This window comes from Mauremys mutica, chromosome 3 (assembly GCF_020497125.1).
Source record: "Mauremys mutica isolate MM-2020 ecotype Southern chromosome 3, ASM2049712v1, whole genome shotgun sequence".
Classification (NCBI taxonomy): Eukaryota; Metazoa; Chordata; order Testudines; family Geoemydidae; genus Mauremys; species Mauremys mutica.
The window spans coordinates 161099164-161319001 of NC_059074.1; the positions used below are offsets into that span (position 1 = coordinate 161099164).

General features: G+C 41.5%; 3 protein-coding genes across 6 annotated transcripts; 2 read left to right on the plus strand and 1 right to left on the minus strand.

The window, feature by feature from the left end:
• The first annotated feature begins 57573 nt into the window (after positions 1–57573).
• Positions 57574–137684, plus strand: RAB3GAP2 (RAB3 GTPase activating non-catalytic protein subunit 2). 3 transcript variants are annotated; one of them, XM_045010840.1, is made up of 35 exons: positions 57574–57705; positions 81363–81430; positions 86904–87030; positions 89338–89419; positions 92948–92995; positions 93134–93209; positions 93362–93463; positions 94901–95000; positions 97329–97427; positions 98327–98475; positions 99734–99813; positions 99917–100006; positions 100947–101086; positions 103119–103335; positions 103731–103874; positions 104276–104358; positions 105443–105507; positions 105877–105967; positions 109319–109446; positions 112050–112263; positions 113667–113764; positions 116106–116211; positions 117963–118123; positions 119900–120116; positions 120487–120660; positions 120774–120880; positions 124290–124356; positions 125628–125698; positions 129339–129374; positions 130094–130168; positions 130480–130698; positions 132739–132828; positions 132933–133151; positions 134290–134448; positions 135744–137684. In XM_045010840.1, the coding sequence occupies exons 1-35, from the start codon at positions 57597–57599 to the stop codon at positions 135888–135890; spliced, it is 4158 nt and encodes a 1385-aa protein (XP_044866775.1). In that variant the 5' UTR covers positions 57574–57596; the 3' UTR covers positions 135891–137684. The 3 variants fall into 3 exon arrangements, with proteins under 3 accessions (XP_044866775.1, XP_044866776.1, XP_044866777.1); XM_045010841.1 differs by having other exon boundaries at positions 81366–81430; XM_045010842.1 differs by lacking the exon at positions 57574–57705 and having other exon boundaries at positions 81375–81434.
• Positions 137685–139145: 1461 nt separating this feature from the next.
• Positions 139146–190505, minus strand: IARS2 (isoleucyl-tRNA synthetase 2, mitochondrial). The gene is made up of 23 exons (XM_045009742.1): positions 190185–190505; positions 188916–189038; positions 187948–188104; positions 182776–182924; positions 182636–182685; positions 182428–182537; positions 182249–182339; positions 181720–181835; positions 179776–179945; positions 177753–177843; positions 177383–177534; positions 176572–176732; positions 163186–163288; positions 162374–162467; positions 151374–151482; positions 148122–148224; positions 146115–146240; positions 145303–145434; positions 143625–143731; positions 142475–142620; positions 142020–142210; positions 140200–140344; positions 139146–139567 (listed from the first exon to the last, which is right to left on the minus strand). The coding sequence occupies exons 1-23, from the start codon at positions 190407–190409 to the stop codon at positions 139425–139427; spliced, it is 2994 nt and encodes a 997-aa protein (XP_044865677.1). The 5' UTR covers positions 190410–190505; the 3' UTR covers positions 139146–139424.
• A 24-nt stretch (positions 190506–190529) lies between these two features.
• Positions 190530–209488, plus strand: BPNT1 (3'(2'), 5'-bisphosphate nucleotidase 1). Of its 2 annotated transcripts, none has more exons than XM_045009743.1 (9): positions 190530–190778; positions 196672–196799; positions 201151–201255; positions 201642–201749; positions 202775–202823; positions 205354–205445; positions 206803–207000; positions 207709–207814; positions 208814–209488. In XM_045009743.1, the coding sequence occupies exons 2-9, from the start codon at positions 196680–196682 to the stop codon at positions 208960–208962; spliced, it is 927 nt and encodes a 308-aa protein (XP_044865678.1). In that variant the 5' UTR covers positions 190530–190778; positions 196672–196679; the 3' UTR covers positions 208963–209488. The 2 variants fall into 2 exon arrangements, with proteins under 2 accessions (XP_044865678.1, XP_044865679.1); XM_045009744.1 differs by lacking the exon at positions 190530–190778 and adding an exon at positions 190906–190927.
• Positions 209489–219838: the final 10350 nt, after the last annotated feature.

The following is a 219838-nucleotide window of genomic DNA, read 5'->3' on the forward strand; positions in this document are numbered from 1 at the left end:
ACTGCTTCTACTCTTTGTATCCCAAATTATCTGATACATCCACCAAATTCATCCTGGGGATGGAGCAAAGCAGAAAGAGGGTACACTAAAGTGGTTAAAATAAGCATCATGCAGAGTGAAAACAATCCCATCACAAAAATCATCACCACAGTCAGCATTAACTGGCATCTTTGTTGGCAGTCTCACCAGAAAGCACTGGCTAAATGGGCTTAGTGACTGGGCTACTTTCTCACACTACAGATATGTCTACATTAGAGCTTAATTTGGGTTAAGTGATGATGCCCTGGAAAAAACATTTGTGGAGTGTCTAGACAGCATTTACAAACATGTAAGCTAACTCAAGTTAATTGGCAGTAAATTAACTAAGACCTTGTCTACACATACAAGTTGTACTGCTTTAATTGTACTAGCATAGTTAGTTACACTGGTATAGTTAAAACAGTACAACCTGCCATAGTGTGGATGGAGTTATGCTGGTATAAAAGTGCTTATACTAGTATAGTTTATTCACTGGTAAAATCACTTTTATACCACTATCACTATGTATGTAAAAAAAGCACACACCTACTCAAAATAGTCAGACTGGTACAACATCTGTATGTAGACCAGGCCTTATTTTAAAAAAGTGTCTGTACAAACCCTCGAGGAGTTCCCTCTAGATCTCAGTGGAAGGCAGTTAGCATCATCTTCACTTCTGAGCCAGAAAGTTTTGGAGTCAAGTCCTACATAGAATCATAGAATTGTAGGACTGGAAAGGATATCAAGAGGTCTTCTAGTCCAGTCCCCTGCACTCAAGTCAGTACTAAGTATTATCTAAACCAGGGGTCTCAAACTCAAATGACCCCGAGGGCCGCATGAGGACTAGTGCATTGGCCCGAGGGCCGCATCACTGACACGCCCCCTTGCTGCCCCTGGCCCCACCCCCAATCCATCCCTTCCATGAGGCCCCGCCCCTGCCCTGTCTCTTCTCCACCTCCTCCCCTAAGCGCGCGCAGTTTTAATAAATATATACACTCAGTAATGCACCTCACTCAAAGGACAAAACACGCACTTAGATTTACTGCCTAAGGCTCTGGGAGGGAGTTTGGGTGGGGGAGGGGGTCTGGATGCAGGCTCTGTGCTCGATGCAGGCTCCAGGCTGCGGCAGGGGGTGGGGGTGCAGGCTTTGGGACGGAGTTTGGGGATAGGAGGGAGTGCAGGGGTGAGGGCTGTGGGGCTGAGGGTGAGGGTACATGATGCAGGAGGGGGCTCAGGGCTAGGGAAGAGGGTTGGGCTGTGGGGTGAGGGCTGTGGATGAGGGGTTCATGATGCGAGGGGCCTCAGGGCTAGGGAAGAGGGTTGGGCTGTGGGGTGAGGGCTGTGGATGAGGGGTTCATGATGTGAGGGGCAACAGGGCTAGGGAAGAGGGTTGGGCTGTGGGTGAGGGCTGTGGATGAGGGGTTCATGATGTGGGGGCGCTCAGGGCTGGGGCAGAGGATTAGGGTGCGGGGGGATGAGGGGTTCATGATGTGGGGGCGCTCAGGGCTGGGGCAGAGGATTAGGGTGTGGGGGGATGAGGGCTCTGGCTGGGGCTGAGGATTAGGGTGCGGGGGGATGAGGGCTCTGGCTGGGGCTGAGGATTAGGGTGCGGGGGGATGAGGGGTTCATGATGTGGGGGCGCTCAGGGCTGGGGCAGAGGATTAGGGTGCGGGGGGATGAGGGCTCTGGCTGGGGCTGAGGATTAGGGTGCAGGGGGATGAGGGGTTCATGATGTGGGGGAGCTCAGGGCTGGGGCAGAGCATAAGGGTGCGGGGGGAATGAGGGCTCTGGCTGGGGCTGAGGGTTTGGGGTTGGAGAGGCTCAGGGTAAGGGAAGCCTGCCTTGCCAGTACTGGCGGAGGGCAGGCACTCGGACCCTAATCCTCAGCCCCAGCCAGAGCCCGCATCCCCCCACACCCTAATCCTCGGCCCCAGCCCTGAGCGCTTCCCTTCCCCCCCCCCCCAGCCCGGCCCCGGCGGGTCCCGCTTCCCTTCCCCCGGGGCGGGTCCCGCTTTCCCCCCCTCCTTACCCGAGCGCGTCTCCGGCGGTCCCGCTCAGAGGCGTGGTGAGGGGGCGGGGCTGGGAGCTCCACGCCGAGCGCAGCGCTCAGCCCAGAGCTCCCAGCCCCGTCCCCTCCCCACGCGGCTCGGAGCGGGCGGGGCTCAGGCGCTCGGACGGAGACTCGGCGCTCTATGCGCCGAGGCTCCAGGAGAGGGGCGGAGGCGGGAGCCTCCGCTTTTCTCTTGGGGGGCCCTGCGGAGCTCCCCTGGGGAGCTCCGCGGGCCGCAGGGAAGAGCTCCGCGGGCCGCATGTTTGAGACCCCTGATCTAAACCATTTCTGACAGGTGTTTGTCTAACATGCTCTTAAAGTCTCCCATGACAGAGAGTCCACAACTTCCCTAGGCAATTATTCCAGTGCTTAACGACCCTGACAGGAAGTTTTTTTTAATGTCCAACCTAAACCGCCCTTGCTGCAATCTAAGACCTTTGCTTCTTGTCCTATCCTCAGAGATTAAGGAGAACAATTTTTCTTCCTCCTCCTTATTACAACCTCTTACATACTTGAAAACTGTTTTCATGTCCCCCCTCAGTCTTCTCTTCTCCAGACAAAACAAACCCAATTTTTTCAATCTTCCCCCATAGGTCATGTTTTCCAAACCTTTAATTGTTTTTGTTTCTCTTCTCTGGACTCTCTCCCATTAGTCCACATCTTTCCCGAAATGTGGCATCCAGAACTGGACGGACACAATACTCCAATTAAAGCCTAATCAGCACAGAGTAGAACAGAATAATTACTTCTTGTTTCTCACTTATAATACTTTTGCTAATACAACCCAGAATGATGTTTGCTTTTTTTGCAACAGTCTAACACTGTTGATTCATATTTAGCTTGTGATCCACTATGACCCCCTTTCTGCAGTACTCCTTCCTAGGCATTTTAAATTTTAATCCTGTCCCTCAAAACACTTGCAACCTCTCCCAGCTTGGTATTGTCTACAAACTTTATAAGTGTACTCTCTATTCCATTATCTAAATCATTGATGAAGATATTGAACAGAACTGGATCCAGAACTGATCCCTGCGGGACCCCATTTGATATGCTCTTCATGCTTGACTGAGAACCACTAATAACTACTCTCTGGGAATGATTTTCCAACCAATTATGCACTCATCATATAATAGCTTCATCTAGGTTGTATTTCCCTAGTTTGTTTATGAGAAGGTCATGTGAGACAGAGTCAAAAGCCTTACTAAAGTCAAGATAAACCACATCTACCACTTCCCCCCCATCCACAAGCCTTGTTACTCTGTCAAAGAAAACTATTAGGTTGGTCTGACATGCTTTGTTCTTGACAAATCCGTGTGGACAGGGCCAGCTTTATGACCCACGGGGCCTAATTGGAATATTCGGTGGCGGTCCAGGGCTTCAGCGGCATTTTGGCATTCTGTGGCACTGAAGGACCCCCCGCCACTTAAATGCTGCCGAAGACCCCGGAGCAGGGCCCCCTTAGGCACGGGCGCAGGGCCCTCTCCAGCGTGGGGCCCAATTCCAGGGAATCGGTGGAACTGGCGTGAAACCGGCCCTTCGTGCGGATTGTTACTTATCATCTTATTATCTTCTAGGTGTTTGCAAATTGATTGCTTAATTATTTCAATCATTGCTACTGCTGCATGGTATTACTAGAAAAGTACTGTATTGTTAGAGGTTCTATTCTTCAAATGAGATCCCTAATCTCTATGTGAATAAATAGAGTTTGTGTTCTTGAGAAAACAGCTCATGAGGGTAGCCTAGTCATTAGAGACAAGTCATGTCAAGACATGCACCTCTACAGATAGGACCTGGGAATCGGGTGTGAAGGGGAGAGAAATCAGATGGCCCATCTGAAAAGAGTATCATTAGACTAATAATTATGCATGAAAAAGGGCACACTTTTTAAAAGTTATTGTATAATAGTTTTAGACATGTTATACCTGGATATTTTGGGGCTAGGAGAAAGCCAAAGCCATACCAGCTGGACCAGTGATTTAGTTTTGTATGATGCAATGTAAAAATGCTAATAAACTTCCAAAGAGCAGCCAACTCCCATGAACTATATCTACAGGCGTAGAGTGACACAGAAAAACATGCACGCTGTTATATTAATTTAGATGGATTATATAGGCCCAAAGAGTCAAAGGTGTTCATTTAACCCTGAAAGTGTCCAATATTAAACAGTTTTAAACAAAGTTTGGGGTTTGGAATTCAGAGACTCAGCATTTTTAGTATCATGGCAAACATGCCATTAAAAAATCCTTGTTAACCTTTTATAAAAGATACAGAAAAAGAAGGAAACATACAGTTACAGCAGTTGAAATATAAAGTATTAAGTAAGGCTTTCATTCTAACAACATTTCTTAATCCCTTTCCCTTGAGCTGTACAGAGTCTTTAGAAGGAAAAAAGACCCAAACGCCTTTGTTTGAGAGTCTTTCAGATGGTATTAAAGATGGTGATAACTGTCTTTTTGGAGAAAAGAGAAGAAGTTAGTTGAGATAGGCTAGAGCTTTTGTGATTAAAGTCTGATCCCGTTTCCCAGAAGACAAAGCAAAACAAACACACACTAAAGTGGAAAGAAAAGAACAACAAAGACAGAAAATGCAGCTTCTGTCTCTGGTGTTGACTTTCACTTGCAACCTCACAGCTGGAAAAACACAGGCCCAACACATGGTCTGATCCGCTATGCCAAGACCTGGCCAACTTGTACCACCGTCAGCCTGTTATGGGCATTATTTTTAAGTGCCTCTTTAGTCACAGGTTTATGGTAGTGCTGCAGAATATGGTGTCTTGGCCAGCTAAGCCAGACTCTTACGAGACAGAAGGAAAAAGGAGACATGGCGGTGTGGGGGAAGAGACAAAGTCTCACATCCCAGGTGGTATTTGGGCTTTAACCAGAGCCAGTGGAAGTGGTGGTGTCATTTGGGTCCCTCTTTCTAACGTCAAGACATCTCTCAGGATTAGGATGAAGAAGCCACAATGGTGTCATGATGGATTCTGGGATCCCAGGAGATGGTGGGAGTGGAAACCATGATGGTGAAGCTTGGTCCTTGGTCTTCTTTCAGTCAGCCAGTATCACATTAGCCAGATTCCCCCTTACGCCACCCTCAAAGCCCCCTTTTAAGGACTCCCATCTCTTCATTATTTGGTCCACCAATTAGGCCTAATTTTGGACACACCAATTTTGGTTCACTGGTTTCCGCTCTCTCCCTTCTCTTACCAGCCATTATCTTGACACAGTCTTTGACTTATCTCGTAGGCCTTTTCATTTGTACTAATTCAGCCTATCTCCCCTTTGCACCTCTTTCCATCAGCATTTATTGTTATAGATTGTGAAACTTTATGGACTTTCACTCAAATTTCACAGTCAAACTCACAATTAAGGCAAATCTGTAGGCCCAATTTTCACAACACTACCTTTCTGGGACAGAAAGACTGGCAGGCAGGTAGCAGCTGTCTGAGAAAAGAATGTTCTTATGGAAAAGGTTTTCATCTTGCATAACTAGCACATTATTTTCTTTAACTAAACTTAGAGTTTAGCTAGCTGGGCCTTTTGCTATTAGGCTAACTGGGCCAAATTTTGCTGTCAGCTGTTATAGAAGTAGTTGGGAGTGACCCCTGTTAAATTGCCTAATACCTTACGTTAGAAAAGATTCTTGCAACCACTTCTGACAAGCTCTAACATCCTCATTGTTTGCATCAAGTCTTTGAAATTTGGTAGGGAAAAGCCATCAGGCTAGAGAAACGCCTTTCCTTGTTCCATGAAATTCTGTTCAGGTTTTGCTGAGAAAAAAATGGTTGAAAGTCACTATTATCCTTCTGTAGGTTGAGCTGTTCAGGAAAATGTTGGCAGCATGCCAACATAACAACTGAACAGAATTATTCTAAGGAGTGGGGCTCATACTACCATCAAAGCAGCAGCAGTAGCTAACAATGAACAGGGAATTCCTGGGAGCTTCCAGAGCAGCAGGCTTGTGGAGAGTGTGCTAGTCCAGGCTTCTCCAACCATCCTGTGGCTCCAGTAACTCCTGGGCAGCACAAGGGCAGGGCCGCCCAGAGGATTCAGGGGGCCTGGGGCAAAGCGGGGGAGCTGTGGCGCTTGTATTCACCCGGCGCTGGTCCAGGTCTTCGGCGGCGAGGGGCCCTTCAGTCACTCTGCATCTTCGGCAGCAGTGAAGGGCCCCCGCCGCCAAAATGCCGCCAAAGACACGGAGCGACTGAAGGGCCCCCCACTGCCGAAATGCTGCTGAAGACGCGGAGCTACTGAAGGGCCCCCCCGCCACTGAAATGCCGCCAAAGACCTGGACCGCCGCCAGGCCAGGGCTCGCGGGGCATTTCAGTGGCAGGGGGCCCTTCAGTCGCTCCATGTCTTCAGCAGCACTGAAGGGCCCGCTGCTGCCGAAATGCCGACTGAAGACCCGGACCACCGCCGGGCCAGGGCTCACGGGGCCCCTGTGGGGCCTGGGGCAAATTGCACCACTTGCCCCCCACCATGGGCGGTCCTGCACCTGGGGCAGGAGTTTCCCCAACTCCCACAGAGAAGAGAGAGAAAGAGCAAAGCTAGGTTCCCCTCTATCACCTCCAGTGCATGGCCCCAGCAGCCCATCTTGCCCAGGAGAACAGCCTTTTCTTCCTACTAATCAAGGCAGAGAGGCTTGTAGCTCAAGTAGTATAAATCTCTGGTGCAATGCTGACAATCCAGGGTTCAGCTACTGCATAATGGGGGGCGGTTGGGGGGGGGGAAGGGGTTGTTACAATGACTTTAAGAATGTGTTTTTACCTACTTCATTTAAAAAACCAGGAGATCAGTTTTCTTAAAAAAGATGTGAAAAGAATATTATTTAGATTGCAAAGTCAAGTACTGAAAAGATAGGACATGCCAGAATTAACATTGCTTTTGCAACCTTAATTTGGCCCCCTTGTGCATTGTTACTGACATGACCACATGGTATTTTTTTCCATGGGACCCTTACTTCATCCAGTGCGCAGGATGGCTGCAAAAGAAGCAGAATTAAGGGTGCAAAGACAACCTTAAATCTGGCCTTTCCTAACTTGCAAGTGTTTGACTTTGCAACCTAAATAATGTTCTTTTAATGTAGGCTTTTACGTGCAATAAAATAAAAAACTCGAGGCCAAATCCTGAGGCTCTTAGTTCAGTTTTACACTGTTGTCAGCAGAAATTGATCTGAGTCAGGGGCTCCGGACCCGGCTCTTGCACTTGTATAGGGTTGGATTATAGGATTACAATTTAGCCCAAGGAAGAGGCAGTGCCTAGCTGCGTTGCAGGAACCAGATTGTAACGCTGAGTCACCATCTGGTTCCAGCTTCCCTTTTGCTCAGTAGAGGGCAGGGAGGTGGAAGAAGGCCATTTGCTGGTGCAGATTACCTCCCACTTTCATCCAGCTCTGAAGTGCAAGTCAGCACTGGGGAAGGGTGTAGTCAAGATCCCTGGCCTCTGCAGGAGGAGGAGCAACAATAATTCATTATGCTAGCCACCATTCCAGATGGAAGCAGTTTTGATACATAGCTCGCGTGGTATATTTCTGTTCTCTGATGGGATGAGGAAACGCTTAGAATTAGTTTAGTAAATACTCTCATGATTGTAAACTACAAAAAAAAAATTCACCTTTCAGGAATATTCTGCAATGTTTGCTTGCAATTTACTGTTTCCATATATAATTGTCAGTAAATTCATTTTCTAGGGTGTTTGGGGAAGGCAAATACATAAGCATACCATAGTCAAAGCAAATTCATTTTAAAATTCAAACAAATACTCATGGAAAAATTTTTGGAATATTCATCTAGCTCTGGGCTGGGGGAGGGGAAATTAGGATCAATTCCCTATGTCCGTTGCAAGTAATCGCTTGAGTAGCTAGTTAATACTGCAGATTCCATTAGAAAAGCAGAACAGGGTAGCAAAGAAAAAAACAAAAGGAATGAAAACAGACTCCAGATCTTTTCCACCATTATTTGTTAAACTTCCTGGTAACCATGACTGATTTTCTAAATGTTCTTTATGAGCTCATTTTTCAATGGAATAAAACCATCAGTATACAAATAGTGTCATTCGTATCGTATCCAGTACCTTTTAAAAGAAAAGTTCAGATATTTTTCTGAGCCCAGTGAGGCAGATTGCCTTTCCTATTTCTGTTATTATATTTTTGAAGAATTCAACAATTCATAAGCAATATTCGATGTTTAACTACAGAAGCGAAGGACCAGGCAATAGGACCCGCTGTGGGCTAAATGCCGAGGTGCTGACACTGTGCCCACAGCACCCACTGATGTCAGGTGCTCAACAGCTCTTCAGCTTTTGTCTCTTTATGTGTAGCAGCGTCCATAAGATTTAAAACATGTACTGTTCCAGGCCTATTGGAAACATATGTTCAAGGCTATGTGATCATGAGGTCATGCCTCCCTTTGTCATTCTTTCCATCAGTGATGGGTCTGAGCCACAGAGTTTACATCTGAATCTAGATCCAAACATCCTCAAAGTGTAATGATGTTTGGAGCCTAGGTTTTCATATGCCTATCATTAGGCATACTTTATGGCAATACGCATACCAAGTGTCACTATCTACAAGCACTGGGAGGGAAGTGTATTTTATGTTTAAGCTACTATTTAATTATATATTCCTTCTTTCTGAAGTATTTCCTCCCCTTCAGGGGCAGAAAAAGATGCAGGGGCAATTCACCAATGAAGTCATTATGCCCATACTATACATGAACAAGAGAAACAGAATCCCCGTGACCATATAGAATTCTCAGTCAGTCACACGTCTGTCAGCTCAACATCTTTTCACACTTACATATTTTCAACCTCAGAATGAGAGAGAGTATTGTCTAGATGACATCTGTGGAGCTACTGACTGTACATGGGAAGAGGCACAGCAAGAAGGATTATACACAGACAGAAATAATTAGATCTGAACAGAGTCCTCGTGTATTAATGTATCATGCTCTTCAGATTAAGTCATTCCTTCAGGAAAGCAGAATGTGTGAATTTGTGTGTGAAGCTCAAGAGTCAAACCCCTGTGGCTATACAGGGGAACCAAGATTATCCAAACACTGGATCAATGGGAAACATTCTGGGCTTGTACTGAACTGAGAGCTGCACTTGCATAGTCCTGAAAGTGGAACAAGCTAATGTATATTGTATTTCCTCATACTGTATGAATGCTGGCAACACTCCTGGGAGCCTGCAGCTTCCACTGAAGATTTAGTATTTGTTATACAGTGTAATCTCAGTTGGTATTCTGGTCAATGTTATGTCTGATCAAGTATTGGCTAGAAACTCTCCCTGCACTGAAGATGCCCATTGAGGATAGGAGATAAAAATACATAACTAGAAATCTGCATGTGGGTATTTGGTAAATATAGACCGAATATTGGCCCATCTGTTAAATGGGCATAATAATCCTTACCTGCCTCACAGAGATGTAGGAGGTTTAATTAAACTTTGTAAAGTGCTTCAAGATCTTCAAATGAAAGGAGATAGAGAGAGATATAGATTAGGGCTGTCCAGTGATTCAAACAAATTAATCACAATTAATCGCACGATTAATCACACTGTTAAGCAATACCATTTATTTAAATATTTTTGGAAGTTTTCTACATTTTCAAATATATTGATTTCAATTACAACACAGAATACAAAGTGTACAGTGCTCACTTTATAATTATTTTTATTACAAGTATTTGCATTGTAAAAAAACAAATGAAATCTATTTTTCAATTCACCTAATATAAGTACTGCAGTGCAATCTCTTTATCATGAATGTTGAACAGTAAGTTCTCTAAATGTAGAATTATGTACAAAAAGTGCATCAAAAATAAAACAATGTAAAATTTTAGAGCCTGCAAGTTCACTCAGTCCTACTTCTTGTTCAGCCAATTGTTCAAACAAGCTTGTTTACATTTGCAGGAGATAATGCCCGCTTCTTGTTTACAATGTCACCTGAAAGTGAGAACAAGCATTCTCATGGCACTGCTGTAGCCGGCATTGCAAGATATTTACATGCCAGATGCGCTAAAGATTCATATGTCCCTTCATGCTTCAACCAGCATTCCAGGGGACATGCATCCATGCTGATGATAGGTTCTGCTCGATAACAACCCAAAGCAGTGTGGACCGACGCATGTTCATTTTCATTATCTGAGTCAGATGCCACCAATGGAAGGTTGATTTTCTTTTATGGTGGTTCGTGTTCTGTAGTTTCCACATTGGAGTATTGCTCTTTTAAGACTTCTGAAAGCATGTTCCACATCTCGTCCCTCTCAGATTTTGGAAGGCCCTTCATATTCTTAAACCTTGGGTCAAGTGCTGTAGCTATCTCTAGAAATGTTAGCTTGTTATCTTCTTTCCGTTTTGTCAAATCTGCAGTGAAAGTGTTCTTAAAATGAACATGTGCTGGGTCATCATCTGAGACTGCTATAACATGAAATATATGTCAGAATTCAGGTAAAACAGAGCAGGGGACATACAATTCTCCCCCAAGGAGTTCAGTCACAAATTTAATTAACGCATTATTTTTTAACAAGCTTCGTCAGCATGGAAGCCTGTCCTCTGGAATGGTGGCCAAAGCATGAATGGCCATACAAACGTTTAGCATATCTGGCACATAAAGACCTTGCAATGCCAGCTACAAAAGTGTCATGCAAATGCCTGTTCTCACTTTCTGGAGACATTGTAAATAGGAAGAGGGCAGTATTATCTCCTATAAATGTAAAAAAATTTGTTTGGCTTAGAGATTGGCTGTGCAAGAAGTAGGACTGAGTGGACTTGTAGGCTCTGAAGTTTTACATTGTTTTGTTTGTGAGTGCAAGTTATGTAACAAAAATCATCTACATTTGTAAGTTGTACTTTCAGGACAAAGAGATTGCACTACAGTACTTGTATGAGGTGAAATTGAAAAATACTATTTCTTTTGTTTATCATTTTTGCAGTGCAAATATTTATAATAAAAATTATACACACTTTGATGTCAATGCAATACAATCTATATGAAAATGTAGAAAAACATCCAAAATATTTAATAAATTTCAATTGGTATTCTATTGTTTAACAGTGCGATTAAAACTGCCATTAATCGTGATTCATTTTTTTAATCACAATTCGTTTTTTGAGTTAATCGCGTGAATTAACTGAGATTAATCAACAGCCCTAATATAAATGCTTTGATTGGTCCAACTTCTGTTCGTGAAAGAGAGAAGTTTTTGAGCTCCACAGACTTATTTGACACAGATATAGACATCCCACCTACAACCTTATCGCACACACTGATATATCAAGGCAAAACAGTATGTTCTCTAAATGCTGTGGAACCTTTACCCAACACAGGCCTTGGAGTGCAAAGAAGCTAACCTAGAGCCTTCCAGTAGCACAAAGAGCTATACCCACCGCCCAAAACCTACCAGCAACACAGACAGAGATACATCTACAGCATGCAGACCTTCTGGAAATACAGAGAGAGATATTCCAACAGCGCAGATTCCTCATACACAGTGATACATCAACAGCTAGGCAGAGAGAGGAAGATACTTATATGCCTTCCATTATAATGCTGTACACCTATTTTCTTCTTCTTCTTCTTCTTCTTCTTCAGATTACTTGTTCCCAAATAGAGGCCAAAAACAAAGTTCTAAAGTATGTGTACATGTCAACATTCCCAACAACTGTCTGTGTATGAATACTCCATTGTTAACAAAAATATACTATAAAGTCTGCTGAGCTGTACAAACCACGAGAGCTCTTTGCTCTTGTGGTTTTTATGTTTCCACTAGGAACCTGTAATAATAAAAGTACAGACCTAGCAATCAGTACTGGGATTCTTGGCTAAGATACATTTTCTTCTCTGTGGGAGAGCATGGAAGGAAGCAAACACATGAGAAATGGAGCTGAGGGGTGGCAGGTGAAGGATAGCTATACTGTGTATTGCTCCTTAGGGAATCACAGCTCCTCCCTGTGAACAATACAGGTTGGAGTGCAGCAGATTAGCAGGAGTAGAGCTGGAAAGCAGAGATTCTACATGGCATATTCTCCTGGGAAAGGGGCTAAAACTACATAGGAAATTGCCATAGGGTACAATACTGGTCTGCTCTGTGGTTGGGGGCAGTATGTGCAGTTGCTGGGGTGGTGAGTCAGTGGTAGCACCACATATCAGCTAGCTGCTAATGGGGAGGAATGGTCACGCTAGCCAGGCAAAGGGATCTGAACTCTGTGGGTCTCATTGGGACACATGGGGTTTTGGCCTGAGTTTCCACAAGACCTACCTTTATCACGATTCATACAGGAAATGGCCAACAGCTAGGCAGAGGACTAGCGGGGGATGTACCTTCCTCCTACCATCGTCCTAATTATTTATTAACTCATTTGTTGTGGTTTCTCTTCCATTTGATTATAAGACCTTTGGAGCAGCCAGGGACCTTACCTTTATATTTATGTAGCCGGCACAACACTCAATACACTGTGGATCTGTCTTGACCGGGTTTCTGGCTGCTACCATAATATAATACAACATCCGAAGTAGTGGGCTGTAGCCCACGAAAGCTTATGCTCAAATAAATTTGTTAGTCTCTAAGGTGCCACAAGAGCTCCCATTCTTTTTGCACAATATAAATGTTAACTTCCAAAATAATAATGAGAATCCCTAGCCGAAGCAACTCTGCTGCTCCCTCTTCCACCAGAACACGAGATGACGGGGTGGATGCCCAGAGGTTATGGCCTAAAAAAACCCTGACCTTTTTCAGAGTAACTTTTTCCCCTATACAGGTTTTTCTGCAGAACGGGAGGAACTATGTAATTTATAGTTACTTAAAATAATTTATTCTATACGCAACTCCTTGATTTTAGGTAGGGCTGGCGGTGCCACCTATTATACAGATTGCCTGATGCTTTCCATTATAAACCTCTGTTTTCAGTTGCTGATAACTTTGCCAAATTGGAACCTTTTGGGCTAAAATTTTCCATGCCAGGTGTCTGCCTCGGGTTGAATTTTTGTTTTTTTTAAAACATTTCAGCCAGTACAGTTCATCCATTTCCAAGAACATGTTTGCCCATGTTAAAAAATGCATGTAATTGCAGACAGTATCATAATGCATATACGCAAGGGGACCAAATTAAGGTTGCACTGACAACCTGAAGTCTGGTATCTCCTAACTTTTGAATATTTGACTTTACAACCTCAAAATTGGTATCTGTTTTCCATGTTTAATATTATGCAGCATATCCAGATTTGTTGTTATTTAGGATTACAGCTAGAATAAAATGCTGCAGGATTTGTTTTAATCTCCACAAATGACTGTACCCATTTGTAAATGTCAGCATTGATGCTATAGCTGATCTACCACAAAGCCAAGATTTATTTATATGCTGGATCTTCTTCTGTGGAGGATACAATATGTACGTGCACAGAACAGTGTAGAACCGGGAAGATCCTTATGGTGCTCTGCTGGGTGCACCTGAGCAGGCAGAATGGGCCATAAGTAGCTTTTTGCCACCTTCCTGCTTCTCCCCTCAGTCCTGAGGGCAGTCACAGTCCAGGTCAGCTGCCAATACAATTTAGAGTCTCACTTCACCTAGCCCAGGATTGCCAGAGCACATTGCCCGCCCGCCATGCTCCATCCCACCTCTGGTGTTCCCCCAGAATTTCAAGAGGCGGGCAGCGGTGCGTGATGTAGAACTGGCCATGCCAGCTTAATGCCACCCAGGGATTCCCCAAACAAGGGGAATATGCAGGTGATGGTTTAATCCAGCCATTCACCAGACTGGGAGAAAAGGGAGAAATGGGGACAAGGATCTGGCCCTGGGAGTGTAAAATTAATAGAATTCATAATGACTGACATTTACAAAGTAAGTTAAAGTAATTTGTGTCTTGTTTATTTCAAAGATGGGTCCACATCAACCACTTGGATGGGAACACCCTGGAACTGTGGGGAAATTCAGACCCAGATTTGAGGTTTGTCACTCTGGCCTTGGCTACACTTGCAAATTTGCAGTGCTGCAGCAGGGTGTGAAAACACACCCTCTCCAGTGCTGCAAATTGCGGCGCTGCAAAGCGCCAGTGTGGTCAAAGCCCCAGCGCTGGGAGCGCGGCTCCCAGCGCTGTCCGTTATTCCCCACAGGGAGGTGGAGTACGGACAGCGCTGGGAGAGCTCTCTCTCCCAGCGCTGGCGCTTTGACTACACTTAGCGCTCATCTCTTATACAGTCAGTTCAATACACAGGAATGGTTTCATTCGGCCTGGATTTTTTTTTTTGAAACAGTCAACTGTGGCTCATGAATATATCCCAGTGGCCAGTTAGACACAGTTAGCAGGCAAAACACTCCTGGGCCTAGATTTCACCTCAGGCACAGACATCAGGTTGTGCTAAATACAGATTACTTTGCTCCCTGCATTGGCCCATCTCCGCTGACTAGCGTGTGGGGTGCAGAAATGATGTTCCACCCATGCACTTTCAGAGGATTTTAGTGGGAGGAGTTATAAGTCCAAAGAGCCCATGTGGGTGTGCCCCTGGGGTGTGTTGATGGATGAAGAAGGCAGTGGTTTATCCCCCCATAGCTCCCTACACAGCCCACATAAGGCTGATCCATGGTTTGGCCCTTTCTTAGTAATGTTCATTATATGCTGAGAATTGATGCCTGAGTCATGTGGCTGATGCAGGAAGGGCAATTTACTATGGGCCCTGCATGAAGAGGCAGGCATCGGGAGTGGAGGAAGACTCCTTCCATCCTTGCCTTTTGTGCCTTCAGACAAGGGCCAGGCACATTCTGGCCTTCCCTATGTGATTTTGTAATGGTTGGCAACAGAGACAGCATTCATCAGGTGCTAGTTAAGCTGGCCAACTGCTTTGCTCTGTTGTGTGGTACATGCTTGTCAAATGTGTTTATAAAAAGAAAACACAATTCATATCTTTATGGTAAGAGTGTAAGGTAGGTCTCCCTTACAGCTTGCATTTGATATCAGGAAGGAAAATTGTATATAAAAAGAGTAGAGCTTAAGACCGGTGAGTGTTTGAGACAGGAAATTGAAAATGAAATATTTCCATTTGACGTCAGTTTGTTGGGGAAGTAGGCCTCACTCCATTCCCACCGTAAGCTTTACTTTGATCTTCGTTTGCTTACATTAGCCTTTGCTACAGTACTCACAAAGAGCCTTCAGTGAATTCTCAAAGTCATGTACTACACTGTGCTAAGCCAACTTTCAAACCAGTATTGGGATGGACTACGTTATCTGGAATAACTCTAATATCACCAGAATTAGGTGGTACTACATTTATTCCATTAATGCACACTCCTGAGAGTTAATACAACCCAAGGGTTATTCAAGATATCAGGGATGGCTTTTAACTTAAACCCTAGAGCTGATATATACTGAAAAGGGGTGTAAATTCCATTCTGATCCAAACTATGCAGCTTAGTAAAGTGTGTACAATAAAAGCGTGTGCACATATGATGGTGGAAAATACGTGGACTACAGTCAATATTATAGTTATTCAGGGCTGAATACACAGTTATGTTGTTCTGGGAAAGCAAAGAAGTTAGGTGCCCAGTCAATGATCCTACCAAACTGTGTATCCACACGAGCTAGCCAGGGCCGGCTCCAGGGGTTTTGCCGCCCTAAGCAGCCAAAAAAAGAAAGCCGCGATCTGCGGCAATTTAGCAGGAGGTCCTTCGCTCCGAGCGGGAGTGAGGGACCCTCCGCCGAATTGCCGCCAAATACCTAAAAGTGCCGCCCCACTTCCAAGTTGCCGCCCCAAGCACCTGCTTGATAAGCTGGTGCCTGGAGCCGGCCCTGGAGCTAGCAAAGAAAACTAAATAGACGTAATCCTGGTCACCTGTGCAAAATGAGTGTAAAATGCTGCTGTTCTGATACGGTGGAGATTTAGACCCAATTTGTGCAGGAGGAAATGACTCTCTGAGGTGCAAAGCAGTGGCAAGTCAGGCCCTAAAAGCAGATTATCTACTGCATCTCTTTCTCGGCCCCCGTCCCTAGCGAGTTCTGCTATCGAAAGTCACTAAGGGATAGTCTACATTGGCAAAGTTAAAACGCTGCCGTGGCAGCACTTTAACGTGGCTTGTGTAGTCGGGGCAGAGTGCTGGGAGCACTCTAAAAAACCCACCTCCACAAGGGGCGCAGCTCCCAGCACTGGTGCAGTGTCTACACTGGTGCTTTACAGCGCTGAAACTTGCTGCGCTCAAGGGGGTGTTTTTTCACAGCCCTGCGCGAGAAAGTTGCAGCGCTGTAAAGTGCCAGGGTAGACAAGCCCTAATTCTGCTCCACTAATCTACAAACTTGATCATTTTCACCAAAACCAATACAAACAACATTCTAAACAAGAATCTAACTGTATAATGTTGTAGCAAGGTCTCACAGTTCTAAGGCTTCATTACCTACAAAATATATTAGAGTACCTCTAGAAAGCATCATAAATAACAACCACACTTGTCAAAAGAAATTAGGTCTAATTTGTAATGACAAATCCTTGATTCCTCCCTCCCCCATAATGTTTCATAGAAATATAAGGCTAGAAGGGACCTTGAAGGATCATCCAGTGCAGTGGCTCTCAACATTTCCAGACTACCGAACCCCTTTCAAGAATCTGATTTGTCGTACCCCAAGTTTCACTTCACTTAAAAACTACTTGCTTACAAAACCAGACATAACAATACAAAAGTATCACAGCACACTGTTACTGAAACATTGCTAACTTTCTCATTTTTACCATATTAAAATAAATCACTTGGAATATAAATACTGTACTTACATTTCAGTGTATATAGAGCAGTATAAACAAGTCGTGTGTATGAAATTTCAGTTTGTACTGCCTTCACTAGTGCTTTTTATGTAGCTGTTGTAAAACTAGGCAAATAGCTAGATATACCCTCTGGAAGACCTCTGCATACCCCCAGGGTATGGTTGAGAACCACTGACCTAGTCCATACCTCCATGGTGATGCAGGACCAAGTACACCTAGCACAACACTGACATGTGTTTGTCTAACCTGTTCTTAACAACCTCCAGTGACAGTTTCCACAACCTCTCTTGGTAAACGATTCCAGTCCTTAACTATCCTTATAGCTAGACAGTCTTTCCTAATATCTAACCTAAAACTCGCTTGCTGTAGATTAAGCCCAATACTTCATGTCCTATCTTCAGTGGCTATGGAGAACAATCATCTTCTTTATAACAGCCCTTAACATATTTGAAATCAAGTCCCCCCCTCAGTCTTCTTTTCTCAGGGTACGTTTATACTTACCGCGCGGGTCGACGCGGCGAGTTCGACTTCTCGGAGTTCGAACTATCGCGTCTGATCTAGACGCGATAGTTCGAACTCCGGAAGCGCCGCGGTCGACTCCGGTACTCCACCGCGGCAGGAGGAGTTGCCGGAGTCGACCTTGGAGCCGCGGAGTTCGCTTCCGCGGCGTCTGGACGGTAAGTCATTCGAACTAGGGTAGTTCGAATTCAGCTACGTTATTCATGTAGCTGAATTCGCGTACCCTAGTTCGACCCCGGGGCTGTGTGTAGACCAGGGCTCAGAGCTAAACACATCCATTTTTTAAACCTTTTCTCATAGATCAGGTTTTCTAAAACTTTTCTCATTTTTGTTGCTCTCCTCTAGACTCTCTCCAGTCTGTCCACATCCTTCTTTAAAGTGCAGTGCTCAAAACTGGACACAGTACTCCAGCTGAAGCCTCACCAGTGCTGAGTACAGTGGAACAATTATTTCCAGTGTTTCACATACCACACTCCTGTTAGTACACCCCAGAATGAATTAAGCCTTTTTTACAACTACATCACACTGTTGGCTCATCTTCAATTTGTGATCCATGTGATCCTTTTCAGCAGGGCTACTGCATAGCCAGTTATTCCCCATTTTGGTATACTGCCTCCCAATTTGACAGCACACCATTGATAAGTACACTGAGTACAGTTTTTCAACCAGTTGTGCACATACTTTATAGTAATTTCATCTAGACCACATTTCCCTAGTTTGCTTATGAAAATATCATGTGGAACTGTGCCAGAGCCTTATTAAAATCAAGATATAACATATCTACTGTTTCCCCACCATCTGCTAGACAGGGGCGGCTCCAGGCACCAACACGCCAAGCGCGTGCTTGGGGCGGCAAACCACAGGGGGTGCTCTGCCGGCCGTCGTGAGGGCAGCAGGCAAGCTGCCTTCGGCGGCATGACTGCAGAGGGTCCGCTGGTCCTAGGGTGACCAGACGTCCCGATTTTATCGGGACTGTCCCGATATTTGCTTGTTTGTCCCGCGTCCCGACCAATGTTAGGTCGGGACACTGGACAAACAAGCAAAGGCTCCGGAGCCCGAAGGGCTCGCGCCCTCCCCTGCCCTGACTCCGCCCCCTCCTTCCCCCATTGGATCCTTCCCCAAATCCTTGCCCCCATCCCCGCCCCCTCACTGCCCCATTGTCTCCCTCCCCAAATCCCCGCCTCTTTCCAAGCATGCCATGCCCAGGAGACTCAGGAGAGTGCGGAGCCGGGGTGAGTGTGAGTCTGGCCTGGCCCCGAGCAGGCAGGACTCGGGCGCGGTACCTGGAGGGAGAGTAGGGGGGCGGCCCGTGGGGCTAGGTGGCGGCTGTTCTCCCCACCTGGGCAGGGGACTCGGGAGCAGCCGCTGCTGCAGCTCCCACTGCTGCGGGGGGAGGAAGTGGCCAAGCACGTGGCGCTCGGCGGCTGCGGCTTTGGTGCCCGGGCCCGAACCCCCCGAGCCCGGGCCTGCTGCGGGGCAGCGCGCACACTGCGCTCAGCCCCTGGCCAGTCGCGTCTGGGCTGGCTGCCCAGCTGGTGCAATCCCGTGGCGGAGGCATCGGCAGCCCAGTCCCGTTCGTTCCCCTGCAGGACCCGAGCAGGATGGGGGGGCTGGGGCCTGCTGCCCCCACTCCGAGGCCGCCCGCAGGATTGCACCAGCTGGGCAGCCAGCCCAGACGCAAGTGGCCAGGGGCTGGGTATGCGCAGCGTGCGCGCTGGGTCCCCGCAGCAGGCCCGGGCTCGGGGGGTTCGTGGGCGCCAGAGCCGCAGCTGCCGAGCTTGGCCAGCGGCCGCTTCCTCCCCCCGCGGCAGTGGGAGCTGCAGCAGCGGCTGCTCCCGAGTCCTGCTGCCCAGGTGGGGAGAACAGCCGCTGCCTGGCCCCGCAGGCCACCCCGTACTCTCCCTCCAGATACCGCGCCTGAGTCCTGCCTGCTCGGGGCTAGGCTGGACTCACACTCACCCCGGCCCCGTGCTCCCCTGAGTCTCCCGGGCCTCCCTCCAGCGCTTGCGGAGGGAGGAGGAATCGGGGGTGGGGGATTTTTTTTTTTTTTGCTCTGCCGCCATTTTTTCCCCCTCTGCCCCCGCCCCGCCCCCCCCGCGTCCCGATATTTGACCTGGGTGATCTGGTCACCCTAGCTGGTCCCGCGGCTTCGGTAGACCTCCCACAGGCGTGCCGCCGAATCCACGGGACTGGGGACCTCCCGCAGGCAAGCCGCCGAAGGCAGCCTGCCTGCCATGCTTGGGGCAGCAAAATACCTTGAGCCGCCCCTGCTGCTAGACCAGTAAGTTTGTTTGCTCAGGGCCCGTTCCTGCTCACATTTTTGTTTACTTCAAAGGGAGTTTTAACTGTGACTTCAATGGGAACTGATTCTCATTTGCACTAAGGCCCTCTTACACTGCTCTGCCAGTATAAAGGAGCCTTAGGATATGTCTACACTTCAAGCTGGAGGAGTAATTTCCACTTCAAGTAGACATACCCATGCTCGCTGATCAAACTAGCGCACTAAAAATAGCAGTATAGCTGCAGAGACATGAACGACGGGAGGTGCTAGCCACCCCAGAATGATCCTGTCCAAGACACTAGATATGTATTCAGGCAGCTAGCCTCTTCTACCACCTGCACTGCCACAGCTATTTTTAGTGCGTTGGAAATTGGAAATTTGGAAATTGCACCTTCAGCTTGAAAAGTAAGCATACCCTTCAAATTGGTGAAGTGTAACAGGTTCCAGAGTGGGGTGAAGGGGCCAAAGGCCACTGAGAATTCAGGCCTTACTCTCTAATCTACATGAATCAGTAGCCTGCAGTGTGTCTCCCAGTCATAAGTGCAAATTAGCAATATTCTATTACATTTTCCAAAACCAAAACAATTACTATAGAAAACATATGCAAACACCAGAAATTGTTTACCACCTGTGAGAAACTATTCTAGTGCAAGCAATACTACAAACTGTACATGCACAGGAAAACATAAAAGGAGAAGAGCATTTTACAAAAAAAATGCATTTTTCTTGATGCAGCCGATAATGACAAGAACTTCCATCTAGCCTTTAGGATAGCAAAAGGACTCTGATGATGCATGCCCATCTGCAGTGACAACGGGAAGAAAGCCATCTTTGTAGACTGCAGATAGTGTATGAAAGAATGCCCATGAAAATACAATTCTTAATGTGACTGTGCCAGTTCTTAAGAGCTATTGTACTTTTACTAGTATCAGTGTTTACTGTTAACCTAACTTTGCATATAGCAGTTTTTCACAAATTTTATCCTAACAGCCATTGCTTTTAATAACAGATTTGTTCAAACAGAAATGCCACAACTGTTAGTATGAAGAGACACAGTAGAAATTGAACCTATGATCAACATCCAGGAATAAGACATTAATGCTATATAAACTTTCATTATTCCATCTTTCTCTGATAGATTAAAAATGTGCTGATTACAACTTGATTCAGAAATACTACTTTTTTTGGAAGGGGTTGTTGTTTTTTAAAAGTTAATGTGGTATTTAACAAATCCCTGTAAATCTATCAGAGTGTAATGTGTTCTAGTGGTTAGTTAAAGGAAAGGACTTGGAGTCAGGAGACATGGGTTTTATTCCTGCCACTAAACTTGCTGTGATTTTGGGCAATTCATTTAACCTTTTCATCTCCCAATTTCCCATCTGTGAAATGATATAATAGCGTATTCTTGCTTTAGTAAATCTTTCTAAGATCATCACATAAATGTTTCTGCAGAAACGTAAACTGCTATTTTGTAAATAGAAATATTTTTCAGTCTTTTTTTAATTCAGTGAAAACAAGTAGGTTTTTATAATGTAAATATTTCTCTTCAACAACACTGTGCAAATGCATAAGAACCTTAAAGTCAATCTAACCAGACAAAAAAAGTCAGACTCACAAGTCTGTTTTCATCGTATGGCTAAAAGCCCAGCAAAACATAACCATGAAAAGAATTTTTCCATTTAAAAAAAAAATCAATGATATTAATAATAGAAGTACAGAATTGAGGTAAGGAAAAAAACAAGATTTACATTGACTCTTTAATGTAAACCAGTCTGAAGGTAGAAAGGGAGCTGGAGATAATACTCTGGTTGCCACAAAAACCACTCACCTCGATTAGCAAAAAAAAAAAAAAAACAAGTTGAGAGATGCAGCTGATGTTGCATGTTAGAAGATTATACTTATACTGTATTGTTCTAAGCATAGTCACCAATTCTGGTTATCAGATCAGAAGAGCAGCTGGGAAAAAAAGAGTGTAGAAGGTGCAATATATAGGAAAGGAGACTACATATCAGAGGGAGTCATGAGACACCACAAAATAAAGATGGGTCCTAATCCTAAAATTTTAAATATGGATGTGAATACTCCAAAAGTTCAGGGTATGCAGCTTCAGGGGTTGGTCTGTTCATTATATAATACAAGCTAGCCACATTCAGATCAAAATCTGAACGTCATCAACATTTAGAATGGCTTGAATCCAGAACCTTGTTTACCTGGAGGTCCTTGGCAGGGGTAAATCAGTGTAGCTGTACTGGCCTCCCTGAGGAACTGACTTAAAATTTTCATGCAGCATGGTAATACTTTTTCCTTTTTTTATAACTATTTATTTAGGATATTTTAACAGGCTTACAAAATGATTGCCATGTAACCATCAGGAATAAAAACGTAATCCTTTCAATACTGAGCTGATCATTTTGTTTAGAGAAACATTATGCAGTAATAAGAACAAGGAGTACTTTTGGCACCTTAGAGACTAACAAATTTATTTGAGCATAAGCTTTCGTGGGCTAAAACCCACTTCATTGGATATGCAGTGGAAAATACAGTAGGAAGATATATATACACAGAGAACATGAAAAAATGGGTGTTGCCATACTAACTATAACAAGAGTGATCAATTAAGGTGGGTTATTATCAGCAGGATTAAAAAAACTTTTGTAGTGATAATCAGGATTGCCCATTTCCAACAGTTGACAAGAAGGTGTGAGTAACAGCAGAGGGGGAAAATTAGCATGGGGAAATAGTTTTTACTTTGTGTAATGACCCATCCACTCTCAGTCTTTGTTCAAGCCTAATTTAATGGTGTCCAGTTTGCAAATTAATTCCAATTCTGCAGTTTCTCGTTGGAGTCTGTTTCTGAAGTTTTTTTGTTGGAGTATCGCGACTTTGAGGTCTGTAATTGAGTGACCAGGGAGGTTGAAGTGTTCTCCAACTGGTTTTTGAATGTTATAATTGTAATAATCAAATCTCTCAATTTAGCAGAGTGTTACCATATTACAGAGTGAGCCAGTTTACACCTCCCCAGAACATGTTTCTAGTGATTTTATGAAACCGAGGGCAGGTCTACACTACCAATTTACACTACAAATTTAGAACTCCTGGTGAAGACGCTCTAAGCTGACGGGAGAGAGCTCTCCCACCGACATAGCTCTGTCTACACCACTGCCTAGGTCAGCATATTGACATTGCTCAGGGGTGCGGATTATTCATATTCCTGAGCAATGAAGTTATACCAAAGTAATTTTGTAGTGTAGACCAGGGCTCAGTGCAATTACATAGTACTTATTTCTAAGAACTTAACTGTGTCCTCTTCCAAAAATGAAGGCAGTAAGCAGAATGACTTGTGAATTGTACCATCGTGTTATAATCAGAGAAGAAAGGTGGTAGGCTCTCCTTCAGGCTAGAAAATAATGTTCATTATCTGAACATCTTCACAATAAGGCCAAATATGTACCGTCTTACATCCCACTGAATTTACTGGAGTTGCAAAAGATACAAATCAGTGCAGGGAATGTTTAAAGAGCATTATAAAACAGAAATTGAGCCACCTAAAGAGGGTGAAATTCAACCCCGTGCAGCCAGCCAGCTCGAGTTTGATGTACCACTCCAGCAGTCACACTTAAGCTGTAGTTTCAGGGCCACATGTTACCCCCTTGCACCTGCATGGATTTTCCTCCGTTGTAAATAGGAAGTTACAATTTACAAGCAACAGATTGAAAAATTGCAGGGACCTGTGTCAGCAAAATGTCCAGCACCATCTGGTGGCATTATCATTAATGAAACCAGTTCTCTTTCTTTCATTATATCGTCTTACTTCACAAAAATGGGTATTCTGAATTTGTATTTCTCTCTCTTGGAGAGAGCTGATCAGGGATTTCTTGTAATAAACAAGTTTGTCATTCTAATTCAGATGACACTTGACAAAAAAGATTTGTTCATCAAAGCGTAGTTCTTGCCATAGTTACATGAAAAAGTCATATACTACTTTTGGGTAAAGTAATTTGTTTTTACAAAAAATGCTACCAGGCAGATTTACAGATAGAGGGTTATGTTCTCACCAATGTAGAAACATTCACATACTTGGGCAGTGCCATTAGCCAGGACAGTGGAACAAGCCAGGACATCTGGAACAAAATCATTAAAGCCTGGAACACCTTCAGGAGCTTAAATATAGTCAGGAAATCATCAAAATACAACACCAAAACCAGACTCAAGATTTATCAGAGCAGCGTACTTTCAACACTACTTTATAGTGCAGAATGCTGGGGAATGAGAAAGTATGACATGTCCAAAGTGTCTTCACTCCATACAACCTACCTCAGAAAAATCCTCTGTATCTTTTGGCGCAGAACAATCTCAGATCAAGTTCTATTGACACAGTGCAGCCAAGAGGATCTGAGCACCATCATTGCCAGGAGGTGTTGGAGATGGATCAGTCATGTGCTTTGGATGGAAACAGATTCCATCACCAGAGTAACAATAAGATGGACACCTGAAGGCAAGCGAAAATGAGGCTGCCTGAAAACAAGATGGCGAAGAGCTGTTAAAGCCGGACTGAAAAACCTGGGATATAGCTGGAGAACCATTGAAAGACTTGCCAGAAACAGACAGGCGTGGAGGAGCTTCATCACTGCCCTAAATGCCAGAGGTGTAATAGGAACATGAGGATGATAATGATGATAAACTATAATCAATTAAGGGAATTAGGGAAGTGGACTGGAGTAAAGAACTCAAGAACGTGAATGTGGAGGAGGCCTGGAATTACTTTGAGTCAAAGTTGCAGAAGCTATCTGAAGCCTGTGCCCCAAGCAAGGGATAAAAAATTGTAGAGAAGGGTTGAAGACCAAGCTGGATGAGAAAGCATCTCAAACAAGTAATTAAGAGAAAGCAAAAAGCCTACAAGGAATGGAAGATGGGTGGATCAGCAAGGAAAGCTACTCTTGGAGGTCAGAAAGTATAGAGCTAAAATGAGAACTTGCAAAAGCCAAGCAGTGTTGGACCATGCAAAGGGAATTAAAACCAATACTAAAAGGTTCTATAGCCATATAAATTTAAAAAAAACAAAAAACAAAGAAAGAAGAAGTTAGACCACTAAGCACTGAGGATGGGGTGGAGATTAAAGATTATCTAGGCATAGCCCAACTGCTAAACAAATACTTTGCCTCCAATTTCAATGAGGCTAATGAAGTGCTTACGGGTAGTGGCAGGGTGGCTAAAGGCAATAAAAATATGGAAGTAGAAATTACCACATCCATTCAAACAGCTTAATGGAACTAAATTGGGAGCCTGGATAATCTCTATCAAAGAATATTAAAGGAATTGGAACATGAAATTGCAAACCCCATAACAAGGATTTTTAATAAATCAGTAAACTCAGAGGTCATACCTTATTACTAGAGGATTGCTAATATAGTTCCGATTTTTAAAAGAGAGAAAAAAGAGTTATCCAGGAAACTAGAAGCCTGTTAGTTTGACCTCAATTGTATGCAAGGTCTTGGAACAAATTTTGAAAGAGAAAATAGGACATAGAGATGAAAGGCAATTGGGATAAAATACAACATGGTTTTACAAAAGGTAGATCGTGTCAGACCAATCTGATCTCCTTCTTTGAGAACGTAACTGATATTTTAAACAAAGAAAATGCAGTAGCTCTAATCTACCTGGATTTCATTAAGGCATTTGATACAGTTCTACTTGGGAAATTATTAGTTAAATTGGAGAAGATGAGGATTAATATGAGAATTGAAAGGTGGATAAGGAACTGGTTAAAGCGGAGACTACAACAGGTTATACTGAAAGGTGAACTGTCAGAATGGAGGGAGGTTACTAGTGGAGTTTCTCAGGGATTGGCCTTGGGACCAATTTTATTTTACATTTTTATTACTGACCTTGGCACAAAAAGTGGGAGTGTGCTAATAAAATTTACCGATGACACAAAATTGAGAGGTATTGCCAATATGGAGGAGGACCAGAATATCATACAAGATCTGGATGACCTTGTAAACTGGAGTAATAGAAATGGAATGAAATTTAATAGTGTAAAGTGCTAGGTCATGCATTTAGGGATTAGCAAGAATTTTTGCAATAAACTAGGGATTTATCACTTGGAAGTAACAGAGGAGGAGAAGGACCTCGGAGTATTGGTTGATCACAGGATCACTATGAGCCATCAATGTGATGTGGCCTTGAAAAAAGCTAATGCAGTCCTAGGATGCATCAGGAGAGGTATTTCCAATAGAGACAGAGAAGTGTTCATACCATTATACAAGGCACTGGTGAGACCTCATCTGGAATAGTGTGTGCAGTTCTCGTCTCCCATGTTTAAGAAAGATTAATTCAAACTGGAACAGGCGCAGAGAGGAGTTACTAGGATGAGCCGAGGAGTAGAAAACCGACCTCATGAGAGGAGACTCAAAAAACTTGGCTTGTTTAGCCTAACCCAAAGAAGACTGAGAGGAGATATGATTACTCTCTATAAATACATCAGAGGGATACATACAAGGGAGGGAGAGATGTTATTTAAGTTAAATGCCAATGTGGACATAAGAACAAATGGATATAAACTGGCCATCAACAAGTTTAGACTCGAAATTAGGCAAAGGTTTCAAACCATCAGAGGAGTGAAGTTCTGGAACAGTGAGGGCAAAAAACCTAACTGGCTTGAAGACTGCCAGTAGCAAAAATCCCCAACGGCTGGAGATGGGACAGTAGATGGGGAGGGCTCTGAGTTACTACAGAGAATTCTTTCCCAGGTGTCTGCCTGGTGGGTCTTGCCCATATGCTCACGGTCTAATTGATTGCCATATTTGGGGTCAGGAAGGAAGATTCCACCAGGTCAGACTGGTAAAGACCCTGGGGTTTTTTCGCCTTCCTCTGCAGCGTGGGGCACGAGTCACTTGCAGGTTTAAACTAGTGTAAATGGTGAATTCTCTGTAACTTGAAGTCTTTAAACCATGGTTTGAGGACTTCAGTAACTCAGCTGGATGTTATGGGTCTATTATAGGTGTGGGTGGATGAAGAGCTGGGGCCTGCAATATGTAGGAGAGCATACCAGATGATCATGATGGCACCTTCTAATCTTAAAGTCTATGAGTCTATGAATAATCAGAATGAGGTTCTTGAAGAATTCACATTCAGACAGGACATACACTATTTAGACTGCTCTAATCTGGTTCAATGCTGATGATTGCTGGCCTAGGATTTGGGATTTGCTAAATTGGCTTAGTGCCATCTTTGTCCCCATCTCAACCAGACTTGCACTGACTGCAGCTGCTCTGGAATATCTGGGCCTAGATACTTAGTTAAAAAACAGCACATAGCAGTAAAGTTCTAACTAAACTCTTCATTGTTTCGGCTTAAGTGATTTATTTATATAATTATAACCTTATTTTTCCTATTCAATAAAATCTGTCATAGAACAAGTTAAACTCATAATTGCCATTTAAACTAGAACCCGTCAAGGTTCAGTCATCTACTTTGATTAAATGAATATCTGCGAATAAAAGACATTGACGTGATTTAAATGTATACAGACATCTTTTGAACAGAGCAAAGATGGGATGTATCATGTCTCCAATTTACAGTTTACTGGATGTTTAAATTAGGCAATTGCTAGTAAATGTCACTATGTAGTTATAACTATTCCACTGTATTTTTCAATAAATCAGAATAGGATTAAATATTAAATTAAAAAATGGTACAGCAGATGCATGATGTGTAGTCAATGGACAGCACAAGATAATTTTAAAAACAGAGCAATTGTGAGAGATTCGTTTATTTGCAAACAGCAAATATAGCTGGAAATATTTATTAACCAGAAAGATCCCAGCAAGTTTTCCTTGGGCTTTTATAAAAATGGCTTTAGTAACAGATGTCTGATTTCTATCAGAAGGGATTAAGGAGTAAATAGCAGATTTGTCTCTCAAACTGCAGCTTAGTGAATCATCGGTAACACGTCAAACTTGATGCACTGCAATAAACTGACTTACAGTGTAAATTGTTTTTGCAAAATGTGTTTCCCAGCTGTTGGAATAAAGGCAAATACAGTTATGTCAGCTACAGCATCAGAGTATCTAGTTGGGGTGAATTTTTAGCACGTTCATCTAGTGAAGGGGAATAGTATGAACTGACCTAGGAAAGGAACTTGTTGTGTTAACCAAGTATTATGGTTTAGATATGACAGCTGTAAGAACTGATATACTGAACATATAAAACTGTAAATGAACATATGTCCTGCTAGTAATCTGACATAACAGGAAGGGAAAACTATTTTTAATATTTATCTATTAGCCAAAATGTAGGAATTTTTTTAAAACATGGCAATACGTTTAAAATGCACTGTGGAATATTTTCATGTTTTAAAAAATCATGCTTTCACTCTCTGTAGCCTACTTGGAGACCTGAGAAATGAAATTTGTTTTTCTCCACTAGTTTGGTATTGTAGAGTTGCTGAGAACAAATTTATTTTTGTATAAACAGCTATTAAGCAGTTGGAGGTCTCTTTATTTAAAAGAAAATACATGCAAAAATGATATTGAGTTTGCAAACAAATTTCTGTAAAGCAACCCCACCATCTTCATTCAGCCCAGACACTGCTGAGGACAAAAAAAGGCAGGTTCAGTTCTGGGACCTAGCAACAAGGCCAGCTCTCTTGCAACAAACTATGAATGCACAGTTTGCATTGGACAATGAGGTTCCTCTAGTCTGAGCCAGAGCAATATTTGACCCATAGTATGTAACATTAATTTATAACAACAATTAACCAGTTGTATTTGTGTCATTACATGTGAAACTTGGACATTCGAAGAAGGATTTAGCACTGAAAATCAGTTTGTGTTGTGTCTATCCGAAAAAAATAAAGACGCTGAGTTTAATACTTAACCTTCGCTTCAGATATCCCCAGCAATGACCTACAGGAGACATAATAAGCACAGAGGGTAGCAACTTAGGGTATGTCTACATTATAGTCACTACAGCAGCACAGCTACAGCTGTGCAACTGTGCCACAGCTTAGACACCTCCTGCATCAACAGAAAGGGGTTTCTGACTATGTAGTTAATTCACCGCTCCGAGAAGCAGTAGCTATCTTAACAGAAGAATTCTTCCATTGACCTAGCCACGTCTACACTGGAGGTTAGGTCAACCTACGCATAGCACTCAGGGAGCAACATTTTTTACCGCCCTGGGCAACATAGTTAGGTGGATCTAATTTTTTCAATGTAGACCGGACCATAGTTTCAAATGCTTGCCAAATGGAGATACTTGAACTGCACCATATCCTAAATAAAGATGTTGATGACCAAAACCCACCCACTGAGTTTAAAATACTTGGATTGGAAGAATTAATAGCAATAGTCACTGAAGTGAGAGATCAGTGCTATAGCCACTAAAAGTCCAACCCTACTCCCATTGAAGTGACTGGCAAAGATCTCAATCAGGCCCAAGATCATATACAACCTTACAACTCAGCCTTAATTGCAAAGTCATAGATTCAGTTCCTATGACATTGAAAGGATTAACAATGGAGATTGAACCTAAACCCCCCTATTAATCCACTGGACAAGTATAATATCACTAGGAGCTCAGAAGGCTTATTCATGGTATTAGTCTGTTACTATTCATCCTACTTCCTGTCATACACCACATTCAGATCAGTGACTGCAGTACTTGGCTTGTCCACATACCCACAGATACCACCAGAGGAGAGGCAAATAGTGGCAAGCTGCCCCCACCTGCTTTTTACTTCCATATACATTGATAAAGTATGTCTATTTCCTTAATATATTTGAATACACATATCAAGGAACCATACAGTTAGGTAGAACATTAAAATTCTGGTGTATAGATACTACAACAAGGGGTGCATCAGAGGAAGGCAAAAAGAGACTAGAAATTACTTCACCAATTCTCAGAGTTTAAAGTCAGAAGGGACCATTAGGTCATCTAGTCTGGCCTCCAGTATACCACAGGCCCCTACATTTCATTCAGTTACCTCCAAATTGGGCTCAGTAACTTGTGTTTGACTAAAGCAGTGGTCACCAACCAGTTGATCGCGATTGACTGGTCAGTCCTAGAGGATTTCCCAGTCGATCACAATCTCCGGTGGTGCAGCGTGGCTGCCACTAAGGCAGACTCCCTACCCCGGCCACACCCCAAGTAAGTGCTGCCCGGCAGGAGGCCACACCCCAACCCCCAGCCCTGAGCCCCCTCCTGTACCCCAAGCCCCACCCTGAACCCCCTCCCAGAGCCAATGGCCCCATATCCCCTTCTGCACCCTGAACCCCTCAGCCCCAGAGCCAGCACCCTATATCCCCTTCTGCACCCTGAACCCTCTCCTGCACCCCAACCCCCTGCCTCAACCCTGACCCTCCTCCCAGAGCCAGAAGCCTGTACCCCCTCCTGCACCCAAACACTCTGCCCCAGGCTGAAGCCCCATCCTGCACCCAAACTTCCTTTCAGATCCTGCACCCTCTCCTGCACCCCAACACTCTGCCCCTGCCCAGAGCACCTTCCTGAACCCAAACTCCCTCCTAGAACTTGCACCCCTCATCCCCTCCTGCACTCCAATACCCTGCCCCAGGCTCAGCCCAGAGTTCCCTCCCACACTGCAAACCCCTCGGCCCCAGGCCAGCACCCCCCTTGAATCCCTATCTTCTACCCCAGCCTGGTGAAAGTGAGTGAGGGTTGGGGAGAGCAAGCAACAGAGAGGGGGGAGGATAGAGTGAGTGGGGCGGGGCTTTGTGGGAGGGGCAGGGTAGATCCTGGGTTGCCCTTAGATTCAAAAAGTGATTTGGGGAGTAAAAAGGTTGGAGACCACTGGACTAGCATAACCTGTATTTGACTAAAGCATTTCTCCCAGCAAGGCAGCCAGTCTTGATCTGAAGACATCAAGAGATGGAGAATCCACCATTTCCCTTAATAGTTTGTTCCAATGGCTAATCGCCCTCACTGTTCAAAAATTGTGCCTTACCTAAGGTGACCATTTTTTTCAAATTTAAAACCAGGACATTTAAAATAGCTCAGCCAGCATGAGTAATAGTCGCTGTCGTAGAATATAAGTTGAAAAAATATTGCGGAGTATGCTTATCTTTTTTTTTCTTTAAGTGAAAGAATACAATAAAATGTACTTCTTTTATTTATATTATATATTATGAAAGTAATTTTGCGGAAAAAAAATTTGATATGGGTAGATTAGTACATAATTGTATACTTAGGATTTTGGGATCCAAGTAATAAAGAAACAAGTGTAGCAGTAAAACAAAATGGTTTTAATAAAAAATGGTACAAAAGTACTTAATCTACATTCCTAATTTTGCTTCTTATATTTTTGTGAAGAGTGGATTGATTTTAATAATAATTCGTTTTCCTGGATGTTTTTATAAAATTCCATGCAAGTTTGGTTAAAATTATATTTAGTAATTAGCAAACATTTCAAAGTTTCAACATGTACTTGAGTTTTATCACTGGACCAGATATTGTTCATCAAAGAAAAAAAGACGTTCGGCAGGTGCATTGGTTCCTGGTAAACAGAGACAATATTCTACCAATTTGCCAATATTTTTGTAGGAAACATCATTTTCACTGAAGGCTTTGAATATTTCAATCCATCTGTTCGACAGTGGTACAGAATTTTGTCTCCAGTGAGTAATTTTTTCATCTGTAATGTAGCGCAGGACAAAGCAGGTTTCATCAAACAGTTCATCTTCTACTAAATTGATTTCAGAAAAATACTGAAGAATGTAATCACTGCAAACTTGAATGTTGTCATGAGTTTAGTGAGTTTAGTGTTTTAACAAAACCCAATTGAATTTTTTGGTATGCTTAATAGGTCCTTCCCATTCCTCTAGATATTGAATACATGTGTCATAAAATTCTACCACTTTTTCTTTGAAAATAGCAGGTTTTAATATGCCTTCTTCCTCAAGCTGCTTAAAATTTTGCCACACCTGTAACGGCAAGAAAACGTTTGCTTTTCTGTCAGCTAATTTTGTTTTTAAGTCACTGTAAATATTGCTAGTTTCTATAATAGAAATCTCCTGTCCTTCTATTTTCAAAATAGCATTGTGGAACATTGATGACACGTTATGCAAAAAGTAAAGCCAAGACTCTGTCTCTGAATTATCAAAATAATTTGTGATAATTGTGGGGCTCGTCTCGTTTGAGGCAAAATATGATTTTAAGGCAGGATATATTTGTAGGACGCGCTCAATCGCGGGTCGTAACGCCAACCATCATGTGACACTGTATCCCAAGACTTTCTTATATTCGATGTCCACGAATTCACAAAATTCTTTCAATTCATTAACGCGCACTGTATATACCGTATTTATCGGCGTATAACACGCACTTTTTTCCCCTGAAAATAGGGGGCAAATGATGTGTGCATGTTATACGCCGATATAACCTTAAGAAGCCATGTAATTTTCAATATATTATCAAGTATAGCAAAATACATGTGCATACCGTATGGCGGCGGCGGCGAGTGGATTAGTAGCGGCGAGTGGATCAGTAGCCGCCATCGGTAACTGCTCAGGCAACCCGCGCCTTCCTCTTCACGTCTAATTCTCGCGGCCGGCGGAGCGTAACCACGGTAACGCTCTGCACGGTTCGCGAGAGTTTTCAGCCTCGCGAGAGTTTGCAGCCTCGCGAGAGTTGTCTGAGGCAGGAGAGCTTGTACCCGTCAGGTACAAGTAGAGTACAAAAAAAATAGCAGTGAAGATGAAGAGTTTCTTGGTTTCCCAGATAGTAGCGATTTCTGAGTAAACTTTTGTAAAAATATAGAATATCCAAGTTTCTTTGTTAAAACAGTTGTTTTTACTGTCCTTTTACATTATTTACCTTATAAGTGGTAATAATATTAATAAAACAAGTTCTGAGCTACCCTTATTTTGCTTCAAAGTCCTTTATTTGAAATTTAAGTTTTTTTCCTGAAATTTCCCCCTTAAAATGAAGGTGCGTGTTATACGCCTGTGCGTGTTATACGCCGATAAATACGGTATATAAAAGTATGAATAAATCTTGGTGATGAAAGTTTGCACATCAATTGGTACACAGTCAGCTGCAGTTTGTATAGCATTGTTCAAAATATGAGCGGCACAACCAATTCCCACAAGCTCTCTTCCACCCAAATTTGATTTCAGCTTGGTAAAAATGTTATTTTTCCCACTTCTTCGCATTCCTCCAAAGTTAGTATTGGTGTTGTCAGCACAAAATCCAAGTACCTTGGTATCTAAACGATACTTTTTTAACACTTCCAAAATATAATCAGTAACTATGTCAGATGTTTCGCCTGGCAAATCTCTTACTTCCAAAATTTTGACGTGTATTCCAGACTGGTATGAAAAATATCTTCTTATTATGGGAATCAACTTTACTTCCTTGTGGTCTGATGCATCCGAATAAATAGAAATAAAATGTGCAGCATCTAAATCCTCTTCCAATAACTGTTTTGCATAAGGCACCAGCACATCGGTAACTATTGCCTCGCATTTTGTTCTAGAACATGTAAACCTGGCATCAAAACACGTTTTAATCAGTTTGCAGGTACAATCCATTGATCGGAATGAGTGATTATGCATTACTGTGTGGTACGCCCATAAACCTTCAGCTGCAGCTAGTTTTCTTTCAGCATCTTCAAATTGTTTTTTCTTAAAATATGATGTCACACTCGTACTTGCAATTGCTGCAGACACGGCCCATTTATGTTTGACTGTTTGTATGTGGTTTTCAATGTCGGTTTTTCCACTGTTTGCAATAGAAAATATACTTCTGCATTTTACACATTCCACCTCACTATTGTCATTATTAGTACTTGCTTTGATGAATGTATATTTCGATTTTAACTCGTCATTGAAGACGCACTTTCGTCGTTTTGGCGCCATGGGTGTCCAAAAATAAACAATTATTACAAACTTCGTCGGATGTCGGTCTTGGTCCGAGGGGGCGAAGTCACCGGTCCAGGATCGAGGGGGGCGAAGACGCTGGGCCTGGTCCAAAGGGGCGAAGGCATCGATCCTGGTCCAAGGGGGAGAAGTCATCGGGTCCTGGCGAAGCAGCGAGGTGCGCCGTGAAAACGGCGGAGCAAAAAGCTCGAGTAACCGAGAGAGCGTGGAGCTCTGAGGGCCAGTGTCACGGTCTGAAGATGCCAGATCACTGGTGCCTGTCCTGTGCTGCGGAGGGCCTTTTATAGTCCAAAGCTAACACCGAATTGGTCGATTTTGGCGGGCTCTGTGTGATGACATCATCATCGAGTTCCCACGGTCAGGCTGTATGTAATGCGCAGGAGTATTATCGAAGAGTCGCTGCGGCCACAATATAGTGAGAGTGCATGTGCTGAATGCTGAGTATTGCCGAGATCCAACAACGAGAACCGTCATGTAAAATAAAAATAAAACTAGGATAAATTAATAAAATTGATTTAGGCTGTTTTATCAAGGATTGATTTGATGTACTCAATCTTTTGATAAATTAATAATTTTTGATTTTGTAGTCCTAAACTGTACTGGTTACATCTCACGACTAACCAGACCAATGTCCAAAAAACCAGTACTGTACTGGTAAAACCAGTACGTATGGTCACTTTAGCCTTACCTCTAATTTGAATTTGTCTGGTTTCAGCTTCCAGACATTGGTTCTTGTTCTGCCTTTCTTCACTATGTTAAAGAGTCTGTTAGTATCTGGTGTTTCCTCTCCCTGATGGCACTTGAACACTGTACTCTTTTTGATAAACTAAACAGACTGAATTGGTCAAGTCTTTCACTGTAAATCCTTTTCTCCAGCCCTCAGATCATTCTGGGGACTCTTGACGGCATCCGCTGCAATTTTTCAATATCCTTTTAAAAATGTTGATTCTAAAACTGGATGTAATATTCCAGTATCCATCTCACCAATGCCATATACAGAGGGGAAAAAATCACCTCCTACTCACTTCTCCCAGGTTCATCCATCCAAGGTTTATATTAGCCCTGTCATGGGGCAAAGCCCTTATAGAAACAGAAGTGATGGAAAGAGAGCTGACTTGCTAGACAAACTGTCAATCATTCAGAGAGACAGCAGAGGAGCTTCCCTCTTCTGAAAATGGTTCAGGGTAGGGAAGCCCTCCATTGAACTCCTTTATACTTTATATGCACTAGGGGTAGATGGAGAGGAATTGACTGTAACTCTTTCAGAGGTGACTAGAAATCACAAAGAAATAACTAGAGGAAAAACAGGGTATGGTCATCTTTTCCATTAATGAAATAGGGGCTAATTCACATAACCAATCAGCATAAGAGTGGGAAGGATCTGCTCTCGGGTCTCTTTGGAGCTGGCATCATATCTCACTATATGAAGCTTCTTTTGTGTAGGCCATTCACACAGCAGTGAATTTCATCCACATGGCAGTAAAGTCACACCTTTGCTCTTGCTTTGCCAAACTTAAGCAATGTCTCGGGTCCCCAGTGAAGCAGAGAGTTTTCATGGGCTTGCTATGTCTGCTCTAGTGAGTCTTTTCCCTCTCCCCCTCCTTCCCTGAGATCTAAGTCACCTTCCAGCAGGTTTTTCTGCTCTGGTATTGTATATCTAATGGGGATTAAATTTGCTTTGTGAATTGCTATGCTGGGATTTAGGACTATCTTTGCTGTGCTCACACTTCATGACATTCAGTTCTCTTATTCTTGGAAACACAGGAGAACTGTGTGGTCACTATGCACGCACCAATGGGATGTTCTTTCATTGAGTTCTTTATGCAGAAAGATGAGGCCTTTTGAACAAATGTCTTTGATCAACCTCACATGTTTTAGTAATGGATTTCCAGGAGAAACAGTCAAACTAGACAATGGTTGAAGTTCCCTCCACAATCCACTAATTGGTTGTACAGTCTAAGCCTTTTAAATGTTCTTTCCAAAGCAACACCCGTCCCTGACTTGCAAAATCTCAGGTCTATCCAGTGTGGAGGAGACACTTCTATATTTTAAATGCTTTCCTTGAAACACTCCACTCCCATCAAACATACACATTTTCATGCAAGAAACTTACAATAAAGCAGAGCTTGTACAAGTTAAAAGATTCAGTTTTGCTCAGAAAAAAGATATAGGACCAGATTCTGATCTCAGTTGCACAGGTATAAATCTGGAGTAACTCACATGAAGCTAAAAAAATGAGGAGTCCTTGTGGCACTTTAGAGACTGACACATTTATTTGGGCATAAGCTTTCGTGGGCTAGAACCCACTTCATCAGATGTATGAAGTGAAAAATATAGGAGCAGGTATAAATACAATGAAAGGATGGGGTTGATTTACCAAGTGTGAGGTCAGTCTAATGAACTAACTCAATTAACAGCAGGATACCAAGGGAGGAAAAATAACTTTTGAAGTGGTAAGAGAGTGGCCCATTACAGACAGTTGACAAGAAGGTGTGAGTAACAGCAGGGAGAAATTAATATTGGGGAAATTAAGTTTAGGTTTTGTAATGACTCAAACACTCCCAGTCTTTATTCAGGCCAAATCTGATGGTGTCCAGTTTGCAAATTGGATACCTTCATGTTGGAGTCTGTTTTTGAAGTTTTTCTGTTGAAGAATTGCCTCTTTGAGGTCTGTTATTGAGTGACCAGGGAGATTGAAGTGTTCTCCTACTGGTTTTTGAATGTTATGATTCCTGATGTCAGATTTGTGTCCATTTATTCTTTTGTGTAGACACTGTCCAGTTTGGCCAATGTACATGGCAGAGGGGCATTGCTGGCACATGATGGCATGTATCACATTGGTAGATGTGTAGATAAACGAGCCCCAGATGGTGTGGCTGATGTGGTTAGGTCCTATGATGGTGTCCCTTCAATAGATATGTGGACAGAGTTGGCACCGGGGTTTATAGCAGGGTTTGGTTCCTGGGTTGGTGTTTTTATTGTGTGGTGTGTAGTTGCTGGTGAGTATTTGCTTCAGGTTGGGGGGCTGTCTGTAAGCGAGGACTGGCCTGTCTCCTAAGGCCATCAACATGAAGTTGATTACTTAGATTCAGGTCCCTAGTCCAGCAGTTTTGCACTGCTTGTGCTGTACAGAGAATCTGGAAATCCCCTTAACCAGCTACTTGGGAGTTCCCCCTACACAGGAGGAATCCTTGGTTGGCACAAAACTGGTGTAGCAGCTCTATGCCATCCTCCTGGTCTTAGAAGTAGGGAGGGTGACTGCCAGGGAAAAGGGGCATGGCTGGGGCCCAGAGGCCCTCATTATTCCCAGCTGCTTAAACAGCCCTATGGGAAACTGACAGACTAGTGATTATCAGGAACTTGTCAGGAACAGATCCAACGTGGTGAACCTTTGTCCCAACCCCTGCATACCCAATACACCAAGGACATGGCTCAGAATCTGGGCCAATGGATCCATAAAAATGAATGAAATTGCTGATTTAAACCAGTGTAACTGAGATCAAAACTTGGCCAAAGTCTCTTTGGCCTTGTCCACACTAGAAAAATCATCAGACATGTAGATCACCACAGCACAGCTCTGCTGGCAATCACAATAATAGAAGCTGTAGTGAAGACAGGGCTCAAGCATTTTTATCACTGTGTTGTTTACGTCTAGTCATCTGTAATAGGGACACTCACGCAGTTCACCATCATGCTATGGGACTCATCCGCTACCTCAGTTTCCCATTGGACTGGACAGTCATTTTGTGATTTGGTCTTTTGAGCAAACCAAGAGAGGTGCTTTCCTTCCAGGGCAAAACAAGATAGTCCAAACAAAACAATCCTCCAGCCATTCCACAAGCCAATAATTCTTTATCAGCTATACCCCAGACTCAACAATTCCTTTCCTTTCAAGACAGGGGTTTTCTACACCATCTCTGGCTGGCACCATAAGGGAACTCATGCCCATTTTTTCCTACAGGTGCTAGCCCTGGGAACCTGCCTTGTGAACACTATTCTGTTCTAAACATATAATGGCCCTCTCCACTGCTTCCCTGGACCACTTTATAACAGTGCCTATTGTAGGTGAGATCTTCTTCTCTGGCTTTCCCAGAATTCAAATCTCTCCCCCACATAGAGTGACCAGACAGCAAGTGTGAAAAATCAGGACGGGGTGGGGGACAATAGGAGCCTATAGAAGAAAAAGACCCAAAAATCGGGACTGTCCCTATAAAATTGGGACATCTGGTCACCCTACCCCCACAACCTTCTGTAACCTGCCTCTAGGCCTCTACTTTATCCATTTCTTAGCTTTTTCCACACACCCTTCCTGGGCTCCTTCACCAGTTCCCTCTCAGCAGGTATCTTCCAAAACAGTGCTACATCGGACAGCTCCCTCTCCTACTGAGAGCAGGCAGATCTTACATTTCCCAGGAGGCCTGCTCTGTCACATGATTAGGAGGCAGGACAGATGTGAATCAAAGCTGAGCCATGACCCCTTAAAAATCCAACTCAGTATGCCAGAATCAGAAGTGATGTAAACAATGGTATATGTTAATCAGAAAACGTAAAAGTGGCAAACGATAGAAATATTTACTATAACAAATCTTTTGTACTATTAACATAACAAAGTGTTGTTAAAATAACAGCGAGCTGTTTAATGATGGTTTTTAGAAGCATGGATTTTTGGATACGTGTCATATTTGATCCAATTATTCTTTCAAATATTACTAATTATACTATTCATTTTGTGAGACATTTAAACTGGGATTGCTACTATATTCCCACCCAAAACTGGTCTGTGACTAGAGGAATAACGGGTATTTTCAGAGCTTTACAAGCTCTGGATTTTTTTTTTAAAGTCACCTCTCTGACTCCATAACTATTTCCCTACCCAATTTCAAATTTTTGCTCAAATCATGGAGCCACTAGAGAGGTTTGAAGCAATGGTTGGAAAAAACAAACAAAAACATTTTAAACATTGGTAGAACTACCAATTTTTCATGAGCCCCATTCCTGAAATGGCTGCACTGCTATTATTGAACCTTTCAGAAAAACTTGAACTGAGGAAGCAGCAAAGAGTCTTGTGGCACCTTATAGACTAACAGACGTTTTGGAGTATGAGCTTTCGTGGGTGAATACCCACTTCGTTGGATGCACCCACGAAAGCTCATGCTCCAAAACGTCTGTTAGTCTATAAGGTACCACAAGACTCTTTGCTGCTTTTACAGATCCAGACTAACACGGCTACCCCTCTGATACTTAAACTGAGGAAGAGATAAAGCATAGAAAATTTCGCCCCGCACAATTAACATTTAGCAAAGTTGTAAGTAACTGAAAAATAGGGAGTTGAAGTGGGTGTTAGACAATACACGCTTCACCCAAATATAAAATTTCCCACTGAATACTGAAACAGTAGCATGGTGGAACACAGTTCATGAAAGTTCCCAAGTCCCTTCTCATGATATCTGCTGCCCCCTAACAGCTATAAGCAAGAATAACATATGCTGTACTTGCTCACTAGAATAAACTAGAAAAGACACAAGGACAAATCCTGCTCTTAGTTAAACAGTTATACATACATCTGTTGAGTTCACTGGCATTTCTACTCGCATTTATACAAATATAAATCCAGAATATCTGGCCAACAGTATTTTTTATTAAGTACAGATTACTGTTAGTGAAAATAAAGACAGACAATATGACAGAATAGCAGCTTGTAGTTCCTTGTGGTAGCATGGCTGATCAAGTATCAATTCAATTGGTCTAAATTGTTAGGAATCCAAAAGGAACCTTAATCCTGGTTCAATTTCCAGCCTCCTACGTATGGCCCTCATCTAAAGAAAAATCACTTCAGGCAACAGAACTTTTGATTTGATTTTTATTCCATCTATCACTTATGCATGGATCTCTTGGTGGATAACATACAAAGTCTATTTGAATCACAGCTGCAGTTGCATTAGTAAAAAACAAAACTTAATTTCAAAGGCGCTTACCCACTCCAGAATCAGTAAAATATTTTAAAGGAAAAAGTATGTATTGACTTCCATGCTGCAGAACCATTCATATTCATAAATATTCATAAAAAGGGTCATGAAAATTGCTGAAATTAGTTTGTGAATACTTGTTTGCACTAGTCACCCCCTTTGCTTTCACTTCACATGGATGTACAGTATTGTTCTGCTAGGTTCCTGAAAGGATCATGTGGTAAATAAAGGTACGTCTGCAATGCACTACTGGCAGCAGCATGTACAGTGTAAAGCAGCGGTTCGCTAACTGTAGGTCAGGCCAGCATTAGACTTGCTGGGACCCAGGGCTGAAGCTGAAGCCTGAACTCCACCCCCAACCCAAGGTGGTGGGGCTCAGGCTGCAGTCCCCTCTCCCCTCATCCGAGGCAGCAGGGCTCAGTCTCCACCCCACTCCCAGGATCATGTAGCAACTTTGTTGTCAGAAGGGGGTCGTGATGCAATGAAATTTGAGAACTCCGGTGTAAAGTATGTATAGCTACATGCTCCATTTGGTTTTTTTCCTTCCAAAACTTCATGCCTGTGATTAGAAGAGAAGGCTTCACACGCTAGACATCTGATGGGCACTGGCCTTTTATCTATAGAGAACAAAAGCAGCTACATGCTCCATTGAAAAGTGAGCTACGTCCACCCTCTAGTGTGCAGCACACATCAGTGAAAGGCTCTGGCAGGGGGAGGTAGTGGGACACGACGCTGCTAAAAATAGCTGTGTAAATGGGGGGAGGCACCGCTAGGCCATGTAGAGAGCAGTATGGGGTACATAACCTAGGGATTCAGGCATGTCTGTACTCTACTTACCTAAGCAATGCCTCAATGTCTACACTGTTATTTATACTCATGCTAGTGTATGTACTCTACAGGCTGCCTTAAGGAGTGTAGAGTACCCAAAGAGTGCAAGAAACCAACTCCTCCTCCTCCATCCCCCACTAAGCATATCACATGATATGGTGACAGGGGTTACACGTTTCAAAGAACAAAGGAGATCAGTGATACACTAACACAGGGGTAGGCAACCTATGGCATGTGTGCCAAAGGCAGCACGTGAGCTGATTTTCAGTGGCACTCACACTGCCCAGGTCCTGGCCACTGGTCCGGGGGCTCTGCATTTTAATTTAATTTTAAATGAAGCTTCTTAAACATTTTAAAAACCATATTTACTTTACATACTTTACATAGTTTTGTTATATATTATAGACTTACAGAAAGAGACCTTCTAAAAACGTTAAAATGTATTACTGGCACGTGAAACCTTAAATTAGAATGAATAAATGAAGACTCGGCACAGCACTTCTCAAAGGTTGCCGACCCCCGTACTAATAGCTATATATTGACGCCATCATCCGTCAGCTCTAGAAGCAAAGAAATGTTAGTGATCTTGAGCCATTTATGAGAGTATTATAATCTCATCCAATGTGTAACTCAGATACACTCACTCTTCGTTCTTTTGAATACACACACACACACACACTGTAACAGGTGGGTCCGGGGCTCAACCCTCTGAGGGGAGGAGGGGAGCCACACCGGCCCGCTTGTCTCACAGGGGTTCTGTCCTGTCTCTTTAAGGCTAGGACTGGCCCAGGCCCCCTGGTGCAGGGGCTGGGCGACAAACAGTCTAAATAGGTCTCAGGCCTTGGGTAGCAGGCTGAGCCAGTAACAATAGTACAGGGGCTCAGGCCTTTTGTGGCAGGCTGAGCCAGTAGCAAACAGTACAGGGGCTCAGGCCTTGGGTAGCAGGCTGAGCCAGTAACAACAGTACAGGGGCTCAGGCCTTTTGGGGCAGGCTGAGCCAGTAGCAAACAGTACAGGGGCTCAGGCCTCTTGTGGCAGGCTGAGCCAGTAACAACAGTACAGGGGCTCAGGCCTCTTGTGGCAGGCTGAGCCAGTAGCAAGCAGTACAGGGGCTCAGGCCTTTGGTAGCAGGCTGAGCCAGTAGCAAGCAGTACAGGGGCTCAGGCCTCTTGTGGCAGGCTGAGCCAGTAGCAAGCAGTACAGGGGCTCAGGCCTCTTGTGGCAGGCTGAGCCAGTAGCAAGCAGTACAGGGGCTCAGGCCTCTTGTGGCAGGCTGAGCCAGTAGCAAGCAGTACAGGGGCTCAGGCCTCTTGTGGCAGGCTGAGCCAGTAGCAAGCAGTACAGGGGCTCAGGCCTCTTGTGGCAGGCTGAGCCAGTAGCAAGCAGTACAGGGGCTCAGGCCTCTTGTGGCAGGCTGAGCCAGTAGCAAGCAGTACAGGGGCTCAGGCCTCTTGTGGCAGGCTGAGCCAGTAGCAAGCAGTACAGGGGCTCAGGCCTCTTGTGGCAGGCTGAGCCAGTAGCAAGCAGTACAGGGGCTCAGGCCTCTTGTGGCAGGCTGAGCCAGTAGCAAGCAGTACAGGGGCTCAGGCCTCTTGTGGCAGGCTGAGCCAGTAGCAAGCAGTACAGGGGCTCAGGCCTCTTGTGGCAGGCTGAGCCGCAAGCAGTACGGGCTCAGGCCTTTGGTGGCAGGCTGAGCCAGTAGCAAGCAGTACAGGGGCTCAGGCCTCTTGTGGCAGGCTGAGCCAGTAGCAAGCAGTACAGGGGCTCAGGCCTCTTGTGGCAGGCTGAGCCAGTAGCAAGCAGTACAGGGGCTCAGGCCTTTGGTGGCAGGCTGAGCCAGTAGCAAGCAGTACAGGGGCTCAGGCCTCTTGTGGCAGGCTGAGCCAGGAGCAAGCAGCTCTTGGGCTGAGGCCTCTTGTGGCAGGCTGAGCCAGTAGCAAGCAGTACAGGGGCTCAGGCCTCTTGTGGCAGGCTGAGCCAGTAGCAAGCAGTACAGGGGCTCAGGCCTTTGGTAGCAGGCTGAGCCAGTAGCAAGCAGTACAGGGGCTCAGGCCTCTTGTGGCAGGCTGAGCCAGTAGCAAGCAGTACAGGGGCTCAGGCCTCTTGTGGCAGGCTGAGCCAGTAGCAAGCAGTACAGGGGCTCAGGCCTCTTGTGGCAGGCTGAGCCAGTAGCAAGCAGTACAGGGGCTCAGGCCTCTTGTGGCAGGCTGAGCCAGTAGCAAGCAGTACAGGGGCTCAGGCCTCTTGTGGCAGGCTGAGCCCGTAGGTAGAGGGGGACGACTGCCACCCGTGAGTGGGGTGGCAGGGGGGGACACAGGCCCACCCACTCCACTGTGTCCCGGCCCGGGGCCCTAGGCAGCGGTCCTCACCGCTGCCTGTCAGTGGGGATCCTGACCGCAACACACTGACATGGGTTCAGTCTGGTCAGCAGCCTGACTGAGGTCAGCTGCCCCCGGGCCACTTCCACTATCCCCCTCTTGGCCTACCTGGTCCACGGCGTCTCGCCCCGGGAAGTCCCACTGCATGGGCTCGTCCCAACCTGGGCTGGGGGGTAGGTCTGGTAGGTCCTTAGGGAAGTCCAGCCAATCCTGCCCCGGGGGCTCCTCGGGGTAACAGCATGGCAGCTGGGGCGTTCCCCCGGGCTCCTCGTCGTAGGTGGCGCGGGGGAGTTCCGGCTGGTCTTCCCAGGAGCGAGGTAGGGTGCTCTCTGTCCAGTCCAGGCAGTCGCTCGGGGCTCCAGTGGTTCCTCCGGTAGGAGCTCCCTCAGGCAGGTCTGCTCTCCCCGGTGGCTGAGAGCTGACTGAGCTGGGAGGCCCGGCTTTTATTCTTCCGGGTCGCCGCCTGACCCTCTGAGGGGCGGGCTCACCCTGCTGTAGCCCCGCCCCTTCCTGTGTCCGGGGCTCAACCCTCTCCGGGGAGGAGGGGAGCCACACCGGCCCGCTACACACACACACACACGAAAGCGAACAGAGGACCTTTTCCTTCTCCAACATATTGAAAATTTATTTCTCATAGTAAATCTCATGTTATCTAGGAAGAACACTAGTTCAAATAATGAAGCTGAATATGATGTTACCCAACATTTCAGTTCAGTTTTAGAAATTGGAGCGCTAACACTAATTGGATTAGCTACTAGCCCACTGAAACACAAAGTGTGTGACACAGATCAATCTAACCGACCTGTGGCACTATAAAGTTTAATGAATACAAAAGCTTAAATTTAACAATTGGTCTGACTCTTTCCTATGCAGATGTGGCTCATTTCTCCCAGTAGGCACACATCATGCAATTTCCATTCTGCAGTACCTGATATCTAATCTTTAAACCTGTAATCCAGATCCCCAATATACAGCTACTCCCTCTGAGCAGGCAATACACCTGGAAGCATCAATAGATGCTCCCTTTCTTTTTCTGACAAAAAGACAGGCTCACTTTTGTTTTCAAAACCTCCTCTTTACTCCTCTGAAGTTATATTTAGGCATAAGGAAATCTGGTAAAATTCCATTGAATTTACACCAAGGATGAATTTGGTCCCTTGTCTTAATAGAAATTTGTTCTTCATGTATGTATGAAAAGACTCATCCATTATTCACTATTCTTGTCATAGTCTGGTGTGCAGTCTAGACTAGCGAGGGGCTGTGCCACCACCCATCCTGCAACCTTGGGTGCTTACAACGCTTTGCTGCTGTAGTTCCCAAGTTTGGCTGCTCACAAACAGCATGCAGGTCACACTCTGAGTGTCTGTGTATAGCTGCAGCCTGCCAGCAACACACCAGCCACGTTCTGGCTTCCAGCAGCCTTGGTTACCACTTGCAGGGTGATCCCAACACACTCAGAGTCCTAAATTTTCCCAGAAATGTGTGTCCTGCATGTGCAGCCCTCTCCTGGACAGTTCAGATATTAGATGTCTGTTGCCCTTGTAAGGGGTCAATAGTCAATAGTTTGCTACTTTAATTGGAGTTACTCACACAGTTCAGTTTAAACACAACACTGGATCAGTTTTGATTAAAAATAAAACAAAATTTATTTAACTACAAAGAGAAAGATTTTAAGTGAGTACAAATATAAGGTATTAAAGTCAGAAATGGTTACAAGATAAAATGCTTTCTAGTAACTAAAACTTAAACTAGACTTGGTTCAAGATAAAATCCTTACCACATGTTCCTAGCAACATTGCTGACCAAATTCCTCAGGTCAGGATGCTCCCCTCAAGTCAAAGGGCTAGTTCCTTTGTCTTCTTAGGTGGAAGAGAGAGAGGCAGATAGGGCAAGAGACCCTGGAATGTTTTTATTGTCCAGTCACCCTTTGAAGTGGATTCTTCTGAGGCTTATTCTCAAAGCAAAGTTTAGAGAAACAATAAAGAAGGCAAAGTGGGAGGCGGTGGGGTGTGTGTGTGTGACAATGACCCATGCTCTTTTTTCTTTCCTGTGTATGCTGAAATGCTGATTTGCCTTGTCTCCTTCTTGAAGTCTCAAGGACCCTGTTTACTGCTTATATGTAAATTTAGGTAAACACATTCCTTTATTTAGGACAGACCTGTGTAACCACTCCTGCCTAGTCATACAACATCCCAAATATACTGCTGTGTTCCTTGAGCTGCATGAACATGCGCTACCAATATCATACAGGAGGGAATTCATAACTTCACATACAACATTGTTAAATGCATTTCATCATATTATTGACCAGTGAGGAGTTAGTTTTCAAATGATACCTCCAAGGTATCTTTTGTACACAGATTATTACACTAGTGTGTAGGGTGCGACTACCAGGGTCCATTCAGTCACAATTCTTAACTGAATAACCTAATAAATGACTGTTCTCTTGTATCATCCTGGGAGAAAAATTGTCTGCAAACATAACATACAAGCTATTAATGATCATTCTGCTTTTACACTAATATTACACCTCTATTAGGTGAAAAGGGGACAGAAAATTACTCTAGTAGAGATTTTATATCTAGTGCCTTAGCCAAATACGTGTCAAACTAGTGCTATCAAATCCTTGTAATTTAATAGTGTAGGTCAGGGGTTGGCAACCTTGGGCCCAAAAGGGTAATCTGCTGGCAGGCCACAAGACATTTTGTTTATGTTGACCGCCTGTAGGCATGGCCCCCCGATAGCCACGGTTCACTGTTCCCCGGCCAATGGGAGCTGTGGGAAGTGGGGGGCCAAAGACTGCCGACCCCTGGTGTAAGTGATCTCAGTTCAGCTTCTATTTCTGTGTCGGAGAGGCTCAGCTGCAAAGACCCAACAAAGGAGGTTAGTAAGTTCTTCTCTTTTTAAATAAGGCTGGCAGGGCCTGTGAAGATAAGTTAACTTGATTGCTGACTGCATATTTTAAACCTCTTTGTTCATCTTGGAACATGGCCTTTACCATATATCTAATTAACTGGTAGAAAGAGAAATTATTCAGAGGGTGATGAAAGCTCAAATGAATATTTTCTCTGCTTGTTGCACTTCAACAACTTAGTAACAAGCAAGTGATCTAGAACTCAATGTACATATATCAACTGGAAACCAAAAGTTAGAGTCTATGCTCCACCTCTCCTATAGCTAGAAGGGACCTTGAAAGGTCATGCAGTCCAGTCCCCTGCCTTCACAGCAGGACCAAGTACCATCCCTGACAGATTTTTGCCCCAGATTCCTAAATGGCCCCCTCAAGGACTGAACTCACAATGCTGGGTTTAGCAGGCCAATGCTCAAACCACTGAGCACTCTCTCCTCGCTCTCAGAGGAGGAGGTGTTATCGTGGCTTTGCTCCAGCTTCATTTCCTTCCCAATCCTGGAATGGTCCAGGGGCTGGAGAGCAGGGCCAGCCCACAACATTTTGGCACCCGAGAAAGGGAGCTCAAATGATGCCCCCATGTCCCCTCATTTGGACCAAAACTTTGAAAGGTCTCAATTCTGCCTTCTTCCTGTTCTACTCCACTCATGGTACTGCTCTGCTACCTACCCCAATAAAGGAGAAATAACAACTTAAAATGCCTTGTTCAAAAATTTTAAGTAACACTTTACTTTCAATCGCCTGAACAGCAAATGTAACTTTTCTTGTCTGCATAGTAAACACTGACATTTTTATCTGTTTGAATAATGAAAGTGGTGCTTTCCTTGCCTTCTTTGTTGCAATGATTTGAACTGCTTCCTGAAGGTCCACAGTCTGGGCCAGCTCATGCTCTATTGAGATGGTGGCAAGGCTGACCAGCCTCTCCTGTGTCATTGTGGAGCGTAGATGTGTTTTTATTAACTTCAGCTTGGAGAAGCTGCATTCTCCACTGGCAACTGTTACAGGAAGTGTTAGAAGTATGTGCAGAGCAACAAAAGCATTTTGAAAGAGGGTGGTCATCTTATTTGTGCACATATATTCTAGAACAGCCTTTGGAGTTGATCCTGCTGAAATGCATCTTGAAAGGGCTTTCAGTTCATCACCTAAATCACTCGCATCAATATCGCGTATGTCATCATGGGTCAACACTGTCTCTAGTGCCCTGCATTGCTGGTGTAGGTCTTCTTCAGGTATAGTGAGGAGTTTTGTAATATCATACAACATCCCAAATATACTGCTGTGTTCCTTGAGCTGCATGAAACGTTCAGCTGACTGTATTGCACAATCTAGCACCTGGTTAAAGAATTCAACTTTGAATTGTTGTTTGGAATCCCTTATGGGATTATCCCGTGCCTCGTAATCAAAATGTCTTCTTCTTCAGTGACTCTTGTATTCTTGAATGGGTGGGAAAATACCTTCAGCGTGAAGTTCCTCTGCCAACTTCTGTGCACTCTTCAGAATGTTTTGAAATCCCTCATCTGACTGGTAAGACTGTAGGTATGACTTTGCTTTGTCCACTTGTTCCATTGCTCCAGATATATCAAGATACATTGGAGTCTCTTGCTTACAGCATTTATTTCAAACAGTATGCCATGCCACAACACTAAGCCACACAGAAATTTGAAGCTATGTATGTTTCTGGTGATTCCATTTCCCTCTGCCACTGTTCTCCCATAAACAGTTCCTGTCATAGCATTATCTCCATAATGGCAACTATGGCATCATCTATCTTCCCAATTTGGTGTTTGATAGGCTTTATTGCCTCCACTCGACTTTCGCATCATGTGGTACTCAGTGGTTTCAGTGTCAGAGAGGATGTTCCCAGATGTTGATTCAAAATTTGCCAGAGAAAAATACATAGATGCTTTGAATTACATTAAAAAATTCAGCAGCCTCACTAGAAGCTGATGCTGCATCACTGACCACCAAGTTCAATGAATGAGAACTGCATGGGACAAAAAAGGCTTGAGGGTTTAACTCTCGGATCCGTGTCTGCACTCTTCTGTTCTTTCCTCTCATGTTGGCAACATTATCGTAGCCCTGACCTCTCATGTCAGCTATCGCAATTCCCGTATCTTCCAGCTTTTTAAGAAGCACATTTGTCATACCAGCTCATGTAGTATCATCCATGTCAATAAATTCTAGAGAATGCTCTCTGACAGTCACCATTGCAGGGACATTTTCACTAGGTTTTGTTGTTGTTACAAAACGCACCATTAAAGTCATTTGTACCGTATGGCTGATGTCAGGTGTGCATTCCAGAATAACAGAGTAATATCTTGCTGACTTCAGATCTGCCACAATCTTTTGTTTGACTTTTGGTGCCAGTAACTGTATGATCTCATTTTGAATTGTTTTTCCAAGGTAGTGGTGTGTGTACCTTTCTTGGGTGGTGACTCTTCCTAGATGCTCCTGGAGTACAGCATCAAACTCAGCTCCACAATTTTAAGGAAGTTTCCATTTTTTGACACATGCAGCTGATCTAAAGTGCCACACAGTGCTAGGTTTTGGGTAGCAAGAATTCTCACAATGGCAATGAGCCTTTTCAGAACGTTTTGCCAGTAAAGACACTCTGATGCAATCGTTTCTTGATGCTGATGATCTATGGTAGCCTTTAACCTTAGTCTCATCTCAAGCTCTTTCCACCTATCGAATGCTCTGGTGATTTGCTGCCTTCTCATGGCATGCCAGATTTCTAGCCAGATTTTTCCAGTCGTTTGTTCCCATAGAACCCGATGTAGCTGGAACATTAGACTGGAAGAGTTTGCAACAAAAACAGTATGCAGCATTCTGCGTTTTTGAGTACATAAGCCATAGCCTCTCCACTTTGTCACCATTGGAGATTTCACGCCAGTAATGTGTTGGATGTAAACTTCTATGTTCATTGTCTTTGGGGAACATGAAGTTTTTCACCTGCTGTGGCCCATGCAGTACAAGGAAGTCCCTCAGGCTATTGCTCAAGTGGGTCCACAGTCCTGGATCATCTAGATTTAAGGAACTAAACTTAGCAACAGCTGTTTCTTGCGCCTCCACCACACTTTTCTCTGATCTACACTTTTCTTCAGGAATGTACATGGTTATGTCCATTTGAGATGGAGATATGGATGCTGCAGTAGCTGCCAGATCACCTGCACTTTGACTAACTGGAAGATCAGGCATCTCCTCACTACTCACATCCGCACTGGGGCCGGAAGGCTCACCGTGAACATTTGTCTCTATGTATCTCAGGAGAGCTCGTTCCTGCTTAGATAGAAAAGCTTCCTTTGCTTTCTTTCTTTTTCTGAATGCTGCCCCAGAGGGGCATTTTCTTCTTTCACTCATGACTGCTGTTCTGTGCCAGCTATAGTGGCTCTCAACACTCAATTGAAGGGGACAAATAAGCAGGCTGGTAGCAGGGCCTGAGTGAGGGAAGATATCAGTGTCTTAACTGGCTCCTACTACTTCAGTTGTCTGCCTGTTCTCCTCAAGTGGGTTCAGGGAAGCAGCAGGAAACAGGAAGCTCCCTGAGAAGCTGGTGTTAATCAGTCCAGGCTCCTGGGGGTGCTAGAGAGAGCTACATAAGAGGCTCTTCTTCCTCTCTCTCCCTGTAGCTCCTGCTGCTTTCTGTTATTCCCTCTCACCTTTTCTCCTGCCCGCCTGTTATATCTCTTGTGCCCTCCTTCCTCCAGCACAGCACTCCACCATCTCTGTGCATCTAGAGCAGAGAGAATACATATACACCAGCAACAGACACAATTTTCTACACTCTGGGTCCTAGGGTCTCCCCCTCCCGCCCCCAGTCTGGCACCTGAGGTGGCTGCCTCAGCTCGCCTTATGGTAAGGCCAGCCCTGCTGGAGAGGTTAAGCTACGGTTAGAGCTGGGGGTGTGATTCCCAGCTCAAGCAGACATACTCACGCTAGCTTTCATCAAGCTAGCATGCAAAATATAGTAGCATAACTGTGGTAGCATGGGCAGCAGCAAGGGCTAGCCACCCTAAGTACAAATGCCCTCAGAACTTGAGAGTAAGTGTTGGGGCAGCTAGCCCATGCCACCGCTTGTGCTACCACAGCTATACTATTAGTTTTGGCATGCTAGCTCGATGACAGTCTGAGTATGTCCACATGAGCTGGGAATTACATCTCCAGCTCCAGGTGTAGACATAGCCTTAAAGCAGCCTCTGGAAACTGCCCTGTGGGCCACAATGTTTCTGCCCCCATACCAAGACATGTAAAGAGGCTGGAGGAGGCAGTCAGATGGCTGTCTTTTGCAGTGCCTGTGCTAAGGGAATCCTCTCTCAGCTGGAACAGCAGCTTTTAGGGCCTTTTACACCCCTCCAGCGGCTAGTCATCTTAGGCCCTGTGGATGATCCAGACATTTCTCTGATGCAGTTTTGTTTATTTACAAAGAATGTATGAAGTCCTGTCTCTCCGAATGCAGAGGGCATCAAGTAGCAGGAAACAACTTATTTTGCTTCCAACACCAAGTGCACTCTTCTCAGACTGCACCCCTAACCCAAAAAACCTCTCCACAGGTTTCTTCCATGGTCTGCTCTTTCAGGCTGTTTCTCAAACTCAGTCTGCTTTCAGTTTCTGAGTGTTCTCTCCTAACCCCACACTTGGCCACATACCCAGCTGAACCCTTCACCCACCTGCTTATAGTTCCAGGGAAGACTATTGGGCTTTGTTTTAGGTGTGAGCCCTTAACTCTCTCTTACAATTGACATAAATGGTGGAGACATTCACACAATCAGTTTAAGGAGGTTTTAACTAAACCCGTAATAATGTTTCACCCAGCTCACACAACTCTTTTACTCAGCGTAAAGGCGCATGAGAAGGTGTACAGAGCTCACTTCAGGACTCCAGGGGGTTTCTCTTTGTTCTGCCACAACTTTGCTGTGAGATATTGGGCAAGTCACTTAACCTATCTGTGCTGTCATTTGTCCATCTTTAGAATGGTCATTACAATACCTTCCAGGGTAGCTGTGAGACTTAATCAATTAGTGTTTTCCTAAACTGCTTTTTTTCACAGCTGAATTTGAACAGAGAAGAATAACTTATGAATAGTGTATGTTGGCCTGGTTATCAGGTGTTTTCTGTATGACTATGGTGAGATAACTCAACAGGAGTCTGTCTGGGAAAACAGGCAGGAAGGAAAAGAATACTCAAGATAAACCACCCCTCTGCAAACACTTGAGAGTTGTTAAGGGACAATGTCAGAACTACTGGCTCTATCTCCTACTGAGGCTATATGACCGGTTTTGATAAGCCCAGGAACACAGAAGAACAAAAGAACTAAAGCAGGGTTTAAAGCAGTATTCATTCAGGGGAACCAGACTGCCCCAGGAACCCAGTGGGGGGTGCCTGAAGAAGTTAGTCCTTGCTGAGTTACCACTGGGGATGGTAAAACTTTAGGTAACCGTCATGTGTGTAGACTGTTCTAAAATCATTTTTTCTCTTATGCTTTGTTCCTACTATTAAAACAAATAATATTCTGGTTTAAAGAAGGCTGACTGATCACTGTATGCCACTGATCACAGACTCAAAAAGGGAAGAACCAGAGGTGTCAGAGCTCAGTTGGACCTGTAGGGTGATAACAGTTGATATGCAGGGTACTGCAGCCCAGAATCCAGTCTAAGGGTGGGAGAACTGCAAGACTCTACCACAAGATTTGTAAAAGCACCCAAGAGGGTAAACTAAGTGTGATAAGAAACAAGACAGAGGTGCAGATAGCCCTGCAGTAGTAGGTTTGAGTCAAACAGTGACACTTACCAAAATACTACATTTGTGCCACCAGCAGAGTATTACAGTGCAGTGGCTTTCATCCTTTCCGAATTACTGTACCCCTTTCAGGAGTCTGATTTGTCTTGCATACCTCCAACTTCTACCTCACTTAAAAACTACTTGCTTACAAAACCAGACACAAAAATGCAAAGTGTCACAACACGCAGGGCAGTAGAAGCAGTGGGAGCCCTGGCTCTTTAAATAACCCCTGGAGCCCTGCTGCCAGAGCCCTGGAGTAGCAGCGGCAGCCAGAGGCTCCGGCAGTGGTTTAAAGGGCTGGGGCGGTAGCGGTGGCCAAGCCCTGGGCCCTTTAAATAGCTGCTGGAGCCCCCAGCTGCCGCAGCCACCCCAGCAGGGGACGGCACTTACCGGTACAGGGCAGGCTGGGGCTGGCTCTGACCCCCCATCCTGCCCAAGGCCCCACCCCTTCTGGGGGCCAGAGCCGGCCCCAACCCAGCCCCGTACCGGTAAGTCCCTATTTCTACTTTCACCCCTGCACAACACACTATTACTGAAACATTGCTAACTTTCTCACTTTTACCATAGAATTATAAAATAAGTCATTTGGAATATAAATATTGTACTTACATTTCAGTGCATAGTATACAGAGCAATATAAACAAGTCATTGTTTTGTCTCTATGAAATTTTAGTTTGTACGGACTTTGCTAGTGCTTTTTTATGTAGCTTTTTTACTAGGCAAATATCTAGATGAGTTGATGTACCCCCTGGAAGATCTGTGTACCCCCAGGAGCACATGTACCCCTGGTTGAGAACCTCTGTTATAGTGGAAACTGCAAGCTACAGAAGTGGAAAGATGAAAGTTAAATTTTGGCTTGGTGCTCCTCTCAGCATAGATAACTCATCACTTATTCCTTCTTCTCCCTGTTAATGCTTCCATACAAAAATAAAAGAAATAAGGTAAAAAAAATTAGTAGTTAGTTGACTCCAGTTTTGTAGAAAGTTTAGATACTCATCTAGTCTTACCATCTCATAATTAAGGGGCTCTACTGCTTAAAAACAGCAATTGTCATGGATTCTCAGAAGGCCCTAAACATCATCCCTGAGACCAGAAGCTAAACACTTCTGCTTTTAAACTGAAGAAGAAAAAAAAAGCTAGTCTCTGGAGTTTATTTTGGCTCTGATGCTGTGAGATATTTGTGCAGAGGAAAGTTGTCCTATGGGAGATCTCGTGTGGACAGACAAAAGCTAAGCTTATACCAGAAAAGCTCGACACTCTGGATATTTTTTCTTGTTGTGGATGGCTTTCTATCCACAGCCAGTCCAGCAACACTGCTCTATAAATGTGAAAGGAATCTTGTGATCATCCCAGACATTGCTCTTCCCAATATCTGCTGATAACATCATCCAACCTCCAGTGGAAGATGACTGGATTGAACTCTTTTTTTTTTAGAGCTTGACCGTGTCATCTGTTAAGTTGACAGACAAGACTGGGGCCATCTACCTCTTTATTAGAGCAAGGGGACTCTTCTAATCAATGTAGTAATAAAAATATTTGCACACACAAATCTCAAATCATTTAAAAAAGGTGGGTAAACATTCTTATTCCCCTTTAACAAATGGGGAAACTGAGGCAGAGATGTTGTGTGACTTGCCCAAGGTAATTATGATACTTCAGTTGCAGACTCAGGTATAGAACCTACCACATGTCCCATCTCCTAGATCATGCTAAATCCTGACTAGATCATCGATGCCAAAACAGAGAGTAGGACAAATAATATTTGAAATTTAAACATAAAAAGTTTGAGCCACCACCCAATTTTTTAGTATACATACACCCAAGGGGAGATGCTCCAATGTACACCCTCACTATTACCCTTGAGAGATATATGTTAACAAAACACCTGATGAAGACTAAAAAGAACCTGCTGTTTGATATAAGAAATTCTCTCCCTCCTCAGGAAATTACAATTATAAATATAACCCTCAGGGGTTAGATGAATCTGGCTCAATCCTGCAAAAACAGTCCTGTAACAATCGCCACTGCAGCCACTGGCTACTGACCCATGTCATATGATGGGGTGTAACATTTTGTAACTCTGATCCAAGTCAGATGACCGGGGTCAGAAAATACAGATTTATCTCTTAATCGTCTTCCTGTGCATTACATCTTTATTACATTTACTTGTGGTTCAAAATCTGAATGGCTTTTCAGTTTGACAATATTTGTGTTGCTATTCATAAACATTTGCACAACCAAGATTTTGTACACAAAAATGTTTAAGGTATAATTTCCCAAACGTTGGAAAGCTAAGCTCCCCCTTCAGGAAAATGAAACCTGATATGCCCTGTCCTGTAGGCCTGCCACATGGTGTTACAGGCCTACCCATCTTAATACCTTTTCAATGCCCCTCTCCAATTAGTGCTTCATGCTCACCCCTTCATGCACACTCCACCCTTGGGGAAATGCTTACTTAGGGAATGGTTATTGTGCATCCTTTGGCCACATCTGCAAATGAACATGGGCACTGTGTGTGCTCAAGAGAATTCATTATTGTCATTCGCTAGTCATCATTTATCATTAAAAAGTTTTAGTTATCCAACCAGAAAGCAGAAGCAGCATTATGTGAATGAGGTGATCAATCATATGCCATAAATACATACAGCTGTGGTGAACAGTTTGTGAACAACATGTAGACTGAAAATTGTCCGTTCAACCTACTCTGCAAGTACTTAGGAATAATGAATATATTATTTGCAAAAATCAGCACAGGCTCATGAATGATTTGCTTATAAATGGAAAAAAACTGGGCCAAAATCATTGGATAATTTATTTACAATCAATGATTCAACCAGCTCTACATAGATATCTGCCAATACTGACATTATAGGTTAAGTATCTCACCCAGATTTATCAATGCTGATTCCCCCAGAAGGCAGTCTGAACTCATCTTCAGAGACAGTTAAATTTGCTTTATTGACATTCAGATTTTCTCTGATTAAAGATCATGAACAGTAGGCATCCTTTTTTCCATGTTTATACCTCCTGATCATATCCCTGATGGTTCTCTCAGATATGTGACATCAAAGTCTTACTCTGATGAACACAGACATCGAAAAGGTGCATTTTCAAAGACATCAAGTGAATATTTTTACTTACTTGATGGCACCTTAGCGAGTTAGTAACAGCACAGCATCTATGGATGTGTCAAAGCTGCTCTTAATGAGGGTATACAAGACAGAAAATGCAAGCAAAACTTTTAAACATCTCTCAGTAGGAAAACTCCAAGACAGATGTGCTGAAAACCCACTTACTACTACGGAGATAAATCTTTAAATTATTAAATAAGATTGTTTACAGTTCTTCTATTATGGACACTGCTAACAAAGTGGTGAGGAAAAGGTGCCCCCAACCCCACAATGAATCAATCGGACCCTAAACATGATAGAAAAATGATGTGGCTCACTTAAATAGGAACAACCAAGAATAACAATGCCTCATTGTTTTGCATACAGTTTTAAAGCAGGACAATGACATGTTTTGGGGAAAAAAGGCTCAACTGTTCATGTTTTGCTTATCCCCCAATGTCCAGAAAAAAGATGCTTAGGGTAAAATTCTGGCCCCATTGATGTCAATTGGAAAACTCACACTGACTTCAATAGGGCCAGGATTTCACTGCAGATTTTTAAGGCCTGAAGGGACCATTATGACCACCTGCATGTCTGACTTTCTGCATAACACGGGCCACAGAATTTCACCAAGTAATTCTTGCATCAAGACCACAACTTTTGGTTGAATTAGCACATATGATTTAGAAAGACACACAATCTTGATTTAAATAATTTAAATGATGAAGAATCTATCACATCCCTATGTAAAAAAGGGAGAGGGGTTTTGCAGCACATCTGAAAGATTAACAAATATGGAGTTTTGTAGATCAAGAAGTGAGGAAAGTGTACTGAAGAGTCAAGAGATGTCCACAAAGAACCTGTTGCCATTTACTACCCTCTGGATCTTTTAAATAGTATAAAGAGGAGGGAATTCACTCTAAGATATTATCTATCCCTGTGAATAGAACTATCTTCCCTTCTTTTCATTATCTCCATGAGACCACTGGAAAAGATGGTGAGATGCCTTGGCTCAGTTGTTAACAATATGCTGATGCAACTCAGCTACAGATCTCATTCATCATAAATGTAACTGCTGCCACTACTAAAATATCAGAATGCTTACAGATTAAGAGCTGCTGGCTCAAGCTGAACCCAGACAAGACTAAAGCGATCATGACTAGAAAGAGAAAATGCTTTGAAGAACTAGATGAAACACTGTCTCCACATACAGCCCTCATTTGTCAATGATGTGAAACCTCAGGGTGCTTTCTGACTCCTCGCTAAACTTAGGTGACCAAGTAGCATCAGCATTTAAAAATGCATTCTTTGCCTCCAGCTTGCTAGAAAACTTTGCCCCTTCTTCCCAGAGAAGTGCTTGGCCATATTAAGGCATGCATTTGTCACCCCCAGGCTGGATTACTGTAATCCTCTGTATCTGAAGCTGAACATGAATAAGGCAATGCACAGGCTTCAGCTGATACAGAATCAGGGTGCCTGTCTCAGAGCAGCCCCACCTGGGAGCACCCTCCGCCAGTAGGCTGCAGCATGTCAGGTGCACCTGTCTCAGTTTCCCTCCTGACACCCCAGAAATAGTCCAGCAAATCCTTCTTGAGAATGGCCCTTGTGGGATTAATTTATTACAGAAGAAAACCCCATACACACCACTAAACCCAGGGTTGTGAGTTCAATCCTTGAGGGGGCCATTTAGGTATTTGGGGATTGGTCCTGCTTTGAGCAGGGGGTTGGACTAGATGATCTCCTGAGATCCCTTCCAACCCTAATAATCTATGATTCTAAGACCCAACACCTAATCCATGCAAGTACAGCTCCTGCATCCCTCACCACACACTGGCTCTCTAGCAGAGCTCTCTCCAGCCCTCTGGTTTCAGCTCTACAGCTCCAAGAGCCAATAGGCATCTTCTGCTGCTGCTCTCATCCTTCAGCCTTCTCTAGCCTTGGATATCACTGCCTCAGGAAGATCAGCAGACTAGCCCCTCCACTGGCTTCCTGATAATTCTTCCCTCTTTCCAGGGAGCAGAAAAGCTCTCCCAACCTTTCCCCAGAGCCAGGCCCCCCTCTCCTATCTTTTCCTAGCTGACTCTTACCAAGGCTCTATCTCAGTGAGTCTTTCCTGACCCTGCATTTTATAGACCCTGGTGCTGCCCTACCCTCTTAATTGGCCAATCCAGGAGTATCATTTTTGACACTGGGGCACTGGACTTGCTTCATTTACCAGGCCAGCCATCCTGTGCCACTGCCCATTTCCTCCATGATTTAGACCACATTAGACCTATCTTCAAGTCCTACTTCTTTCCAGCTAGCTTCAGATACAAATTTAAGCCATTGGTCCTAATCCTCAAAGCAATGACTGGATCAAGCCCCAGCTATGCTAAAGGAATAGTGGAGACAGTTATATTCCTCTGGGGCAACACAGGGCGAAGCACCTGAGAGTTGAGGACAAAACGTTCTCAGCTGAGGGTTCCCAGCTATTGAACTAACTTCCAGGGCAGATTACAATAATCCAGACCCTGACTGTATTTAAGAAATGCTGAAAAACCTTCCCCCAAAAAGTCTTTCCAGCACAGGGGAAAATCTCTCTCACCACCCCACCCCTCCCCGCCAGCGCCTCTCCCTCCCAAAAATGCAAGCAAAAAAGTGGGACCCCCCCGCCGCGCACAGGGGTCGCCTTCAAAGAGCGAGAGGCTGGCGCTGGCAGATGCTCCACTGGGGATTTCGCCCTCGTGTGGGTGCAATCGACGCGGCGGGGCTCGGACACCCGGTGCGGCGCGGGGGCGCGTGAAGCCGGCTCAGGGAGATCCCTTGACGGGGCTCAAACGCGTCAGTTCCCGGCGGCGGCGGAAGAGCTGCCGCTGCCGCAGCGCCTGAGGACAGAGCCGGAGGCAGCTAGGGGGGCGCCGAGGCGGCGGGACCCCGCGGGCGCTGGGCGCTGACCCCTCACGCCCCCCCCGTGGTGCTACAACGGCCCCGGAGCGAGGGAAACACTCTCACCACCACGCTGATCACGTGACGCATTCCTCAGCCCGCCCCCTCCCACGCATGCGCACAGCGGCGCCCTGCTCAGGCCGGTGGGCGAGGCGCTGAGCACTTCCGGCCGGGCGGTGGGCGCTGCGGCCGGCACCATGTCCTGCTCGCTGCTCCCCTTCTGCCACTTCCAGGACCTGGAGGCGGCCCGCGACTTCCTGTGCCCGCATCTCCGCCAGGGCGGCGCCGCGGCTGCCAGGGAGAGCGGTGAGTGGCCCCGGCCCCGCTCCGGCCCCCGCTTCCCTAGGCCCGCGGGGGGGCGGGGGGACAGACCCTTCCCCGGCCTCTGCGTCCCCTCGCCCAGGGGCCTGTCCCTGCCCCTAGCGCCCGGGCCCCCGGGCGGGGTGTTCACCTGTGCTGGGGGGCGGGCCCCAGCGTGGGGCGGGGCCCCTGGCTGTAGAGGCGGTGCCGGTGCCCCTGAGGGGGTGACCCCCAGGTCAGGCGAGGGGGTGTGCGCTGGGTTTGGTTGGAACAGGGGGGAGGTGTGGAGGGTTTGCCCCTCTGGGTTTTTTTTAAATATATATATATATATTCTATAAGTATAAAATTTCCCCTTTGCTTCCTATTTAAACGGATATAAAACCTTACGGCTTGTCCTTTCCTGTGGAAAGCTGAAGGGAAAGGCACTCGGCGATGAGCACAGGGAAGGAGCTGAATTGTCCACGTCTACAGTGCGGCAGCAATGCGTGGCTTAGCTTCGCCACACTTACCTAGCACAGTGACATACCGAGCGTCCTCTTAAAACACCATCATCGTTTAATTGGTTTTAAACATACAGTGGAAAAGCAGAAACTGATGTTGGGAGAGGTGGTGTACTTCACATAAAAACTTGAAGTCTGCCATTATGGCAATTAAGGTTGTTTGCTATCCTTGCAAATATTTTTTCCTCTTGAACCGCTGTTAAAGAAGAGGCCAGTTGTGCTTTAGATATCAGTTTATTCTTTAAGGTTTCAAAAATACTTTTTAGTACAGAATCCCATATGCCTGCCAATTTACACTCAAAGAAATAAATATAACCAAATGTAATGTAAGAAGTTATAGTTTGCTACTGTGATAAAGTAAACTACTGTAATTCATGAGTTAACATCACACTGCAAATTGCAGATCTTAGATTTTCCCCTGCTCCTATCAAATTGCTAAGACTTTCTTTCCAGAGAGCTTTAATTTCACATTCACCTAATTTCTAATTTAGACCCTGATCCTGCAATTCTTTATGCATGGGTGGACTGCTATGCCCACACAGAGGCTTCAGTCGGGTTTTCAGTGATCACAATGGCCTCTTTACCTGCAACAAATTTTAAGTCTTTTTAAGACTTAACAATTCAAAGTCTTAACATTTAGAGCCTTGTCTACACTGCCACTTTACAGCGCTGCAACTTTCTCGCTCAGGGGTGTGAAAAAACACCCTCTGAGCGCTGCAAGTTTCAGCGCTGTAAAGTGGCAGTGTAGAGAATGCAACAGTGCTGGGAGCTACTCCCCTTGTGGAGGTGGTTTTTTTTTATACCACTGGGAGAGCACTCTCCCATCGATGGTGCCCTGACTACACAACCATGTTAAAGCGCTGCCGTTGCTAGTGAAGACATGCCCTTTGTTTGTCTCTTGAGGAAGAGCTCCCATTAAAGTCAATGGGAGTTTCTCACACTCAGTGCTTGGAGGATTTTGCCTAACTTTGGGAAAATGCCTTTCAAGTAAGGTGACGTTTTAATTTGGTTGGCTTCAGCTAAAAAATGTAACTTTATTACCCCATTGTACTAGGTGCTGTACAATCAACTAAAAGATGGTCCCTGCCCCAAACAGCTTACAGTCAAAGTAGAAGACAAGAGACAACAGATGGCTACAGACAGACACGGGGGAATACAAGGAAACAACGAAGCAATATTGGTCAGCATGGTAGGCAGTGGTCTTAGTGCAGCAGGGAACTGTTTTCTTCAAGTTTTTTGTAATCATTTTGGCAAAGGCAAGTTTAAAGAAGGATAATGAGGTAGCTTTGCAGATGTTTATGGGGCACTCCTCTCAAGTATGAGGGGCAGCAGGGGAGAGAGCACATAGGTGCTTGTTTAAAAATTAACAAGTGGTTGGTGGAGGCTTGCCTCATTGGCCAATTGGCATTAGGAGTCAATATCTCACCAGTGAATAAGAAAAAGTAGGACAGGTCTTTGAGAGCAGAGACAAGTAGCTTGTATCTGATGCGCTAGAGAAGGGGCTGGTGGAGGGATTTGAAGAAATGGTCAAAGTGAGAGTCTAGGAAAATGATCTTTGTAGCTGCATTATGAATGGATATGCATGGGGCAAGATTGCATTTGTTAGGGCTAGAGAAAAGAAGGTTGCCATAATCAAGGTGGTGAAATCATGGATGAGAGTTTGTGCTCTGTGGATGGCTAGGAAAGATCTTATTGTAGAGATGTTATGCAGAAAGAATCTGCGAGGCTTAAATACAGCCTGCATGTGAGGACCTAGAGAGAGGTCTGAGTAAGAGATGATGCCCGGGGTATGGACCTGAGTGACAGGTAGGATGTTGATGTGGTCCATAGTGATTGAGAAAGGAGTTGGGGGAGAAAGTGTATGTAGGGGAAGATTAATAGCCCTGTTTTAGCCATGTTGAATCTGAGCTCATGGCTAGGAGATGTCAGAGAGAGAGAGACTGAGCCTTCAGTTTGCACAGGAGATAGCTCTGGAGTAGAGGTATATTTGTGAATTGTCAGTGTAGAGATGGTATTTCAACTTGTATTTGCAGATGAGTTTACCCAGAGGTAAGGTGTATAGTGGTATGAAGGATAGAGCCCTGTGGAACCTCCACAGAAAGTTGGAGAGTTAGTGAGGAGCTAAATGAGCAATTAGAGAGCAGAGTCATGGAATCCAAGAAAGGATAAGATTTCAAGAAAAGGAGCATAGGTGACTGTGTTGAAGGTGGCTGACAGGTCAAAGAGGATGAGGATGGAGTACTGGTTCTGAGCTTTGGCTGTGAAGGGGTCATTAGAGACTGGTGAGAGCAGTTTCAATGGAGTGCAAAGGATAGAAACTGGATTGAAGAGCGTTTAGAATGGAATTGGAGGAGAAGAATTTGAAACAGTGATTGTAAATAATGAGTTTAGAGATGAAAGGGAGAAGGATGAGGGTGGTAGTTGTAGAGGAAAGGATGATAAAGACGGGGGCTTTTAAGATGTGAGAGATGAATTGTGAGGGGCAAGAGCCAGAGGATCAGCAGATAAAGACTGTTGAAAACTGTGGCTTGGCCAGTAGTTTTTAGTTTTGCTTTTTAAAGATTTTGCTGAAAACAGTTAAGCTGAGGGTGAGAGAGATTAAAGTTTAGGAGATTTGGGAGATTTGGGAGAAAAAAGCTGGAAGCTTATATTTGTAACAGGAAAAACATTAATACTAAAATACAGAAATTTAGAAAAGGATGTAAAGTACACTTTGCACTGGCATCACCAAAGAGTGAGCTCTGTGCTACTATAATAATATTTTGTCACTAAACTGCTGTATGAGAATTATTACAATAAGTTTACTTCTGTAGTCTCTCAAATATCCTTTTACATAGAATAGATTTGATTACAAAAATTTGCTGTGGACTCTCACTCTCAGGAATATGAATTTCAAAGAGCTTTATTCAGCCAACCTTCATATCATCACCCCTCAGCTGCTGCAGAACCTGAACTTGAAACACTTGTTCACTTCTTTTGCCCATATAACTTGGCTTTACATCTTGGGTTACATTTCCTGAACCGCCATGAAAAATGTAGAGACATTCCTTGTCAAGGGGCAGAACTGTGTGATCCAAATGTGAAAGAGGCATTCAGGAGCTGACTGATAAGACTGGCATCTCCTAATTGTCAAAGATAGGCAACATACACCTATTTATTTTTCTGTCTTTAAACATTACTTACCAATAGAGATTAGAGAAAATATTTCTCATTTTTCAAGTTTCTGTTTTACACCGGACAGCACTTCATATATAATCAGTTTCCATTGGATAGTCGGTTAGTTTCTTCTTTTTGTATGGGTTTATCAATGGCAGCTACAAATGGAAAAAAATACTTCATATATAAATTTGATTGTAAAACCACAAAAATTGACAGAAGGGATCAGTGGAGCAGTGATGGAAATTATTTTTCTCAAAAAACAATAACACTGTTTAAAATTGTTATCCCTCTTCATTATGGTTGCCATCTGCTCTAGTCTTCCTCTTATTGTGGCTAATAGGCAATTTCGCCAACCATTGCCTTTGCCAACATAATCTAGTTACGGATTAGAGTAATTTTTTTACTGGAGCAATTTGGGCAAAGGTCTTTTTGTATCTGGTAATGATGGATGATTAAGTAGTTGAGCTCCTTCCCATTAAGTTGTTTTCTCACTTCTCAGGGCAAGACTATACTCTTTAGACTTGATTCTCCACTATTTTATGCCTTGTGTGATTATTTATACTTGTGCAAAGAGGGTGTAATGCCTCATTCACAATGGTTAATATCAGAATGGCCACACAGATTCAGACCAGTCGTCCATCTAGCGCAGTATCCTGTCTTTCGACAGTGGCCAGTGCCAGATGCTTCAAAGGGAGTGAACATAACAGGGCACTTTATTGACTGATCCATCCCCTGTCATCCAGGCCTAGCTTCTACCAGGCAGAGGTTTAGGGACAGCCAGATCATGGAGCTATGTCCCTGACAATCTTGGTTAATAGCCAAGTTCTTACCTAATTCTTTTTTTGAACCCAGTTACACTTTGGCCTTCACCGTGAATTCCACAGGTTGACTGTGCATGGTGTGAAGAAGTACTTCCTTATGTTTGTTTTAAACCTGCGGCCTATTAATTTCATTTGGTGATCCCTGGTTTGTGTGTTGTGGGAAGGGGTAAGTAACACTTATTTACTACCCACCCTTCATTTATAGACCTCTATGATATCCCCTCTCAGTCATCTCTTTTCTAAGATGGACAGTCCCAGTCTTCGTAATCGCTCCTCATATGGAAGCTATTCCATACATCTAATAATTTTCATTGCCTTCTCTGTACTTTTTCCAGTTCTGATATACTTGTTTTGAGATGGGCAACCAGAACTGCATTCAGTATTCAAGGAGTTGAGTATATAATGGATTTATATAGTGGTGTTACGATATTTTCTGTCTTATCTATCCTTTTCCAAATGGTTCCTAACGTTCTGTTCGCATTTCTGACTGCTGCTGCACATTGAGCAGAAGTTTTCCGAGAACTATCCATGGAGACTGTCCTTGAGTGGAAACAGCTCTTTTAGACCCCATCATTTTACTCATAGGTGAATTCTGTGCATGTACAGAATTTATGTTCCCCGCAGATTTCTTTGCTTCCTTGCAGAAAAATGGCTTTCTGACAGGGAAGCGAAGGAAAGCCACGAGCAGTATGCGATCCTCCCCAGCGGTATGTTTCCAGTGCCTAGGGCAACCGGCATAGAGGTAAATTACTGTCAGGTAGTGGGTGGGACTGGGGAAGACCCGGCTGATGCCTCCTACCCTGTGCCGGGCTCAGCTGCTAGTTCTGGCTGGGTTGAGGAGGACGGGACTTCCTCTTCCCCTACAAGGCATCCGGGGCTGTGTCAGACCCACCCCAAGATTTCTCCCCCAGCTCTAGGATGCTCTGCAAATCTCCTCCCCTCCCCCCTGCTTCTTGCACATATTGCTCCTCAGGTGCAGTGGGAGGGATCACTGTACAGGGAGCTGCTCCCCCATCCACCCAACCCCCATGAATACAGACCCGCTCATATCCAGACCATCCTGCAGAGCCTCACCCCCCCTCCTACCGAGAAGCTCCCCCCGATGAGCCTCACTTCCCCTGCACCTGGACCATCCCAATGAGCCACCTGCACCCAGATCCCTATCCTATCGAGCCCCAATCAGCTGCGCCTGGATCCCTGCCCCACTCCCCCAACATCTGGACCCCCACACTGAGCCCTGCACACCCAGACCCCCCAATGAGCTTTATCCCCCACACCCAGGATGCCCCCACACCCCTCCGAGCTCCAGCCACCTTCACCTGGACTCCCCTGCAGAGTCCAATTACCTTTGCACCCAGAACCCCTCTAGCACCCCATACCTGGATTCCCCACTGAGCCACCCGCACACAGATTGCCCCAAACAGAACCCTCTCAAGCCACACCTGGATCCCCTCACACGAAGCCCCTTCTCACTTGGATCCTGCCTTGCTGTGCCTACCTGCCCACAGCTGGTGCACCTGGCACAGAGGGGCAGGGTCCTAGGGTGTTTCTGGGGAAGGCCCAGTCATTGTGCTGTGTCAGGGTTGGGTGCAGTCTCACTGCTGAGTCTGTGTCCCAGTGGGGAGTTGCACAGTGATCACTCACCTCTGTGCAGCATGGCCTGTGCTCCCCAATGCCATGCTGGAGCCTCTACATTTATTTGACAAATAAAATTTGCAGAGTTTTAAAATAGTGTGTGCAGAATTTTTAATTTTTTGGTGTAGAATGCCCTCAGGAATACCAATATAGTTGGTATTGTTTTCCAGGGTGCATTGCTTTGCCTTCGTCAACATTGAATTTCATCTGCCATTTTGTTGTCCAGTCACCCAGTTTTGTGAGATCCCTTTGTAACTCTTTGCAGTCAGATTTGGATTTAACTATCTGGAGTAATTTTGTGTCACCTGCAAATTTTGCCACGTCACTGTTTACTCCTTTTCCATATTATTTATGAATATGCTGGCTGCCCTGGTCCCAGTACAGATCCTTGGGGGACATCACTATTTACATATCTCCATTCTGAAAACTGATTGTTTATTCCTTCTCTTTGTTTCCTGTCTTTTAATCAGTTACTGATTGGTGAGAAAACCTGGCCTCTTATCCCATGACTGCTTACTTTGACAAGGTCCCAAAGGCCTTTAAGCAAAGGCTTTCTGAAAGTCCATGTACACTATATCCACTGGATCCCCTTTGTTCACATGTTTGTTTGACCACATCAGAGAATTCTAATAGATTGACGAGGCATGATTTCCCTTTACAAAAGCCATGTTGATGCTTTCCCAACATATCATGTTCACCTATGAGTCTGATGATTCTGTCCTTTACTATCATTTCAGCCAATTTGACTGATACTAAAGTTAGGCTTACTAGCCTGTAATTGCCAGGATCACATCTGGAGTCTTTTTTTTTTTAAATTGGTGTCTTGTTAGCTATCCTCCAGCATCTGGTATAGAGCCTGATGTAAGTAAATGGTTACAAACTACAGTTGGTAGTTCTGCAATTTCATATTTGAGTTCCTTCAGAACTCTTGGGTGAATACCATCTGGTCCTGGTGACTTACTACTGTTTAATGTATCAGGGCTTGGCTACACTGGAGAGTTGCAGCGCTGGTGGTGGCTTTACAGCTCTGCAACTCACTCACCGTCCACACTTGCAAGGCACATACAGCGCTGTATCTCCCTGGTTACAGCGCCGGCTTCAGTTTGTTCCAAAGCCTCCTTTACTGACACCTCAATCTGGGACAATTCCTCAGATTTGTCACCTAAAAAGAATGGCTCAGGTGTTGGACTCTCCCTCACATCCTCTGCAGTGAAGACTAATCCAAAGAATTAATTTAGCTTCACTGCAATTACCTTGTCTCCTTTGAGTATTCCTTCAGGACCTCGATCATCCAGTGGCTTCCTGCTTCTGATGTACTTAAATATTTTTTTTTGCTTTTAATTTTTTTTTTGTCTTTTGCTAGTTCTTAAAATTTGTTTTGGCCTACCTAAGGGTACGTCTTCACTATCCTCCATATCGGCGGGTAGCAATCGATTTATCAGAGTTCAATATATCGTGTCTCATCTAGACGCGATATATCGAACTCCGAACGCGCTCCCGTCGACTCCGGAACTCCACCACCGCGAACGGCGGTGGCGGAGTCGACGGGGGAGCCACGGACGTCGATCCCGCGCCGTGAGGACGGGTAAGTAATTTGAACTAAGGTACTTGTAGCTGAAGTTGCGTACCTTAGATCGACCCTGCCCCCCCCAGTGTAGACCAGGCCTAAGTATACTTTTACACTTGAATTGCCAGAGTTTATGCTCCTTTCTATTTTCCTCAGTAGGATTTAATTTCCAATTCTTAAAGGATGCCATTTTGACTCTAACCACCTCTTTTACTCTGTTTAGCCATGTTGGCAATTTTTTAGTTCTCTTATTGTTTTTTATTTATTTTTTAAATTTGGGGGTATACATTTAGTTTGAGCCCCTATTATGGTGTTTTTTAAATAGTTGCTATGCATCTTGCAGGCATTTTACTGTTGTAATTAATTTAATTTCCATTTAACTACCTTCCTCATTTTGTGTAGTCCCCCCTTTTAGAAGTTAGATGCTACTGTTGTAGGTTTCTTTGGTATTTCCCCCCCTACATTTAATTACATTATGGTCGCTGTTACTCAGCGGTTCAGCTATAACATTATGGTCTTTATCACCGAGTAGTTCAGCTGTAGTGTCTTACCCTCATTTTGCAAGTCATAAATAACTGCACAAGTTGCCGTGCAGTGAAAAGTCAGGTCCATTATGATTAGAGCCTAATGTCTTGAAGATTTGTGCATAGTGTAATCTGCCATTGTTTTTCAATTGTAATAAGTTATACTTCATATTCAAGGTATTCTATTTGGTACCTGCATCTCAGCAGATTTATGTATAAAAATGCTTACTGCACTATTGAGGTGGCGTTATATCACAACCAAAAAAAATGTGACTCAAAAGATGCCCGGGTAGTCCATCTAATGTTTCTTGGATTGGTATGTGTATTCGTTGACCCTGCAGGCCAGGTTAGGATGGCATAAATGTAGATGGATAAAAGTGCCTATGTACATAATTTTGGGGTGAGTTGTACATAGGAATATAAACTGGGCATGTTGGAAAGCTGTGCTTGGCTTCTACATCTTTGTCAAAGGAGAGATATTACAAATGCTTCATGGAGATGGTTTATCTTTTAATTAAAAAAAAAAAGCCTTATTTGACATCACAAAATAATGTGACTTTCCACCTACTCTTGCTTCTCCAAGACTTACTCTGCATTACCTCTAAATTTCTGCCTAATGAACTGAAAGGTTAAGCTGTGGGTTTCTCTGACCAATTATTTTGAATCAGAGCCCATAGATACTGTAGTCATTGCTTGTCTCTCTCTCTCTTGAACTAATGATGCTATGATTTAGAGAAAAAGTTGAATTGATATAGATCATTCTGGGAAATGCTTTCCTCTTACTGTTTCCAAAACTTTCTTGGTGTGGGGGAAGGTGGGAAAAAGCTGGCAGCTGATGGCATGGTGAATAATGAAGAGGTACTGCTCCACCAGGAACTTATACAGCTTTTCATTCTTTCTTCTGTTATCCCTTTTCCCCCAAATGTCATCCTCCTTTGTTTCTTTTACTGGTAAATAAATTGCTTTGTCGCATGGTGGTCTAATTACTCACTTTTATCTTTGATCAAGTGTTAGCTTGCCTGTAAGTTTTGACCTGTGCAATTCTCAGTGGAAAGACTCCTAGATAGCAAGTTGGAAAAACTACTGTTGTGTGTCTGCTTTCTCCTACCTCTTCCCCCGCCCCACCCCCACCCCATATCTCTGGTAGCGTTATTTTTGTGCAAAATGGCAATGTTTGTAAAAGGGCATGAGTAAAGGGGCATAGATAAGATCTTTCTTTGCCATGCCTGAGATTCAGAAAAGTGCTCAAGCATGTACTTAAGTCAAATTCTTCTTAAAATTAAATATATACTTAAGCACTTTTAAGTCAGTGACTCCGCATGTGAAGTGAAGGTCTGATCTCTATTGCTAAACCTTCAGGACCCACAAGGCCTTCAACCAAATGTGCACTCTAGATATGTACAAAAGAAAAGAAAAAGGCAAAATGTCCCATGAGGAGGAAGGGAATGATCCAAAGTGACAGTCATGTAATGGTCTTTCTGAAGGCCTGAGAAAACTGCCAGCGGAGGAAGAAGTAAGAGAAATAAGAGGCCCAGAAACTAAGATTCTATTATTTAACCATAGAGTCCAGCGCTTGCTAGCACTTATTTATACATAGAGTACAATATATTTTAAAATAGACACTGACAATCTGTTAAGGTTCTCAAGCTTAATTTCATTTTAGAAAAGTGAATCCTATGCAGGATCCTAGGAATATGCTGTGTAATATGTACATACAAAAATGCAAAAAACAAAACAAACAAACAAAAAAAACCCCACAGATTCTTAAACAGTGGTTGCAAGATAAATAAATAATTTTGGTTGTCAACCCAAATGATGTATGAAATTATTAAAGGCATAGGAAGCTATGTATTGCATTGAATGTATCCTTCTTTATTGTGAATTTTTGGGCCTATACAAGTTAATGGTATCACTTTCATGTAAGTATTCAGATATCCTGATATCCAAAAAGATGCACATCTGCAATGGAAAGATTCTTTAACTCATCCGGATGTTTTGCTTGCTAACTAGTAGGCTGGCTATTGATATTCTGAATGATTCATGGAGCTGAGTGGCTGGTACCCATTTTGCAAAAATCTTTACTGATTCCCAAGTTTCAAGTGTCTTTCTTTCATACATCTGAAACCTTTTCCTGTTCTCTTTCATCAGTCCTTGATAACCAGCAGAAAAAAATTACTCGCTGTTATGGCTTTTAACATGTGGATACTCCGGAACAACAATAACATTTTGAAACACTACGAGACAAATTCCATGCAGCAACACCATCTTGCAGTCTTTTTTTCCTAAAACTTACCGCACCAGGATGTCTGCCAAGAAAGTACTATAAAATCTAGGAACACTCCTACTGTTTACTAACTTCAAATTATGGGGTACCTGTCTTGCTTTTTCTTTTACTTGTTTGTTCCTTTCCTCTCTTTACATTTATTTTTTTTGTCCCATTGTTTGCACCCTTCTGTTCTAATTCTCTTTATTTGAAATCACGCTGTTTCTTGGCTCCCTCCCCTTCCATGCTAGAACTGGAGTTCTGTGCCTTTCCCCATGTTTATCTCTTCCCAGTTTTTCCCTCACCCATTATGCTGTAGATTGGGAAAGTTGTGAGTAGCAACAGCAAATGCATTAGAAAGTTCTTTGTGTGTGGGAGGACCTCATGTGAACCAATATAGTGTTTTATTTGCAATAAAAAGGAATAGAAATTTAAAGCATATATTTTGCAGTATTTGTTCGCTTCTAAGCATGATGCGCTCAGGCTCAAGTTAACACTAATAATGAAACATAAATCCTCTCTAGACCCTGAGCATAGTGGTATTTAATTGGTTTTGAAAACTGCTGTGTATCATTTAACAAGTGTGTATATATATTGGGAATAGCTATTTGTATTCTGTTTAATCTGACAATAGCTGTGGTGGGATTATGTGTTGGCTTGATCAGAAAATAGCTGCAATCATTATCTCCTTTATACAACACAGTATGAATCCAGTACATTTTTCATTTATGTGCAATTGTATATTATAAACTATAGTATAATGTGATAAAATGAGCCAGATATTGGTCAGGGTAATAAAAGAATGTGTTAAGAAATGTCATATAATTAACTGCAGAATTGAAGCATTAATATACAGCAGAATAAATGGAAGCTAAATATATGTGTATAGGTATGTGTGTATACATATACATACAGACACATTTTTTTTCCTACAAAGATTGGAACCATCTAGCTATATTTTATCTTAAAGGCTCCTTCATCTGATTGCTTCTGTTTTTTATTATTATTTTGGGTAATTTTAGGTGTTACAAGTAAGTGGAGGAGATTTGAGAGGGAATTTTTTTGGTGTGCATTTTGACACCACTTTGTACTCTAGCCAGTTCAGTTGATTACTTCTCCTCCCCCCATTTTATGTGGGTGTTTCTCTCCTCTGCTGCTGTGTGAAGCAAGTTCGATATAACGCGGTTTCACCTATAATGCGGTAAGATTTTTTGGCCCCCAAGGATAGCATTATATCGGGGTAGAGGTGTATTTTTTATTTATTTCATTTTTAATTTTTTTTTTGGCTGTTGAAGTTTCTTCTGCTTAACTTTCATAAGTTTATTTACTACTAGTAAATTCTGTTCAGTGTAGTCGTTATTTGCATTAGTTATGAAGCTCTGGAGTGATGCAGAAAATAGGAAAAAGCAAATATGATATTGGCCATAAAAAAGAGTGATTTTGGCAATTGTCATCTCGTAGATCTAGCATCAGTCCCTACTAAAATGTTTATGGAATCTGTAAGAATCCAGAGGATAATGTAGCCAATGATTTTAGTTTAGTATCCATTTATTGTGTGATGTTATGATTAATCAATATACCATATATTCATTGTACGTTAATTAGTTGATTTGTAGGATTATAAGTGTAAGATTGATCAGAATTTAGAGGAACCAAGTAGTAGACATGAGTAAGACAAGCTGAAACACAAGAAACTGTGGCCTGAGGCCTGCAAGACTTTAGCTTAGCTATTTTAGACCTTAGAGACAAGAAATGACGACGTAAGTCAATGACCGAGAAATAACCCAAAAGATTATGGAAAAAGAGATACCAGCTGGTAGTAGTGCAAAAGTGTAGCTGGGAAAATTAAATTTTAAATTATAAAATGCTGTAACAACAAATATTGTCTCCACCATGTACCTTAACCACAAGATAAAGGTGGTACGCCAGTGTTAATGAGAACCTACACAGCCTATAGAATTCAGGGTCCCTTGTGTTTCTAAGGGACGCAGACCAATTAGAAAGAGAGAGTTGACACTTTCATGTATGTATGCAGAATGTAGGTATAGACAGAATCATAGTATAAAAATGGGTGCCCAGAGCAGGAAAATTGATCTTCCGATGGGAAACTCCAGTAGGATCCCCTCCTGTATTGATGATCAATCCATGAGATGGCCAACAGACCATCTAGGAGGATGCAAGTATGTCTGTAGGTTTAATTGGTACATGGTACTTATATTTAGGAATTGTGTATCCTGTGACATTTATAACTTTGTTGCTAACTTTAATAAAACTGCTAAAAGATAGATGCTTTTGTAACTGTATGTGTTATTTCACTTATTTGCCTATGGTTTCATGTGTTCTTATAGGCTCTAAGTCCAGAACAAAGAGAGTGTGCTCTGTTGAACTTGAGACCATAGCTGCCAGAGTTGAACCCACTGGACTATAATTAATATTAAATATAATAAAAGGCTACACTAATGACCTATGAATACTGAACAGCAATTACATTTTAAAGAAAAAACTATTTTTGGATGGGGGGAACTGAATTATGTAGTTTGTGGACAATGGGAATGCCATAGAGATAAGAGGTTGAGTTCAATAAAACGTTGATACAGTACCTCATACTCTTACTTGGATATGAATATTGTCACATGGATTGAAAACAGGCTGGAAGTTTAATGACAAACCACAGTGTATGCAGTTAAGATACTATAGGGATTGGTTTAAGGCCTGGTTTTATTTAGCATCTTTATTAATAGATTTGGAGGAAACTGTAAATCAAGTGTGTGCTAAACTTTAAGCTCATACTGTTTGGAAAATACTTTTAATCCCAGTAAGGACTGAGAAATAAGAGTCCAAAAAAAGTGCCAGGTGTGGGCAGGAATTGAAAGAAAATGCAAGATTAGATTAATAGGAAATTTCTTTTGTGAACTACAATTTAGATCTGTCGTTAGTATTTTTCTCTCCTTTCTTTCTGAACTTTTAAACAAAACTGTTTGTATTTTATAGACACCATATTTATCCAATATGAGAATTATTCCTGTAGATCTTATGTTTGATTTTATATTAAGTAAATAGTTCACATTCTGAAATATAACTAACTTCATCAACATGATAGTAGGTATTAATTTCTATGAGGTTATGATGTCATTGCACTAAAATATTATCAAGATAGTAATTGGCTCTTCAAATGTTCTTCTAAAATATATGCTTAAGGTGAATCCTTGTATTCTAAATTGCATCCCAAAGTAAATAGTCCCTGTCAAGTTACAACCCCCTTTAAAGTAGAGGTAGAAGATTGTAGTGGTGAATTAGAAAATGAAATGGTTCATGTTGCTGCTGACTAGCAGAAGGAAATGCTATTTTTACTGGTTCTGCAGCAGACTACACACAAATTTTGATGAAAAAATTCTGTCTTGCTGCCACTCAGTTAAATTAAGGGGAGGGAGCGGGGGGAATCTTTTGCTGGACACCTATTAGCCAGAAGCAGATCTGAAAGATGAGGAAACGGTGGCATTGAACAGGAAAGCTTATAGCTTTCTCAAGCAGCCACAGCAGCAAAAGAGTGGAACTGATCTTGTTCTAGGGTTGCCACGTACTTTGTTCATAATACTGTAGGTCTGAGTGATATGGTAGTAAAAGTGCTGGCAGCTAGTTTACACCCTTATTTCCACCATTGCTAGCTCTGATAAAGCTACATGGGTACTGCAGAAATGAGAGTGTCTTCCCTAAAATTGACATTGTAGATGAGGCCAGGGTTCTGTACAGCAGCAGTGAAAACTGACAAGACTTGTCAGTGTTCATTATGCTGCAGCTGGGAAAGCTGAAAGTAGCAACAGCACTAGAATGGTCTACATGTATGCGTGGGAAGACTTCATGAATGTGAACCAATACAGTGTTTTGTTTTGCAATAAAAATGAATAGAAATTTAAAGCTTAGATTCTGCCATATTTGTTGGCATTGTTTTCCCCATCCCACACTTGCTTGTGAAATTGTTACATGATGATAGCAGTAGCAGGTGTGTGAGGTCATCTTTGAGTCATGTCTCCATGGATGCTCCACTTCAGGTGTGTGCGCTCCCCCTATGCCTTTGATTGGAGATTTTTGGTAGCATGTCTGTTCAGCCTCAGCCCTCCATAGTGCAGTTCTGTATTTAGGATTAGACTCTGTTCCAAAGTTCCCTATTTGCTGTGGGATACTGCTTGGGAGTCACCTAAAATGGAGCACCCTTAGGGACACCACATGAAGGAGAGATTACTCACCTTGTGCAGTAACTGGAGTTGTTCAAGATATGTGTCCCTATGGGTGCTCCCACCCTCCTCCGCCTCTGCTTCGGAGATTGCTTTGTGAGACTTTGCATTAGAGAAGGAGCTGAGGCTGGTATGCTCGTGTGGCCCTACGTATTGGTGTGGGACATGAGGATGTGTAGGGCACATGCGCACCTGAAGTGGAGCACCCATAAGGACACATCTTGAAGAACTCCAGTTACTCCGAGTAAGCTCTCCTTTTTTTCAAGCCCTGAGCAAATCATTAACGTTTGAGGGCAGGCAGTCTTTGCAACTGTAGTAGGATATTCCTTAACCCCTAGTGACAGATGAGGGACCTCATGGCCCTGCCTTGACAAATTAACCTGAGGCACCATAATAGGTCACCCAGTAGATCACTTCTGCATACTGATGCAAAAGCGGCCCAGTTCTCACATGAAGATTCTGGGGGCTATTCTGCCGGGAACACATTGGCCGCAATGAGGTAACTTTTCTGCAATGTGTTAGAGAAGTGGATTCCTGCTCCAGAGTGCACAAGAACTGTACAGTGGCATTTTAAAGTTTTTTTTCCTAACTTTTTGTTCCTTAAATGGAATTTTGCAAACTTTTAAGTTAACGAAATGCAAATATAAATTGCATTTTGTTGAGATCTCTTCAAAAATTAGAAATTAAAATCTCGTGTGTTGTTAGTGTTTTTCCTTCCTTATCTCTTTCTTTTCTTCTGTGACACAATGGTGGTCACAGTGTCACATTGAAAACATTTTACTCCTTTTTATTAATTTAATTTATCTATATACTGGAAAATTCTCAAACTTGATTACAAACCAAGATCAGAAACTGACCTTTGGAAAACTGTCACTTGTGAAAGAGTGCCTGAAATAACTCTATAATCAGAATTGTGCTGATGCACTAAAGCTGGCTGAGTCATTTTCTTTTATAGATGGTAGAGACCTTTTGAATTCTAATAAAGGTGGTTCATCTGTGGGTGTGCTTTGTAGTTTAGGTTTGTCCTGGTCTAACCTGGTAAAATGCCTTTTCAGCAACGCTGTTGGCAAGTTTTGTCTTTTAAAAATATTTTTAGCCCTAATACCAGAGTCGAAAATGCTTTTCATTTTGCTGTTGCCATAGTGAGTTCTAACATGGTTTGGTTGGCAGGCCAGTGTGAAAACAGCTACAGCAACTGAATGCAGAACATTGCCCATTCAAACTGTTTCAGAGCACTGCTTGACTACAGCCAAATTAAAAATTATGCCAAAACAGAGTTTAAAACTTTGTGTTAGGGCCAGTATATAGACATGGCCTTTGTGTTAATGAAAGGTAATGATAAAAGATCCCGGAGAAAGAAAATCTTTTTATCACCAGAACAGAAGCAGCACAGATAGCATCAGTGTAGTTTACTACTGCTCTCTTGCAATATTCTTCTTTCCTAACCTGAAGAACTCTTAGGGAGAGTGAATAGTTTGGTTGCTTTGCTGAGATTATAGCAGTGGGTACTAATTTGATGATGATCCTTGTGTTGTGGATGTCTGTGTACTAAGAATTATATTTAGATGGTCTCACCTAGGCCAGCGGACAGCTTTTGGTAATTACTTCTGATTACTGCTCACCTTGTCAATATTTGAACTAATGACCTAAAGGTGAAAGTCTTCATATTCCTCCTTTACCAGTCACATGAGAGATTGCCCCTAGTTTTCGTTTGCACATGTGTTAAACTGAAAGCAGGGTTTTTATTTCTATCAAGTTTTGCATTTCAGTGACACTTCAATGCAGCCCAGGGTCACAAAGAACTTTATAAATACTAATTAACTCTTATAACACACTATGATAGAAGAGAAGTATGAATGTCCCCATTTTTCAGATGTGTAAACAGAGGTAGAGAAAGTGACTTTCCAAGGTCACACTGAGTCAGTCACTGAACTTGTTACTGAATTCAGGAGCCATAACTTCCAGGTCCCTGCTCTAACTACTAGATGTCCTCCTGCCAAACACTTTCCCATGAGAAACTCTAAAATTGTAGGTGGCAGTTTGTTTTCGGAGTTTCTTAAAGCTACCAATCATCCTTTGTACACCCCCTCCTCCAAACTAACACCAAGACATTAACTTTACTCCTCCTCTGCCTCCTCTCTGATTTTCCTTTTTTTCTACCAGAGTAGGGGGAGGGATAGCTCAGTGGTTTGAGCATTAGCCTGCTAAACCCAGGGTTGTGAGTTCAATCCCTGAGGGGGCCACTTAGGGATCTGGGGCAAAAATCAGTACTTGGTCCTGCTAGTGAAGGCAGGGGGCTGGACTCAATGATCTTTCAAGGTCCCTTCCAGTTCTAGGAGATAGGTATATCTCCAATTATTATTTTATTTTTATTATAAAATACATAAGAATGACACAGGGGGTCATACTGGTGGGGGAATGGCACTATATGTGAAAGAAAGCATAGAGTTAAATACATTAAAAAATCTGAAATGAATCAAACTATCTATGGATAGAATTTCCATGCTTGAATAATAAGAATATAGCAACAGCAATATACTGACCAGGATGTTGATGGTGACTGTGAAATGCACCAGGAGATTAGAGCAGAGGTGGGCAAACTATGGCCCACAGGCCACATCTGGCCCATGGGACTCTCCTGCCCGGCTCCTGACCCGGGAGGCTAGTCCCGGCCCCTCCCCTGCTGTCCCCCCTACCCCACAGCCTCAGCTTGCCCCGCTACCGGCACAGTGCTTTGGGCGGCGGGGCTGCGAGCTCCTGGGGCAGCGCAGCTGCAGAGCCGGGGCCTGAGCTGGTGCTCTGTACTGGTTCCAGCCGGGTGGCGTGGTTGTAGCGCCTCCAGCCACCATTGCTCCAGGCAGCACGGTAAAGGGGCAGAGAGTAGGGGGGGTTGGATAGAGGGCAGGAGAGTTCGAGGGGGTGGTCAGGGGATGGGGGTGTGGATAGGGGTCGGGGCGGTAAGAGGGCAGGGAACAGGGGGTTGAATGGGGGCAGGGATCTCCATGGGGAGTCAGGAAGGAGAAGGGGGATTGGATAGGGCGTCGGAGGGCAGGCAGGGGTTCCTTAGGTGGTCAGGGGAGAGGGAGAAGGGGTGGTTGGATGGAGCAGGGGTCCCTGGGGGGCAGTCAGGAATGAGAGGAGGGGTTGGATGGGGTGGCGGGGGGCAGTCAGGGTTCTGGGGGTTGGATGGGCAGGAGTCCTGGGGTGGGGGTGGGGGCTGTCAGGGGGCAAGAAGCAGGAGGGGTTGGATAGGGGGCAGGGCCGGGTCACACCTAGCTGTTTGGGGCAGCACAGCCTCCCCTAACCGGCCCTCCATACAGTTTTGAAACCTGATGTGGCCCTCAGGCCAAAAAGTTTGCACGCCTCTGGATTAGAGAGAAAAATAGAAAACTTAATAATAATAATTAATTAATAAGGGATTTCAACTATCCCCATACTGACTGGGTACATGTCACCTCAGGGTGGGATGAAGAAATGAAGTTTCTTGACACCATAAATGGCTGCTTCTTGGAGCAGCTAGTCCTGGGACCCACAGTGCAAGAGACAATTCCTGTGTTCCACATAGGACTAAATCAATGTCTGGTCCAAGAGGTGAATATAACTAAAGCACGAGGTAATAGCAACCGTAATATAATTAAATTTAACATCTTTGGAGCGGGGGGAGAGACGGGACACCAAAGAAGCCCAACTCAGTAGCATTTAACTTCAGAAAGGGGAACTACGCAAAAAAAAAAGAGCTGGTTAAAGGGAAATTAAAAATTAGTCACAAACGTGAAATCCCTGCAAGTTGCATGGAAAATATTTAAAAACAGCATAATAGAGGCTCAAATTAAATGTATATCCCAAATTAAAAAACAGAGTATCAAAAAAGTGCCACCATTGCTAAACAATAGAGTAAAAGAAGCTGTTAGAGGCAAAAAGCATCCTTTAAAAATTGTTAGTTAAATCCTACTGAGGAAAATAGAAAGGCGCACAAACTCTGGCAAGTCAAGTGTAAAAATATAACTAAGCAGGCCAAAAAAGAATTTGAAGAGCAACGAGTCAAAGACTAAAAAACTAACAGCAAAAATACTTCAAGTACATCAGAAGCAGAAAGTCTGCCAAACAATCACTGCAACCGCTCAATGTGTAGGGGCAGTCAAAAAAACAAAAAAACAGAATATTAGGAAACACTGAGAAAAGGCTAGATAACAAGACAAAAAATACCATAATCACCTTTGTCCGGCTTGTCCTCATCCATCCCTCCATGAACACAAGTCGATAAAACACCATTTCGTTTTGTTGCGAGCACATTCTTCCCATTTCTGGCCAAAGAGTTTTGTCATGGTATTTGCCCAGCACATTTTCAATCTGCCCAGCAGTCGCTTGTGATCTCTGGGGATCCAGTCACTGATGCAGGTTGTCCACCTATTGTCTTGCCTGCAGACTAAATGACCCGCCCATCTCCGCTTTGCATTGTACACTTCCTGCACTACATCGGTCACCTCGAAGGCTTTCTGATCTCCTCATTTAGTATGTAATCACGGAGCGATATCTTACACATTCGCCTTTCCATTGCTTTCTGGGTGACAGCGAATTTTCTATCTTCCGCTTTCGTTGTTGCTATGATCTAAATTCATGGTGTTGCCACACCTTGAATATTAAGTGCAGTATTTACAGTACTCCTTTCCATAACACAAGAACTAGGGGTTACCCAATGAAAATAATAAGCAGCAGGTTTAAAACAAACAAAAGGAAGTACTTCTTCACATAATGCGCAGTCAACCTATGGAACTTGTTGCCAGGGAATGTTGTGAAGGCCAAAACTATAATGGGGTTCAAAAAAGAACTAGATAAGTTCATGGAGTATAGGTCCATCAGTGATGCAACCCCATGTTCTTGGTGTCCCTAGCCCCTGATTGCCAGAAACTGGGAGTGAACAACAGTGGATGGATCACTCAATACTTGCCAGTTCTGTTAATTCCCTCTGAAGTCCCTGGCATAAGCCAATGTTGGACAGGATATGGGGCTGGATGGCCCATTGGTCTGACCTAGTGTGGCTATTCTTATGATCTGTTCCCAGTGTTGGTATTTTATTGGGGGGAACTGGTTCTATTGAACTGGTTCTGTTTTGGAGTGGTAGGTGATAACTAGGGGTGTGCAGTCAGTATCTGTGTGTGTGTATTTGAAGAAGATTCTCCTGGGGCATTTGGGTGACCCCTTCCAAATCTATTTGTCTGGTGGAGTGTCCTTGTTTAGTGAAGGCAGTTCTAAGTGTGTTTAGCTGTGTAACCTGGATTTTCTCTTCAGAGCGAATTCTGTGGTACCTGAATGCCTAGCTTGGTGTATCTTGGGTGGTTGCTGATTCTGTGGAAGTGATGTTGTTTTTTTTATATAGTATATGTATATTTTGTATATAGTGTAGGATTCCATTGTTAAAGCTGATTGTGGTGTCCGGGACGTTGATGTTGGTGTGGGAGTATTCTAGAGAGAGTTTGATGGATGGGTGGTGGCGGTTGAAGTTGTGGTAGAAACCTGTGCAAAACTTTAGGTAATGTGTCCAGAGAATGAAAATATCACTGTCTCTCAGGTATATCATTGGTTTTGTGCTGCATTTTTCCAGAAATTCTTTCTTGAGGTGGCCTATGAAAAGATGGACATATTGGGATGTTATCCTAGTACCATGGCTGTTCCCATGGTGTGGAAAAAGCGTTTGTTGTTAAATGTAAGTTGCTCTGGGTGAGGATGAAATAGGTGAGTTTGCTGATGTGGTTTGGATGGGTTTCCTTGCACTGAATGTATTGTAGGCCTGGTGAGGGATATTTGTGTATAAGGAGGTGGCATCTATGGTGGCAAGGGATGATTTCTGGGGAAGGTTGATAATGTTTCAGAGTTTCTGGAGGAAGTCCTTAGTGTATTAAAGGAAACTGTCCCTTTGTGTGGTGAGTGGTTTGAGGATAGTTTCTATCAGTTCTGCTATTCCTTCAGTAAGAGTGCTGTGGGCAGATATTGTGGATCTGCCCGAGTTCCCTTATTTATGTATCTTGAGAAGCATATAGAAGGTTCCTGGGGTAGAATTTTGGTGGAGGAGGTTGTAGAGTTTTTCTTGGAGTTCTTTGGGGAAGGATTTGATGATGTCCTTAAATACCTTTGTTAGTTGTGGTGTGGGGTTGTCTTTGAGTTCTTTGGAGTAGGTGGTGTCAGAGAATTGTCTGTTGATCTTGTTGGTGTAGATATCACGATTAAGGACTAGGATAACGTCCCCTTTGTCTGCTTGTTTGTTGACTATCTGGTGGTTGGATTTCAGGGAGTATAACTGTCCTCTTGGTGGTGAACAGACTGTGGGGCATGTGGTGATTGTTGATAATTTCAGTAGAATCTTTTTTTCCTGAAGCAATCAATGTAATGATCCAGTCTGTGGTTTGGTCTGCTGGGGTGTATCTTTTTTTCTTCTGATTGTTGGTGGGGATATGATAGTTGTGAAAGAATTCCTTGAGGCTGATTAACGGAAGAATTCTTCTAGTTCTCCACATGTTAGTATGTTATTAGCTTCAGTGGTAGGGCAGAAGTTCAGTCCTTTGCAGAGTAGATAAGTCTGTTCTGATCAGGGACAGTCTTGATAAATTGATGATGATGGTGTGTCATGTAGTATCCATGTGGTGGGTCCTGGTGTTCTGGTTTCTCCTGGAGGTGGTGGTCTGTTGGTTGTGGAGTTGTTGAAGTTGGTTCCACTTTTTGTTTTTGTGTTAGATGGCTGTCATCAGGTTTTTTATAGTTGTTTTGAGTTTCCTGCATGATCTCCAGGTAGGTTTCATGAGGTTTGTTTTTCGGTTGGTTGGTTTCCCCCCCATTTCCCCCCCCCCCAGTTTGTGGGAGCATGTGATTTCTTGTTTGAAGTGGTCCCTTCTGGAGTATGTAAAGTTCAGGAGAGATGGTTTCTCAGGTTTTCTGAGGTCCTTCTGCAGAGCCGTTCTGCACATTTGGAGTTGTATGAGTGGTCAGAGGGTTATAGATAGTGAATCCTCTGGGGATAGTGTTTTGTTTCTTGCATCTGCTTAGGCAGTGGATGTCACTGTTCAGTATGGGTTCCTTCTTCATATTGTGAAGTTTCCATTTTAAATGGCGAAATGCGATATCTTCCATTGTTGTTTGCAGTGTTGGTCCCAGGATATGAGGGGGGAAGAAACTCTCCCACTGACTGCACATGCCTAGTTGTCACATATTACCCCACCCTGAAGCCTGTATGGGGTATCATCAAACAATTACAACCCATACTTGCTGGGGACCATATCCTGAAATAAAACTTTTCTGAACCCCCTCTTCTGGCCTTCAAAAAAGCTCCCGAGCCTTACCAAGCTCATAATCGAAAGCAAGCTCCCCCACAGACCAGGACACCAAAGCAGCACCAGAATAACAGATTCTGCCAGAATAACCTAGACATATCTCTACTGTACAAAGATCAGTGCTCCCCACAACACACCTTTCAAGATCCATGAGTCCTACACATACCTATCTGAATATGTGATGTACCCTGTCCAGTTCACCAAATGCCCCAACAACATCTATGTGAATGAAAACTGACAATTGCTACACTCTGGATTCAGACAGAAAAATGATTAAAAAAACAACAACAACACACTTTCCACAGAGCGATCTCTCCATATCTGATCTCAGTGCTTATCCTCTAAGGAAGCCTGCACAACACCTTCAAAAGACAAGCCTGGGTACTAAAATTCATAACTCTTCTGGACATTAAAAATCATGGACTTAGCAGAGACACTGGTTTTATGGCTCATAACAAAAATTTGTAATGCACCCTACTGGCTGCTACCCTTAATTGCCCCCTTCATTCTAAGTCAGGGGTGGCCAACCTGTGGCTTCAGAGCCACATTTGGCTTTTCAGAGATTAATATGTGGCTCCTTGCATAGGTGCTGACTCTGGGGCTGGAGCTACTGACACCAACTTGCCAATGTGCTGGGAAGTGCTCACTGCTCAACCCCCTGCTCTGCCTCAGGCTCTGCCCCCATTCCACCCCTTCACCCAATGACCCGCCCCTTCCCCCGAAGTGCTGTACCCTCCACCTATCCCCCAGAGCCTTCTGCGCATACAAAACAGCTGATCATGGCAGGTGGGAGGCATGGGGTGGGGGGAGGTGCTGAGGGCTGGAGGGTGGGGAGCTGATGGGGAGGCTGCTGATGTATTACTGTGGCTCTTCGACAATGTACATTGGTAAATTCTGGCTCCTTCTCAGGCTCAGGTTGGCCACCCGTTCTAAGTAGTCTCCTACAGCATGCATTAACCCTTTATGTTTAACAATCTATCCTACCTTATATTTACCTGGGACATTCTGGTTACCTTCTCCAGGCCTGAGGAAGAGCTCTGTGTAGCTCGAAAACTTGTCCTTTCCACCAACAGAAGGGGTCCAGTAAAAGATATTACCACTTGTCATTTTTGTCAGCTTCAGATTGCTTTACAGACGTTAGCAAATTAATCTTCACAATACGTTGGTGGTATTCCTCATAAGGAACATGTGGAAGCTGAGAAGAAATGAAGTTGCTTTGTGTGTTGTTTGTATTGCCATAGCACCAAGAGGCCCCATTGAGGGACTGATTTCCCCATTGTGCTAGGCACTATACCAGGTTGAATTACTTGCTCAGAATTATAGGTGGAGTGAGTCTGAACTGGGATTTAGATTCTGATGTTCTCTGCTCCCAATCATGTGCTTAACCACATCTATGTCTTGTATTTAGAAATAATATTTTTGAAGTATTAAAAATCAAAATAAATACCACTTTCATGAAAAATACAGCATGCTGCACCTTACATTTCAGGATGCATGTGTTGATTGCCTTTATTCTTAGCTGTACCAAGCAGTTATAGGTCTGATATTAACTGTGATGCATGGGGGGAAAACAACCTTCATAATTAATTAGTTCCTTGTCTATGCTGTAGTTTCATGATTTTTAATCTTTTTGTTTGAAGTAGATAAATCACCAAACTGGGAAGATGATGGCTGGGGAGCCTGGGATGAAGCAGAAACACAAGAACCTGTAAGTCTATGTGTTCACTTTTATCACTAAGACTTGTCTTCTCTCAAAGAATCTTTTCTGTTGGTTTAATTTGTTGAGTAGCTTTCATGTGGCCAAGACGGCACTCTACTAATGACACTATAAATGCTGCTATTTGTGTGTTCATAATTTTCTTTTTTAACTGAGGTTTTAAAGTAAATTGTACATTACTCACCATGATAGTGGCATGCGTCCTCAGGTAATTGGGCCCTTGCGTGCCCACAAGTACTTCTGTTGCATTGCTCTGGAGGAAAATTGCAGACGTCTCTTTTCCCTAGACCTGTATGTAGACTGAAAGTTCCATGTCAACCTTTCTCTGCCTCCCTTGAGAGAACAGACGAACAATCCGTTCTAGAGGGTGAGATACTAGGGCCATGTCTACACTTAACGGGGATTGATGCTCCTGCGATCGATGCAGGGGGGATCGATTTAGTGGGTCCAGTAAAGACCAGTTAAATCAGGGGTTTTCAAACTGGAGGTTATTACATGGGGGGCCGCGAGCTGTCAGCCTCCACCCCAAACCCCTCTTTGCCTCCACCATTTATAATGGTGTTAAATATATTTAAAAGTGTTTTTAATTTCTAATGGGGGTCGCACTCAGAGGCTTGCTATGTGAAAGGGGTCACTAGTACAAAAGTTTGAGAACCACTGAGCTAAATCAACCGCAGAGAGCTCTCCAGTCGACTCTGGAACTCCACCGGAATGAGAGGAGTAAGGTAAGTCGACAGGAGAACGTCTCCTGTTTGGTTTGTTTGATTGTTAGTTAATGGAAGATAATTTGCCAACTGCGGTTCTCTCCTGCATGGGGGGCATCCACATGTGGGGGCTGCAGCAACGTCAGCTAGTTCAGTTGTTACTGAGGGTTAGCTAGAGGGAGGCAGAGCAGACAAAGACTTCAGGGTAGGGTGGCTCCTAGAACAACTCTGGAGCTGGGAGGGGATGGATGTTGCTGAGTAGGCAATGAAATTCCAGTGAAACCTAGGAAGGGGAAATGAACAGAGGGCAGTGGGAGAGGAAGGGAGCTGAGCTGATCAGAGATGACTTAATGGGGTGCATTCCCATTCTCTTCCTCCCTGGTGTACCTCTTGAAATGTTTTTCTTCTCTCCACTCACCAGCTTGCCCTCATGGCCTCAGTGATCTGCTAGTAGCTTCAACTCAAATCCTACCTATGGGGGGCTGCTGACTCCAACATTAACCTTCCTTCTGTGGGCCTCATTCCTCTACCCCCTTTAACTTCCTACTGGCTCACCAGCTTTGCCAGTGTCTTGATTTTCCTCATAATGCAGGGGAGTGAGCGTGCAATCAGGTATCTGATTGTCTCTTCAGCTGCTGCTGATCACAATTGTAGCTATTGGGCCCCAACTTCCAGGTAGTCTCTCATATTTGGGTTTATCTAGACTGCGAAGAAAAACCAGAGCACCAAATCTCAGAGCCTGGGTCAGTTGACCTTCCCCACTCGCTGAGTTTCAGAGCCTGGGCTCCAGCCCAAGCACGAATGTCTACACTGCTATTTTTCACCCCGCAGCCCAAACACCATGAGCAGTCGGTTGACCAACCCCTGTGTCATGCAGCTGTGGCCAGGGAGCGGCACTATCTAGGGGCAAAAGAGGGAAAGAATACTTTCCAGAGGGGGTGTGTGTGTGTGTGTGTGTGTTTCTAAAGAGGGAGGGAGGGAAAACAGGAAACAGCCCCCAACTCTAAAATTATAATTTTCTTCTTCTGTTGTCCAGGGCTTGAATTTGAAAAATTTTATAGGGTTAAAAATAGCCTTAACCACACTAATTGTCTTTGGCTTTCTGTACAAAGGGTTTATTTTACACATGATAAGCTTTCCCTGTCATTCTTTGTTCTAAGAGGAAGAATTAGTCAAAGTTCTTTCTTGGGTGTATTAAAACGTTTTGTGGCCTTCTTGCAAGGGCTTGAAAAATGACTGCAACTTGCTACTGTTTAGTCATTCTAATAAGCGTGTGTGTGGGTGAGAGAGAGAAAGTAGAACACCTGGATAGATAGTAGTTTTGGCCCTAATTCTGCAACTAACTACAGGCAGCTCTTTATTGAAATTGATGACTCTTTGTAGCTGGACCGCTGCACCTGTCTGCAGTGTAAGTTGCAGGATCTTATTCTGTAGTTCTGGAAATTGATTTCTTACTGGAGCAATGAATCTGATTCTCTTGTCTCTTCAAGGACAAGGCTAATCAGGTTGATGATGGGCAGCAAAGGGAGAAACCTCTTTCCTCATCTTAAATTCCTTTTGTTCCACATTCCTCCTCGGTATAGATAAGTTTTAAAGGGCTTGCATGGTGTGCATATGCAATACAGATCAAATAGGTAATTGATGGTTGTGTCCATATTTTGTTTAAATATACAGAATAAGTGAAGTCATTCATATTTGTCAGCCTGTCCACTGTCACTCCCTAAATTGTAGAAGAATTTACTAGCACTATTACACTATATGGGGACATATGCAATGACACTGATACATGGAAGCTTCAGATGATTGACATTTTATAACTGGCTAGGTGCAGAGGCTAGCCATCAATAGGATGTATAAATTATGGCAGTCTACCATCTGCTGGACTGACAAAGAATAAAGAGAGACAAAAAACTCCTACTGGAGTTGAGATCATAGGGCTTTAGTGTGAAAAGTTGCATGGCAGTCACGGCTGTAGAATTAAATTACTTTTCTTCTAATATGCCTATTCACCATTTACACAATACATGGATTTTGTAAATTTTCTCCATTCTTGTTGTCATTTAACAAAACTACCAATCTTCTGGTCACTGTATTTAAGGATATCTGCTTTTTTTTTTTTTCTGAAAATTTTGAAACAATGCTGTTTTCTACTGGTTACATTAGAAAGTAATAAAAACACAAATGTATTCTGGGAGAGCTGAACATCCTAGGTAGATGTAAATACAGTGAGTGTGTGTGATTAAAAGAAATCGAACAAGTCTTAACATCTAAAGACTGATATTACAAAAATTGGGGGGAAATGTGAGGTCTCATTCTAGACTGATTTTAATTTGACTGGGCTGGCTAACTTGGGGTGAGGGGGAACCTTTTCACAGGGCTGCCCAGAGGATTCCGGGGGCCTGGGGTCTTCGGCAGCGGGGGGCCCTTCCATTCTGGGACCCGCCGCCGAAGTGCCCCGAAGACCCGCGGTGGGGACCCCCCCGCCGCCGAATTACTGCCGAAGCGGGACCCACTGCCGAAGTGCAGCTCGGTCTTCAGCAGTAATTCGGCGGCGGGGGGCCCCCACCACGAGTCTTCGGGGCACTTCGGCGGCGGGTCCCGGAACGGAAGGGCCCCCCGCCTCCGAATTACCGCCGAAGACCGAGCTGAACTTCGGCGGCGGGTCCCGCTTTGGCGGTAATTCGCCAGTGGGGGGTCCTTCCGCCGGCGAAGACCGGGAGCGGAAGAAGCTCCTGGGCCTGGCCCCGCAAGAGTTTTCTGGGCCCCCCGGAGCGAGTGAAGGACCCCGCTCCAGGGGCCCCGAAAAACTCTCGTGGGGGCCCCTGTGGGGCCCGGGACCTGGGGCAAATTGCCCCTCTTGCCCCCCCCTCTGGGTGGCCCTGCCTTTTCAAACAAATGTAAAACTTGATGCATTCAAAAGCATATGTTTCAGCTGCTCAAAAGTATATGAATGAGCACTGTTACAGTGTGCGCACTATTTTTTAACACTGATTTTTTGGCAGATGAGCAGTTTGTATGTGGCTTTTTTCATATCTGTATATTGCTATTTGAATTCCATCCCTTTGTTCTTCTCAATCACTTCCTTCCCAGCAGTTCCAAAAATATTATGTAGAAACAGTAACTGATTATAAACTTAAGGTTGGTAAAACAGCATATTTGTCTACAGGAGTCCTAGGTCAAAGACAGCTCAGTGGTTTGAGCATTGGCCTGCTAAACCCAGGGTTGTGAGTTCAATCCTTGAGGGGGACATTTAGGGATCTGGGGCAAAAAACTGTCTGGGGATTGGTCCTGCTTTGAGTAGGGGGTTGAACTAGATGATCTCCTGAGGTCCCTTTCAACCCTGATATTTTATGACTCACTTTGAAGTAGAGACTGGGGGAACAGAGTGTATATTTGACCTACTCTGCTTCTGTAAGGCAGGTGCAGAAGGAATTCATAATAGTCAGTGATAAAATTGCATTGTAACTGGAAGATCATATGCTTAATTTCTTCTGTAGGTCAAGATCAATGCACGTACCGAAGGCTCCCTGTATTCCTTTGTTTGCCCCCACCCAACTCCTTGTGTTCCAGCCTCCCAACACCACCTATTTCAGGGGCTTCTTGCAACCCCTCCCGCACCCTCTCTCATGCTAGGGATTCTCTATGCCATCATTCTCCCCTGATGCAATAGGCTCTGTGTATGCCCCCATTCTCTCTTCCCATGCCTGGGCTGCTGTGTGCTCCCCTTTCTCCATACCATTCTTATTTTCTTTTATGGTGTCAACATTTTAAAATTGTATTGGGAGTGTGGGCACAGCTAAAATCCCCCCCCCCCCCCGATAACTTTGACAAAAAACAAAACAATTTGTATCTAAATTTTCCACAGGAAAATTTTGACTTGCAGCAGAAATTTGAAAACTTAAAAATGTTGTCCAGAAACCAAAGACATTTGTTTTGGGGGCATTTGGTTTTTCAATTAAAAACAAAAAATCAAAATCTTCCTCAGAAAGCACACACTTTTTATGGAAAACTTTGTTTAGTTAAAAATCTAGTTTTCTGTTAAAAAGAGGTTGGATGGAAATGTTTTTGACTAGGCCTAATTCCCAGTTCTTACTGCCATTCCTGTGTGAAGTAGTACTGCGTAACTACGTTTTCTACTTTTTGCAGGGTTGTGGTTTGGGAGTTGTGCTTCACCTGTAACATTTCTGTGTACATGTGGGGAACACTTTTTGGTGTTTCTCACATTTGAGTTTGGTTTCTGAAGCCCCGTAGTCTGTAAAGGCACAGGGAGAGCAGGATTGTTGAGTGGCAGTAACCTGAATTCAGTGCTTTGTAAGCAAATATATTTTTCAAACAGTGGTGTTACCTTGGGGAACAACCTTGGGGAAACTCCTTTCATGTTGAAAACTGACCACTGTGTCCTCCGTTCTCTCTTTCTCTCTCAACCAGTTTCTAGTCCATGATAGTGCTTTAACTCTCATCCCCATGTCTGTTAAATTCCGTAATTACCTTTGGTGAGAGACAAGGCTTTGAGAATCCAAATAGCCAACTAATTCTCCTTTATATGCTATTTTGTTAATATGCTAAAAGAATTACTCTAAAATAGATAAACCTGACTTGCACTGCTCTGCAAATTTATACCAGAGTTGAACTGGTGGCTGGGCATTGAGCCCTAGACTAGTTCAGAGAGAGGGCAAGCAAGGCATATGTGTGATTTTAAAAACAAACCAACCAACACCTTTGAAAATCATTGCCTACCCTAATTAAAGCTTTGCACACAGGAAGAAGAAGAAGAATCCACTTGCAAGACACAGACAAGTTACTGGCTTCAAGACTGTGTGTTATCCTTGTCACCAGCAAATGATCTGATGGTAATAGCTCGTGAGCAGAAAGCTGTCTTTTTAGTGCGTAAGTATGTAATGCACATTTTTTACTTATGGCTCAGTACTACAGTTGGTGAACAATTGCTGTTTTTATCATAAATCCTTATTTTCAGGGATTTTAGTATGGTGGGCTATTTTATGTAATATTTGTGATGTATTAACTAGGCACAAGCAGATATGGAAAATCTGAAGTTTCAGCCTTCTTAGGTCCCCCTTTTTTTTTTGGGTAGGTCTGAATCATTTTAACAGGCATAATTTGATAATATATATACCATAACTAGCTTGTTATCTCTAGTTTTGCTTCAGATGTTACAATTAATTATGCTTTCTAGACAAAATCTCTGGGCTGTATTAATTTTATGTTAAATTTGTTTTTTATGTTAGTGTTAATTTTTATGTTTTCTTGTGTTAATTTTTCCCAGAGAAAAAGCTTTAAGCTAAACTGACCTGAACTCTTGGTGTTGTTTTAAAGACTTTTTGCTTTGCTTTTTGCTTAAAAACTATATCCATGCAGCAGAATGTGTGTCGTTGTCAGTATGTTGGGATAATAACTTGTAACTAAATGCTGCAGAAACTGAGATTTCTGAAACTGGAATGATTACATTTTCTTAAAGCCATCAGCCCATATTCGTTGTTCCCTGCAGAATCATGCATGTCAAAAACTGATTAGCTACTAATTTCACATAGTTAATGGAAGGACAGTGTAAGCATGTGGGACTCACCCCTGCGCACCTCCTGCTGATTGTCTCTGGGAATTAGCTCATCCAGCCTCTGGAGCACCCTCTGCAGGCCAGTGTCCCGCTGCTGCTTGGCCCCCGTGTCCCTCCCAGACCTGGTGCCCCGTTATCTGGGGTGCTGCCCCTGGCAGTAACCCCTTTCTCTCAGGGTCTCCCCTCCCTGGGGAACCCTCACCTGCTGCTCACTTCCCCTCAGTATATGGCTACTGCCAGTCATTGTCTAGCCCCCACGCCCTGGGGCAGACTGCAGTATCAGCCTACTCATCACTGGCAAGGTTGGGTTTGGACCTGCTGCCTTTACCTACCCCGGGCTGCCCTCTGCAACCCCTAATACCCATTTGCCTTCTGCTAGGCCGCAGCCTGGGGCTTTCCAGGCTGGAGCTCCCCAGCTCCTCTGCCTTTCCCCATCCCTGCTCTACTCAGGTACTCTGCTCAGGACCCTGCAGCCAGGTCCCTCCCTCTCAGAAGCTAGAGGGAGTCTCTCCGTGCTTCTGGCCCACTGCCCTCTTATAAAGGCCAGCTGGGCCCTGATTGCACTGGCTAGAGCTGTGGCTGCTTTCCCCATCAGCCCAGCTTTTCTCTGCCACAGCCCTCTCCCAGGCTGCTTTAAGCCCTTCCAGGCAGGAGCGGGTGACCACCCCACTACAGTCAGAAATGTACAATGCCTGTAAGAACACCGTCCGGCTAACTGAAGTTTAACAGCGCTCCTACTGGTTCATGAATAAGGAAGTTATCCTTTAGCTCACCTGATGGATAGATAGCAGCTGCCTCTGAACCATTGGGTGGTCATTGTTCTAGTTTGTCAGTTTTTAGGTGGCATATAAATAGCACACGATGTACTGTATTGTATCAAGTGCTGTGATTTTTACTCTCGGCTAACTCTATTTGGAAAGTATCAGAGGGGTAGCCGTGTTAGTCTGGATCTGTAAAAAGCGACAGAGAGTCCTGTGGCACTTTATAGACTAACAGATGTATTGGAGCATAAGCTTTTGTGGGTGAATACCCACTTAGTCAGATGCATGCTTTCTATTTGGAAAATGTTTCTACTTGTAGAAACAATCTAATGTTAGAAAATAATGAAGTCTTTTGTGATTTCCAGTGTTACTATGAAGTGACTAAAGGAATTATGAAAATCAAATGTTTAGAATTAGTGTAGATTTGTCTACTTTCCTCTGTGTTAACTCAGACTCTGGGGTTCTAATTTCATGTTGGGTAGTAATAGTATTTTGTACTTTCATTGCACCTTTCATCTGAGGAGCTCACTGTTTTGAAGTAAACCTTATAGCGCCAGTGAAATAGGTTGATGTTTTCATTTTTTTAAATATAAATTAGTCAATTGAGCATGGAGAGGAGTTACATGATGTGCACAAGGTCTCACTAAGTGGCAGAAGTGAGAAAAGAATCCATGAGTTGTTTCCCAGTCCCCTCCTCAGATCAGTAGAACATACTGCCTTCCTATGGTGAGAGGTTTTTTTAAACTGGTTACTGACCTAAATGTGTTATATTGAGGAATATTAGGAGTAGAACTATATTGTTTTTGCAAAATAACCTTTTAACATCTTATTTTTTATGGACAATGCCTTTTTTAATGTCAGCAAAATGGAAATATAGCGACAAGGGAAAGGAGGAAATGCAATATGCTGTTGGTTGGAGTGGCTCTCTGAATGTTGAAGAAGGGTAGGTATTGAATTCTTAGTTTATCTGATTAAATATAACTTTTTAAACTATTACTAATTAGTACTTTGCTCTTATCTTAAATGTACTTTGCGAATAGTTTGGAGAAAGGAAACTGACTAAATGATTTTAATTGCTGTTGATTGTTTATACATTCCAACTTTAAGAATTCTGGGCTGGAGTAAGTTACATGGCTAAAAATAGTGCCCGAATGCAAAAGCCAGTACTTGTTATTGGGAGTGAGATTCCTGAGTGTGATTATATGCAAATTAGCATATAATTATAATAAAAACAATTGTTCACAGATCTGGACTGTCACGAAACGGTTGTAATTCCTTAACCTAGCAAGAAAATAAAACTGAACATCTACTGTGTAGAATTCAGTTTTTCTTCGGGGTGTGGGAGAAACTTTTTTATCCTGATGTGCTGAGGCTGCAGACCGAAGTAGTCTGTAAGGATCCCCTCCCCATATTCATACCATCACACCAATACTTAAAACACTCCAAGTCACAGGCATAGAGCATCACTCATATGATGCAAAGCCCTTCTTCCCCCAAGATGCTGTGGACATGTTGCGTTTGTTGCCCTCCCAGTTCTGATCTCGAAAAGTGCCTCAGCTACTTTTGAAAATGAGATTTGGGCTCCTAAGTTACTTTGGTGCTTTTGGAAATTTTACTTCAAGCCTAACTTTTGGCTTTGACTTCCATATATATCTTGGCTTTGGTTTCAGTTAGTCATCCAAACCAAACTAGCCCCAGAGAATACAGAATTTCTTCATGCTTTCTCTTCTGCTGCCAAGAAATATTTCAGTTTCCCCCTTTCCTCACATAGCTCAGGTATTTTAGTAAACCATCTTAGGTTTACCTTCTCGAGTTGCTATTTCCCCCTCAGTGCTCTTTCTAACACCTGCAGCTGTGTGTCACAGTAAGAGTATGTGCAGTAATGTGGTTAAACAGGGAGCTGGAGATGTTGATTTTTATCAACCCATGTGAAATTTTGGGTAGGAGGCATGAACCTTGTTTAAAAACTCGCTACTGCCATATATCTGAGCTGAGTTGTATTTAATAAATATCACAATACGCATCTGGCTTTTCTTTGTTTCCTTCTCACTATTCAAATAACATGGCCTGTTTCACAGAGGCTATTCCTTTTTACATTAGTAGAATCCCTTTCAGTATGTTAGAGTCCCTGGAGGGGGAGGTATTTCTTTAGATGAGGTGTGATCCTACCTTTATTGCTCCAGTTAAGGGTTTGCAGGTGTTTCAAATAGGAGAGACTTCAAATTCTAGAGCAGTGTAACCTAGGGCTCTTTTATTGTAGCTACATATAGTGCTTAAAGACTGACTCCCCCCTCCCCCAATATTTTCCTCAACTGGAAATACTTTCTGGTCACTAAACTTTGCTTTTATATATGTGGTTTCACTCAATTCCTTAATCTTATAAGATTTAATTTGTTTGCAACTAATGTCAAACTTGTATTTAGAATATCTTCAGCTTTTTTTTAATTGCCAGCCTTAGTCACTTGCTTGTTCTTATGGGAATAGAGCTGACGTGTTATGCCTGCGGAAACTGTTGTTTCAGATGGAATTTACACTTCAAATGTCATTGGAAATGTCACCTAGGGCTGATGTGCTATCTGTTTCATAGAACCTTTTCACTTGTACTAAATGTTTTCATAATAAATTTAAAACTTTATCTAATGGTGGAAATAAAATCTGTGTCTATATATTGGAAAATGAGTAACCAAAGTGTATTTCTTGCCATCTCTGATTTCTATTTGTCTCAAGGAAACCTTGACTGTTGTCTGCTTTCCCCTGCCCAAATTGTGTGTGCATGTCTTGGAAAACTCTCTTCTATTTGTGGTGTTCATTATTCTTATACAGTAAATGCTTGCAAATTACACTGACTGGGGAGACCCATTGCAGCCTAAGGAATGTTTGCAAATTACTAAATTAACAAACAACATGAAAACTAAGAGTTCTGCATCAGAGTGTACTTTCTTAATTTGTTTTTGACAACAGTAGTTTAGTTTTAATAATTTGGTTCTACTTAGTATATTACTAAAAGTACCCTAGTAATTTTGCAAACATAATGAAGCCTTTGCCTCTCTAGAGCACCGCACTGTTAAATCTTTGCTAAGGAGTGAGGTGAAACCCAATGGCTCTTTGTCAGGCGGATCAGGCCTATGATGATCAAGTTGAAAATTAGCAAGGTTCTCCTGTATTTACCTTTCATTTAACCCCTATCAACTTTAGCAACAGAAATCATATATGTTTTTATAACCGTATATTTCTCTTGAACATTTTTTTTACTTATTACATCATTATTCTTTATAGAGCATTTCATTTTTTTCTTTAAAATGGGAAATGTGGTATATGAGCACAGCAACTTGCTATTTTATTCTGCACTATATTTTCTGATAGTCAAATTACTTTTCAAAATCTGTTTTGTATATCCTCAATCTGCTTTTCTCAAAAGTCTGTTTATTCTTCTTCAGAACCCTTGTCATAGCACTCACAATCACTTTAGATACAATCATGTAATTTATGGATCCTAAATCCAGATTAGCTCCTAATACTGTTGCTTACTATGAAAACTATATAAAACAGTTCTGTGCCACTTCCTCAACTGTGACAGTTAAGATCCTAGCTCTCATTTGACTCTAAAATCTTTATGATCCTTAACCTGTTTTTTAGTGGTCGGTTGAAAACTAAAGGCATGTCCTTGCCTTCAGTTTTCAGTGAACAGTGTCAGATTTCTCATTTGTTGTTCATGCTGATTTGAGCACTCGTAGATGGATTTCCTGCATTCTGCACTTAATGGGTTGGTCTACCTTTTCTGCAGTGTACGTCATTGTTACCTTGACTGCAAAGTGACTTGTTAGTCTTTGCCTTTTAGTAGTGATGTACAGAAAGCATTTACTGCATTTGTTTATAGCCTCTTTTTTTCTTTCAAATTTCAAACCGATTGTCTTTTTGCCCCCCCCCCCTTTTTTTTAAACTATGGCTCTTGTCCATCAAAAAAAGGAAACTCATTTTCAAACTTCTGAAACAGTTTCTGTTGATGTTTCTGTTCCTGTAGCATTCTACATTTCTAATATGTTTTTTTCCATGCATTGTTGTTCTATCTGCAACAATAGTATGTTAATCTTAAAAATCTTTGTATGGGCTGCTATATAGCATAAATAATACATAATTTTGAAAAAAACAGAAATTAGGATTTTTTTCTTCAGGATTTTGAATAAAAAATACAGTATAAATGATTTATAAAAAGCCTCAGCAACACACTCTCTCTTTTAACCCACAACATGAATTGTGTATAATTTTACAAATATGGTTGTATTAGTATTTTGCTTAATATTTTACCTCATTATATAATTATTTTTGAATCTTAATAAATTAAAAAATATTAAAATTATTAAAATATTTTAATAAGACTGGCAAGATCTGCTGGGTCATATAGAACTATAGCAGTATGTAATTTTAAACTGTTTGGCATGAGATGCTTCATATTTTTATTTTCTATTTCCAGTGAATGTGTAAGTAGTGCATTGTGCATTCCATTGGCAAGCCAAAAGAGGTAAGAATAGACTCGTTAGCAATTAAAGCTTCTGACTTCAGATAAATGCATGCTAAACTTTTTAAAGTCAGTGGAATTTGTATGTGTATATTTGAGAGCAAAATCAGTTTTTTTCACTTTAATTTTTTTATGGGACAGGAGCTCCACAGGCCGTCCTGATTGGACCTGCATCGTGGTAGGTTTTACCTCTGGCTACGTCCGTTTCTACACTGAGGTGAGTCTTCTTTCAGCACCATTCAGCTGCAAAGTAGTGATGTATTGCTGTAACTTGTAAACTTTTATTTCTGTAGACTATACTGCAAGCTTTTCCTAAGCAAAGGTGAATTAGAGGATAAATATTCATGTTAAGTATTCTTTCTTTCTTAGACTGGAGTCCTACTTCTTGCACAGCTCTTAAATGAAGATCCTGTCCTGCAGCTTAAATGCAGAACCTATGAGGTTCCAAGGCATCCTGGAGTCACAGAACAGGTGGTGTAGCAGGCTGTTTCAAAAGTAAAATAGTGTTGTTTCAGGTTGTGGCATGTTTCTTTCCTACATAAATCCACTAGTATGTGTTTAGCAGTCTTTGACAGGTGGAAGATTGACCTGAGCAAGAGATTAGGGATATGTCATTCTAGAAGACTCCTCAAACCCAGCTAAATCATAAAGACATAGACAGGAAAGCAGCATTTCTTTCCACTTATTTTTTAGGAGTATATTTAGCCCCAAAGCTAATTGATTAGTCTCATTATAGTTGGTATGGCAACACCCATTTTTTTCATGTTGTGTGTGTGTGTGTTTGTAATATCTATCTATCTGTCTATCTATATATCTTCCTACTGTAGTTTCCACTGCATGCATCCGATGAAGTGGGTTTTAGCCCACGAAAGCTTATGCCCAAATAAATTTGTAGTCTCTAAGGTGCAACAAGTACTCCTCATTCTTTTTATTGAATTACTATATCATTCATGTAAAAGAGGGCTTCATTTGTTGCCTGGGTTTTCCTTTTATGTGTGCAAAATATAGTAGATGGACATACTAATGTTTGTGGATTTTCAAGGGGAATATGCAGGTTGGCAGGTTCCAAGAATTGCACAGTGCTCTAGCAGATGACTTAATATTCTTTTATCTCTCAGTAAGATTACTCTGGAGACAGCTGAAAGGTAAAAAATACCTCCAAGGAAAAAAGTTGACTATTTTGAAGGTGGTCATAGGAATCTGCATTTCATTAGGCCGTTTCCTGTTACAGGGATTCTTGTAGAACATTGTTCAACTTTGTGGAAGAGCCCACCATTCTACACTCTTTGCTGAATTCGAGTTTGGCATGCAAAAAACTAGGAAGTATTAGAAAGCTTGTTATCTTTATACAAGTGTTCATCTCTGATGACAGTTTAGCATGACATGGACCCAATTTTGAATGATGGAGGTTTTAACAAGACATCTAAATCTTGCAGATGGACATTTGGGTGTATAAAACAGGCCTAAGTGCCAATTTAGACTCTAATCCATATGCAGGATTTGGGCCACAAATCCTTTGATATTTGCACCCTAGATAAACCCATACCAAGGCAACTTTTCAAGTTGCAACAACTTGTATGTTCTCTCCTTAAACTGTTAAAATATAAATAGATGAGAGGCATGAAGTTCCATGAAAGCAGACATGTAGACAGTAAATACAGAATTGAGTCTGTATTTGAATAATAGTTAATAGTATGCTGAGATGTCAGATAGTTCTTTAAACTGCTTTTCTTTGTCTCTGCATGATATTCCATTGTGTGGAGTCTGTTAGAAATTAACTGTTCAGACAAAACACTTGTTACTTTGTGTTATTTACAAAGCTTACCTTCAGAGAGCAGAAGAGCTAAGTTGATGTGATGATGATGATGAAAGTGATTTGTCTCCTTTACCTCATTGTTTTTAATAAAGAATGAAGAACTGAGTATCCTGTATCCAGCAGCAGTTGTGACTATTGATGGTTTCAGCCTCTTTCAGTCCCTTCGTGCTTGTCGTAATCAGGTAGCAAGAGGTACGTCTCTGAGAGAAGCTGTCTATTGCTGTGACTATAGTAGTACTTGTACAGGCAGTCTTCAACTTTACGACGTTTGACTTACGACGAACGGCACTTACGACGTTTCTGAATTGACACCCTAATTTGACTTGCGACAATTGGTTTTGACTTTACGATGCTCTGTCCTGCAATGGAGTGGATTGCGGTTCCGAGTTACAATGTTTCGACTTATGACACAATTTTCAGGAACTAATTATGTCGTAAGTCCAAATGCCTGTATTTACCGAAGTCTGTCTGTTACATTGTATGTTAATACAAAATCATTTAAAATTCATGTTAATTGTATCTGACTGGAGTAGAAGCCAATATGGTTTGTCAGTTTTATACAGCTTATAGTTATGTGAAGGAAAATATTTTTGAGAAATACACTTCCTCAGAACACAGCTTGCTTGAGGATGTTGACTGGAGAAGATTTGACTTGCTAGTACACAGCCATCTTAGATGCACCGTATCAATGTCTAGAGGGGTCAGCACAGTGATCACGTAGTGATTTTTGTTTTAGTTGAGTATTTTTCCTTTTAGGAAAAGTTTTGAGAGGTGCTGACATCATAACAGTGATTCTGCTGTGGGCAGATGCTCTTCATGTTTTAATGGTTGATATCCTTACACTTTAAGATATGAAAAACCCTGAAGGCTGTTTTAGCTCTTTCTGTGAAGGAAAAATGCTTACTCATTTCAATCTTTTTGACAACCTGCCCTGCTGCTTACCTTGATTTCTTTTATTATTAATTCTTGGGATGCTGGGTAATCCAAGGGTGTTGCACCTTGGGAACTGGTCAGTTTCCTGGGGTTAAGGGAGAATCATCAAATAATGGAGTGCTGGGTGGAGGGAGGGTTTCTCGCTGCTGGGAGATGGGCTTAATCAAAAGCTTGCACTGAGTCCTAATTTTGCCTCTTACTGTGCTCCAACTCTGTTGCCTGTTCTCAAGCCTGTGCCTTGCACCAGGAACCAGTGATAGGGAATGGACGCATTGCTAAGCCAGGAGTAGAGAGGAACCATAATGGAGCTGCCAGCATGGGAGCATCAGGAATTGTGGGGCCAACAGCACTGTTAGGTTAAGGCTGGTACTGTCCTAGGAGAGAGCTGGTTCCTCTGGGGCTCAGGAGAGGAGAGTATTTCCATGCAGGGCAAGGAAGAGTGAAGGCTCCCATCCGTTTAGCTAAGAACCAAGAGAGTCATTGAACAAGGTCAGGTGCCAATTCAGGGAGGTGCCCTAATGACCCCACAGACACCCCTTGAGACCTCTGTGCAGAACTACACTGAGGACTAATGTTCCTTTTTATACTGTGTCCCACCAGCCAAGGCAGAGACCCTAATTCTAACTATAGCCTCTTCCTGCCACCAAAGCGCATAGCCTTTCTGTTACTGTCTGAGAAATTATCCCATTGTTCACAAATGAGAGCAATTAGATCTAGCCGCACTTCAATGTTTGCAATAAAAGCACTCCAGTATCTTTCACATGCTAATCCCTTGCATATGCGTTGTCCTAAATTTGCAGACCGGTTGCAACTCAAGTATAACTAAAGCATACTGTGGCATATCCTGTGAATGTGGATCTTTGTAGGACCTGCTTACTTATGTTATGCACAAGACTGTCTCCTGGAATGACACTCGCTACCAGGAGAAGGACCAATATTGTTCTGGAACTGATACAGAAACCATTTATTAAACCATAAATAACTGATCAGATAAACAAATTATCTCCATTAATTTATTTTGGACTTTATAAATATAACTGGATGTTGTGAACAAAAATTTGCCCAGCTAAATTTTAAGTGTCTTAATTTCAGCAAAATGGAAAAAATGTTCATATTCTAATTTTGTGCAGCATGTCCTTAAATGAGGGGGAGGGATAGCTCAGTGGTTTGAGCATTGGCCTGCTAAATCCAGGGTTGTGAGCTCAATCCTTGAGGGGGCCACTTAGGGATCTAAGGCAAAAATCAGTACTTGGTCCTGCTAGTGAAGGCAGGGGGCTGGACTCAATGACCCTTCAGGGTCCCTTCCAGTTCTAGGAGATAGGTATATCTCCATTATTTAAATTTAAATTTTTTTTATTTAAAAAAGTCTGACAATGCTTCCATGAAAACCTATAGGTAAAGTTATTGTATGTAATATCTTATTAATCACAATACTAAATGATTTTCCACTGGCATTTCCCTTAGTGTTCACTCTGTTGTTACTGACCATATGAAGCATTGTAGCATGAGCTGACATGACACAATATTGAAGTTAAAGAAATCTAATAGCTTTTTACTTATGTCTCAATTTTTATAACAAATTGGCAGCCGCAGCATCGGGCAATGAGAACATACAACCCCCACCATTAGCCTATAAGAAGTGGGGTTTGCAAGATGTGGACACCATAGTTGACCATGCCAGTGTGGGTAAGCATTACCATTTATCTTCAAACATTCAACTGGATGAAACCTCTTTTGTCAGTGCTGTAAGACTAAGGGATTACCATGCATGTTGGAGTATTGATCTATGGTAAGATTTGGATGGAAACGTATAGATCTTAGCTGAAGAAGGTTAAAGGATGAGCTTAAGAGCATCAGAAGGCTTTGATTCTCCCATTAGAGGAAATAGTGGCTGTGTATGGTCTCTGTTCTTCCTTTCTCTTTTGAAAGGGGGCAGCCTGATACCGAGTTTGAGTGAGACTGGGTCAGACTCAGTGTCCTCCTGTGTGGCGGATTAAAGGACTGTCTGGCAGGAAGGATAAAAACCAGTGTAGACCTTGCCTGCAGCAGAGGGAGCAGGACACTTAAAGGTTCAGAGTTATTTCCAGAGGTGACATAGCAGGCCTCTATTCTCTTTCCACACTATGACTCTGGGGATATGAGGATGTTTGCTTGTCTCCAGGCCTCCATCACAGACAGGCAGATAGTTGAGGGTGACAGACCAGGCCCCCTCTACTTGCCTTTGCAGAAAGGAAGGAGAGAGGTGGGCTCTCAAAAAATAAACACGGAAACCTTTAAAATTAAAACAAATCGCAAGTAGGTTTTTTTGTTGCATCTACTGGGTTTGTTTGAAATAAAAACGGTCAGTTGATTCCAAATCTTGGTATGTGGCTTCCTTACTAAATGTATAATCAGTTTTAGATATCCAATAATACAGCTATATATAGTGTGTAAGAAACCAGATGTGAATGAAGTCGGAGCTTGTGTCTTTCTAGAGTTATGACTGTTCAGCCAAGGATGCATGAGTAGACTTAGAATTCAAGAGTCTGAAATACCCATTTATATTGAGTTTACATGACTTTTAAGTATTTTTTTTTCTGATTTAGGTATCATGACTCTGTCTCCTTTTGATCAAATGAAGACTGCCTCCAATATAGGTGGTTATAATGCAGCTATAAAGAATAGTCCACCTACTATGTCTCAGTACATTACTGTAGGCTCCAATCCTTTCACTGGTTTCTTTTATGCCCTGGAGGTATGTATGTATTATGAAATAGGCATGATAAAAGAATCAGTTTGTCCCAAGTAACAGATGAGAGAATTAATATCCTTTTCTTTTTCATATTTTTTAAAAAAAAGGCTGTTTTTGAAGAATACTTCATTTACCCTAGTTTGTGCAGGTTTTTTTCCTTCAGTCTTCAGAATTTACCTATAATTAGGAAAAATCCCTTTGGGTTGGAATAGTTTCTTTGTGAAATGTGCTCCAGGTTCCTGCCATCCAAGACCTCTTAACTTTTAAAAAAATCTTAAATAAAAAAAATTAATATAGAAACTTTTTTTTAATATTAATTTTGTTAGTTGAGACTTTGTCTTCCACTAACTACTCTTTCATGGTTAAGGAAATAAACTTAAAAATAGATCACATGTCAATCCAATTTTCAAATTCTTTTGGATTCTGGAGGTACTTGGCCTTTGACCCTGTTATATCAAGGCACTGGGAGTGTTCTGTAGCCTGATGTCCTCTTGCCCCAGTTTGTTTTTTACTTTATTTGTAGCCATTGTAGTAGAGAATTAAAATTATTTTGCTTGCCATGACCCTTCCACAAAATATTTATGTACTCTTTATGTATTGGTAAAAAAGCCTGGCTATATTTATGTTCCTGTTTATCATCTGTATATTTGAACCATACAAGACAGAGTGTAATCTCATTATCTAGATCAACAAGGTAACAAAACCAAAGCAATATCAGAATGTTGAGCAGCTAAGTTTTTGAAAAACATTTGTGAGAAAATGTACTTTATTTTGGTGTCAATAAGGGACCCAACACCATAGAACCAGCTTGCTCTCCATGAAGCATCATAGACTGTAGTTTTTAACCTTTGCTGTAGCACCATATACTACTAGGTGACCAGAGATTCTCAGTGGGCCTCTGAAACAGTAAGTTGGGACTTGGAGGTGTGGAATGATATCCTTCTAGGGGCATTGAATTGAGATCTTGCTGAACCTCTAGCTCCTTTCCTAGTACTGGGCCTATGAGGCCTACATACCTGAGATCATCTGTAGTTTTTCTACCTGACTGAGAAACTATCACATGCTTGTATTGAAAATTAATGTGGATGATGTGAAATTTGGCAACATCTCTTTCAAGACTTTGGCTGCAGTGCATTTTTTTTTTCATTGCTGGAGTTAGTGTTTAGTGTGTTTCAGCACTTGAGCTCTCATTATGTGGTGATAAGAGACATTAAGGAATTATCTTGTTGCTTTTTATGAATGCTTTTGTTTTTTCCTTCAGGGTAGCACGCAGCCATTGTTGTCTCACGTTGCATTAGCAGTTGCTAGTAAACTGACTTCAGCATTCTTTAATGCTGCCAGGTAATGAAATGCAAAATAAAGTGTGGTTTTGATTTAGTTTTAACTTGCGTGTCTTAAGTTGTGCAGTCATTGGCATTCTGATGATCATTTTTTCTGTTGCAAGTGGCTGGCTTGGTTGGAAGAGTAAACATGAAGAAGAGGCTGTCCAAAAGCAGAAACCAAAAGTTGAACCTGCTACCCCTTTAGCTGTGAGGCAAGTTTGACACTACTCCTCAATTGCTCCGAAGCTCTGTTCCTTGATTGTCTTGAATAGTTTTTGAAAGTGGTAATCTTGTGCTGGGATTTTTTAAAATGTGAGTTTGATTTCAGTTGATTTAGTTTATAAATGGAATTAATTTAATGATCTCTACTTAACTCTCAGTATGCATTTGTTCACCTCCTCCCTCCCCTTCCCCCCCAAAAAAGAAAGAAAACAAACCCCTGCCTAGTTTAGCAGCAGGAGAATCACTGTTGAGTAGGTTAAGTATTAGAACAGGAGGCCTAAAGTTTACAATTCAGGTGACTGCTCATACCGCTCTGTTGAATCTTGTAAATACTCTTACGGTACAAAATGCTTTGCATGCAAGGATGTAAAAGTTCCTTACAATAACTTACAGGCATTATCCTCATTTTACTGTTAGGGAAACTGGAGCACAGAGAAGTGTGACTTGCCTAGTGGTTCAGAAAAAGACAGCAACAAACTGAAAAATTAAATCCAATTCTCCTGATTCCTAGCCCCTGCTCTAAACACTAGGACCATGCTATGTTTCCAGGTATGCCTGGCTCTGGTCAGCAATAGGAAAGAATCAACAAGATCACCTGTTGCAGAGACTCCTTGCATGCCAAGGCACTAGGGACATTAAACATACTTAGCCTGCTCTCGGAATTTTTACGGGACTTTTCATGTTATATCAGTTTATAATATGATTATAGTGAAACTTTCTTAAAGTTGCAAGGTTTTAAAGTAAATAAAAGCACAAAATTTTGTAATAGCAAAATGCTCCTTCTGTTTTTGTTAACAAAAACAAATCACCCACCCTTTTTGACATCATAGAAAAAAGTATTTCTCTAATCCTGCAAAAGGTACTGTTCATAATTCTAAAGTAATTAATATAGTATCTTTTGATATTCGTTAACTGAGTGTTTGATTTCAGGTTTGGACTTCCAGATTCCCGGCGCCATGGTGAAAGCATATGTCTGTCTCCATGTCACATGTTGGCAGCAGTAACTGATGACTTTGGAAGAGTTCTTTTACTGGATGTTACACGAGGACTTGCCATTCGCATGTGGAAAGGTACATGTTGGAATATATCAATAAAACAATTAGTTTTCTTGGAAATGGTGTGGCTGTTTATGTGCAATTTGGCCTAGAATTCTGAGTATTTTGGCCTTTATCATGGCACTTACTGTTGTTCTGATCTCTCAAACCGATTTAATATAAATTCAAGGGTGGCAGAGTTATAGAACCGGACCGTAAAATATTGGTGGCATCTACAGTAAGGGTTTAATCAACAACCTCAGAAACTGAGTTGTATTTCCTGAATTTCCATTTCTAGACCTTACCACAGCATGCAGCAGCTGATCCAGTAGTTCTCTTGAAGAGTTTTGAGCTCATTTATTCAAGATGTGTGCAGCTCCAGTTTCTTCTTTGCCTCAGTTGAGAGACGAAGCAGCAGCATTTGGTTCCCCTACCTTATGCGCCCCAAAAAGGATGAGAAATTCACTAGGAAGGACAGACAGTTCCACATGCTTACTGCTTTGTTGCGTCAGTGTCTCTCGCAGGCTGTTCCAAGCGATCAGTCTCATCTCTCTGCCCGAGCTGTTCTGTGGGAAATAGGAGATGCAGATGTTGCCATCTCCAAGACTCCAACAGCAATCACAACCAATATTACAACCCCTGGATAGGACTTGTAGAAGAAAATTCTTTGCGCGCGCACACGCACACCCCTCCCTCCCTTTTATGCCTGGACCTGGTTTCTGTGAAGTTTCAAATATCTCTAGCAGCACTCTGTCCTCCCACTGCCCTCACATTGTAAACACAGTATTCCATCCATGTCACTTCTCCCTCTCCCACTCAAGGTTACTTTAGCCCAGAGATACTGGCTTTCCTGAATCAAGTCTACAGGGAAATCATAGTGGAGTTTCATTTCTCTCCAGACAGCAATTGTAATTGGCTCAATGCTGTGGAGAGGTCTAAGAAGGGAAACCAAAACAGGAGTCAATCAGGAATGATGGAAATCAAATTTGCAAGCAAACATTCTCATATTCTTGTTGATGCACTGAGCACAAGTACATGCGCTATATTCAGGGAACTCCACTAGAACTCGGGGTGGGGTGGGGTGAAGGAACCTTTATTTCCACAGTCCCCCCCAGGCTGCTTAGCTTCTCTGTTTCAGCTACCATAGCATAATGATTGCAGTCTCCTTGTATCTCCTGTGCATTCCTTTCCCCTGTAGTTTGGGTTTATCTGGTGCTTCTCATTAGTTCAGATATACACATTCACCATTTTTCTCTTCTGTGTTACTGATCTTTCCATATTACCTTTAACACCTTTCCATGATCAAGTTTTTGGTTTTGTTTTGTTTGTTTTTTTTACTATCTTTATTTTTTTTTTCACTTGAATAAGCATTTACTAAACAAACAGTTTGGTCTGCTAAGTTTCCCAGCATTTACAGAAAGTTGCTTAAACCTGTTTGTTAATAAAGGGTGATGTGAGCCACACGTGCTTGGGCTCTCTCTCTCTCTTCCCTCTCCCCAAGTCCTTTTGTTGTAAACTGCTAACAAATGTTTAACAACTGAATGTTTTGCATGCATTTTCTATTGAGACAAGCACATGGTAAGGAGATAGTCAACTGAAATTATACTTTTCTCTTCACATATTCCACAAACACTTTAGAAAACTCACAATTAAATTATACTTCAGTTTTAAAACTTGTTTTGTGTACTAATTGTAATGTGGCTTGGGAGGGTTTGTTGAGGTCACTAGTGTGTGCTAAATCCCACATACAATCCTGGTGACTTGATCACGTTTGCACTGGCTGGGAAGACATCCCATTTTCTGTGTCAGAAGAGCTTGGTTGGGGAGAGAGAGAGAAATTGGTCCAATCAATGTGTTAGAGAAGTAAATGGGAGTAACGATATGCAGGTTGGGAAAGGGTACTTATATTACTGTTAAATAGCATTTAGGTGGTCACAATACAAATTTTTGGGAGGGTACAATAGCCTTCCACCCAACACTTATATAAACCCTGTTTCAGGAGCAGGCAGTTTTCAATTGTGTGTGTTTGTATAAACTAGTTAACTAATTCCTGTCCTTTCTTACAAAGGATATCGTGATGCACAAATTGGTTGGATTCAGACTGTAGAAGACCTTCATGAAAGAGAAGCTGAAAAGATGGATTTTTCTCCTTTTGGAAGTACTCGAAGTCCAAGTAGAGTGGCTCAATTTCTTGTGATCTATGCTCCAAGAAGAGGAATCCTGGAAGTGTGGAGCACTCAACAAGGACCCCGGGTTGGTGCCTTCAATGTGGGGAAACACTGTAGGTAAGAAATTCTTAGCATCTTGACATGTTGACAAGTACACTGTGCTAGTGGGGTAAATAAGTGTGTAATAGACATTTCCTCCCTCTCAGGCAGTCTTATTCCAATGCCCGCAATGACAAGTGCTAGCTGACTGGTTTTGAATTGCTGACTATGCCTCTGATACCTGCTTGAATGCAGTGCAGAGTGCTCTTATTTATGAACGAAGATGTTTCCTTTTCCCTCTCCACTGCTAACCCTCCAGCTAATCTTTGCTAATCACTAATTAGATGTTCTGATGTTTTTCATTAGTTGTGCTGGGCCCTGGTTGCGTGAAATTCTTCCTTGTGTCTTATACAAAAAATGCATTTTGGTAACTTGAGTGTTCATTGTCATGGCCATATCTGTGTGTGTTTCAGGTTGCTGTATCCTGGCTATAAAATAATGGGTTTAAACAATATGACCAGTCAAGGTTGGCAGTCTCAGACGTACCAGATCTGTCTTGTTGATCCAGTGTCTGGAAGCATAAAAACTGTTCATGTACCTTTCCATTTAGCACTAAGGTAAGGTTAGCTGCGTTTTACATAATAATCTACCTTAACTGTCTCTTCCTAACGGAAGTCTTTTGATAAGTGTTTTTAATTCCAGAGGGCCAGAATTTGTGATTCTTTCCCATGCTGAGTAGTGCATTACTCCAAGAGTAGTCTCTCGCACTTGTGTGGAGTAAGGTATACTCAGTGTGAGTAATGATGGTGGAATCTGGCCCTTGGAAAATGAAATGTCTGATTATTTTATATGAGTTAATACTTGAGTTTTAGAATAGTTAGTAACTGTTCTAATTTCATGTCAGAGTGAACAAAAAATGCTTTCACCAATGATGTAATTTAGAACTAACAAACACAAAGTTTGCAGACAGAACTTTTTTACTGAGTGTTTATATGAGATATTTAAAAATCTTTTTCAGTGATAAAAAGAGTGAACGAGCAAAAGATATGCATCTAGTGAAGAAGTTAAGTGCTTTACTCAAAGCTAAAACCTCAAATCTGGGTAGGTTTCTCCTAAATGTTTGTTTCTTAATGTCTCACCTACTGAATCACACAATGTGCACCCTGTATTCCTAGTGTATGTGTATATCATACATGAACATTAAGATGGCAAAATCTACAGATGTTAGATAGGTGTAAGTGAGTTTGTTTGCATATTGAAAAGAGACCTGCAAACTTACTATTCAAATTTATGTTAAAATCAGGTTAGAATTGTGCTGAGTGTTTAAAAAATGTTCAGTAGAATTATGAATTTCTTAATTCTATTTTACCAAGAACAAAAAACCCAGCAATGTTGGAGATGTGCTGTATCTGGGGAGTGTTCGGGGGCAGGAAATAATTCCTCTTGAAGGGTTCAGTAGTGTATGTGATGTGAGCGGCAGCAGCTGACTTGCTCAGTGGATCTGGATTGACTCAGGTCACCTACTGTGACAAGGTTCAGTTGTATTAAAAGTGAGGTTCCCCCACAGGGCAGGGTAAAATTAGTTTGGAAGGCTCCTAGTGCATACTGGCATGAGTTATACCCTGACTTTTGCAAATAGTCTGTATATTTTTAAAAGGCTCCTTGGGTGAGATGCCCTCTTTACAAAGAGCCAGCACAAGCCCAGTTCACCACTTAAGTCCTAATTGAGCTCTATTTTGAGAGCTTAAATGGTGCATAGCGTCCATGCTTTCCATCTGCATGGGGTAGGAGGGATTTTACCTTTTGTGCATAGACACCCTTGTTCCTATATGTAATTTTTTCTTACAGAAGAGGCAAATCTGGAATGATGCATGCCTCTCAGGTTCTGAGAGACGAGGTGGTTGAGGTAATATCTATTATTGGACCAACTGCTGTTACTTCTGATATTATCTCACCCACCTTGTGTGTCTCATATCCTGGGACCAACACAGCTACAAGTACAACACTGCAAACAGTCGGTGTGAGTTTTTTCCAAGTTAATGGTGGCAGTTAGTCCAGTCATGTCAAACCAAACAATTAAAATGTAAATAAGTGTACATCTTCACTGTGGGCAGAATGACTTGCTTTTCAAGCATGTTTTCCGTGTTGAAAATATGAATTAATGACTTGATAATCTTTGTTGCAGACATGGTTGAAGCTGAAGCAAAGGAATTAATTCTTGATATTAAATACCCTGCTACAAAAAAACAGGTGACTATTGAGAGAGTTTCAGTCTCAGAATTTCACGTGATCAGACTTGGGTATAAAGCCATTAAGCTTTCACAATTTTCTTAACAATTCTGTCCATGGTTTCTAATTGACAAAGCTTAAGTTCTTGCTTTACAGAATTGTTTATTTTATTTTTTCTATAACAGTATATAGAAGTCATGTTGATTTGTAACTTCACTGCAGGATCCATTTGTGCTGTAAGGGGTAAAACCTTTATAGTGCAAATATGTGTAGCGGAAATAGTAACTAAAAAAATACTCTGACTTTGTTATGGGCTTCCTTAAATGCTTCAACAGTAATATGAAGCAAAAGGAATGGAAATACTTCATTTTGTTAAATTTCTGCTAACAGGCTTTGGAAAGCATATTGGCAAGTGAACGTGTACCACTCTCCGCGCTCTCAAACATCACTCAGACTTTGATGGACACCTTAAAAAACCAGGGTAAGTGGAAGCTGATTTTGTAATTATGCAGACCACAGTCTATCCCTGGTGTGGCTTGAAGTGAGACTACTGCTGTGAAGCCAGGAGAATATCTATCATGGGTATTCACTGCTTCATCAAGCTTGGTCTGTTTGGCTTTTCTGCCAGATAGAGCAAGAAGTTCCTTTTGTAGAGGTTTTTGTTCCCCTGCCTGCATCAGCTTGCTAGTGAGCACCCCCTCCAGCACTTGCCATGTATCTGTAATGCAAGAATTACTTCAGTATATTTTTGAAATCTGTGATGGGTTGAATGAGTCCATGCATTATGTATATTTTGTAAATGCAAGAAACATAAACTGCTTTCATATAAATGCAAATATAGATTAACATATATACACACACACACACCCCCCATCGATATATTCCTTTCCTATATGTTTACATACATTGACTTGCAAATAATTCTATCATATGTTTCAGCATCTTCACCAAGGTTCTATTTTGTATATATTAGTAAAATAAACTGGGCTCAATTCCTACTCCCTCCCCCCTGCAGTAATCCTGTTGTATAGGACAGGAGCCTCCACAAGGTTCCACCTTATGGAGCTCCCTCTTCAGTTTTCCCCCTTCTTTAGGAAGGAAATTAGGGTCTGGCTGCTTTAACCCTTCAAATTTTTGGATTCACAGAATGCACTGAACCATGGGCACAGAGGTTTTGTGCCACTGATACGGTTGTAGATCTACCTGCTGCTTCCCTTCTCCTCCTTGTTGGCAGCATGGCTTCACTAGTCTTGCACTTCTAGGTCTTTCTAAACTGGGGGCTGTCTCCACAGCTTCCCTTAAGGGTAGGTTTCGAAGGCCAAAGAAATGCATTTGTTCAGAATTCTGACAGATGGCGGAAGGTGAAATAACCCAACATAACTCCTCCATGGAAACTATTGAAATGCATTCTTGGATTCCATTGTTTTGGGGGGCATGACTAGGTCTTGAGGGATGGAGCAGGAGAAGAGTCTGTCTCTGTGAAATCACCTTCAGACGCATAGCGAACTTTCCAGCATAAGATAATGTTCATCCTGTTGTTGTTGTTTTGCATGGACGCCATTTCACACTGTGAGGAGGAGCAGCTGAGCCCTTGGCAGTGTAGTTCACAGCAGATGTATTACTGCAGGAGGTGCACAGAGGCCCTGAGTAAACAGAATTTGCCTGTGGATCCCAGATTGCTTGTGGGTTAGGAGGGCCTGTCCCTGGCCCCTTTTGTAGTGAGGGATCCATTCTCTTTCTCCTCTCCTCTCTCTCCCCCCCCCCCCCCCCCCCGATGATGTGGCTGTCTGTGTAACTTCAGAGCTGTGGAATTAAATAGGAGTTTTTCCATTGACTTTAATGGGGCCAGGATTTCACCCTTGGAGTGTTCTGCCCAACTTTAACCTGCCTTGATCAGGGCAAGATCTGGCTTTAAATAGCTAGTGTATCTACTCAAATATGAAGTCCTAAAAATACAGACTCTTCTGAAAAACTATTTTCACATGAGTTGGAAAATGTATACCTCCATTTTCATTTTGTATTTATTGAGTCCTCTTTGTTAGCTTGTGTGTGCTTTATGCTCTGTCCCCTCATTTTCCATCTGCACTGTATTCCCTGCCTGGTCACAGTAAAGAACAAATTTGTCTCCTAGTTTGGCTGTGTATCTGCCAGTAATACTGTGGCTAAATGGCTATTCTGAACCAGATGATGGACTGTATGAATGCTGCTATTGTAGGAAAAGGTCAATTGGTTAGCTGTACCAAACTGTTCAGGCTTCTTTTTTGGTTCCAGGATTTTTAATAGCAGAGTATCTGAGAAATGGCTGAGCTTCATAGAGAGAAAATTGTACACTGGGAATTCATTTGAGCGCACAAATGGTTTGTTCAGAGACAAATCTTTGTACAGAAAAGTCAGTTTAGAATCTTTGGTTTATGTCCTTTAACGTCAGGTAAATTAATTAATCATTAAATACGATATTGGGTCTGTCGCAGGTAGTGCTTATCAAATGTTATTCTTAAGACTTGGTTTCCCACATATGCAGATTAAGAAAGTAGGGAGACAAGGTGGGTGAGGTAATATTTTTTATTGGACCAACTTCTGGTAGTGAGATAGACAAGCTTTCAAGCTCACACAGATCTCTTCTTCAGGTCTGGGAAACGTACACTGTATGTCACAGCTGAATACAAGGTGGATGAGATTACTTAGCATAAGTAAACACATTTCAAGGGACCATTCAAGGTGAAGTAAGAAAGTAGACATACATCAAATGACATATTTTTTTGTTACCTAATCTCATTGTGTAGATTCATTATCTTGTTCTTCAGTTTAGGCCTTAGCTGCGTTAATAACTCAATAACCTAGAAAGAGTCCTAACTGCAGATGTTGGCATCTGTTTTGGGCGTTCTTGTAACTGACTGCTTCTGCACTTGTTTTGAAATTGCAGGAACCGTTACGCAAATTATACTGAGATGTTGAATTGTGTGTTTCATGTTGCTTCACAAATGTGAGTTACTATATAAACTGAAAAACAGCCTCCCTTAGTTTGGTGTTTCCATTGTGCCTTTCAATTTTCACAAGAAGTTGAGCTGTAAATATGCTCTTTTCGTTTGATAAAAAAGAAAATAAAGCACTTAATTTTTTTAGTCAAATTAACTATTACTGTGTTGAGGTATTAGTGCTTTTTAAAATTCTAAACTCTAGGTTGATATGAATTGCATGTGTGTTCTCTGGCTGCCATAGTTTTTCTAGTTGTTTTCCCAAACTCTGAAGAATTACAAATATCAGGGGATTTCTACTGATTTTTGTTAACATGGTTTCTGTTTTATCACTGAAAGACAATAATGCCCATTGTGCTTCCTTAATTTTAGTCTTGGAAACTTTATTTGCAGCTTTTTATTATGGGATTTATCATATTCACATATTGGCAGCATGATAAGAGAGACTAAAATTCACGCAGCATTGTAGTTTGCAAGGTACATGCAACTTGTGTTTGTTTTTAAAAGAATAATTACTTGAGGATTGCAATCTATGGCATCCTGCATTTCCCTGATTTGTACATGCTAGTGCACAAGAAATCCTCTACAGTGGCTTTGTGTTCAGTGTCCCATTGCAGCCCTTTTCTTGTTAAAAGTAAGCCTGATATACTTTTTGCTTTTGGGCAAAAATCATCCTTGCTTTAACTTGCCATGGATTAAACATTGTCTCGTGAGCAACAGTGCGTCGAAAACATTACACTGGAATATATATCATCTAACTCCTTTATAAGAGTTTAATGAAACTAGAAAGAACATTTCACAGCTCCAGTACACTCATTCATTCAGACTAATCTGCATCTTTATTTCTCTCTCTCCAGAGTTTGTGTGTGTTGATGAAGGGTTGCTCCAGTTTTGTGCAAATAAGTTAAAGCTGCTGCATCTATATGAGTCAGTCAGCAAACTGAATTCTTTGAGCATGCAGCAAAGCACTCCGCTCTCTGATAATGTAAGTAATGTCAAAACTTCTTTCTGTGAAAGAATTAACCATTTAGCAGGTAGATTAAATGGAAAATTACTAGGGCTGTCAAGCGATTAAAAAAATTAATCCCGCTGTTAAACAATAATAGAATACCATTTATTTAAATATTTTTTGATGTTTTCCACATTTTCAAATATATTTATTTCAGTTACAACACAGAATACAAAGTGTACAATGCTCACTTTCTATATTATTTTTATTACAAATATTTGCACTGTAAAAAAGAAACAAAATAAATATTTTTCAGTTCCCCTAATACAAGTACTGTAGTGCAATCTCTTTATCATGAAAGTTGAACTTAGGAATGTAGAATTATGTACAAAATAACTGCTCTCAAAAATAAAACAATGTAAAAACTTTAAAGCCTACAAGTCCGCTCAGTCCAACTTCTTGTTCAGTCAATTGCTAAGACAAACAAGTTTGTTTACTTTTGTGGGAGATAATGCTGCCCACTTCTTATTTACAATGTCACCTGAAAGTGAGAACAGGTGATTGCATAGCACTATAGTAGGCGGAGTTACAAGATATTTATGTGCCAGATATGTTAAACGTTCATATGCCCCTTCATGCTTTGACCACCATTCCAGGGCACATGCGTCCATGCTGATGACAGGTTCTGCTCGATAACGATCCAAAGCAGTGCGGACTGACGCATGTTCATGTTCATTTTCATCATTTAAGTCAGATGCCACCAGCAGAAGGTTGATTTTCTTTTATGGTGGTTCAGGTTCTGTAGTTTCTGCATCGGAGTGTTGCTCTTTTAAGACTTCTGAAAGCATGCTCCACACCTCATCCCTCTTAGATTTTTGGAAGGCACTTGATTCTTGAACCTTGAGTCGAATACTGTAGCTATCTTTGGAAATCTCACATTGGTACCATCTTTGCATTTTATGAAATCTGCAATGAAAGTGTTCTTAAAATGAACATGTGCTGCATCATCATCCGAGACTTCTATAACATGAATTATATAGCAGAATGTGGGTAAAACAGAGAGCAGGAGACATACAATTCTCCTCCAAGGAGTTCAGTCACAAATTTAATTAATACATTTTTTTAATGAGCATCATCAGCATGGAAGCATGTCCTCTGGAATGGCGGCCGAAGCATGAAGGGGCATATGAATATTTAACACATCTGTCACATAAATATCTTGCAACTCCGCCTACAAAAGTGCCATGCGATCGCTGTTCTCACTTTCAGGTGATGTAAATAAGAAGCAGGCAGCCTTATCGCCCGTAAATGTAAACAAACTTGTTAGTCTTAGCCATTGGCTGAACAAGAAATAGGACTAAGTGGACTTGTAGGTGCTGAAGTTTTACTGTTTTATTTTTGAGTGCAGTTATATAATAAACAAAATCTACATTTGTCAGTTGCACTTTCATGATAGAGATTGCATTACAGTACTTGTATGAGGTAAATTGAAAAATACTATGTTTGGTTTACAAATATTTCCATTGTGAAAATGATGTTAAAAGATAATATAAAGTGAGCACTGTACACTTGGTATTTTGTGTTGTAACTGAAATCAATATATTTGAAAATGTACAAAAAATCCTAAAATATTTAATACATTTCAATTGGTATTCTATTATTGTTTAACAGTTCATAATTACAGTTTTAATCTATTTTTTAATTGTGATTATTTTTTGTAGTTAATCACGTAAGTTAACTGTGATTAAATTGACAGCCCTAAAAATTACACATTTTGGGAATTGGAGATGAAGACCATAGGATGGCAGAACTGGTGCAAAAACACTTAAATACCTGGTTAGGGCACCTTCTGTTCAATGATCTCATGTGCTGTGCAAATGCTAATTAATTGAGCCTCCTAAAAACATTGTTAGGGCTTGTCTACACTTAACAGAGGATTGACGCTGTGGTGATTGATGCATTGGCGGTCGATTTAGCAGGTCTAGTGAAGACACGCTAAAGTGACCCCCAATTTCTCTCCTGTTGACTTCTGTACTCAGCCTGAGAAGTAAGAAAGAGGAGTTGACGAGAGAGCATCAACCGTTGACATTGCATAGTTTGGACCCTGCGGTAAGTAGATCTAAGCTACGTTGATTTGAGTTATGCTATTTGCGTAACTCAAATTGCATAGCTTAGATCGACTTTTCCCTTTAGTGTACACAAGGCCTTAGTCACTTAATGTGTGAGACAGAGCCAGGAATAGAACTCATTGGAGTCTCCTGACACCAATCATTTGTCTTTAGTGCAGAAGGCTTTTCTTCCTCCTTTTTGGGAGGAGGAATTAGTTCTGGAAACTAACTTGTGACCAAATCTGCCCTGTGTCTAGTACTTTAAATAGATGTACAAAATGTTCTACTTCATATTTTGGGTTACTTTTAGTATCATTACAGAAGTCTCTATGTATACACTGAACTTAGGCATTACAGAACCTTGCAATTTGCAAGGTGGCTGCTTTCTCAAGGATTTTTGGCTAATTAAAAAAAACTGTAGTCACATACAGCAGAGAGAAATTGGATGTGGGGAATAAGTATGTTATATCTCCAAATATAAACTTACATAGGGTCATTATTTACTGTAGTTTTAATCTTTCTGCTTTTAAGGATTTGGCTAAACTACTCAGGCTGGATGAAAAAGAGTTTGCTAGGCTCCAGACGTTATTGGAAAACTACAAGCAAGAGAACACCCAAACCACCGTTCGATTTGCTGATGACAAAGATGGTATATTGCCTGTGAAAATGTTCTTGGAGTATTTAGAATGTGAAAAGGACATGATTCTAGTGAAGAAACTAGATGAAGGAGAATATGTGGCTTTAGGTAAGAGGTCTTGAAGAACTAGTGTTTGCCAGATTAATGCTTTGTTCTGTTTTAGTCTAACTTTAAAACCTGGGTAAGACAGGGCTGAAAACATTTACTGGATGGACATTTACTAGCCAGAGGACTACAGTTATTAATTAGACACCGAAATAAAAGAAGGCAGAGGCTCTCCAGTTAGATCAAGGGGCATTGCTAGGGCAAGAAACCCACACTTTCTCCTTAGCTGCAGGGCACAGGGTGCTGGAATTCCCATCAGTGTGTTGCCTCTCAACCTCCTGTACCAAGCTGCCTCCTTGGAGTGAGAAGGAAAGTATTTCTCAACTGCCCACCTGTCTCACTCCCTCATGCCACTTCCCACCTGCAAAGGGCACCTCATATTAGCAGATATCAAATTAGGCCCTTCTGCCCAACTGTTTAACATATACCAAATTAGCATATTTGTGAGACAAATGGCTCATGAGAGGAACTGGAGCTGAAGAATTCCAGGGGTGCCTACCTTTGTCTGTGTGAACACCAAAGGCCCTTTCTAGGGTAGCCGAGAATCTACTTCTGTGGACTTCTCCTCTGTCTCCTCCAAAATATTGTACTTGGGTTTTAAAACCAGGACAGAGTCACCAAGTGTCTCGCTGACCATAACCACCAATAGACAAGCTGTCTCAATAACTGAGGTACTGTAAGCTGGTGGTATAAATAATGACAACAAAACATAAACCATAATGTAAACTTTCTCCTGAGTTTAGCTTTGTTTCCTAGAAGAGAGCCCCTGTGCCCCTACTTCCCTCTGCCTCAGACACATCCAACCATTTGTATACTAATAGGACTCTCATGATCTGACACCAGAGTGAGTCAGCAAAAATAGCTCCGGTTCTCTATGCTGGGTCCTAAAACATGCCACCATGGCGCACAGGCATGGATTATTTGGCAGCTAAATTTGCTTTCATACATATTCTACTTTTTAAACTCTTCTCTAAATTGAATGATAATACGTATAATCTGAACTGGTACAATCTGTTTTACATTGTTATATAGCTGTTTGTCCACATACTCTACTTGCCTTCCCTTCTTCCTTGTTTTTTGGAAAAAAAAGAAGTAAGAGTAAAATAGTCATTCCAAACAGTGCTGCTCTGTGTATCCCACTTCCTGATAGTTATCTGGAAGTATCTCCTTGTCTATCTATGGATCCACAGGCTCCCCACCAGCCAAAGAAAGGCTGTGATCTGGGCAGGTCAGCGAGCCTTTCCTTCTTCCTTCCCAGGAAAGTTAAAAATATTAGGATATTCCACTGTTTGCTTAAAGCTCCCTTGCCTTAAGTCCAGTAAGTTCTGATCTGTCTAGTGAACAGGTCATCTGCATGTTGAGTGTTTGATCATTGTAGATGTAGTTGATGTGTTGTTTGTTTTTAGGGAGCTTTTTTTTCTGGAAATGTTTGTGTGGAGAGAGTTCCACAGAGGAAATGTGCCATACACTGGAGTCTGCAGGATTTAGCCCTCAGTTATTATTGGTAAGATACTGATTTAATTGTGTTTCCTGCTTTTTACCCAAAATATTCATGAATTTAAACATGTCAATGCTGAAAAAATTTCCCAATTTACAATATTGACCTTTAAGCACTGGGTATAACCATGTACACTTAGCATGTTAGTGTCTGGCCTTCTGCCCTTTTTCAGGACCGTAAATCCCTCAGAAGGTTTCTAACCATTAGAGGAGTGAAGTTCTGGAACAGCCTTCCAAGGAGAGTAGTGGGGGCAAAAGACATATCTGGCTTCAAGACTAAGCTTGATAAGTTTATGGAGGGGATGGTATGATGGGCTAGCCTAATTTTGGCAATTAATTGATCTTTGATTATTAGCAGGTAAATATGCCCAATGGTCTGTGATGGGATGTTAGATGGGTTACATTAACCTTAGAGTTACATTAACCTTAGAGAGCTGCAAATAGTGAACATAGCATATCTAGTGGCAAATAGATTAGATTTTTAAAAAATCTTTTGATAATCTACATAATAGGTAGGTAGATTTATATATAGGGTATGAGTTTCTTTAAGATGACAATGTCTCTTTAGAGTAAAGGCAGTACAATAGGCTATGTCCCACTTTAGGGTCCTGACAGACCCTCATGTTCAAGAAAAAAAAATCATTGGCTTGTTATGAAATGCACAGACCATTTTTTATAGTGCAGAGTAGATATTTTGTTTTTTTTCTCCTGCTTTTTTTCCCTCCTGTAACCTGCTCTGCTGCTAAATTTTACCTCCAAAGCAGGTGTAATTAAAGGCAAGTGAGATTTTAACAGATTACTAAGGCCTTAAAAGTTTGGCAGTATAGCTATATTGACAAAATGCTTGTAGTATAGATGCACCTTACACCTGCAAGGAGGAGCTTTTTATTTAGCAAGTGGAATAAGCCCTACAGTACAAGCACTTTTATGCTGGTATTCGTGTGTCTACAGTAGGGCTTTTGCTAGGATAGAAAAAATTGCAGAAAAAAATAACACAACTAACCAACATTGCTTTTCTGGCCAAAGCTTCTAGCTTCTCCAGAAAAGACCTGGCCTCAGTCTTCTGTAGGATTTAATATTCCTAATGTCTAATTTAGTCATTTTTCAGAGTTGAATCACTTCTATTTGCCATTTGTATTTTGCAAGTTGGAAGTATTGTATTCCATTTATGTAACCTTTATGAAGGTAGAGTATCAGTCTCTGTGTTCATGAAGTGAGAGTCTGCCAGAGAGCAGCAGTTTGCCATAATCTCTGTAGTAGTTTTGGGGCTATTGCTAGAGGGAATCACTCAGTCAGCATCTTGTGTCCAAATAAACATGAATACCATTACTTGCAATTTTGGAAAGATCACAAGACTACTAAAGCTTAATGTAAAGTAACTGCCTTCTGTAATTTATAAGTTTGTTCAACTACACACACAAGAAATTTCTTAATTAGCATTGCACTATGATGTTTAGAACATCTAAACTAGCTATTTCTCAACTTTTCTGTTGTTTTGCATGAGTATTAGGAATTGTGACTCTTGATACCAAAGGGTTAATTGAATCCAAATATACTTCGGAGTCTATAGAGTAATTAGCTGGGTTGAGAAGGTGATGTAATAGTTAAACTGATCTTTTAGTCTCTAATATTAAATGCTTAAAACCCGTGTATTACCTTTTGATAATCTTAATATACTGTCCTCTACAAATAACTACTTGTTTAGCTAACATTCATTACTTGCCTTACTATAACTCCTTTAATTTTAGAAAACAATTTATTTGATCAGTGATTTCCCCCCTCCACTTCCACCCCCCCCCCCCCCCCAAAAAAAACAAAAAACAACCAAATCCTGGTTTGGCTTCTGTACTATGTGTGTACTTTTAACTTCAACTACATATACTCATTTCTTGCAGCCTATGTTCATTGTCTCTTGCATGTTTCATCATCTTCTAACTCTGGCACTTTCCTATCCCAGACTTATGACTGAGGCACTGATCTTAATCTTTTCTCGTTTTAAGAAATTGCTGTTCCCTGCCTTTATTTTGCAATCGGTATAATAACCTGATACTAATTTTGTCCAGGTTGAGATTGGGTGTTTTACTGAAATTGTCTGTCTGCCAGTTCATGAGAGGAGTTTGTCCCAGAGGATCTTTTGTTTTTGTAATTGAAAGATTGCTGAAATGTGGTACTGTTACACTTAAAAACATTGTCATGTGACATATCGTCTGCAGCACACCAATAAACTCTTTGTGTTGCTGTATTATAACATCGTTCCAGGGATCATACATTTTCACTCAACCCTAAGGAGTTATGTTAGAGAAAATACAACCTTTGATGTAATAAATATTCCATTTTTTTCCCCCCAGTCTCTGCTTCTCAGTGTGTGGCTTTCCAAGGAAAAAGATATCCTAGATGAACCACAGTCTATCTGCTGTCTTCACACTACGCTGTCCCTTCTGAGCAAAATGAAAGGTGAAATACACATTCAGAATCTTAAAATGTCACTGTCAGATAAAACTAGTATTCGTGGTGGTCAGAAACATGCCATTTTGACAATCTGTACTGCTCTGTAAATAAAGCAAACCCAGCTAAATATTGCTTGATTGCATTTTATAATAAGCAAGTCATAGGGTTATTTGAAAGTACAATTCAAGACTGTTTCCCCTTACAGTGACTGGAAGATTTGAAATTTTGGCTTGGATCCATAGAAACACAGAGATTTAAGGACTTTGGTTCCAGTGTCAGTTTGAAGTTATTGATGTTTCTGGAGGGATTTCCTTTTCTTAAAAAAAAATATATATATATTTTTCTTTTAACAATATCCCTTTTCAAACCATGTCCCATTCTCCCTACAGCCACCGCCTTGGCTTTTGAGAACAATCCTGTAGTGGAGTGCATTTGGGGTTTTTTCCCCCTCAAAAGTTCTTGATCCTGCCTGATGTGTGTGGTGGTTGTTTTTATCCATACTTGTTAATTATCCCCCTCCTATTCAAGCCTTCCAGGATGCCTTTGTTCAGCCCCATTACTACAACTACAACATCCATTTTGAGATCCTTGCTATGGAGCATGTACTGACTGCACATCTCTGCAACTTCAGTACAGCATAGGGTTGCCAGGTGTCCGCACTCCTATTGGCTGGGAAGTGCAGCCAATGGGAGCTGGGGTGGTGGCGCCTGTGGGTAGGAGCAGTGTGCGGAGCCTTCTCCCTTCCCTTCCCCCGCCTAGGAGCTGGACCTGCTGGCTGCTTCCAGGATGCAGTGCGGTGCCAGGGCAGGCAGGGAGCCTGCCTTAGCCCTGCTGTGCTTCTGACTGGGAGCCACCTGAGGGAAGCCCACACCCCAGCTCTGAGCCCCCCCCCAAACCCGGAGCCCCCTCCTGCACTCCAAACACCTCATCCCTGGCCCCACCCCAGAGCCTGCACCCCCAACCCCTTGCCTCAACCCATAGCCCCCTTCCACCCTCCGAATCCCTTGGCCCCACCCCCCAGGCTGGAGCCCCCTCCTGTGTCCCAAACCCCTCAGCCCCAGCCCCTGCCCAGACTCTCACCCCCAGACCAGAGCCTGTACCCCTTCCCACAGCCTCAACCCGCAGCCCCCTCCACATTCCAAACCCCTCAGCCCCACCCCCAGCCTGAAACCCCCTCCTGCACCTCAAACCCATCATCCCCAGCCCCACCCCAGAGACCTCACCCCCTCCCGCACCTCAACCCCAGCCAAGTGAAAGTGAGTGAGGATGAGGGAGAGCGAGCCACTGAGGGAGGGGGGAATGTAGTGAGTGGGGGGTGGGGCCTTGGGGAAGGGGCGGGGCAAGGGTGTTAGGTTTTGTGGGATTAGAAAGTTGGCAACCCTAGTACAGCACTGCACTTTATAGTTATATTATTCACTGGGTACATTAGAAATGTACAGCAGACTTCACTGCCAGGTGACTTGTATCATATTTTGCAAACCCTCAACCAGGACTGGATGAAATCCCAGTAGTTCGTACTCTGCACTTCATTATAAAGGCTGGTTGAGATCTAGAAATTGTGGGTGAAAAGCTGAGAGAAAGATAACTTGGTGGCTATTATAGATTAAGTGAATTTGTTCAGTTACAGATGCTGTATTTAACCACCTTATGTTTTAATGGTTAAAGGCAAATTCAGCTTCCAAGTCAGGTTGTTACTCTGCTAGTTTATCTCTTAACACAGCCAGGTGATTTTTTTCCCCTTCCCTTTGTTTCTACAGTTGCGATAGATGAGTCATGGGATTCTCAGTCAATTTCCCCTTGGTGGCAGCAAATGCGCACAGCTTGTATTCAGTCTGAAAATAATGGAGCTGCCTTATTATCTGCACATGTTGGGCATTCCGTAACTGCACAGATCACTGACAGCATGGCAGAAAAAAAGGTAAGTAAATCTGAGACTTCTCTCTCCTTACAGCAATAATTGTCAGATTCATGCAAATCTCCTGCCCTTATGAGGGGAGGAACATCCTGCCATTCACTCAGTAACACTCAGAAACCAGCACAAAACACACAGTGCTCTGGGATAGGATTCAAAGGAACAGAAACCTGGAAACTTTTGTGTTTGAACTTGCAAATTAATCTGCCCAGGTGTATGAATTGTATATCATAATGGCTTGCAATGCCTATCTGGAGATTCACACAGTAAAACATACTGTAGGTATTGAAGGGTGTCTCTTGACATTGAATAAGTTGAAGTTTTGCAGGATCAAGAGAGTCACTTAGAGGGAGACCAGCTGGAAGCCTAGTTGATTTCAAAAACTAAATTTTTAAGTTGTTTTGGATACTGCCTTACTACCAGTTTCTGACGGTGTGAATATTTTTAAATTGACTAATTAAAAAAAAAAAAGTTCCTGATTATCTAAATCCCCTTCCATTATCATAATCCCCTTCCTGATTTTTTTAAGTGTTAAAAGCATTATGCTGCTCTCTTGTTGTTTATAAGAAGGGTCTTTTCAGCAAGAGAAAAAATTAACTATACAGGAGAAATTGTGAAACTGACTGTACACAAACTGCTGTCAAATGTCCAAAGGCTGAAATTCACTCCTGAACAGAGGTCCAGCATGGGACTTACGCATCACTTAAGCCCTATATCGACAGAGTAGCTGGAATTTAAGTGCCTTATAAATTTCCCCCGAAGTCTATTGGGGGGCCAGGAGAGGGGAATAATTTTGTTTCTAATCTGTTATAGTAGTAATTGTATCTGTTAATTGAAACAGTGGGCTAAAAACATTAAACAGACGCTTGGGTTGTTTTTTTAAGTGAATGTGTCCCATTAATGTTGCTCTAATTCACCCATTGGTGTGATGGATTGTATTTACTGTGCACCCACTTTTAATGCCGTGCACGTATTCTGCTCACTAATCCGTCTTTGCCGAGATTTAGACTAATATTTCAAATCCACCCTTAAATTTCAAACAGCCCCAATTTAAAAATAATAATAATAATAAAAATCTAACAACCACAAAAGTTTTCTTCCTTTGCCCCAAAGTGGAATTTCCTCCCAAGAAATATATGGATCTGAGGCCTAGTTGATATTCAGACGTGGACAGCTGACAGCTTTAGGGTCCGATATCTCCTCATGAGCTAGAAATTGGAACTTTGCACCATTGACTGCAAAACGTATTTGCAGGTTCCCAGGTTTCCAATGCAAAACAAAGCATTGCTTATAGACATGGAAGGCACAAAGATATCAGTCTAAAATCATGATGTTTTTATATAGAAAAGATGATAGAACTGTATTTAGGTGAAATGTTTTGGATTTTTGGATATAGTGGGAAGTTGAAATGGTGGAAGGTTAAGTATGTGTATGAAGGGTAAATGCACAAGATATTGGTATCAATGGAAAGCAGTTGGTGAGGAAAGGGTGGTAAATTTTTTTTTTTTTTTTTTTGTAGCCCATGTTCAAAATGAATATGATGTAGGGAAAGTAGGTGTAAGAGGGTGCCTGGTCTACAGGTTGATGTTTGGCCAGAAACAGACTGAGGTTTTTGGAATGTGTGGTGTTGCACATTTTATGTGGATACTTTTACATGTATACGTGTATTTAAGAAATTGTAAGACCTGTGAGCAAATTTGAATATTGATTTATTTTGTATAACTGTTCATTCTCCATGTACAGCTGGTCTGCAAAAAGCTCACGAACAACCTCCTTTGTTAGTTTTCCCAAACAGTTGTAGGTGCTGACACAGATTCTTGGGAAGCACTTTCCCTTGATACTGAATATTGGAAACTTCTACTGAAACAATTAGAAGATTGTCTGATACTTCAGACACTATTGCACAGTAAAGTGAAAAAGAGGACAACCAGAGTATCATCTCTGCAGGCTGAGCCACTCTGCAGACTCTCTGTAAAGAAGTTGCTTGAAGGAGGGAAAGGTATACTCTCTTGCAAAGCAGTTGATTAACTTTCTTACTGATCTCAGGGCCAGATTCTATCACTCTTACTCCAGTGAATGGCACCTTATTTTGGGAGTAGTCCCACTGGGGTTATGTTAATTAAATTAATTAATTTAAAATAGTAAAAATTACATATTTCATTTCTTTTCTGGAGACTGCATTGTAGGCTTCTAACAAATTACTTGATTGAGATCTTCTAATTGACATAAAAATTATACAATTAATGATTTGTGTTAACAAATAAATGAGTGTCTTCCCTTGTTATCTATGTTTTAGATCCAAATTTACTACCTCTAAAATGCAGCTGGCAAACTTTGACTGTGCCATTTACTTTCCTTTTGCATTTTAGGAGGTATTGCTGACAGTGTAGCAAAATGGATTTTCAAACAAGACTTCAGTCCCATGATACTGAAGCTGGCACAACGGAAAAAAGAGACCGAAAGTACAGAGGAACCTGTAGAAATTGACAGGAATGTTTCCCTTGAGAAACAAGGAGCAGAGACGGGCATGGAAACAATCCTAGGTAAAAATACAAAATAATTTCTTAGGGGACTGAGTTGGCTGAATTGTTTTTAATTAGTAGAAATTGTGATTAGGATGAAAAAGTTGTCTCTAATTTCTTCAATTATGTTTTAGAGTTGCTGCATTTAGCATATCAGCAGTTTCCTTGTAGTCTTGAATTGGATATACTACACACACATTGTTGTTGGGAATATGTAGTGCAATGGAATAAAGATCCGGAGGTAATGTAATCTGATTTTTTTGGTATACTTATACTTGTGTATAATTTACTAATTGAAGCTAAACTTTTTTTTAAAGGAAATTAATCAAAATTAGACTGTGATAAATGGGGAGCACAAATTTAAGTAATGAAGAAAAGAAAGTCTTTAGATCAGGGGCGGGCAAACTTTTTGGCCTGAGGGCTGCATCAGGTTTTTGAAATTGTATAGAGGGCTGGTTAGGGGAGGGGGGCATGGCTCGACCCCACCCACTTTCTGCTCCCCCTGCCCCATCCATATCCCCTGGCTCACTGTCCTCTGACCGCCCTCAGAACCCCCACCCCTGACTGGCCCCGCCACCCCCATCCAACCCCCCCCCTCCTTCCTGACTAAGTAATTGGGCGCCCTCAGAACCCCCGCCCCTGACTGGACCCCTGCCCCATCCAACCACCCCTTTTCCGTGTCCCCTGACTGCCCCCAGAACCCTTGCCCCGAGTGCCCCCCACCGCCCCATCCAACTCCCCCCCTTCCTGACTGCCTCCCCAGACCCCTGCCCCCATTCAACCTCCCTGTTCCCCCCCTCCCTGCCCTCTTACCGCGCTGCCTGGAGCACCGGTGGCTGGCAGTGCTACAGCCACGCAGCACAGAGCACCGGGTCAGGCTGGGCTCTGCAGCGGCGCTGCCTCAGGAGCTTGCAGCCTCACCGCCCAGAGCATTGTGCTGCGGGGGAGTGGGGAACAGCAGGGGAGGGGCCCGGGGCTAGCTTCTCGGGCCAGGAGCTCAGGGGCTGGGCAGGAGGGGCCGGCCTGTGGGCCGTAGTTTGCCCACCTCTGTCTTAGATGCTAGGAGTATAGGATACCATCCACCAAGACAGGAAGGCCTGTTTATGCCAGACAGAAAGACAATGTCAGTCTTATTGGGAAAAGGGGGAAGTTCTACATAAGAACAGCCATACTGGGTCAGACCAAGGATCCATCCAGCCCAGCATCCTGCCGACAGTGGCCAATGCCAGGTGCCCAGAGGGAGTGAACCTAACAGGCAATGATCAAGTGATCTCTCTCCTGCCATCCATCTCCACCCTCTGACAAACAGAGGCTAGGGATACTATTCCTTACCTATCCTGGTTAATAACCTCCATGAATTTATCTAATTCTCTTTTAATTCCTGTTACAGTCCTAGCCTTCACAACCTCCTCAGGCAAGGAGTTCCACAGGTTGACTGTGCGCTGTGTGAAGAATAACTTCCTTTTATTTGTTTTAAACCTGCTGCCCATTACTTTCATTTGGTGGCCCCTAGTTCTTATATTATGGGAACAAGTAAATAACTTTTCCTTATTTACTTTCTACACACCACTCATGATTTTATATACCTCTATCATATCCCCCTTCGTCTCCTCTTTTTCAAGCTGAAAAGCCCTAGCCTCTTTAATCTCTCCTCATATAGGACCTGTTCCAACCCCCTAACCATTTTAGTTGCCCTTCTCTGAACCTTTTCTAATCCCAGTATATCTTTTTTGAGATGAGGAGACCCACATCTGTGTGCAGTATTCAAGATGTGGGCATACTATGGATTTATATAAGAGCAATAAGATATTCTCCGTATTATTCTCTATCCCTTTTTTAATGATTCCTAACATCTTGTTTGCTTTTCTGGCTGCACACTGTGCGGACGTCTTCAGAGAACTATCCACGATGACTCCAAGATCTCTTTCCTGATTAGTTGTAGCTAAATTAGCCCCCATCATATTGTATGTATAGTTGGGGTTATTTTTTTCCAATGTGCATTACTTTACATTTATCCACATTAAATTTAATTTGCCATTTTTTTGCCCAATCACTTAGTTTTGTGAGATCTTTTTGAAGTTCTTCACAGTCGGCTTTGGTCTTAACTATCTTGAGCAGTTTAGTATCATCTGCAAACTTTGCCACCTCACTGTTTACTCCTTTCTCCAGATCATTTATGAATAAGTTGAATAGGATTGGTCCTAGGACTGACCCTTGGGGAACACCACTAGTTACCCGTCTCCATTCTGAAAATTTACCATTTATTCCTTTGTTCCCTGTCTTTTAACCAGTTCTCAATCCATGAAAGGATCTCCCCTCTTATCCCATGACAACTTAATTTATGTAACAGCCTTTGGTGAGGGACCTTGTCAAGGGCTTTCTGGAAATCTAAGTACACTACGTCCACTGGATCCCCCTTGTCCACATGTTTTCTGACCCCTCAAAGAAGTCTGATTAGTAAGACATGATTTCCCTTTACAGAAACCATGTTGACTTTTGCCCAACAATTTATGTTCTTCTATGTGTCTGACAATTTTATTCTTTGCTATTGTTTCAACTAATTTGCCCAGTACTGACGTTAGACTTACCGGTCTGTAATTGCCGGGATCACCTCTAGAGCCCTTTTTAAATATTGGCGTTAATTAGCTTTCATATTTCTGATTTGAAATATTGCATAGCTCACAGATACACAATGCTGATCTGGTTAGGGTTACTTTACTGCACTATATTTCTCTGAGTGGATTTGTAGGCTCTAAAGTTTTACATTATTTCATTTTTGAATGCAGTTATTTTTGTATATAATTCTACATTTGTAAGTTCAACTTTCATGATAAAGAGATTGCACTACAGTACTTGTATTAGGTGAATTGAAAAATACTATTTTTTATTTTTTACAATGCAAATAATTGTAATAAAAAATAAATACGAAGTGATCACTGTACACTTTGTATTCTGTGTCGTAATTGAAAGCAATATATTTGAAAATGTGGAAAACATCCACAAATATTTAAATAAATGGTATTCTATTATTAACGGTGGGATTAATCGCGGTTAATTTTTTTAATCATTTGACAGCCCTACTTGTAACTGCTCCCTTAAGTTCTGATGCTGGGAGGGTGCTGAACATTGAGTTCGTAACTGAGGTCAGCATCTCCCAGACCCAGTAAATCTGTTCTACTGGGCACCTCACTGCATAGTAAAGGTTCATCTTACTCTGGATTTTTTTTAAAGATGGACTGTAAAACAGACATTTTTGGTAAACAATGGTTTAGTTTTTTAAAACAAAAATAAAATTGTATTTGCAAGATGAACCATCAGCAGTCAAGAGAGGTATTTTTCTGCAAGAAATGTGTCGTCAGCATATAAACTAAAACAAACGCTGGAAAATTACATTAGAATCGCAGTGTTCAGTGATGACTCGCTTAGGTGAAATTGATATGTATGTGCATTTGCTTGATGGTAAGATGAAATTAATATAACAAGTTTTTTGTAATAAAAGAAATCCTAAAATATTCTTTAACTGGAAAATGAGTTCCTTGAAAACCATCTGCATTAACATCGTTTTAAGAATTCACAATTTGTTTTTGAAACTGCTGTTGAATAATTGAATAATGTGTGGTTTTTTTATTCTTCTTCCCCCTTTATATAAGGAAGCACGTTTTCTCATTAGATCTATAGATCACCTCAGATGCATTGTTAATGCCCACATACAGCATGGTAAGTACAAAACTATTGTTAAAGAACATCCTTGATAAAATTTCAGGAGAGCAAAATAAATTAGTGTACATAGAGATTCATTTAAATCTGTACAGTTTGTTGTGCTGGCCAAGCACCTCTGCCTAAATCAGGGACTCAGATGCTGACGTTCAAGCTCCCCCAGTTTTTCCCTTCTAACTAGTTGCACTCCTTTTCTTCCACAAAGATTGAGATGTGTAGATAGGGCTAAACCATGTTTTAAAAAAACAAAACAAAAAACCCACAAGTCCTTCCTTGTTATAACACGATTTGGTCACATCCACACATGCTTTTGCTAAATTGTTGAAAACGAGTTTAGTTTGAAACATGGTCAAACGCATTTCTGTAAAACTGGGCTAACTTTTTTAATCTTTATGGGGGTTAACTCCATTCATCACTCAGGGTCTGTCCTTCAATATTGCCTGTTTACACTGTGCATCATAGAGCATAGTCCTGTTCCAGGCCACTTCACTGCTTTCAAACACAATATAGCACAATATGACTAAAGCACTAGTGATAACCTATTATACTCTCAAGAATCAGAGGGGTAGCCGTGTTACTCTGGATCTGTAAAAGCAGCAGAGAGTCTTGTGGCACCTTATAGACTAACGGACGTTTTGGAGCATGAGCTTTCGTGGGTGAATACCCACTTCATCGGATGCAAAAAGCTCATGCTCCAAAACGTCTGTTAGTCTATAAGGTGCCACAAGACTCTTTGCTGCTATTATACTCTGTGTTCAGCCCCAGACTCGCTGCATGTCTAACAGTTCCTTTAATCATGGTACACAATATAATATTCTTAATGGATTAGCCATAGATGTAATGAATCTTTTTGGGCACCAAAGCAGTCCTGTTCTTCTGAAATTGAAACTGGGATTTTGTCCGTGTTGCTTTATAATTCCGCTGACTTGACATCTGCCTCCCTGCAATCTCCTTCTCTCCTGATTCCCCACTACTAAAGGAACGCTGGGCCCATGTACTTCTGGGTTTTGAACTATTTGTGCTTTGGCGTCAGATGCGGTCTTAAGGGAATGCAAATCCCATGAGACCACTGTGTGACTATATAGTAAAGTCTGACTTATCCTTTTGTTGGAGACAGATTAATCTATGTCTCAAAGTACTGTTTCATCTCTGTTCTATTTTAAAACAGTCTTCTCTCTCTTCTTCTGTAATAACTTTATTGTATGGGTTTACATTAAATCTGTTTTAATGCTCCATTCAGATGAAGTTTATATTTCTGTCATTGTTTTTAGGTATTGCTCTAATGATGTGGAATACATTTATAGTAAAAAGGCTCTCTGCTGCTACATACCTAATGGACAAGGTAAACATGCTATTGTGGCTGTTAGTTTTAAGTTCCGTTCTTACTGATTAATTATTTATTTACAGAGAAATTAAGCTATGACATATTTAAAACGTTGCTTTTTATGTTTTTGGCGCATCTTTGATTGTAGAGGTAAACTATGCTGCTTGGGTGGTTTCATTATATTAATTGGGTAACACTTGTTTTTGAAAAGCATATATTGGAAAATGATCTTATTGTAAGTTTTAATAGGCAGCTGAAGTTGGCAGATATTTTCACACACCAATAATGAGTGTACACTTAATTTTTTTCTCACTTGACACTAGCATAAAACTATACTGAATTGGTGAATTCCAAAAAGTTCTCCTTTGTGTGGAAGCAGGAAATAATTAACAAGGATTTGAAGGGATCTTAATGCATGTCAGTTAGTTAGCATGAGTTAGGCTAGCTGTGACCCTAATGACGTGAGATTTGTAGAAGCAAGATAATGTGAGACAGACGAACGAACTGTGTAAAAGGTTATTACGACCTTGCAATGAAAACCAAATATGCAGGCTTGCTTTTTCTAGTAGTGAGACAAATAAGATAGCAGAAAGGCTTATGTATAAACAAATGCAATTGTTTCTCTTTTACTGTCTCCATTATTGCTAGCTATTGTCTGTAACAAAGGTATAAATGCTTGTTGTAATTGTTTACCAATTGAGAGAGACCTGTCCGGGACAAGGGGCAACCCTGTTTCCTAGGACACTCCCTCCCTCTATTGTAATTACTAGAGAAAGAATAAAGTATTTGATTTTGCTGTACCCAAACAGAAAGCGAGAACTGAGTTTTTCTCCGACATTTGCAATAAAATGTCTTAAAAATCTTTACCAATGATTTTAAGGAATGTGAGCTTTCCATTCCTGTATTATCTATCCTATACATTTTATCAATCTGATAACTAATAAATTAGCTTAATAGATAACCCAAGAACTACATTTTTTTCTATGCATTTCTGTACCTGCACTTGATGGTTTTTACCATGAAACCTTTATTAAGATCACACACAAGTTGCTTTTTGGCTTGAGTACCGTATTCCTTCTAGGCTTTGGGGTATTAAAGATGCAAAAACATATTCTGGATGGTGCTGAACACTTTCAACTCCCCTGGCTTGCTGAATTGTCATCAGTTCTGCCAAGCTATGTCCTTCCTAAATATGTCTGTTAATGAGCTTTCAGACATTTAGTACTGAATTAACTGGCTTACTTAGGGAGGAAAGGGGGTAATTCCAGACTGTGTTTAAGTGCTGCTATTAAATAATGGGTCTATTTAAACTGAAGGAATTTACCTCAAGTGTATCAGTTTGCAAGTTGTACAGGGGAGGTAATTGATCGCTAGCATGCTAGTACAGAGAAGTCCAGATATTTGTAATAGTTTTTAGGGCAAAAGAGGGGATTACCAAAGTAATGTGATGACTTTAGAGATGCTGAGGTATCATCATTTCTGTCCCCTCTTCTTTCTTTTTTTCCTTTTCATTTTTTGCTGTTCTCCTTTCTGTGGCTTATCTTTTTTTTGTATAATTTATTCATTTCCCTTCTGCAACTAGACTCATGGCTGCAGAAGAATTCAGTTAGTTACATCTCCTAAGCAAAAGTTCTTTACCTAATGGTACTGCTTGCATTTTTACAGCCCCTGCTTCTGTAGTACCTTGGTGTATTAACATCTAAATAAGTAAGGGTAACTATTCTCTGCCTTATTTATTCAGTCTTTTAACATACTTTCTTACCTAACACTTTGAACATATCCATGTGCAATATCTGTTAAAAGTGAGCTACCTTTACTTTATTTATTTAAGTGTGTTTGAAAGCTCCAGTTGAGGGCTCCTTAGAAGCTTTTATACATATTACAATATAACAATAAAAGGCTAAATATCTGAAATAACTTATCCAGCCTTCCCACAGCTCTCAAAATATAAACTGCCCCAAATAGTGTTTGATATATTAGCAGTTATTCAATTCCCAAAGTGACTATGAAAAGTCCTCCAACTTACAGACTTTAGGTATAGCATGGTGGATGCTCTTAATTCAAGTTGCTATATGAATTCCGGGGCATATATCTTCCTTCAGCTGTTGATTAGACTGTGCTGTGGTACCCTAATCACAACAGAGTTTGGATCAGTGAGATCTTTATACCATGGGAATGAGTAACTTCCATCTACATGTGTTTTTCAACATCTGCCGAAGGTTCATTGAGCTGTGGAAATTGGAGCTTAGCAGTACTATCATAACTTTTCCCAAACAGGCAATAGAGATCTGACTCTTGCTCAGAATTCAGACAGACAGGAAAGTGTGTGAAGATTTACATTGTATAATTTTCTTATTGCAGCTTCCCTATCTCAATTGCTATTCCGTAGTGTCCATTTTTCCTTACTACTTTTTCATATTTGTCATGTATTTCATCTTCATTCTTGATACTGTTGCCCCAATCCTGCACCACTGAGGTCTTTGTGAGTCTCTGAGCCCTGGTCTACACTGTGTGTGTGTGTGCGGGGGGGGGGATCGATCTAAGTTACGCAACTTCAGCTATGTGAATAACGTAGCTGAAGTCGATGTACTTAGATCGACTTACTGTGGTGTCTTCACCGTGGTGAGTCGACTGCTGCCACTCCCCCGTCAACTCTGCTTGCGCCTCAGCGGCACTGGAGTACAGGAGTCGACGGGAGAGGGCTCAGGGACCGATTTATTGTGTCTAGTCTAGACACGATAAATTGATCCCCGCTGGATCGATCACTGCCTGCTGATCTTTGGGCAGATATGCAGCTGGGGCAAATAAGAGGGGAAAAAAAAAAGGCTCCAGCGACGCAATCGGTTAGCACACGGTACTTATGGGGGGAGGGATAGCTCAGTGGTTTGAGCAGTGACACAGATTTTCTCCTAGCTGAAGGTAGCCTATTTAACATGTTATTCCAAGAGTCAAGCCTTTAGCTGGGACAGATGGTTTTGTCTTCTTTTAACTTTTATCTCATCAGCTTCCAGTCTTGAAAGTCACCCACTTACATAATTCAATCATCATTTAATGTTTTGAAGTACAAGTTATAAAATTACTACACTAGTAGTGAAACCAACCCAAATAAATAACACTGGCAAAGATGGAAAGTTAGGAAGGGTTGTTATCATGCCACAAGATTTTTGAATAGTATTCACCATGGGTAAATGTTTCTAAACTCTATAGAAAAATACATATACGTGCTATTCAGATGAACATAAACAACAGGCTTCTTAGGTTAGGAATGTTACAATCATTCTGCAACTATTTTTTATTTCATAAGGAAGAGTTTATAGAATGTTTAAACATCTTGAAAATGACTGTTGCATGATTTTTCAGATGGCAGGTAAATAAATCACTCAGATGAGAGAGAGTGTGGGAAAACTTCAGCCTGTAATGTTTTTGCTAAAAGCTTTGCCCATTGAAAATATTCAGCATAGAAACTGCTTCTCAGCTATTATTTCGTACTATAACCTGTAGCCAATCACAGTTCTTTTAATTAAGATAACCAGTATATTGCATCTACCTTTGTAGAAAATTTTTCTATTGTATAAGGAAAATAAGTTACTAATATTAATACTTTAACAAATAGATTGCTCATGTGTCAGACTTATGCTGAAGATTTGTTCTATAATAGGTTGGAAAAGCTCCGAAGGACAGATTATGCAGAAGGGCAAGTAATACTTTATTTATCTAAAGATGACAAGGAATTTAGAAATATTTGATTACATTTTGTTCCAACAGTCACGACATCTGTTTTTCATGTTTTTAATGTGACAACGCATAAGGAGATCTGGGTGGGAAAGATTAAAATAAAAAATATCGATGAATTTTAGCCAGTCTTAAATTTCCATTTTGACAAATCAAAGTTGAAAGGTGTAGACAAATCTAGTAAAAATGGTACAGAAAGTGAACTTGAGACTGAAGCTTACCTGACTAACTTTGTCCACATAATTTTATCAACTCCTGGAAGAATTAACTGAAACTATGTTCCGGGGATAGTGCGTTGTTTGTTTCTGATAAAAAATTTTGCGGAAAATAGTTACTTTATAGAACAGTGTATTAAGTGGATAGAATAAGCAACTTTTATAGTCAAAACTTTTTCCAGATATTGCAAAGCTTTATTGAAATTCTCAAATTCTACTTTTGTCGGTTTTATCCAAATCTTTTGTTACAACTATTTGGCCTTAACATAATGAGATAAAGGAACTGAAATTAGTGCTAGTGAGATAAAGGAGCTGAAATTTTGTTTATTCTCTAGCAAAGCCTGCCCTCCCAGAAATGTAAACAGTGCTGATAAAGACCTCCTTTCCGTCTGTTGTAACTAAAATGTTTTAAAACGCATCCAAGTGAAATCACGTTGCAGAAATTTACTCTATCTTTATTTAATAGGATGTAGGAATGGGTGATACTGCAATGACATCTTTTCTTGGCTCATGTTCAGATCTTCTTCAAACCTTAATGGAGGTAAAAAATATTTTTTTGATTAGAAAATACATAAGAACATGCATGGTTTTAGTAAGTTTTCACCATGAAAATTGAAGGCAACATGAATAATATAGTGACAATTACTTTAATGACTTCTTTAACCAAAGCCTGTAAATTATTTTCCAGTGAAAATGGAACATTTCTTTTTTTTTAAAATACATTTGCAGGAGAAATTGTGGCTTGTAATATAACTCCTGTTTGTTTTTAATAGAGATTCTCATAATCTTTCTGAACAGTATCTTAAAGTAATAATTGTTTTGAATGCTGATTGCTCTGCACTGCTGTACTAGGCTGATGTTAGTAGTGATGAAATGCAAGCTCCGGTATTGGACACAGAAGATGCCTGGGTGTCAGCTGAAGGACCAATCTCAATAGTAGAGCTAGCCCTGGAGCAGAAACACATCCACTACCCACTTGTTGAACACCATTCAGTATTGTGCACTATATTATACGGAATCATGAGGTTTTCTCTGAAGAGTGTGAAACCTCTCACGCTATTTGACAGTAAGGTATGTCTTTTAACTGTGTTATGAGTACATGTTTTATAATTTAATGCTGTCCTTGCTGCTGCTAGTTAACAAGCATGCATGTTTTATCAGTTATTTATAACTAGTTCTTTAACCACAGTATGTAGATTGTCATGTCAAAGATAATTGGTGCACTCGGTTCAGCTAAGGATTGTCACCGGAACAGCAGTCCACATCCTTTCCTTCTGAATAGGATGTCTTGAGAGTGGTTTAGAGGTGTCAAAATCTTTATTTTAGTCCATCTAATGACTGTTGTTAGATGGTGAGAACACAGGATGCAATCTGATTAGGGTCACACTTTTGTTAGTTTGAGAGCTGTAAGATCAGAGAAATTACAAATAATAAATCTTCTATTTCATTATCGTAATCTGTCACTCTCTGTATCAGTTATTCCTGATGCTTTATGCCACATTTCTTTCTTGGAAAGAACAAATAGCTAGTAGCCTTGAGAGCAAGAACAGATTGATTAAAATAAATAGTTGCTATATTTAAAATGGAATCTGTTGTTGCGCCTGAGTCCTAAAACAAATGTAAAGAAAATGTTATGTATTGAGCTGCTTTCCTCGCAGCTGAGGTGCACACACTGAGTGAATTTTAGAAATAAAGTGATGAAATAAAGTGTAAACCAGTCCTACTGGGGAAAAAAATTGGTTCTCTGCAGAACTGTCATACTACAGATGTCTCCTTAAAGATGTATTGATATTTATAAAAATATCAAGTACCTTTTTTAAAAAAATTTTTTTGGTATTTTGCTATTGATTCTTGTCTAGACAGTCTCCATTCAGTACTCTGTACCTATTTAGCAAAGCTCTTGCATGCATGCTTAAGTACCATTGACTGCCAGTAAGAGGTTACCTGTTTTTTTGGGTGTGTTGCATAAAGCACCTTTTTCCCTCTACCAGAAATGTCCCTAACTCTGCAAATCAAACCACTTTCCCAGAAAGAGGAATAAAAAAATTGTGCTTCCTTGCCTTTTGTATATGGTTGTCATCCTCCCTTGCCTTACTTTTCATCTTTGCCTCAGTCAATCAAAATTCCCCCATGTTCTGCAAGCTGCATGGGAGAACTTCTTCCTGAAAGATTGCTAGGGATTCTTGGCTGATTGACTGTGGACTTAATAGTATATAAATGTTTCAAAGGCCACTTCATCATCTGATTTCTAACAAGGCAAGTCTTTATCTAGAACTAAATTGCAGCACATGGAATTAAGTAGGATTTGATTACATGACTACCCTGCAATTCCTTTATGTATTTCTTGTTGGTGGTGCACAGAGTTGTTTTGAGGGGTCTAGTAATTGAGATGCACACCTTAAGTGCCGGTATTAGTGTTTGACACCTGCCTTTTTGCACCAGCTTCCATGCCTAACATGGAGCAGGACAACTCGGTCAATACCATGTGATGAAGGAAGGACACCCTCAATAGAATATTATTCCATGTACATGGATGCATTTACCTCCTTTGGCAAGGCTCTGCCTTGTCTTGTCAAATCCAGTATGACAGCAGGACAATGGTTACCTCTTTTTTTTTTTACTGTGTGCGCAATTCAAGGGCCATTCAGTGAGCCTTTGAAATTTAAAACAAAAAACAAACACAAAACCCCTCAAATACTTTACTTTGTTAAAAGACCCCCTGGTAGGATGTATTTCACACTAAATGTCATAGTTGGCATGTCAGTCTAGAATGACTCAGGATCTGAAACCAATGCTAGTGGCTTAAAAAAAGATGATTTCTTTCCTTATGTAATGATAGACTTTTAAGCTTGAATGCCAGGTGAAGTAATTAAAAAAACCTAGAAATATTAGTAAAACACATGATTGCTTAAACAAATGTGTTTCTTTTGTTTCATAGCCTTTCAGTAATTTAAAATACTGCATTTCTCTTTGGGATTGGAAACTAAGATGCAATAGCATTTAAATGGGGGGGAAAAAGTATTATCCCTTCAAGTGCTTGATCAAAATGGATCTATTTTTCTCTGCCTTTCTCACTCAAAGGAATATGGGGTTTTTCTGTTCTCAATTTAGGGCAAAAATGCATTTTTCAAAGACCTGACTTCAATTCAGTTGCTACCCAGTGGGGATATGGATCCAAACGTGTTATCCTTACGCCAACAAGTGAGTTTAAATCCTTTACACTGCCACAAGGAAACTATAGCCCTTTAAAGGCGTTTCAAGTAAAATTAAACTGCTGCTAACTCATTTTGGTGTTTGCTTCCAAGTTCCTAATGAAAGCTGTGAGTGCAGTGGTCCAAGTACAGTACTCAGCACAAAAGGCCAGAGGGCTCCCAGAAGAGTCACCACTTCCTGCTGAAAAAGACAAGGACTGGCCAGCTTTGGCTCTGGATTTGGCTCAGCATCTTCAGCTCAGTGAGGATGTGATTAGAAGGCATTATGTATGTGAACTGTATAATTACGGCATGGATCATCTCGGAGAAGAGGTAATGATTAAAAAGTGCCTGTGGCAGCTTGAGTATAGCCAGAATCCTAAGGCACAGCTAAATTACTCAGCTCTGTAACTGGACAGTTCTGATTCATAGTCTCCCTATATTTTACAAACAATTTTGACTTGGCTTGTGCCCCCCCAGTGACAGAGAACATACCACATTCTAACACTTGATTCTGGTGCACACAGTTATCTGGGACAACCATGTTAATTTTTTGTTTGATGCAAACAAGGAAAATATAGGACAAATTATTTGGGAGGAGTGGGGGGGAAGAATTCACACCTTTCGCTGATGGGATTCTACCATTAGTGCAGAACAAAATTTAAGTAGTAACAGTCACTGCCAGTTGTGCTAAGGACTGAGGTCTGGGATAAGAATTCATTTTTAAGAAACAATGTGGGAATTCAAAGTACTCTACTTCCATTTTGAGCAGACCCTTAACCCAAACTGTAGCACTTAACTTCAGTGTCAAACTTACTTAAACAAGTTGTCACAGAAGAAACAATGGAGGAGTCCTTGTGGCACCTTAGAGACTAACAAGTTTATTTGGGCATAAGCTTTCGTGGGCTAGAACTCACTTCATCAGAGGTATGGAGTGGAAAATACAGGAGCAGGTATAAATACATGAAAAGATGGGAGTTGCCTTACCAAGTGTGAGGTCAGTCTAATGAGACAATTCAATTAACAGCAGGATACCAAGAGAGGAAAAATCACCTTTGTAGTGGTAATGAGTGGCCCATTTCAGACAGTTGACAAGAAGGTGTGAGTAACAGTAGGGGCAAATTAGTATTGGGGAAATTAGGTTTCAAACAGAGGGGATGTGAACTCACGTTTCAAGAATCTTAAGGTATGAGCTTGAGCCTTAAGACCCACTGCCATGTAGCCATTGTAAAGTTCCATTCTGCAGTGCAGGACTTGGCCAAAACTGTGGAGTTGTTCCACCATTTTCAGTAAAAGTCACTAACAAGAGCCCATACCATTGGCTGATAAGTCAGTTTCAAATTCCTTCATTTGTCCGTATATTAATTGAAGTTTAGGGCTGAAGCAAGATAAAGTAGTTTCTATGTGGGTAATCTGTAATCTTGCACATTTTTACTATGAGGTTTTTTTGCTGGTACATTCCTATTCTCAGGCCATTCTTCAAGTGCATGACAAAGAAGTGCTTGCATCACAGCTACTTGTGCTGACAGGCCAGAGACTGGCCTATGCTTTACTACACACCCAGACGAAAGAAGGCATGGAGCTGCTGGCCAGACTTCCTCCAACACTATGTACCTGGCTTAAAGCTATGGTAAGTTCAGCCTAAATGAGAAAATAAATTTATAGAAAGATTCCTCTTGACCAAAGACTTTTATTACTTTAAAAATTACACTAGAGCATTACTAAAAATGTTAAAGTATGAGTCTAAGCCTACCTAACTTCAGTTCTGGTTAATAGGAAAAAGACAGCCCAGCATGATCAACTATCTGGTCATTTGAACTCCATTATAAATTTTCTAAAAAGCCACACAATTTCGGTGTTACAGGTTGCATGTACTTAGTCAATTCAGAGGACAGAGCTAATATCTTGATTGGTTTAAAATGTGAGTGTATTGCAGAAATGCCTCTCTTCACTGCTAGATTTTATTGGGAATCCTTTGACCAGCACTTGGAGGGGAGTAAATTGTTCAGGTGCATGTAAACAATTGCCATTTGCTGCTCTTGAGGACAAAATGTGTAGGAGCCCACAATGTCTGTTTCCAAAAGATTAAATAATTTATCTTCACTGTAATGGCTGTGTTAAGTATCTCTCAGAACTGGAAGGGACCCCAAAGGTCATCGAGTCCAGGCCCCTGCCTTCACTAGTAGGACCAAGTACTGATTTTGCCCCAGATCTTTAAGTGGCCCCCTCAAGGATTGAACACTCAACTCTGGGTTTAGCAGGCCAATGCTCAAACTACTGAGCCATGCCTCCCTGTGAAACTATCATATTACTCATGTTTTAAACCATGGGCTTGCTTTACTGTGTAATTATTGGCAGTATGTTCAACTGCTTGTAGCTGATCTTCCCTTAGCCTGGGGGAAAGACTAACGTGTGCTAAATCTGTGAAACAATTCAAGAAGTTGTAGAATGAAGCTTCTTTCAGAGGAAATAAATTTAGTTTTATGCTGTGCACTAGTGTGAGCGGAGAAGCATTCATATAAAGTGCAGCATTTTGTATATAAGACTCATGTCCCTCCTGAATGAGTTTCTGTAAGTTTAAAGACTGTACGATGGGTAGCATTTCTCCTAGTGGAAGTCAGGATCCTGTACAGAACTTTTCAACTTGGATTCAGATCAAAGGAATATGACTGTAGCAAAGGAGTTCTCTGAAGTCTGCTGATTCCCTGAATGTAGAGTTCAAAGGGGAGTAATGATACAAGAATAGCTGTGTTGACTTTAGCCTAGTACTTGATACATTATATTTAGGCTTAAATCCCCCACTGCTTCCTTAACTCGGCTCTGATCTAGAAATAAGCTCAGGAACCTATTTACAATTACAAGCAAACTTCATTGTAGCCTTTCCTTCTATCACTGCTCTAACACTTTTTAAAAATCCTTTTGCAGGATCCCCACGATCTTCAAAATGTCGAAGTGCCCATTGCAACAACGGCGAAACTAGTAAACAAAGTAATAGAGTACTTACCGGAAAACCATGGGCAATATAGCCTTGCCTTGAATCTGATCGAGGCTGTAGAAGCAATCTCTTCATGACAATTTACATAGTAGTTTTAAACACTTCTGCTGTAAGATGAGGTAGTGCATGATTTTACACACTGAGGCTGACCTTTGTAAAGGGAAATGTTCATGTGGCTTTTGTAAAATAAACTTAATTTAAAAGCTTTTACAATGGAGTCCATCTAAGTTCCACCCTATTGTGCATAATATACTAGGAGCTAGTAATCTTTGTACATTTGTCAATAACTCAAATGCTCTGCTATTTATTTTTAACTCAAGCATTTGTGCTCTAGCTTAGATAGATGGTTACATTTAACAGCAGTTTTATTCCACTTATTTACAAATTATATTCTTACCCTAACATGTGAGATTCTATATTTCATACTCTGAAAAACATTAAATGTATTTTCCATATATGCTTGGTTACTGAACAACAGTCAGTTGCATAAATCTGTATCATGTAAGGAAAAATTTTAGGCTATCATGTTTTTCTGAAATAAAAATGGTCATGTTTCACTTCCATAAGAGTGTTACATTCTGAAGGGCCCCTAACAGTTAATCTTCGGAGGAGCCAGAGTTGATGGAGGGGGCTCACTTTCTGTAACAGCAGTACAAAACACCCTACATGGGGCTAAAATTAGAAAGAGGAACCCATCAAAGTTCAAGTAGTGGGGAAGAATATTTTTAAGACCATCAACGTAGAAACAAACATCACTTTACAAATAAGGCCTCACCTAAACAGGATTGGAGCATAAATTTCCTAGTGCAGCTCTTATGAAAATCCTGGTGTCCTAATACTTCACTTCCTTAAATAAGTTATTTAGAACACACTCTTTTTGGTAAGAGTAGAACCACACCATGGGATAATACACCCTCTAGGGTGTGATTTCTAAAGTGCACTAATGTATAACACATTAAAATAGTATTGTTAAAATGTGCTAGGGAACTTCTAGTGTGCACCAGCAGGGTCTATACAGACCCATTAAAATATAAGATGTTAGCTTGCTTTAGAAATCATACCCTTGTAATGTGCATTATTGCCCACCGTGCTGAAGATCTGTAATACAGAATACCTTGTGTGTTCTTCATAGTGCAGTGCCACAGGATGGCTGTATTATGCAGCCAGAATCCTTAAGTTTTGGGTGGTATTTTTCAAGCCATCAGAAGCAGACCACCAGTCTTATCTTACAGCAACTGAGTATCCCTGTTGTACTCTGATATACATGTTTTCTGCAAACATCAGGACTGGAAGAATGATTCTCACCAATTCCTGGCTTGAGCCTTTATCAGTTATAATGGAAACAGCTAGCTGACTCCTGTAACTTGTACCTGTCTGCAATTGTTAACTATACACAAAATCATAAATCTACCTTATTAGATAAAGGAATGTGGTGATAACAATAGGATATAGGATTCACCGATACTAGAAGCAACCTACTCAGTAGTGATTACCTTCTCTGAGGTGTGCTGCTGCTGCTATCAGGGAACTACTGTTAAAACAGGAACAAGAACAGTTCTTGGAGGTAGGGACTGCCACTCGCCTGTAGAATGACAAGCTACAAGAAGAGTTCACTTGAAATAAACACTTAAATTGACAGTCTGGTGAAGTTTACTTATTCAGTATTCTTGGCTCTTAATGTACAAGAATCAGTTTGCAATGTGACTTCACTTCTAGCAATATGGAGGCTTTTTGAAAACATGGCACTCTCATAGACTTAAGGTCAGAAGGGACCATTATGATCATCTAGTCTGACCTCCTGCACAATGCAGGCCACAGAATCTCACCCAGCCACTCCTGTAACAAACCCCTAACCTATGTCTGAGTTATTTAAGTCCTCAAATTGTGGTTTGAAGACCTCAAGCTGCAGAGAATCCTCCAGCAAGTGACCTGTGCCCTATGCTGCAGAGGAAGGCGAAAAACCCCCAGGACCTCTGCCAATCTGCCCGGGAGGAAAATTCCTTCCCAACCCCAAATATGGCAATCAGTTAAACCCTGAGCATGTGGGCAAGATTCACCTGCCAGCACCCAGGAAAGAATTCTCTGTAGTAACTCAGATCCCATCCCATCACAGACCACTGGGCTTGGTCTTCTGTTTTGCATTTTAAAGAATGTAGCTAAAATTCATTTGCACTATTGAAGTTGTATGACATTATGGTTACCATGAAGGGTATTATGCTAGTGAAAGCAAATAAGGGCCAGAACCTGCCAACTTTATAGACTGATTCAGTAGTATGTTTCATAACATAGACAAGTTAAATACTGGTAAAAGACACGTGGCTGTCAGATGTTCTAGGGTAAGACTGTAGGGCAGTTTCCTCTGAGGCTACTCCAGGCCTTACTATACGATGCCTTGCCCAGAGACAGCATTTTAACCCTCTGTAGAAATTAATGGATGTTTGAGAACCTACAATCTGTCATGAAACCTGCTTTAGCTAACACATTAAGGGTATGTCTATACTACCCACCAGATCTGCGGGTAGCGATCAATCTAGCGGGGGTGTGTGTGTGGATTTATCGCATCTAGCCTAGATGCGATAAATTAACCCCTGAGTGCTCTCCCGTTGACTCCTGTACTCCACCACTGCGAGAGGCACAGGCAGAGTCAACCAGGGGAGCAGCAGCAGTCGACTCAGCACGGTGAAGACAAGTTGATCTAAGTAGGTCAACTTCAGCTACGTTATTCATGTAGATGAAGTTGTGTAACTTAGCTTGATATCCCCTCCCCCAACATACACAGAGTGTAGACCAGGCCTAAGGGTTGTTTCTTGTTTACATTAAATCCCTTCACTCCACCAGAGCAGCATGAAGGAACTTAGTGTAATTGAGAATCAAGGCCTAAGGTGTTATGTGAAGCACTTTGCATCAAACCTGTAATGTACTGTAAGTAATAAAATTATGTGTATATTCTGCTATTTTCTGTGTCACTTGCTGTGGATTTGAGTAAATCAAATAAACTTGGGATTTGATTCTAGTTTTTTCCTTCCATGGGCATGCAGACCTGAATTATGATGTATAGTTAAATCTTTCATTACCAGCTACTCCAGCATACAGAAGGTTTAGCTGAACTACGCAACTTCACAAAGTCAGTTTACACCACTATGAATAAAGTAATTTAGACTTCACTATCTGCAGCTTCTAACATTCAGTGCCAGGCAATACTCTGCCATCTCAGTAGCTGATCCCCTCTTTTACAAGAGCCATCAAGATAAGTTACACCTGGTTTCAGAGAAAGGACTCTACTTACTTTAGACCACGTTAAATTTTGACACACACTTGTAGTACTAGTCTGCGTTCAAAGAACAGCTTTTATTAGGCGTAAAGTTGATATAAACATAAGCATTTTTAAAGGCTTTTCCACTACTGTAGTTCTGTTCAGATTAAGGCATAAAATGCATTGCCCATGAACTGCTACAGCTTTCTTCAGCATATATTGAGTTTTCTTTAACTCTTGGTTACTTTATAGCTCAGGGGTTCCATTTGGATAATGAAACATTGAGTTTACCATCTTTTATATTTATATATTTTATAGTCCAAGTGGAAATATCTACATAATAAGCGTCCAGCTCATTTCATTTTCCAGCTATGACTTCGGTGCAGCGTGGACATAGTGAGAGTGGAGAATCAGCAGTGTACTTCCTACAACGAAGGCATTTTGCTTTAGCAGCTGGTAGGACTATAACTTTATAAGATGACTCTTCACGAATATCACCACCTGTCAAAGAAAATTTTACTGTATAGCGTACAGTCAGCATTGAAAACCCAGCTAACACTGTAGCCTCCCGCTAACTGCATTTAGGGGGGGTTAACATTTCTTTATTCCTTTCTATAAACTAGAGCTAAACTCCAAGAACCACCTTTGACCAAAGTCCTAAATCAGAGGTTGGCAACCTTTCAGAAGTGCTGTGCTGAGTCTTCATTTATTCACTCTAATTTAAAGTTTCGCGTACCGGTAATACATTTTAACGTTTTTACAAGGTCTCTTTCTATAAGTCTAATATATATAACTAAACTATTGTTGTATGTAAAGTAAATAAGGTTTTTAAAATATTTAAGAAGTTTAATTTAAAATTAAATTAAAATACAGAGCCCCCCAGACTGGTGGCCAGGACCCGGGCAGTGTGAGTGCCGCTGAAAATCAGCTCATGTGCTGCCTTCGGCACGCGTACCATAGGTTGCCTATCCCTGTCCTAAAATGCAGGTAAGAGACCAAGAAAAATTAGTACACAGCAAGGGGCTGATCCTGCTCAGCATCAGCTCTTGGTAATAGATTAGAAACTTATCTGAGATAGTTGTTTGCTGGGTAGAAGCAAGCACTGATTAGTTCTGTTAGTCCCCTTTTCTTACCTTCTAAGTTAATCAAAAAGGTCCCTTTAATGATCTTTTCATCTGTGGCCATTTCTATAGGTAGTTCGGACAGTAGAGTTGTCTGTGAAGCCATCATGATTTCATTTAGCTGTGATACACTGGAAGACTCCTCAGACTGCAGTGTCTGGAAAGAACAGTTTGCTTTCTGAACTTAAATAGCTTAAACTTTTGCAACAAATACACCCTACAATGCAGCATGGGGTTTGCACACATTCTTATGGGTGTCTGCAAGCTGCCTGATTCAAGTCCAGCCCTCCTGCTGGCAAAGGCCAAGTGTGCACTTGGCTGCAGGACATTTCAACAAATGTTGCCAGCAAGAGCTTTTGTCTGAGCCACATCTCCAGCTGCGGGAGTACGTCCTACTGCCAACAGTATGACAATTATACTCAGACCTCCCAGCTCCTGATGTCAGGGGCATAAAACAAAATGATTGACCTTAATGCTCAATTTTGATACCAGATTGACAACGCTGGAACTCTCTCCCCCCGAGTATCATTTCAAACTTCAGCATATACCGTCTTTAAATGCCTTAGGCTCCAGCACAAATCAATCCCTTGCATTTTAAAGGTTTAGAGGTTTCAAGACATGGCAGTAGTTTCTCTTAGGGATACATTCATTAGCAACTGGACTGAAACAACTACCAACTTCTTTCCTATAGGCTTGGCATTGACTTCAGTCATTTAGACCTGGTTTGAACAGAGGACCAAGAAACTGAAGTGTCCAAAATCCCTTGCCTATTCCCCCTGTGTCAGTTCCACATCCAGTACTGAACTGCAACCCACGAGGGAAGCCTGCACCAAACTCCTAATCACTTAAGATAGCAGGAAGTCTGGACCCTGTGTCCATTTTCAGAACAGAAAATAGCCCTTTCACGTTCTGACAAGTGTGCTGACCCTGGCTCAGAAATCACATGGATTAGCTAAGTGGACATTGTCCGTGTTGTTAGCAGTCATCTGAAAAATGCTGCAAAGGGCTAGATCCATGGATTTAGGCACCTAAACCCCAAACTTAGATCAAAATCCCCAGTTGGCTGCCACCTAAACTTGTCAGTAGCATTTACAAAGCTGCTTATGTCCTGATGCTGCTTGGCACCTGAGTCCCAGAGAGATCCTCACCCTAGCTGTCCCCCCACCGATTACCTGCAGGAGGAAGTCACCCTGTGCCAGGCGAGTGCCCTCACCACCACGCTAGAGGGGAGCATGGGGTAGGTCTCAATCACTTCTGTTGAATCTGTTCCACTTTGTGTGAAATACCTGAATATTCAATGGGGGAGGCAACATGGTGTTCTAGGCCAGCTATGAGAGCACGCACTTGAGAGATGGGAGACCTGGGTTCACGTCGCTACTCCAAGGCAGAGGGAAGATTTGGACCCAGGTATCCCATCCCATCCTAGGTGAATGCACTAACCAGGGAGGGAACACAGGCACTGGTCTCCACTTTTTGCAAGAAAGGGTTGACCTGACACAGGTGCCTAACTGCAGGAGAAGGCTTCCAACTGAATCCCAAGTGGTGATTGGCATCTAACTCCCTTTGAGGGTGGGGCTCAGGTCACCCCCTCTCCTTAGTATTTCCTACAGGCTAGCTTAGGTTTGCTGTCTTCTGAACCACCTAACTCTCCCTGTGCATTGTACTGAGCACTGGGCTCCCGACGCCTGTGGATTCCACTAGACCTCAGGGCACCTCCTTGTTAAGCACTGAAACCGACTCCAGGTCGCCTACAGAGATCTAGACCCAAGTGCTCAAGTAGTTTAGGAGTTATTTTTTCTAGATGTTACCCGGTGGGTGTTTTTTATTTTTACCTCCATTAACTCAAAAAGCAACCCAGGGTCGATTACAATGACGACTTCATGCTCCAAAGCATTTTTGCCAGCAATGGATCCAAGAAAAGAGTCTCTCATCGCACATGCAGCCTCCACCACTTCCTCTAGGCCAGGTTTCTTCCACACGGAGCTTGTGTTAATCCAGCCAGAACGGAAAACACTCTCTGACTCTTGAAACAAAAACAAACCTGTTCAATGCATTGGAGTTTGCTGTCTACTACTCCTTTTCCATAAAGCTGTTCGGCAGCTGATTTCTTTAAATACTTATTTTTATTTGAGCTAAACAAAGGATGGCAAGGACCTTTTAATTGCAAAGTTTAAAAAAAAACCAGATTTTTAAACAAATGCAAATTTTTGTCCACAGTTACTATTCTAGTACAAGTTCTCTGAAATGTTAGTGCTTGGTTTTTGTGACGGAGTTGTACATGCCTTACCTTTCTTGTATGGGAGGAACTGGAAAACCTCCTCTGCCAGATGAGGAAGGATTGGTGCAAATGATCGCACCACTACATCCAAAGCCTCGGCCAAGGCTGTTTGACATGAACGACGTTTAGGATCTTTTTCTTCTTCACAATAAAGCCTGAGATTCACAAGAGGGGAGAAAGTGAGTTAGTTCAGCCATATACAAGATGTGTGCTAAAATTGGTCTTATTTAGGTGTTTCAATATAGACCTAAGAGCCTAACTTTAGGCCATAATTTGTTTCTCAAAGTCTGTACATAGATTACATTGTGTTCTGCCTTTACAACAGTTATGGGTTTCAAGTTATTGTTTAAAGAGGTTTCATTTGACTGCTTTGCATTTTTAACTGGCTTTAGTAAGCCAAAAGTTCTTAGTGTAGGAGGGATGATACCCCACAGAAAGCTTCAGTGTTTTGGGTCCCCAGTAGAGAGGCCTATACCCAGCCTCTGGACTGGCATAAAAGGTCTCGAAGAAAGAAAAACCCATCCCTTAAAGGAAAATTTTTCTTGGAGAAATTTGAGACTAAGGATCAGGAAACGTGAAACTCTGTTCTGGAAAACTTGGGACAGATGTAGCAAAAGTATCTATTGGAAAATCTGTGACCTTCCAGTTCTTGCATAATAAATACCAACGTGCATGCCAACAGCCTTTTTTTTTTTTTAAACAAAGTCTGCTAAGTCTGATTCTGAACCCGTAAGCCCAATTAAAAAGAGAGTGTTGGCAAAGAACAAGATGTGTATCCCCTCTAGAAAACTAAGCAATTCAATTAAGAGCCAGTAACACAAAAGGCCTATTGGGGCTAAATGTATAATATCTGGTATCCCTTCCAGTTACGTTTGGAAGGAAACAGAAATTGCTGAAATACAGATCGTAAGAAGATGGGTTCAATGCTGCTGGATACTATAAATCACCCTCTAGCTTCTAACTAAGATTCATTAAAAATAAATTCTATTTTGCCACAAGTATTTGTTTTCAGCGTAGCATGGGATGGAGAGATATACTTCAATCATTAATTTATATTATCTCCTTTATGAGAGTTCCACAACCAATCTCAAACCAGGTTTCTTAAAACCATCATAAAAAGCAAAAAGTTGTCTTAGTGAAGGCAGGAATTAATACCTACCTGTCTTTGATTATGCTGAAGTAAAAGTTGGACAAATCTCTAGTGTGGAATGCTTGCAACAAACGAATAACTTTGCCATAATCATATTCCTTGTACGCTTCTGTAACCTGGGGAACAGAGAGATGACAACAGCACATCCAATTACTATCACACTGGATAGAAATGCAGGTCATGATGAGCCTGGGAATATTTTCTTTTGAAGAAAGTACAGGAAGGGGGAAAGTGCTGAGTAGGAGAAAGGTAAGGATCCTGGGAGAACATCTTTCTGGGCTCTTCTGAGGGAAAAAACCTGATAATTCATCATTCATAGGAACTGGACAGTGAGTTAGTAACAATGGGAATAGAGAAATCATTCGAAGACACAGAATCAAACATCCCTCTCTCTAAGGGATAGCAAAGAGAAATAAGATCTAAAGAAATCCTGTTTTCATGCTAGTATATCTGGTAAAAAAGATTAAGGGAAGAGAAATCCCAAAAGCATGCTAGGTATAGCAACTACTGTTCTACCAGGTATTTCCAGTACTCCCCTCTCTGCTTAGCAGGTTTTAGGAGACAGCCTTCTGATTTCTTTTATAACTTGAGTATACAGAATGAATTTCTGGCTCAATTATCCTAGATGTGTTTGGTTAGCTAGGTCCTGAACTTCCTGAAATTCAGTTTGGTTCACCTAACCAGCTCTGCGAAGGTATGTTCACCCTCTCACCACTTGTACATTGCCGAAGCATCTTTGCTAATTAAAATAAAAAACATCTAACCAATTTGTCTCAAGATTTTGAAAGAAAAATTTTAATTTGATTCATATTTATAAAGTGAACGTTTCATAACTTGCAAATTTCCTAAGTGACTGAAAGCCAAGTGATTCTGCTATAGCTACTCCAATCTTGAATGTAAATATAGCATTTGGAGCATAGAGAGGAACATGTTAGCTACACAGGTCACATACACCAAAAGTGCTCTGAATTGCATTCACATATATTGACCCAAAAAAAAAAAAAAGCATTAGATATGACTAATATACCCTCCTCTAATTGGAGCAATTTGAGGCCTCTGAAGGCAGGTTCAAATAAAGCAAAATTTAACATGCGCACTTAGGACTCGTTCTGAAGTTTTTTTAACCTTTCAAAAATCCATAAGTTGCCCAGAGTAGTCGCAGGCCATATTAGTGATCACCTCAAGCGTCCCATTCTGCCCTCAGATACATAGCCTTTACTCCCATTGACTTGAGTGGAAGTTGCATGCATGTGTCAGAGAGCAAATTTAGCCTTTAGTTTTTTAAACAGGCTATATTCGAATGGCTACATGAAGATTAAAGCTCTTCTACATTCATACAATTAAAACATTTGTACGAGTTACCTCTGTGTACTATACGATACAGATGCATGCCGAGTGCAGCCTACGGTGAGGTTTTTTTCTTGCCAAAAATTGGCATTTATAATGGAAAGAATTCAGTTTTATATACAGTATGCTACACAGCTATTTCCTTATCACAAAGTTAAGGTAGATCTTCATTTTGCTCCATTATTGGAAAAGCTCACTATTTAAATCTTTTTCTTCAAAATAATGCAAACACACTTATAAGCATTTTCCCCAGAGACATTATATTCCCAATTTAAATTAATCACTACCAACCCACCTTGTATAGCAAAGTACACAGTAGATTAACATAATTCACCCTCACCTTTTTAGCATAATCCTGTAGTAAGTGTAGCATGTACTGGTCTATTACATACATCTCTGAACTGGGGATGGAGTCAGTTTCTGGATTGAAGTCAGCCATGTTTCCCAACATAAAGCGTAGTGTATTCCGAAGCTAACAATAAACCATTCCCAAGTGTTAAATGAAACAGTTTCATCAGAATGAAAAGTAAACAAGACACACAAGAGAGTTCCATCTTGTCCATTTAAATTTATATAAAATAAAAAGCTCAACCATTTTTCTAATTGATGATTCCAAATCATTACAAAATACAGTACCTGTACCAAAAGGATCATAACAGAACAAACAGGTTATATACAAACAACAGTAGCTAAAGGCAGGCAAGCTAAAGAACACATTTTTATTTTCCCTAAAATATATTACTACTTGACCAGCACATCACAAAAGGGAGCAATAATAATTATGTGCTTGGGGGGAAAAAAAACGCTTCATTTTTAGCTAAAAGAAAAGCTCGCATACACCCCATTGCAACAAATTTCAAAGTCAGTGGTCATCTTTGGTCTCACAATGGATTCTACTCTGTAAATATACACCACCACCTCGATATAACGCGACCCGATATAACACAAATTCAGATATAATGCGGTAAAGCAGTGCTCTGGGGGGTGCGCACTCCAGTGGATCAAAGCAAGTTCGATATAACGCGGTTTCACCTATAACGCGGTAAGATGTTTTGGCTCCCGAGGACAGCGTTACATCGAGGTAGAGGTGTAAAACCAAAGGTGAAGAGGATGTGTTCTCTTAAAATCAAATGCGTCATATTCATGTCTAACCTTGTTTATATCGTCTTTTGCAGCACTAAGTACAGCTGGTCCAATCAGCACCTCAGTAAAAACATTTGATTCTGCCACCCACCAGCGAAGGACATCAGCGCCATACGGAGGCTCCTTACTGTGGTCCTGTTCATTGACAGAAACGCAAAGCTCTTTTCAATGCTGCTTAGTTGCAATTTAAGACAATGCAAACAAACACATTTTAAAACCGACGCAGTTAAGACTCCAGGGTCAGTAACATCATGTTTGTATTTGTGCCCAAAAGATCTGTCTACAAATAATTCTAACTAAAATGTACACTCTGGAATTTAGATGCCCACCCTTTGTTTTTACTAGACCGGTTGTTACAGCAGTACTGCAATACAAGCTCACGGCAATTACAGCCTCCCTCTACCTCTCCTTACAACATCTATCGGAGAGACAGAGCAGCTTCAGCTCCAGTGTGGCACCGGTAGCAGCTAATCCAGGCCCCCTCCTGGAATCACACTCAGTGGGGTGTACCACCTCATCTGGCCCCCAAAACCCTAGCCCCATGCATTTGGAGTGGGTAGTGAAAGAGAGAGAGACATCAGTTTATCTTCCCTCCCCATACCACTGGACAGTCAGGGTGAACAGAGAACCAGTATACAAGTGTAGAACAGGTTTTCTAAAACTTAATTGAACAGAGATGGGGCTCAAACTCTCCACCTGCTTACGTACTGAATCCCCCTGCCACTCTGTCAACTGATGGCACCACCGCAAACATTGCTAGCCCTGCCCCTCCAGCAGGTCTCCCATGGAGGGGAAAGCAGTCCCGGACTTAAAGCCAGCGTCACAGCTGGACTGTGATTTTAATGGTTTCCTTTCTTCAGTATAAGGAAGTGCCTATCAATCACCACACAATCTAATAAATAGCTGAAGAGCGGCTTTACTATATTACATTATTTAGAAAGCCACATTAATTCACTTGCTTCCCAACCAATTTGATATCTAGTTAGGAAATGATTACTTTGTGGCTCTATCCTGAGCACTCATCAAAGAACAACTCCCCACTGCCACCTGCTGTATAAATTACACCAATATATTTGATGTCTAGAAAAACGGCATGTTTCTAACTAATAAAACAGAAGATACAGTATAAATATTAATGTCTTTAAATTATTTTTAGCTTCAGACTCTATACCACATTCTCTTTGAAGTTGGAAGGTCATTCTTCCCCCCCTTGATTTTTTGACACATAAAGAGAAAAGTTTTTATCAAATCATAGACTTTAAGGTCAGAAGGGACCATTATGATCATCTAGTCTGACCTCCTCCACAATGCAGGCCACAGAATCTCACCCACCCACTCCTGCAACAAACCCCTAACCTATGTTTGAGTTACTGAAGTCCTCAAATTGTGGTTTGAAGACCTCAAGCTGCAGAGAAAAGCCTACCAAAGATCTGTCATTCTATGCCAAAGATTCACATAATTATGAAGAGACCCCCAAAGAGGATCACCAGTAAAAGCAAGGACTAACAAAACTCATGTTTCAGAGGATTTACTTTCAGTATAACCTCTCTGAATGTAGAATGAAATGAAAAGTTTCCAGATCATCAAGAAGCCCAGTCACTGGCCTCACACTACATGCCTATTAGTATACAAATGAAGCCATGACTGTTGTACTGCAAAGATCTCTCTCAGCAGCACACATCCAGTTCAGCTTCTTTAAAAAACAAACAAAAAACACCTTAGAATAACATCTCTCAAGAGCTTACAACTGAACTATACCTTCAATAGAATTGCTACAGCCTCTCTCCATTCCCTATCACCAAAGAATAGGCATATTCAATAGAATTAATCTTAAATTGATTGCAGCTTGAACACTTCAAAGCTGAGAAACAATTCAAGGTTTTAATTTCAGCTCAACAGAGTTCAATATATCCAACTTTATTATACAGCAGCTTTCCAATATTCTGCCATGACTGCAGTTCTTGGTCACGAAAAAATGTAACTAGAAATCCCATGACACAGTGTGTCGTGACTTACTTGGCCTCCATTGATTACTACGTCAGGATCGACCACGTTGCCAATAGATTTAGACATCTTCTCTCCTTTTTCACCAAGAGTAAATCCATGAACCACTAGAGTCCTAAGGAAAAGAAAACCAAACCCAAACATGTCAATATTACTTAAAAATAAATTAAGCCTTCGGATTTGTATCTTTTTAGTGTGGCAGTCTTGTCTTTCCAGAAGTAAACTCTAGCCAAGAAATCTTCAGTCCAAAATGAAATCTGTTGGAGTACTGAAATTTATTTCTATAGAAGAGCAGAAACACTAGATCTCCACCAGTCTTCCTAATTGTACAAAACCACTGGTTTTAATAGACTAAATCAGTGGTTCGCAACCTGTGGCCCATCAGGGTAATCTGCTGGCGAGCCATCAGATAGTTTGTTTATATTTGCACGGCCGCCCGCAGCTCCCACTGGCCGCGGTTTGTCGTTCCCAGCCAATGGGCGCTGCGGGAAGTGGCGGCCAGCACGTCTCTGCAGCCCGCGCCGCTTCCTGCAGTTCCCATTGGCCAGGAATGGCGAACCGTGGCCACTAGGAGCTGCGGGGGCCGTGCAAATGTAAACAAACTGGTGGCCCACCAGCAGATGACCCTGATGGGCCGCGTGCGGCCCATGGGCCACAGGTTGCCCACCACTGGACTAATTCTAACAGACTAAGGGTAAAATCTGGGTTTCACTAAAGTCAATGCAGTTTTCCCACATTATATCTATACATATTTTATATCTATATCTATATACACACAAATAAATAAAAAGGAACACATGCGCACACACACAATATATGTTTTATACCATTCATTTTTCCATTTGACCAAAATAGACATTTACATTCAGTGCATACGCATTTGCTCATTTAAGTTGTTTATAAAAATCCAAGTAGTATTATGTATACTTCCTTACTGAAAAAGTAACAAATTCAATAAACTAAATATTTCCCAATGCAATCAATTCAATATCTCAAATTATTGCCTCTATTCACTGTTCTCTTTGCAACCAGATGAGCTAAAATCATGGTTTTAAATGAAAGCTTAGGTTATTTGACCATTTTTATTAGGGCTGTCAATTAATCTCACTTAACTGAAATGATTAACTCAAAATAAAATTAACTCAATTAAAAAAATTGTGATTAGTCACAGTTTTAATCGCACTGTTAAACAATAACAGAATACCAATTTAAATTTATCAAATATTTCTGGATGTTTTTCTACATTGTCAAACATACTGTTTTCAATTACAACACAGAACAGAAAGTGTACAGTGCTCACTTTGTTGTTTTTTATTACAAACATTTGAACTGTAAAAAGAAACAAAATACCATAGTATTTTTCAATTCACCTCATACGAGTATTGTAGTGTAATCTCTTTATTGTGAAAGCGTAACTTACAAAATGTAGAATTTTTTTTGTTACATAACTGCAATCAGAAACAAAACAATGTAAAACTTACAACCTACAAGTCCACTCAGTCCTACTTCTTGTTCAGCCATCGCTAAGACAAACCAGATTGTTTACATTTATAGGAGATAATGCTGCCTGCTTCTTCTTTACGTCATCTGAAAGAGAGAACAGGTGTTCACATAGCACTTTTGTTGCCAGGGTTGCAAGGTATTTACATGCCAGATATTCTAAACATTTGTGTGCCCCTTCATGCTTCAGCCATTCCAGAGTACATGCTTCCATGCAGATGACGCGCTCATTTAAAAAATAATTCGTTAATGAAAGTTGTGACTGAACTCCTTGGGGGACAACTGTATGTCTCCTGCTCTGTGATTTTACCTGCATTCTACCATATATTTCATGTTATGGCAGTCTCGGATGATCACGCAGCATGTTGTTCGATTTAAGAACACTTTCACTGCAGATTTGACAGAACACCCAGGAGATTCAAATGTGAGATTTCTAAAGATAGCTACAGCACTCGACCCAAGGTTTAAGAGTCTGAAGTGCCGTCCAAAACCTGAGAGGGACAAGGTGTGGAGCATGCTTTCAGAAGTCTTAAAACAGCAACACTCTGATGTGGAAACTATAGAACCCGAACCACCATAAAAGAAAATCAACCTTCTGCTGGTGGCATCTGACTCAGATGATGAAAATGAACAGGTGTTGGTCCATGCTGCTTTGGATCGTCATCGAGCGCAAACACATGTCCTCTGAAATGGTGGTCGAAGCATGAAGGGGCACACAAATGTTTAGAATATCTGGCATTTAAATACCTTGCAACGCCAGCTACAACAGTGCCATGCGAACACCTGTTCTCACTTTCAGATGATATTGTAAATAAAAAGCAGACAGCATTATCTCCTATAAATGTAAACAAACTTGTTTGTCTTAGCGATTGGCTGAACAAGAAGTAGGACTGAGTGGACTTGTAGTGCTGAAGTTTTCCATTGTTTTATTTGAGTTCAGTTATGTTAAAAAAAAATTGACATTTATAAGTTGCACTTTCACAGTAAAGAGATTGCACTACTATATTTATGAGGTGAATTGAGAAAACCTATTTCTTTTGTTTCTTTTTTTACAGTCCAAATATTTGTAATAAGAAATTAACATAAAGTGAGCATTCTACACTTTGTATTCTGCATTGTAAATGAAATCAACATATTTGAAAATGTAGAAAACATCCAAAAAATTTATAATAAACATTATTCTATTATTAACAGTGTGATTAAAACTGCAATTAATCATGATTAATTTTTTTAATCGTTTGACAGCCCTAATTTTTACCCTTAGGTAACAGCTTTGCACTCATGTTAAGTTCAAGGTTCAAAAACACAGGGACACATTACGTAGTCACCATCCCCTGCTGTTCAATTTACAGTCAGTGTGAGCTTCCATAAGATGTCCCATATTAAGATAAGACACTGATCTCGGCAGCGAAAGGGCGTGGCAAGAATGGGTGATGCCAAGGATAACTGGTGACACCTGAACACACAATGAGGTATAACCTGAGTGAATGAGATAGATGAACACAGTAAGCTTTTGGAATAATGAAGGAAAGCGTCCATTTAAAGTTAGAGTGAGAAAAACAAGTTCAACAGAAAATAAATGTACTGTGATATAAACCTTTGAGGAAACCTTTAGAATAAAGTGTATGGATGTCACCTGAAGATCCAGTAAAGGCTTTCTTTAGTTTTTGTGGGGAAAGGGTTCTTCATATTCTCTATTCAAATTACCATACTCCCATTATATAAAAGCTCAATAAATGGCCATGTTGCAGACCAAGCACTTACTTATAAGGTGCTTTTTTTCTTGTTGCCACACTAGTTAAGAGAGAGGACTGAAACCAGCCTCCCAATTGGTCTTTTCCTTCCAAGTATAAATCCGCCCTTTGATCTGCACCTTAAAACAAAAATATGTCAACTGATTTTTTTTTTTTTTTTTAAAACGTCAGTTTATATTAGATTCCTAAATACCTGTAGTAGGTTCATGGCAAAATGAAGTAATCAGAAGAAATATTAACATGTGTTGTAGTAGACATATCTGTAAGCGGTTATAGAACACTATGTTTTTGTTCTGTGAACCAAGAACTAGTTTATTTACTACTGTAAAAAAAGTACACAATGAATTGTTGAAAACAGACATCATCAGGCTAATTATCCCCAACTACTCAAGCTGCTAACAGACAAAATAACAGGTGGTCATTAAATGCTGAGAATCGTTAAACTCTGAGAATTTATAGGCAACAAACAAGCTTAGCTTAGAGCCCCACATGGGCCTCTAACAAAATAATACTGAATTATGAAAATACAGGCTATTATAATATTGCCTATGTTGCACTCGGTACATTTCATATCAGGCTCTCAAGGCACTTTACAAATATTAATAATGATAAAACTGCAGGTTTCAATATAAACAATGAACAAACTGATTCATCGCTTGGTACGCAACTGTGCTGCCAACAGTACAAGTCGTGGGAACCCAAAAGTCTGAAGTTACACAGCTACTCAAAAGGGAGGGAGGTGGGAATTGGTGGTTATTCCATAGGCTCACAGTAGGAAATTTTTCCTGATTTTTAGCCAAAATCTTCCTTTAATCAGTTTCATTCAATAGCTCCTTTTATCCTCCCCTTTGAACCACCTGAGACTATTCCTCTCTTTCTCCCTGGTGTTTACAGCCTTTATCTATTTGTTTAGCTTAATGGAAGTTTCGATATTCAGATCCATCCTGTAATAAAAAACAGTTCAACATTACAAAGGTCAAGGACATTCAGCCACTGCTAACTAAGGTGTGTGGGTGGAGGTTATGTTTTTCTATCACATTAATTTATTCCTTCAAGTAAATCATAAAGATCTAGTTAGAAAGCACAATAAAATTATTAATCTTTGCAACAAGAGACTGCAAAATACATGTAAAGACAAAATAAGCATAATAATAATTGTAGTGAGTAAGCAGGCCATAAAATGGATGCAGTTATAAAGCAAGAATAGCAATAACTTTGGCATCTATTCCTGATTTACTGTATACAGAGTATTTTTCTCTGGCAAGTCAACTGCTAGAAAATTTCAATTCTTGCAATGTAGGGCAAGTAAAGAAAAGAAATTTTCTTTTAATAAGGGGACTCTAATCTAGATGACTGAAGAACCTAAACAAACGGTCTACAAATATCCACCCAATTAATCTATTAGTGTTGGTCTTTGTTGTCTGGTAGAAAGTAGATATAATGATATGCCTGCAAGGACAGCATGCCCTGGTGAATATACTTTGCATTTTTTATGAATTCTTGAATATTATGTGTCTGTAGAAGTAGCAGTACCATCAGCCTATATTACACATTAATTAAATTTATAATCTATTCAAATCTATTGGGTAGTTCTCATCTCAATTGTAATGAAAAAACAGCAAAGTTGTAGTGACTTTGTGTCAACTTTAATTAGAACAGAGTGTACATTTCTTAGCTATGTGCAAAATTATGTGACAGTCCTGAAGAGTTTTCAGTTGTTTTTAAAATTAATCAACTATAGGGCACAGGTCCATTAGGGAGTGTATTACAGTTTACGATCCCTTTTGATAGGGGATTTCAAGATTCTATATCTTTGATCTTATAGACTTTAGCCTCTAGATTAAAATGTATTCTACTTTAATGCCAACGACAATTAGCCAACTTTTACTTTAAATATTCTGGTCAGCACAAAAAGTTAAAAAGCACAGATAGGCATGCTGTAAAATAATCACATTCATTCAGTTAAACATTAACAAGGGAGATAGAGAAAGAATTATGGTGCTGAAAGTTAAATTCTTCTCTTGCACTGGGGGTTAATGAGAGCCTTTTCCATTGAGTTCATCAGGTCCTCTTCCATGTTACCACAAAAACGCATGTGCTTAAGTAGTGCCACTGAATTCAACAAGTTTAAATAAATTATTCACTTAATCTGAACACAGGTGCAAAGAGTCATGCTATTTTCAGAGGCAAAAATTCTCAGAATTAAAAATGAGCAAGTAGGTTAGCTATCTTTGCAGCTGTATCACTATACCCCATTTTCTCTACTCATTTGGATCAAACATAAATTTGTGCATAGCTCTTTGTGGGAAACAGGACCTTAGGATGTAAATGGTTTAAGTTTTGACACAAAAATACGTCCATTCTACAGTTAAAATGTCAGAGATGCCAAGTTGTTTTTCAAATGCTATGACATTAATAGAGATTTATATATGCCTGGAAAAATGTTCTCACATTAGATTTATAAAAATGGACTGTTAATTCAAGGACCGATGCAGATGCTTGGTCAGGAATACCAAAAGAGACCTCACGATCAGACGGCTAACAAACTGAATGAGATCTGCAGCAGCAGAAAAATGCAAAGTAGTTCCCCAGTGCATGTGCAGGAGCATCACATCCCAAACCAAGAGGACAACAGTTCTGATCTGACATGGATGGAATTGCATCCAAGATATCACAAAAATTTGGGCATATTTTTACAAGATGTAGATTTTTTTGGCTATTCTCCTCTGTCTTGAATTTATAGGAATGAAATGGTGAGGAAAGATTAAGTCAAACTAGATGTTTATATCTTAACTAAATGACTTCCTAAACATGTGTCTGAGAAACACACAGTACTACAAGTTCAGCATCTGAAAGATGAAATTCCCAAACTGGAGACTAATTAGTCAGGGGAACTCAAAGGGGTATGACTAGGGACTAAAATGGATGAAGCTGGGGGAAAATATTATGCTATGAGACCCTGGGGTGGGGGAAAACCAAACAAAAACAATAAACCCAGTGAAGTCTATTCAAGCCAAATAAAGCTAGATTGGGCAAAACACTCACCCAGTTGTACCTTGTAGCTCCGCAACAACAGTGGGGATGGACAACATGATAATACATCTTTTCCTACTCTAATGTCTATGATGTAAATTGAAACAAATCTGTCACTTCTAATGTGGTAGTTTACAAATTTAAACAGTCAGGAAAACACATGCTTAACGTTACTGAATGCACTACGGGAAGGTACTCGGATACTATGGTGATGAGCATGATATACACAGCATAGAACAAACTGTACCAAAGCAAAGCCATTTCCATTACAATTCATGCATGAATTAACTTGCACAGAATGCACAAGCCACCCTCTTCATTGTTCCCACCCAAATGGTTGTAGTAAATATGCGGAGAGGCCTTAAACAAAACCCTGTAGACAGAGAAAAAATGGCTTTAAGCCATTTCCCAATAAGCAACAAATAAATGAACTACAACTATTTTTATTTCAGTTTATTCATAGCACCTACCCAAAAGCCATCATTGAATGCCAACCTGTATATATTTGTAATAACAATATTTATTATTTATCCAGTACAGAGTTTAGTAGCTGGTTTTAGGAAAAACTGCCTCTCTTCCCTGAAATCTGTGTTACAGTTGTTGTCAGCCGAGATGTTTCAGCTAACAGCCTCCTTAAATAGAAATGAGGCAACTGGTAAGGTGCTTTCCCTCAAGGGATCCTCTGATTTGGAATCTACTGCTCTTAACCTGTCTGCTACAGGTGTTAATCTTTTTTTTCCCCCTCATGCACACTGCAGAGGATCAGATGCAGTATATCAATGTGGTGAGCAGTTGAGTACTTATTTCTGTTGTGGAGGATTTTTATTTTTAGTGACAAACCAGTAAACCAGAGGCCAGGACAGCCTCTTGAGGGTGAAATAATGAATTCTTTTATTGCTGTAAATAAAAGATCACCTTCTCATCCCTCAATTCCAGAAGGGAGCAAATAGCACTTATTGGTTATAAGTGGCACAATTTATAAATTCCGCATGGTTCTGATGCAAATGGCCAAGATTGGAAGTGTAGGGGGAGCCACCTTTGAAAAGCTAGTATCCCTGTGCAGCTTGCTAGGGACTCCAGTCACTGAACAATTCTTTAAACACATTTAAAAACCTAAGGCTGCAAGACCTATTTTTTCAAAACTTGATGTATCTCACTTCATCAAAGAACCATCATACAGATCACATACATGTTGAATTTAAAATCTGAATATGTGCATATCAGGTGGAATAACATTCTTTGCTCAGAAACCGCTAATCCAATCGTATTAGAAGTGCAGTGGAAAGTCTTGTGTAAAGAATGAACCCCAAACCTACCCACCATCTCTGCCAAAACCAGCTGTTTAACTGGGATTCCTTATTGCTCTGAAATTCTGACTGTTTGATAATCAGTTGTATCATTTTTTGTTATGTGCTTGCAGAAGCATCAGTGGTTCATTTCCATTAGCTGAGCTAACAGCAATAGAATGAAACATTTGGGTCATTATCACATATTAAACCCTCCAGTGGTCTTGAATTTTACCTGCATTTATTGTCCTTCGTTAGGGCTTTAGCCATGAATATCCTTCAGTAATCGCAAGACAATACAAACTGCGAGAACCTTTGTGAGAATTGTTGAGGTCGCTGAACTTTTGCAGGAAAAATAATAAACAGTACTTTTACATATATATGGCACACTATCTTTTGTAAGCCAGTATGCCGTCATGAATTTGGCTACAGGAGGCACCGCTCACTGCTGTGATATTTCTGAAAAACAAAAAGGTTGCTCAAGAAATATCTTGGAAAAGGGAATCTCTGTGCATTACCTTTCACAGTATAATTGCTTTGTGTAGAAACATGGGAAATTAGTTACTGTTTCTGAAAGTGAAACCACATAAATGTAAATATTTATATTATATTTTATAATATTCTAGATAAAGTTGTTTAAGTTCTCCACTGCTGAAGGCCTTGTCCATAAAGACAGATGTTCCTTGCAATATATTAAACCATCCTTTACATCTAAAACCACTGATTCAATATTATCTTCTTTTTTTTTTTTTTGGCAACATGTTTAGCTGCGCAGAAGTCTATAGCCTCAAATGATAACACATGCAACAAAAAAGTAGTGTATTTTTAAATTGTTAAACTTGGTTTTCTTCCCTTATGTACAGAACAATTATAACTAGTGTGCATTACAACTGCTCTTTTCTTTTGACTTCAGTGACTTACTCATAAGTTTAAATTTATGGACATGCTTAAGTACCTTGCTGAACTAGGCCCATGAGATTAACTGTTTTAAAAGGCAGATTTAAAAGTTTCTTCTTGCTTCAAGATGACTTTTACATGACCTATTACTGACCTACTCTCTTGTGTCTTCATAGAGGGGTGGTATGCTACTGTATAACCAAGGTTGCAACTGAGTTTCCTTTATTATAAGCTTTATGCTAGTCACACAATAAAATCCATAGAAAAAAGTTAGCCTCAAAGTTGGTTGGTTAGGGGCAAAGATAGAATTTTTCTAAAAAATGAAGTGAACTGGGCAGAGATGCTGAATTACAACACCCTAAATTAGAGGGGTTCAGAAGTCAAATATTGTTTTAATTTAAGCTACTATCTAGCCAAGAAAAATAAATCTCCTCCCCCGCCATGGACAGTAAGTAGAGAAATGGAGGTTGCTCACCTGTAACTGGAAATTCTTTGAGATATGTAGTCCCTATCTGTATTCCACACGTGGGTAAACGTGCACCACATGCCTGAGACTGGAGATTTCTAACAGTAGTGTGCCTTGGTCCACAAACCATGTTATTGCTCTCCTCGGGCTCCAGAACCAAGGGTATAAAAGGTGGTGCAGACTGACCTCTCTCCAATTCCTCTTACCATGAATCAAGTAAGATCTGAAGCAGTGGGGAAGGAGAGTGGGTAGTGGAATATAGACAGGGACCACACGTCTCAAAGAACTTCCACTTACAAGTGAGTACCCTTCATTTGCCTTCAAGTGCTGGTTCCTGTATGTATTCTCCACATACGGGTGATTGGTAAGCAGTATTCAAACAGGAAGAAGTTGTGAGGATGCAGTTGGTATGAATGTCTGTAATACAGCTGTCCCCAGAGCTGCATTTGTAGAAGAGACCTGGACTAGGACATAAGGCTTCGTGAAGGTGTGGATGGAGCTCTGGTGGCTACCTGACGAAGTCCAGTATAGGTATTTTTCAAAGAGATGGTGTTGAGGTTGCCTGTGTTCTCGCAGAGTGGGCCCTCACCCCATCTGGGGGAGGAATACGTGCCAACTGATAACAGAGAATGATGCATCCAGAGATCCCCTTAGAGACTCTCTGGGCAGATAAAGCTTGTTTACACGATTATAGCAACAAACAGACTCTTATTTCCTAATGGGGTTCATTTTTTTGCAGATAAAAGGCCAGGGCCTATCTGATGTCAAGGAAGTGCAATCTCTTTTCTTTGCTGGAAGCATAATGTTTTGGGAAGAATACGTCTAAGTAAATAGGTTCGTTCATGTAAAACTCTGAAATTACCCTGGGGATGAATTCTGGGTAGAGGTAAAGGGAGACGTTTCCTCTATGAAATATGGTATACCGTGGGTCAGCCTAAGTGCTCCCAGTTTGCTCACCCATCTGACATGACGACAACCAAAAAGGCAACCTCCATGGAAAGGTGTGACATGGAACGCGGGGCCATCAGTTTAAAGGGTGGTCTGGTGAGAAGAAGAGTACCAGGTTGAGGTCCTATTGCCGTGTGGGTTCTGCTACTGATGGAAAGGCCCTAATGAGACTTTTCAGGCAACAAACAGTAGCTGGGTGAATGAAGATCATGGGCTTCCATCAGGGGATGGCGGACTTGCAACAAACTAACAGGAAGTCCAGATGACCTGAGGGACAGGAGATAGTCTTAAATAACAGGAATTTCTGCTGATTCTGGTGATTTTCTGGTGGAGACTTCTACTGTGATTGGGGATAGTTACAGTGGCCTTTGAACACGAACATTCTAGGTCTGACGCCCATCTAAATACCAGGGCATGAGATGAAGAAGGCCTGGGTTGGGACATCTGATCCTGCCATTCTCCTAAGTTAACAGATTTGGAGAGAGATGGATATGGATGGGATGACATTCATAGGAAATCCAGAAACCAAAACTGTCTTTGCCACTTGGATGCAGTGAGGATGACCCTAGCCCTGTTGTGGCATATTTTCTGCAGAGGTAGCAGGAGGATCGTTGGGATTTAATGAGTAGAAGGAATGCATTGTGATAGACAGACTGCTCTTTGTTCTAGTAAGTTTGTATGTTTCCTGGCCTCCCCGAGGGAGGGATGCATCCATGATAATGGTCACATCAGGTGTGGGTGTAAGGAAAGGAACTCTCCCATGAGCTTGTTCTGGGTTCATCCAGCAAACAAGAGAAGCTGTTACCTTGTATTCATTTCATGTCTGTCTGGTGAGTAAACAGACCGGACCCAGGCCTGCAAGCAATGCAGGTGCAGCCTGGAAAATGGTGTTATGTAAGTAAATGAGGCTACGGTAGCCCAGCCAGGGAAGACAGACCTTGACTGTGGCCTGAGGTCTGAGGGTAACTTGTCTTATCAAGTTGGTCATGGCTTGGAATCTTTCCACAAGGAACAGGCCCTTGCTGCAGTCAAGTCTAGGGTTGCTCCTATAAAGTTTATGGTCTTTATGGGAGTCCAAGTGGACTTTTCTTTGTTGATGCAGATTCCCAAGGAATACAGCAGATAGAGTAGGAACAGAGTTGCTGACTGGACCTCCTTGCTGGATCTGCCCATCAGGAGCCAGTTGTCCAGCTGTGAGGACTCTAGGCACTGTAGCTAGTTCAAATCGGAACACTCTGCATTGGTAGTGCTCTTGTACTACCAGAAATCTGAGGAACCTTCTGTGGGTGAATGTCCATTTGAAAGTAAGCACAGAAGCACAGGACTGCAAGGGACCTTAGGGTGACCAGATGTCCCGATTTTATAGGGACAGTCCCGGTTTTTGGGTCTTTTTCTTATATAGGCTCCTATTACCCCCCCACCCCCTGTCCTGAATTTTCACATTTGCTGTCTGGTCACCCTAAGGGACCTTGAGAGGTCTTCTAGTCCAGTCCCCTGCACTCAAGGCAAAACTAAGTATTATCTAGATCATCCCGAACAGGTGTTTGTCTAACCTGCAATGACGAAGATTCCACAATCTCCCTTGGCAATTTATTCCAGTGCTTAACCACCCTGACAGTTAAGAATTTTTTCCAAATTCCCAACCTTAACTGCCCTTGCTGCAATTTAAGCCCATTGCTTCTTGTCCTATCCTCAGAGGTTAAAGAGAATAATTTTTCTTTCATGTCAAGAGATGCAAACCACGTGCCCTCCTCCAGAGAAGGCATTATTGATGCCAATGTAACCATGAGAAATGTTGATTTTCAAACAAAGAGAACTGAAATGTACTCAATTTACTGAACTCACTTCAATGACAAAGTGCACAGAACCAAAGATTAGCTGATGAATTTTTTCAAAGGTTATTAAGATTTTTAAATAGGAGTGCTAGAACACATCAATTTTAACAAGATGGAAACAGGCTGTCAGAAAATCACTGGAGATCTATGCTTTTTAAAAAAAAAAAAAAGTTAATTCACCAGCCACACTGTATGTAGAAAGATAGCTCAAACCATAAACTGCTCCCTCTAGAGGGAGTGAGGGATGTAAGTAGAAAAAGGAGAATTTTGTCACCAAAACTGAAGTTGGTTTACACACAGCTGTGTGATTAAGTGACATTAAGAAGTGATGTTCGCTACAACTAGAAAGTCCTTCTGAACATTTATGGTTGACTTTAGCTTGAGAACGAAAAGCAGAAAATTTATGTTAATTTACTAGATTTACCTATTCAACCGAAAAATTCCTCCCTGCTCTGCCAAATCCTCTGCTAGCTCCTCCCCATCCCACTCTCGTCCCCACCTCCAACCTTTTGAGATATTCAAGTCAGAGCCTGTCTTCTGGTTTTGGAAGTTCCCAGCCCATTTTGGACACTACCCAAACTTCAGATCTAAGATCATGAAATTTTAGCACCTGTGTGAAGAGACAAAATGATAGTGAGGCAACAGCGCACCACATTTAGTATCAGCAACATGAATGCATGAAACAGACTAAATCAACAGTCTGTGGGGCACATTTCTATACTACACCCACAAGAGAGCAAACGTGGGCCTTGCTTCTCTAGAATGCTGAGTTAAGATAGTTCAGCTACCTTTACAGCGAGCTTCCTGACTTTTAAATTGTGGTACTTTTACTGACTGCTATGTCCCTGGAAGTTATACACCCTTAAGTTACCAATATGTACTCAACCTTACAGTTTTTTGTCTGGGATAGTAGAAAAGGATGTCACACAGTGTCTACCATATTTGGGGTAATGTTCCAATATATGCATGGTCACTATAGCCTTCCCACTTCTTTTGATAAACATGAATCAAATTATGTTATGGTCCAGCTTATGCTACTATGAGGACTATTAGTGCAAGAAAATTAAAAAAGCAAAACAAAGCATCCTGTAGATAATTTTATAGAACATACCGCAGTAACAATTGTGCCTTTAATTTATAGTCATTCTTCAAGGTTGTCTTTAGGGGTTTTGGAATAGAAATAGCTCTTGTACAGTCACTTTTTACAAATCAACTAGTTTAAAAATATGAACTTTAATGTATACAAGTGTCCTTTAGAAAATACACTGTTTGCTGATACCGTTGCCTTACTGCGTTGCTAGGAAATAAAATCTCTAATGCCAACATGTTTTACAATTCAACAAGATTGCTATCATACAATTGTATACTCCTGGTTTAAAGTTCAAGACTTGATGTACTGCACCAGCTTCTTACCCAGAAATGGCACCTGACTTTGGAGTCTCCTCTGGCTATATCAAGAACTTCTAAAATTTGAAAAAATATCACTCCTTTGTTTTCTTGAGGTTGCTTACATGTACAACTCAATTGTAACTTTATTGTCTTATATTCCAATCATAGAATCTCAGTCACTAAACATCGCAGCTTTTGTAATGTCAGAAAGTAACTTATTAAAAAACGCCCCAATGACTGGTCTACTCCAGTTGTTCTCAAACTAAGGCCGCCGCTTGTTCAGGGAAAGCCCCTGGCGGGCTGGGCCGGTTTGTTTATCTGCCGCATCCGCAGGTTCGGCCGATCGCGGCTTCCACTGGCCACGGTTCACCGGTCCAGGCCAATGAGGGCTGCGGGAAGCGGCGCGGGCCGAGGGACGTGCTGGCCACCCTTCCCGCAGCCCCCATTGGCCTGGAGCAGCGAACCGCGGCCATTGGGAGCCACAATCGGCCAAACCTGCGGACACAGTAGGTAAACAAACCAGCCCGGCCCGCCAGGGGCTCTCTCTGAACAAGCGGTGGCCCTAGTTTGAGATCCACTGGTCTACTCAACAGTAAACCTTTGCACTAGGAGACGCAGTACAAAGTCATAGCACAGCAAATTGTACTTGCTACACAAAATGATCAGAAGTGACAACTTCTGCATCGATGTACATTATTATAAGTATGTAATTATGATTAACATTTTCAGTGGTAATTCTAGTCTTAGTTTATTTTGAATTAACGCATTTTAAAGTTTGTGCTGATGTGTACTGACTTTGTCTTTCAGAGTTATATAGAACTGAGGTCTGCTCATTAGCAGTGAACTGCTTTCATAACAGGAACAGGCAATTTTAAATCTGTGCATCTTTAGTTTTTATTTTAAAAATTTGTATGGTACTTTACATGCCAGAATGATCAAGGATAACTCATTGAAAAACATGAACTTTTACAATATTGAAAATGAATTTGCAAACATCAAATCCTGTTCTTAAAAAGCTTTACAACCAATGACATCATCCCAAATTTGCCACTGACCAACTCAACTCCGCTGACTTCAGCAGTTCTGTGGATGACAGTAGTGCATCTGGCCCAATGAGCATTTCAAAAGAATATTCAACATATACCAAACTCCATACCTTCCAAAACATGAGCCCAGGAAGTTCCACTATCAAACCAGATATCCAGGACATCCTGTCCCTGTACATAATCCAGTACATCATGGCTACCAACCTAATGAAGTAACAGTTAAATTGTGTTAATAAGAGTATAGAACATCCTGTACCTTTAACTGGAAGAAGGTGAGTGTCCCCAAAGTAGAAATAACCACAGCAGAATTTGGTTTTGGTCCACCAGTTTTGCAGAAGATGTCAGGAAGCATGCACACTTTGCAAGAGGTTATTTACAAAATTAGATGTGATAGTTACTTTTCAGAAGACTAATGACCCTCTCTCTCCCCCTACAAAAAGTCAGAAGCTAACGTGAACTGCATACTGGACACATACTTTATATGTACACAGTGGCTGAAGAATTCGGCTGTGAAAGCAACACAAACAGAAGTACTACACACAAACATCAGAAAAACTAGCTTTAGCCATCAGAAACATTTTGAGCCCAACTGTGGCCTCAGTTCCCTGCTGAGTGCGCCCAGTGGAAATGCATCCTAAATTTCTGGCACCAATCTGATGTACAACACTGAGATATAGCACAGTACAATACACAATCTGGATGTGCTCTCATTTGATACCTTATAGCAAATATAAAAATCTTAAGGATCACAGAACTATCTGAGGGTTTAATATTGCTGCCAAACATTGTAGTCCTCAAGTGCCTTCGATATTAAATTAATAGCATTAGCTATACTGCACTTAGTGTTACGAGAGATCTAGGTTGCGCCCCCTGCCCCCCCCCACCAATTTCCACCCCCCTACGTTTACAATCAGAAAGTTACCTTTGCTGCAACCTTTCTTGGTAGAAGCTGTTCAACAGGAAGAGTCCACCATGCATCACTTCCATGCTGCTCCACTATTTTAATAACATTCTCAATGATTTCACTGTGTAAGAAGGAAACATTTTAGCATAGTTCAATCAAGGAGCTACTATAGATTCCTTAAAGTAGCTGAGACCCAAAGTAATGATGTATATTGAGATACAAACCAAACCCACTAAAGCAGAAGTTTTCAAGCCTGGTCCATGAACCACCAGTAATCTGCAGAGCCTTTTCAAGTGGTCTACATGATGCAATATTTTGAGAAACATGCAGTGAAGGATTGGTGGACTGGGACGTGAGGAGGTTCTCTTTCTTATGAGGTTGCCTGAAGAACCATTGCACTAAACAATGTCTTGTATTCTACCTTATAGATTCTTGAAGAATTATGAACTGCAGACTCACTGAGATTGTGGTTAGTGCATCAGATCAGGACTATTTGAGCTCTTCCCTCCCTCACTCCTTCCCACTATGCTGTTGCAGTAGTCTTGATTTTTTTCCTATTGAATTAGCTGATCTCAATTTGCGGCCAGAACACCCCTCAGCCCGCACCACTTCCCGCCGCCCACATTGGCCTTGAGCGGCGGATCGCAGCCAGTGGGAGTTGCTATCGGCCGAACCTGCAGATGCAGCAGGTAAACAAACCGGCCCTCCAGGGTGCTTACCCTGGCAGGCCATGTGCCAAAGGTTGCCGATCCCTGATCTAATACATTGTAGTTTTGTTTACCTGGAGCATTTGCAGGCATGGAGCCCCTCAGCTCCCTGTGGCGGCAGTTTGCCATTCCCAGCTAATGGGAGCTGCAGGAATTGGCGTTCCCAGGCAATGGGAGCTGCGGCAATGGGAGCTGAGTGGCGCCACTTCCTGCAGCTCCCATTGGCTGGGAACGGCGAACCACGGCCACAGGGAGCTGAGAGGCTCCATGCCTGCAGGCGCTCCAAGCAAATAAAATGTCCCAACCCGCCAGCGGCTTACCCTGACGGGCCAGGAGAACAAATTTTTGCTATTTTTACCTATCCATTTGGTGGGGGGGGAAATGTCGGCTTATAAACGAACGGGCTAATGAATGAGTATATACAGTAGTTTACAAAGATGAATGTTCTAAAAAGGAAAAATCTTTTACAAGTATATTGTTTTAAATAATCAAACATCTTTTGCTCACAGGCTAGGAATTATAAAGACCCCATCCTTCCCCACACAATCCTATTTTATATCTAATTTCTAAAATAACACTAACATGTACTGTTTATTTTAATAAACCACAAAGTCATTTCAGCCTATGGAACGATTTCACACATACAGTAGTATGTCATGCTCCTGCTGGCATTTTAATAAAGATTTAATTCTTCTATTTTTTGCCTATCAAGTCAAGTTTAAAGCTTCCGGTGAAATTCTACTGAAGTTAATGGGAGTTTTGTCACTGCCATCATGGGGTCAGGTTTTCACCCTCTGCGTTTTTCCTGCAACCAGTAAGGTAATCTCTCGCAGCCTAAGCACACAACTAAATGGGAGCCTGGAACTCCCAAGTTCTGCTGCCAATTTCACCACTGACTTTCTGTGGCCTTGGGAGAGTCACTTAACCTCTTTGTTTCAGTGTCTCAATTATCTACACAACTTTGGCCTTGTCCACACTAGCGTTTTTTCCTAAAATTGTCCACAGTTAGCAACTGTGGGTACTTGTGTGTAGCCAAGACACTGGCAGATGCCAGCACTTCAACTTGTGTGTTATGACACTGGGCCAGAAAGGGTTAAGCAACTAGCAGGCTAAATGACCCAAATTAAACCTTTAAAGACATACCAGAAAAGTATATAAATGGTAATTAAGGCCATTCCTTATAAATAGCTAACAAAGCCACGTTAGATAGACTAGAGCTTTCAAATGTAAACCTGTATTGTTAGAGAACTGGAAGAAGATAGTGATTGTATTGGTCTGTTAACCTCTAACAAGTTATAGATGTAAACAGTGTAACCCAACGATTCCTGTCTGTTACAAATTCTACTGATTCAGCGATCAAAAGGAGATATTAACATTAAGTTGGGTGTAATGATATCATTGTCTATATTTCTCACTGAAGTTTGTAGTAAACTGTCTATGAACTGCTCAGTTACCTACGCTGATGAATGCATCTAATTACCTGTGTATACATAGGAAATAGGAAGTTTTACTTCAAAGCCACTATTCTTCATCTAAGGAACACCTGCTGTCAAGAGGCTACCAATAGCCTGCCAGAGATCTACAGAACTCTAGGGCCCCAGTCCTGTATTTCAGATCTGCTTACGCTTGGTCAGGGGAAGCTTGAGTCACAGGACTGAGGTCTCCAGCTTCAGTCTGGATCACACTGCTAAGTGTCATGAAAGAATCTAAACAAACTCGCTAAACGGACTGCCTATTTTGGATTATAACCTGATGAACTGATTCTGGAATAAACTTTTTGCAACTCAGCAGCTCACCACCTCTACCATGAAACTGACTTAAGAACTTTATTCATATCTGTATGTATATTGATCTTTTAACCAATACTCACTCTCTTTTCTTTTTTAATAAATCTTAGTTTAGTTAATAAGAATTGGCTGTAAGCGTTTATGTGGGTAAAATCTGAAATATTCACTGACCCGGTGGATAACGTGTTCAATCCTTTAGGGTTGGTAGAACTTCATATAAGATAAACAAGACTTTCAGTAAGCTTCATCATATTTGACTTGGCTGTCTGGGTGGCAGCCCAAGGCTGGGTTGCTTTAAGGGAACTATGTTTTTGGCTTTGCGGTAACCAGTAAGGTATTATAAAAGCTGTTTTGTTGCTGGCTTGGTGAATCTAATTCGAATAACCACCAGTTTTGGGGATTGTCGGCCCCATTCTTCGCAGTTTTCCCTGATTGAGCAATCTCAGTGTGGCCTCTCCAGGCAACAATGGTCAAAGTTGTGAAGACCTCTGAGCCCAGTTTAACACACCAGCAGCTACCTGGCACCCTTTCTAAGTTAGTGGAGCTGGACAAGTAACAATAATAAGACATTTTAGGAAACTAATCCTTGTGAAAATGTATCACAAGAAGAGTACATTGTGAAGATATTTTGTAAGGTGATGTAAGATAAAATGCTCTAAATATTTGCCAATTACCACCACCACCCATAACACTGGAGGAAACTGCATTTCTTGCACTGACTTGAAGTTCAGTGCGGAGCAATGTCAAAAACTCTGCTATATACCCAGAGGGCAATGCACCACAATACAGGACAGTGCTTGCGTGGACAGAAGACCATTCCAAACATGAAAGGTTTTGGTCCAAAACAGAAGTAGAAAAGTCAATTTTGGACTGGATTCTTCTATGTTAGGAGAGGTAGGTCTCCTCTATGCATTCCCCCCGCACCCACACACATACACAAATTCCTGTTCTCCGGAAAACCAAACAAGACAATGTCAAGCTTATTCTGATTGCGCTGGCCTGGTCTGAAGAACATTGGTGTTTGGAACAACTTCAACTATGACAAAGAGTCTATCTCTCTCTCTCCCTCCAATTCTAGGGCTAATGACCCAGCAGAGAGTTTGGATTTGCCATCGAGGGCTGCATTCTCACCAAGTGATGGCGTGAACTGTAAGACTTTGACAGATCTAGAACTGTCTTTTTTTGAAGGAGAAAAAAAAAGAGAAGTACAGGAGATTCTATTAAACTCCGGGAAGCAGTAAACTCGCCTTGCTGTTATAATAAGTGGAAAAGACTCTTTCTGTGGGTAGCCAACAACTTCACCAACCCCGCTTCAGCTCCTTTTCAATCCATACTGGAGCACTTCAACTTGCTTCATCTGAAATCCTCGGGACTCTCCATATAATCAGTAAGAGTACCATCTTGCAGCCACCTCAACAGGTTACAGCTTAGCTGAACAAAAGACAGTATAAGCCACAGTAAAAAGGAAATATTCTTGGAAGGGCTTAGTGTTTCTACCCTCCAGTTAGAGAACCTGTGGCTACATGGGTCCTTTCTCTAGTACTTTCGCGGTAGTCTCTCTCATTAGGCCTCTCTCCTTAGGGAAGCGTAGCAACACACTTTGAATGCTCGATTTATTTATATAGGTCTAAGGAATACAGAAAATCACCTAGACTGGTTGTCTCTTAGGTGGAAAAGAGTAAAGCTCAGGCAATCACATCCCAATACCTTTTAAAGTGAGTTAGACTTAGTGATGGAGAATCTACTATGACACTTGGTGAATTGTTCCAATGGTTAATTACTCTCACTATTCAAAATGTACACCAGTCTGAATTTGTCTGACTTCGATTTCCAGCTATTGGATTATGTTATGCCTTTCTCTGCTAGACTGAAGAGCCTATTATTAAAGACTTGTTCCCTGTGTAGATACTTATGAACTGTAATCAAGTCACGCCTTGACCTCTCTTTGTTAAACTAATCAGATTGAGTTCCTTGAGTCTATCACTACAAGGCATGTGATCTAATCATTTAAATCATTCTCATGGCTCTCCTCCGTATCCTCTACAATTTATCAACATGCTTCTTGAATTCTGAGCACTAGAACTGGAGACAGTATTCCAGCAGCGGTCACATCAGTGCCAGATACATAGGTAAAATAACCTCTCTACTCCTAGTGGAGATTCTCCTGTTTATACATCCCAGGATCCCATTGGCTTTTTTGGTCACAGCATCACACTTGGAGATTATGTTCAGCTGATTATCCACCACAACCCCTAAATCTTTTTCAGAGTCACTGCTTCCCAGGGCAGAGTTCACTGTTCTGTAAGTATAGTCTACATTCTTTGTTCCCAGATGTATACACTTACATTTAGCTGTATTAAAACATATATTGTTTGTTTGGGCCCAGTTTGACAGATTTCTAGCAGAAGCTAGTTCCAGAGCTAGGGATCTACCACAAACACTGCCCGTGGCGATATAGCTTTTGAGCATGTTTACTGAATGCAGAGACTGCAACAGAACATACAGAGAGTCTCTCAGGTCAAAGATTTTTGTCTGATGGAGGACACTCATTCATCTTAGATGCACAACTAGCCATGGTGATCCATTAATTTGTCACCTTTAGACTTGATTATGGTAACAAGCTCTATTTAGGCCTAAGCATAGAAGCCACCTGGATAAGAATTAAGATGTCTGCCTTTTGCATGTAAGAAAGTTTGTTACACCTTTACTCAGTACTCTGCACTGGCATCAAATCCAGTCCCCAAGTGAAATTCAAGATGGTTATCACCATCGATAATATTCTACAAAACCACCACCACTGTTACTTGAATGCCCATAAGCAGGGATGAGCCCAGTAACACTCCACAATTTCAAGCTATCTTGAAAAATTCTGTAGGAAGTACCCTTAATTGAGGGTCCTTGCAATTAATGTTCCCTGCCACCTAGCATCATTTTCACCTTCCAGATTCAATCTGATCCAATCTGACTTGCATCCGAAGAAGTGGGTATTCACCCACGAAAGCTCATGCTGCAAAACGTCTGTTAGTCTATAAGGTGCCACAGGATTCTTTGCTGCTTCAATCTGATCCAATATGAAGGTCGCACTCTCTATCATATACTGGGTGTGTAGGGTTATTTCTCTGTCCAAGCTTGAAGAAAAGAAGATGTAGAGACAAGTGTCATCAACATATTGACACTGCAGCTCCCAGTACCTCACTAATCTATCCTACAGACTTCACGTGAACACTGAACAAGAGAGCTTGACAACATAGCAGAATGAGCCCTCCAAAAGAAGAGTAGTTGCACATGAAAACCCTCTGGACCTTGCTCTAGAAAGAGTGGACATAACCTCAAATCTCTGCTTACTCCTATCAGTCCCTACAGTCAAATCAGCTGCCTCTCATGAGCAGTGCTGGAAGAATTTCTGTAGAACTAGAAATACCAAGAGGGAAGTCTGACTGCTGTTCATCCACTGATATCAATGTTATTTCTGAGCCATGTCCACACTCTATGCCTGGTATAGTCTGATGAACTGTAATAGCAATTTGTGGGGGAAAACAACCTGAGTAGTCCATCAAATGAGAGCCATTAAGTAGGTCAAAACTCTTCTTTGTCAACAAGCAGTGGGTTTTGCAACCCTCAGGAGGGACAAGTTCTACTAAAAATGGCAGATGAATAATAGATCTGTTTAGCCCAATCAGTAGGAATTAAGTAACTTAAAATAGCAATGATGCCTTCTTCTAACTAAAAGATATTAGTTCCTAACTTAAGCTTTAAAAAAAAAAAAAGAAGTTTAGAACAGATAGACTTCTAGTCTGCATCTGATCTTTAAAGCATATAGGAAGTGGTGATTGTACTGAAGAATGACAGCAAATGCAGTATCACACTTGCAGTAAGCTACCTCCTACCTACCTATATTCTGAATGACCAGTGTTTGCTCCAGATTACTTTGCCAGACAGACAGCCTCAACAGAATTAGGGGCAAAAAATTCTCCCAAATTTCTACATAGTAGCCATAAGTAAAAAGGTAAGAAAAAAGAGGGGAAAATTCAGACACATATATGGAATTGGAAATTGTGTTATCTGTAATGAAGAATTTTGTTTACTTGTTGTTCCCTGTAGATCTCCAGAAGAAAATGCAACCTTGCAATCAATCTTCCGTGTCTGTGTGTGAATGGTGTTAGAAAATGTCCCTACCACCAGGTTTTGTCAACCCCACTTAGCATTGGTTTTCTCTACTGTTTCCATGAATACTTCTACATAGACATCATGGGCTGAACTATCCTTTTATCATGCATAATGTTATACAAAATAAAGCCTAATATAGTTCATTTATGAACTTCAGTAGGAGTTTATTTTAGAGTGCAAATTCCCCTGAACCTGACGTGAATTATGACAACTTTCTCTTCTACAATATAATAGCATTAGATAATGTCAGATTCTCCTGGTTACATTATGCAATTAATTATATGAAATAAAAGTAGTCAAATATTGACAGGTTTACTAATCATTAACCAGTATTCTCAGGTTTTTATGGTAGTCTGAAATCAACTAATTGTAAAGGTTCAGCAATTTGAAATTATTTATATCTCATTCAATTTCTGTAACAAAAACTCTGGGAGAATTTAAATATCATAAAGTATTTTTTTAAAAGCGGTTGTATATAATATCTAAGATTCCAAGAATGCAGCGTCTGCCCCCATGAGAGATTTTAAAAGCCACTCCTCTGACCTCTCCCCAAGATTCTCATGAATAATAAGTGTTCTCCCTACTATCTTTCTAGTTCTAGTCCACCTACTGTATGCATATTTTAAAAACTAATGTTAAATTCTCTCAATACATAAATATATCAAAATGCCAGTGAAAAAAACCTCTCTCAAATAATTACTCATCACTCTACAATCTATAAGCTTCCATGTGAGTACAATAATTCATAGAGTGAGCAATAAACCCCATTGTAAAACTTTGCCTTATAGTCATAGAACATATCTAAAAGAACTTGTCTTACGTGTCACTTGCTAGGTCTCTAACAGTGAAAACCCATGAGGTAATTCATGCTACCATGACACCAGCCAATCATTTTGAACTCTGATATTGCTTGTACTGACTGCTTATTTAGGGTGTTATCGGAAATTAAGCAGCATTAAGATGATCCCCAGCAGAAGAAAAAAAACCAGTTCCTGGAGTTCTCTAGTCCCCTTTCTTTTTGTAAAATAATGAGTGCAAGGTAGTCTCTCTTTTTACATAGGTATCAGTACTTCGCCGGACAGTACTTCGCTGGACAGTACTTCGGAAGGGAAGGGGTAAGCTGCTAATGTTCTGAACTTACTGAAATATGTTTTAAATAAAGTACATTTGATAAAGTTATTTACTTTCAATTGTAGATGTATTTATACAAGAAACATGTGACTGGATTTTCTATGTACAATTTAAGTGACTACATACCTAACTAATAATAAAATTACAGGAAAAGGGGAGAACACTTTAGGAAATTTTATTAGTCCAATATAACGATTAATACTAATATTCAGATAATTAATTAGTAAAGCTAAGTAGTAGTTATCTATAAAAGTTTGCACTTCTTATTTGTTACTGGAGGTGAGCTACTATTCTAAATCGTAGCTTTTAATTTAGTCTGTAAGATAGTTACTTTTTCAATAAATCTAGGAAAAAAAATTAAAATATTTACTTGAAAACCTAATGTTGGAGAACGACAATTGCATGAGTCAGATTGATTATTTAATTTGTTAAACTGTTGTCTTGTGCAGTTTTTTAAATTTTACACACACACACACACACACACACACACACACACTCCTGCTCCCACATTCTCATAATAACTATTTGAAAACTGCAATTATTTAATGTATAACTTCTCTTCTCTCTTATATAGGAAGTAGGAATTTGCCATTTTACTGAAACTTTTGAACTCGACTTAACTATGCTGAGGAGGTAGAGGTACTTTTTTGTGGGATTTAATATTTATCTGCATTAGAACATCATTTAGATTACTTTTTAATGCTGGAAGACTATGCTTGTTGCTGCATGCCCAAAATGTCTGCAATGGCACATGTGGATGCCAGTAAGCGAGCAGATTCTTAGAGAGATGAAGCATTAAATGTCACTGATGCAGAATTAGAATCTAGTTCTTGTTTTTAAAATGTGAAACAGCAGCAGAATTGCAAACTTTTTTAAAGCTTACTGTCTTAGGGCATGCAACATACATCCTGCAAAATAAGAATGCTGCTGACTTTAAAATGGCAAGTCCATGGGCATACCCACACTTGCACAGAAAAATAACACTGGTTTATTTTAACAGAGTTACTATTTTAAGATAAGTATGGGGAATCATTCAGGACTAACCAACAGTGTTATCAGATGTAACAGCAACTCCATGTGGACTACACTGACTTCCAGTGGAGATGCTGTTACTTTTGATATCTACTGACAGCATGTGGAGCAGCCACACACATTTACACACCATTGGAGTTAAAAATATAAGTGCAATTTTAGATCAAAGCTCTTTGTAATATTGTGTTGTAATTTTGAATCATTCATTTATATAAGTCTAAAAGTTTAAAAGACATTAGAAGCTTCATGTACCATATCATGCTACATACTGTATGAGAACCAACTACAATAAAATATGTAGGACCGCTGTACATTTTATTAAGAACTGGTGTACAGGAAAATGACCTATGAATTGACAGACTGTGTCTTCTAAATTTGTCTGTCACTTCTGTAGGCCAATATTCTGCATGCCTTAACTGCTTTGGAACCAGAAGTCTGCTATGACTAACTTAGAGAAAATTTATCTTCTGCTGTACTGCAAAATATTTAGAAGAACAAACTGTGCAATACTTATTTTTAAGTCAATGCTCATTATTTACATTTTCTTTTGAAAAGAGCAACAGAGGTGGCAGCCAAAGAGAATAAATCTAATTTTCAATCATACAGTGTACAAGTCTTTTCTGTATTTCACTCTTTAATCTCATGTGCTGTATTGACCCTTAAGCACCCCCACATGCCACTTTTTGACATTCATGAATAATGGGCTTGCACAAAGGTGGAGTTGCTGATCTACTGCAATGTTTTCTCCGTAAAAACGCCCCAACAGTGCCACTGTTCATACAACTCCGGCGACATGCCACAGCTCAAAGGTTTACAAAGGCACACCTTTTGGCATATGTTCTTGGCCTTTAAGATAGCTATAACGAAAGGAGAATTCCTATCCGTCACTACCTTCAAATACGTTCCCTGTTGCCCAGCTAAATGTATGCAATCAGTCCTATTTGTGCATATTATGGTGTTTAGCTATAATTTCAGAGGAAAATATTGCTTAAGGCACATTTTTATAGCTTGTTAACTGACTGCAAAGTTGTGCTACATAGGAGTTTTTTGTTTTTAAAAAAATACTAAACTATTTTTCACACAATTCTGGAATAAGAAAAACAAAAATACTTTTTTAAAAGGCTACTTTCCAGATGCACTGTAATGGCTCCTGCAGAGGAGCCATACTTTATTGTGTAAATATATATCTGAAGCCTTTTTGTAAATGATTTTTTAACTAGATGAATGACTTCCACAGGTAAGAGATTATCTTAACCCAATATACAGAGCCTTTACACATTTCTGTCCAAGAGTACCTCGGCACTATTTGCATGTTGATAATAAATACCATAGACAGAGGAAGTGAACAAAGAGAATTGTGTGCACACCCCACACACATTGATTAGCTTTGCATAGAATCATAGGACTGGAAGAAACCTCAAGAGGACATCTAGTCCAGTCCCCTGCACTCATGGCAGGACTAAGTATTATCTAGACCATCCCTGATAGGTGGTTGTCTACCCTGCTCTTAAAAATCTCCAATGATGGAGATTCCACAACCTCCCTGGACAATTTATTCCAATGCTTAACCACTGTGACAGTTAGGAAGCTTTTCCTAATGTCCAACCTAGCAAAACCACACTTGCTGCAATTTAAGCCCATTGCTTCTTGTCCTATCCTCAGAGGTTAGGGAGAACATTTTTTCTCCCTCCTCCTTGTAACAACATTTTATGTATTTGAAAACTGTTTTGATGTCCTCTCTCAGTCTTCTCTTCTCCAGACTAAACGAATCCAATTGTTTCAATCTTCCCCGGTAGGTCATGTTTTCTAGAACTTTAATCATTTTTGTTGCTTTTCTCTGGACTCTCTCTAATTCATCCACATCTTTCCCGAAATGTGGCGCCCAGAACTGGACACAAAAGTCTAGTAGAGTGGAAGAATTATTCTGTTTCTTACTTACAACACTCCTGCTAATACATCCCAGAATGATCTTTGCTTTTTTTGCAACAGTGTTACACTGTTGACTCATTTAGCTTGTGATCCGCTATGACCCCCAGATCCCTTTATGCAGTACTCCTTCCTAGCCAATCATTTCCCATTTTGTGTGTGTGCAGTTTATTATTCCTTCCTAGGTGGAATACTTTGCATTTGTCCTTATTGAACTTCAGTCTATTTACTTCAGACCATTTCTCCAGTTTGTCCAGATCATTTTGAATTTTAATCCTATCCTCCAAAACACTTGCAACCCCTGCCACTTTGGTATCATCTGCAAACTTTATAAGTATAATCTCTATGCCATTATCTAAATCATTGATGAAAATATTGAACAGAACCAGACCCAGAACTGATCTCTTCGGGCCCCACTTGATATGCCTTTCTGGCTTGATTGTGACCACTAACAACTACTTTCTGGGAATGGTTTTCCAACCAGTTATGCATCCACCTTATAGTAGCTCCATCTAGGTTGTATTTCCCTAGTTAATAAGAAATATCATGCAAGACAGTATCAAAAGCCTTTATAAAGTCAAGACATACCACAAATTTAACGCTTTGTCCCTATCCATCAGGATTGCATACTAAATATAAAGTGTATGCCATCTTAGAACCATATTTGTAGAAATGGCATTATTAGGTTCCATACCAATTGTGTCTGACTGATTTTCATTTAAATTTTTTTCAGTCCTGAAAACTCGCCCTGAATTCTGGAAGTCAAGTCATAAGAGACTTGGCAACCAATTTCCACTCCCCTTCACCTATACAATCTTATTATCCTTAAATGGATTTGTACAGGGGTCACTAAGGGCATAAGTGTAACTCAGCTGTATTCCAGTTGTGTATCTGAAGGCAGGAACTGACTCAGAAAATCAAATATGGAAAGCAACGACTCCACAACGCCACTTTTACAAAAAGTCATCTTTTAGGGTAGACTCACACTTTAAAACCTCTTCCCCTCAAAAAAAGCTAAAGGAAGTACCCTGATCATGAAAATAAAGAGCTCAGCAAAAGGGATAGCTCAGTGGTTTGAGCATTGGCCTGCTAAACCCAGGGTTGTGAGTTCAATCCTTGAGGGGGCCATTTAGGGATCTAGAGCAAAAATCTGTCTCGGAATTGGTCCTGCTTTGAGCAGGGGGGTGGACTAGATGATCTCCTGAGGTCCCTTCCAACCCTGATATTCTATGAAAAGTTTCAGTTTAAAAATTAAAAGCAGTTTAGGTGTAAGAGACAATCAGAAGAAAAACACTTGGGAAAATGTTAAAATTCTTGGGGGGGGGGGTTGTTGTTGTTTGACTGATTTGTTTTTAAGTACTAGGCTGAAATGTACTACTTGTTTTAAAACTCAGTTCAGATTTTTTTTTATTGTGAACTCATAAAAGCAGAAAGATAATAGGAGTGTCATATATAAGACACAAGAGGTAATTGTCCTGCTCTGCTCAGCACTGGTTCGGCCTCAGTTGGAGTACTGCATTCAGTTTTGGGCACTACGCTTTAAGATATGGAGAAACTGAAGACAGTCCAGAGAAGAGCAACAAAATGATAAAAAGATTTAGAGCAACCTGATCTTTAAGGAAAGGTTAAAAAACTGGGCATCTTTAGTTTCGAGAAAAGAAGATTGCGACAGGACCTGGTAACAGTCTCAAATAATGTTAATGGCTGTTTTAAAAAGGATGGTGATCAATTGTTCTCCATGGCTATGAAGGTAGGACAAGAGGTAATGTGCTTAATCTGCAGCAAGGGAGATCTAGATCATAGGATAAAAATTCTAACTATAAGGATAGCTAAGCACTGGAATAGGCTTCCAAGGAGTCCCTGTCATTGGAGATTTTTAAGAACAGGTTAGACAAACACCTGTCAGGGATGGTTTAGGTTTACTTGGTGCTGCCTTAGCATGAAGTGGGATGGACTAAATGACTTCTCAAGATCCCTTCTAGCCCTACATTTCTGAGTTTATGATAAGCAGGTTTCCTTAACTCTAACTGTACTAGATGGTGCTGGAAAGGTTTACATATGAAAGCCTGTGACCTAACGTTATGGTAACAAATACTCAAACAGGAAATAGGGGCTCTCTGAAAGATTAAATGGCCTCCAAGTTAACTCTGAAATAGGCCAAAGGTTTCTTATTCTGCATCTGATTTGGCCATCCCACTTTAGTCTTCTCATTTCATAGGCATCTGTCAACTTTTCAATTTCAGAAATTATTGTAACAAATAATTGCATAATTGAGTTCATAATGCTGAGATTATAGGTCATTATCTGTTCTAGCTACAGGATGTAGTTCTTTACATTTAATACTGATGTCTAACATCAGCTCTCCTGAAAAATCTATTAAAGCAGAGACAAACATCAAGGAGGCAGCTCAGCTCACTGCTGGTTAGTGGTATGAGACAGACCTAGACCACTATCTTTAAACCACATTCATTAATGAGACATTGGCCCCTCTAGTTCTTTTAAATGAAAAAAGAAACAATATAAAATTAACTATGCCAAAAAACACAGTCATGAACCAAAATAAATTTGCTTGCACTTCAGTTGTTTGTAGTTTTAATATTTTCTATATCAGAGCAAGACAGGTCTCTTATTTTTTATATGAATAAAATAGATACCTGTTTATCAGGGATTCTCCTGTTGTCTTATGACAGAACACTGGAATTGGAACACCCCAACTCTTCTGTCTTGAGATGCACCAATATGTCCTTCTGTCCAACATTTCTAGCATTCTATTCACTGCTGATGCAGGAATAAATTTCACTTTTTTTAACAATTCCTATGAAATAAACACAACTACAATTATTCAGGGTTGGAGAGAATTCAGAATTTAACAAAAGGATACTATTTATTCTCTCAGGGCACAAAGAGTTACCGGCAGAAATCCTCACATATTGATATAATATGCTCCAAGGTGATACCTCATGGATATCATCAACACCAGTTACTTTATTTTCTGCTTGAATCTACCTATCTGAACTACTTACATGACCCCTGCTACCACGCACCTCACAATCTTTAATGTATTTACCCTCACAAGCCCTCTATTATCCCACTTTATAGGGAACTGAGGCACAGAGAGGTTCAGTGATTACAAAGGTCATACAGGAAGTCTGGGTTTGAGTGGATGTATTGAACCCAGCTCTCCCAACCATTGGAATCTTTCTTCTTTGGAGTCTTAAATGGAAAATGGCATAAGCGCACAATTAGTCTAAAGTTGGTGGCAAATAAATGAAAATGTAACTGCTGATTATTTCCAAACTAATTGTTAATAAGACTGTGATTGCTATCAGCTGCAAAGTCTTTGTAAACACTAAGGGAGGAAAGCATACTTTTGAAGTGGAATGTACACGTTATGCAAAGACCCCATATGATAGTAATGTCCTTTACACTCCCCCAAATAGCAAACAATGTAACAAAGTGTAGTACCTGGGCTGTAACCTTGATATTTGCTGTGTTTACAAACCACTGTTTGCTTGCACGAATAATCACTGGTTTCTTAGTCCTCCAGTCATATGGGTAGCTATGTACACATTTCTCCTCTTTTAATAAACTCTTTGCTGCTTGAAGCATCTGAATGACTATTGAGAGTGAGAATTAAGAGTTAGAGGTAATAAGAAATTAGATTAACACAACACTACTGCTGCTAACCCCACTTCTTTCCTTTCCCCAAAGTCCAATTCCCATCCTCCTGATAACAGGAAGTGCCAATATTTTGTCCACTGTAAGATTTGTTTGGTTTACATGAACCTTCAAAGTATTTGATAGAATATTGACTAATTGAACACAAGATACTAACCAGCTTCATTTCCTTCTTCCAGTACAGCCTTGTTTTGAAGCTCAGGACCTGCAGCTTCTGTAAAAAATCCACCTTCATCCACCAGGCAATCCTAAAACAAGAATATTTTTAGTAATGTCAAAATATCAAGGGACTATTGTATTTCTATTATTTTACAAGAATCTGAAATTATGAACTAAGACTGCAGTATAATATACCATACATCTGAATCAAGCTGAGATATAAGGTGTCACTTTTAATATTCAAAGGTAATTATGATGTAACAACCCTGAAATTTGCCAACATGCCACTGAGCCTGAATTCTCAGCACAGGATGAACTCCACTGAGTTTGTGAGGATACAACATTCATGTTATTGCCCCAAGTCAAAGAGTACTATTCCATTTAATTCTTAACAGATAGAATAACTACAAGCAAAACAGAAGTACACTTAGCCTAACAGAAATAATGCCAAGGAAAAAATCTTAAGTACAAGTTAGATCATGTCAGGTTCAGCTTTAAAACACTATATTAATCCTTTCTGCCAGAGCTCCTAAAGCACCCAGATATTGCAAATTGATTACACGTACGGGGATCACTTCATCCATCACTGAAACAGCCACTTCTGAGGAGGAGGGTGTCAGCCTTTATATAAAGCAGAACACTAGCTCAACAGAGAAGGCAAAAAATACTTTATCCATTTGAAGCTACAAGGGAAGGCAGACGATTTCCCACATTGGAAATTTAGCCCCAGTCTTGCAAGAAGCGAGGTGAGACATTTTTGGCAACAAGCTGCAAAAATCTCACTTTTACGTTTAATCCAAATCTCTGTCACCTTCCACAGAACAGTACCCCAGAACATTAATCAGTGCTGAACTAATGGTGCTGCATAAGAGTGAACAGCACCACCTAATCAACTATCAATACTACTACAGACAGTATGATCCAGCGGATCCTAGACTGTAAAATACAAGAGCTGAGTTCTATTCCCAGTTCTGCCACTAGTTTGCTGCACGAGCAATGGCAAGTCACTTAGCCACTCTTTGTCTCAGTTTCCCCTCTGTATAATGTAAAGCACTTTGAGATGTATTTAAGCAAATACTCATCACCATCTTCTAGATTTTCCTTGGACAGCTCTCCTCCAATTACTAACTCCTTTACTCACACAAATTCCTTTATTCAAGAGCTGATCAAATTACATTCTGATGATCTCACAGCAAGAAAAAAAAACAAGCCAACAGAAATCTAGAATATTACAAAGAAAAATTTACATATTATAGAACTGTAGTTAATTATTTGTCTGGTAAACTACTTTTTCTTTTAAGCAATTCCCATAAAAGAGGATGAATTTATTTCTTTACTAACACTTTTTACATTTACAGAACATCTTAATATAATATATGGAGATATACCTATTTCATAGAACTGGAATGGACCCTGAAAGGTCATTGAGTCCAGCCCCCTGCCTTCACTAGCAGGACCAAGTACTGATTTTGCCCCAGATCCCTAGGTGGCTCCCTCAAGGACTGAACTCACAACCCTGGGTTTAGCAGGCCAATGCTCAAACCAGTGAGCTGTCCCTCCTCCCTCTTTGCTCCTCCCCAAGAAACTCTCAAAGACCTCAAAGCTCCTTGGAGAGATACTAAAAACAACAATTACCTACCCGGTATATTACATGGCAAAACAAGGCAGAAAAAGTTGCAATTTGCAACTGAACTTTCTGTATTTATAATTTAACTTCTCCAAAAAGGAGTATTCCGTTCCACTGCTACACTACCAAGTTTAGGCAACAATTGGCTGAAAAGCAGAACCATTTTTACTACTTATGTTTTTAGAATCCAAGCCTTTGCTCTTCCAAGGGCAATGCTGTTTACAGCAGGTCTCCAAGTTAATCAGTGACATTGAGATGGTTAAATATAGGCATCAAAACAAATTTTAAACGTCATGCAAAATGTGTAAGTTATGCGACACTTAACATTTTAGTGGTGTGTGACCAAAACTCTACAGATTAAAAACGAGGAAAAAAACCAAACAAACAAAAGTACCATGGGCAGCTGGTGATGCGAAGCTACACTGTAATCCTCCATACCATGAGCTGGGGCTGTGTGAACTAAACCTGTTCCTTTTGCCATTGTCACATGATTTGCTGGCAAAAAAGGGGACTCTCTGCCAGGAATTGTGGGATGAGCACAAGAACCATTTTCCAAATCAACACCTGAAGCAAAGAGAAATGGGATATTCAACAATTTATGAGCCCAGCTTGTGTTTTTCAAAATTAGTCATAGAACAAAAAAATTACAATTCATATACAAAAAATGCAAATATCCATACTCTGATACAGTTTTTCCTATCCACCCTCCAGAGTACTGGGCTTTCCTGTCTCCCCATTTGTGCCACTCCTACACAGACACACCCCATCCATCCAGGAGAATATAATTTTTTTCTGAGCCAGGCAAGGCTACTCCAGAAGAAGTTGGGCTATATAAGGCACTCCTAGCCTACAGGCACAAAGTGCATTAGTTACTGTCCTAGGTCTCCATGTACCAGAACCCAATATTGAACTCTAGTATCCAGGATGGCGGTATAATATACTGTGATCTAGTGGTTTGAAGACCAGGCTGGAGACAGTAGACCTGAAATCTTTCCCCAGCTTTGCTTCTAACATCCCATTTGACCATATTTATTTATATATACTGTATCTTTAAGAAGTTATAAAACAAAGGCCCATCTCAAACACTAGGCAACTAACCATTGTAAAGTACAGTGACATTAAATATTCAACATCTTCCCCTAAACCAGGCAATAAAAATAAACCCAATATCAAATTCAAACAATACTTCAAACCCTCCCAAATGCAAAGCCTTACTGCATCTCTCCCTCCCCACAAGCCTGGATAAACAGATTCAGGACTAAGATGGACAACTTTAGGTGTTAAAGGTAAACAAATTTGGGGTATTTCAGACGGTGGAGGAAGGAGGGGAGAAACAGGTTCCTAAAGTGAGGCTTTTTCATCAGTGCTCCATTTTAGTTCTCATTTCAGTTGCTGCAGGTCATTTGTAAACCAGAGTGACTTAAGCAGATAAAGCCGGGGCCACTTTGTTGATAGCTGAGAATGAGATTATCGAGTCTGGTCAAACCATTCCTCCAGTTGGAGGAATGGATAACTTACATCCCTCAGGAAATGGTCGGGTTCAATTAAACACTAAGAACAGGCCATACAAAAAAATTCCTCACTCCATCAGGAAAGGCGTTCTGCCAGCTCTAATCAGAAGCAGTAAGGATAGGTTGATCACATGGGTAAAATTTCCAACTGACACCCACAATCCCAATTTAAATTCCAAATCACAAGTGTGGACAACTGCGTAACCAGCAATCAGCTAGGATTGTTTAATGGTCCTCACGGTGATCATGAATTCCTGAGCTAACTCAGAATAGTCAACTACTTGGATGTTAACACCACAGAGCACTATCAACCTTAGCACCTCTAATGCCTCCACAGTAAGGAATTTCAACAGCTCATTTTGCAGTGAAGCAGGCAGTCCGCACACCAACACCAGACCCATGTTAACTTTATTTGGGACTCTCATACAAGATAGACACAGTACATTTGAACCAATTTTGGGTTAGGAATCCACCTGAATTTCAGGATAGATGCAAAACAGCACCACCAAGGTAAACTGTATTCCTAGTCCACTCCTCATGTGCTATGCACTATATTCTGTACATAATTATCCTCCAACTTCTTATTTCCATTTTATAACCGGGATAACTTCTGTAAAGCACTTTGAAGTATATGGTTGAAAAGTTACTACACCACCACCAAGTTTTGATTATTCTTCAGATTATTTTTAGCTAAAATTATTATAAATACATGTGCAAAGTGTAGCTAATGAAACACAAAGATACTTTACTTTCACATCAACATTTTAACAAATGCCTACAACATACTACCCTACAAATTAATATTCAGAGTATATTTAAACGCTTACCTTTACATGTTGAAATAACTTCAAATTGTGTGTCCAAGATGGCAGCTGTAGACTCAACTCTATTTGCAGCCAGAATGTAACATTCACCAGTATTTGCACATTTTACAATGGAATAGCTACAAGACAAATGTATTCAATATAATAAATTAGAAAAAAATCTGTATTAGCAAACATGTTTTAGTACAAAATGTAAATTGTTTAGACATTTGCTGCTTTTAAACCATCTGAAAATGTGATTTTAACTACAAATATCCTACAACTGTTTCACACTCAAAGCTCCAAATGATTTCAATAGGATGAATGCAAAAGCAGGCCCTAAAGTAGCAATAACTTTAGAGAACTAAAAATAATACAGAATAATTAACTTCTTAAAAAGGAGATGGGAAAAAGTCTGAAACTGAGTTACCTAAAAAATTAAAAATGCTATTAAATAAACCTAAAATGCCTATTACTTCAGCCTTGCTATTAAGAGCACTGCAACTTTGCTAATAGATATTGATACCGATGGTTAAACAAGTTAAATACATACTCTGAATCTGGCATATAACAAATAGCTTGATTGGCAGGAATAGTCCAGGGCTGGGTGGTCCAGATTAGCAAACTAACAGTTGAACATCCAGCTAAAGATGCAAATTAACAAATATGTTATTTGTCATAAAATCCAAAGATATCAGAGTCTTAACAAGAATTAAATATTACAAATCATACCTATCACAGAGGCCAGTTTAGGAGGTAATTTCAACAAGGGGAATTTGATATATACAGAACGACTGACGTGCTGCTGATTGTATTCAAGTTCAGCTTCAGCCAAGGCTGTACTGGGTGAAGATCAAATATGGGTTAAACCACATTAACATGAAAATGTATTACTCTCTCTACTTATATTTTAGAGATAAAATGGTTAGTTGATTCTTACTTTGCTGAAGGAGACCAAAATACCGGTTTATAGTCCTGATAAATGTAACCCTAAAGGGGAAAAATACAGAGTTAACTGGATTAAAACTACATTGTAACTTAAATAATTTAAGGACTTCGTTAAAAGACACACTAGCATACCTTGTCATACATTTTGTGGAAGATACTCAGTTGTTTTGCTTCATACTTCCTATCAAATGTGTGGTAGCAATTAGCCCAATCTGCCATTATACCCCAGCGAATGAAAGCAGATTTCTGTTTCTCAATTGCCCTTTCTGCAAATTCTTTTGCTAAAAAGGAAGAATAATTTTTAAAAACAATGTACTTTTAAAATCTGCATGAACTTTAGTTTTAGAAAATGCTAATGGCTTACTTGCTAGAGAAAGCTTAACCTCAGCTGGGAACAAAATAATTATAAAACTAAACTAACTGATTTATATAACAGCAACTTCTGCAAACCTCAAAATGCTTTATTCACAAGTAGTCCCATCAAAGTGAATGGCAGGGTTTGAAAAAGTCAATCACCTACAGGAAGATTTTTCAGGTAAGCCATTCATTTTAACAGAATGTAAACTTTAATTTTAAAAGGAAAAAAATTCTAACCCTTATGGTTATGAAGACAACCTTCCAAATGTAAAAAAATCTAAAATGAATGTAAACTGACCAACCGCTGTAGTGCCTCTGCTGCTATTCCTTGCTTTGCAAAGCAGCACAAGCAGCTGCCTGAAATTAAGACCAGTTGGTTTAAATTGCTGCTATTCAGAACTAGAGCTGGTTAAACTGTAAATTGCAAATAATTTTTCAAATTAAATTTTGGGTTTTTTTAATTGCATAAGTTTTCACATTCTTGCCCTACCCCATTATTTGACAAGCTGTATTCAGAACCCTGAAGGCAGTAGTGATGTGGTCTAGAATCATGAATGTCATGCTCCACCCTACTGGGAGAAGTTATAAACTGCAGGAGGTGGAGTGGTGGCAGTGGAAGAGGAAGAGATACAAGTAGGGAGAGATAACAACAACAAAATATAGGAGGGCTGGGACAGAGAGCTGTTCCCTGGCAGCAATCAGGAAGTTCTGAAAAGGGTAGATCATCATCCTCACTTCCAGAAGCTACAATGGGATAAAGTTTAAAACAGGGTGGATACAAATCAAAGATAAAAAATCTGATTTTTTTTTTATTTAAATTGGATTTTTTTGATAAAATGATTTTTGAGGAAAAAAATCTATCCTTTTTAATTAAGATACATTATAGCTCAAAGATATCTCATCATGGATTAGGGATTATAAATTCTAATTCTATAGTATGAGACAATATATTCATGTAACGTTTAAGAAAACTTTTGTAAATGAGTTCCAATAGTTCATGGATTAGGGACCCAATCTTATGGGGTTCCACAGGCTTCTGTATAGATTATTCAGGTTAATCTTTCTACCTACCCAAAGAACTCAGTGCTCAGTCTAGAAGATATCATCAGAGCTGCTTAGTTTTGCAGGTCTCAGACTGTGGATTGTGTCTCCAGAGGTAACATGCTTGTTAACAGCAAAAATGTTTTTAAATAAATACAGAGGTGAGAAATAACAGACCTCAACTCTATTGTCCCTCTGCAAATTTGTGTACACAGAGTCAATCCCTTACCTCTCTCTAAAAGTACAAAGTTTCAAAATGTTCAATGAATAGAAGATTGTTGGTGGCAGAATAGATCTGGACAAGGAGAAGTGTGGAGATAAATGTGAGAAGCGAGGGACATATGCTTGTTTTGTTAAAATATTATACGTTTGCTGCTGAAGAAAAAAATCCAGAATACTTAATCTTGTTGTTTTAGTTAAATAAAACCCCGGTGTTATATAAGGGGTTTTGTGCTCTCCTCAATGGGAATAATCATGAACAAGAGTTGTCTGGTGATGTTCTCTTTCTAATACAGCATGGCAAGAAAATCCTCCAAATATTAATGATTAACCTGTTGAATTGGAGATAGTTCACCTCCCAATGACTTCATAAATATCTGCTTCAGTTACCTTTGGTAAATGAAATAACCAACCAACCATTCATTTTCTGATATAGCTGTAAAACTAATCTGAAAAGTTTTCAAAATAAACCACGGTTTAAAAATGTCTAGTGTGTACCTTCTAAAAATGAAACCTACATCTATCTCTGAGTTGTGAAGAATATGTATTATAAACAACCAACAAGAATGCACTTTTATGTAGAAAACCATGATTAAATCGAGTCTTCCTGACTAGTGATTTAAATCAAATCCACCTGGGTTTAAAATGTATCAAATATCTACTAACCAGAGGCTAATAAGAAAGATCCAGGCTCCAGTATATTCCAGGAATTGTACCCTGGGTGAAAGGTCACTGCATTAATGGTTGGCTGAGGTTCTCAAATGAACTCTGCTCCTGATCACCACCTACTGGCCAATGTTTGACATGAACGGTGTTATATAAGGGGTTTTGTGCTCTCCTCAATGGGAATAATCATGAACAAGAGTTGTAGGATTAGGCTCTACACAAAGGAATTATTTTATTCAACCCTAAAATGCAGCTCCATCTGGAGTAGGTATATGGTAGCTAACCAAGATGCAAGTCAAGTATGTAATAGCACCATACAAAGGCAGAGAAAAGCCTTTTCTAATATCCTAAATCCAAAATGATCTCCCCATATACCACATTATTTTAAAAGTATTAGTTTAAACCACTATTGCTATCAGAATAGCATAATAAAATGGGTTTGAATATTATGCCTTTTTTAAATTTAAATTACAAGCCAATTTAAAATGGAAAAAAAATTCATTGCATTTGTGACGTAAAATCGTCTGAATGTTTATCATCCCAAATACACCTAGCAATAACTAAAAAAAGTTATTGGAGAGAGCAGTTAAACTCAAGGCAAGTGAATGATGTATCATGTTTTTCATAACTGCTTTGCCAGTGCATACAGACTGCAGTTTGCAAAGACAACCTTCTCAGGAGATGTGAAGTTACTTCAGTCTAAAGGGCCTGTGTACTATAATTGCCAGTCATTCCACTGAGCGACAAAACTGTTACCGGTAAACCAACTACAACACAACACATGATCAGACCACTTTCCACCTAATCTATCAAACTCTCAGAAGGCATCACCTACACAGTTTTCCAATATTATACATGGCATGGGGGTAAAAAAACAAATGTGTTTTCATAGATTCCAGCGCCAGAAGGGACCAACCATTATGATCTAGTCTGACCTTCTGTATAGCACAGGCCATAGACTTTCCCTAAAATAATTTCTAGAGGATATTTTTTAGAAAAACATCAAATCTTGATTTAAAAATTGTCAGTCATGGAGACTTCACCGCAATCCTTGGCAAAATGTTCCAATGGTTAATTACTTTCATTGTTAAAAATGTTTCCAATCTGAATTTGTCTAGCTTCAACTTCCAGCAATCGGATCACATCATTCCTTTCTCTGCTAAAGAGAAAAGCCAATTCTTAAATATTTGTTTCTCATGCAGATACTGATAGACTTTAATCAAGTCACCCTTTAACCTTTTCCTTGTTAAGCAAAACAGATTGAGCAATTTGCATCTATCACTAGAAGGCTTTTTCCCCCCCTAATGCTTTTAATCACTCTTATGCCTCTTCTCTGAATCCTCTCCAATTTATCAACAATCTTCTTGAATTGTGGGCACCAGTACTGGACAGCAGCAGTCACACCAGTAACAAATACAGACGTAAAATAATCTCTGTACTCCTATTGAAGATTTGCCCATTTATGTTCACGCGCATTTAATATGCGTGAATTCAGCTTTATGCGGTTGGCAAAAACAACAAAAAAAAGAGAAAAATAACAATTTAGATACTGTTCCTGTAGTGTGGGCGATTCTGCCCGCCATTACACTCAATGTAATTTTGACTATACGCGGTTTTCGCTTTACGCGCTGACCGCTGAACGTAACCCCAGCGTAAGATGAGACAGACCTGTATCTGTAACTAAGTGGAATTTTTTTGTAATATTTTTATTGTCTATGTGTGCCTTGGTTTCCCCTATATACTGCATTGTTACCTAGCAAATGAAATGGGACTGTTTGCTCTCGGGGCAGGCTAAAACATAGGTATGAATGGTGCCTAGGTGTCTGTGGTCTTAGGTTCCATATCAATGGAGCTCTTGAGAAAACAATGGCAGATCCAGACTGGACATGGACACCTAGCAACCAAGGACCCAAAGAGATACAGACTTCCCTGCCTCTCTGCACAGTGCGGAGCTGCCTCTCCCCAGCTCAGGAACAAAGGACTGGGGGAAAGGGGGTGGTGTAAAGTGGAAGTTAAATGTTGGCTGGGCGAAGCAGTTATGGGTGCACCCGGGAGTCTGACAAAGGAGACTGGATAGATGGAGAGACAGAGCTTGAATGATGTGGGTTCACTACAGCTTGGCTGGGCTCTCCAGAACAGACTATGCTTTAACCTTCGTTTCTCTATGCTAACCTAAAGACTTTCTATGCTGTGCTCCATTTGACTAATAAACTCTTCTGTTTTGACAACACTGTATGAATGGCACTGCAGATGCTTGCAGAGATGTACTGATCCACAGAGAATGCACAAGTCTCCTTCAGGAGTCTGCCTCAGTGGGACTCACTGAACAGAGCTCACCGTCTGAAGCAGGAGTGCTGATGGCTCAGAGGTCCAGCCTAAGGAGTTGGTGAAGCTGTGGGACTTACCCTGGAAAAGGAGTGAGACCCCTTGAGACTCCAGACTCCTAGAGACTGTTCCAAAACTGAGGTCATAAAACCAATCCTGTGGATTTATGACAGCTTCCCAGGATCACATTAGATCTTCTGGCCACAGCATCACAATGGGAGCTCATGTGCAGCTGATTATCCACCACAGCCCCCAAGTCTTTTCCAGAGTCACTGCTTCCCTGGTAGAGTCCCCCATCCTGTAGGTATAGCCTACATTCTTTGTTCCTAGATGTATATATTTAGTCATATTAAAATGCATATTATTTGCTTGTGCCCAGTTTACCAAGCATTCATTATTTCTCTGGTCTCTTCATTATTTATCATTCAAATTTTTATGTCATCTGAAAACTTTATCAGTGAGGATTTTATGTTTTCAAAGGTCACCCTCCTTGTAAGCTAACACTACGTATTTTGCAGATCAAGTATAATCTAATAACCAAGATGTTCCTAACAAATTCCAATGTAGTGAAACTAAAATTAAAACACGCAGAAAAACAGCAAAATAATATTCCACTGAAGACTCAAAAACAACTTATAAAATACAATATTGCAAGTCACAAATGTTTCTAGGAAAATTTTGCAAAGGACAGTTTACCTCTCTGTCTGATCTCCATTGGTGAAAGATTTTGAGTTTCTTTGAGTTCCGACAATGCTTTCAATTCAATGGGCAACCCATGACAATCCCAGCCTGGTACATAGTGCACTTTATAACCTCTCATCATATGGAACCGATTAGTGATGTCTTTCAAAATCTAGGAAAACGTTAGGCCAAATGTTATTTTTGATATAATTGTTATTACCATCCTCATTTCCCTACACATTAGCATGATACATCTCATCTGTATGTTACTTTATATCTTATTGGTTTTGGTGAATTGTGGAAAACCCAAGCACAATCAGGTGTGCTAAAGATTAAGTTTCAGCCTTCACATTTATGTTTCTTATTGTACTTTCTAATAGCACATCATTAGAACCTCTTGAGCAACAGGCAACCAAATTTTGCACAACTGAAGGCCACAGTTTGCAACTATGCAGGGGCCTGAGGGTTTCACCTAGCTATAACAGTGGAATTATCATTTTATTATGGTAACATACTTCTGAAGTCACTATGCACATAATATTCAAACTATACATGTAGCAGTTTGCTGGGCTGAAGTAGAAACTGTATTTACTTTGACAGAATGAAAATAAGTTTATCATATGAACACCAGTGTGGAACTATAAGCACCACACAGAGCCACTTGTCATTTTCATTGTTACTATATATGCTTCCTCATTAAACAGAAATGAATGGCCCTATCCTAAAGTAAGGAATATCCTCAATTTCATAGACTCATAGACTCTAGAACTGGAAGGGACCTCGAGAGCCCTCATGGCCGGACCAAATACTGTCTAGACCATCCCTGATAGACATTTATCTAACCTACTCCTAAATATCTCCAGAGATGGAGATTCCACAACCTCCCGAGGCAATTTATTCCCATTTACTTCAATGTGAACTGAGAGTGCACAACACCTTACAGAAGGCATAAAACACCTTAAACATACTACTCTTATACTTACCTTATTTAACGCGTGACCAACATGAGGGTCTCCATTGGCATACGGTGGCCCATCATGAAGACAAAATTCATTCTTTGTGTTCCTTTGTCTTTGCCATGAATATAGTTCTGAAAAACCACATTTCTGTATAAACAATATGAAAACATTTAATTCATTAAAAGTTTGCATTTTAGTAGTTTAAAAAAAAGTTTTCATTTTAACATCATTCCAACAGTCAAAAAACTATGAGGCAGAATTGCTCCAACTCCTCAAGTGAATACTTTCCTCTCTGGGGAATTACTTGTTAACCTACACTACCAAGCTAACAATATTGTCCCTGTTTTCTTACATAAAATAGAGCACTTATTTGGCCAGATTTGTTCTTGGTATAACTCCCCTGAAATCAAAATAACATCTGGGACACATTTGGTTCATGTTTAACATTCATCAAGCTTTATAAACCAAAATCTTCTGTCTTCCTCAACCTCTAACTCAAGATGGACTAAACTGATGGGGAGACAGGTTTGTAGGAAGTTCTTGTAAATAAACGTTTTAAGAATGGAGCATGTTAAACCACAGCTTCTCAACTTTTTTTTTCCCCTGAGCTCTCTTCCCCTTGATGCTATTAAACACTCCATGGCCCACCTGTGCCACAACGACTGTTTTTTCTGCATATAAAAGCCAGAGCCAGCATTAGGGAATAGCACACAGGGAAATTGCTGGGGCCCCACACCACAGAGAGCCCCGCAAGGCTAAGTTGTTCAGGCTTCGGCCCCAGGTGGCAGGTCTTGGGGCCTCAATTGTCAGCCCGGCATGGCAGGGCTTTGGCTTTCTGCCCTGGGTGCCAATGAGTCTAATGGCAATCCTGCTTGGTGGACCCCCTAAAATCTGCTCCCCCCCCCCGGTCCACAGGAGGCCCTGGGCTGAGAACTACTGCGTTAAACAACTGCAGTTTGACGTCTCCTTGGTTTACCATTTGTTCTGCAAATGTAGGGCTGCACTAGTGAACAATCATAAACTCATCTTCTAGCAGGGATATGACTCCGGTCTCCTGCTAATGACAGGTTTTAAAGCGTGCGTTGGATTGTATACGGGGGCGGCTTTGCGACACAGGTCACTCCCACTCCAGGGCTAAGCCAGACTCATGGGAAACCGCTCGCCGCGAGGAGAGGGAACAGCACGAATTCCCCGCGCCACACAGTCCAATGCTGGGGGGCTGCAGGACACGCGGATGGACGGAGCCGAGCAGGACAGCTCCCCACGAACCCGGCGGGCTCCCGCGCGCGGTACCTGCTGTAGCTCCACCTCGGCCTCGGGCTGCAGCCTGCCCGGCAGCTGGGCGGGGAAGCCGCTGCGGGGCAGCAGCACCGTCTCCCGGTACTTGGAGTCCGCGCGGCGCTCCGGGCTCGGCTGCCCGCTGTTGGCCCCGGAGGCTGCCGAGCGCGCCCAGCCCCACGCGGCTCCCGCCGGGGCTCCGCGCCTGGCTAACGAGGGCGCCCTCCGCGCCCACAACATCCTCGCGGCCTCCCCGGCTCTCGCCGCGCGCTCCGGCGGCGCTTCCGGCTCGGCTACGGAGAGCGGCGAGGGCGTGACGGGCCGCGGGGAGGGACACGCCGCCTTGAAAGGCGTTTCTCTCTCTCCCGGGGAGGGTTGGAATGTTGGGCGCTCCCGGGGCTGCAGGGAATATTGTGCACATGAAATCACCCATGCGTGTCCTCTGGATGGGTCAGCTGAATGGTGCTGCTGCCAAGCCTTGCAAAGGGTGAACTTTAGGACCCAGAAGGTTTTGGAGGCATAGGAGGGTTATTGGGTGAAAAGGAAGGAGCAGCCAGGGTACTGCACAGAGGAAGTAGTCTGCTTTCGTTGCTGACGGCTGAGCCACAGGTATTTTACTCTTTATCCACGGTCTGTGTTTCATATTTGCTAGTTACAGATGTGTCAGCATGTGAAAGTTATAACTGGGGAGGAAAATTTCCAGGATTAGGAGGGATTTCTGGTGGGACAACAAAGGAAAAAAATGGCTTGAAAGACAGGTAAATGTTTTCATTAACCGAGTTGTCGTGTATCCACGAGTCTTGTGATTTTAAGGGGTTCTGTCTATTCTAATTCTGTTAATCGTACAAGTTAGAGTAGTCAATGCACATAAGTATGAGATTTTTAAGCAAGGATCTCATCTGGAAAAGCACAAGACAGAAATAATTTCAGTTGCTTTATTTGCATTTGTATGTGGGGCAAAGGAATTACTTTAAGGGGCAAGTTCCTTGCTGTTTAAAAATAAAGGTAAAACTATGTTAGATCAATTAAAAGTGATTAAAAACAACCTAAAATAAATATTTTTAAAAGTTCAATCTAAGATATTTTTCCTCAATCATCTTTTTGCACTCGTTTGTTATTGTAGAACTGCTCATGAGTGGAAGGCTGTTGCTGATTTTTTTATTATTATTATTATTATTTTTTTTTTAAACAATCATTTTAAAGGGATGGGGGAAAATTGAAGGAATTTATTTTGATAGTGGAGAAGCAAACCATCTATACATTACATAGATTTTGAAAGCATAAAAGGAAAAAACTAAGTTACGGGCTACTACCTTTGGTAGTGTCTCTTTAAACACATGCAGTTTATTGCTCAATTGAAGCAAAGCTGAAATGGATATTGCTGAGAACAAGGAAGAGGGTAAAAAAAGGAACCAGCCACACCCTACAAAGTAGGATTTTTGTTCTCTCTTATAACACAGCCAGTTACTTTAGTGGATGTAACAAGAATGAGATACATCTGAGCATATGGTGGGTTTGCCATCCAAAAGCCATATCTACAGATTTTTCAAAATTTTTACAAAATTTACAGTTTTATAAAATTAAGCCCTAATATTGCAGACACACCATTATTAGCCCAATGAGACTACTCACAGAAGTACAGTTAAGCACGTGCATAGGAGTGTCGAGGCTTTGGGCTTTATGCATGTGTGTCACTACCACTGCAACTGAAGTTATGTTAACACAGTGAGAGCCTTTGGCCCGGTCTGCGCAGGCAAATACACACATTTAACTAAAAGTGTATTTTTTACATCAGTTCAATTAAACCAGTGCAAAACTTAAAGTGATTTGAACATCCCTGTTAAGCCTGGCATATGTTGGTTTATCTTGTGTCAGTAAATTTATGGATGCAAGCAAAACTGATACAAGTGGTTTTGTGTGTTTGAGCAGTGTTGGTCCCAGGATATGTGAGACAAGGTGGATGAGGTAATATCTTTTACTGGATCAGCTTTTTGTCCTTTCCACCAACAACTTTCAGGCTTCACACAGCTCTTCCTCAGATCTGGAAAAGGTAACCAAGGTGTCACAGCTAAACACAAGGTGGGACAGATTGTTAAGCATAAGAAGTTAACAAGTGTTGGGGGAGACCGATTAAAATGAAGTGGGCAATTAATTCCCTGGCAGTTGTAGGACAAAGTTGGGTTAGTAAGCTACAAAGGGCTAGTCTACACTAGAAGTGCTACAGTGGCACAGCTGCAGCCTGTCTGGGGAAGATACTTTATTTATTTACTTTATTTATCCCGTCAGCATGATAAAACCACCCCCATGAGAGGTGGTAGCTACATTGGCAGGAGAAGCTCTCCTGCCGATATAGTGCAACATAGCACTGTCCACACTGGCACTTAGGTCGGTGTAACTTACATCACTCAGGGGAGTGGCTTATTCACACCGCAGAGCGACATAAGTTAAATTAACATAAGTACTAGTGTTACAAGCCCAGAGTGTTGTAATGAGCCATAAAACCAGTGTCTGTGTTAAGCCCAGGGTTTTTAGTGTCCAGCAGTTACGAATTTCAGTTCCCAGGCTCATCTTTTGAAGGTGTTGTGAAAGTTTCGTTTGAAGATGAGGGCTGAGAGTTTAGATATGGAGTGATCATTTTGTGAAAAGTGTTTGCCTAGAGGTGATGGTGTTTTTTGTCTCATTTTTCTGTGTGAGTTCATTTGAGAGCACAGCGATTGTCTGATTTCACCCATATAGCTGTGGCTGCACCACTACTACAACACACGCACATCCCCCACAACACACCTTTCAAGATCCTTGGGTCCAACTCATGCCTATCCCAACATGTGGTGTACCTCATCCAACACATCAAATGCCCTAACAACAACTATATGGGTGAATAAATAATCCATAGCCACAATTCATGATGCACCTAAGTCCTTTGATTCTGATGAACCTAACTATGTAAGACTGGTGCCATGGAGCAAAATTATTCCTGACCCAAGTTACTGATCATTTTCTTTGTAAATTCATTTTAGCTAATCAACTGTAGCTGCTATTCTTAATAATGGAGATACCTAATCGGTGTTGTAAAGGTTACTGAGTGACAAATGACCTTATTAAAAAACAATACAAACTCATTAAAACATATTTATTCCTCGAAGCTTTTCAGCAAGAATCCACTAGAGAGAGATTTAAAGAGAAAGGAAATCATTACCACTCCTTTGAGACTGCTCCTTCATTTCAGTTCTGTATGTGGTGTATTATGTCTTTCAGATGTACTGTCTGTGTAACTTTAGGGCCCACTTCTGCAAGGTGCTATGTGTGGGGAGACTCCTATGCCCACACAGAGCTCACTTAATTCAATGGAACTCCAAGATCACGGCCTCAGACAATGAGCTCCTTGCAATAGTCGCTTTGACTTCTTGTATGTTTTCCATAGTACTAGATGCAGTAAGAGAGCTCAGTAAATAATAATATTTGCATCAATAATATCCTGTGACAGTGAGTGCTACGTGTCACATATGTAAAAAATTGACATTGTAGCCATTTTATAGATATTAATTTTAGTTACCAAAGGCTTCAAGTCCCATAGATCTAATTCTCAATAGCAGCTGCAAAGGGAGCCAGACTTTAGCCTCAGTCATTCTGACCACATCTTCCAGCTAAATACCCTCCAAAGTCAAATGTATGTGAGATTAGTAATAATAGTTTAGTATTACATCTTTAACAGTTAAAAGAGGCAACCCAGAGGCTTAGTAGTCATGCTCTGCAGTCCCATGTGAGACCTTTGTTAGATATGCCAAACTTGGTCTCTTGCTCTTGGGGCTGGCGATGACTGGATATGCTGTGGAGGCAGCCAATCTGGCTCTGGGGAAGGAAGCAGTTGATTAAGAAGTGACAATGACATATTCTAAAGACAGGTTTCAGAGTCCTTCTCAATCTGAGGGGTGCCTTGACAGGACTGTATCTAAAGACTGTTTGTCACTTGGAACTCAAATTGAGAGAGAACTAGGAAAAAAAGGCATTTAATTTAACAGGGTAGAATGACTTAAATCAAAGTGATGAAGGTGCCAAATGTGACTCCATATTTGAGTTTGATTTCTGTTTGTACTAAAAGTAGGCAGTCAGCCTTTCGTTATTTATGAAGATATGGCATATCATCCCTAAAGCTGCAGCACTTACTCTTTTTGCACAGAATGAATGGAATGCAAATGAGAGAGCATTGGGGGAAAAGGCACTTAAGTTGTTAAGGTGAATTAATTTAAATCAAAGTGATTTAAATAATCAATTTTAATCATAATTTAAATCAGCAAGCAGGAAACCTTGTTTTGAATTCGTACTGTTTAGTTAGTTTCCTAAAGAAAGGTTGATTCTCATTTGGCATTAAAATATGCTGATTTGGAACTAAATACAGCCTTCACGCTAAATTTGCTAACCAACGGGATATACACATACATGTGCTATATGGATACACTTTTATTTAAGCAATTATATATCTTAACACATTTCAGATGCTTAATTTTTACATTGTTTATTGTTAGAAAATGGTGAATGATGCATTTCTTATTTAACAGATTTTTTTTACTAGTGAACTGTGAATTCCACTCTGTTTGGGTGGAAATTGGAATTCAATTAAAAATGCTCCAAAATAGCATTTTTAAATTGTTTATTAGGTAAATAAAATGACCCTGATGTATTCATGTAGATGAATACATGGGGGGGCATTATCAAAACATGTTTTGACAGATTTAAAACTGATTTATTAAACAAAGGAAGTATTTTATCTGTAGTTTGTGAAATTGAACTGATTGTTTCTGGTCACCATGTCCTTCAAGACTTCAGAACTCTCATCTCCTCACACCTAGTTTTTATTCATAGATTGGAAGAGGAAAACATACTTTCCTGCTTTTCCAACTCCTATTGGTTTCTTAACTTTGAATGAACTAGTTGAACTGAACTAGTTGGATAAATGGAAGTGAAGAAAATATTCTCTTTGCATTTGCAGAAAAGGCTACTGGTGGTTGAAAGCTGGTTTAGCTATTCAACAGACTCTGGTTTCAGGTGCTTAGCCAGTGGCACCTACTAGTTCTGTGGTTTGACTTTTAAAAACTTGGCAGCAAACATGTACTGCTTAATAATTTTTATATAATTTAAATTATTTTAATTAGTTTGGGCTTTAACATAGTTGTATTCAAATTTAATTTTAAATAGATTTCTTTAAAAATGTGTTTAATTTAAATTAAAAAATCAGATTTAAAAAAAGTTGATTTTTATCCACCCACTTTGACAAAACAAGGCAATTATTATAAATGTGCTTTCCATCAAAGGATTGCAAAGTACTTTGCTGATTAATTAAACCTCACAACACCCTTATGACGCAGGTAAGTATTATTATTCGTATGTTTCAGATAAGGAAAATGATGCATAGGCACATTAAATTATTTAATCAAGTTTATACAGGAAATCAATAAGTGATCCAGGAATAGAACTCAGGAATCCTAATTCCTATTCTTCCGGTGCTTTAGCTACAAGAGCATGCCTGATCGTGTTCAAGCCAGAAGCGAAGGGCTGTAGTCTGATGTAATTTTGTCATTAATCTGGGTAATTTACATGACTCTAGGTTTCAAAATGAGAATTGCAAGTTTAGTGTTATCAGTAAAGTTATCAGACTGGGTTGGGATTTTTTGTTTTTTGTTTGGTTTTCATTTCTACATGATATTTTATTGAAATCCATAAAACTCCATATACTAGACACTTAGCATTACTAGCAGTTTCTGCTCAGGATAAACCAAGATTTAGCCAGCGCAGAAAGTAAGAAGTATCCTTTTAGTGAAGCGAGGGGGTAGGAATGTGTGTGTGGTGTGAGAGATGGAGAGGAAAGAGAGAGAATAAGGGAGGGGAATGTGGAGAACATAGATGGGAATAGGGGCAGTGAGAAGTTGAGGGTGATTGGAGATAAAAGAAATGGGAGGGAGAATGGGGAACAGGGTAACTGTGGAGAGGCAAGGAGAGAGAATGTGAGGGGAAATGGGAGGTTGCAGGAACAGGGAGGGAAGATAGAGAAACAATGCTAGTTCCTGTAACCAAGGAGCTAGGAGAGAGTAAATTCACCTACAAGAGTCATCTAGAGAAGGGCTACCACCTCTGCTTGCCTCTCATTATGCAACCCTTTTTTGCATCCATGTCACACTGTAAACTACAAAAATTACTGCCTTCCACTCTGTTAACCAAGGTCTGACTGTAGTCCTCTCTTATCCGAAGCTTTTACTATTTGAAGTGACCTCCCATCCCCAAACTTGTAATAATTTAATTGAAGTCTCCCACTTACCCAGATTAATTCAGTATCCCCTTTCCAGTCAGCTACCACAAAAGGTTTTACTTTTATATAAATAACACTCTGAACTCTACTCCTGGCGTAACCTAATCTTCCATGGGCTTCTTATTCTTCCCTTGAATGCTAATACATGAAACCCGTGATGTGTAGTATTAATTCACAAGATCGCTTTTTGATTCTCTTCAGCACTTGATATGGCTTCTTCTCCAACTGTGTTGATGCGCCTAATGGCCTCCGCGTATTCTGTTGCGCACAGAGCTGGAACAATAGTCAGAAATGTGATGGCTGGCGGAGACCTGGGCATAGTGGAGAAGGTACTTATTTTGCTTAATACTGATTATGTCTGTTAAGAACATTGAGTTAAAAACAGCCCAAGGAGTTCTTTCTGAAGATCAGACAGCTCCCGCACAATTAGGGAGAGCGGGTGCTGCGACAGACTGACAATATCCTGGCATACTTTATTGAATTAGGTTTAATACCTTTGGTGACCATTGTATTCAAAATGCAGTTGTATATGAGTTATTGTGGAGTTGTATGTAACTCCTCTAGGAGGAGGGGTTTTTTAATGTCCATCCTTTGTTGTCCATCCTCTGAAGCCACCCCCTGGAGAGGTTGGCATATATGAATTCAAACTGGATTCTCCAGGGACCAACAGACAAATTAAAAACCAGGCTATTTATCCAAAAATCCTATCTGGCTCAGGTTGTTCTTCCTGATCCAGCAAATGGACAGGACCCCTGGGTCATGGGGACCCCAGTCCTTAGGGTAGGATTGGAAGGACGGGGCCTACTGGAGCCCAATAGGGTTGCCAACTTTCTAGTTGCACAAAACCGGACACCCTAGCCCTGCCACTGCCCTGAGACCCTGCCTCTGCTTACTGCATTCCCCCTCCCTTGGTGGGTTGTTCTCCCACACCCTCACTCACTTTCACTGGGCTGGGGCAGGGGGTTGGGATGCAGGCTCTAACTGGGGATGTGGGCTCTGAGGTGGGGCCAGAAATGAGGGATTCGGAATGTGGGAGGGGGCTGCGGGTTGAGGCAGGGGGTTGGGGTGCAGGAGGGGGTGAGGGCTTTGGGCTGAGGGTGCTGGCTCTGGGGTGGGGCTGGGGATGAGGAATTTGGGGTTCAGGAGGGTGCTACTGATTTGTGGGGGGCTGAGAGTTTGGGCTCGGTTGGGGCATGGGCTTACCTCAGGCAGCTCCCGGTCAGCAGTGCAGCATGGGGGATAAGGCAGGTTGCCTGTCCTGACCCACGTGACCCAGAAGCAGCCAGGAGGTCCGGGTCCTAGGCTCCACGCACCGCTCTTGCCTGCAGGTAACATCCTCACCAGCTCCCATGGGCTGGAACCCCATCTTGGCCCCATCTCTAATCTTGTTGCAGCATTTTATATAAGATGCAATAACCAACTCTCCCCCCAGATTCCTGGTCTCCAGTTACCCAACTGACAGCAGTTTCTGGGCTGGTATATCTTACTTCAGTGATTTCTCTAAATGTTCTTACAGCTTTTCCTTTTCTGTTTCTCCTTTCCCCTAGCAGGCAATAGAGCATCCTCATTATAAAATATTTACACTTTTTTTACTGGAGTGATTTTGATTTAATGATTAGTTTTTGAATGCTTTGTTCATCCTTTCCCCCCCCCCATATGAAAGAGAAAATATATCCTATTCAGGTCTAATTGCAATTTCTTTCAATGTGCTGGTAATGTGCTTAGTTATCCTAACCACAGTAAGTTAGAGATCCAGAGCTTGGTAATGCTATCACACAATCATCTTACTCCTGGTATCATTTAATAAATGTGTGTTCTAATTCAATTACTATGACTCTTAGCATATTGTGCATTTTAAGCCTAAGAAATAGAATATGCACCAGAAGTAGGTCCTTGTTAACACACTTTTTTCTTTATGATCTTTTAATGTTATTGCCTCCCTTCTTGCTACTCTTAACTTTTTCTTTTTTAAACATAAAAGTCCCCAAAACTTTCTACTTCATGCCCCCTAATTACCCTTGTCTGTGCCCCCTCCCCCACCATTCTGGGAGATGGGGGACCCAGACGGGGGCAAGGGGGAATGAGGCTGGGGCCAAAGCTGGGGACAGGGGTGGTGCTGGGTGCCTCTCCCCCACTTGCCCTCCTGGCCCCAACTGCACCTCCCTGAATGTTCTTCCTCTTCCAACAGTTTGGAGACCTCTGGTCTAACTTGATCCCAGCCTCTTCTCTCACTTCTTTAGCATATATGACTTTACAAACAATCTTGTTTGACTCATTTTGTTGATAATGAAATATTTACCAGATACCTGCTGGTCAGAGAAATAAATCTACTAGCTAGAGGTCAGTACAAAAAAGAAGAGGGCCTACCAATGAGAACCAGGGATAATGCAATGGGGAGAAGTCCAGCTCCCCCATCCCTACCTCTTCCTTGCTGGGTTTCCTATCAGGATGCTAGTTTTCAGAGTAGCAGCCATGTTAGTCTGTATCCGCAAAAAGAACAGGAGTACTTGTGGCACCTTAGAGACTAACATTGCTGGATCATGCTAAGAGGTTCCAACTTTTTGTATTTGCTCTGGTCACTAGTGTCCCCTAAATTTGAAGCTCCACCTGTTTCCCCTTCAGGGTGTTGAAAGAGGGTTTTTCTCTCCCCATCTTTATCCCAGGCCCCTCCTGCCTGCTGTGATGGGCTGGAGATCTTTGCTACTCTACTCTTCTCCCAACCTCTGATTGGGACAGTCTTGGATAATCATTATCTGTATTACAGTAATACCTAGAGGCTCCAGCCAAGACTAGGGCTCCATTGTGCTAGGCACTGTACATTTCTAATAAGGGATATCCCTACCCTGAAGAGTATATAATCTAATATACAAGATGCCATTTTCCAAATGGGGGAACTGAGGCACGGAGAGATTAGTGATCTGCCCAAGGATCCACAGTAAATTCAAATCATTTGTGTCCCAGTCCAGGGCCTCAGTCACAAAACCAACTTTCTTTTCTTTGCTGGCAGGGAGATGGACTGGATGGCCTAAAAGGTCTCTTCTGTTTCTAACTCTTGTGATTCTGTGAACAATATCCTGACATTCTTATTCTCACTGAAGTCTGTCAATAGGAGTTTTGCATGTGCAAGGATTACAGGATTTAGACCTGTATTGGAACAGCAATACTCAACAAAAAAACTGCCAAAACAATAGAGGTCTCTTCCCCGACTCCCCACCGCCCAATAATCATATAAGGCCAAATACTACAAAATAAGAACAATGTCAGGGGGATTATTTTAGTAAATGGGGAAAGTTATAATGATAATCACATCTTGTTTGATATTAGTTCAAAAACTATGCACAACAGGCAAAATGCTAACTTGCACTTTAGCAGCCTGGCCTTTGCTAGTCCACTATGTGAGTGATCCTTAGACTTCAGTGGTTTGTGGGGTGTGGAAAATGTCTGCAGACTATAGATAAAATGGATGTAACTTTTTTTTTTAAAACAAATTCCATATAGACTAAAAAAAAAGCTTTTCCACAAAATCACAGCCCCAATCCTGCAAAGTCTGTATCTATACATGAATAAGATTATTATTTTTGGCTTTGTGCATTGAATCAAAATTTAGTATAATTTCATTTTATTATGCTTTAACACATTTGACATGCAGGAAAATGTCATCATCCTCACCTTTTTATAGTTGTAAAAAGTTATTTTGAGTGAGCCATTTATCCCAGAAATTGTAAGTAGCTGCATTTTCCTAAGCAGTTGTGCTTCTGAATAATGCAAATTGACAACACTAACAGAAGTTATAGCAACTTCCTTCTCTTTGCCCTTCCCAAGGAACAGCTCCCTAGACATCAACATGTGCAGAATGCCACCTGTCTTCTCAGATGTATAAACATCTTCAGACAACTAATGGCTACCTAATCTTTCCACCGAAGACCTGGACCACCGCTGGGTCAGGGCTTGCGGGGCCCCTGTGGGGCCCGGGGCAAATTGCCCCACTTGCACACACACACACCCGCTCCCCGGGCAGCCCTGCTTCGGCAGCAGGTCTCAGTCCCTCCCGGAGCGAAGGACGTGCCGCTCAGTAGTGGAGCGGCACAATCCCGCTGCTGCGGCTTATTTTTTTTTTTCCCCCCTGCTTGGGGCAGCAGAAAACCTGGAGCCAGCCCTGCTTCTGCCTTTACATCCCTTTGCTTGTTCTTCACCTTTACTCTGTGTCCTTCCATACGTCAGCTCACAGCTGAAATAACAGACCTCTTCTCTGCAACTCCTGCCTCTTCAACTCTCTGTCTTTTCAGTAGCATGTGAAAACATTTTTCTCCCCTATTTATGTCTCTTAATTTCTATCGCCTTCTCTTATGTTTATTTAACTTAATATACTACTTGTATGAATGTTATCATACAAAATAAGGATGTTTTGTGATGAATCCACTAAGAAGGTACAACACATGCAGCATTGGAACAAGCTTCCTCACACTGCCCTACCAGTGTATTTCACTCTTGAGACAGATAAGAGAGAGAACTCTGTCTCAATGACCTATTCAGTCCTTGGCTTCTCTCGAATTGGTTAATTGGGATGGTGATTTCTGTGACAAGGATCCTTCTCCACTAGGAACTGGATATCAATGATAAGTGCGATACAGGCCACTGTGTTGTTTTTAAAGTAGAATAATTCCTTCTCATCCTTTGCAGTGTGGACCCAATGACTTGCAGACCAAAGCCGACCGACTGGTACAAATGAGCATTTGCACTTCACTGGCACGGAAATTCCCCCGAGTGACAATCATCGGAGAGGAGGTGAGAACTCTGTTTATCTACGTTTTCAAGATGTTAATTTGCCACTTATGATTTACATTTGTCATTTGCAGGCTTAAGAGAGCCATGTGTACTCTTTACTTTTTATCTTCCCTCCCAATTACCCTTCCCTCAGCATTAGCCTCATCAGATGACTTGACAGCAAATCCAATGATTGGAAGGCAAGTCCCAAATCCCCCTCTCACGCCTGCAACCAGGCCAAGTTAACTTGGGATAAAAGTAAAGGCTGGCACATGGCTAAAACCTGGGGAGTGGCTATATCACTTTATATCTAGGAATGGAACCATGTTTGGGAGCTGCAAAGGCTCACACATAGTGCTCTCTGGCTGTTGCCTGTTTCTGTTAGTGTCTTTGTGTCCTTTTGTCAGGACCTGCCCTCTCATGATGTAGATGAGGAGTTGATTGAGGACGGTCAGTGTGAGGAAATACTGAAGAAAGCTTTTCCACCACAGTACAGCTCCATTAAAGAGGAAGAGGTAATAAACATGTTACACTTACTTTCTTATCCCTATATAGCTTATTAGTCTTATCTAAGAAAGATCCAAGAAATAAAACAGGTACACCACTACTTCGATATCACCCAATATAACACGGATTTGGATATAACGCGGTAAACCAGTGCTCTGGGTGGGGGCGGGCTGCACACTCCGGTGGATCAAAGCAACTTCAGTATAACATGGTTTCACCTATAACGCGGTAAGATTTTTTTTGGCTCCCAAGGACAGCATTATATCCAGGTAGAGGTGTAATTTTGATGTTGTCAGCTTATCTTTTGGTTTAAGTGCCACATTCAATTTAAAAAGGAAGTATTTTCAAAGTGACAGTCCTAAAAATGGAAGCCCTCTAATTATCCACAGAATGGGTGTAGCATGGGCAGCAGAACTGCAGATTTCTCTGTAATGTTCCATGAATGTGTATCAGAGCTATACTAAAGGGACCACCTTTAGGAGTGAGAGGGTAGTTTAGTTTCCATGCCCATTGAATCCTTGTATGCAGTGTTGTTGTAGTCATGTTGGTCCCAGAATATTAGAGACACAAGGTGGGCAAGGTAATGTCTGTTATTGGACAACTTCAGTTGGTGAGAGAGACAAGTTTACAGAACTCTTAGTAATCCTTGACATCTCTACTGAGATTGCAAGCATCATTGTTAATTAGTGCAAGTGGTGGTGGATTAATATTAGGTTTTAAATGTGGACGCCTTTCCATACAAAATGGACTGAGCTCACCAAATCCATATTACATAGCCAGCTGAATAGCTGGTGAAAAGTCTAATATCTCTTTACAAATCCCTGGAGCTGTCCAGTCCTATATATAATAAACATTTATGAACATTAATGTAATTTTTGTTTGCACTTTAAGTGTAAGATTTCTTAACAATTGTGAGGTTTATCCTCCTCTCGCTGCTGCTAACTAGTACTATTATACCAATAGTTTAATTTCCGTGATTTGTGATTCCTCTTGTGTTGTGTGCATTTCTTTTTTTCTTTTATTTTTTTTTTAGCTTGTCGTGTGGGTTGATCCTCTGGATGGGACCAAAGAATACACCGAAGGTTGGCTTCTCTTTTTCTTATTTGTACTGATTTGAAAAATTACTTCAGTTTAATTAAAGTAACATGAACATTTCTAGAACATTCTAGAAGCTTATCAATCTGTGGTGACCAGAGTCCATCAGAATAGATAGAAAATGTTGGGAGGGAAAGAGGTAGGTGTGCGTGTGTGCGTTAGTTAGACTGGTCATAGCACTAGAAATATACTGTAGGGAACAACCTGCAGTGACAGGGGAGGGACTAGGTGACATAATAGTTCTTTTCTATTTCTAATTTCTATAATGTGGTGATCTCCCACTTACATAGTGGCCTGAAGAACAGGAGGCCTGGAGAACCACTGAACTAGAAAAGACTGGGTTGTGAAGTAATTGAGAAGGGCCAGACTCAAAGTCGGAATTTTTTTGATTAGATGGGCATGTAAGCAGGATCCAAATGTATGTATTACAAGCCAGGAATAAGCAGAATTTCTTAAATGCTTCATATTAGAAAAAGAAAATGTCACTTAACTTTGTTGGGCAAAGAAGGATTTCCTCACTAAGTGGTTTTCCTGGCACTGTTTTGGGGGTTCTCTTGTCCACATCAACAATTTGAGCTCTGCTGAACTGACTCATGACATTTCCAGAAGCCCTCGCTGGAGTTATGCTATTTGTATATTTTCTACTAAATGCTCTGTTGGTACTTGCCTGCAGACACCCATGTACAGTGCCACAAAGTTTTCAGCTAAGAGACTTCCTTGGCAAGAAGTTTGTATAAGATTTATTTTTTAAACAGTTATGACTCCTGTAATCCTATTTCATAACTTGTATGAGATTTTATTCACATTCGGCCCCAGCTCAAACCTGGCAACATACTGCGTGCCTTCCACTACCATTAACTTCCATGGGAGTTGAGGGTATTCAACACTTCATAGGATGGGGCCTTTTCTTTTACATACATTTGCTTTGGATATGCCTTAAATGGCTTTTATTAATAGTAACCTTTAATATCGGATACATTCTCTCTCTGGCTTTTCTTTGCAAGGGGAAGGATCAATGAACTAGAGATGGAAAAGACCTAAACTTGTTTTATCCTACAATATTTGTGTCCCCATCATTCAAAACACACAGATGTTACTACTGTATTTACAGCATTCTTTTAAAACATCATAATTACTTTTATCATGGAAGTAAACTTCTTCTTTTTTGTAGAACATTGGGGTCTGTAGGCAAGTGGACTTACCCCTGCAGCGGCGCCTCCTGCTGGTCATCCATAGGAATTAGCTCTTCCAGAATCCTGGAGCACCCCCTGCAGGCTGGTGATCCGCCTTACCGCTGGCCCCCATCTCCCTCCCAGGACCCCAGTGCCCCTTTCTCTGGGTTGCTGCGCCTCTGGCAGTACCCCCACACTCTGGGTCTTCCCACCCAGGGGAACCCCCACCCACTAACCCCACCTCGCCTCAGTGTGATGCTACTGCCAGTCACCATCTAGCCCCACTCCCTGGGGCAGACTGCAGTATACGCCACTCATCACAGGCAAGGTTGGGTTAGACCTGCTGCCTCTCTCTCTAGCTGGGCTGCCCCTCTGCAGCCCCGGTACTGGTCTTAGGCCCTCACCCAGGCCCACAGCCTTGGGCTTTCCTAGGCCAGAGCTCCCCAGCTCCTGCTTCCACCCACTCACTTCCCGGAACCCAATAGGTACAAGGTCCAGTCCTTTCACGTAACCGGGCAGAGTTCCTCTGGGCGGCGTCCACTGGCTCCCTTTACGCCTTCGAGGAGCAGTGGGCGCTGTCCGGGGTTCTCTGCTCGGTGTCCCCATCAGGTTCCCTTCGTTTGACCCTTTGACAGCACTTCTGTCCCTGTTATTTCATTAGTTGTCCCCTGAAACCACTTGGTTTCCAGGTCCTGTGGATCCCCCCCTTAAGGCTGGTGGGGGAGTCCTTCAGCAATAGGTACAGGGACCAATCCTGCAAGTACTTATTAGGCTTCTCTGAAAAGTCTGCAGTGCCACTACCGTATCTTCCTGTTGCATCTTGTGATAAGCTAGACTGTGAACTCTTTGTGGCAGGGGAATTTTTTTTTTATTATTATTATTATTTTTTTTTTAATTGTGGGCCTGTGTAACATCTGGCACAATTGGCACTACTGCTTAGTACCAAGTGTTTGCCGATTCAGGCCTGTGGTTTATCTGAATGTCATTTACATAGTACTATGTAGTGATAGACTTCCTAATATTTAATGTGCATGTTGGCTCAGATTGTCAAACATGACTAGTAATTTTTGGATGCCTCAAGTTTTGAGCATCCAATTTCAGACATCTTAACAGGGTCTTATTTGTCAGAATACAGATTGCTCAGAGTATCACATTGTCTCAAGTTGGGCAACTAAAAATGAAGGCATCCACAATAACTAGTGACTTTTGACAATCTTGGCCATTATTAATATTTTCAAGTAATTGAACAAAGATAGAGGATTGTAGGTTTGCATGAGGGCTGGGTTTTTTTTTTCTTACTCCCATTTTCAATCATTACTGAATAATATTTATTACTTCTTCACAGGTCTCCTCGACCATGTAACAGTTCTTATTGGAATTGCTTATGAAGGTAAAGCAATAGCAGGAGTTATTAACCAGCCCTTCTACAACTATGAGGTAATAAATGCACTGATTTTTTGCTTGAGAGCACTAAATGATCTGTAACTATCACTTCTAGGACACATGTCTAGTTCACACACTTTCTGCTCAATGGTGCTTGATCTACACTACATACCCCACTTCACTAGCTAGAGCTAATGGTGTAATATAAGGAACTTTTGATCTGTGTGCTTCTTGATGATGATTTCTTGGAACTGAATTCCAAGGCCATGCAAATAACTGCAACAGCTCTCCACTCTTTATGGTAACAAGACATTACATGTATTGTAGCTAGGTTCTCATGTAAGTGTAAAACCCATGATATCTTGCTCCAGGCTGGTGGCTCTTTGGACGCATTGCAGAAGTGACCTGTTTAGATTCACAGGGAGATGCCAACCTGCCACTCCAGTCTGTTAGTGCGACTTGATGACTGAATCCTGGGACATCATTAAGCTGGGCCTTAAAAGGCACCAGGTATTTCTCTGGCTTTGTCTACACTATGAGCTGTGGGTGTGATTCCCCTGCATGCGTACACGTAACCACAGTAGCATGGATAGCAACAGCAGAGGCATGACTTAGCTGTCCCAAGTACATACCTACTGGTTTCGGGCGAGTTTGTACCCACCACGGCTCTCCTGTGCCTCCAGTCCCACTACCCTTTCTGTTGCAGCAACACTGCTATTTATACTCATGCTAGCTCGATCAGAACTAGTGCAAGTACATGTACGCACCCAGGGGAATCATACCCCTAGCCTGTATTATAGACGTAACCATAGTTAGTTGCAGCTGAGTTGTAGAGTGTTACCAAACCCAGTCTAATACCCCCCTCCCTCCAAAATGGGGGATTAAGAGGATTAACTATAACACCAGAATAGCAAAATTCAGGAACAGTCCAAGGACATAGACTGGGAGCTGATTAGGATTGGGCATAGCAAAGAAAAGCTCATAGTTGGTATAATACACTGAAATAACTATGAAGATACTTTTCAGTTCTGTAATATCCGATGCAAGGATTTCAAAGAGATTTACAACCGTTAATTAATGATCACAAAGACCCTATGAGGTGGATAAGGAAGAATTGTTATCCCCATTTGACAGGCAAGTGAACTAAAGCACAGGCACTTGCCCAAGGTCACACAATATGTCATTCAGTTAGCTGGGAATAGAACCCAGGAGTGCTGGCTTCCTGCCCTGGGCTTCAGTTATTAGAACTCACTTCTTTTCCATTGCCACAATTTACACTTTTACCCTCTAAAATGAATCTAATAATGAAATAAAAAGTCTCCAGCTATGCCTTTGTGTTCATATTTTTTTTAAAAATAAGTGTTATATGCTGTGGTAATGGTAAGCCTTGGTTTTTGCATCTTCTGTGTAGGCAGGAGCAGATGCCGTGCTGGGTAGGACAATATGGGGTGTCCTAGGTTTGGGTGCCTTTGGATTTCAGCTGAAAGAAGTGCCAGCTGGGAAACACATCATCACTACTACCCGTTCACACAGCAGTAAGCTGGTAAATGACTGCATTAGTGCAATGAACCCTGATAATGTGGTGAGAGTCGGAGGTGCAGGAAATAAGGTATGACAATCCAATATTTTTTCTTTGCTAGTGGTAAGATATGACATCTTTGTAAAGAGAGCAAAGAATTTAGGGCCAAATGCCATCCTTATCTCAATGGATGCAAAGGGACCCTTGGCAGTGGAACTGGTCCCCGAAGAGGTGAGGCAGGATTTGGTGGATAATATCCAGGATTTGGTGGATATTTGCTCCCCAGCTCCATAGTGTGGAATCAGTGCTCTTTGGGCTCCTTGCCCAGCAACATGCAGGGTTTATTTGGGGGAGAAGGAAAGGATGGAATATCTGTAACCACCTGAAGCTTCTGGTCCTCTTACCCAGCCCATATGAAATTGTGCAATAGGGCTAGAAAAGCCTTATGGGGATGTGAGGATGGTTTTCTCTCCATTCGCCCAGGTAGATTTCCCCAGCACCCAGCCAAGATACACGAGTTGGATGCCAAGGACTAGATTTGATTCCTATAGATTATATTTGAGTCAATGAAAAATGGATCACTTTGGATGGTAACAGCTATATGTTTTTTTCTAGACTTTTAAGATTATTAAATTTTTAAATCCTGAAGAGGAGCCTTTGAGACTCCTCTTTCCGCTGAGGACGTCAGAGTGTGTGCAGCACCAAACTGACCCAATTCTACTCCCACTGAATTCCTGTTCTATCTTGTGCATGCCTGTGGGGTCATATGAAATGACTGTCATTCTTCATCTGTAATAGATCATTCAACTGATAGAAGGCAAGGCTTCTGCTTATGTGTTTGCTAGTCCTGGGTGCAAGAAGTGGGATACGTGTGCTCCCGAGGCTATTTTACATGCTGTGGGAGGTGAGTTAACAATAATGTTCATAACTCTTTTTTGAGAGAAGTTGAAGTTACAGTAGATTTTTCTAGTGTTTATGTGAACAAGGTAGGTCATAGGATATCTTTTCATAGGACCAAGGTGAGTTCTATTGCACACATTTTTGGCAGATAACTTCTTGACCTAAAAGCCTGTATATATGTATATTTAAAAACAAAGCACCACCGTTAAGCACTGAAGACCTGATCCAAACCCCTTTGAAATCAGTGGAATGACTCCCATTGACTACAGTGGGCTTTGGTTCAGGCCCTGGTTTTACCAGTAGAAGGCAGTATAATGAATTTACCTTGTCTGCTTTTATTCAAGACCCAATACAGTGACTAATTTTGAGGTAATACACAAAATTCTTTTTAAAACATATTGGTTTTACTATTACTATTTTCCAACTGACAGCTTCCTCTGCTGCTTGTTTTCCTATACAATGAGGTCTTTTCCCAATTACTGAAATCATTCATTTATCGTCTTTATATGCTCACTGTGTGTACGGAGGGCATTTTATAATACTTCATGAACAACAAAACAGTTAGCCAAATCCTGAGGTCCTTGCTCAGAGCTGGAGGATTTGACTCCAAATTTGAATCAATCCAGTGGGTAACCCAGTAAAATCACTACCCTCCAAACAGCACAAAGCCACTTTGCCTTCGTGAAAATATAAGTTATGAAAAGGCTTGATTGAATAAATATGAATTAACTTTAGATCAGTGTTGTTGTTCGACTTTTCTGTCGTCCATCTTAGTGTAAAAGGTTTCTTCTAGCCACTAAGATCAAGTATAGTATTGGTTTAATACCATATCAGGAGATTGTATCTTGCCATTGCAAGTATAAAAGACTTGATCTTCTACATCTATCTGTAACAACTATGATTCAAAGGAAGAGAGAACCAGTAGGTGTTCTATTAGAGCAAAAATTCAGGTGCTGTGTTTAAATGAACTGGGACCAATAACACGTTCATATGTTTCTTGCAGGCAAGCTGACTGATATCCATGGAAATCCTTTTCATTATAACAAGGAGGTGAAACACATGAATTCAGCAGGGGTCCTTGCCACGTTGAGAAACTTTGACTACTATGCCAGTCGTGTTCCAGAGAGCGTTAAACAAGCCCTTGTGCCTTAAAGGAGGAAGCCAACTGTGGGGAAAAAAACATTAAAATAATATTTCAAGCTAACTGCTAAATGAGCTTGAATTTTTTTTATGAAATCTGAGCCCAGATTCATTCTGATATTGTGCTGATCAGTGATTTGTTTCAGAAATTAGTGTACAGAATGTCTAGATACACTGCTAAATCTGATTGTTTTTTGGGGGGAAACCTACAGTTGTTTCACCAGGTAACAGGTTACAGTTTTTCAATATTCACAGTAGATGTTTTTCCTTCCCTTTGAAAGTGAGGAACCCAAGGAAAGTTCTGTTCATGTGCATAGATTTTATGCAGTTATACTGTGTACATTTGTATCACATAATAATGTCACAGTCCAAATCTATTTCCTTAACTTATTTCAGGGCATGAAACCATAGCCTGAATTTGCTCAACATCTTTTGTTGCACATGGGCAGCAATACTTAGTTCACTTTATATATTGACAATAAATAATTTGTTTTGGTGGGTCCAACTGCTTATAATAAAGTTACTGTTATTGATTCTTAAGCATGACGTGCTTCCTTTTGTAAATAGCAGTTTTTGACATTTTATACCATTTTTCAGCATGTGGAAACCCCTTTTATTCTTGGTGTTTGGCTTCTCTCTGTCTGGTTTCAGTGAGGGTTTTTGTAGCAGTTAGGTTTGTGTGGGATAGTAATGAAGCAGTTTCGTTGCTACAGGAGTAAGCTGGTAAATGACTGCATTAGTGCAATGAACCCTGATAATGTGGTGAGAGTCGGAGGTGCAGGAAATAAGGTATGACAATCCAATATTTTTTTCACACATGGGCAGCTCAATTTCGATTACATATTTGATAGTTCTAGGATTTTGTAGCTGTTTCTATAGCTATCAGAACTAAGGTCTTTGCATTTCATCCTAACTCTAGAGGGTTCATATGTGTATTCATTCCTAGTCATAATTCTGTATGCAGCTTTTAAAAGTACAGTTGCTACAGAGTCATTGACAGCCCGTCTCTGGCAAAGGCCAGGCATATCAACAGCATGGCACTCTGTTGGTGCCTCTACAAAACACTGCTGCACAAGAGCTCGCCCAGTCTTTGCAATGCAAGCACCACATTTCCTGCACTGGTTTTCTACATCCTGCTTTCATTTTACCCAGCACAGTTTTTCTCTCAGCTTGGCTAAGATTTTTTGCAACCCCAAAATGTCCAGCAGTTTTTAAATTGACAAACTCAGAACCTCCTTTTTCAATGTATCTGTTACAACCAGCTGATACTTAAACCTATCACAATTGTTTTTTCCCCCCCATCTCCTATATAATATTAATTATTTAAACTGATTTAAATCAGGATATTTAATTTAATTACTGAAATTATTTTCTTAAATCCTTACGTATTTAAGGGATGTTAAAAGAGGTAATTTATTTGGGATTTGCTCTTAAATTACCTATTCTAGATATACATTTCAGTTTGGTATATAAATGGAGCAGAGACTGGCACTTAAAACACAGGTAAAAGACATACTTACTGTGCTCTATAAATGGTGGTAATAGTGAAACTGTGGCATTTCTAACCCTATAGTCAGTATTCATTTATAACTGGGGCTTTTCTATAGTTATTCCAGACTAACTAAAAATGAGAATTAAAAGTGAATTAGTTAAACTGCATTAAACCCCTATGAGGACATTCTCAATCAGAATTAAAGTTACCTTAATTCAGTTTAGTTTAATTCACTAATTTAAACTAAACTGATTTAAGGCCACTTTAATTCTGAATGAGACCTTTCATACAGATTTAACTAATTGACTTTTAAATTCACACTTTTAGTTAATTTGGATTAATTTTCCTGAGTGTCCCCTTGTAGACAAACCCTAAAACACACCATTAGATATGATACAGGCTACTTTTTGAGGCTACTTAATAAAAGTTTCTGCCATTGACCAACAATTTTTTTCTGTTACTGGGATGCCTGCTAAATTGCAGCTAATGCTAAATAACAATCTTAAAGGTTCTTGAATGATGAATAGTATCGGGGGTAGCCATGTTAGTCTGTATCCACAAAAGCAACAAGGAGTCCGGTGGCACCTGTAAGCTGGTGAGTCGGGGCTCAACCCTCCTGCTGGGCCGGAGGGGAGCCACACCGACTCGCCCCTTGTCCCCTCTACGTGGGAAGTCCAGGCCCTCTGGAGCAGGGGGGCTGGATAACAGCAATCAGTCTCAATGTAGGTCCAGGTTCAGACCCTCAGGCAGGGGCCGCACAAGGCACACAGTCACTAAGTATACGCCCCGGCCCTCAGTTAGGGCGGGCAGCCGGACAGCAGTCCTTGGGCGCAGACCCTTATAGCAGGAGCCGGGCACCCACACAGTCAGTATAAGCCCAGGCCTCTGGAGCGGGGGCTGGGCAACAGCAAAGTCAATACAGGCCCAGGCCTCTGGAGCAGGGGCTGGGCAACAGCAAAGTCAATATAAGCCCAGGCCTCTGGAGCAGGGGCTGGGCAACAGCAAAGTCAATATAGGCCCAGGCCTCTGGATCAGGGGCTGGGCAACAGCAAAGTCCATATAGGCCCAGGCCTCTGGATCAGGGGCTGAGCAACAGCAAAGTCAATTGCAGGCTTCCGTGCCTGAGCGCTGAGGTGAGGGGGAAACTGCCACCCGCGAGTGGGGTGGCAGGGGGAACACAGGCCCGCTCTCTCCACTGTGTTCCAGCCCGGGGCCCTATTAGTGGCTCTCACGGCCGCTGGTCAGTGGGGTCCTGACCGCAACACACTGACATGGGCACCTCAGTGTCCGTAGCCTGACAGGGGTTGGCTGTCCCCGGGCTACACTCCATATCCCCCTCGGGGCCTACCTGCACACTTGTACCAGGTTCGGGCCAGTCAAAGGTCCTCGGCTCCTCCGGGTCCGGGCTTGGTGGGAGGTCTGGTAGCACCTCCGGAAAGTCCAGCCAGGCCTGCTCCAGCGGCTCCTCCGGGTAGCAGGGCCGGGGAAGCCCCAGCAGCTCCTCTTCGGGGGGGGCGCAGGGGCGGTCCGGCGGCTCGTCCCAGTACCGGTCACGGGGCAGCTCTGGCGGCTCCTCCTCGTAGTGGGCGCGGGGAAGCGGAGGCCAGTCTGGGCAGCTGCCTTGGTTCCTGGAGGGCTCCCAGTCAGGAGCTCCCGCCGGCACATCTGCTCCCGGCGGCTGCTAGCTCCTGACTGAACTCTGGCATCTTCCTTTTATACTTCCTGTCCCGCCCCTTGACTTCCGGGGGGCGGGAACAGGAAGTGGTGTCTCAGCCCACTTGGGCGTCTGGCCGGGAGCTCCCTCTGCTGGACCGGAGGGGAGCCACACCGACTCGCTACAGCACCTTAAAGACTAACAGATTTATTTGGGCATAAGCTTCCGTGAGTAAAAAACCCAACTGAAGAAGTGAGGTTTTTTACCCACAAAAGCTTATGCCCAAATAAATCTTAGTTTTTAAGGTGCCCCCGGACTCCTTGTTGTTTGAATGACGAATGATACTGTATATAATGTACTCTTGAGACCTGAGGAATTCACCTGGTCCTGTGGGTGTCACATTGGCTATTATGCACATTAATCCCTTGTGCACTGTGAGAGAATGGACCCTTCTATGAAATAAATGAATTGGAAGTTTATTCTGAATATTTTAATGGAGGTGTTATATCCTTGGGGCAGCTGGAGTAGGAAGCAATCACTTGAGGCCAGAGAGCAGACAGCTAACCAAAACCTCCATTTTATTTACATATATACAGAGAGCTCCTCAGCCGGTTGAAACCGGTTGAGCTAACCCATAATAATCTAACTCAGTTGCCATAGCAACAAAACCATGACAACCAAATACACAACATATTCCTCCCCCCCTAATAAGAACATCCCCTAAATAAAACACACACTAGACTAGAGAAGGAGGGTAGACTGCCTCCATTCCCGGCTAAACCCTGGGGATTATTTTGCCCCATAACCGTGGGTTCGCCCTAGCTAAAGATCCAGCCGATGAGGAGGCCTTCTGTCTCTAGGTGGATTACGGCGAACTACTGGTGTTATTGCACCCGAAAGCACTAGGGGCTCAGGGTCCGCAGCACGAACAGGTGAGGAGGTGGTATCAGCTCGTGCTGGGCAAAGGGGTATCTCAGCCGCCGGCAGTAATGGAGGAGAACAGTCAGAAACAGGTGACTCGTGATTCGATCCCTCACCAGAAGAGGTGAAGTCAGACCCCTCAACTGCAGATGGGTCCTGAGGACTGGCATGACCTGGCAACAGCTGATCTACATGTCGCCGCCAGGTAAGATTCTCTGCAGTCCGGACTGTGTAGGAAACAGGTCCTGTTTGAGTGATGACTGTGGCCGGAACCCATTTAGCTCTGGAAGTATAATTCCGAGCCAAAACTGGCTGTCCCGGGCTAAAGGTTCGGTCTTTTGCTCTGGGTGCCCGTCTGATGACTTGATATTGCTGCTGATGTTGCACAATTTGTCGGGGTTCAGAAGGTTTCAGCAGATCAAAGCAAGTGCGCAGCTGTCGTCCCATCATTAGAAAGGCCGGAGATGCATGGGTCGTAGCATGAGGTGTGTTTCTGTAGGAAAGTAAAAAGGTATCCAGACGCTTTTGAATGGAGTGTTGTCCCCTTGCTGATTTCAAAGCGTTTTTCATTGTCTGCACAAATCTTTCAGCTAATCCGTTGGTGGACGGATGATATGGTGCTGACGTGATGTGGTGTATCCCATTTGCTTTCATAAAATTTTGAAACTCCTGAGAAACGAACTGCGGTCCGTTGTCGCTCACAAGTTGTTCTGGCAGACCAAAACGACTAAAGAGTCCTCGTAGTTTTTGGATAGTACTCTCTGCAGAAGTGGACTGCATTATAGAGACTTCTGGCCATTTAGAATGGGCATCTATTGCCACCAAGAACATGCTTCCTTCAAGGGGGCCAGCAAAGTCAACGTGAATACGTTGCCACGGGTTTTCAGGCCAGTCCCATGGGTGTAGGGGTGCCCACTGGGGTGCATTCCTCACACCCTGACATGACATACAAGCTTTTGCCTTCTCTTCAATAGCGCTGTCCAGTCCAGGCCACCAAAAATAGCTTCGTGCAATTTCCTTCATGCGCACTATTCCACAGTGACCGGAATGTAGCTGTTCTAACATCTGTGATCTCAGTGGTGGTGGAATAATGACACGTCTCCCCCACAACAAACAACCAGATTGGACCGATAACTCCGTCCGCTTGGACATGTAGGGAACAAGGTCAGATGAGACCGGAGAGGTTTGTCGAGATGTTCCATGCATCACCAGGTCCATAACGTGGGACAATACTGGGTCAACGCGAGTTGCCTTCTTTATCTGAGTAGCAGTGATGGGTGTATTCTCTACCTGTTCAAAGTAGAAGATTTCCTTGTGGGCACTATCTTGGTGTTTGACCAGCAAAGGCAACCTTGAGAGGCCATCTGCATTGCCGTGTAGAGTGGATTTCTGATATTTGATTTCATATGTGTGTGCTGAAAGTAACAATGCCCAACGTTGCATACGACTAGCAGCTAATGGGGGAATGCCTGTGTAAGGTCCAAAAATTGATGTCAGAGGTCGATGGTCTGTGAGAAGAGTAAATTTTCGCCCAAACAGGTACTGATGAAACTTCCGAATTCCAAAAACAATTCCTAATGCCTCACGTTCGATTTGGGCGTAGTTAGTTTCTGCTTTGCTTAGAGTGCGTGAAGCAAAAGCAATAGGTCTCTCTTCTCCTGAAGGCATAATATGTGACACGACTGCTCCCACTCCATAAGGGGAGGCATTGCAGGCCAATTGCAGTGGTAAGGATGGATCAAAGTGCGTTAGAACTTCAGAATTTAGCAATGCATCCTTAGCTTTGTTAAATGCAACATCACAGGCTTCAGTCCACTTCCAGGCCTTGTTCTGCCCAAGGAGCTCATGAAGTGGTTTTAGCAGTGTGGCTAACTGTGAGATGAACTTTCCATAATAGTTCAGGAGTCCTAGAAACGAGCGCAGCTGGCTTACATTTCGAGGTGGGGGAGCCTCCACAATAGCTTTAACTTTTGCAGGGGCCTTATGAAGACCTGCAGAATCAATGATGTGTCCCAAATATTCAACAGAGGGCTTGAAGAATTCACACTTGTCTTTGCGAACTCGTAGGCCATACTCTTCCAGTCTTTGGAGGGTAGCCTCTAAATTCTTTAAGTGATCCTCTTCATTTCTTCCAGTGACCAGGATATCATCCAGATAGCACTGAACTCCTGACAAGCCACACAAGATCTGGTCCATAGCCCTCTGGAACAGGGCGGGAGCAGATGTTATTCCGAAGGGTAGACGACAGTATCGATAAAGCCCCTTATGAGTCACAATAGTCAACAGCTCTTGGGACTTTTCATCGACGTGCATCTGTAAATATGCTTGACTCAGATCAATCTTACTGAACTTTTGTCCCCCAGCCAGGCCTGCGAAGAGGTCATCGATGCGGGGAAGCGGGTATTGCTCTGCACACAACACTGGGTTGACAGTGACTTTAAAATCACCGCAAATCCGGAGAGAGCCATCTTTCTTCACGATTGGAACAATAGGAGTGGCCCATGAGCTATGGGTAACTGGTATTAGGACTCCATTGGTGACCAGGCGCTCCAGGTCTGCTTCAACTTTTGGCCTGATGGCATATGGCACAGTTCGGGCTTTCAGATATTTTGGTGGACTGCCAGGTTTAATGTTCAATGTCACAGTGATTCCCTTCATACTTCCCAAATCATCTCCAAAAACAGCAGCATGTTTCCTTAGTATAGGGGTTAGACTGGTTTCTTCTTTAGTCATCCGGTGCACTTCTGCCCAGTTCAGTTGAATCTTCCCAAGCCAAGACCTACCCATTAAGGCTGGGTAGTTACCTCTCACCACAAACAGTGGCAATTTAGCCACCTGTCCATTGAGCTCCACCTTAACATCAATAGTGCCCAGCATAGGCACAGCTTCTCCCGTATACGTCTTCAGAACAGTTTTTGTTGCCTTAAGCGGAAGATGCTGTAGCTTTTCTTTATACACAGTCTCAGAGATCAGTGAGACGGCTGCACCGGTGTCCAGTTCCATGCGTATACGTTTGCCATCCAATAACGGGGTTACCCAGTATTCATGTGAGCCCATTGCCAAAGACAAAACATGCAATGGCACTTCCTCTTGCGATGAGGTGTCACCTTGATCATCCTGGGTCTGCTCTAGGGTATGCAGGGTTCCTCTTTTTGTCGGCCAGACCACAGGCCTCTTTTTCTTTTGTTTACAGGCACACTCAATGTGTCCCTTTTTGCCACAGTGTCGACACACCAGGTCCTTACACCAGCATTCTGATGCCTGGTGACCCGGCTTACCACAGCAGTAACATTCTTGACTCTGCACAGTTTTGTGGGTCGGTTCTTGTGACACTTTTTGCACCCTAGGGGGTGCACCGATGTATTGTGCCTCCCTTGTAGCCAGTTCCATGGAGACAGCAATATCAACAGCCTTCTGTAAGGTAAGCTGAGCCTCTGTCAGTAGGCGCTTCCGTATAGCTTCACTGTACAGGCCACACACTAACCTGTCACGCAGGGCATCATGTAACATTTCTTTAAATTCACAGTGTTCTGCTAGCTTTTTTAGAATGGCTACAAATTGTACAACTGTTTCATCTTCCTTTTGGTCTTTTTTGTGGAACCTATATCTTTCAGCAATTACCAGTGGTTTTGGGGAAAAATGGGACCCCAGGATTTCCACAATGTCACTGTAAGATTTAGTTGCTGGCTTAACAGGGTGTAGTAAGCTGTGTAGCAGGGAGTAGGTTTTAGCCCCTACAACACTTAAGAATATTGGCACCTTCTTCGCTTCTGTAATGTCATTTGCAATAAAAAAAAGCTCAAAACGCTCAGTATACACATGCCACTGCTCTGTATTCTCATCAAAAGGCTCCAGGGGCCTGGTCAGAGTAGCCATGATTTTTAGTTTCACTTTCACAGTCAGTGCAAAGAAGCAGCTTTTTTTCTTTGTTTGGTCTTTACCTTGACTTCTACTTCCTTCTGTTACTGGAGCAGCACCAGGATCCCATCCTCGTCGCCAGTGTTATATCCTTGGGGCAGCTGGAGTAGGAAGCAATCACTTGAGGCCAGAGAGCAGACAGCTAACCAAAACCTCCATTTTATTTACATATATACAGAGAGCTCCTCAGCCGGTTGAAACCGGTTGAGCTAACCCATAATAATCTAACTCAGTTGCCATAGCAACAAAACCATGACAACCAAATACACAACAGGAGGAAACGGGGGGGTGGAGATGGGAGATGAAAATATGAGATGCGGAAACACTTCTGTATGAAACAGTTGAACAGTTTGGGGCTGCTTATAGCAGGAAGGGCCAAACTGGCTCGTGAGCCACATGCGGCTCTATTACAGTTTAAAAAGTGTGAGCCCCCCACGTATCCTCCTATTCTCCAACTACCAGACTGGGACAGGGATCTCAGGGCTTCTGCCCTGCAGCAGAGTGGGGGAACTAGCAGCTTCTGTCCTGCAGGGAGCGGGGGGGAGGGGGTCTAAAGGATTTGGCCTGGGGGTGGGGGCATCAGAGGAGAACCCCCACACTCCAGTAGGTGCTGCTCGGTGGGGCAGGTTGCGTGCCTTGCAGCTCTCGAACTTCTGAAGATTAGTGTATGCAGCTTGGAGGGTCAGTAAATTTAAGCCACTCCTGGTTTACAGAAATGAATAAATGGGGACATGGTGATAATACCCAGCTCTTATATGGTGCTTTTCATCCGTAGATCTCAAAAAGCATTTTACAAAGGAGGTAAGTATCATTATCCTCATTTTATAGATAGGGAAAATGAGGCACAGAGAGGCCTACAGAATAAGGAATGGAATTCAGACATGAGAGCAAGCACTTCCATTAACATTTGCTGACAAGAATTATATTATACACATCTGAAAGGAAAGCTGTTTACATAATGTAAGAATAACCTGTGGAACTAGTTGCTACAATATATTATTGAGAATAAGGGTGTCTCAGAATTCAAAAAAGGATTACACACTTATGACTGAAATTATCCCCAATTATGGTGGATAGGATTTTATGCTTTAGGAATGAGCCAACTTCTAATTGACAAGGGGTAAGGAAGACACTTTCTCTAGTAGTAAGTTAGTCCCTAATTGTCTAATAAGGGTTTGTTTGTTTGTTTCATCTTTTGAAGTATCTGTCCCTGGCATATTGGTCTGATTTGGTATGGAAACTCATAAATTCATTTATGCAATTGAGTGCAGTGAGCACCCATTTTATTTCCTATCACAAGTAGTTCTCTGAACTGAAGAAGTCATGTTTAAAGTAGTAAAGATTTATTTTAATTAACATGTTCATAAACCTGAAAACATAGATTTGTCTGTATTTTATTCAGTGTCCACTACACCTGTAATAGGCTCTTACGGTAGAGGCGGAGGTCACTTCTGAAAGCCCCATTAGTTTATTAGCAGGCAGGCTGTTTTCTACCTGAGAGATCTCCATGCAATCTAAGAGCAGTTTCTAACTGTTGTGCAAAACTAGATATGCACAATAAACACAGTACTGGGGAACACAGTCACACAGGTTTCCTGATATTTGCTGATCCCAAATGAGTCCAGCCAAGAAAACTCTGTTTTATCTAAATATTCACTAAGTAGGTCGCTTTCTGAGAGAAATTAAATAAATCTTAACAGCTTCTGGCCCATTGAAGGTACATCTATCTTAGAATTGCTACAGCAGCACAGCTGCTGTATCCTAGACCAGTGGTGCTCAAAACTTTTTTTTTCCTGCAGATCACTTGAAAATTGCTGAGGGCCTCAGCAAACCACTTAATTACAGAATTGCAGATTGTTAGGGACCTCAGGAGATCATCTAGTCCAACCCCCTGCTCAAAGCAGGACCAATCCCCAAATCCCTAAATGGCCCCCCCCAAGGATTGAACTCTCAACCCTGGGTTTAGCAGGCCAATGCTCAAACCACTGAGCTATCCCTCCCCCCTTAATGATCTTTCCAAATGTTGTTTGTACAGTTAGCTAATTTGTAAAGCGCTTTGAATAAAAGTGCTATATAAAAAAAGATTAATAATAAAACTTTTTTTGTTCTACAAATAAAAGCACACAACTTATGTTTTAATATCAGTAGTCTTAGCTTTCTAATGCGATGAATGCCTCCCCTGCCGCAGCAGCCCCCAAGCTGGGGCTGGGAACGGTCTCCCCCGCCACAGCAGCCGCAGAGCTGAGGCTGGGAAGGTGGGTCGTCTCTTCCTGGCAGCTGCAGCCCTGGAGCTGGGGAAAGTCATCGCTTTCTCTGGCTGCCACAGCCCTGCACATCCTAAATACCTCCCACCCCCTCTTCTCACCCCAGTTCCCCCTATTCCCCCCAGGGCCACCACCTCACCTTACATGTGCATCTTTTCCATGGTCCAGGCACCTAATTAGTGGAGCCACACCAGCATGGCTCCACTAATTAGGCAGGTGGCCCTTCATTGTCTTGTGTGCAGCCGCCCAGGCATGAACCTTAGAGGGAACTATCTGCAGACCACCTGAATGGAGCTTGCAGATAACTGATGATCCCTTATATAAATCCATGGTATGCCCACATCTCGAATACTGTGTACAGATGTGGTCTCCTCACCTCAAAAAAGATATTCTAGTACTAGAAAAGGTTCAGAAAAGGGCAACTAAAATGATTAGGGGTTTGGAGAGGGTCCCACACAAGGAAAGATTAAAGAGGCTAGGACTCTTCAGCTTGGAAAAGAGAAGACTAAGAGGGGATATGATAGAGGTATATAAAATCATGAGTGATGTTGAGAAAGTGGATAAGGAAAAGTTATTTACTTATTCCCATAATACAAGAACTAGGGGTCACCAAATGAAATTAATAGGCAGCAGGTTTAA

What these genes read in the sequence shown, in the direction of transcription:
- BPNT1 (XM_045009743.1), top strand. Translation starts at nt 196,680, where the DNA reads ATGGCTTCTTCTCCAACTGTGTTGATGCGCCTAATGGCCTCCGCGTAT. An exon ending in ACCTGGGCATAGTGGAGAAG is followed by an intron (nt 196,800 to 201,150) that starts GTACTTATTTTG and finishes CATCCTTTGCAG; the next exon opens with TGTGGACCCAATGACTTGCA. An exon ending in GCTCCATTAAAGAGGAAGAG is followed by an intron (nt 201,750 to 202,774) that starts GTAATAAACATG and finishes TTTTTTTTTTAG; the next exon opens with CTTGTCGTGTGGGTTGATCC.
- IARS2 (XM_045009742.1), bottom strand. Translation starts at nt 190,409, where the DNA reads ATGTTGTGGGCGCGGAGGGCGCCCTCGTTAGCCAGGCGCGGAGCCCCG. An exon ending in GGAAGAAGGAAATGAAGCTG is followed by an intron (nt 177,535 to 177,752) that starts GTTAGTATCTTG and finishes CACTCTCAATAG; the next exon opens with TCATTCAGATGCTTCAAGCA. An exon ending in CAAGAAAGGTTGCAGCAAAG is followed by an intron (nt 162,468 to 163,185) that starts GTAACTTTCTGA and finishes TTACTTCATTAG; the next exon opens with GTTGGTAGCCATGATGTACT.
- RAB3GAP2 (XM_045010840.1), top strand. Translation starts at nt 57,597, where the DNA reads ATGTCCTGCTCGCTGCTCCCCTTCTGCCACTTCCAGGACCTGGAGGCG. An exon ending in CCTTCTGAGCAAAATGAAAG is followed by an intron (nt 116,212 to 117,962) that starts GTGAAATACACA and finishes TTGTTTCTACAG; the next exon opens with TTGCGATAGATGAGTCATGG. An exon ending in AGGACAGATTATGCAGAAGG is followed by an intron (nt 129,375 to 130,093) that starts GCAAGTAATACT and finishes TTTATTTAATAG; the next exon opens with GATGTAGGAATGGGTGATAC.